The sequence below is a fragment of the Balaenoptera borealis genome, assembly GCF_965194805.1.
Source record: "Balaenoptera borealis genome assembly, chromosome: 3".
In the NCBI taxonomy this organism is placed as follows: Eukaryota; Metazoa; Chordata; class Mammalia; order Artiodactyla; family Balaenopteridae; genus Balaenoptera; species Balaenoptera borealis.
In genome coordinates, this window is record NC_138866.1 from 10,024,281 (window position 1) to 10,268,073 (window position 243,793).

General features: G+C 43.4%; 1 protein-coding gene across 2 annotated transcripts; it reads left to right on the forward strand.

Moving 5' to 3' along the window:
* Positions 1 to 62,942: 62,942 nt before the first annotated feature.
* On the forward strand, positions 62,943 to 242,614 carry LOC309625273 (17-beta-hydroxysteroid dehydrogenase type 2-like). Of its 2 annotated transcripts, XM_082384621.1 has the most exons (6): positions 62,943 to 63,243; positions 214,769 to 214,814; positions 219,013 to 219,196; positions 222,338 to 222,523; positions 237,169 to 237,306; positions 242,178 to 242,614. In XM_082384621.1, exons 3-6 carry the CDS (start codon positions 219,166 to 219,168, stop codon positions 242,597 to 242,599), a joined length of 777 nt encoding a protein of 258 aa, XP_082240747.1. In that variant the 5' UTR covers positions 62,943 to 63,243; positions 214,769 to 214,814; positions 219,013 to 219,165; the 3' UTR covers positions 242,600 to 242,614. The 2 variants fall into 2 exon arrangements, with proteins under 2 accessions (XP_082240747.1, XP_082240748.1); XM_082384622.1 differs by lacking the exons at positions 214,769 to 214,814; positions 219,013 to 219,196 and having other exon boundaries at positions 62,950 to 63,243.
* Positions 242,615 to 243,793: the final 1,179 nt, after the last annotated feature.

Genomic DNA, 243,793 nt, shown 5'->3' on the forward strand with positions numbered 1-243,793 from the left:
CAGCATGCGGACTTCTTAGTTGTGGCATGTGAACTCTTAGTTGTGACATGCATGTGGGATCTAGTTCCCTGATCAGGGATTGAGCCTGGGCCCCCTGGAGATGTTTACGTTTTAAACGCAAAAAATTAAAAGTGTAGATTTGACACTGTGTTCTTAAAACTTCCTTGGCCACTCCGCCACAGGAAACTTCTCACTGGCGGCGTTACTCTGCAGGCTCCAGCTTTCTACCATGTCTGGTCCTCTCTCTCTCATCTCTTGGCCTACCTCCAATATCCTGGATTCTTTCTTTTGCAGCGAAGTTTACCTTTTTATTTCTTCTTCTCCTTATAAGGCAGGTTTGGGATCTCACTTTCTCCACCCCAAAGCAGACTAGCAAAGTATGATTTTTAATAAAGATGGTTTCTTCTAAAAAGGAAACAAATACAAGAGTAGAATAAAATCACAGGTGCCAACTGTTAAAATAGTAATATCTTTATACTACTATACCAGGTCAGAAAACAAATTGAGTGTTTCAAATCAGACAGGAAGGTTGTTAAGCAGGTATAGGAGAATATCATCTACCTCAATTGCAGGGCATAAACGGGTGGTGGTAAGTGGACACTGGGGAGAGGGGGTCAGGAGTCCCTTCCTGTCTTCCCTCTGACTCTCTGTAAGGCAGTGCCTGCTTCATTCTTCTTTCCTTGCAGTTCTTGGATAACTCATCTGCTTTCATTTGGTCCATTGTAACACCCTAAAATGACAGCCTAGTACCCAGTGCTGCCTGATGTTTCAGTTTAACTCTTCTTTGATATTTGACTCAGTTTCGTCAAAGCTTTGCCCATGTTCCAACAATCAGCTTTTACCTGGGGGATAGGGTCACTTCTCCATGGCAATGACTGTGGCCATGGTCAGGGGTGCTCAAAAACGTTAGCTGTTATTGTTTTTGGGGTTATTATTTGTTTTATCATTCAGGACAGCTTTCCTCAGCCAGCCGCAGCCGTACTCTAGAGACATTATGTGAGAGTCTACAGTTTCTTACATTCTTCTTCCTTTTATTCTGACTCCTCCTTCATCCTGAAATGATTCAGAGGGGGCCATGTTTCCTCAAGTGTCTACCTAAGTTGGAAGGAAAGCAGGGAGTGTACTAATCATGACTTTTTTTGTTGCAAGCCATAAAAACCTAAATTCAACTAGCTTAAGCAAAAGAGCGAACAGAGAGTGGAGTGGTTCTCAAGATCAAAGGAAGAACTAAAGGATTCAGAGCACCTTGGCAACAAGATTTATGTATGTCTCCTCATTTCTTATCTTTTTTTTCTTTATTTGGCTTTTCTCTGTAGATTCTCCTCCTCCTTATTCAGCCACCCCACTAACAGGAGAGAGCCTGTTTTTATGTAATGCCTGTGAATCAGTGCTAGAGAAGAACTCTGGGCAGCCCACCTGGGGTCACACAATCTCTCCTTGGATCACCGTTGCAGGGGCCTGGGGGAATTATGATTGGCCTTGTCTAGGGCCTTTGCTGTCTCTTAGGGAAGTTGTTTAGGGGACTGTGACTGACAGCATCTGAATGACAGGAGGTGGACACAGGGCAGCAAATCTGTCTGTGTTCACTGCCGAAAGGATGCTGCTTTTTCAATGCTGCCATGATGAATGTAAGTAGATTTCTGAAAAGACACTGGGAGTAGAGTGAGGTTGGTGGATGTTATAGGCAGAATCCTTCTCTCCTCAGGACCTCTTAACCTGTGCCCTGTTCTCAGAAGGAAGAGAACGCAACCCACCTAGGCATGATGGATTATGTGATTTGGAGAGCATGAGGTCTGGATAGACTGGCTTGGGAATACCTTCAGGGATCATTGGAGACTCTCACTGGGTTATGGGCCCTCAGCTGGACCTGGAACCTTAGCAGGAATGAGTGTGGCATTTTCTGTGTGCTTCTACTTTTACCCACTAAAGCCTCCTTTCAGTAGGCTTCTCATTCTGAACTGGTCTGGGGTCATGCAGCTGGCTATGATTGGTGGTACTCTCACCCTGGGTTTCCACAAGTCTGATAAAAGAGTTAGAAAAGGCCTTTTTTTCTTTCCTGCCTGAGAGGTTGGAGGCCCCACCTCCTGGGGGCCATTCCTAGTTCCAAATAAGAAAGTGGCTAAAGTGTAGCATATGGTTGCAGTGGATTATAAAAAGGCATGGAAGGGCTTGCATCCATTCAAAAGGACCAGTACAATAAGAGGCCAAAGAAAATCTTTTGAGAGTGCACTGAAAAGTAAAAGTAACATAAAGAGTGTTAGTAGTTTTTGTCACTGCAAGTCCTGGCAGGGATTCTGGGACAAACTGATGCCATTTCATTTTCAGTTCCAATCACAGTCTAGTAAAGTCAAGTCAGAGTTCAGCTCAGGAGAAAGCTACACAGAACTCATTCAATAAACATTTGTGGAGGGCTTTCTATGTGCAGGACAGGGGTCAGGGTACTCCAGGCTTCACATCCCTGCCTTCAGAGAGCTCACAGTGTAAGCAATGGAAATTCATCAGTCACACACAACTATTGCATTAGACTGAATAGGAATAGAACCCGGAGGGAGGTAAAAGTAATGACTTGGCTTGGAGGAGAGGGCCATTTTCTTTGACCAGGTAAGGACGAGGGGTAGGTGGTAGAGTGGGGTGTAGAAAGGGGAAAAGATGATGATTTTGTCACTAACATATATCCACAACCTCCTTGGAGTCCAAAGAAAAACATAAGAAAGAAATATCAGGAATCTGGTTTGCCAAATCTTAGAATACTTTCATGATATCTCCTGAGCAGCCAATGAAACATCTCAAGATTGGCTTAAAAGAGGGTATTTTAAAGAGCTGTATATAAATTAAAATATCCTTCTCCTTATTGTGGTATTTCACAATACTCTCCAAATCCAGACTTCTCTCTCCTGTCTCCATAAGTCCCACTGACTTAAGAAATGGGAGGAGTGGTAAAATGGGTGAACCTGCCAGTTAAATATCTGTCCCCAGTTAGGAGAGAGTAACCGGAGGTTTCTTCCAGTAATCTTACCTTCTTATGACATATAGATCCCGTACTCATGAGCCCTGAAAAGTTTCCAGATAGAGCCAGGCTAGAGTTGCCAGATAAAATATAAGACACCCAGTTAACTTTGCATTTCAGATAAACAGATAAATAATGACTAATTCTCTTGTTTAAGTATGTCCTGGCAACTTCCTAGGCTCACTTGGCATCTTGGCCCTAAATGGATAGTCTGGTTTCTTCCGCATATCTAGCTTTATTAGATCTAATTATTATCAGTGTTACATGCCTGGCAAAACCAGTCCCACCAACCTAGTCCCTATCCTAGTTCCCCATAGTATAACAGAAGGGGGACTCAAGGAAGAGCAGGGAAAGACACTGGCTGAGGATATACACTAACAAGAAGTTAATCATGGAAGTGTTAAAGGTCTGATGGCCTTGAATGCCATCCCAGGTTTAGACCTTAGTCAGGGCCTCTTACCCTGGTCCCCTGAACCATCCTCAAAATTCAAAGAATCATCCCACCCCAGACCTGTGCAACCAGAGAGAGTGGAATGATTGAGCGGAACTCATGCTGGAGGCAGAGCTCATGGGAGGTGAAACCCAGGGGAGAGTGAGTGAAGAGGTTGAAAGGATGAGTTAAAATGAGGCAAGGCACAAGGCAGTGAGTTTTGTCAGCTGGCTGTGAGTGGTAGGCCCTAAGGGGAGTACTCTGAAAGTATAGAATTAAGGGCCCACAAATATTGAAGGAATTGGGGCTGTGTTGACAAAAACAGTGCTTTTTGAACTTTAGTGTCCATACAAACTACCTGGGGATCCTGTTAAGGTAGAGATTCTGATTCAGCAGGTCTGGAGTGGGTCCTGAGATTCTGCATTTCTGACAAGCTCCCAGGTGATACTGATGCTGCTGGAAGATGATCCACATTTCGAGTAATGCTGAAGAGAAATTACACTGGACACTTGTTAAAAATGTCAAAGAAGACTTTATTCAAGACTATTGCAATAAGGGAGAGAGATTGAACTCAACTTTGAATCCAGCAGGGGCAGCTGGGGATTTATAGCCTACAGGCAGGGTGAGGGATAGGATGGAAGGTTACTAAGAGGAATTGGTTAGGTGTCAAAGGTGGGTGGATGAGGAACTTGATAGGGTATCAAGGGGCATTCTTGCTCAACTGACTTAGCAGAATTCCTGCTAAAACCACCAGGCTTTTTGCTTAACAATAGATTGTCAAACTGTGAACATTCTCCCCTCCCCTGCCACTAGGATCATGCATTGCTGATGTGTTATAAACACTGAGACAAAATTCAGTATTTCACTATGTTTCCAAAGAAAGGAGCCTGGTGCATGCAGTGATTTGCCCATTCAGCAACAGGTAGGTCAGTTCAAGATCATCTCATCACATGGTGTTAGCATTTCCTTGAGGCCACAAAGGACAGAGATTCTTCTTTTTTAACCCCTTTGATAACTTTCCCCACTATCTTTCTCTTCATCTTATTCTGGTGGACAAACAGCACCTGGAAACCCTCTTCTGAGTCCCCAGGGAATCCCTGCAGGCTCTCTTGGGAAAAGAGACTTCTAACTATAGGGAAAATGTGGGCAAAAGATCAGGTTCAGGTTTGTGTTTTTTTTCCTCTTTGAACAGGGAATGAGAAAGCTTCAACAGAGAATGCAGAGTAAAGGAGAGTCATCTCCTTAGGATCTCGGGTCATCTTACTTCAGTGCTGTCTCACCCTCTTCCATCCCAGGCTACCTTTGGTAGCCCCAAAGGACTCTGTGACCCTTTCTTTTTCTGTGTTGCCCAACATTTTTTCTTTCCCTTATTTAAAACGTCATTGTTGCTTCATTGCTTTTAAAAAATGGAAGCCAGTGATTTTCTTTTTTTGTGAGGCAGAGGGAGATGTAGAAGGAAAAGGCCCCAAGATTTGGAGCCTGGAAACTAGGAACCTTCTTCCACCAATTCTTTCCTTGAAGATATGGATATGGGCAATAGTAAAAGTAAGAGAAGTCTCTTCCATGTGACCTCACCAAAGATCTTGGGCAACTCGTCAACTGCCTTTGGCTCTAGCTTCCTTATATAAAAAACGAGGGTAGAAATCATTCTTCTCTGCCCACGTTAAAGAAATGGATGGGAAAGTGTTGTGTGGAGTATAAATTGCAAATCGCAAGTTGGTTGTTATTATTATTAATGTTGTTTTTACTTTTGCTGCCATGAGCAGTGTTATAAGGAGAAAGCACACATTTTAACAAGTTGTTTTCTTCAAATGAGTAAGACAAAGACGTGGTAAAAATATAGAGCATAAAAGTTATATAGTGAAAACTGTCTCCTTCCTACCATTAGTCCATTCTCAGAATAGTACCTACTTTTAACCATTTTCTTATGTTTTCTTCCAAAAATATTCTCAACATATATAAGCATATGCATATATGTATGTATGTATATATTTATATACGTAAATTTGTATGTAGATATTTATTTTTCAACAAATGGTAACCAACTTCTCCATCTTTCTTTCTGCTAACTGTATAGTTTAGTGACTACCCCATATCATCCTGTTAGACTTTTGTCATTCTCTATCACATCTACGTAGTGTTCTAGAGCCCATCATCACATACTAACTATAATTTATTTACCCTTTCTTCTAATGATGGACATTTAGTTTATTTCCAGTGACTGACTATTTCAAGTTATGCTGCAGTGACTGTACTGTGCATTTGTGCATTTGTGCAAGTAGATCTATATCATAAGTCTTCGAAGCATGATGTCTGGGTCCAAGTGTACAGGCACTTTACATTTTAGTAGAAATTCCCAAATTGCCCGCTGGAGAAATGTCCACAATTTACATTTGCACTAATAGAGTTTTTCTACACACCGCCATCAATACTGGAAGACGATCTCTACTAATTTGAACTTACAGTGCTCTCGCATTGTTAGTTTAGGTTTGTATTGCTGTAATTTTGAGTGAGCTTGAACATCTATCTCTTCATATGCTTAAAAGCCATTTACCTGTGGACAGCTTGCTTATGCTCTTTTTCCATTTGAAAAAGTACCTTTTAAGAGGGGCTGGACCAGATTGGGTCGGCTCAGCAGGGTTACTTTCCCCGACACTTATCTGGGGCTCCCTTTCAGGACCCCCTCTGCCCTGCCCCTGGCCCGTCTCTCTGTTTTTGGTGTCTGGATGCAGCTCTGGCAGTCACGGAAGCCCTAGGCCATGTATCTGCACCAGTGCCCCCATTCATTTGCCCCGATAAGTGAAAGCTGACTGCACAGTTCTGTATTTATTTATGGCTTTCCTTCCAGCTACAAGAAGTATTTTATTCCTCTTCGCCCAATCCCTGGGAGCTGGTGTGAAGCGAGTATCTTCTCAATTTTATAGTACAGCAAATGGAGATGTGAAGACATATAATTGGCTATCTGAGCACTTAGTGAGACAACTGCCGTGTCTATGAGTATAAGATGTTGGCTGTGTGACTGGGTGGAGCATTGTGCTAGGAGCTTGGAGATATGTGCGTTCTGCTTCCAGCTCTAGCGTGGATTTGCTGAGAGAGACTGGGCAGGAGACGTTGCATCTCTCAGGGTCAATTTTGTCATCTGAAGGCCTTCAGGCCACAGTGAAGTTCTGAACCTGCAGAAGGAGAGGGGGAAGGAAAGAGGATTGGGTAGGAAGAGCCTTAGCTAGTAGAGTAGATCTGAGAAAGTTCCAGCTGTGCAGATGGAGAGCTCCAGAGTAGAGATTACCCATTAGAGTAGCATCTTGGACAGAGACTATTGGGCCCTATTACCCCCGCTGTATCCAGTCATTGGCTGGGACCTACCCAGGCAGACTTTGGCCTTGGGTTGAACACTGGGGTGCATCCTAAGGCTGTGCAGCTGGAGGCTTTCAGCCACCTGGACTCCTCATGGCTGACTATCCCTTGAAAGGAACTCTGGGTGGTGCACCTCCATGGCTACCGCAGTCAGTTTGTTTGGGTAGTTTTAGTCAGAATTCAGGGGTTATTCTGGACCCCTCCAAAAGCTTTGTAAGTCTGGGGACATAATTACTCCAGGATGAAGCAATATAATACTCCTCTGTTTCCAATATGTCTTCATTTATAAAATTATTAAAATTGTTTGCTGGAGGTAATCTGCTCTTCCTTATTGTGGAATACTTAAAAATATGTTTTTTCTATTGTATATATAATTTGTGTGATTTGGTACTCATCTGGACACAAGAAAGCAGCCAAGTACCAAAACAATGAGAAAAGCTCATATTCCTAGGTGTTTATGGGAAGAGTGGCACAATAAGCCCAGATATCACAAGAGGAATTAGGCACATGTAATTTTAAGTGACAACCCTTCTTCTTTGAGTTTTCCTAGGACCCCAAAGCTCCATGTCGCAGATACTTTTGGTGCCCTATATATTATGCCCACTTCTGATATCAGCCACAGCTGTGGAGGACAGTTCTGTGGAAGCTCAGATTCACCTGGCAGTGTCTTACCTGAAGTGCAGAGGTATAGAATTCCTTTCTGTGTTCTGCCCTCAGGACCTTCTGGGCTGCCAGAGTCTGCTTGGCTCCTGCAAAGCCACCCTGGAAATGTCAAGGAGTTGATGTGCCTGAGGTCAATCTCAACCAACATTTGATGGAAGGCTGTAGATGAATGCCCAGCCCCTTGTCCTTTAGGTGGGCAGTTCTGGGAGGCATCCTGCACTCATTTCTATTTAACCCTAAGTTCTTTGGGTTGGGAGATGTTTGGTAAATGTTTGCAGAGTAAATAGATGTTTGTCCCCATCTCCCTGCTCCCTGGCCACATGGTATCTCCAGCTTGCAGTCTGATTCTCACCTTGCTCCAATACCTCTATCTGTCCTAAGCATCTGGTGAATGGACAAGTGCTTCTGCACTCAGTGTCTCTCACTGCCCTCTGCAACCAATTTCCAACTAAAGTCCTGACTCTGACCTGGAAATTCTGACTTAGACTCGGGATTAGGCTCTCTTAGTGAATCATCCTCATCTCCTCTCAAGGAACAGGATTGTGGGGGGATTAAATGAGATGGTGTATATAAAGCATCTAGCAGAGGGCCTGGCTCATACAAGTGCACAGTAAATAGTAATTATTATTATTAAGCATAGTATTCTTTATTATATGCAATTATATATTGTATACATGTATGTACATATACATATATATAAAGATGCTTTTATATATATGTATAAAAGAATGTTTTTACTCCTTATACTCTTTTTACTTCAAAAGATCATTTAAGGTATGTGACATTGAAAGTCATGTATATAAAAAGAATTATTGAAATAAAAACAAAATATCAAGAGTAACGTTTTGGAGACTAGGAGATTGTAATATCATAATTCTAGGCTAAGGATAGTTGCGGTACTTAAACATCAAATTTAGCTCTGAGCCAAAAAAAAGAAAGAAAAAAAAAGCAAGAAACACCTCTATTATATCTTTCTCTCATATTTCAGGGAACAAAAGGAAAAAGGAAGCCACCTTGGTGTCTTGAGTAATGAGTCATAGTAGGGGACCTGATCACTTCTCTCAATATTTGCTGAAGAGAATGGAGTGAGAGCAAGGGAGAAAGGGATTGCAGAGGGAATGTTTGCTTCTCTGTTTTATACTTTTTGGAAAGGAGAAGTTAAGATGGAATAAGAGAGATAACCCCTTTTTGGGTTGGGTCAGAGTGTAACTGTTCCCTTTACAGTGGTCAGAGCTCTTAGAAGGCCAAAGATACTTCCCTGGGCAATAGAGTTATGAGACTGATAAAAATGATGTATGCATGAGCAGATAATGCCTTGTTGGGTAAGGCCTCAGAGCTAATGAAGGTTTCTGTGTCTAATTGGCTAAATTACTGTCCTTTGTCACTAATATCAATACTTAGTTCAGGCATCCATCTTCCCAGTGCGTTTTCCTATGAATTATTGCTTAGGTTTGAAGTTGTGTCTGGTACAATCAAATTGAGCAGTTTGTTTCACCGAGGATGTCAGAATATTTACGTCTCCCCACCCAATAAATATCACTTAAAGCACTCCTTGGGGCCCTTTCTCACTGCTGTGGACTGACTTGTGTTCCTCCAAATTCATATGTTGAAGCCCTAACGCCTCTGATGTGACTACTTTTGGAGACAGGGCCAAAAGGAGGTAATTAACATTAAATGAGGTCATGAGGGTGAGTCCCTAATCTGATAGGATTAGTGTCCTTACAGAAGCAGACACCAGAGTGTGTGTTCTCTCTCTCACATGCTCTCCCTTCCTCTGTCTCTGTCTTTCCACCATATGAGGGCACAGTCAGAAGACGGCTGTCTGCAAGCCAGGAAGACAGCTCTCACCAAATCAGCTGGCACCTTGATCTTGGACTTCCCAGCTTCTAGGACCATGCGAAATAACTTTCTGTTGTTCAAGACATCCAGTTTGTGGTATTTTGTTAAGGTAGCCTGAGTAGACTAATACCCTCACCTACCCCAGGGACTGGGAGAATAACACCATCACTGCTACCAACTCTAGGATCACCTGTGAGATCTCAGGCTTACATGTTCTGCTTCTATGGTGATCACTTTGGCCAGCTTCATCCATTTGGAGCCACAGCTCCTCTCTATGATGTGAGGGCTTCTACTAGAAAAGGATCAGCTCATTGCCAGCACAAGGGAGTGAGTGGATGAAGTGAGGCCTGTGGGGGCAGGCCCCTCTCCTTCACGGGCATCATTAGGTCTGCTCAGAGGGGAGAAGGCTGGGCCCTTGATGCTGCTCACACAGTCTCCTTCATGTATTGTGGTTTCTGGGATATCAGTTTAGAGTCTACTATTAGTTTCTCATAATTTTCTATAGGAGTTCCTAAATACAGAGAGCAGGAAAATTTCAATATACCATGTTCCCTCAACCAAGTGTGTGTGTGTGTGTGTGTGTGTGTGTGTAGTGTAGGATTTACACTCATTAGATACCTTGGCATATCTCAAGACCCCCTTGGGGATATGCATGCCTCAGTTTGAGAAATATGGTTTTATATAATTGTCAGAAAAGGGATTGCTTTCTTGTTGGCTTGGCAGAATAGGTGACATTAACCTTATATGTATCATAGTTGGCATAAACGCCTACAGTGTACCAGGCATTATGCTATTTCATTAATATTGTGGCCACCTGTAGAGGTAGAATGAACTCTCGCCCCAAATTTGGTTCAGATGTCAAGACTGATGACACCATACACACCAAGAGGGATGAAAAGATTTATTTATGTAAGAAGAATTCTGGGGTAAGCAAAGGTAGGCATCCCAAGCTGATCTGAAAATGGCTTGATAAAACAAAGAAAGGAGGCTGGTTTGAGGTTTTTATTGCGGTTAGGGGGGGTGGGGCCAGTGTGAGGGGTGACAAAGGAGGGAGCACGTGGGCTTTCTATCAGCTTGCCCAGATGTGAAGCGGAAGGGGAAAAGGGAGGGGTGAGCTTAAAAGCTGTCAACAGTAAAACCTCAAAAAAATGGAGCCTGACTCTTTTTTAGAGTTAGACCTCTGTTATCTCACTGAACTTCATCACAGCAGTCTTAGGAGGACTCCATGGTGATTTCCATTTTACAGATGAGTAATCGAGGGTCAGAAGTGTTAAGTGATTTGCCTAAGATCACAAATCTGGTAGACAGTGCCTGAATTCAAACCCAGTTCGCTCAGATCTAGATCTACACTCTTAGTACTACATACCCATTCATCACAGCTACTACATACCCATTCATCACAGCTCCAGACATAACTTGCTTCTCATTTCATGCTTGTTTGCATAAGTATGTGTGTGTGTTTTCCCCCATCCGACAGTGAGCTCCAAGAGGGCAGGGGCCATGTCTGTTCCATCTTTGCGACTCTCCCCACCCCATAGCAGTAGCTCAGTGGAATGTAGTAATTGAATTGAGTTCAAATTATGACATCAACCCTGAAGAAAAAGAGAAACATCCAACTAAAAGAAATCATCGTAGTATCCATGAACCACCTTTTAATGAGCACTAACCATGTGCCAGGCATGTACCAGGGGCTTCACACAGTACTTCTAACAACCATGAAAAATTAGTGGATTGATGCTGACTTAGAGAATAAAGTTTAACAGGGATAAATGTATTTGCATTTTGGTTTATACATCAGTTGCATAAGTAAAGCTTGGGATGGACAAGCTGAAGAGCAGTTTCTGTTACAAAGAACTTTAAAACATTATTGACTTAACTGCTCACTAAGTCAAACTAGCCATGCAGTATGGCTGGCTCTTTAGAAATAAATGTATTGTCAAGCTAAATTAATGGAAATTCAGTGTTTGGAGCAAGTGGTATAATAGTCCATTGAATTCTGTACTGGCTCTTTGGAATATTATATGCAGTTTTGGGCTCTGAGTTTTAAGAGGGATGTTGATAACCTGAACTGTTTTCAGAGAGGAACTCAGAGAGTGGAGGCCCAGGGATCCATGCGACCTGAGGGCTGGCTAAAGAAACTGGGACTGCATTTGGCCCAAACAAGACTAGATTCAGTGGGATGGGGGCATGACTTGCTAACATTTGGAAAGTTATAACTGAAGCTCCACCAGGGCTAGCCTTTATCCAGTTCACTAATATGTATCCCTAGCACTCAAAAGATACCTTGAACATCAATATAAATTTGATGTTAAATGAGTGAAGGACTGAATCACCTAATGGGTATTCTGGCTGATTCCTTTGGTTACACGAAACAGAGGCTCTTGCATTGCATTTACATTGTTCAAGGTAAGTGGGCTTTACTGTAAAGATGCAGGACAGTACTGTCCAATAGAACTTCAGTCGATGATGGAAATGTTCTTCATCTGCACTTCGAATATGGTAGCCATTCAGCCACATATGACTCTTGAGCACTTGAACTGTGGCTGGGGCAACTCTAAATTTTTACTTTTAATTAATTTGAATTTAAATCTAAATAGCTAATGGCTACTGTATGAACAGAGCAGATATAGATTTCAAGGACAGGAGCTGCAGGATTTTGGGTGTCTCTAAGTGATGGCTTCTCTAAGAGATGGCATTCTCTGCCTTGTCTCTCTTCATCTCTAGTTCTCTCTGTGCTCGTGTTCCATTCTCTTCTGTCAACTGAGAGTTTAGATTCCTCATAACTTGAGCTTGCCCTTGACAATCTTAAATGTTTCTCTTCACATCGTAAATGTTCTTTGTGCACTATCCACCACCAACTGGCATTGTCTTCTGCGTGTCTTATTTCCAATTCCTGAAACAAAGGGAAAGAATGTGACTGGTCCAGCTCATCTTTATAGAGCCTCTGGATTGGCTACCTTTGGGTCAGGTGTTCCAGCCTTGCTGAATCAGTCAGGATAGGAGCAGGGCCCTGTTGTATGAATACAGCCCCATAGGCAGTAGGACTGAGGGTGAGCAGATCCCCTTAGAAAGGTGTTGGGGGGTGGTCTGTGGACAGAGCAAGCAGCAGCAGCATTGCTAGTAGGGACAGAGCTTTTACAAGTCTTTAGAGGACAGCGGAGTTTACAAGGAGGTAGATTGTAACTCATTCATTCATTCATTTAACCACTATTTTATTGAGCATCCACTATGGGCCAGGCTGAGTGTTAGACCCTGGAGATACCATGATAAGTGGGACAGATGTGACCCCTTTATTACTGTTTTAGGATGCTCGGGGAAATAAACCAATAGGATAGATAGATAGATAAATAGATGAACAGAAGAGGAGACTTATTATAGGAATTGACTCTCATGGTTATAGAGGCTGAGAAGACCCACAATCTGCCCTCTGTAAAAGTGGAGAACCAGGAAAGCTGGTGGTGTAATTCAGTCTGAGTCTGAAGGCCTGAGAATCAGGAGCCTGATGGTGTAACTCATGGTGTGAATCCGAAAGCCAGCGAACCAGGAGCCAGATGTCACAGGGCAGGAGAAGATCCATGTCCTAGCTCAAGCAGAGAGTGAATTTGCCCTTCCTCTGCCTTTTTGTTCTATTGGGGCCCTCAATGGCTTGGATTATGTCCACCCACATTGGGTAGGACCGTTTGCTTTACTCAGTTCACCAGTTCAAATACTAATCTCTTTCCAGAAGACCCTCAGGGACACACCCAGAAATAATGTTGTACCAGCTATGTGGGCATCCCTCCCTCCCCCTCCTTCCTCCCTCCCTCCCTCCCTTCCTTCCCTCCCTCCCTCCCTCCCCCCTTTCCTTCCTCCCTCTCTCCCTCCCCTCCCTCCCTCCCTCCCCCTTTCCTCCCTCCCTTCCTTCCTTCCTTCCCTCGTAACAGTTTTATTGACATATGTCACACATTATATGATTAACTCATTTAAAATGTACAATTCAATGGCTTTTAGTATATTCACAGGGTTATGCATCTATCACCACAATCAATTTTAGAACATTTCTATTACTGCAAAAAGAAGCCCTGTACCCATTTGCTGTCATTCCCCATGTTATGAACTGCATGTTTGTGCCCACCACCCCTCGCCCCAAATTCTTATTCAACTCTAACCCCTGATGTGATGGTATTTGGAGGTGGGGCCTTTGGGAGGTTATTAGGTTTAGATGAGATCATGAGGGTGTTAGTGTCCTTATAAGAAGAGAAAGAGACTAGAACTTGTTCACTCACTCTCTCTCTCTGCTTGCATGCACCAAAGAAGGCCATATGAGGACATAACTGGGAAGAAGGCACTTACTAAGAACCAGACTATGCTGGCACCCTAATCTTGGACTTCCAGCCTCTAGAACTGTGAAAAATAAATGTCTGTTTTTTTTTTAAGCCACTTGGTCTGTGGTATTTTTATTATAGCAACCCAAACTGACTGATACCTCACCTCCCTTTACCCACCCCTCACCCCCATTGCATCGCATCCATTTATCTACTTTCTGACTCTATGGATTTGCCTATTTTGGACATTTACTATAAATGGAATCATATAATACGTGGACTTTGTGACTGGCTTCTTTCACTTCGCGTGGTATTTTCATGTGTCATCTGTGTTGTAGCCTGTATCAATACTTCATTCTTCTTTATTGATGAATAATACTCCATTTATGGCTATATCACATGTTGTTTATCCAGTTATCAGTTGATGGACATTTGAGTTATTTCCACCTTTTGGCTATTGTAAATGATGCTGCTATGAATATGTGTGTACACGTATTTGTTTGAACATCTGTTTCCAATTCCTTTGGCTGTATACCTAGGAGTAGAATTGCTGGGTCATATGGTGACTCTATGTTTAACATTCTGAAGAACTGTCAGACTGTTTTCCACAGCAACTGCACCATTTTACATCCCCACCAGCAATGTCCCTGTTGTTTCTTTGATTTATCATTACCTCCACCAGCCAGCTCACGTGTAAATAGGGACCTCATGGTCTATTATTGATATATGTTTTTTTTTAAAAACAAAGTAAAGTGAAACTTAGTTTCCTTTGAAAAATTCATGGCACATGAATTTTGTGCTTTATCAAAAACAAAAAAGATTTGGTGGGGAGGTTACAAATGTTAGCAGTTATTACTAGGTTCATGTAGGTTATAAACCCTTTGCAGTCAAGGACTAAGCCTTACTTACCTATGGGGTTTAACAAGAGGTTGGGATAACACATATTTATCATTATTGCATCTGTTCCTTTAATACTTAATCTGTGGGTTATGATGTATGCCCATATAATGGTGTGCAATGAAAAAAAAAAGAGAAAAATCATTTGAATGATTTAGTCCACCATTCCACCCAATGAAGGTGGGCCCACAGGCAATAGATGCACTCAAGCCTGAAACAGTGAATGCAGGCTTGAAACCCATGAAAGTTATTTATGAATAATTTTCAGGGTTTGTCACCCTTTGATAAAGAAGGGAGATGCAAGACTCAGGTGGCCAGCTCAGTAGGTGGTGATGACTTTGTGGATAAAGAAATGGAAGAATTAGTTGAGGGCCAAGAGAAGCTTTGAGGAAAGGGGCATGAGAGGAACTAATAGGCTTGTTCTCAGAAGACATTTATGGAAGATTTAAATGTTTTAAAGAGTAAGTTTGACTCTTTGTCATTTTGCTCTTACTCTACTGACAGCCTTGTGCCCCCTTCAAGGAGATGCTAGAACTTGGCAGAAGGTCACAGAAGATAAAATCCTCACCTTCCAGGGGTTTGGGGTCGAGTGTGGAAGGCAACAAAGTCACAGAGCAATTGCAAAACCACGTGAAAAATGCCAGGATAGGAGTGTGCACATGGTTGGGGGTAGTGCAAACAGGGAGCATCTGAGGGGAGATCAGGTGTATTAGTTTCCTAAGGGCTGCCATAGCCATCTACCACAAACTGGGGGCTTCAGACAACGAAATTTATTGTCTCTCAATTCTGGAGGCCAGATGTCTGAAATTGGGGTGGCAGCAAGCTCATGCTCCCTTTGAAAGCTCTAGGGGAGAATCCTTCCTCACCTCTTGCAGCTTCTAGTGGCTCCAGGCTTGTGGCTACATCACTCGCATTTCTGCCTCTGTCTTCATATGGACCCTCTCCTCCTACTCCCCATGTCTCTCCTCTGTGTGCCTCTTATAAGGGCACTTGTCAGTGGATTTAGGGCCCACCCAGATAATCCAGGATGATGTCATCTTGAGATCTTTAACTTACTTACATCTGCAAGAACCTTTTTCAAAATAAGGTCACATTCACAGGTTCTGGGGGTTAGGATGTGACCATATCTTGGGGGGGCCACCATTCAACCTAATACATCAGGGAAGCCTCCCTGGTTGCCATAAAACAGTTGAGTTAAATCTTGAAGGAATTAGGTAAGTGAAAGGGCAGAGAAGGTGTTCCAGAAAGATGGCGAGAGGGGTCAGCATGTGCAAAGGTCCTGTTGGAAGAGACTCTACAGTCATTCATGGTACTGTGATACTCTTGGAGTGTAGTGTGCATGTGTGTGTGTGTGTGTGTGTGTGTGTGTGTATAGTACAGTGTGGAATGAGGAGAAGGGAGCAGTTTGGGGCTAGAGAAGTAGGCAAGCCTCAGATTCCAGAGCATCTGGGAAGACATGATAAGGAGAGAATGAGGAAATTACTAAAGCATTTTAAACAGGGAGGTGATGTGAACTGACTGGCATTTCAGAAAGACCACTCTGGGTGCTCTGTGGAGGGTGGGATGCATCAAGGCGGGTGGTAGAGAAACTAGTTAATGAAACTTCTGCTCAGTAAATGTGCATTGACTTGAGTCCGTCCTCTCCTTACTTTTATTTTTCTACATTGCTTGTGATTTTTGCTGGGCTGTTGGATGCAATTTAACGCGCTAAGCCAATCTGTTTACTTGTAATGCTCGTCACTAATAGGAAACAAGATGCTGGCCTCACAGGGAAGCTGGCCTTGCTCAGCTGACAGAGTCCCCTGCATCGATGATGAAAGATTGTAAATGGATTGAGCAGGTTGATGGTGTCAGTTCCAATTTGTTGAGCCACCAAATCATGTTGTCAACAATTAGCATCTACAAGCTATGAACACACACATCACCCTTTCAGTAAAAGACTGAGAAACTCTGGCAGTTGCTCTGGATTTGACACAAACTTCTTCTTTATCACTGCTTTGTAGTTGTTGCTGAAATTAAAGTTTGAACAATTTAAAAATATTTATTGAGCCCCTTCTATGTGTCAGGTACTGTGCAAGATGCTCAGGGTTTAGCAGGGAACTAAATAAACTTTTTAGTTCCCTGCTAAAAAGTCTTCAGAGAGCTCCCAGTCTAGAGAGGAACAGACAAGCAGACAATGATAATGCAATGGGGCATAGTAAATTCCATGATAGGGGAGAGTGGGGGCACTGCATATCACCCACAAATCCCACAACAGAAAGGGGCAGAAAAAGGGAGGGTTTCAGAGGCCCTCTCTGTATCAGCCCCACGCTATAGGGTCTGACTCTGACGTAAAGTTGTCTGCTCAGTGGTGGGAATGCACCTGGGTACAGAGCTCCCTCCCCAGTGATTCTATAGGTGTCCTCGCCGTGCTTTACCTCCTCATCCTCCCCTTACTGTTCACGCCATTCAAGAAGATTAGCCCCCTCCTCCAACCCGAGGGGTCTCTTACAGAGTCGAAGTACATTTCTCAAGGTCTGTTTATTTATTTGTTCATTCAGCAAAAACATGTTGGCTGATGACTGCTTACAATGTTCTGTGCCAACTTGGTGGGGGGGGGGGGCGGGTCACTAAAGGTACAAATTAGATATTAGCTCTCCCTTTAAGATGCTTACGTTCGGGCTTCCCTGGTGGCGCAGTGGTTAAAAATCCACCTGCCAATGCAGGGACACGGGTTCGAGCTCTGGTCCAGGAAGATCCCACATGCTGCGGAGCAACTAAGCCCGTGCGCCACAACTACTGAGCCTGCGTGCCGCAACTACTGAAGCCCGCGTGCCTAGAGCCCATGCTCCGCAACAAGAGAAGACACTGCAATGAGAAGACACCGCAATGAGAAGCCCACGCACTGCAACGAAGACCCAGTGCAGCCAAAAATAAATAAATAAATTTATCAAAAAAAAAAAAAAAAGATGCTTATGTTCATGTCTCAGCATGGGTGGTCTGTGGAGGGGTGGTGATAAGGCAGGGTGACACTACACTGTCAAGAGGCATTGCTGTCACTTGGAAGGTGCTGGGGTGTAGCAGTGTCGGGAAAAGCAGGGCTGGAGGAGAAAATGTTGAAGCTGAGCTTTGAAGGGTTTGACTAGGTGGGGAAGGGTGGCATTCACTCCGATCTGATTCCTGGTGTGAGTCAGACTGTCTGGGTTCAGACCCCAGCCCCAACCCATGCTCAGCAGGAGACCTTGAGCAAAGGCCCTCTGTCACCTGGCTAAGCCCCAGTTTCCTCATCTGTGAGATGGGACATGATTAGCTCTGCCTGCCTGGTGATGCTGTGGAGATTCGGCCGTCTGCGTGTAATGCCCTGGGCACAGTGCCCAGCACAGAGTAAGCATTCAATCAGCACCAGCTGCTATTGCCAGTCGCCAGTCCTTGTGAGAGAAGGGCCTTTCCTGACATTGTTTGCTTTGAAAAGGCACCTATGATCATATATTAAAGACACTGGAATGGAGGGCTTGGTTGACCATTTCACTAAGTTGTAAACTTGCCTTATAGCAAGAAGGGGGAAAAAGTGAGCCAGTTCCGTGTTCAAAGCCCTGTTAAAGGTTCTTTATTCTTTCCTGGCTCTGGGGCTGGGTTTTCTACCTGTTATTATGAGAACATGGCCTGGAATATCTCTAGCTGAGTGGTCCAGAACCCGTGGGAACTGTCAAAACTGGGATTGGAACATAAATACGAAATGACAGGCAGCTCATGTGCTGTTATTAAACTTCACAGCTAGAATATTTAAAAGCAAATTATCATGTAAAAATATTCTTATGTTAAACTGGAAATGAAAATGACTTATTTGTTTGCTTAGATCAAATTGTTGGAAGCAAAGTTAGGCTGTATTTTTTTCCCTGCCAAATGCTTTGATGTGTTCCTTTAACCAAACAGTTTAGATATGAGTATTAGTTCAGAGGCATCAACCACAGTGGGGTTGTCAGCCTCCTAAGGATTGTATCCTTTCAAATGGGTCAATGAATAGAGAAATAAAATAGGAGTCAGAGGCTTTAATTTTGGCATTCAACCAAGAGAATAATTTGCTCACAGGTAGTACGGGTAAGCTACAGGTGATTGAGAAATGGACTTATTTATTGGAACTGAGCCATCCCTCCCCTCCCCCCCGGCCGCCTCCCCTTTATGTGCCCTAGTCTTTAGGAGTACATGTTGGTGTTGCCAGGGCCTGGGACTCACCTTGATGGCCACCAGATGTCACTGTTGAGTCACAGATGCACAGCCCAAGGGGCTGAAAGTCCTTCCAGAGGAGGACTTTTAGGAAAACTTCACCTAGCCAAATGGCTCATTCTTTACTTTAAATATCTGCCAAGCTCAGGAGCCCAGGGCAAGCTTAACTGAAGTCAGGAGAGTACTTTAGAGTATGGAAGAAAATTAGAGCAGTGGAAAAAAAAATGCAGTATTTGCTCTTTCTGTATTCTGGAGTTTCTCCTTGTTGTTCAGTCACTTCTGCATGCCTGGTCTCCCCCCAGTTCTCCCCAGCCCAGAGCTAGGCAATAAATGCACTGAACTGGTTAGACTTGCAAAGTCACTGAATGTCAGGGTAGGAAGGGGTCATAGGGGGTCATCTAGCACATTGCCTCAGCTCAAGTGTGGGACACCAAGAGCAGAATGAATTGCCCAAGGTCACATTTAACTCTAGGCCCGGAATCTCTCCTAGGGCTACTAAATGAAAGTATAGGACAGTGGTTCTCCAAGTGTGGTCCCCGGACCAGCATCATTACTATCACCTGGGAACTTGTCAGAAAAGCGAGTTCTTAGGTTCCACCCCAGCCCTATTCAATCAGAAAGGCTGGGTTGGAACTCAGCAATGTGTTTTTTAACTAATCCTCCAGAAGCTTCTGATTTGAAGTAAAAGATCTACTGTTAATAGGAGTAGGAGGGCATTAGTTCCTACTTCCTTGTGCTACAAGCATCTCTCCAGGCTCCAGGCTCTGATGAGTGCAGCCAATTCTCAGCTTCTCACTGGAGCTTGACCTCATCCATACATTCCCTAGGAAGGGTGTCTCCCAAGTAAGTTTGTCTGTGTTGGGTTGGGTAGAAAGACACTTGTCCTCTACACTCCCCACTTTTCCAAGCCCCAACTTCCATCCATTGGGTACAGCTTAACGTGCCTCCTAATGGCTCCATTTCAGCCAAGGACAGCTTGAGCCTCAGTCTCCCTTTCCCTCTCCTCTGCTCTCATATCCTCCTTAAGTTTATTTCCCTTTGCCTCTCAATTTTCTTTCTCCATTACAGGAGAGAGAACTTAGCGTTATTGAACATCTCCTATGTGCCAGGTGCTTCCGCATATTCTTGGAGTTCTCACGACAAACCCTGGAGGAGAGAGTTTGACCATCACCATATTTTTTACAGGCAAGAAATGCTCAAAGTCACACTAGTGAGGAAGTGTGTACACAGGGAAGATTTCAATGGCCCTGCTTCAAGTTAACGAAGATTTATTTCCCTCCCAGGCTCTCTTTGCATTTTAAATGGGCCTACAAGTCCCAAGAGGGAGCCAAGTAAGAATTCTGGATTCCCTTGCTTAGATCTGAGGACAGAGATTTCTAGGGGGTAGGAGACGTAAAAGAAGGGAACCCCTGTGATTCCCCACAAGGTGCCCTCCCACAAGACAGCCTATCTTCTGTGCCTGGAAAGTGGGTAGATCCTGGTTGGGTCTCCTCTCCCATGGAAAGAAATATTCTTTAGCTTCAGCCATCCCTTCACGGTGTCATTTTCCAGATATGTTTAGGACTGCTTGCTCTTCTTTACCATGTGTTCTTCCAGGGCTTAACCTCAGGTTAGATGAATCAAAGATTTCCTTTGCCAGATGAGGTTAGACTGGCTTCTTTGCCATCTCTAGCAGTCTCCTCTTTTCCCTTGTTTGTATATAGGGAAAAAAATACGTATTTGTCTCATTTTGCTACTGTAGTTCTTAGGAAAAGTCTGATCCAAACAATGATTTGATGTGCATGAGGAAAATACTGCTTAACCCTGTTCTTGCCTTTTTAAGGTCTGCTTTTTATTTTCTCACAGCAAGTGGTACAGGGGGATTACAATGAAGTCGTGAAGATAAAGGAAAGCACACAAATGACTTCCAGCATCTTTTGTCATTAGCTTTTTCTCCTTAGCAGACACATCTTCAGAGTTTTAGAACACTTATGTTGTTTTATGCTTCATCTCATTTTTAGGTTTTCCTCCTTTCTGGGATATTTCTTTGTGATATAAGATTTAATTCTGCCTTTTCATTTTTGAGTGAGAATTTAATTTCCCTTTCTATTTAGGCATCCCCTCGGCCTAACTTATCATTGTAGCTTATTCTGCTGAGAGGACTCAGTGCTCATGAGAACACTGTCCTCCTTGCCTTTTTCTCATCAGTTATTCTTCAAGTGTGGGCTTTGAGTCAGGCACGTCTGGGTTCACATCTTTGCTTTGCCTCGTCCTGGGCTGTGGGAACTTGGATGAGTAGCTTCACCTCTGTGCATCTCACTGAAGTTGAGCCAGGCTCACGAACCCAGACTCGGACCTGCTGGGCCACCAGATTCCGGTGATGCTTCAGAGGTGCCGCTGGGCGTTGTCGTGGGTGACATAGGAGGATGGGCTCCGGTCTTCCCGGGAAGCTGGCATGTGAGGGACGGAGGACAGTTTCCCCGGGGTATGTTGGGAGTGATGGTAACTGAGTGCAGGAACATGGCCTCCCCCGAGGTGAGACTCTTCCTGGGTCCAGCCATTTCCTTCCTGTTTTTCTCCAGCCTGGGTCTCATTAAGTCCCTTGCCCATCCCCCATCCCTTTCCATCCATGTTCTCCCAGCAGCTACTTGGACTTGGGGGTCCCAATGGGCAGAGAAGGCAACTGGTTAGACTTGAGACACTTCGTGTGTTATGTGGCGCTCAGTAAAAGTGCTTGCTCTTTTTGATTGCCTTCAAGTGGAAAAATCAACCTAAAAACATGAAGAATGTTTGAAGAATACCCATGTATTCCAATATCCTTTCATTTAAAAAGTATTGCTAGCTAAAAACACCATGATGGGTCTTGCTGTTTTTCTCACCAGCCTGTGTATTTGAACAGAGGTAGGCACCTAAGTGTACTTGTCTCACTATTCCCTGGTCTGAGCATAGTGGTAGGTACTTAATAAATATCGATTGAATGACTGATTAATTGTAAGACTTGGATTCTGGACTCAGCTTACGTGATCTTGGGCAAGTTGTTCAACTCTGAGTCTGTTCTGTAGAAGGTTGATAATTATCCCTGAGTTTTAGGTCAGACTCTCTAGGAGCAGCCCCTGACATGTGGATTTGGGTTCCGTGACTTAATAAGGAAGTGCTCCCACCTTGGGAGGGAAGTGGGGGGAGCAGTGGGGGGAGGGGAGGAAGCGGAGCAAGGGTGTGATCACAGGCAAAGTCCTGCAGAGGAAGCTCCAGACTGACCCTGCAGGGGAATTCTGGGGTATGGGTTAAGCCTCCTAGTGGTCCCCATCTGTGGCAAGGGGGCTGGGGTTTTCATACTCCTGTACCTCAGTCACTGGATAAGGACTGACTGGGGTGGGAAGGGGGAATGTAAATTCCCAGACACTTCCAGCTCTCCACCCAGTTGGGCAAAGTGGTCTCCAGTGGCCTAAGGGAAATTCTCCAAAATAGAGCTGCAAAGTCTGTGTGTAAGAGTGGAAGGGCAGGTATATGTATATGTGTAACTGATTCACTTTGCTGTGCAGCAGAAACTAACACAACATTGTAAATCAACTCTATTACAATAAAACTTAATTTAACAAAAGAGTAGAAGGGCGGGGCACTGACATTATGGCTACATCTTACCTCATCTACATTTCTGATCCATTGGTATCAGATGAGAAAATATGTGGAAATGCTTGAAAAGTGTAATGTTCCTTTCCCAAGTAAATGGTGGCTTTTATATTCAATAAATTGTTTTTAAAAAAGTCTCGTGCATCTAGAAAGACCCAGAAAAAGAATGTTTGCTTTAATTACACATTCTGGTTCATAAAGAGTAGCCTTTAGATAAGATTTCATGTCCTTTGAGAACTGGTAATCCAGTTCCAGTTTTCAAAAAACTGTAATTTAAATTAATGCCACAACTACAGGCAAGACAATTTAATCTCTGTTTGATGCTTCAGAAGGCATTTCCCAATCTTGTAAGGCCTCAGGGTCATGATTATCATTGTACAGTAGACATGCACAACTGAAGTTAACAGCCTGGGTTAGGGGCATGGGGAAAATGGCTTCTCTCTGTTTTGTTATGGGAGAGGTGCTGGCTGTTCCTGTATTTACAACTGGCTAAACATTGGAACGCTGACAATTTTTGGGGCCCAAAGCTTTGATTTTTCTTTATTTGGCTGAGACAGGCCAAGATGGGGACTCTTACCTGACTTAATTAGATGATCTCAACTATAAAGACACAGACTCTGTGACATGGGTAAATAGAATTTTGCTTAGCAGTTTCTCACTGTGTCCCAAACAGAAGCCTCAGGGTAGCTGTGCTCTGACACACACATTGCCTCTTATATCACACAGTGGTTATGTTTTACTTGTCATTATAGTTGTTATTTTACACCATGTAGGGAACAATACACTTCTCCTGAACTAGGGTGGCCAAGGTGGGGTTTTCCTTAGTGGAGTCGTCTGTGAACTTATCTATTGCCAATTCTTGCCATAGTTGTTCAAAATACCCTCCCCCTCCCACTGCCACCCATTTTGAAATCACACAATTGATGCATTTTTGAGATTCTGCCACATCTCCTGTATTGCAATAGGCATATGTAGAGATGCAAGAAAAACATAAGACCCTCAAATCTGGGGAAAATATGAAGAGGAAAAGAGAAGAAATCTTATCCAGAACACTTTAGAAATGGAAAGCAGAGAAGGGACAAGAAGAGGGAAGACCCTGTCTTGGGCCCATTTATGTTTCATGAAGACCAGGGACATTCCTACAGAATATTCTAAGATTTCTTGAGCTTTTGTAATTATTCCATGTTCGTTGTTTTCATTATTTTCTTTCCCTCTCCTTTCCTTGTCATGAGTGGCTGGCAGTAAAAGCAATGCATTCACTGAATTATACATGAGACATTTGTTATATACTTCCTGTGGGCCAGGTACTATGCTGGGCTCTGAGGCTGTGATGGTAACTCAGACCCGATCCTGTCTTCAAGGACCTAAGGACTGAGAGTTGAGATGGATACTCAACACCCAAGGACAATAAGCCTTGCTCATCAGAGGGAAAAGCCAAGGATCATGAGAACACAGAGAAGGGGAGCAGAATGGAGGAGACTGAGGGATGACTCTCTTATGCAGTATCCCTAGTGAGCATAGACCCCAGCCTGGTGAAGCAGAGGACAACTGGGAGGAAGAGCAGAGCCAGCTGACTCCTAAAGGCACCGAGAAATGTCCCATGGACAGAAACACAGGTCTGGCTGTTGTCTGGGAGAGAACCAAAGCATTTCCTTGTAGAAAGCCCTGGTGGGATTGTGTACCATTCTGGTGAAAGACTGAATATGGACAATGATAAACGTCCATAAATGATAAAGACAAATGGACAACGATATGACCAGACCACATGTAAAAATAGAACCCTACCTGTAATCTCTGTAGCAATTGGCCCCAAACAGCCAGGATTTGACCAATGACCACCAGCTTCCCTAATTTTGTCCCTGTTTCCCACTTAGGACCAGAGTAAGTCATATCTGCTCCCCTAACCAATTGCATAGGCTGCCCTGCTTCATTAGCCCACTTACAGCTTCCCCAGGCCAACCGCCTCCAATCAGAGCAAGCGATGGTGGTTGACTCCACTCCCCTGCTTAGCAAGCCCCGCTTGGTTTTGGTTTCTTTCCACAGTTTTTGATAAAGGGTATAGTGAAGCATGAACACCAGTGCTGATACCCACTAACCACTCAGTAAGTGTTCTTTCCTGATGGAGCACCCCCTCCACTGCCAACAACATGCCTGGAGAGCGTCCTCTTCTCTTCCAAGGTGACAACCACCCTGGCTGAAGGTGGAATGGACCTTTATAAAATCTGTTACACTCACACGAGGGAAGAACATCTGCAGCCCTGAGGGGCCCGGAGAGTTTGATGCAATAGCAGGTGAGCTGCAGTGGCAGGTGCAGGCCCACGCTCCAGTCTCAAGCACAACAGCTCAAAGACACCTTCGAAAGCTGGGCAGAGAAAACCAAGGAGGGGAAAAGGATGCCTTTCAAAGGCCGGAAATCTTGTTCCAAGTCAACCATGTTCCCCTCCAAGATAACAAAGTTCTTGATAAGCTGTGTACAAATCACACTTCTTTAAATCGGGTCTTACTTTCCCTATGATTTACACTTTCATTTAAATGCTGATTTATCATCATTTCTTCCCTTGGCAACCATTCTTACGACTTGCCTCTTAGTTCTAGCCTCCCTGGCAGATAATTAATGAGCTCTTAATATGGCTTATGGGCACCAGAGGGAACACACTATTTAAAGACGTTTTTCAGGGGATTTTTTTGGGGGCGGGGGGTGAAGTGAAGAATCCCTTTGTCAAGCAAAAAAAAAAAAAAAAAAAAAGTCACATGCATTTGGCAAATATTGCCCTTTTGAACTTGTGGACTGTTCAAAGGCAGACCAAGAAGTTTGCTTGAATTAGGACACATCAGTCGAGACGTTCAGCTACCCAGTAGTCCCTGAAAGTGTTTGGGGTAGGGAAGAGGGTCTTATTAAAAATTTTTATTAATTAATTGATTTTTTTTTTTTTTGCTCACTTGTTCAACAAATACTTATTGAACACTTATTATGTGCTAGGCCCCATGCTAGGCTCTGGGATGTCATGGTGAGCTAGACACACATGGCCATTGTGATTGTGGTGCTGCTTGGAGCCTGTTGTGGGAGACAGATATGAGCACATAATTATGCAGATGATTAGTTCACTACCCTTTTGACAAATGCTACCAAGGGACCGAGGCGGGACTGATGAGGCCTGAGCTGATTTGGGGAGGGAAAGTGGCCAGGGACTTGATAGTTAATCTGAGTTCCAAGGGCGAGTTAAGATTAACCAGGGCACTCCAGGCCAGAACAGAATGTGCAAAGGCCCTGAGGAGAGAAAGAGCCAAGCCCTTTTGAGGGACTGGGAGAAGGGCTCTGGGAAGAGCAGAATGAAGAAGGCAGAGAGAGGGAGACGATAAGCCTGTGAGATAAATGTGGGTACCATGGTGACAGTTCTTATGGACTAAGTGTTTTGAGTTGTATCCTTAGAGCAATGAATAAATTATTGACAGTTCCAGGCAGGGAAGTGACATGCTCAGATGTACCTTTTAGAGAGAGAAATTTGTCTGCACTGTGGGAAATGGATTGGAGGCAGTAAGGAAGGGATCAGGAAGACCTATTAGGAGTCCACAGCCTTTGTCTAGGTTGAAAGAGGTGATGTTCTGTGATGATTTTATCAAGCACAGCCTGCAGGAGAACTGGCTAGTGAGTGGTAGGCTTCAACTCAGTTTTTATTTCACAGAAGAGAAAAGAGAGATCCAGTGGTCCAAGAACGGTTAAGAGGACTGGCTCTTCCCAGGAACAGGGACCCACTCCTGAGTGCAGCATCTTCATTCAAGCCCTGGGCTCTGCCCCAGGGCAGTCCTGGCTTCCCCAAGGCAGGCACAGTTGCAGGCACCCCCGACAGCCTGTTCTGAAGCTCCCCCAGCAGGCATTGGAGAGAGGGCTTTTTTCTTCAAGAGCTCTGACTTGGAATTGGGATCAATAATGTTGGTCTCTGTAAGTGGGCTTGATGAGGAGAATCTCCTGGATGCAGTCCCCAGTTTTCAGGGGAGTGTCTAAGTGTCTAGGGTCTCCAAAGCTGGTCTTCATGGGCCCTCCGTCAGACACCAGCCACGAGTTCTCAAATGTCAGCAAGCAAAGCAGTCCTTGGGGGAGAAACTTGTTCAAACAGCAGGCTCTTGGCCCCTGTTTTCAGTGATTCTGTTTCAGTCTCTTTGGTTTACAGACCAGGAGTCTGCATCTCATAATAGGCTATCCGTGACCCCTCTTCCTTGTTTCTAATGCATATGGCCTTTAAATTACTTTAAAACTCTAGGAACTGTTGTCCTAGCAATTTAGACCTCGAGTACACTGACATGCTTGAGCTCAGCGAAACATGATCTCTCATTCCAACTTAAGGCTTAGACGAAGATCAAGGGTGGGATTCTTGAACTGAGGGATGGCTTGAGAGCCAAGACTGAACCTTCCTGCTCCTCCAAACTGCCTAATTCTGAGAATCATCCAGTGATTCTGACTCAGTGTGGCCAAAGCATCAGGGAGCTGGCTTTAGCAAGTGCCTCATGATGTGATCCTTATGATTGGGCAGGTTGGAAACCTTTGTCCAGGAGGCCTCATGGGCAACTCTGGCCCTCAGGGAACCCTGAGTGTTTTCAGGGGGCCTCAGGGAGCCCCAGGTGTCTTCATGCTCTTTGGTCCTGAGAATTCTGCTGGACCCTGGGTGGGGTCTGATGTGTCTCCCTGACTTTGCAGCCAAGCCAAGGGAAGAACCTGTGAAGGCAGCCGTCTCAGGCTCAGGATCCCCAGCTGAAATACGTCACCCACTGCTGAGGGCCATCCCAAAACTAGCTTCAGCAAACCTGGGAAGTGGATAGTTTCAAAGTGTCATTTAGTCCAGAAGGGCCATGTCCATTCAGCGTCTGGTAACCAGTGAAACTACGGGCAGCTGCTTTGATGGGCTTCTTGGGAACAAGGGAGAAAACGCCTTCTATGCTTGAGTTTCTAGGAAGCAAGGGTGAGGGGTCCTTTGAGTCAGAGCTGCTCTAGAGGTATATCTGAGTTTATTCTCCAGTTTTATCTTCGATGGTCAAGGAGGACCCATAGAGGTGTGCAGGTAAAGTTTGTGGAACTAGGAAGTTCAAGTGAGTTGGAGTTTGTTCATGAAGCCTGAGTTAAGCTCTAAGGCTGTGGCTGCATTAAAAAAAAAAAAAAGTAAGGAGTTAAAAAAAATGCCTGCTGGCCACACCCCAGGCTAATTGAGTCATAATCTTTATGGGAGGGGGCCGGGGGAGCGGATATATTTTTATAAGTTTCCCTGGTGACGATAACGCGCAGGTTCTTGGGGCTCTGTGAGCTTGGAGGGATGGAGGCTGTCTTGGATGCCTGGGTGCTGGGGGATTCAGAGGAGACAGGTGCAGTATTTGGGGGCTCAGGGATGAGGAAAGAAGCTTAAGTAGGGCTGGGCTGGGATCTGATGGTTTTGCCAACGGCCAGAACTGACACTTCTCTGTGCCAGGCACACAGCTGCAGAACCATCACTAGACGTGCTCCTTGGAGAAGAGGACTGTGGCCATGCCTTGGCGTGGTTGCCCAGCAGGCTCCCTATGTGCCAGGGACTTTGTTTCGAGAAAGCCTCTGCCTTCAGCTCCTCTCGTCAATTTCTTACAGCCTGTGATTTAGTTGCCTAATGGGATCCATTAAGCAAGCCGGGGTCAGGTGGGGAGTCTGGAGTCCACAGGATTCCTGGGGCTGAAAGGTTGCAGCTCCCAATGCTGCTGGGTTTCTTGGCAGCCTCACGCTGGGGAGGGCATCATTAGCATCTTGAGGGTGCTGTCCACAGGCAAGTGGAGAGCTACTGAGTGGCTCCAGGAGGAAGTGAGGAGGTGAGAAATGCCTGCTGGCCCAAGAAATGTCCTCTGAGCTCGATTGTGGGCATGAGTCTGGGGATAATGTGTGGGCTGACAGAGGCATGGCATGGCTGGAGGGTGTGGAGGGCAGTAGAGGGGTGGAGGGAAGTCATGGACAGCATTTGGGATGCTGTGGGCGGTGAGATTCTCTTTGCTTTTGTGATGAACTGGCTGCTCTTTGTGATTGCTGCAACAGTGGGAAGGGGAGGTGACAGGTGGTTTGGGACTCTGCTTTGCTGCAGACACTGATTAAGCTTTGTGCTCAGACCCAGGTACCACCTAAACAGAGTTTACAACTAGGCGGAGACTGAAGAATCTCAAATCCTTCCTCCCTCCACACCCGGTGGCTCTTTTGAGCTCTGGAGTTAGATTAGTTCAACAAAATACCCTTATTCATGATCAAATATTCAGATACTTATTGAGCACCTACTGTGTACCCAGCACCATTCTTGGTCTTAGGGATTCCTCAGTGAACAAGCAGACAAGAATCTTCTCTCATGGGAAACCAACACTAGTTACAAACCAATCAAGTAAACAGGTGTAAGTGCTGTAATAGATGGAACAGGGCAATGGGACAGAGTGTGCATGCGGCAGGGGCAATGGCATCCTGGAAAGATCTAAGGGAGACACATTCCAGGTGGAGGGAGCAGTTGGTCCTAAGGCAGGCATGGGTTTGGAGCGTTTGGGAAACAGAAAGAGTGCAGGTGTAGCTGGGGTGAACTGAGCTGGGGGAGTGAGAATACAGAGAGTATGGTGGGAAGGCAAGACCAGTTTATATGGGACCTGGTGGGCCTGAGTAAAGGGTTTGAATTTTGCTTGAGTGTAATATGATGCCACTGGAGGGTTTTACATAGGAAAAGGGCATGATCTAATTTATGTTTTTAAAGCATCACTTTGACAACTGTATTAGTTTCCTAGGGTTGCCATAACAAAAAAATTTAAGCCACACTGACTGGGTGGCTTAAAGCAACAGTAATTCATTCTCTCACAGTTCAGCAAGTCAGAAGTCCAAAGTCAAAGTGTCAGCAAGGTTGGTTCCTTGTGGAGGCTCTGAGGGAGGAACTGTTCCATACCTCTCTAGTTTCTGGTGGTTGCTGGAATCCTTGACATTCCTTGGCTTGTAGCTGCATTACTCCAATCTCTGCCTCCATCTTCGTATGGTCTTTGTATGTGTATCTTCTTCCATTCTCTTCTAAGCACACTTGTCATTGGATTTAGGGTCCACCCTAATCAAGGATGGTTTCATCTCAAGGTCCTTGATTACACCTGCAGACATTTTTTTCCAAATAAGGTCACATTCACAGGTTCTGGGTGGACATGTCTTTTGGGAGGCTACCATTCAGCCCACTGTAACTGCTATGTTAAAAACAGATTTAGGTAAGACTGGGAGCAGGACACAGATATTGTAGCCTCAGCAAGTAATCACGGAAGCTGGGACTAGGATATTACTGGAGCAGGTGTGAATTTTGGCTCTACCTCTTAAGAGTTGGGTGAACTTAGGTTCCATAAAGCTTCTGAGTTTCAATCACTTCCTTGGAGAAATAGGAATAATAATAGTTCCTATTATGTATGGTGCTATGAGGATTAAATGAGATAATGCATAAAGAGTGCTTAGCATGACCTCTGGCCCATAGTAATAGCTCAGCGACATGTTCTTGGCTTTTGGTGTTGATAATATTAACAGGACAGGCAGCCTGATCAGTTTACCTTGTGACTAGGGACTAGGTGGTCTTGCCATGAATTGGAGGAGCAGTCAGTTTGGATTTTGGCTATTTGGGATCTGGCTGCATGGTCAGCGGTGGTGGCAGGGGTACCTGGGACAGGAGGAGTGGGTCAACCAGGGTTCTAGTGGAGAACAGAACCAATGTATATATGTGTATTGCAGGCTGGCAAGTCTGAAGAGTCTGTAGGAAGGCTGTCAGACTGCATACTCTTGAGCAGGAGCTGATGAAATGGGCAGAAGACCTAAATAGACATTTCTCCAGGGAAGACATACAGATGGCCAAGAGGCACATGAAAAGATGTTCAACATCACTAATTATTAGAGAAATGCAAGTCAAAACTATAATGAGATATCACCTCACACCAGTCAAAATGGCCATCATCAAAAAATCCACAAACAATAAATACTGGAGAGGGTGTGAGAGAAGGGAACCCTCCTACACTGTTGGTGGGAATGTAAATTGGTACAACCATTACCAGTATGGTTGTTCCTTAAAAAACTGAATATGGAACTACCATATGATCCAGCAATCCCACTCCTGGGCATATCTCTGGAGAAAAACATGGTCCGAAAGGATACATGCACCCCAATGTTCATTGCAGCACTGTTTACAATAGCCAAGACATGGAAGCCACCTAAATATCCATTGACAGAGGAATGGGTAAAGAAGATGTGGTGCACATATACAATGGAATATTACTCAGCCATTAAGAAGAACGAAATAATGCCATTTGAAGCAACATGGATGGTCCTAGAGATTGTCATACTGAGTGAAGTAAGTCAGACAGAGAAAGAGAAATATTGTATGATGTCGCTTATATGCAGGATCTAAAAAGAAATGATACATATGAACTTATTTACAAAACAGAAACAGGCTCACAGACTTAGAGAATGAACTTATGGTTACCAGGGGAGAAGGGTGGAGGGAAGGGATAGTTAGGGAGTTTGGGATTGATATGTACACATTGCTATATTTAAAATGGATAACCAAACATTGTAAAGCAACCATACTCCAATAAAAAATAAATAAATAAAATGGATAACCGACAAGGACCTACTGTATAGCACAGGGAACTCTGCTCAATGTTATATGGCAGTCTGGATGGGAAGGGAGTCTGGGAGAGAACGGATACATGTATATGTATGGCTGAGTCGCTTTGCTGTGCACCTGAAACTATCACAACATTGTTAATCGGCTATATTCCAATATAAAATAAAAAGTTAAAAAAATAATTCAAACTGATCGGAGATGTTCAGCATATGCACAAAACACCTGCACAACAACATCTAGACTAGTGTTTAATTGAATAAGTGGGTACTATAGCCTGGCCAAGTCAACACATAAAATCAACCATCCCAAGGGAACTGGCAATGAGGCCCGTATCCTGGGTTGAGACCAGTGCTTTGGGAGAGGATGGGCCAGACTAGAAGGAAAGTACAACACATGAGCAGAGGGCCTGGGGCAGAACCTTGGCTGACCTGGATGGTCCAGAAAGAAGTGAAGCTTCCTGTTAGTGGTTAGAAGGCCTGGGCGTAAACCACGGGGTGAGTGGAAAGCCACTGGCTGGCAGGGAAGCAAGCAGGCATTGACAAATGTAACCTCAGGATCCAACCTCGTCATTCATAATTTTAAAGTCAGGTTAATATTGGTGTGGCTTTCTATTGTCCTGGAATGGAAAGTCTAATCTTGATCAATGTCTTACCTTAGAAATTGGTATAGAGTGATTCTAATAAAGATTAAAAGGAAGAATGTTGACAGGTAACCTTGTATTTGTATGTGGAACTCTCTGAAAAGTCCAGATATCAAAAGAGCATATAAAAAGAAAAAATGACAAAGGATTAAGAATAAACACTTATCCCCTAACTCAAAAGAATGTCGCTGTACTTAAAGAATCATGTTGGCTGCTGGGTGTTGGGTACCAGCTATGCATCAGGGACTCTGCTAAGCAGTTTGCTTACATTTTCTCATTTAATATTCACAACAACCCTCTGATGTGGATATGATGATGTTTTCCATTTAGAGAAAGGGAGATTGAAGTTCTGAGAGGTTAAGAAACTTTCTCAAGGTCATGTGGTTACTATGTGGCAGATCTGGGATTCAAACCCATGACTGTCTAACTCAAGAACCTGTGCTCCTAACTGTCTCACTCCATCCAAGACGTCGAGAGCTGAAGCTCAAGAAACAAAGGAAAAGAGCTTTCAATTCCATTTGGGGGAAAAAATGGATGAACAAGGGAAGGACTGCTTGGGGGAGATTTTAACAGATGAAAGAGAAAGCAGAACTACTCAGTTGCTGTTTGAATTCTGACTTGTCTACCAAGGTGAATAATTTTGCTACAGAAAAAAAGTAGAATAAAGGGGAGGGAGTCAGGGCTCAGTATGGATGTGAAGGCAGGAAGCCAGCATGGCTTATAGACGTGAGCTCAGGTCTCCAGGCTTAGATGAAATTCATCTCGAGGGCCTGTTGGAACTTTGAAGCATAAAATCTATGGTGCTGGTTGCTACATAGGATACAAAGATGGTACTTTTGAAATTCCCCCTTCTCCTTTGTCTGGTATCTGCTTCTCCTCAATATATTTATGACACTCAGATGGGCAGATTTTTTTTCCATCTCTACATCTATTCCTTGAGAGCCCTTTGGCATAAGAAGCATATGTCAAACATGAGGGTAGGGGCTTCCCTGGTGGCGCAGTGGTTAAGAATCCGCCTGCCAGTGCAGGGGACACAGGTTCGAGTCCTGGTCCGGGAAGATCCCACATGCTGTGGAGCAACTAAGCCCGTGTGCCACACCTACTGAGCCCTCGTGCCACAACTACTGAAGCCTGCACGCCTAGAGCCTGTGCTCCGCAACAAGAGAAGCCACCGCAATGAGAAGCCCTCGGACTGCAACGAAGAGTAGCCCCAGCTCACAGCAAGTAGAGAAAGCCCGCGCACAGCAATGGAAGACCCAATGCAGCTGAAAAATAAATAAATAAAATAAATGTATAAAACAAAAAACAAAAAACATGAGGGTACATACCACATATGTGGCAAATTTCTTAACAAGTGTTAAAATGTCATCTCCCCCTTCTTTTTGTCCTTATATTTGAGCAGTACCACTAAATGAATGGTGTATAGCAAAGGTAATTCTGTATAACAAACAATGAAAAATAAACTTTTATTGCTCATGTGTCTCAAGCCAGGAGGGGACAGGCTGGGTAGCTCTGCTGATCTTGGCGAGGCTTGCTCACATGCCTGGGGTCCACTCAGGGGGTTGACTAGTGTAGGCTGGCCTAGGCAGGGGAAACCAAGGCAACATGGCTCTTCCCCATTGGTTTCTCACCCTTGCATGCTAGTCCTGCAGTGTTCTCACGGTGGTGGCAGAGGCGTAAGAACATCGTGGTAACACCAGACCTGAGGGCCTGTCCTTGGAACTAGCACACAACACTTCTGCTGCATTTGGTTGGCCAAACAAGTCACACTTCAGCCCAGACTGAAGAGGGGGGAAGATAGAGTCTGTTTCTTTAACAAAAGGAACTGGAAAACCTCAAGGCCATGAATGAAGTTAATCTCCCTCAAGTATCTGCTTTGTGCCAAGCATTGCTTTGGGAGTATGAGGGTAAACAGTCATGTCCTTGCCCTTGGGCTTTCTAATTTAGTGAGGCAAGTACTGTCAATACTGGGCTATTCACTGGGCTGAAAGGTGAAGTTTTGGCTAATGCATAAGTTTCTAGTGAGTTCTTGATCCTGGACACATCTTTTTTTTTTTTACTGTGTGCTGCTCATTTATATCTCCTTGGTTGACTAGCAAATAGTTCTCTAAAGTGGACAGCAAAAACCCTCTGATATTTGTTCCAGTAAACATTCCTCCTCAGCAGTTGCTGGCCATTGTCTCATTATTTTTCTTAGAACTGCCCGAGAAGAGGGAGAAATTCCTTGGTGTGTATAAATGGGGTGGGGGAGTTGAAGGTGAGACAGGGAGAATACTAGGAAGATGCAGCCAAAGTCAGTAACTCACATCTCCTCTTCCGCCCAAAGATAGACCTGGTGAATCACACCACTGGTTCTCCTGTGTTATGTTTCCTTGATTGAAATACAATTGTCAGCAGTCTTCATCTAAACTCCACAAGAATAGCAACCTCGTCTGCTTACTTCTCTCTCTATGCCAAATGCCTTACATGTGGCATGCATTCTTTAAATATTTGTTTATTGAACAGAAAAAGGAGGGGTGACTGAAGACTGACTATAGACAAATTTTGAAGTTTCAAAAGAGGAAGAAGGTTGTTTTAGAGGCTACCAGCCAGTGAATTTGACACTAGTGAATGGTGCAATCCCAGACTGAATTATTAAACAGATGGCTTATGAGGTGGTGGAAAAAGAAGTTAGGATTGCTGGGAGTCACAATGGTTTCATCAAGAACTGGTCATGTTGAGCCAACTCTAATTCCTTTTATGATCAGTTTATTGTACCGTTGTAACAGCCTGGAGGCGTGAAGTGCATGATGTGCAGCAAGGCAGCTGGTAAAGTATTTTATAAAACTCCCGTAGTCAACAGGGTGAAACATGGCTTGGATAAGTTAACAAGTTGATTTATAACTGAATGTTTCACTACATATGAAGATCTTCTGCTAATGTTATTTTTTTGGAGGGCGGGACAAATTTCTCCACGAGCACATTGTAAGACTTTCCTGTTATCTTGTTTGTATATATCAGTGGCTGGGATACAGTTGTAGTGGGCGAACCTGTTACATTTCCAAATGATTCAAAGCTGGCAGGAAGGAGTTTATGTACTGGATGATGGAGTCAGGGTTCCACATCATGCTGACAGACCAAGATGATAGGCTGAAACTAAAAGATGAATTTGAATAGGAATAAGTTTACAGCCAAGAATGGACCTTGAAGAGTAACTTGCAGAGGTATGGGATAGCAGAGCCCCAGCTTAACAGCACACAATTAGAGACAATTCCGTGACATGGTGGATAAAAAGCTCTATGCCTAAGCTGAATTAATAGAAGCAGAGTGTTAAGATCAAGGGAGATTATAGTACCCCCGTCTCCTGAATTTATCAGATCACAAACATTCAATAAAACAACTATTAAGTAGCTCTCTGCATCAAAGTCTTAGACAGGCACTTTACTTGTTAAATAAATTGGTGTGAGTTACAAGGAATTCCTGCCTCCCAGCTCTAAACAAAAGGTATCTGAAAGCACCTACTTAGAGCTGGGCTACAAATGCAAGGATTCGCCGCATGGCCTGAGCCCTTATTTATAGCCTGCGGAGTCAACTTGCCTTTTGCTCATTCACCATTTCTAAACTCAAACCTCTTATTACAAATAAATGGACTTGTTTTGATTTTCTTCTTTTATTAATCAGCATCCCTTTAATAGCTCATATGATAGCATCAGGACTCTGTTTATTCCTGTTCATCCTTTTATCTCTTTTCTCTTTGGATGTTGGTGTCATTCTCTCCTACTGCAGAATGCTTCTTCCATATGTCTGTGGAAATGACCAGAGGAGCTCAAGATTATATTATCCTTATGGCTCATAGTCTTAGAGCAAGAGAGAGACATTCTCCTGGTGCTCATATATCAGAGGAGACTCTGCTTGGACTGACTTAGGTCATATGGTCATCTGAACTGGCCACCTGTGAGTAATGGTGTTCATACCTATCATGGCTGGAAGGCGTGTGTGTGTGTGTGTGTGTGTGTGTGTTGCAGGGGAGGGGGGCGCTGTGAATAGCAAGTTTGGCCCCGCATAAACCACACAAAATTTCCTACAGGGAAGAGCAGGGGTTCTGTTCCCAGAGAAATGAGGTAATTATGCTAGGGAGACAAATATACCTATAAACTCTTTTCCTGAAGAAATCATTAGAGTATGGGTAGGAGGAAGAAGAAAGATGGCTGAGGGGACCCCTTCATTTTAAAATGTGTTAACCAGTTCCTGAATTAAAGGAGGAAGAGTGGCTGTAATTCCTTTTGGTCAAGCATTATTTTAAGACTAAAGCAGAGGACAGCTTTGGATTCAGGCTGAGATTTGCTGCTGCCTTTTCCCCACTTAAGTTTGGGGTTTGTACTTCCCACCTCTCTTCTTCTTCTGTTGTTTGGATGTGTGAAAGAATGTCCTGGGGAAGCCTGAAGTCCTCAGGTGAAAAAATATTAACGAGGAACACACTGACGATGCCCTGGTAATTTTCCAGGAAGTCCTGGATCTGTTCTGCAGATGGTCCAGAGAGAAGTAGGAAAAGACACACTCGTTTTCAGCTCAGCTCCATTTCTGTCTCTGCTCGTTGTGGCTTATCATTTTGAAGGCTCCCACAGAGCGGGGAAACTGGGACCTTCAGCCTCACTTCTCCTTGGCTGATAGAGTAGCTAGCGGACCTGTTGTGGGGTTACATGCTCCCTATGAACAGACAGGGAACATGGATTTATGGCTCTAGAGAATCTGATGCTCAGACTAATTTGCACACCAGGGTCCCTGAGGCCCTTCCGAACCATTACATCCTCCACCTCTTGATTACTTGGGCTGACAGGGGAACGCCTGTGTGGGCACCCAACAAAGTCGTTAATCTTGATGTCACCTGCTTTGGCTGTGGACTTCACTCTAGGGCTCAAGAGTCATTTTGCAGAAAATATTCAATCCTAATGATGTTTATTGTGACTGATATTAGAATGGGTGATTTCTGTGAATGCAGTCAAGCCAGCTGGGCTGTGATTGGAAGTTATTTGGTATCAGAAAATTGGCCTCCAGTGGAAAGGTCACCGCAGATTATACACAAAATAAGTGAGCCACAGGATGTTTGGAGTGATTATTTGTGCTTAAGCTTAGATCCACTAATGCCATCTCTTAACTTACTTTTCCTGCCCCCTTGAAAGCTGTACATCATTTGCCTTTCCATTTATCTGAGATATTAAGAGTGGAAATCTGCTGCAGTTTATCTACTATACATTCTAAGAATCCATCATGTTTCATTGCCCCCAACTCTGTGGAAAAAGGTATAGGTCAGGTGTTTTCATATTTTTTACCTTAATACAGATTTTATATGTAGAAATAATATTAATAGATTCATATAAATGCATAAAATATATTCAGTGAATATATTAATATATATGCATTTAAAATATATATCATATGTGCAATATCTATTTTAAATATATGGCGTACATTTTATCTTCTTGCAACTCTGTGAGATAGATATGATTAGCCTCATTTTTATAGATGAAGAAACAAGAAATTAGCTAACTTTCCCAAGATCACAGAGTCAGTCAGGGTTCTCAGATGCAAATAATAGGCACCAGCCCTGATTAATTTCAGCAGAAAATAACTTTATCAAAATGGTATTGTGCAGTTCACAGAATCTCTGGGAAGGCTGGGATACAGGTCTAGAGACCACACAGCCAGGAATAACACTGACAAAGACCACACTCCCGCTGCCCCAGGTTTAAAGCCCGAGATGTGTCCTGCTCACAGCACACCAGAGGGAGAGAAGTACTTTGTCACTGCAGCCCTCAGAAGACAATGAAGCTGAGTCTGCTGCCTTCGAATGGCTGCCTCAGGCTCTGCTTCTTTGGCAGACCTGTTTCCATTTCCAAGTTTGGGCATGCGAGTCTGATGGGAGGCTTTTTTTTTGAAAGGGAGATACATTTATAAATGGAAAAAAAAATGGGTCTCAAACACTAATTCTGAAACTTGGGGAAAGTTCAAGGTTATAATGTAGTGAATTGTTAGAGAGTCACTATAGTATAATCAGGAACAAAAAAAAAAAAAAAAAAAAGGGAAAATAGTATTGGTTGGGAGGAACTATGAGAGTTTTAAGCTTGTGACAAAGTGGAACATCACAGGATGTCCTTGCTGAAAACACATCCACAAAGCAACCACTTAAATATTTTCATTTTTTTCAACCACATAGATGGTGCATGAACATTTAAAAAAAGATTAAACATTACAAATAAGCCTCAAGTTGCTTTGACCATCACCAGCAATTCCTAGGGAATTCCTCCATATGAGAAGCCTCTTACTAGTATAGATCCTTTTAAACCTATTTGTACGTATTTTCACCCATAGATTTGCATCATAGAAAATGAGTAGTATTGTTTAGTGTGTGTGTGTTTCCTTCCGCACCTCATCTTAGAGACTTTCTTGTGTTGGGACATACAGATTTCCCTCACTAGTTTATGTACTAGGTAGTATTTCATTATATGAGTACACGAGGCAGCTTTCTCCGATAGTCCCCTATTGGTATACATCTAGGACATTTGCAGTTTTTTGCTATTGCCAACACTATTCCAATGAACATCCTTGAACATGACTCTTTGTGGACTCCCTTTCTCCAGGGCGACTATGAGAAGTGGAATTGCTAAGTCCCAGGGGATGCACATTTAAACCTTAATAAGTAACTGGCAAATTGCCCTCTTAAGCACCTGTACCAAATTATGCTCCTACTTGTGATTTGAAAGTAACCGTTTCCCCACATCAATGACATTAGCAAACTTCTTAATTTTTGCCCGTGTGAAGTGTGTTTTTTAAAAAAAAATTTGCCCATGTGAAGTCCCTGAACACTGGTGATGATGAACATCTTTTTGTGTATTTGTTGGCTATTTGTATTTTCTCTTTTGTGTATGCCCTATTCCTCTTCTTCCTCATCAATATCTTATTGTATTTCATTTCTAGACTCCTGAGGATAATTTCATATAAATGGTATCATATAATATGTAGCCTTTGTGCTTGGCTTATTTTACTCAGCATAACGTTTTTGAGGTTCATCCATTATTGTACATGCATCAGTACTTCATTCCTTTTTATAGCTGAATGTTATTCCATTTGTCTGGATGTTACAAATTTTGTTTATCCATTCATTATTGATGGCTATTTGGGTGTTTCCACCTTTTGGTTACTGTGAATAGTGCTGCTGTGAACATTTGTGTATGAATATCAGTGTTTGTTTTTTAGTTCTTTTGTGTAGGAGTAGAATTGCTGGCTCATGTGGCAATTTTATGTTTAATTTTTTGAGACTATGCTGAGCTGTATATATTCTCTCCCTTAATCTTCTCACCAACTCAGTGAGGAAGGGCTAAAATTACCTCGTAACAGATAAGAAGTTAGAGGTAAGAAAACTCAAGCCCAGAGAAGCTAAGTGGTTTTCCTAAAGTTCCATAGCTACTAAGTGGTAAAGTTGGGATTTAAACCCAGTCAAGCTGATTCCAAAACCTGAGCCCTTAACTGCTGTGCTACCCTCCCTCTCCTACAGTGCCTAAGGAGGATGATGTCTAGAAATGAGTTAGCTTGCTTGTTCAGAGGATTGTTAATTGAAAGAAAAATCTTCTTACTACAGGAATGTTACCTAATGGCAAGGCTACAAAGCCACCTTTTGTCTATTAAACTGTTTTAAAGGGAAAGTGAACACAATCTCTGTGGGCACTTTTCTGCTCACCTGTGCAAGTGGTGCACCCGTGCCACCTAGAGGAGCAGGAACACATTCTCCCAGCCTTTCCCCCTTTCTGTCATCCCTTCAGTCTGTAACCACTTCTAAGCCCTTTGCCTCTGGGGGAACTGGTGATTTCAATTATAGTGGAATTCTCAAGAAGCATATTTGAGTGGGAAGTTGCACAAACATCTGGGTTTTCATTTCATGCAGGTCTTTCCTACCACTTGTCAGAGAGAACCCAGGATAAGTGGTATTCATTAGGATTAATACCCGTTGACTGTGGAAATGTGAAATTCATCACAGATAGCCTTTGAAACAAGACCCCAGGGTGACTGAGTAGTAAGGCGAGAGCGAAGTCTCTGCTGGGTCACAACTGACATCTGGTAACTGCAGAAAAGTGAAATGGATCCTATGGGACACCTGATTGTTGGAAAGTGCCAGCATCACTGTGGGAGCAGACAGGCAGCAAAATCTCTGTTGTATCTCCTATCCCAGAGAGGCACTGATGAGCCTAGCTATATCTCCAAATGCTCCCATCTTGTTCTAAAGTGGCATCTTTTATCAGCCTACTAGAGGGGGTGGGATACTCCAGATACCTGAGTATGTTAATAGCTGGCTGCCTACCAAGGTGTGTGCTATTGAAGCACAAAATTGCGTTTCCAATTTTTATTTTATTTATTTACTTATTAAAAAAATAAATTTATTTATTTATTTTTGGCTGCGTTGGGCCTTCGTTGCTATGTGCGGGCTTTCTCTAGTTGCGGTGAGTGGGGGCTACTCTTCGTTGTGGTGTGCGGGCTTCTCATTGCTGTGGCTTCTCTTGTTGAGCATGGGCTCTAGGCATATGGGCTTCAGTAGTTGTGGCACGCGGGCTCTAGAGCGCAGGCTCAGTAGTTGTGGTGCACAGGCTTAGTTGCTCCGCGACATGTGGGATCCTCCCGGACCAGGGCTTGAACCTGTGTCCCCTGCATTGGCAGGCGGATTCTTAACCACTGTGCCACCAGGGAAGCCCTCCAATTTTTAAAACAAGTTTTTAAATTCTCTTGGCATATTGAAATCTGTTGCCTATTTCATATAAATAAAAGCTTCTGGAATGTACCTTAATTTATTTCTCTGTGTGTGTCTTGATATGTACTCAGCCATTAAGCTGGGCATCTTCCATTTGCTCCTCTAGATCCATCAGTGAGTTCTCTTGCCCTCTGGTTTCTCTTTGGGTTTGGTCAATGGGAGGCACTAGCAGGAGATTGGAGGGAAGGAAGAATGAAATGGAGTTGAACACATTTGAATTTGTGGTTCACTTCCTGGTGGGATGCAGGTTAGTAGTGGTTGTGTTTCTCTGTGGTGGACCACAGCTCCTATCAGGTGGCCCTCTCCCAAAGCTACAGATTTTTTTGACTTTTGGTAATACTTCCTTCATTTGTCCCTTCAGTCTGGAGGGTGGTATACACTTCCCACTTTTGCCAGCCCCGGGGGTTTGTGGCCTGTGGGTTTTCCTCAGCTTGCCACATCTTTATATGCCACCTCCCTGAAGCATGCCATCTGTTTCCAGCCATGACCCTGTCTAGGACAGCCACTCAGTACCTCCTGTCCTTATGGCGGGTATCATGCATTGACAGGATGGGGTAAGAATTCCAAAGCTGGAACAGAATACAGGTCAACTAGGCATCAAACTATGGCACTATCATCTTGTGCCTAATGAGACTGGACCAGAGAAGAGGAGATCTGAGGGCTGAGAAATTTGGTCAGGAAATAGGGGCAGCAGAGGAATCTGGAAGAGAAGTTGTCTAAGAGGGGCACCCAGAATAGAGGACAGAAAAATAATGTTCCAGTCAGAGTTGTTAACCTGTAGCAACTTGAGGGGCAATTGGTGAGATGATCTGTGGGTTTCAGCTATGTACACACACACTTTCATACATGCTTTTACTGCTAGAGTAACTTTTCCCTTTCCTTAGTATACATTGAGAGGGGGTACCTTTCATGTGCACCTGACTAAGTCATCTCCCCACCCCTTTACACCAGGATCTGAGCTCCTTGCAGGTTCTTGGAATGACCCAAGCCATTTCTTACTCCTGCCCTTTCTACTCAAATAGTCCCCTTTGACAACTTTTTCATCATGATAATTTGTAGTCTTTCTTTAAGACTTAGTCAACTATGATAATTGTTAGTCTTTCTTTAAGATCAACTGAGAGGCTCAGGAAGCCTTGGTCTGATGGAGGTGCCTTCTGGGCTCCCACAGCATCATCCTAGTCTTCTTCCCCATTCCCCCACTGTCAGAACATGAAATCTGTCCAAAAGGATTTTGGTCCCACTTATCTATGCAAATTGTAGTCTAGAAATTGTAGTTAGGGGGAAAGAATGTTAAAATTTCTAACATTTTGGAGATCTTTGGAGGCAGTGGGATAAAAAGTCTGTATCTATACTTTGAGAATGGGAAAGGAGCCCCCAGAAGAAGTTCTGAAAAATTCTATTTTCTAAGGTGAAGAAATATACCTCTAAGTATGAAACCAAATCCCTTATACATTAAATAAGATGGAACAATGCTTATACATTAAATAAGATGGAACATTAAATAGATCTGAAAAATTCTATTTTCTAAGGTGAAGAAATATACCTCTAAGTATGAAACCAAATCCCTTATACATTAAATAAGATGGAACACATCAACAGTGGTTCAAGGGAAAGCCAAACCCCTAAGATAGAGGGAAAAGAAACAACTTTTGGGGTAAGAGGGCATATTTTCTTCATGATTCAGTAAGCTTTTCACCCTCAGGAGGGCCCAGATAAATGTGTATGAAGAAAACTATGTATATCTGTTTGTCATGGTGTGTGTTGGAGGTCCTCAAGACCACTCCCAGCTTTAGTGATTTGGTAGGAGGAGTCATAGACTCAGCATATAGTTGTACTGATGGTTATGATTCATTACAACAAAGGGATACAGAGCAAATTCAGCACAGGGAGAAAGTGCTTAGGGCAAAGACCAAAGGAAACCAGGTACAAGCTTCCAAGAGTCCTCTCCCAGTGGTGTCAAATAGGACGTGCTTAACTCCCCCAGCAATGAGTTATGACAACACTTGAGATGCTGTCCACCAGGGAAGCTCACTAGAGACTCAGTGCCTAGGGTTTTTATTGGAGGTTGTCACATAGATACCCTCTGTCTGGCACATGGCCAAATTCCAGACCCCCAGGGGGAAAGCAGGTGTTCACTGTAAAAATGTCATACTGTTCTAATAGCTTACGCATAGTGAGCCCTCTTCTCAGTTCTGGGAATGGTGGAAAGCCTCCTCAAATCCAAATTTCCAGATGCCAGCCGAAGGCCAATCTTGCAAGCAGGACTTTCTAAGAATAGCAGTTCTCAATCCTGCTATGTTTCCTCTTTTTCTCACATGGTGTCACATTGGTTACCCCTGGTTAAGGGAGGCAGCAGTACAATTCCCCCAGCAAGTAGAATTTCCCTTCCCTTAGATTCCATGAAGAATTGGGGCTTCCTAGAATGTCAGCTCAGATTGTTTTCCAGGTACCTTACCAATGACTCCCAAATCATAACGATACTGCTAATAGTTGGCTTCGATTAAATTGTTATTCACAGCCCCCTTCTCCTTTGCATCCCATCCTGAGGGACGTAAGTCCAAGTTCCCAAGAGCCATTCCCTGCTGCATATGACTTGTATCTCAGAGCTTTGCCAGGACTTAAATCCTATGTCATAAGAAGGCTCCCCATGAAACAAACTCTCTTTTATCCAAAAAGCTTTATATTCTGCCCCCATCGACCAGGTACCCTAGGGATTCACTTCCAGTCATGCTCTCCTGGTTCTTGCCCAGCCATGTTAGCCAGGGTCCTGTGGCTACTATGGCATGCATCCCTCTCTCCCTAGCAGGTCCAACACCTGCTCATTAGTTTCGGCTGAGAGTCAACGCTTGGTATTGGTCTGGTAGCCAGCAGTGGAGGTGGGAACGTTGCTTTGTTAGGCACCTGCCCCACTTGAGGCATTGCTATTCTTCAAGCAAAGAAGGGGGCCTGTCTTGCAACAAGAGAAAGGAGGACACTTTGGCAGGCCCAGAGAATTCAGTGGGCTCTTAGGGTCAAAGGTAATCAAGTGCATCTTCCCAGATATCTCCACCCCAATTCTCAGAGTCCCACTCATTCCCATCAAGGTACTGACTTGATTGTAGGACCTGTGCCTAGCCTGAAAATTCAGCCTTCTCTGAAGTTCTGCCGTTCTTATAGTTAAGTCCTGTGTCTGTTCTTCAGCTCTGTTTTCATCCTGAAGAATATCAGGGTTTCTTTAAATACTGCCAAGGAGGCTTTCTGACACAACACAATTTGCTCTAAATTGTTGAACGATTGCCATGAGGCCGCCATTCTTTTCTCTTCGATGCATTCATGGTATTCAGCAACAGCCACCCAGTTTTACAGTCCTGATAATTACTATATCTTTCACTCCTCCTCAACACCAGAGATGTTACATAAGCCAGTGCATCCCCTTCCACCTAGAGCCTGTCCCAGTTATCCACAGGTGAAAGTCTTAGTAATTGCACTGTGCCAACTTGCCAGGGATAGATGATGCTCCATCTCCCCTCGGTGATGGACTCCTCATTGCCAGGCAGCCAATTAGTGATTCAACTCCAGAATACCTTCCTTTGAGTCTGGTTCTTAGGTCTGCTTCTCATATTCTCTTAGGTTAGTGTGGGAGGCGGAATAAGGGCCCCAGAGATGTCCATATCCTAATTCCTGGAACTAGTATGTTACCTGACATGGTAAAGAAGACTTTGCAGATGTGATTAAGTGAAGGATCTTGACATGGGGAAATTAGCCTGGATTATCCAGGTGGGTCCAATATATTTACAAGTATCATTATAAGGGGAATGAGGGAGGGGTCAGAGTCAGAGAAGTTGATGTGACAATGGAAGAAAAGGTTGCAGTGATACAGGGCAATGAGCAAAGAAATGCAGGTGACTTCTAGGTATTGGAAAAGGCAAGGAATGGATTGTCCCCAAGAGTCTCCAGAAGGAAGACAGCCCTGCCAGCACCTTGATTTAGCCTAGTGAGACCTGGGTCAGTTTTCTGACCTCCAGAACTGTAATGTAATACATTTGCATTGTTTGAGTTGCTAAATGTGTGGTGATTTGTTATAGCAGTGATAGGAAACTAATACGGTTGGGTTCCCTAGAGGCAGAGCCTGAGACAGGGATTTGGGTGCACATGATTTATTGAGAGAATGCTCTCAGGAGGCCCCCGTAAGAGAGTGAGGAAGACAAGATGAAAGGGAATTGCTAATCAGGGCTGTGTCCCTGATTAAAATCTAGCCTTGGCCTGATTCATGGAGGGTGTTGCTCTGGATATGAGTCACAGTGCAGAGTTATTCTCTCTTGAGGCAAGGAGGCTACCCTTTGATTCCAGTTTAAGCCAGTCATTGGTGGCTCCTGGGTTGATGGTTGTAGTGAGGCTTGGGGACAGCACGTATCCTCCTAGATGACATGACTCCTCCTAGATGACAGCCATTCTTTGAGAAGGAAGACACCTGTGACCTGTTAGCAGCTAACACTCACAGAGCTGGGGATGGGTGCACAGTCCCAGTAAAGGGGATCCTTTTATACAGCAGAACTTGTGCACCACAAGGAAACCACCTGCTGTGCCAGACCAGAGGAATAAAAAAATATGTAAGCAAGTGTGGCTTTTTTAGCCTGATTGCTTTGGCCTCCAAATGCAGACGCAATCTGACTTGCGTAAACGCAATTAGGTGAATTCAGCTGCCTAATAACCAGTTACTCAGTGGTTTTGCAGAATTCATCTGCTTTACTGAATTCTTCCAGCTTCTGTTTTAGTTTGTTTAGGCAACCTTGGCTTGCTGTTGGCATCAGACCACTGGCATGATCACATTTAAGTGAGAAGCCCCTCGGACTCCTTGACTGGGGATTTTTGGCTGGTCTGGGACTTCCGGGGGGGGGCAACGCTGGTCCTGGAATACTGATCATCGGTCTGTCCCCTGACTTGATCAACACAGGAAGTGGGACACCAGTAGACGGTCTCCAGTGGAGATAGGTTTTCAGCCTTAATTATTTTACCCCCTGACAGCACAACGAACACATCCAAATGGATGGAAAATGGGGTTCTTCACTGAGCCACATCATGCCCCAGATCTGTAATTTGATACAAAAGCTTCACACAAATTGAAATTAAAATGCATTTTAGATGCTTCCTCCCATCAGAGCAGTTTGCACCAGTAGGCTTCTCTCTTTCACGAGTTTGCTATAGAAATAGGGGGAACCAGGCGGCTTTGCTGTTGGCTGCTGTGGAAGTAACACAGTCTCCGTGCTTGTTAACTGCAGGCAAGAAAATGAAATAAAATGAAAACCAATTGGAGCTCTAATTATCCTTTTTAAAATGACTTCATCCTGTAGAGTGGCCCACTGAATACGTAAAAGGCACCTTTCTTTTCCTTCTTTTTCCCTTGGGTGTTTGGGGCCACACCAACAGAGGGAGTCACATTGGGATACAGGAGATGGAGGACTCGGTGTTTGAGTCCAATTTACTTGCTTAACAGCATTTACAGAGGGAGTGGCTATCTGCCAAGCATTGTCTGAAGTACTCCTCAGATAGAACACATTTATGTTTCATAAAGACTCTACGAAGGCTCTCGCCTTCTGAGATGAACTGCATTCTGCCTATGGAATGTATATCTCTCTCAAAAAACCTGCTTCCACTTAAAAAAAAACCACAACTCTACAAAGTAAGTATTGCTTATTGCTATTTTATGGAAACTAAGGAACTGAGAGGTGAAGTGACTTGCCTAAAGTCACACAGCTAGTAAGCAGCACTAGAGTTGGAATTTGAACCTGGGAAGCCTGGCTCCGAGTTCAGGATCTTAGTACACTATGTTCTTCCTTGTTCTTGTGATGAATCTGAGTGGAGTTTGGCTTTCACAAAGAAAGCAAAATAAATCTCCCATCTCTCCAGGCTCCAACCCTAACCCTGATGACCTCCTTGTAGGGCAGCCCTTTGGTCACAGCAGAGCCACGAGTGCAGATCCAGGTTCACAGCACATTCCGAGGGTCATCCTTATATATGAAGCCCCCCCATATTCTTATTCATAAAAGGGTTGTACTGTGCATACTGTTTTGTTCTAGCTTCTTTCTCTTATTATGACACTGTGGCATGCTCTCCTACCAGTGGACAGAGTTACCTCATGCTTGTTTACATCTACCTGGTGTTTACCATGTACATTATCCATAATTTAACCAGTGCACTACTCCCAGACATTAGGTTGTTCCCAATTTTCTGTCATTAAGAGCAGTAATGTAATGAATATGTTTTTATGGCCAGGTGTGTTTTTGTGAGTGTACTCCTAGGGCAGATTCTTAGCTGTGAGATGGCTGGGTCAAAGGGCATATATATTTTTAATTGTGATAGCTCTTGCTTCATTGTTCTCCAGACAGGTTGTTCCAAATCCCCAGAAGCGGATGGAGAGTGCCTGTATCTTCACTCCCTTGCTGTGTACCAGAAAATCAAAAAATTGCCCACGTGATAAGTGAAAAATGGTATCTTGTTATTGTTTTGATTAATTATGAGAACAGTTAAGCATCACTCTATTGCTTACTGGTTAGTTTTATTTTTCTGTGAACTGCCTACTTAAATTCTTTGCCTCCCCTTGTTTCTAATCAAGTTCTTTACCTTTTGCTTACTGATCTGTGGGTATCTCTTTCATGTTTTAGTCTTGGAGAACTCTAGATCTTTAGTTTATAGCTGGTCTTGTACTCTGGCCTGGAAAGACTTTGATTGAACTAACTTTGCTCCTTCTTTTTCTTTGCTTTTCTCCTCTTTAATCTTTATTTCCGAGTAGAGGGCTATGCACCCTGCGAACACAGTAAACACGTGCCGATTGACTGTTTTATTTATCTGATTTTTGTGGCTTCTTCCCTCTGAAGAGCTCCACAGACTTTATAGTCATTAACTCAGTAACCCTCAAAACACTCTAGTATGGCAACTGTAATTACTGTCAGGGTTTTTGAGGTGGTGAGACAGAGGAACCGAGATTCTCCAGGATAATTTTTTGAGGGCCTCAGGAGGGGATCTGGGGAGAGTTCAGCCCCTTCTCAAGCTCTGGACCAGGAGAGTATGTCAAAGGGTCCTAGTCAGAATGACTGTAGGTTGATACGTGGCTGATCATTGGGTCTGCAAAGATTTCTCCAAGCCCCCCTCTTTATTCTCAGAGTGAAATAAGAATATTAGTTATGTGCACCTGGTTCAAATCCTAGTTCCTCCTCTCAACAGTTGTGTGATGAAGGGCAGTAATAGTAATTGATGTTTATTGGGCTCTTATAATATGCCAGACCACATGCTGAACGTTTTTCATGCACTGCCTCACTTGACTGCCAAAAGTTTAAATTACTGGCCTGCAATGGCATAGAACTAGCTGTTGGTGTTTGTGGGCTGAATGATGGCCCCAGAAAGATAGTCCTCATCCCTAGAACCTGTGAACGTGACTTTATTTGGAAAAAAAGTCTTTGCGGATGTAATTAAGTTAAGGATCTTGAGATCAACCTGGAATATCTGGGTGAGCCCTAAATCTAATCACAAATGTCCTTATAAAGAGATACATAGAAGAGAGATAGACACAGAAGAGAAGACCACATGAAGACAGAGGCAGAGATGGGAGTGATGAAGCCACAAGTCAAGGAACACCTGGAGCTACCAGAAGCTGGGAGAGAAAAGGAAGGATCCTCCCCTAGAGCTTTGAGAGGGAGCATGGCCCCGCTGACACCTTAATTTTGAACTTCTGGCCTCCAGAACTGCAAGAGAATAACCTTCTGTTGTTTTAAGCTCTCCAGTTTGTAGCAATTTGTTATGGCATCCCCAAGAAACTCATACAGCTTTGACATGGGAACCAAGTTTGGGTGGACTCCCAAGTCTGCACCCTCAACTCTGAAGCTGTCCTGTCAGCACGTGGCTAAACCTCTCTGTGTTTGTTTCCTCACCTGTGGGGACAGCGATTGTGCCTATACCAGAGCACTGTTGTGAGGATTAAATGAGATGGTGTGTATAGAAGGTGGAGAACAGTGTTCACTAGATGTCGGCTCCTGTTGTTCCTAGCTTTGTGGTAATTTTCATTGAGTTACTCTAGGAACAGCTACTTCTATGCAGATCTCAGTTAGGGACAGACTCAGTACCTGTGGGCAACGCTGGTCCCACCGGGAGGGTACTTCAGGGATTTTAGGCTAGATAAATCACCATTCTTGGTAGTTGGTAGTTGAGTAAGTACCTCTGAGATACAAGTCATTGTTCTGGTGTTTTTGTTTTGTGGTTATCTATGAATTAGATATTTTCATTTCTTTCTGTGTGTTTCCCTTTTGTTTATTTCTTTCTTTCTTTTATTGGAGTGTATATATATATATATATATATATATATATAGTTGCTTTACAATGTTGTGTTAGTTTCTACTGTACAGTCAGAACTGACTAAGATGCGTAGACTTGGTTTCAAATCTTGGGTCTGTTGTTCAGCAGCTGGGTGACCTTAAGCAAGCTGTTTAACTTCTCTGCATCTTAGGGATTTTCTTCTTTTTCCTCTAATGCAGGTGATAATGCTGATTTCATACAGTTACCATGATAATAGGATACAGGCTCTAGAGTGCAGGCTCAGTTGTTGTGGCGCGTGGGCTTAGTTGCTCCGCGGCACGTGGGATCTTCCCGGACCAGGGCTCGAACCCATGTCCCCTGCGTTGGCAGGCGGATTCTTAACCACTGCACCACCAGGGAAGCCACCTAAGCGTGTCTTAAAGGGAGTATGCATTTTTAAACTTTTTATTTGGAAATAATTATAGACTCACAGGAAGCTGCAAGCAAATGTACAGGGAAGTCCTGTTCGCCCTTCATCCAGACTCCCCTAATGATAACATTTTACATAACTACAGTACGATATCAAAGCCATTGGTACCATGCACAGAACTTATTCAGATTTCACCAGTTATATCTGCACCCATTTATGTGTGTGTGTTTATAGGTCTGTGCAGTTTTGTCACATGTATAGCTTCCTGTAACTATGAACACAATCAAATACAGAATGTTTCCAGCACCATAATGATCCTGAGATACCCCTTTTATAGCCACATCCACATGCTCACCCCATCCCCAACTCCTGGCAACCACGAATCTGTTTTCCATCTCTGTAATTTTCTTTCAAGAATATTATATAAATGGAATCATACAGTAATGCAACCTTTTGAAACCGGCTTTCGCTCAACATAATTTAAAGGAAATATATTTTGACCAAGGCATATGGAGCTCAAAAACAAACAAGCAAAACCGAACATATAAACAAAAAACGTTTCTTCCAGCATAGCACTAGAAAGTCTCTTTTAATTTCAGTCTCTTGAAACACAACATACCTTAGGCCCCACATCTGTGAGACTTGGATCAAGGATCAAACAGCACTGCCAGGTCACTATCCAACTTCTGAGATCACAACTTCTACAACCAAAACAGAGATCTCAGTTTTTCCAGAGCCCAAGCTGTATTAATATTTACATGTCCAGAGGACAGAAATAAATCGAAAAAAATCATAGATGTTCTCTAGAAGTGTTTAACAACCCTATCTGCCCATTGGAATCACCTGGGGGAGCTTTTAAAAATCCCAGTGCCTTGGCAAATAATAGGAAGGTCTAATAGGGAGCTTACTTTGTGCCAAACACTGTTCTAATATATTAATTCACTTAACTTTCATAACAACCCTGTGATACATGTATTATCATTATTCTTAATTTACAGATTAAAGGACAGGCACATAAACATAAACTGGTTTTCCTAACTTTAACTGCTTTTACTAATCAATGGCAGAGCTGGGATTTGAACACAGGCAGTGTTGGCTCCAGAACCTGGCTCTTAACTGCTGCCCTCTGCTAACCTCCCTTCCAGCTGGCCAAGCTCACCTCACCTTAAAAACCGTGGAGAAATGAGAATAGTCTAACCGCACAGATTGGGTTGAAACTTTGAACAAGTTGCTTTAACTTCTTTGGCCCTTCTCCCCAGTCAAAGGAAGGAATTGGATTTTGAACTCTTAAGATTTGGTGAAACTAAAAATCACTTAAATAAGAATCAGCTGGTCATACGTGACAAGATGGGAACCACAGTTGAATGTTTGATGCCAGATACTATACTGAAATTTCACCAGTTAAGCCTCAGGACTCTTCCTTTTAAGTGACAGGGCCAAACCTCAGACAGACTTAAGGGAGAAGGAGGTGATTAGCTCACCGACTGTTTGGAACCAAGTTCCGAGTCATCGTAACTCTCCCCCACCTCCACTCCCCGTTTCCGTCCTCAACCCCTACCTACAGCTTTCTGAGCTCCCTTCTCGCTCCTCTGTTTCCCTTTGTTTCCCTTCTCCTGTGTGGGGGCAGAAATGGCCCCTGGGAGTGCCGGTGTTGCACCATTATCACACTTAAGTAGCCAGGAATAAACCATAAAAGCATCTCCCTTCCACGATCTAGGTCAGGACTCTGGCTCAGCTGAGGTCACGTGCCCAGCCCCAAGCCAATCTCCGGGTCCAGGGGATAGGATATTATGATCAGTCAGTCTGCCTCTCTGAATGAGGACAAACCGTTGACTGACAGCCTTCCTACAAAGACAGGGAGGTAAGGATGAGTGTTTCCCAAAAGGAAGTTATGTGAGCCAGACCAAAGCTTTTTTTTTTTTTCATTTTGGCCACACCGCGCGCGGCATGTGAGATCTTAGTTCCCCCACCAGGAATGAAACCCGCGTCCACTGCATTGGACGGCCAGGGAAGTCCCAGACCAAAGCTTTAATAATCATGTAAGAATCATGATGATAATTGACATTAGCTATTCTAGGTATCTCTACTTCAATGCCTACATTCCCTGCCCCCAGTTTGATTGGGCTATAATTGGCATATAACATTGTCTTAGTTTCAGGTGTACCACATGATTTGCTACATGTATATGTTGCGAAATGATTACCACAATAAGCTTAGTTAACATCCATCACCTCACAGTTACAATTTTTTTTCTTGGGATAAGAGCTTTTAAGATTTAGTCTCTTGGACTTCCCTGGTGGTGCAATGGTTAAGAATCCGCCTGCCAATGCAGGGGACACGGGGTTCGAGCCCTGGCCCGGGAAGATCCCACATGCTGCGGAGCAACTAAGCCTGTGCGCTACAACTACTGAGCCTGCGCTCTAGAGCCCACGAGCCACAACTACTGAAGCCCATGCGCCTAGAGCCCGTGCTCTGCAACAAGAGAAGGCACCGCAATGAGAAGCCCATGCACCACAATAAAGAGCAGCCCCTGCTCGCCGCAACTAGAGAAAGCCCACGCGCAGCAACGAAGTTCCTTGTCTGGGGCTTTTGTCTGTTTTGTTCACAACTGTATTCTAGCTCTATTTCCTGGAACAGTGCTTGGCACAGGAAAGGGACACAATCAATACTTCTTAATGGTTGAGGGAATGAATGGATAAATGAAAGAATGAATGAGTTATTATCCTGTGCACTCTGTGTTCTTGATTAACTCTTAGTAATAATGGGCTACCCACCCAAACTTTCATAAATTGTGAGCATAGTGGTGGTGTTCTATGATAATGATAGTGATATCGACTTTCTAAGGATTGAGGAGTGGAATATCTGTAAGATACCCAGGGTAAGTGCCTGCTAGTGACATTGTTGCTTTGTATGGTGTACTCTCTCCTCCAAGACACCTGGGTACCCACCAAGGTTACTGACCATGAGGAATCTATGATTGATGTAACTGAGAGATGGGGAGGATCCAACCAAGGCTGTGCAATCTGGTTGTCTGGTTCTTTCCATCTTGAGGGCAGTGAAACCATGTGGCCAGGCCCTAGAGCTAGAGCTCTTTGGTGGTGGCTGTCTGGAATCAGTGAGAATTTTACCATCTTGTGACAGGTTTCCACTGTTCATGAACACCCAGTCTTAGATGCCACAGAATTGGCTGAGACTGAAATATTTAGAAACTTCAGTTCAGTGGACAGTCCCATAAACTGTACAGGTGCCCAGTTGGTGAAACAATTCTCAATTAATGTTACTTTTATTTCTGTAATTATTCCCACCACATAGGTCAGAACTTGGCAGATGGCAAGAGCTCAATGGTGATGAGTTAAGTAGCTCACCTAAGGCCTGTTCTAGAAAGTGACAGAGTGGAACTTAAACCTTGGGTGTCTGACTCCAAAGGCTGTGCTTATTAACAAGCAAGGAAACTGAGGCTTTGAGAATACTGACCTGTTCTCTGCTAAGGCACAAGTAGGCTGTAAAGACTGGCTTAGGACTCGGATGCTTGGACTCCCAGGTCAGTGCTTTTTCTTCTACAGCCCAGCGCAGGTTTGTCTGTCACTGGTCACCAGTAAAAGGGGATAATCATACTTCATAAGGAGCTGGCTAGGATTCAATGAGAAAAACATGAGTGTGAAGTACTTGGAAAAGTGCTTGGCACTTAATAAAGATCACAGTTCTCATGATTATTTATGATGTGTGTGTATCAATGCATAGATATTATTTTGAAGTCGTATGTCTGCTTGGCACTGGGCTTGCTGAGGATGTCGATGAGAATAAAACTTGGTTTCTTACCTTAAGCCGCTGATAGTCCAGAGAGGGACCCCAGTAAATTAATAATGACATGTTCTAAGTGCAGTTAACTCAGCCTGGGTGGATCAGGGGTGACTTCCTGGAGGAAGTGGCATGTGAGGTGATTGGTACTTAATGATGAGCTGTGAGATCTAGGCCTGCAAAAGAGAAATCCAAGAAAGCAGCATGTGCAAAGTTCCTGTGGAATGAAGTAGCCTTGCATGAGGTGAGGCGAATGCTAGAATGTTCTGTATGGCTGGTGCTTGAGCTTTGTTGTGGGAGATAAAGCAGAGCAGCCATGTAGAATCTTTATGTATGACACTGAATGCCAAGTTAGGGATTTGGAATTAAAGGCAATGGGGAGCCGCTGAAGGTTTTATATATATATATATCAAGAACAGATACAGGAACAAAAGCCAGGAACAAAGTTGCTGTTATTCACTGCTAAGTAAAATAATGCCTAGATTATGGTAGATACTTGATACTTACTGCTCCAATTAAAAATTACTCTAGCAACAGTATGAAAGTCAGACTGGGGAGTTGGAGGAGTCCGGCAATCTAGGGATCAACTACTTAGTTTGATTCCAGAAAAATACTCCTTTTTTTTTTTACTGTATCTTGTTGCTTATTACAAAACAAATTGCCGAATGAGTGAATGAACAAAGAAATGAATAAATAGTTGTTGTCCTATTCTACTTTCTATGTAAAGAGAGGGATGATTTATGGGCACGGAAGGCAAGTTAGCTGGGAGCAATAAAGTAGGGAAGTCCTAAAATAAATAACCATTTAACCCCCAAAGAATAATAACTGGGCCATGAGCATCTTCTGGGAATATGTCAAGACCTGCGTCTTCACCCTTAAGGCTCCATGACAAGCAGTGAGAATTCTTTGTCTTCTCTCTTGACATTCTGTGGTCTTCAGAGTCTCCTGGGGACATCAAGTGAATCGATAGATTCATTACATGAACAAGAACCTGGCACTTTGAAAAGGCTTTAGATGAATTCCTGAACTGTCAAGTAAGAGAAAGTCGTGTTGAAAGTACTCTACCAAGATTTCCTCAGGTGTGCCCCTGCCCCCTCAGCCTCTCCTGATTCACCTTGGGAAAACTGGGTCCTTAATTCACCTAGGATGTGCCCCGGAGTCCATATGAGCTTGGTCTTGGCAAAGAAAATAGACAGTAGTTTACTTGGCTCACTCACAGGGCCCCCGGACCCTTGATCTCATGTTTTATACAACATAAGGCTTTGAAGTGTGCACACTTAATCCTGACCACATTGTTGCATGGTGGTTCTCTAGCAGTGTTCTGCAGTCATCAGCCATTGGACCATTACTTGGTATTCCTAACAAGATTAATGCATCTAGAGATCCACTGGTCCATCTACTCTCATTGGCCATAATATCATCTGTTCATTCATTTCTTCAAAAAAAAAAAAAGAAAAGAAAAGAAAAAGATTATTGAGTGCCTGTCATGGACCAGGCCTGGTTCTAGGTCCTGGAGTACAATGATCAATAAACAGATATTTAGTTGCCATCATGAAACTCATAGTCTAGTGAGGGAAACAAACATAGAAAGAGGCAAACAATAAATAAAATAATGACAAAGGATGGCAAATGCCATGAAGGAAACGAATAAGGAAATGAGCTAAATAAAGAGTGAACTGGTGAGGGATGGCTTCTCCTCTGAGGAGGTGACATATAAACAGATTCTGGGAGGATGAATGACCTGGAAGTAGAGGAAAGAACATTCCAGACAGAGTGACTAGAATGTGCAAAGGCCCAAGTGTAGGGAAAAGCTTGGCATGCTTGATGATTGAGAGAAGAGCAGAGCACAGTGAGCAAGGGGAAAGTGGAAATGGAATGAATTTGGAGAGAGAGGCAGACTCTCCATCATTTGCAAGGCCTTGGGGGCTGTGGCCAATTTCCCTTTTCTGTCATGTCTTAGGAGAGAACTTTATAATTCAAGACATACTCCCTTTTGAGTTTTATGCAATAGAAACAGTAGACAAAATTTCCATGTGGAGTGTTGGGACCGAATGGGGACATACAGTGGGATAACAGTTTGAGAACCACTGCTCTAGGAGATGGATGCTGATAATAGAGGTGTATTGTTTGATAGTTTGTTTGCTGCAGTAATTATAGGTATGACAAACAGCAGATGTGTAAGGCTAAACAGGACCTCTCCTATGGTACTGCACTGTTTTATTGACACATCCCTCTCATGTCTACTGAATGTCAACTCAGAGCCATACAACGTGTGGCCAAGGGGTATTCAAGGGAGAGAAAGACAGATGTCATCCCTGACATCATGGAAATGGCACACTGGCCATTTTAACTCCATAAAATCTCAGCTTAAGAAACAAAAGAGTCTTGGATTTGCCTTTTCTGGTTCTCATTTGGTTAAATTCTGGCAGCTGTCACACATTTAGAATCATTAAAATGTAGTTTTCTGTGCTTAACTTGCTTCCACAGATTAACTTTCCTCAGCTCATTATGGTGGCCCTGACCTTGGTCTAGTCATAAAAGGCCACAGAAACCATTAACCAGGTGTGTTGCTTTTTATAGGAGCAACACAATTTTATCTACTAGAGGCATTGGCAGATGTGGATTACATTGTAAATAAATTTATCCACTACAAACATTCAGGGATCTGCCTTGCATTGTAAATAAATTTTCCCAAGTAATTGTTAAGTGATGGCCTCACAATTATGCTGGCATAAGAAAAACAACCAGAGACAGATTCAGTAGCTTTGCAGTAAATATTCAGATAGGAACCTAGTGTTTTGCAAGGAGACAGCTGACTTGGATTAGGTGAGTGGAAGGAGAGGACTATTTGATAAGTCGAGAAATTATTAAGGGCTTGGATTTGTGGTAAGCATTAAACATTGGTCACACCATGTAAATGTCTATACTCTATTTAAGTATTCACCCTTTATCCCATTTCCTGAGCTGTACATAGTCCCAAGAAGAGGGTTCATTTATGTATCAGTCAGCTGTTGCTGGATAACAAACAACCACACACTGTGGCATGCAATAGTAAGCATTGATTCCTTTGGATCCATAGGTTGGTTGGGGTTTGGCTAATCTAAGCTAGACTCTAGTTCTCACTACAGATCTGTGGATGGGTGGAGGTGGCTCAACTTCACCTGTTTCTCATCCTCCTTGGATCAGTTGGATAGCCAGGGAATGTTCTTTTCATGGAGATGGCAGAGGTGTAAGAGAGCAAACAAACACATGAGAGCTCTTAAGACCTAGGCTCAGACTGCACACTGCCACCATCACCTCATTCTGTTAGCCAAAGCAAGCCATATGGTCAAGCTCAAAGTCAAAGATGAGGAAGTTCACTCCACCATTAATGAGGCATGGATTAGATGCAGGGAAGGGTGAAGAATCGGAGCTCAAAGGAATCTCCTGTAATTTAATAAGTATGTTTCATTCATCTATTATTGTATAAGTTTCTTTTATGTGCCAGACACTGCTAGGCAGCAGGAGAGATTGCCATGTAATATTCCTATACCACTCACTGGTTAGAAAACTAAGAAAAAGAGTTCTGGCTCTTATCTTTTGTATGGTATGTACAATAGTTTTCTAAGGTCTCTCTTCCTTAGTTATGGCCTTGATGCAGTCCATCCTCCAGTGTGGCCAAAGTGAACTTCCTAAAATGTAAATGAGATATTGAATCTTCCCTTTAAGCAGTTTGGATGATTCCCCTTTGCCAGTAGGATACAGCTCAACCTCCAGATGTTGACATTTAAACTGATCCTAATCTGGACCCTCAAACTGCCCACACTTGTCTTCTGCCATCCCTCTGGTCATTAGCCCCTCCCCCAAGCATCCCCTCTTCCTTATTTCCCTTTTGCTCTGGCTCAGCAGTTCCCTGCTTTTAGACCACAGACAGGTGGTGGGTAGGGAGGTGGAGGGCATGGCATCATTGGAAGGCATCTTACTGAATGCACACTAAGCATTACCTGTCAACTCTAAATAATGCTCACCCTGCCCCGCCCCACACCCCACACAGACACTGCCATTTGCAATTTTACCTAGATGAGATTGTGAAGAATACACTGCAAATTAAGTTAGAGGGAGGTGTTGAATTTGAGCTGCCTTTTGCTATTATTTAGTTGCTCATCAACAGATGCAAAAAGTACAACTTCTGTCAAGTAGAGATCTATAATGGTTTTGACAAACAGTGGAAACGAACGACAGTGGAGCCCTTGCCTCTTCTTAAAGACATCCTGAGCCCCCCATATAGCTCTGGCTACTTTGACTCTCTCAGCACCTCCTGCAGCACGTTGTAATAGAATGATGTCTTTCTCTCTAGGAGTCCTATTTTCTGAAGCACACAAACCATGCTTTTTCATTTCTTTCCCTGTTACCCAGCTCAGTGGCTAATATGCAGTAGGCGCTTTATGATAGTTCTTGAATGAACGAATGAATCTATGTAAGTGAGTGCCGGAGAATTCTTTAGAGGAGTGGTTCTCAAACTATGCATATGAAAAGCTTGTAAAACAGAGATCTCTGGACTCTAACCCCAAGTTTTTGAATCAGTAGGTCTGGGGTGAGGCCTGAGAATTTCCATTTCTAACAAGTTTCCAGGTGGTGACGATGCTGCCAGTCTAGGGGCCGCACTTTGAAAACCACTGCTTTACCATATGGATGCTGAGATGATTCTCTGTGTAGAAATAACCCCACTCACTAATTTTGGGTAAGGGAGACACCTAGAGGGGGGTTTTAACAGCTTCTAGTTCCCAGGATAAAATTGGTGTCTGAATACCCAGTTTTGCTACCAAGGGGGGACTGGAGTCCTAAAGACAGTTAGGCCAGTTGAATTGAGATGGCCTAAAAGTCACTCCCTGTTTTCTCTCTGTGCTAGTGTGGAAGTCATGATTGTATTAAAATGTATTCAGAGGACACTATATTAGTGCAGTACCTCAAAAGCCAAAGGAGTATTTTCTGTCCAATTTTTAGATGTCTGGGCTCTTCATACATTGAGGAAATTCAGAAGGATGTCTCACCCCAAGTGTCCTTCACCAAAGATCCCCAAGCACCTGCCTGTTCACACTAGTCTCTGTGGAATGTTCCTTATTTTGTCTAATACTGGTCTAGACTATCATAAGAAGTGCTTGCCTTGTCATAGGCCGAATTAGACGGCCACGTGGCAGTGGAGACTGTCAAGGTCATAGGATGCTTTCCACGTGGGGGGACTGAACTGTCACCATCAGAAAGTATTTCTGTTAGGGCAGTACATGTAGGGGGGTTTCATATCAGCATCACAATTTTCAGTACAGAAGCCATTTAATGCATCTTCTCAACAAAAATCATTTGAGCTCCTACTATGTGCCAGACACTGTTCTAGAAGCTGAGCACACAGCAGCAAAAGACAGATGTGGGACTTATATTCCAGAGGAATAGACGGACAACAAACAAGCCAATGTAATTATTGGTTAGCTATTGCTGTATAACAAACCATCCCCTGATTTAGAGCAATTATTTATTTTTAGTTCATATAACTGTGGGCCAGCTGATCTGGGTGGGGCTCTGCTAGGCTTGCTCAAGTGTCTCTGGGTCCATGGGGGTGCTCATCTCTCCTCCTCTGACCAGTGAGCTAGTCTATGAATGTGCCTTTGAAGGCATTCATTGGCAGAGGCCCTAGCAAGAGCCAGGTGAAATGCACAGGGCCTCTTGGGGCCTTGGCTTATAACTGGGTTTGTGTGGCCAAACCCAAAGTCAAGGTGTAAAGGATATAGGTACAAGTTGGAGTGAATAATTGAGACAGTAATGCAAGTGACCATTTATAGTATAAGGTCAAGTAACATAAAGGACTTTGAAGAAGATAAAGCAGGTTCATGGCTCAAGAGCAATCAGGGGTCCTTTTTGGTGGCCAGGTGTTGTGAGATGGTGTACTGTCATCATCCTGGGTATTTTTAGCAGGCTATCCCACTGGGAGAGGTATAGCTTCAGCTTCAGCCTGTTACAAGGCTGTATAGGATGGGCTTCCCTCCCCATTGTCCCGGTATATCCCAGTTACCAAGGGCTCCTGGCATACCTGATAAGTGTTACATCTCGTAAGGGCATCTATTTGGTTTATTACTGTCTATTCAAATGCCTCATCACAGCAGCACATTCAGAGGTACCAAAATTGGAACAAATTATCTCTGCTGGATGATACACCAGTTGCCCCCTGTTCATATACACACACCCATGCACTTGTACACATAACACACAAGCACTTCACTCACCCACATGGCCACCTCCACACACTCAGAAATGAGGTCTTCATCATGTCAGTCAATGAGAGGAAACAGTCTCAATCCCTGGCACCTCAGGAGACAGCTGCTGACTGTTGGATGATTCCATCAGCTCCAAAGCCAGAATGATGTGCCCAGAAAAGGAGTGTGAACCTGGAATGTGTCTGAATGCAGACACAGCTTCTGGGGAGCCCACAGCTGCAAGCTGCAAAAGCAGTCAGGGGTTGTTGTGGGCTGGGGTGGGAGGAGATAGAGTCAGGGTAGGTAGGGGGTGGTTTTCAGCTTCAGTATTTACTTACCACCATCAATCAATGCATCAGCCAAAAGACCCTCATTAGGGAGCTGAAGGGAAAACAAGGCAAAACAAACAAACAGAAATGGATTTCTTCTTCAGAAGCCTCTTATCATTGGAGTGAAGTGATTTTTCTCCTGTCTTTGTTGAACAAAACCTGATATTATGTTTTTGGCAAGATGCACATTTTCTGAGAGTAGAGGGGAGTAGGGGATAGAGGGGAAAAGTGACATCAATGTTTACAACAGTTCTTGGAGTGTTATGTTATTATTCCCATTTTATTGATGAAGAAACTGAGGTTTGGGGAGTAAAAGCAACTTGCCCAATATAAGTAAAGTCCAGAGATCCCAATCCAGGTCTCATTTTGTGGACCAATCTTTTTGACTTCCTAGCTTCCATGGTTTCTAGACGTGAGCCTCAGGGCCTAAGAAGACTCTTGAAATTAACTCTCCCCAGCCCCTAAAATTCAACCTGTGGGGGCTGAGGTAGGAAGGAGTGGAGACTGGCCCTTTGGATACACTCACCTAAAATCAGGTGAGGTTGCCTGGAGCCACTCTGCCTGCCAGTAGAACAGTTCAGGACAAAAGCCCAGGACTTTGGTAAATGCCCGTGCAGGTCCTGGCTGGAGACAGAGTGAGCAGGACTTCAGCCAGGCAAATCTACATCCATCTTCACTGGTACCATCAGATGCACAAGGTCATCTGCAGCCTGGGAATCACAGCCTCCGGTTACCTGTTATGGGTCACACCTTAGTTTTCTATAGAGCTGACAAAGCTGAGGTCAGACTGGAATATTGCCCTTGGGAACAGCCAACAACTGGCCCACTGGGGGCACTAAGGCACAGCCCCCTGACTCTGTTAGGCTCATCTCTAAAGGGCCACTCTAGCCTCAGAGCTCTCCTGGGATTGGCTGAGGCCTCTGCTGCAACTGCAAAGTCATCCACCTCACCCTCTGCCAGTCTTGTTTTCCTCCCTCTTGCAGTGGTTGTGGTGAGAACACTCCCCACTAAGCCTCCTGCACAAATTTCCATCTCAGCACCTATTCCAGGGAAACCAATCTGTCTCACATTGGTGATTAAATGCTCCACCTGTCACTTTTGCTCCCAGCTCATTTGCTAGAACTAGTCACATGGCCCCACAGTAAGCACAAGGGGGCCAGCAAGTGAAACCCTGCAAAAAATGGGGAAAACTGGACCTATTTGGTGAGTGGCAGTAAGGGAGATGGGATGGGAAGACCACAGAAAGAGCTGCCAGAACTATAAAATCAATAATACTGCTTTGCACCTTAGACAAGGCAGCCTTGGACACACCCTACCCTTAGGAGTGCTTCTCTGCCCAAGTGGCTGCTTGTGGAAAAGTGGCTGGAACATCATCTTACTGCCCTCTTCACCCCTTATCACGGTTGATCATCTCCCAGGAGGTCCTCTGCTCTCTCTCTGTCTCCACGTCTGCTAAATCCATGGGCTTAGCTCAGTTGACCTCTAATTGACAAGATGGCTGCTACCCTGGAATGGAGAAAAATTAGGGTATTTCAGGATGGCTTGATCTGAAGTCTCTTTGACTTCAAAGTACCTTGTTTTACTCTTTTTTTTAGACGGTTAGTAGCTTTATTTATTTATTTATTCATTTATTTTTGGTTGCGTTGGGTCTTCGTTTCTGCGCGAGGGCTCCCTCCAGGTGCGGCAAGCGGGGGCCACTCCCCACCGCGGCGCGCGGGCCCCTCCCCACCGCGGCCCCTCCCGCTGAGGAGCACAGGCTCCAGACGCTCAGGCCCAGCAGCCGTGGCCCACGGGCCCAGCCGCTCCGCGGCACGCGGGATCCTCCCAGACCAGGGCCCGAGCCCGCGTCCCCCGCATCGGCAGGCAGACTCCCAACCACTGCGCCACCAGGGAAGCCCCCCCTTGTTTCACTCTTAATGGTGGGTAATGTGGGTATGGATCTCCACACACATGGGTTCCAAGCTGGGACAATCAGATCATCTGTCAAACGCTGCCTGCACTTCTAATAGACTCAGAGGTGGATGCCTACCTAGGCAAGAGAACAGTGGAAAGCAGAAGAGACTGGAAGAAGCAGCAGCATCCACCTTTCCTGAGCTCTTCTGGGGGCTGTTTGGCCAACATTGCCATCTGTTGGGCTAGTGCTGGCTAATGCAGCCAGGTGGTCAGATGGCATTGCATCTTCATCAGATGCGATGACCGAACTGCTGACAATGAAGCAATTTTAGAAAGTGCATTAGTTTACATTTAATGAGTGGTTATTCTGTCACTTAATCCTCACCACAAACTTGTGAGTTCAGTACAATTTATATTTTCATTTAACCAGTGATCAAACAGAGGCACAGGGAGTGAGAAACTTACTAGTCAGTAGCAGAGCTGGGGGTTAAGCTTAGGCAATGTGGCTCCAGATTTTTTGCCCCACCCCACCCTCTGCTACTTCTTGATTAAGTCTAGACATCTGTTTAACACACACTAATGATTGTCTCCATGTTTCAGGCCCTGTGCCAGATGCTGGGAATACAGCCCAACCCACTGGATCTCGGCATGGTCCATTGCACAGTGTCCTGCTATATTAGATGTCACATTATACATTTAGTCCAGTATTTACTGCTGGGGAAATTCTGTCAGAAGATATTTGTATACTTGTATCTACAAGAACTATGTAATTTAAATGTTTCTCTTGTTGCTTTGGCCACCAGGAAGCTCAGATCCAAATCAGAGGAAATACGTTAGCGTTTGGGTTTAGTATTTCAGTTTTCTGAATTTTTCCTCCTGTCCCAGATTTTTTATTTTTCTTGCATAAATTCTATTGAAAAAGTGTCCTATATTATAAAACACCTTAAATTTTTTTAGAAGGAGGCTGCATGGAAATGAGAAAGTAAGGTCTTTACTGCATATTCTTAAACTCCTACTGGGAAAGTTAGACCTAGATAGCCCTCTTACACTCATTCCCATAGCACCCCACTTATAAAATCCCTTGAACAGTGGTTACTACTGTTCCCAATCCCTGGAGATAGCTAGAAGCTTCTAAAAGACCACATCCAGAGAGAGGAAAAAAAAGTTTCCTCAAATCATGGCCTCAACTTTGGTGCCAGATGCACATTTCTGGAGTAGGCGGCCAGTCAGACTCTCACCTGAGCAGTTAATAAAATCTATTGCCCCTTGATGGATTTTTTTCTGCAAGCTACAATTGATCTGTCGTCTTTGTGATTTGTGAGATGGCAGGGAAACACCAAACACCATCATGACTTGGGCCACACTGAAAAAAAAATAAGAAAGAAAAAGAAAAAAAAGAAAATCCACCGCCAAGTCTTTCCTGGCGTAGAAAGGGCTGGAACTGCTGGGGTCATTTTATTTGATTTATTGGAAATAAAGTGGATCTTATTAACATTTTAATAAAGAGAATCTTTTGCACTGGGCTGGAAGTGGCCGCCAGTACCCGGTGGAATTCCATTCTTTGGAAAAGTGGCATCAGCTGGCGTTGCCCAGCGTGATTTGTGGGGCTGGGCCCCAACAGTCCAAAAAAGCGAACGGGCCGCCTCCTCCGAGGGGCTCGCTCTGCGCGAGGTGCTCGCCCCATCTCTGCCATGCAAAAACGAGAGAGCTTTATGAAGGAGTCCGTCTTGTAAAGCCATTGGTCCTGGTCATCAGCCTCTACCCAATGCTTTCGTGATGCTGCCGCTGATCTATTTGGGAAGTTGGCTGGCTGGCGAGGCAGAGCCTCTCCTCAAAGCCTGGCTCCCACGGAAAATATGCTCAGTGCAGCCGCGTGCATGAATGAAAACGCCGCCAGGCGCTTCTAGTTGGGCAAAATGCAGCCGACAACTCCGCTCGTCCTGTGCGTTCTCCTGTCCCAGGTAGGGAAGAGAGGCTGCTGGGCGCACCCCGCGCCCCGTTTCTGCCTTCCGATTGCCTGGCGCGGGCTGGGCGAGGGGGTTTTCGGGGGGTCAGGGGACTCCGGGCGCGGCGGCGAAGACAGCTCGGGGCTCAGAAGGGAGGTCATACCCAGCCCCTGAGATCCTGGAGGGCGAGGGGGTGGGCCTGCTTTCCCACTCCGGGTTGTGTATGTATATGTTCGGGAGACGTGGAGAGAGCTCCGAGTCCTTCTTTTTTTTGCAAGCAGGGGCGACATTCTCGCCTACATCAAGTGGGGTAACTTTGATTCGCCTCCTCCGGAGGCTCACGCATCGGAGACTCAGCTGGAAGCGACTCCAAGGAGTCGTGGTTTCCCCCAACCCAGCGCCGATCGGGGAAGCGCAGCTCGGGTCGGGATTGCGGGCTGCCGGGCTGGAGAGGTCGGCCTGGCGTCGCCGACTTCCCGGGGCGCCCGGGCCCCCTCGCCCAGCCCGGCGGCGCGCTGGAAGGCGCCTCGGGCCAGCCGAACGCCGCAGCCCGGCTGCCGCTGTCGCTCAAAGGTGCCGGCCGCGCCCGCATCGGGGTCCCTTCCCTCCCTGACCTCGGGCCCGGAAGGGCCTGAGCGCGTCCCCTCGCCCAGGCCCCAGGCCCACTCCCCCCCGCCCCCGCCCCCGCGCCCCCTTTGTCTGGCCCACGGGAGCTCCGGCCCTGAGCCCTTAATGCCGCTTCTGCTGTGTTCCCGGGCGGGCGCAGAGCGCGGAGAAAAGTTCAAGCCTCGCCCACCAGGCTGCAGCTGCCTGTTAACCCTCAGGGCGCTGAGGCGAGAGGGAAGGGCCGGCGACCCGGGAGAGGGGGCGATGGAGACGTGGTCCTTAAGCAACCATCTCTGCATCTCGGAGATCTCAGGAAGTCTGTGGGCAGGAAAGCAGTACTCTCAGGAGGCCAGACTGGAGGTGCTGGCTGGCGGCCGGCTCAGCCCTGCTCGGGGGCCTGTGTTCTGAGAGCGCTGTTACCCAGTCCCCCCCGGCCTTCCTGGCAGCCTACGGGACTTGGCATGAGCTAGCAGGCTACAAGTGGGTGGCTGAGATCAAGGCAGGGCCAGGCAGAGAGGAGGGAAGGAGACAGGGAGTGCCTTGGGGTGCTGGAAATGGGTGTTGAGTTCCTGGCCAGGACTCCTGGATGCCAGGGGAAGAGGCACATGTGTGAGTGTGTGAGTGGGGTGAGAGGGAGGGTGAGGCAGCTCGAGTCCCAGGCAGGGGCTGGCTGGGAAGCAGAGATGCAGTGTCGCCTGCTAAGGGGAGACCACTGATGCGCCCACGTGGGGCTTAGACTTCGGAAATGGGTCAGTGTCCCAGGAAGCAGTAACCATGGTAATGACTCAGAGTTGGGTGTGAGGGTGGATGATGGCGCTTGGGGGCAGAGTAGGGTGCCTGGCTGCTGAGCCCCCTCCCAACTCCTGCCTTCTTTCTTCCCTGGATACACAGCCCCCATTCATCAGTGCCCAGTCATACTCTTCTTCTACTAGGGCTTTGGGCTGATTCTCTTGGGGTCCCTGTAGCTTTAAGTTCTGCCACAAATCCTATGCCTGTCTGTGAGCCAGTTTTCTAGACTTTGTGAACTCTATCCCGGAGGTAGTGTGTGTGTGTATGTGTATATATATCTATACATCTATATATAGATGTATAGATATATATATCCCAATTTAGCAGGGTGGTTCAGAGCATGCCTCTGATTCAGACAGATCCTCTCTGCCATATGCTAGTGGTACCACCTGGGCAACTCGCTTAACCTCTCTGAGCTTCCAGATTCTCTGTGGTGAAGTAATTTTATCACCTTCCTAGGACTGCTAGGCAGATTGGATTGCATTCAACAGCATGTCCTAGGTAATGCATTTAGCACAAGGCCTAGCACTCTGGGAGCTTGAGGTGTCTGGGAGCACTTACCACTGCCTTACCCAGGACTTTACAGTCCTTTTCTCCGTGGGCATGTTTTGACCTCAGTGTGGATTCCAGGGTTTGGCCGAAGTTTCGTCTTCCTTCGAGCAAATCAGACCACATGACAGCACCCAGCAATTCCCATGCACTAGGGGCTTACATAATGCCTTTTGCAAAGCAATTGGTGTGTCTCCTCCCCCAGGGCCTGACTGACACAGGTGGCTTCTGAAAGCTGTCAGCTCTCTCAGTTTCTTTAGGATGGGGGAGCAGAGGTTTTACGAAGAATTTAATTGCCCGCCCTAAGAGGCTTATTTCTCTCTTAGATTGTAATTCATAATCAGAGCAAATGTCCACATTAGGACAGCAATTGATATCCTGGTAGCAATAGCACCTTGCAGGGAAATCATCTTGGTGCAAATCAGTTAACCGGCAAGAGGTTCAAGTGCAGAGCTCTGTGTGCCGAAGCAAAAGGAGGGGAGAGTCTTGGAGCCTTTGAGTCAACAAGCGAAAACAAAACTTTCCTGAGGCAGAGAGAAAACAGAGGAAAGGGGAAAAACAATGTAATAAAGCCAATTAGTCACTCGGCCTTAGTGGTGTTCAGGCAAATATGTGTGTGTTTTTCTACCACAGTTGTAGTACTCTGGGTCTGGCTTTGGAAGCCATCAATCTCTGTAAGTTTATTGGCTAGGTTGCTGTTTTAGGCATTTTGGAAGGGGGAAGAGGAATTCTAAGCAACAATGGCTGGAAGCTGGCAAAGCTGAGGAGCAGTCACCTCTCTTCTCCCCTGGGGCATTTTGGGTAAGCCCTTACCAGAAGTGGCCTCTGGAATTTGGCTATTGTAAATAATGAATGTGAAACAAATCAAGAGAGGACATGAGCTAGAAATTCCACTGTAAATATGATTCCCCCACCCCCAACCCAATTAGGGTATCACATCTAGGCAGGCAAAAGTTCTAACAATGAATGAGTAATCCCCCAAGAATGAGGATTTTAGGGAGTGGTTCAGGTTTGGAGAGCAGTCACTTGGGAGTGACTAAAGTTTCCACGGAATTCTGAGATGTTGATTTAAAATGGGGAGGTTTTTATTGGAGTCAGAATCTTGATTTTCAGGATTTTAAATGAGAATCAGTGTCTTCTAGTGCCCCTGCAACTTCATATATTGTATTTTAAGGGCAGTGTTTATTTGCAGAACCCTTTTGATGGGGAGGAAAGACTGTGAGAATTGCAGAGGGCATCTCTTGCTCTGAGATGGGTTCAACATGTGACAGCCTATAAGATTTCAAAAGCACTGGGGAAGCAGAGATATAAGTGGTGAAAGGAATTGCCAAGTGGTAGCGTTCATATGTCTGAACAACTTTTTTAGCAAGTCCCCAAAGAGATTGAATAAACTGTAAGGCTGAATATGTGATCTGGAATTTATGTAATACCACAGTCTATATTAAAAGCCCCAACAGTCATCTTAGCTAATATCTCCTGCTCTGCCTCCGTCCCTTCTTTTCTATCTTTAGCCCTTGGGCTTTCCATTAAATAAATCTATTTTTTTTCTAGAAATATCCTCTGTGTTACAGTGCCATTGCCCAACAAACCAATGTACCCAATAACTGCATTATCTAAAAGTACCAGCATTTGGATGTTTATGTTGAGTCTCAATCTGAAGTTCACTGTTGAGGTAAAAGTACAGCTGGGTTCTGGAGAATATCTTTCTTTCTTTACCTCCTTCCAAAAAGATAGTTGCTTGGGGAGTCCAGTTAATTTCTATCTGGTGGAAGCTAAGGAAAAGGCCAAACTATGGATTCAATTCGCATCTGAATGACAGTAGCCAACAGTATTACATATTTCTGTGTGTGTGTGTGTGTGTGTGTGTGTGTGTGTGTGTGTGTGTTTATGTGTGTGTGTTCATCTCTGTGTGTTTTGATCTTGTTTTAATACCTGTTGAAAATTTTCTCCAGAAGAGGGCTCCATCCACAGCATTACAAAATTCTAAATCTACAGCTCATATTTTAAAGAACTTCAGTGTAGAAGCTCCATCAAAACCAAACTATTCTCCTTATTTTCAGTTATTTTCTACAAGCTCCCCTAAAGAGAAGTCCTGTCATTTTGCACTGAGTATCTTTCCTCCTTTTTTTCGCTATTGTAGTTGCTTCTGTTCTATTTTATTCTTCAACTATGTATCCCCTCTGAGTATTAGAGCAGGGAACATTTCAAAGGTAGACAATGCAGTATGATATGTGAGGAAGTTCTGAAATTTCCTGGCATTTGACTTCGGTTGGACCTGGTTTTACTCTTTAGGCAGCCAAACGGCAGGCACAGTTCTGCCTGTGAAAGGAGATAATCTTCCCCATTAGGTCACTACCCAGAAAAGCGAATCATTAGCCAGATGCACTCACCGTGCAACACCAGTTGAAAAGGAGAGGGAAATATCAGTCTGTCATCCAATTACAATAACCAGTTGGACAGAATCAATCGAGTGACCACTGGTTTTGGCATCGTTTCCACTTAGCTGTGGGCAAGGTACCCACACGCCTGGGAGAATCTGACCCTCCTGAAGGATGCTGCCAATACAATTCCCCGCAGCTTATCACCTCTGCAGCCGCCTGGGGACCCCAGGCCTGGCTCCCTCTATCTGAGCAGACTGTACAAATGATGACTGGCTGGACTGTAGGACCCCCTGCACCTTCACCAGATATGAAGTAGTGGCTTTATTCTGGAGTTAGGGTGGAAAGTGATTTCTTTCTCTACTGAGAGAAGCTTCTAAGGGTAGGCTAGGGAGGAGAAGAAATGACATTTCAAACTTGAAATGCCGTCTGAGCCAAGGCTCATGGAGATGAATGGGTCGCCCTTTGGCATAGCAGGTTGAACCTCGAGAGATCTACTTGGTGGTGCTGAAGCCCATTCATCCCAATTCTGCAACTCTAGATTCCAGGGAGAAGTTGCAAAGTAGACGCCACAGGCCAAATGTAGCTCATGGATGTCTCTTGTTTGGCCCAAATGTTTTGAAAAGTAGGATATTGTACATTAAAAAGCAAAACAAAACAAAACAGGTTTCTTGCATTTCTTAGAATGTCAGAAGGTTAGGCAGCCCTAGAGCCACATTCCTGAAAGGCCACTCTTCCCTGCAGCTGAGTCACTACTGCCCCCTTTAGGACATGCCTCTGTAGTTTGCCACAATCCCCTCCACTCCCTACTGTCCACCCAGCCCATTGTACTCATTTATTTTACCTACTTGCCCTTGTAGGCATTTCCATTGGGAACTTCTGGTTTTGCAAATTTTGAGCCTTGATCAAACTGATGTAGTCAGTTTTTCAGTGATAGGCTGTTTGGAAAGGAAGGGACTAGCCCCTTTTTGATTGCTCTGATTGAACCACATGGATGTGAACTTTGGAAGAACATGACCAAGGGGACTGCACCTCCTCCCTGAGAACATTATTACCATCAATGCCATTAGGTGACTAGGGCTACCCAGAGCAACACAACACCCAGGTCACTGTTTCATGTGGAATAGTTACACCCAGAGAAGTGACACACTGCAGTTTTCAGTCAGTCTGAGTGCTGGTACCAGGGTGTTGGTACACCTTAAACATTGTTCTACATCAGCAGCCAAGGGGCTCTGGGACCACTGGATAATATGTAGGCCCTAGTGCACTGTACGAAGTATTACAGCAAGGGCATCCCTGCCCTTGGAGTACAGTGACACCCTGGGCATTGCCATTCCAACAGTGTTGCTCACGCACAGGATGCGTATCATCAGAACGTCACAACACCTTACTGTCCTTAGTCCTGCAGGGAACTCTGGGAGAACTGAGCTAACACTCCGAGCATTTATAACTTCAGGGTAATGTTAGCTTCGTAGCTTTGTTGTCTAGAGTGCTTTTATACACAGGACATTGTCACCTCTAGTGCCAACTGCAGTTTGTGTGATGTTTTTGTAACTGTTTTTAGCAGTTAACACCCACCACAGTCTACACGCAGTGCTAATGCTACAATTAATGTCCTCTGGCTCCATAAATACTAGACTAATCTGTCCACTCATCCCGTACCAGCAGGTAAGCCTCAGGTAACTATTGTTTTCAGTAGCTACAGACCCCAAAGATCAGCGTAAATATACCTACATACATATACAAAAAAAAAAGTGATTGTTTTTCTTCTGTCAGTTGCCAGCAGAAGTCAAATTCCTGAAAATTAGCCTTAGCAATAGGCACGTTTTAACATGTCATGTCTCATTTCAAAGGCCCCAGTGAGTGTCACCCAATCTGCTACAGAAGCACAAAGCCCCTGTGTCTCCCAGCTGAGCGCAGGCTGGGCTGGGGTGGAGGGCAGCAGCTGCTCAGCTGAGAGCAGCCCTGCCACATGCGTGGGCAGGGCCAGGAAGTGAGCTCAGCCTCTGGAGGAGCCTGGGGACCCTGCAAGGAATGTGGCAGCCTCATTCCTGCCTTATGCGGCCTCTAGGCCAAAGTCTCTTTCCTCCAGGGTGGCAGGGAACTGCTTTTCCATGAGCTGCAGGAGATGGTGACTGCAAATGCCTGAAGCTCAAGCTATTGGGATAATCTCCCTGTCAAACAATGTGGGGTCTGCGGAGAGTTGCTGGACCCTGCCAGTAGAACCCATGGCTGACTCAGGCCACACAGGCCCCGCCTTCAACTGCTGTAAGCTGCGGGGCATCTGGGATCATCTAACTCAGGGGTTGCAAACTATGGCCCGTAGGCCAATTCCTGCCTGCAGCCTGTTTTTATAAATAGTTTTATTGGAACATAGCCATGCCCATTCATTTATATAATCGTCTATGGCTGTGCTTGTGCTATAACAACAGAGTTGACACCATATGGCCCACAAAGACTAAAATATTTACTATTTGGGCCTTTACAGAAAAATTTGCTGACTCCTGCTGTGGCTCAAAATTACAGCCAGAGAGACTGCAGAGAGCCTTGTCAAAGTGCAGAGAGACATTAGGGGTTTGTATTAGGAATTGTCCCTTCTATGCCCCAAGCACTCAAGCAACTTGACTTCAGGGAGATTCACCTGGGACCAAATGGATTCAATAAATACCTATTATATACACGTGGGACCTACTGTGTGCTCCAGGTACAGCTGCCAGTAAGGCTGATTCAGTCTCTCTTCTCTTGGGGCTCAGACCCCAAGAGATCCCCTGGCAGGGGAGATCAATGTCAATTAATAAATATTTCAAAACAGAGACAACTGCTAGATGGACGGAAACACAGTTGTGTGAGATCATGTCATTCTATATGGTTTGCTTGTCTGTGCCTTTTCTTTCTCCTCTACTAAAATATAGGCTCCGTTACAGCACGTGTTGTTGTCTGATTGAATCAGTTTTGTAGTCTCAGGGCCTAGAACAGAGCCTGGCATATAGTAGGCCCTCAGTAAACATGAATGAATGAATGAATGGATGAATGAATGAATATAAGAAAGGCATCAGATCCAGATGAAGGGTCTGGGAGGCTTCCCTGATAGCCTGCTGCTTGGGCCACAGTCTGGAGGAGCAGTGAGGCTTATGGACAAAGGAACACTAGGGTGTGGTGATGGGGGAAGCATTCCAGGCAGAAGGCCCGGCCTGGGGGAAGCCTGTGCAGGAGGAAACACCACACAACCCAGAGAGTGGTGTGAGGAACAGCTGGGGTTGCCAGAGCTGCTAGCACCTTGTCAGCCATCTCAAGGATTTTGGTGTTCGTCCTGGAGCAATGGGCAGTCATTGAAAGCAACATGGGGAGGGTATACTGTGACAAGGCCAGATTTCTATTTTGAAAAGGTAATTTGGCTGCAGTGTAGTTAGTGGATGGAGCTGGATATGAATGGAAGGGAGAAGCCAGTCTAGGCTTGAGATCATAGGAAGAGCAGGGACTCTTGTTGCTCTAGACTAGGGAGTGACAGTGCAGATGAGAGAAGTAGACACACCCTACTCAGAGCATCCAAGAGACATTTAGGGGAGAATTTGGCAGGGCTGGGTTTGAGATGGCAGGACAAGGGCTAGGGAGGTGTTAAAGATGCAAGCTTGAGTTCTGGCTCTTCCAGTTGGCAGAAAGCTGGAGCCAGTTGCCCAAACAAGGAACCATGTGTTTGACGTCATAAACAGGGCCTGAGGGCTCTTCCCATGGGGGTGTTAGCCAGGCTGCAGCATGCTCCTCACGCGAGGCGTCCAGGGCCCCAAGGTACGCTGATGTCCGCAGACCAATCCATGCTTGCATCTGGGATGGGCACCGTGGGGCCTGGCAGTGCCCTTGGCTAGAGTGACTGATGTGTAGCCTTTATAATTAACCAATCTCTGAGGATTTTCATGCAAAAGATATTTGAGAGAAACATTGCTAAGCCCTTTAATTGTTTCTTGAACATTCAATCAGCAGCACTAGAAATATTTCTTACATGAAGCAAATAATGATCTACTATTTTCAGCAATCACTTTGCGAATGCTAACAAAACTTCATTTCAGCATCCTAGATATAGCCTTGGTGATGTTTATGTTCCTAGGTATAGTAATCTTCTTCAGCTGGGTGCCAGGCAGTGGTATGCTGCTAAATGTTTAACAACTGCTTTCTCTCTAAAAAAAAAAAAAAAAAGCAGCACAGGTACGTTATCCTCAGAAGGTGAGGGATGTACAGTTGTCCACTTGCTAAGTATTTACTGAAGCATTTGGGGAGTTCATAGGTAAACAAGATGGACATGGACATGGAAACTGTTCTCGTGGTCTTGTGATCTACTGAGGGCAGCCAATAAGGAACAAGAAAGCAAATAGCTGAAATATACACATTTGGTAATTATTACGATAGGAAACAATAGGGGCTGAGATAGTATTGAAGGGGTGAGGCTGCTGTGCTCTCTCTCCTTTCCTTCCATCTTTCCTCCTACCCTCCCTCTGTTCCTCCCATATTTTCTTCTTTCTTCCCACAATTTTTGATATCTAGCAAGTGCCAAGCATTCTGCTAATTTGGGGATCCGGAGATGAGTACAACACGGTCCTGGTCCTCAATAGGAGAAGTGCTGGAGGTGAATCAGGGCCTCTGGTCTCCTGGGACCCAGAGGAGCTAGTGTCTTAGTTTATGAGGATCAGGGAGACTTCTGAGACTTTGAGAAGTGAATTTGAATTCTGACCCAGCCTTTTGCATGCTGTGTGACCTCTGATAAGTTACCTTTTTTCTCTCTTCTTCTGTTTCCTCCTGTGTCTAAAAAGGAGAGGCTACACCTCTCTACACCTGCCTAGCAGGTGAGTATTAAATAAGTGTATGCTTACGGCTTCATCACATGATTGCCAATGCTAGGAGCTTAAAGAATACTGGTTGCATTAACTTTTATACTCCATGCTGCAAAGTAGTTTATGGCTTGAAGGTACCATGGGGCCCTGGACTTGAGCATCTGACTAACTTAGAGGGGAAAAATACTTGTGTCCTTAAAATTGTACGGACATTAAAAAAATAAAGTTTGCTCCCCATAGAAGGATTTGCCAAATCTCATATTGGGAGCTCCCCAGTGATCATTCTCCTGGAGATTTTATGCTTCATAAAATTTTTTGATCTGGTGGGATGGTATCTTCTAGATGTATCTTCCCAGCAGCTGTTCCCAGGAGGCTTTATCAGGGCAGTATGTACGTGGGTATGCTTGCCAACACCATGAGCACTTATGATTATTATTATTATTTAAAATAAATCAAAATTACTGTAGTAAACTTATTGTATAATTTACTGCTAAGTGCCAGTTGAATATATTATCTCAAATTCTCACTGCAACCCTTAGGGACAACTATTCTTGTCTCCATTTTTATCTATGATGAAAAGAAGTTCAGAGTGGATGAGTCATCTGCCTAAGGCTACACAGCCACTAAGAACTGGGATCAGGGTTTGAACCCATGCATTTCTGATTTCTGGGCATGTGAGTTATCCTCCATATTTCCCTGGTATATAAAAAATTGCTCCCTTGTGCCCTCAAATGATGTAAGAATTCTCTTCCTTGACTATTTTGTTCTCTGGCTCTCTTGGAGTCAAAATAGCTGCCTGCGATGACCTCATTTTTGAACTCCTTGTCTCTAAAAGTAGGCGTGGGACCTGGACCTCCTCTCTGGGTTACTGGTTACAACCTTCAGAACTGGGTTAGCTCAGGGTTATTTTGTATACTTTATCGATGAGTCCTTGTGTTTGACCAGGGACTAACAAGCTACCCACACCACATGCTTCCCCCAGCGAGAACAGTCATCCCAGGGAGAACAGCCACGCAGAGGCCAGGACCCAGCCTGGGTGTGGCTCCTCTGCAGCTTCCAACGTGCAGGTAAATTCTCTGGCAGTTTCCTGCCTGCTGCTGAGCCCTGAAGCTGGACGGCATCCCTCCCTGGGAATGCCAAGGAACTCCATTGTCCAAGCCAGTGTCTCCTGAGTGCCACTGTCTACAATACTGTTTTCCCCAATCTATAGGAAAATGAGAAATACACAGCCTGTATCTATATCCAGACACTCAGATCTACAGTGGGTTGCAATTGGACTGAATCTAACCTGAAGTTTAGTTGTGTTTTACTAGATGAGGTTTCTTTTTTTCTTTTTAATTCAATTTAAGGATCTTTAGTCAGGGTAGCCACTAATTCAGTGAACATTGTTGAGTGCCTGTTATGTGCCTGGCACCATTTCATGTCCTGGAGACAGAGTAGGGAGCATTCACAGAGCCCCTGTGCTGGCAGATACACACACTCCCCCTTTGCCCCAGTCCTCACCACCCACACAGTGACCTTGCCTTTCTGCCTCTCTCAGGATGTACCTGTGCCCCAATCTATTCACTCCACATTTGATTAAGTCATTCATTTAACAAATATTTACCGACCAATGACCATATCTCAAGCAGGGTGCTTGACACTGGGTGAGAAGCAGTGATTAAGAAAGACAAGATTGCCTGCCCTCATGGAGTCTATGTTCTCATAAGGGAGAAAGAGAGTAAACAACAAAAATAAGTAAACATGATAATTTTGGAAAATGATAGTGCTCTGAAAAAAAGTTTTAAATGGGATAGGCAGTTGTTCTGAGCTTATCCACTACTCTCTTTGGGGATGGAATGTTCATTGTTCTGATGCAATGACCATTCTACTTTTTAGGGTTAAAATGTCTTATAATTTGTGAAATGAAGTTGGTTAATACATAGAGGGCATTTTTGTCCTTAGTGTTAAAGTGTTATTGGCAAACCTTTGCCATTCTCTATTTTTTGTTTTTCTTAAAATTTTGCTTTTGGGAATCCAAAACTATGGCAACCAATGACTTAAACCACAGGTAGGTAATCTTTTTCTGTAAAGGACTATCGAGTAAATATATGGTCTCTCTTGCAACTACTCAATGCTATCAATGTAGCATAAAAGTAACAACAGATAATATGTAAACAAATGGGCAGGGCTGTGTTCCAATAAAACTTTATTTACAAAAACAGGCAGAGCTGGATTTGGCCCTCAGGCTGTAGTTTGCTGATCCCTCATCTAAACCATTAGCCGCCTCACCAGTTGGTCAAATTGGAATAGGGCAGAGGCCAGGGATAGAGACCAGAACTTTTTCTTTGTTGTCTTGTCTTCATGAGAACTGTGGTACTTCTTTAGCACCACATATCACTGGGATTCTACGTTAACTTAGATCAAGGTAAAGATGCTGGTAGTCAACTATGGAATGTAATTCTTAGACCAGCTCTAAAAGATATAATAATTCAGCTTTTATATTAATTATCTGGACTACAATTCTTAAGGCTTACTCACCACCCAAAGGTATATTGGTGCTAAACCCTGTATCTTGGATTGAGTTCTCCCAAACGGTGATGGAGACAAAGGCTTGTACGCAGGGAGCTGATGTGAGAGATGATTCCAGTTCACAGACATGAGGACTGTAAAACAAGAAAGAAGGAAAGCCAATAAAAAGTGTATCTTTGAGCTGGTTATTGTCATGGGCAACGGAGGCTCACTGCTGCTGGGGGCCCTTGGAAGAACTGTGTAAAACTCGCTTCAGAATGGTCCCTCTGCAGGATAGGAGGCTGGAGTGTACATCTACCTATGCCCGCTTTCCATTGGTCAAGGGTGGCCTCTGGTGCCATTATTTCCTCTGTGATTCCCTGCTGAGCCTTTGTGACCCTGGGGGCAACCATGGTTTTAGAAAAGTTCTGAGCAGAAAAATGAAGAGGCATGACAGGTGCTTGGATGGGCAGTACACGCCCTGAGTAGAACATGAGTATATAAGGGATTCCAATTGCCACCATTATGTGTTACTGGAAACTTCCTCAGTAGAGTTAATGATAAAGGAAACAGTTGTGGTGGTTGTTTTTATAAACCCTCCAAATTCAGTTTAGCACCCACCTGCAAATATGCTCTTTCCCACTAGATGGTACCAGTATGCCAAAGCCCTGGAATGCTACCTTAGGCCCTCATTTTTGAGGAATACTTTCCCACTACTTTTGAACAATTTAGGAATAAACGAGTTGAGATTGGAGGAACAGACTATGGGTGTTTTGGGAACAAAAGATGGAAGAAAAGTGGAGGTTGTCTAAATAATTACCCTCATTCATTCGTTCACCAACACATCTTACTGACAACCTTCTAAGTGCTCACTCTCTTCTTGGCACTGGGAATACAGAAGTGAACAGTGTACACAAAGCCCCTGCCACAGTGAGCTTCCATACCGGTTGCGGGAGAGACAATAAAAAATGAATGGGGGGGCTTCCCTGGTGGCGCAGTGGTTGAGAATCTGCCTGCCAATGCAGGGGACACGGGTTCGAGCCCTGGTCTGGGAAGATCCCACATGCCACGGAGCAACTAGGCCCGTGAGCCACAATTACTGAGCCTGCGCGTCTGGAGCCTGTGCTCCGCAACAAGAGAGGCCGCGATAGTGAGAGGCCCGTGCTCCGCGATGAAGAGTGGCCCCCGCTTGCCGCAACTGGAGAAAGCCCTCGCACAGAAACGAAGACCCAACACAGCCAAAAAATAAAATAAATAAATAAATAAACCCCCAAAAAAAGTTTAAAAAAAAAAAATGAATGGGTAGATACACGATGTCTATCAGGTGGTGCTGTGTGCTCTGGAGAATGACAAAGCAGGCAAAGGGATGGATGGGGGCAGGGAAGAGCGCAGCCCTTCTCATATCTTCCTGTCCTGTCTCCTGGTAGGGTGAGAGATTATTTCCATCTATTTCCTAAACCCAGTTCTGCCACTCACCAACCTCTTATGAGTATGTTTATGTGGTTTATTTTCAAAATGAGACTGTGAACTTGTGGAGGGCAGAAGCGGTGCTTCGCAAACGGGCGTTGACCAGCTGGAACCTACTTCAGCCTAACGCCCAACTCCACCAACTACTTGTTGGCTGATTTCATTTATCTGGAATCGTTGTGAATTATTGTTGTTGACACATAATAGAGTCACATTTTACTCAAGGGTTAGATTATAAAGTCAAGGTTTCAGGCAAACATAGAGTCATCATTAACCTTGAGATCTCTAAGTTGCCCATTAAATTGCAGTGTGTTTGGTTCTGTGTATGCAACCTTGTACTGTAATCAATATATAACAATGTATAATGCATGCAGTGATGTACAGTGCATAATAAGGAATATATGCAAGATATAATTTTATAGCATTTAATTGCAGTATTTAAATTGTTCTTTTTCCTTCTCTTTTTGGTGGAAGAGCTAGATTTCCATTAGTTAAATGTGCATATGATAAGACTTTGTGTTCATTTAAACTGGTTTCCTAATCATGTAATCCCCACCAGGCTGTGCATAGGGGAGGGCAAGAGCTACGTTCTTTGTGCTCTATTCATCTTTGGGTTCCCACCACCAGTCGCATGCTTTGGGGCAGAGGAACAGCAGACTAGTAATATTAGTAGTAGTGGCCGTAATGGAGGCTGACATCTTAGTAGTGCTTACTATGAGCTGGGCCCTGTGTGAGTACTTTAGTTGTATTAATTAGTATATTCAAGCCTCCTAATGACTCTGTGGTGTATCTAGTATGATTTTAATTCCATTTTACAGATGGAGGAATTCCAGGAGAACTTGATAAAGGTCACACAGTTTTTTAGCTCTGGGGCTGAGATTCAAACTTGGGCAGTCCCAGACACAAAAGGCCACATGTTGTATGACTCCATGAAATGGAAAGAACTGCCCAGAATAGGCAGATCCTTATAGACTAGAAGTAGATTAGTGGTTGCCTAGGGCTGGCTGGGGGAAGTAGGGAGTGGGGAGCGACTGTTAATGGGTATGGGGTTTCTTTTGGGGGTGATGGAAATGTTCTGGAACTAGATAGTGGTGATGGTTGCACAACTCTGTGAGTGTACTAAAGACCGCAGAATTGCATATTTTAACAGGGTAAACTTTATAGTATGTGTATTATGTCTCAATAAAGCTGTCGTTAAGTGGGAAAACAAGCCGACCTCGGGCAGTCCAACCTCTGGGTTCCTGCAAGTGCCACCCCTGAGCACACACAACCTATCCTACAGGCACTCACCACTTGCTAATGGCATCCTGCTTGTTTTACTTATGCTAACTTGACTATTCCTTAAAAGAGCCCTATTGTCTGCCCCATTTCAGAGATCAGAAAACTGAGGCAGAAGGATACCGAGAAACTTGGGGCTGGCAAGCGACCCAGGGAGTTCTGGGCCCAAATCATCCTTTGACTGCTACACTGGTTTTCACACATTTTACTAATTGAAAGCAATAGTGATTCAGGGTTGCAGGTAGCTTTAGCCCATTAGAAATAAAGCAATGGTTCCTTGCTTTTGTTTTGCTGATTTCCAAAGTGGATTAAGATCCATCTTTGTCTCATTGGTTAGTATGCCCATCTGGCTCACTTGTCTCTGGTGTAGGGTCCTGACAGTAAGACCCAGAAACTATAGGAGAAGGAGGTGTGTTAGAGTGGCTGACTTCAAAAAGTAATAAGCATATGTGGCTCAGGAAGAGAGAGGGAGAGAAGAGAGGGAGGGGAAAAGAGGGAAAAGCAGGAGAGAGGGAGAGGGAGAGAGGTAGGGAGAGGAGAGAAAGTGGGAGAAGGAGTGAAAGAGGGTGAGGGAAAGAACTGAATTGACATGCTGTCGTTGTACTCCAGTTGATACCCAATTGCTGAAAGGATTTACCCAAATTAACAAGAATGTTTGGCACCCCTTGGCTGGTTCAGTTAAAGATTTCCAACGCTGGTAAAGAGAAGGCAATCTAAGGTCTAAGGCACTCATCATAGTCTGAATCAACGACCTGCTCCCCATCCCAAGCACACTCCCCCATCAGCACCTGCCACCTATCCAAGACCTTCTTTGATTCCCAGGCTCCCTAAACATGTATGTTACTCCTCTCTGCCCTTAACCTTGGGTTGCTGATTTGTATTTCTCTTTCACGTTTAATATTCAGAGTGACAAAGCCCTTAGTCATGCGCAGTGCAACAGGGAAGGGCAGCAGGGCTCGCCCCCTGACCAGCCCAGGATGCCTGTTTGTGGTCCTGGGAAGCGAGGATTTATAAAGGCACAGCTAAGAGACTGTAAATACCTTCCTGAGTCTCCAGTCTAGAGGAAAAGCCACAGTTTGGACTGGAACAGGAGCTGGGGATTGAAAGGCCTCTGGCTGAGACCTGGTCACCCACACGGCCGGCTGCCAGGTGACAGGGATTCTGCTGGGCTCCCTGTGATTCTTAAAGCCTTCCCCGGTGACAGCAGGGGATCGTACAAAGCCACATGAGTGTCTGATTCAGCCCTCCCTCATCATTTCTCCAGTGCACTGTTTTGCAAAGTGTATTGTGAAGACATACTGGTTCCGTGGGTGGTTAATAAGGGTTCTGGAAAACATAGGTTTGCATGTGCTAATATTTTGGGAAACTCTGAAGTTGCACAGAGAAGTGAACCAGGTTGTGTTTTGTTTTTCATGACTGAACATCCTTGAGACTTTAACGTGCATTTGAGTTTCAAAAAGATGCTCCCCAAGGCTGCATTACCAGTGCTCTCCCCAAACTCCCAGGGGTAAGGGTATTCTTACATAGAGGACATCATGAGATAGGGATTCACAGGACTTGGGTGGGAAAACAAGCTGTGTGGACTCTGGGGTCTCAGAACTTGGGGCTTGACCTATAGGACCAGCAGTGTCAGCAACACCTGGGAGCTTTCAGAAATGCAAATTCTCTACCCAGGACCTACTGAGTCAGAGCTTCTGGGGGTGGACCTAGCAATCTGTGTCTTCACATGCCTGCCCTCCGGGGGATTTCGATGCTCTCTGAGGTTTGCGAAGCTGCTGGTCCAGTGGGCTAGTGGGGAGAGAACTACCTGGTGTTCTTCTGGGTGAAGGAGGGAGACACAAAGCCAGGCTAGGAACGTGGCTCCCCCACAGAAAGCAGAGATTACAAAATGAAGATCACCAAGACACAGGAGTAGGAGCTAAAAGTTCTGCTTGGTCCCATTATGGCCATGGGTGTTTACTTCTGTGAGGCCCTGAGCTGTGTTTGCAGGATGCCTTTAGGTGAAAATTTCTGTCCACACAGGCAGACCAGAAGACTAGGGTGAGGACAGAGAGACAGTCTGTGTAGGGGAGGCAAAACCATACCTCTACCCATGTTAGGTTTTTAGCTGGGGCTCTTTAAGAAAAAGACAGATTAACAAGAGAAAAACCAACAATTTGTTAACACATATAACTCATGTATACATGAGAGATACCCAGGGGAAAATGAGTAACTCTCAGAGGTGGCTTAGAACTCCAGCTTAAATACTCTCTTAAACTAAAGAGAAAGAACAGTATGTGGGAGGCCAGTTATGGGGAGGTAACCAGGAAAAGCAGGGTAAACAAGAGTAAGATAGGTTATGCAGATTTAAGTCTGCCTTCTCCATTGATAAGGATCCAGAGATGTCTCCGGTGATTAACTTTTGTCCTTCCAGGTAGAGAGGGGAAGAAGGACTCCTTTGTAAAGTTTTGTCCTGCTTTAAGGCAAATAGCCGGACGGCAGTAAGCTTTTCTTGTAGCCACTTCTTCTCAATTGCCTTTAGCTCAAAATAATCCTTATGCCAAACTGGTATATTTTGGGGTCGTATATTCTGCTACCCTTCATTTGATTTGGCAGACACCTCCTTTGATTTTATATGTATGTGTGTAATGTGTGTATGTGTATATATATGTATACATATATGTGTCTATATATCTACACACATACATATATAACACAATACATAATATATATACACATGTATATACAGATGTATATACATACATAGCACATATACACACAATGTATATATGCATATACAACATACATAAGTATACATATACACAGGTACACACATGTACATGATGTGTATATATATCCACATAAATACATATAAATTTAAATATATTACATAAATATATATATTACACCTATTAAGCACTAGTCACTATTGGTACCTACTAAATTCTAGGCCCTCTAAGGTGAACCAGACAGACACAGATGCTGCAGATGCTAATCTTGAGGAGATTCGAGACATGAGGGAAGAATAATAAAAAGACAATGACACTTCTGGGTCTATGAGAAGAGCTCCAGGCCAGCTAGGTCTACAGCCATTGGGTTTTGAAACCCACCCAGAATAATTCTTTGTGTGCCCTTGTGAATCTTTGCTGACCCTTCTGATACCTGCCCATGATTCTTACTTGAGAAGTTCAGTCTACACCAGTGGTTCTCGGCCAGGGGCAGTTGTGCCCACCAAAGATCACGTGGTGATGTCGGGAGACATGTTTGGTTGTTGCAACTGGTGGAGGGGATACTATTGGCATCTAGTGGATAGAAGGCAGGGATGTTGTTCAGTATTCTACAGTGCACAGGACAGCCTTCTACCATAAAGAATTACCCTGACACAACTGTCAATAGCGTGAGGTGAGAAGACCTGGTTTAAATGCAGAGCTTTATACCCCCCCAGCATACACAGGAATTTTTATCTCTACCCCATCTCATTATTACTAGAAAGTCAGAATCGAAACTTGGGTCTGTGAAAAAATAACTGGAAGCAAGCCCCAAACGTGTATAGTTTTTCAAAAGGTAAAACCATGACTTTCAGGTAAATATGACCGTTAATTCATTAGATTATGAGGAAACCAGTAAGATCTGATGGTAGTTTCAAAGGGTATTTAATAAGCTAGGGTATTTATGAGCAATTTAACAAAGAAATATTAGGAAGAGATTGTTCAGTTAGAAAAAGAACTAGTTAATGTGCAATATGCCTAAATTGTTGGGATTATCTGTTATGTTAGACAGAAATTATTTGCATCTCCACTTGGACAAAATCGACAAGTAACTGGCGACTTCTCTAAGTCTAGAGGCCTCAATCAAGAGCAAGCAGTGAGATGAGCTAAGAACGTGCTCCTAGACATCTTCCCATGGCCTTTGTCCCTGAATGATGTTCAAAGGATTGCCATCAATCATTTTGGTCTAGTTTACAAGCTTTGGATAATTTTTTCTTATGCCTCAAGCACATGACATTTAATTTACTAGTAAAGAAATGGTCTGTGAAACGTGGGGCAAAGAAATGGAGGTTGGTTGAGGGCTAGAAAGTGCTGGGAGGAAAGGTTATAGAAGGTCAAAGTGACAGTATTGCATAGATGCCATCCATTACCTGCCTGTGATGAAGTGTGCTCTGTGCTAGATGCTTTCTTTCAACCCTCTTAGGTAGGTCTTACTATCGTCCCCATCTACAGATGAGGAAAGCGAGTCAGAGGGAGAGTCAGGAGTGTCAGTAGTGGACTTGGACTGAGTAAGAAGAAAATGGTATGTGATCAAGACCATAGCGGGAGAAATAGGATTTAGCCAGAGAAGGAAGGGAGGGTGTTATGAGCTGGAGGGAAGCCTAGTCCCAATTTGAGGTAGAAATACTCATAGCATGTTCAGAGGGCAGTGAGGAGGCCATTCTGGGTGACAGTGAATATGTGAAATTAGATCAGTGCTACATGAATGACAGCTATTAGTAGTACCAGTGTTATTTTAGCCAAAGAATCCTACTATCATTATAAGGCAGTGCCTGGCAGTACACTATGTGCGTTAAGAGCTCAGGCCTTGGGGGGAAGGTGGAAGTACAGTTTGAATCCCAGCTCTGTCACTGCAGGGCTGTGTGGCCATGGACAAGTTGCTTAACCTCTCTGTGCCTCACTTGCCAGATCTATGAAATGAGGGCAGTGATATCTACCTGATATGACTGGGATGGGAATTCAAGACAAACATGTAAAATCTTGGTCTAACAAGCAATGAGACTTTGGAAAATGGAAGTTGGTTCTTTGAGGAGGTGAATGGATAGGATTTAGCATGGTTTTTAGTCATTTGCCTGTAAGTGTCACAGTCTCAGTCTGAGTTCCCTCAAAAACAGATTCTGGGGCTTCCCTGCTGGTGCAGTGGTTGAGAATCTGCCTGCCAATGCAGGGGACACGGGTTCCATCCCTAGTCCGGGAAGGTCCCACATGCCGCGGAGCAGCTAAGCCCGTGCACCACAACTACTGAGCCTGCGCTCTAGAGCCTGTGAGCACAACTACTGAGCCCACGTGCCGCAACTACTGAAGCCTGAGCACCTAGAGCCCGTGCTCCGCAACGAGGGAAGCCTTGGCAATGAGAAGCCCGCGCACCGCAACGAAGAGTAGCCCCCACTCACTGCAACTAGAGGAAGCCCGCACACAGCAACAAAGACCCAACGCAGCCAAAAATAAGTAAATTAAAAAAAAAAAAAAGCAGATTCTGAGAGGAGAATGTGAGTGCAGTTAATTTCATTTGGAAGGTGAGCCAGGGAAAACTCTAGCGGGGTGGGGAAACAAAGCAAGGAAGGGAGGGCTGCCACATAAAGGGTCTTTGATTCAGCCAGTTGCTACTGCAGGTACCTGGGGACCTTTGGGAGCCAGTGTGGAATACCTCAGAGTTATCACACCTGAGGGGCATGGGAGCTTCAGTCTTTATGCCACAGATTTGGGTGGGCATTGTTTTGGAACTGCCCCAGGTGCCGTTGATTTTGAGCACTATCAGACTGCTGAGTATGAAGTCTGGTCCCGGAGGAAGCCCTTGGTAAAGAGGTGTAGATTCTTGCAGTGGAAGTTGGGTCCACTAACGAAAGGCCAGAAGGGGATGTGGGCTTGGCAGTGGGAAGCCATCAGCGTCTGCAGTAGTCAATATCACAAGGCCTAAAAACAGTAAAGCCCTTTGGGCCAGTAATCCACATCTGAGAAGTTAAAGAAACAGAGCGAAATACAGAAAAAGATGTACAGAAATACTTCTCTGCATTATTTGTGATAGCACAAATTGGAAATAATAACAATAGCCAACATTTATTGAGTGTTTGCCGTGTGCCTGGCTCTCCTAAGTGCTTGACAAATAAGCTAAATTTCTAGCAGATGGAAACTCGTTAAATGACTCAATGGAATATTACATAGGCATTAAAGAGGAAGGTTATGAAGACAATGATGACATGAAAAAATCATATAAGCGAGAAATGAATACTGAATAGGAGAATATGTGTGGAGTAGGATTCTTACTAAGCAAAAAAAGTTTCTATGTATGAAAAAAGGGGGATGGAGTCTGAAAGGATATTTTTCAAAATGCTAACTGCAGTTTTGTTCATGTGATGGGTTCCTGAGTGATTTTTTTCCCCTCTACAAATCTCCGTTGATATGTATATATTACATTTATAATGAAAAATATAATAAACTTGAAAAGTGAAAGAAGAAAAAATTGAAGAAAAATAAGTAGTGGAGATTCAGTGGTGGTTTTGAAGAAGGGAATAACATAATGGAAAATAATATTTCAGAAAAATTAATCTGGGGGCGGTGTGAAAGACGGACTGGGTCCAGAAAAACCGAAGGCAAGAAATCCAGCTTGTGAGCTAATAAAGGTCAAAAGAAGTGTGGAAAAGAAAGGACTGGTTTTAGAGGCTTGGTGGTGAATGGGCTGACGGGGAAGAAAGAAAAAAAAAAATGCCAGAAATGATCTCAAGAGTTTAAGGTTGATTGAGTGAGAGAAAATTAGCAATGAGACAATAAATATGTGTTGAGCACCTCTGTGAGCCAGGTTTCCTTGCATCTGCTGTCTCAGTTAAACCTAACAACAATCCTATAAGCTATGTTTTTAATATTTCTGTTTTATTGGTGAGGTAATAGAAGATCAGAGAAGTAAAATGACTTGTCCAAGTTTACGGTGAATCTGAGCTCAGATAATTGTTAAATGAACTGGATAGATGGACGGATGGATGGATGGGTGGATGGGTAGATGGATGGATGGATGGATGATGGATGAATGGATTGGTAACCATGTAAGGGGGAAGAAATATAGGGTATTATAGTGTCAAAGCAGGAAAGAGGGAATTTCAAGGAGGAACTTGCAGATACCTTAGAAGATAAAGAAAGAAGGGCTGGGGAAATTGCTAGATTCTGCAGGAAGAAGGAGTGGCCACTGGTTCTCTGCTTTGAAAAGGCCACTGTAGTCAAGTAACGGGAAGTCGGCTTAGCTGCATGGGGGACCAGGACGTTGTGGGGGACCCTATGAAATTACTGGTCAGACCACGTACAAGCTTAAAAACAGGCACACGTCTAAGGAGTAGATGCAACATTAGAAAGGAGGAGGGACGTAAGAGAGCAAAGGGAAGGAGAGGGGAAGTGAAGGAGAAAAGGAAAAAGGAAAAGCAATTACTGGTTAAGAATGAGGGCACCAGACCGCCTGGGCTTGACTCTCAGCTCCCACTGCCCTGTGACCTTGAGCAAGTCCCATACATAACTCTCTTTGTCCCAGCTTCCTTATCTGTCAAATGGGGAGAATAGTGATAACTCCGTCCCATGGGCTTCTTAGGAGGACGAACTGAATCACGTAACATGCTTAGCACAGTGCCTGGTACAATATAAATCCAAACTGGGCAGGGATCTCGGTGTCTTTTTTTTTTTCTTCCCAGCCATGCTGTGTGGCATGTGGGATCTTAGTTACCGGACCAGGGATTGAACCCGTGCCCCCTGCAGTGGAAGCGCAGAGTCTTAACCACTGGACCGCCAGGGAAGTCCAGGGATCTTGGTGTCTTAATCATCACAATAAATGCCATTTCTTGGGAAACAGTCCCAAGCTATAGATCAAGAAACTGAGGCTCAGTCACTGAATGTGCCCCAAGAACGTACGTCTGGAAACCCAACATCACACTGTTGGGGACACAAGTGGTCAGCTCTCCCATCCTTCAGAAGAAAATAGATTTTGCATAACACCCTATGCGTAGTTTTATTAGATGGAAATTAACCTTATGCAGTTTGCAAGAAATGAGACGTATTAGGTTTCTTTTTTTTTTTTTTTCTTTTTGACCAAAGAGTTAATAAACAGAGGCTGCTCATTAAAGCAAAGTTGGAAGGAGTTTTGAAGGCACTGGAGAATAGCTGAGGGAGCAAAGTAATGAAGCACTAGGAAGATTCGGAGGGGGCGGATGAAGACCCGTCAGACCCCAGCAAGCATCATGAACTCAGCGCCCTTTCTCCATTCCGGAAAGTTTTATGCTGTTATAATTGATGCTTGGATAGGTCTGTGCACTGCAGACTCGGCATGAGAAATCCTAAAAGCCTTATTAACCCAGCCACTTAGACTTTCTGAGTGTAACCCCTACCCTGGCTATTTTGGTTCAGGATTAACTGAGACCCCAAATGTTCTGCTGTTGGGATGAAGAGGTTCAATTTAACACCGTTCTCTGGGCAGTCTCCTTCTAAATCCCCCTGCCTCTCTAGCGCTGGCTGCCGGCAAGCTGCATCGTGCTCTGCCTGCTCACTCCTGCCCTTTGAGATCATGGAACCTGCCAAGGAAGCATTCTCCCCGAGGCTGAGCCACCAGAGAAATTGCACACCCAAGATTGATTTTGCACAGTGTAAAAATCAATCTGCACACTGCGTAGTAGAGTCTGCAAGAGAACCAGTTCAGGCTGGTTGGAGCCCCAGTGGGGCAGGGCAGCAAGCAGTTTAAGTCGAAAAGTTAAAAAAGTAAACAGAAAAAACAGGTGAAATTGAGGGGTGTGTTTTGCCAGGCTGGAATGGGCTTTTCTCTTTCTGTGTTAAGGAGCCTTATCTGGTGCCGCTGGTCTCTACCTGGTGCATGGTTTTTGTGGGGAGGGGGGAGTTGGAGAGAGACCCCCCATTAGACACATTCCCCTGCTGGCAGGTGGGGCCCCAGGGAGATACTGTTAGCTTGACACTGTCTCTCCAAGGACAGAACTTTAATTTGCTTCGGTGGTAAGGCTAAGAACAACCATCATCATTTGTGCTCGAATAATTAATTATTATTTAATTAAATGACACCATAATAATTACTTAAGTTAAAAAATAACATTTATGGAGCATCATCTATGTGTCAGGCACTCAGCTAAGTATTTATTACATACAGGGTGTCTGATTCAAGTCTCTGAATGTGGGAGTTACTGTGATCCCTCTCATTTTGTAGCTAAGGACGTCACCTTTTGCTGGGCTTGCTCACACACAACCTCTTCCTTGATCTCCACTCAACCCTCAGGAGGCTGCAGATGATGTTTTTCAGTTAAGGAACCTGAGCCTCAGGGACCTGTCTTCTTCAGCAAATAATTGGCAGAATCAGGATTTGAATCTGGATCTCCTGACTCTTTATTGTTGCAACTGTATTGGGAGAGAGAGGTGGTGTGTATTCATTAAATTCCTTCTGTTAAGACTGGAGAAAAGAGTTTATTGTGCTTTGTTTCGATCCTCAGTCAGGAGGGTGTTGCTTTCCCACTTTACAGATGAGAAGGCTGAGGCTCAGAGAGGGGAAGCCATTGGAAGAAAACCACTCAGGTAGTTGTAGGGAGTAGATCTGGGCCTTATAGCTTCCCATTCTGCCCTGCGGGTTTTCCCTGTTATCCCCACCTCTCCACGGCAGTGCCTTCGATAGCAGAAACAACACCATGTGATTTCCCAGCAGGTTCAGTGAGAGTGTGATTCTTGACTTGGACCTTAGGATTTAGGATGGATCATGGGTATTGACAATTGAATAGGCTGCTAGAAATGTGATCCTGGCCTGGAAGGAAGATCAGACATGACTGAGACTTTAGGAAGGACCAGATCTGTCCAATCAGAAGGAATTTGGGGCCTTTCATCTTCTTGGAGGCTATAAGTTCCAATTTGCACTTTGAAAGCCACAACTTGCTGGGCCAACCTATTGTTGCTGCCCTCTTCTTGCCAGTCACAGTCATCAAAGCAAAGTTCTCCGAACATGCTAATGTCACAGCACTTTCTGGGGAGACCATTGTACTGAGCAAGGCTCGGGTTCTGGGGAGGAGGGATTACATTGTAGAGTTGGCTCTCCATTTCCCTGGAGTCTTGTGCTTTGGAAAAGCATTATTTGTTTTTCATTCCTGACAGTCACTGGTGACACCTCCAGGCTCTGAAAGGTTACAGGAAAATAAAAGGCTTCTGGCAGTTTCCAGCAGGTTCTCTTTCTCACCTGGGCTAGGATTGTGCATGTGCTTTTCATTCGTGACAAGATGAGGAGAGCTTGGTTAAATAAGGATCCGCTGCTCTTTATTCATCCACTTTTCTGATTATATGGCATCAGAAAACCATTCATCTGGTTTGAAGATAGACAGGTGGTTGCCGTCACTACACTGCGGGCTTTTGAAGCTTGCTCTGTGATGTGATTACAGCACATACTTAGCTTGTGCTCCAGGGGGTAAGGTTGACCTTTGATCCTACTCCTCATTTAAAAATCACAGATCTTGGGAAATGAACCAATCTAGGAAGATGCTGGATGCTGCATTTGCTGCTGAGGTTGGCTGTCAGACCAATTTAACTGGCCTGCTTTACCTAGAATTCTGGTTTTTCTGATTAAAACAGATGACCTTTAAAGCCTTTTTTTCCTCTGACAATCTCTAGAGGACATCTGGTCTTTTGTGAGTTTCAGTGGGAACCCAGAATCATGCCGCTACTGTAGGTTCCAAATGAGGAAGATGCACAAAGCATCGATTGGAAGAAATTCAAGACCATTATCCAAACAGAGTGCATGTTATTTACCTTTCTCTCTCATTCATTCATTCATTCATTCGGTCAACATTTATAGAGAACCTATCATGTGCCAGTTCTGTGACAGGAGCAGCAATAAGGAGGTAACAGAATTGTAGTCCCTGACCGCGGGATCTTATGATTCAGAAGCTGAAACAGAACAGTCAGCATTGTCAAGACAGGATGAAAGGGACTGGGAATTCATCTGCTTGGAAAACTGTTTGGTTTTGGCTTTGATAGATACCACCAGACAGTTTTCCAGCGTGGTTGTAAAGAAGGCGGGAGGGGGGCTTCTGAGAACCTGATCGTGTTTTATTTTTTGACCCCAGTTGCATGGCACCTTGTGGAAAATACTGAGCTATATACTGAGGCTTTGCACACTTCCTGTAGTGCCACAGTAGAATTTAAATTAAAAAATAAAGAAATAAAGTATTGTCAGCTTCAGGCCCTTTGGGAGCACAGAGGAGGGACTGGGCTCTACCTGGGGGAGGAGAGCAGAGAGATTGAGGAACTCAATTGATATTGATATTTGAACTGGGCCCAGAAGGATCAACAGAGAGTAGGCAGTCAGAAAATGGGGTGGGATGTGCTTGCACAAAGGCCTCAGTCAGAAGGAAGGCGTGGAGTGGAAGGAGCTGGCAGTTAGGGCTTGGGAGGGCTGTGAGTTGCTTGCTGTGGCTGAAGCCCAGGGTGTGGGGCTGTAGACATAGGAGAGGTCAGCAGGGGAGGAAGCTGGACTGTTTCACAGACGTAATGTCCCGAAAGCAGCGGGAGCCACGAGGGATTTTTAAGCAGCAGAGTGACACTGTCAAGCCTGGCTTATCTGACAATCAGCATGCTTATGCCTGCATGGGCGTGCAAATGGGAGATGTTTAGGTGTCTTTTGCAATAGTCCCAGAGGAGAAGGCTGAAGGCCCCATGTAAGGCACTGAGAGAGGAGAGGAGGAGACAGATCAGAGATCAGCAGATATCATACAATACATGAAACTTGTTAGTCCACTGCAAGGTCGGGGGGTTGTTGCGGGAAGAGATGGGGAGAAATCAGAAGGTTTCTCTTCCAGCCCAGGCTCTGGTGAGAACCACTCGGATAGAAACACCTGGGCCTGAGCGCCAATTTCTCTTATTATATAAAACCACAAAGATCCTCATTAGCCATTCCAGAAACATCTATTTATGCCCACGATATGTCAGGCAGTAGGGGAAGTTCCGAGGATACAGAGATGGAGGGGACCAATTCTTGCCTTCAAGGAGCCACCTGTAGAGTGTGGGGAGACAGCAGGTCCTATTCGCTCTGCCTTAAACCTCAGAAGGTGTCTTTGAGTTTATGCAGTGGTGTTAGTTTCTTCTTTGATTCAAGGTCAGTTCCCCAGCCCCTGCAACATCACTGACAGGGCATTCCCCAGATCCCTTGCAGAGAGGATCATTCCCATGAGTAGTTGTGAGCCAGGCATATAAACTTGCGTGAATGTTTGAAAACTTCTCCTAGTTCTCAGAATGCAATTCCAACAGTGCTGAAGGCTGCCAATTAAATGAAGATTTAGATAAAGGCTGTGTGGGAGAAGGAGCGCAATATTCTTAAACCTAATAATGGTTTCCTTCTGTCTTTTTGAAGCTCTTGAATAATGCTGACTGACTGGCTCTCTGCTTTGGGCATCCCCATTTACTGGACAATTCAATAACGTTTAAAATGTTTGACAACCTTTATTTGAGGGCAGACAGCCCAGGGGAGCAGGCTCTGGGTAAGGATATGAATGCTGTACAGGTAAAAAGAGGAACCAGGGTTTAAACAAGTGTTTTCGTAGGCAGAACAAAGCCCCTGCCTGCTGGGTGGCAGGGGGCACAGAAGGAGTAAGAACAGGCTCCCGGATTATCATATGAACCGTGGGAACACGTGACGACTGCCACGTAGCCTTGCGCCAAGTGCTTTCTCTCCTGTCACCTCAGTTACTCTGACAACACTGAGGTGGGTCTTAAGACCGTGCCAGTCATGCAGGTGAAGTAGCCAAGGCCTATGACCATGCAGCTAAGAAGCCTTGGGGCTGGTGTTCTCCATCCTGTGCTCATTCTCTTGGCTCTGGAGTACTCGGTGTGCTGTAGGAATTGAAGAAGGAATTCAGAAAGAAATCCAAAACAACTTTCCTCCCTTTCCCACTGTCTCAGGGGATTCATCTGTTCATACATTCATTCACTCATTCATTCACATTTATTGAATGCCCTCTATGTGCCAGGTATGGTTCTAAGCACCAAGAAAACAACAATGGATACAACCAAGTCCCTGCCTCTATAGAGCTTTTGTTTTAGTGGGAGGAGCAAACAGCAAAGAAAGTCTGTTAGTCATAAGTGCTGTACATAAACCAAGGCACTGTCAGGGATAAAGTGTAACTAGGATGCTCTTTTCCATAGGGGTGGAGGGTTGGCGGGGGCTCCTCTGGAGAGGGCACATTTCACCTGAGACCTGCCTGTAGTGGAGGAGACAGCCATGTAGGCCTGTGGGGGACAGAATACGCCAGGCAGAAGAAAAAGTGTAAAATCCCTGAAGTAGGAACATGCCTGGTGTGTTCCAGAAATAGCGAGGCGACCTCAGTGGCTGGACCAAGAAAAGGAGATGAGATCCAGAGACAGACTGGGCCATGGGGAGAGTTTGGATATTATTCTGAGAGTGATGGGAAACCATTGGTGGAGGGAGGGCAAAGCAATGACATCATCTGTTACTATGTGCGGTAGAGGAAGCCGAAAGCAATTTGGAAGTCTGAAAAAGCTCACCTCCTCCACAGTCTGTTTTCCTGTTTACATATGTTAATTTTACATATGTAAAATTTCTTTCTGAATTCCTTCTCCAATTTTATTTCATTAAGTCCTCACAACAACCAATGAAATAGGCGTTGCTCTTATTATTATTCCTCACTTTGCAGTGGGGAAACTGAGGCCCAGAGCAGGCATGGTCACCTGTATAGGAAGCAGTGGAAACAGGATGCCTTAGGGTTAATAGCCCACTACTCAAGTGCTTTAATTCCAGCTAGCATTTAGTGGGCACCTGATATGTGCCAGGTGTGCATGAGGTTCTGGGATGCCTAGACACACCCTTTAGACCCTGGCTTATCTCCAGGGAGAGACAGAGGATTAAGCAGAGAGTTAATGTGCAGAACAGCTAGTGCTCTGATTTTAATTTGGCAGTATGGAGAAAAAGCGTCTGGCCCAGTAGGGGTGGGGAAGCCAAAGGTGACATCTGAGCTGGGAGTGGGCACCATGTTGGAGATGGTCAAACAAAGCTGCGGGTATGGGGGTGGGGAGGGGGATTCCAAGCAGAGAAATGAGTGGTTCAAAGGCATAGGGTGGAGAGTGAATGGCAGCGGCTGGAGAGAAGCAAGGGTGCACCTGGTAGCGTCTGGATAGGAGGCTGGATAGAGAGACAGGTTTACACTTGGTTTCATTTGTTTTTTTCAGTTTTTAAATAGACTTTATTTTTATTTTTTATTTTATTTTGTTTTTTATTGAAGTATAGTTAATTTACAATGTTGCATTAGTTTCTGGTGTACAGCAAAGTGATTCAGTCATAATCACTTCCTCCCTAACCCCTGGCAACCACTGATCCTTTGTCTCCATAGTTTTGCCTTTTCCAGAATGTCATATAGTTAGAATCATACATTTTCAGATCGGCTTCTTTCACTTGGTAATATGTATTTAAGTTTCCTCCAAGTCTTTTCATGGCTTAATAGCTCATTTCTTCTTATTGCTGAATAATACTCCATTGTCTAGATGTACCACAGTTTATTTATCCATTCACCTACTGAAGGACATCTTGTTTGCTTTCAAGTTTTGGCTATTATGAATAAAGCTGTTATAACATTTGTGTGCAGGTTTTTGTATGGGCATACGTTTTCCACTCCTTTGGGGAAATAGCAAGGAGTGCAATTGCTGGATCATATGGTATGTTTAGTTTTGTAAGAAATTGCCAAATTGTCTTCCAAAGTGGCAATGAATGAGAGTTCCTGTTACTCCATATGTTCATCAGTATTTGGTGTTGTTAGTGTTTTGGATGTTGACCATTCTAATAGGTGTGTAGTAGTATTTCAGTGTTGTTTTAATTTGCATTTTCCTAATGACATACAACGTTGAGCATCTTTTCATGTGCTTATTTGCCATCTGTATATCTTCTTTGGTGAGGTGTTGTTAATGTCTTTGGCTCATTTCTTAATTGGGCTGTTTATTTTCTTATAATTGAGTTTTAAAAGGTATTTGTATATTTTGGATAATAGTCCTTTACCAGATATATCTTTTGCAAATATTTCCTCCCAGTCTATGCATTACTTTCTCATTCTCTTGACAGTATCTTTTGCAGAACAGAACTTTTCAATGTTAATGAAGTCTAGCTTATCAATTCTTTCTTTCTTGCGTTATACTTTTGGTGTTATATCTAAGAAGTCATTTCCATACCCAAGGCCATCTGCATTTTCTCCTATGTTATCTTCTAGGAGTTTTATAGTTTTGTGTTTTACACTTAGGTCTCTGATCCATTTTGAGTTAATTTTTGTGTAGGATGTGAGATCTGTGTCTAGATTCAATATTTTGCATGTGGGTATCCAGTTGTTTCAGCTGGATAGTCTTTGTTTAAAAGACTATCTTTGCTCCATTGTATTGACTTTGCTCCATTGTATTGCCTTTTCTCCCTTGTCAAAGATCACTTGACTACAATTATGTGGCTCTTTATTCTGTTCCAGTGATATTTTTATCTATTCTTCCACCAATGTCACACTGTCTTGATTACTATAGCTTTATGGTAAGTCTTAAAGTTGAGTTGTGTCAGTTGTCTGACTTTATTATTCTTCAATATTGTGGTGACTATTCTGGGTTTTTTGCCTCTTCATATACATTTTAGAATCAGTTTGTTGATATTCATAAAATAACTTGCTGGGATTTTGATTGGGATTGTGTTGACTCTATAGATCAAGTTGGGAAGAACTGACATGTTGACAATATTGAGTCTTCCTATCTATGAACGTGGAATATCTCTTCATTTATTTAGTTCCTTGATTACTTTCATCAGTTTTGTAATTTTCTCATACAGATTTTGTACATATTCTGTTAGATTTATACCAAAGTATTTCATTTTTGGGGGTGCTAATGTAAATGACATTATGTTTTTAAACTTCAAATTTCTCTTGTTTATTGCTGGTATTTAGGAAAATGAGTGACATATATTAACCTTGTCTCCTGCAAACTTGGCATAATCACTTATTTTCATGAGTTTTGTCGATTCCTTCAGATTTTCTACATAGACCACTGTGTTATCAGCAAACTAAGGCAGTTTTATTTCTTTCTTCCCAATCAGTACAACTTTTATTTCCTTTTCTTATCTTTAGATAGGATTTAGATAGGCATTAGATGGGACTTCCAGTATACTGTTGATAAAGTGCACTGAGAGGGGACCTTCTTGACTTGTTCTTGATCTTAGCATTAAATATGACATTAGCTGTAGGTTATTTTGTAGATGTTCTTTATCAAATCAAGTTCCTTTCTATTCTTAGTTTGCTGAGAGTTTTTTTTATCATGAATAGGTGTTGGATTTTGCCAAGTGCTTTTTTTGCATCTATTGATATAATCATGTGATTTAGTTCCTCAGCCTGTTTATATGATGGATTACATTAATTGATTTTTGAATATTAAACCAGACTTGTATACCTGGGATATATCCTATCTTGGTTACATTTTGATACACTTACTTCTTTCTGAACCTGTCTCAAGAGAGAGTATAGTTCACTGATTAAGAGTGGAGGTGTAGGGCTTCCCTGGCGGCGCAGTGGTTGAGAATCCGCCTGCCAATGCAGGGGACACGGGTTCGAGCCCAGGTCTGGGAGGATCCCACATGCCGCGGAGCGGCTGGGCCCGTGAGCCACAACTACTGAGCCTGCGCATCTGGCACCTGTGCTCCGCAACAAGAGAGGCCGCGATAGTGAGAGGCCCGCGCACCGCGATGAAGAGTGGCCCCCACTTGCCGCAACTAGAGAAAGCCCTTGCACAGAAATGGGGACCCAACACAGCCATAAATAAATAAATAAATAAATAAATAAATAAATAAATAAAAATTAAAATGGATATTTCTTAAAAAAAAAAAAAAAAGGCACTGCTCTCCAGTCTTGTGACAACACATCCATAATATAGTAATCATCTCCTTTAAAAAAAAAAAAAAAAAAAGAGTAGAGGTGTACTGCCTAAGTATAAATTAGGTCTCTATTGCTTGTTAGGTACAGGAACTCAGGCAAGTTATTTAACCTCTCTGTGCCTCAGTTTCTACATTTATCAAATAATAATAACTGATCCCAAAGGGTGACTGTGAGAATTAAATTATATCTAAACAGTTTAGGACTCCACCCAGTACATGATGGATGAAATGATGATTTGCCATGATTATCTCTCTTCATTTGAACGTATACTCCATGTGTTAGTTTCTCATTGTATTCACAATGCCTAGTATAAAATAGATGCTTGACAAAAGAAAGCACTATGGAAAAAATGTACATTTTTCCTTTCGTGTGTGTGTATGTGGTGAGACTTCTGTAATTCTACTTTGATTGTACACTTGCTAATTCAGATAAATTAGCCCTAAAGAAGGTTCTCAAGGGAGTGAGTTTTCTTGGACTGCTCTGATCATAGCCCCCAAAGCATTCTCCATCGTCTTGTGTTGACTCTGACCTCCTCCTGGTCATCATCTCTGGTTGGTTCATAGCAGCTGCAAACAGGGTGCTTGCCGATGAGGTGCGATAGGTAATATCCCCATTTTATAGAAAATGATGCCAGAAGAAAAAACCATACATAGTTGCTAATGGTTCCCAAGGGTTATAAAACTTCTTCAAATGTTTACCATCACCTGTTTCAGCATCTAGGTGGTGTAACTTCTCTATGTGACCCTGGTCCTGCTACTCCTTTCTTACTTTTAATACCACTCGAATCAGAATGCTCACTATCAACCTTGTAGAAATTACCCTAAAGGTAGAAACACATAATTTATAAACAGGTGTGAATAAACATTAGTCATAACAATGGAAAGATGGCCTTGGCATTGAGAGGAGGATGGCAGAAGCAAGGCTATAGAAGAGCAGTGCACTAGCAGAGCTTATGTGTTGTCTGTGTGTATTTGTGCAAAGTTATTAAAAATGGCAGTGTGTAGTCCACTCCCAAGTGGAAATTGATACAAAAAGCAATGTAAAAACAAAAGTTACATTAAAGGAAAGAGTATATACCAACTGTTGTAGACATGTAAAAACCATATGCATGAACACAAACGTCTTTATGGGAATTTTCCTTAAAAAAATATTCCCCCCAAAATAAAACACCATGTTCACAAGAGCCCACCATAGGCCAGGTACTGTGTGAGGCACAGGGAATACAACAATGAGTAAGATGGACTTGAGGACTAATGAAAACCTCATGGCAAATCCTGGGAAAATCTGAATGTGTAATATTAGGACAGGGTTAGCACTGTTGTCATTTTGGGCAGGATGATTCCTTGTGGTGGGGCCTGTCCTGTGCATAGTAGGATGTCTCAAAGCATCCCTGGCCTTCACCCACTAAATGCCAGTTGCATCTCCTAACCTGTGACGACCAAAAGTGTCTCTAGACGTTGTCAAGTGTCTCCCAGTGGGGGGTGCAGATTTGCTCCCCAGTGAGAACCATTGCTTTAGGAGAATACTTAAGAAGTTATGGAACACTCACTCAATAGGAAAATAAAACTGTAATCGGGAGGCTTATACAGCACCATCTGAAAAAAGTGTGTTCAGTTTAAAAAGCAGAAACTAAGACTGCGTTTCTTCTACAGATTGCAACCAGCTTGGCTGAGGTTCTAGGTTCAGAGGAAGCTGTTGATAAAAGGGAGGAGAGAAAAACTGGTGACCTAGAAATCGCAGGAGCCAGAGAACCTCAAGGAATTGAGTATACTGGCTCAGTCTTGGATGAGGAGCCCAAAGATAAACACGAGTCAGGCAGACACAAGTAAAACAATCATATGCGGGGCCATGAAAAGGGGGTGTCCAAAGTAAGTTAAGTCAAGGGCGACGAACGGGTATACCAGGAGTGATATTTTAAATGTTTAACAATCAAATACGGCAGAGGAACCACCAATCATAATGGCCATCTGCTGAAACCACCCAGCACGGGCTTTAGCATGCCTGCAAAGGTCTGGGGGAAATCCATGAGAGAGAAACAGTTGGCCAGAGTAAGTCAATCCAGCCGCGGTCCAAAAATGGCACAGGGATTAATCTTAGAGCAAAACCTGGCAAAACAGAAGTGGTCAGAGGCCAGGGAGAAGTGGAAGAAATAAGAGGGCCTAGGGCCCAGAAGAAAATCCGCTGGAGGGTTGAGTTATATTTAATCTCATTCATTGTGTACCTGGAACCAAAGACACCAGAGATGTTTCAGGCATAAATTATGTATACACGTAAACAAAGACAGAAAGGGAGCACAGAAAAATGGAAACAGTTTGATTTGTGGGGCTTTCAGTATCATGGGTGATTTTTTTTTCCTTCCTTTATTTAGAGGTCTGTTGATGCTGCTACAATTTTGTTCCGGCAATAAAAGGAAAGTATATGTGGATGTTAACAAAGATGAGAAGAGTCTTTGGAAGGATGTAACTGGTTAGAGTTTAATATTCATTAGGTTAAAAAAATCTATTAAGTTCATTGAAGAAGTCATAAAAACAAACCAAGCACCCACCATCTTCTTCCTTCCCCGGAACATGGCAGTGGTCCCTTCAAAGTCGTCCTGAAGGAAGGGGCTGAGTGTGTGATGACTGCCCAGGGGCCAGTGTGATGTTTCACGCCGGAGGGGTACAGCTGTTCATTTCCTTTGCCTCCTCTTATCCCGCTCCAGCGTCAGCTCATTGTTCATGCTGACCCAGTGAGGTTGGCATCAAGCTCTCCCTCCCCATGTTGTAGCGAGAGAGAGTCCTGAGGACACACACTTCATCCATCGCAACAGATTAGCTCTGGTCACAGCCTGATTACATGAACTGCAGCCAAACCCCTTATTTATGCTCTTCTGGGGATGGGCAGGAACAGATAGGCATGGGTAATTAAGGGACATTAAGAAAAACACTAAAATATTGCTTGTCGTGCTTTAACACGAGCACTATTAATGACGCAGTATTGTGAACACTGAGTAAAGAGGTTGCTGCCAGCTTGTTCCTGCCAGGCAGCCAGCAGACCCTTATTCCCAAGTGGAGGATTAGTGTAGGTGCCTCCTTGGTGAAAGCCTAGCTATCAGCAGTAGCACCTTGTAGGAGGTCCAGCCTATCTGGTTGCTTGAGGGCAACTGTGCAACTCCATACAGGATGCTAATGGATATAGGAAGCTCTGTGCCTCAGGGCTAGTTAGCAGCAAATATATGGGCACATCTGCCTTTTATTTCATCGAATGAATGCAGTTTATAGGAACCTGGTGTATTATTTATAGAGAACACAAAGTATTGGGGAAAACCTCAATTAGGGAATAGTGAGCTAGCAGAACTCAGATATTCACACACACACACACACACACACACACACACACACACACAGATGTGCATCCCATCAGAATATCTAATGAAGATAATTTAGGAAAAACTAATGTATGCCCTTCAATTAGGGGACTCATTAAATCTGCACTGCCCAGTACGGTAGCTACTAGCCACATGTGACCACGTTTACATTTTAATTAATCAAATTAAAATGAAAAATTAACGATTCAGTCCCTCTGCCACATGAGGCACTTTTCAAGTGCTCAAGAGCCTCATGTGGCCAGTGGCTACCAGATTATACAGTGCAGATACAGGACAACTCCATCATCACAGAGAAATCTGCTTGGTAGTGCTGGGTGAGATAGATGATGGTGTATCCATATAATCAGCTACTCTGCATATTCTCAGAAGAACGAGGTAAATACAGATATTCTGACATGAAAAGGTCTGTGTTGTGTATTGCATGTAAACAAGTTACAAAACTTTATATTAGGTTGGCCAAAAAGTTCGTTCGGTTTTAAGTACAAATAAAAGACACATTTTTCATTTTCACCGAGAACTTTATTGAACAACACATTCATTAGCCAGACATACTTTTTGGTCAGCCCAATATTAATTTTTCCTTAAAAAAACAAATGCATTATGCACACACACACATACTTTTTTGTGTTTGTGTAGGAAAAAGAGTGTAAGGATAATCACTAAATTGTTAGTAGTAATTGCCTTGAGATGGAAGGCCTAGAGCTTTGCTTTTTATTTTCTCCACTTATGTATTGTCTGAATATATTTCAATGAGAATGCATTACTTTTGTACTTAAAAAGAGATTAATTTGATGATAACCCATGAAGACAATTTAGAAACATGAATAGGGAGGTTTATCTCTTTGGGACTTTAGTTGGTGAAAGCCTGGTTAATGAGGGCACCTGAGTGGGGTTGACCAGGTGGCTTGTTAGGAAGGTGCATTGTGGGAAGAGAAGGGGGCTGATTCAGAGGAAATCCATCCCTACTGTTCTCAAGACACACTTACAGGCGTGCCCTCCTTGTCTTGAATGTTCTGTTCTGGTAGGGAGACAAACGCACTTTATAATCAATTCTGAGGACCTTTTACTATTAATCTTTGGGTGAGTCGATAGAAGCCTCTGCTCTGGGATGAGGCAGAAATACCCTGGGCTTAAATGTCAAATAGCACCTGGGAAGCATATTCAACCAAAGATACATGTTGGTCAGGGAGGGCTTCTCTGCCACGTAAGAGGGGAACAAAAAGATATCTTCCAGGCTGGTGTAAAAGTATTAAAATTGTGTGTGTACGTGTGTGTGCAGGTGTGTGAGATACCCTTATCCTTCCTGTCCTAGGAAATTTACTTCTCTGCTAGCTTACGTACTATGTGAATAAAGCATGGGCTTGGAGAAGAAATACTTTCTTCTTTCTTTCAGAAAATCATCTCTGCTATCCAGCATTACAGACTCTCTACTCTGGGTTATGAGACACTTGAACTCTTAGGACAGTTCTGGATCCACTTCTGCTCCTGTAACTATGGGTCACTGGGCAGAGTTCCTTGACCTTTGAAATTCATTCTCATTCTGGGGAAAATAGAGTATCACTAGCCCTTACCTCATAGGGTGGTTGCTCAAAGTCAAAGGGAGAAGTAGGGCGAGTGCTTGGCACATAGTAAGTGCTACAAAGTGTTAGCTTCCATTGACATTAGCATTACTTTTTCTAAGCAACAGTGCAAAGCAATTTGCTGTACCTGTTCTTGTGGATGCGTGTCTCCTCCCCAGATGGAAGGAGTGTCCTTGGAGGGCATGAGTGCCACACTTCTTTCTCTTCCTCTGGGTTCCTGACAGTGACCTGCACTAGCTAATCAGTACATTCATGCCAAGTGCCTGGTGCTTGAGAATGAGAGCGCAGTGCTACCCAGTGGAATGTGCCAGCCAGTGAGCCCAGTACAATCCTGGGGTCCTGTCAACACAGTAGTTGGGTAAAAGAAGTCAGCCATAACTTTGAAGCATAACTTTCTGAGGGAGAAGGCTGGAAGTCTTTCCATTTTGATGGTAGGGAGAAAGGATCTGCACTTTCTTCTGCGTGTTTCCTTAAAACAGCCTCACTCTTTACGTGTGATTTTTGTCAGTGTTTTCAAAGAGAAGAAAATGTTGTTAGTCTCTGACTATTGACCATACTTACAGTTTCCTGTTTGTTTAGTTCATTAAAATGAAGATCTACTTTTGCATAGTGACAGATTTTTATATGAAACAATAACAATAATATCATGTATTTTTCAAGTAAACATTTTATATACATACATGTATGCATATACATGTGTAAGTATGTATATGTATATATGTCTTCACACTCACACTCATGCATGCAGATTTGATCTTTATTATTCAAATATTCTGTATTTGTGAATTTGCCTGCTCACTAAAATGTTCTGTAAACCCCCAAACCAATACTCACAGTGTTTTCTCCATCATTTGCAGTCATGCACAGACCAGTGAAAAATCTGAGTCGTCCGACATGCATGTTCCTAGTGTCAACAAGGTGACACTCTGCCTTCTTGTTTCAGCTCTCATACTGCAAGCAAATGTCCTTTTAGTGGTATTTAGTGCCATTTTTCTTTGCATTTTTGTGCTTTTTGTTGGTGATTTTGCTGTTTAGAATGGCCCACAGGTGTAATACTGAAGCGCAGTCTAGTGTCCACAAGCGCAGAAGGCTGTGATGTACCTTATGGAGAAGGTACGTGTGTTAGATGAGCTTCATTCAGACGAGGGTTACAGTACTATTGACTGTGAGTGCAATGTTAATGATTCAACAAGATATGTTAAATAAGTTGTCTTTAAACAGAAACACATAAAACAAGGTTATATATTGATTGATTGACAGAAATGTTGTGACCAGAGGCCTGCAGGAACCTAACCCTGTACGTCCACCAGGAGCGTTGATTCACTATTTGCTAATTCATTATTCATGGTGACTGTACAGAACATAACTGCCATATCTATTGTGTATATAAATCTCTTTAAGTCCACATAGAGGCTGTATGAGAGGGAGTAGACTATGGTGCTTAAGTTCCTGAGCTCTGGGCCAGAGTCACAGTGTCCCTTTCTGCCTTCAGCTACTGTACACCTGGTTTTGCCAGGGCCCATAGCTGCTGGGGAACCCGCTTGGGGAAGTTGGTGTGTGTTTGCCTTTAGGTGTCTTTCCGTCTTTCCAAGCTCCTGCAGTCAGGTGTATACTTAGGGGAATGGATGACTTATCATTCGTTGTAGGAATTATGCCACAGGCAAAACTTTTTTGTGTCCATTAAATAATAGAGACACTTAAGTAAGGCAGCCAATCTCCCCTTCAAAGGTAAGGTCCCTGGACTACGACATAGAGTCAAGAAGGAACCCCTAGGGCAGGAGGTGAGAGGCTCATAGGCCAGACAGCAGCTGGGTGCTCTCACGCTGCCCCTGCCTGCAGTTGACCGGAGCCACTCGGAGCTCCGACTGGGCACAAGCCGGGCCGGGAGGCTCCACAGCGGTGTGTGTCTGAGTCTGAGACAGCCACGAAATTGCCATCACCATCACACCCCAGTGCATGGCCCCATAGCTCACTCCTGCTCACTACGCCCCTGGGCTTCTCCGTGCCTCTGCCCTGCCACAGCAGGCGTTCACGACTATGTGTTAGGTTGCCTTTTCAATCTTTTTATGCTCTACTTTCAAAGCAGTCTTGAAATGAGATAAGTTAAAGCCTAATGCAGTTTTTCAGAAACACCTGTATTTGTCTGGCTGACCCAATATTAACACAGGTTCTCATCGCTACTTGAATGTTGCTCCATCTATTGCTACACCATTACCAGGGCTGCGCTCTGAGTCTTTAAAGCTCATCCCTGCGCCTGATGCCATGAATACCAAGTAGATCATGTAGGATGGCTCACACCCTGCAAGGGAGACAGGGTCCAGCTACCCCGTGAGTTTACGAAGACTCCCAAGAGACAGCATACAAACCATGGGCTTATTGCTTCCCCATTCAGCTGCTCCACTGAATCTTGGCGTCTAAGACTTTGGTTGTTCCCCGTGTCCCATGAGCTCTGATCACAAGGTGAGCGTTGCTCTCCAGGCTGGGAAAGCAGAGTTGACAAGAACTGCCAACCCCAGAGAGGTGTCAAGCCCACTGATAACTAAAGGGCTCCTAGGACACTTCGCCAAGTCTATTATTGGTTCTAGTGGACTTGCCTTCATTCTACAAAGGACAAAAGAAGTTGACAGTGAAGCACTCAGGGCATAGGGGACATGGTTCTTACCCTACAGCTCCAACCCAGGGCCAGCCCTTCGGGTAGTGCTTTTGCCTTAAACAGAGTCTGGACTATGTGATTCAGTATCGCTTAGGACGGTATGTGTGAAAAATGAAGAGATTTTGGGGACCCAGCCTCTGGCCTTCAGATTCAGAATTCCTCAGGGTGTGGCCCAGGCATCTGTATTTTGATAAGCTTCATGATTCTGGTGCACAGTAAAGTTTGGGAACTACTGCCCTGGGTGTCATCAGCAATTCAGCCTCCCCGGAGTACTCCAAGCCATGTCATGGTCCAGCACAGCGTCTGGGAGACAACGGGGAAAGCCAAGGAGCGGCCGTGCCAAAGGGCCTTATGAGCCCTTACTTTGTTTTCAGACCCATGCCTCTTTGGACTGTTAGCAAGTTCCAGAAATTCTATGGATATGAGTTTCCCCCTGTGGAAAGCGGAGATGATGACAGTGCCTGTTATTATTCTAGAAGGTTAGAAGATTAAATGAGAGGGTGCCCATGGTGTGCCCAGCACAGTGGAACCCTAATTGTGTTTGTTATTGCTCTCATTACCATCCACACCAAAGGGGCTGCATCAGTTGGACCCATAGACTGTGGATGTGCCTTAAATCAGCAAAATCCCAGACTCAATTTTAGGGCTTTCTGAGGCTCAGACATGAGCAATATTTCCCAAGGGTGTGGCAGGAAACCCACTGCAGACCATTGGGCACCTTTTGGGAGCCATTCCTTTTTGGAGCCTTTGGGGCATGGGTAGACAGGGGGACAGCGTGTTGGATAAAACTGAGTCTCAGATCCAAGGATGGTTCCCGTAGATGCCCAGTATAGGGCAGTCAGAACCTGTCCTGGCCTTTCAAGCCCAGTAGATCATATTGCCCTATCAGAGCTCCTGAGAAGTGGACACGGGTATGATATATCTTATCCGTGACCACATTAATAAAGTCTACAGAGACAATAGTGGGTCTTTTAGGACTTACCCATTGAACCTTTTATTTTAAGTGACACATTCTAGTACTAGCGTAACTGTAATTCTGATAACATTACTTGTAATACTGTCTTCAGTCCTCAGAATTAACTTGACTGGAAAAATTCCAGAAGGACTTAAATGTTTCTCATTAAAAGCACTATAGGGCTTCTCTGGTGGCGCAGTGGTTAAGAATCTGCCTGCCAACGCAGAGGACATAGGTTTGAGCCCTGGTCGAGGAAAATCCCACACCCCACAGAGCAACTAAGCCCATGCGCCACAACTACTGAGCCTGCGCTCTAGAGCCCGTGAGCCACAGCTACTGAAGTCTGCGCGCCTAGAGCCTGTGCTCCACAACAAGAGAAGCCACCGCAATGAGAAGCATGCGCACCGCAACAAAGAGGAGCCCCCGTTCACCGCAACTAGAGAAAGCCCGCGCGCAGCAACGAAGACCCAACGCAGCCATAAATAAATAAATTTTTTAAAAAAAGCATTATAGATAACTTATTCGACATTGTAACTAATTGTAATATTGCCCTATGTAAAGCCACCCAATTAAGATGCTGTTTCCTCTCTTGCGATTAGTTGGCAAACCTTTTTCGTATGAGTATGCCCTCTAGAATCTAGACCAATTAAACATATATAATTGGACTGAACCATTTGCTCTCCCATCATCACTCTCTCTAGTGAGATATATCCCAGCCCAGTTGGTAGTCTTGCAAAGCCAAATGTCCTGAACTCTAGTTACGGAGTTGACAAATGGATCTCTATAAGCAGCTTATGTGCCAAATATTTCTCCTGGCCCCTTTGGCAGGGATGTATTTTGTTTTCTCAGTATGGAGAACTTCTTGCAATCTGTACATTCTACCTTTAAGAAATAAAGAGAAGCCATTATGTGCCTTTCCTTCTTGACCTGCCTTTAGGAGCAAATACCCCTGTTGTGTAATTGCTGTTTGTAGCAGGGTTTGAGGTCCTACCTGGCTTTCTTTTTTTTTTTTTTTTTTTAACATCTTTATTGGAGTATAACTGCTTTACAATGGTGTGTTAGTTTCTGCTTCATAACGAAGTGAGTCAGTTCTACCTGGGTTTCTTGAATCACCGAGTATATGGGCTTCTGGCTGCACTGCCTACTCTCTGTGCCTGGGAATTCATTGGGGAGGTTTAATAAAGCAAAAGAGGGATTTACCAGCTGCCACCCAAGTATTTGACCTCATACTGAATTGCAAATTTCCCGCTAATCAGAACATTTGAAAGTCATCTAGAGGGATCAGGAAATAACCTGAAGATTTTGTAGGAGAGTTAGAACACGGGCTGCTTTGGCCTGGTATTAAGAGGAAACAACTTAGAGCTATTTCCTTCCCCTTTCTTTTCTCTACTTTCCCCCAGTGGATTCTCCTTCAGGCATATGAGTGTGAAATGAGAAAAAAATCACTTGGAACAAAATCAAAAGCAACAGCAACTCTGGAATCAATGAAAAGTTCACATCTACAAGGAAGCATGAGATCAAAGGTTGTGTAACCGTATACTGCCCAGGTTTGCTGTACCTGGTGCAGCAGGGCAGATGTACACAGGCCTGGCAGGTAGAAGGACAGATGGGCTATGAATAGGGGATGAGCTTTCAATAGATTTTCAGAATGGGCCAAACGTTTGCAGTGTTCAGAGTATATAGACTGGCACATAATCTGGAGTAGCCGGGTATGAAACTTAAAGACACATCATCCATGGATTTCCCTTTAATAAATCATCTCCTTCAGTAGTCATTTTTCATCAACAGGCAATTCAGTAAAAGTTAGAATTGAGCATAATGTTGCATATCATTTTGGAACATCTGGTCCTAATATGTAGTAACAGCTGTTTAGTACCTGAGATATAAACAAAACATTTTCCCCATGGCTGCCACCGCTTATCCTCCTGGAGGCACAGTATCATTGAGATAGGTCTGTTTCCCAGCGTCTCGTATCACAGATAACAGTAATAGTAACAATATCAGTGATGACATGATGATTATCATGTCTTGTTTTACTGTGTGCCAGACACTGTGCCAAGCACATTTCGTCTATGATTTCATTAAATCTTCACCTCAGCTTTCCGTAAGCATTTAGATGAATTGAAAACAGTCATAAAGCCAGAGGTTGGCTCAGCTCAAAGCTGGCATTTGTCCAATGCCAAAGCTAATGCTCTGTTACCATTACAATAAATTTCTCCTAAGTAAAGTAAATGAGAAAAGAACACAACTGTATAAGTCATCAACGACAAAGAATGGAAGGGAACTCAGAAGGATTTTTTATGGTCTTGTTTCAAAATGTAAGACTGATTTTTGCTACCATATTGTATTGAATACACTATCACCAGGCAGCGGTATTGTACCTTGGTCACATGAGCCAATCAACAAGCCCTGCTCTTTCCTAATATTCAAGATGGTAACTTCCTGATCAAAACCACATTTATGGAACTTCCTTTACAAATATTCAATCAAAACTTTTAAAATTGAATTTTAAAGAAAAGAATATCTATACACTCAATATCAAAACAGATAAATCTTTAAAGTAAACTTCATAAAAATAGTTTTAAGATCCATAGGTGTATTTTTTATCACTAACTCTTAACTGTTACTCAAATAGCATAATCTACCCATAATCTTCTACCCAGACTCTGATAAAAATGCTAATCTTTGTGAACCCAGCTGAAAGCTTCTCTAGAACTCAATTTCTTAGATCTATATTCAGGTTTCTAAAGATGTTAGTTTTTTACCTTGAGGGTTTCCTTAGGGCTTCTTTTGCATTCATGACCTATTGCTTTATACAAGAGGAGATATGTGTCCTCCTCTTGTATAAGCAGACATGTCCAAAAGTAAGGGAACTTGTATACCTGAGAAGGCCCCCTTCCTGTATGCATCGTTTACATTGTGCCTCACTGAAGAAGGAGGAATTTCTCCAGATGACTTCCCGCTCCCACCCTCTGCCTTGCCCCGCCACTATCACCTGTTTTGGAAAGAATGTCTTCACTTCTAAGATGCTCCCAGGGATCATTCCTATCTTCTCTTCTATACTCTCTCCCTTGCTTTTCAGTGCTTAAGTTAAGAACTAAGACTTTGAAGTGGGCAGATCTGTGTTCAGATTCTAACTCTGTAACTTTCTAATTGTATGAGTTTGGGCAAATTACTTAATTTCGTAAGCCTCAGTTTTCTCATCTGCAAAATAGCAATAAAATAGGACTAATAACAATACCCCTTGGGGTAAGGATCACCTGAGATAATGTGTGTGAACCATTTAACAGAGTACAAGGCTCATCATTAACCCTCAATAAATGGTAGCTAATATTCTTGTTCAGTGGACTCATACATCTATTTCTCTATTCTGATTTTTCTCTAAGCTCCCATTTATACACCATTACCGTAACTCAGTATATCAGTATGCTATGACTACTCCCTAAGGTCAGTTTTAGTCCCTCCCTAACCACCATATTTCCAGCACTGATATTACTGTCTTGAAATCACCCAGAGTCAGAATGTCCAATGCCTTTTGACCCTCAGTTGGTCCCTAATCCCTTTGCTCATGTTGTCCCACCCACTTTCCTACACATACCCCTGGGTAATCAACCACTGACTTCCATCATTTCTTCTTTTATCTGCCTTGGGGATGTCTCTTACAAGCCTTGCTTCCATTCTCCCTGAAACAGTCCTTCCATTGAATTACTGACTTGCTAGTTTGCATAGTAATCCTTGTGACTTTCTTGGTAGGTGACGGGTATGGTGTTTCACTTAAGAAAGGAAACATTTTTACTTCTTGTGTCCTCCCTCAGTGCCCAGTAAAGCACCTGGTCCTGAGCCCTGAGTAGGAATTTGGTAAATGTAGGTGGTTGATTAATTTCCTCTTCCTATTTTTTCTCCCTACAGTCATTTGTCCCTTTCTTCTGTCCTTTATTCAACAATTCATTGATTCATTGATTCATTCATTCAAACAAACAAACACTCCCTGAGCTTCGTGTTCATGCTGAGATCTGAGAATAACATAACAGTTCTCTCTAGGAACTTACCAGCAAGAAAGAAAAGTGTTTTTTTCTTCAAACAAATAACCGTGGGAATTAACATTTTCAGTGCAACAAGCTTTTATTGAGCTCTGACTGTAATCCAGGCACTTCATTGGGCACTGGGTTGTCAGTGGTGAACAAGATAGACACTGCCCTGGTGGAACTCAACAACCTAGTAGAAAAGATGATTGATATTAGGTAAATAATTCCAGGAGCCATGGAGGTTACAAAGGGGAGAATGAAATAGCACAACGAAAAGGTTTTTAACCTGAGGTGGGAAATGTCCCCTTGAAGAAATTGTATTAAACTTGAAGTTGAAAACTAAGCGTAACAGAGCTAAGCATGGTGTGTGTTGGGGCAGGAAGAAGACTGTTCATGTTAGGGTGGATTGAGGCAGGTTTCATAGAGATGATGCCATTGGCATGGGTTCCAGGCATGTGCACAGAAGCTCGTGATTCGGTGTGGGAGCGTTAGTAACAGAGGCAAGTGCATGGGCAGCAGCTCCACATCCTCTCAGATTGAGACACCTTTCAAGTTCCATCCACATCTGGCAACGTTCTCGTTCATACATCTCTACTATGTGGGTTGGCTTAGTGTGTTGATAGAGTCTACAGAATAAAAGTTTTCTTTCGCCTTCAAACCTTCAAAAGGCATACCCCAGGGCTCTAGGAGGGAGAACAGAGCTGCTTACGTTGGTTCTTCTGTTTGTGTTTTTCTTCCCCTTTAAGAACATACTTTTGAAGGTGCAGCTCTAAAATCTTTATGATCGGGATTGCAAACAGGCTTTCACTTGTAACAAGAGGGGAATTAGCAGGAAATCCTACTCCAGTTCAATAAACCTTGACCCTTTTCGGTGACACTGTGGCCATCTTGCACCAACTTTTGGGAAGTTACCATCTCCATTGGCAAGATTGACAGTTTAAATCTCACCCCTTTCTAAATTGTCTTTATAAAGATCTCTTTCTTTAAATCAGACTAGAGATTGCACTACAACTAATATTGCAATTGGCTTACCTGGTTTTCGTCTCTTATTTAAGGTATTTGAAATGAATGGGAGGTCTAAGCAAATGAAGGGGCATGAAAAGTATTAGTAATTCTCCAGATAGTTAGGGAAATCTTCTCACTCTGTCTCTACCATGTCAAAATTGAAATGCTTAGTTAACGGCAGCAGGGCCAAGTACCTGGACTTGAAAATATCTTGATTCTTGTATTCCTAATTCTGTTCCAGAGAAGTTCTTGGATCAGATACATAAAACCAGAAGGGAACTCTCACCAGGGATTACATAGATGGTGAATATTTAAATTTGCAAAACATTATTGAGAAATATAAGATGTGTCAGCCATCTCCTAAGCTAACATTGTTTCAAAGTGAATTATTTTGTGGATGTTTGAGATGGGGGCATACTGGAAAGAAAAAAAGACAGGAGGAACCGAATTATTTATAATTATGATATGTATGTGTTGGCGGGATGGGGGCTGCCTTCTGAGACATAAATGGATGACAAAGAATAAGTTATCTCTTTAAAGATAGAACATGGCAATAATTGCATAGTTTCTGGCTTCAGAAAGTCATAATCTATTAATTTGATGGATATCCAAAAGCCATAATCTGTCAATCAGGTGTCGGAAGAAAGAGTGTCTCAGAGCTTTGAAGCATGACATTTAGAATACTGCTGGATACCTTTATTTTTATTCTGATAGTAATAGGGAGAAAGGATTCAAACGTACTCAGCATAGTTAGGGAATGAATATAGTTTTAGCTGTCTTAACAATTTTGCAACTTAAAAGTGGTATTTGATCAGTACAGTGTATTGAACAAGTGTAAAAGTCACACTGCAGTAAATTAGAAGGAGATAATTTTATCCTAAGATTTTGCTGACATACGCATGGTGTCACTGCTTTCTTGGTTTAAATTTGAACAGAACCCAAGATTATTTCTTCGTAAATTCCTGTGGCCCATCTATTATTTCTGTATGCTATGTGGAAATGTCCTTGAAACTTACTAATGGGCACTGGGGAAAAATGCTTTAGTCTATCAGTGGAATGTCAAATTGATGGAAGGAAGAAATGAGAGATGTCACACACATAGAAAAATGAGCTTTTCCAGAACCCACTAGGCTTGCCAGTACGAGTGGATGAAGACCTCCTCCTTCTCTGATAGGGAGAGAAGAATTAACCCTGTAGCCCCGTGATGTTACAGCACATATTTCAAAGCTGAATAGAGTTGCATTTGCTTCATTACAATTCCTGAAGTTTAAGATGCTCTTCTAGATACTTCCAATATTTTATTAAAAAATGTTTCTGGTGCAGAGGTCACCAAACCCACCGGACTCCCCTTCTTGCTCGCGGCAAGCATGGCCAAGGAACATGCTGTGTTCCCTTCTGCCTTTCCTCCTGAGGCCCAGCTAAAGTTCACGCTGAAGAGGGAATTATTCTTCATATCCAGCTTAGCTTCTGTAGCCTCTCTCTTTTACACAAACACCTTGTTTAAAAAGCAGAGAGTAGGGAGGGCATCAGGGCTCAGGAGTCAAGAGCAAGGCATATTGCTCTTCCTTCAGAGAGCTATTCGGAACCTAGACCGTGTCCTTGGGAGACCAGAGCATCTAGAAGCAACAGACTGTCTCTTCTGTCCTTCCCCAGGAACCATCTTCCCAGGGGTCTTGCCCAAACTCACTCACCATCCTATTGTTCAAAGGACAGAGGAGGAAGGAGGGAGGGAGGTAAGATTCATTAACACCAATCTGTGTCCCATAGCATTCTAGGTGCTTTGTAAATGAACATTTATTTTATTTTCACAATGATCTCATCCATGTCCATGGTTTCAATTTTATCTACCTGACCAGCAATGACTCATATTTAGCCCTTCGGATTAGTCATCACTGAGCTCCAGAGCTGTATACCCAACAGCCAGGTTGACATCCTTCTTTCATGTCTCAAAGGCACCTGGGACTCAGCATTTCCCAACCCAACATGTGACATTCACTTCCAAACCTCGCTGCTTTCTACTGTTCCCTTCCTTAATCCATGGCACCACCATCCATCCAGTTTTGCCCTCCCCTCATTTCCAAATTTAAACCCTGCCTCCTAAGTATATTGGGAATCCATCCACTTCTACTCCTGCGCAATGGGCATCTAATTACCAGCACTCTAATCTGAGCTACCATCATTTTTTGCCTTGATACCAATATGGCCTCCCAGCTGGTCTCCACATAGCCACTTTTACCTTCCTCCGGTCTGCTCTTTTCTCCCCAGCCAGAGCCATCCTTTGAAAGCTTTAATATGATGCATCTGATCATATCACTCGTTTGCTTAAAATCCTTCAGTGGTTTCCCAGTGCTTTGAGGATTACAGAAAAAAAAAACCCTCCACATGATCTACAAGGCCTGGCATGGAATGCACTTAGCAATACCAACTGCTCCGATTTCCTGTCACACCACTCTACAGCCAGCCGCACCAGTCTTTGTTCATTTGCTGAGACCATCATGTACCAAGGCCTTTACATACACTTCCTTCTCTGTCAAGAATCTACCTGTAATCCATCCCTGAGCTTTCTACCTAAATCAGACTCATTCATCCTTCTGATCTCAGCTCTGCTGTCAGGCTGGATCAGACACCCCTTTTCTTCTCTCTCATAATGCCACGTACGTCTCCCCCATACCTCAGGTGATAAACATCCCTTCCATTTATTGATGGTGAATATGTGATTAGTGTCTACCTCCCCCTGACTCAAAGCTATACAAGGGCAAGACATTGTTTTTTAAACTCATCACTGAATCCGCACTGCTGGGCGCAGTGCTTGGCAACTTGTAGGTGATGCATAAATAATGACTGAATTCATGGGTACATGGGTGCGGGAGCTAGAATTGGACCCTTTAGCAGATTAGGGAATTAGGGCTCACTCTAAGTAAGAGCTTAGAAGTATCAGAGGCAGGATTCAGTCCCTGGGTCACAAAACATAAGACACTTTAATATCTAAAGTAGCAATGACAGATTTTTTTTTTTTTTTGAGAGATCCTCTGATTGTACTACACTAACATACTGTTCTCAGTTTGACACTCTACCTTTTTTTTTTTCTGTGCACATTGGATATTTTGAGGGTGGGAACCAGACACTCTAGTTGAAACAAGGCATTTCTTTCTCTTTTTTCACTATCTTGATGTTTTCAGGGTGTCCTGGTTAAGCCTTTCTTCAGGTGTCCAGTCAGACTAATCCAAGTGAACTTGGCTGCTGACCTTGCTGTCACAAATTGGCCATCTCAGAATGATTGATGACTGCTTGGTCCCTGTTGGGAAAGTGGCTGCAAATATGATCCAGGAAATCTGTAGTCACAAGTCTAGCATAATTTTAACAAGTCGTGGTCAGAATACTAAGAAGCACCACATGGAAGTCTTGCATGAAAATTACTCATCTTCTGTCATCTTTGCCCTTTATGTCGGCCTCCCCAAGTCCCTGTGTGGGACATCCAGCACCAGAAACTTTTCTTTCCTATAAGACTGTTGTGACCAAACACACTTGTATTGGATGGATGGGTGGATGGATGGATGGATAAATGGATGGATGCTTTATATTTTCATCTCAAATAGATCACAGGTCTAGGACCAGAAAGAAAGCAGGATAAATGTAAAAATTACCTTTATTAATTCTGGTTTAAAATGCGAAGCATTGGGACTTCCCTGGTGGTGCAGTGGTTAAGAATCCTCCTGCCAACATGGGGGACACAGGTTCGATCCCTGGTCCAGGAAGATCCCACATGCCGCGGAGCAGGTAAGCCCGTGCGCCACAGCTACTGAGCCTGCGCTCTAGAGCCCGCGAGCCAAACTACTGAGCCTGCGTTACTGGCGCCCACGTGCCTAGAGGCCGTGCTCCGCAGCAAGAGAAGCCACCGCAGTGAGAAGCCCGCGCCCCGCAACAAAGAGTCGCCCCCATTCGCTGCAACTAGAGAAAGCCTGCGCACAGCAACGAAGACCCAGCGCAGCCAAAAATAAATACATAAATTAATTAATTAATTTAAAAATATGCGAAGCATTGTAGGTAGAAAAGTTTTTCTTTTTTCTTTTTCTTTTTTGGTCTTTGAAGCTCAATTTTCACTTACACAATTGATTGCCCCAGTTATAGTACTCTTTGCAAGGTGTCAGAATTTCCTGTTTACTTATCTACTTTCAATCTAGAGTGTTCACTCCCTAAGGGCAAGGACTAGGTTATTTTTACCCTCTTATCCCTGGAGACTTGCATAATCCTGGCTGTTTCTAGGTACTCAAACATTTTTCTTGAACAAAACATAGCCTTCTCACAATGACAATGAAGCATGTTGGGAGCATGAGTGACTGGTTAGGAGGGTGAATCTCTGTTTTTTTACTGAGAAATATTTGAATCTCTCAGTGAGGTCAAGGGCACATGCCTACTGCTGTGCAGTGGGCAGCCCCATCTGCCTGTGGGGAGTGCAGAGTTTAAGGAGACAGCAGCCTGTGCAGTCCTCGCCTTCAAGATCTGGGCCACTCTAAGAGGAGCTTCTCTCTTAGGCAAGGAGAGCCTATTACTCACAACAAATATTTACAAAGCAAAATGATTCTTTCATCATCCCTGACTTAGCCTGCACTTACCCCAGAAGGCAAATCCCAATATGACTGATTGCGTGATTCCAGGAAACAGGATGGGGAGAGTGAGACAGAAAAAGAGGGACCATCCATTCAAGGGGGTAGACACAGGTTGGTCACCTCTCTGGGCAACTGAGACGCACCCTCCCAAGACCCTCTAAGAAGAGCCACAGGAAATACCTCCAAAATGTGTGTCTCTAGGGGACAGTTCCCATACTCCATTGGTCAAGGCTTGCCCTTGCGATGTCAGCTCTCATTCCCAGGCCGTGCAAGCATGAGTGACCCCATAGGTTTCCTTGGGCATTCCATTCTGTGGTGTCTGAGAATCCCTAGGGCAGAATGCAGGAATGGGAAGAGCCGCTGAGGTGCTGTCTGATCACACCTATGGGAAGATGGTTTTCACAGCTGTGGCCGGGAAGCATGTGGAACAGGGTGTGAGAGATGCCCAGAACAGCCTACTAGTTTAGATACGGGCTTTAAAGGTCATTTATGAAGAGCCACATTCTACTAGAATGGGCTTATGAGCCAGGAAGGTTAAGGCTGGTCGGGTGCCAAAAGAGAGAAACTGAGGCAGAAGATAGTCCTGTGGGTAAGGGCAGCACAACAGTGAGGATGAACGCAGGCTCTTGCATCAACACTCCTGGTTTTGAATTCTGCCACTGCTGCTTCCCAGAGTGAACGTGAGAACATTATTTAATGTATCTGAGTTGTAAGTTCATCATCAGAAAAGTGGGGATACTAAGGGCAACCTCATACTATTTAAGTTTTGGATCTTTAACAAGGAAAATGTATTCATATGTCACCTGCGTAACTGGAGCTCATAATACTGTGCTTGAACAGATTTTAAGAAATGGATCTGGAACAGATTTGCTACAGATTTTTAAAAAGGAACCATGCCTCATAGGGTTGATAGGACTGTTAAATGAAGTATGCTTAGAAGGCTGTTATCCCAGAATAACTCTTCGGCACAGGGTGGTCTTCCTGCTGGTGATGAAGAGCAGGGGAGGGAGGGGAAGGAAGGCCACCACAACCGCCCAGGGTAAGGAGGCCCCTGTTTGGGATGGAGGGTCCAGGGGTTATGGGAACTTGCCTGTCTCCACATTCCCCTCTCCCTCAACCGCGGAAGAGAATAGGTGCTGATGTCCTTCCGGCTCTAGTCAGCACTGGCTCAGCGTCTGGGAAGAATCTGGGCCAGCTGTGAGGACTTCTAGGTAGTTCCAGGAGACGCTGATAGAGACCAGGAGAGGGGAATGCGCAGCCAGGACTAATGGGGGTTAACACAATAGCTGACATTTACTGAGCACTTCTAATGTGTGGCCCTGTTCAGAGAACTTTCTGCCTATTGTCTACTAGTCATAGTTGGTCTAGGCACCATAATTCACATTTTACGTGTCATGAATCTGAGATTAAGTAATTTGCCCCAGGTCATGGTGCCACAAGGTGCAGAGCTGAGACATGAACTCAGGAAATGTGATTCTAGAACCCACATTACATAATTTGCAGTGACTTCTAACAATTGCTGTCTGGTTCACATCTGCTGGGAAGTGGGAATAACACACAGGGGCCCAGAGCATTGCTTGGTCCCAAAGTTACAAGTACTCACTATGAAACATGTTTCAGTAACTGAGTAAACTATCAATATTAACAAATTACTCTGTCATTGGTTATTAGTGTATTAGTCAGGATCCTGGCAGGAAAGAGGCACGCACAAACTGAAAGTTTGAAGAAAATCGAATAGACTATTTACAAAGGTGTAAGAATATTTACGGAAAACTATTGAAGGACAGTACAGTGTTTGAGAGCTACCAGCAGCCGGAAGCTGTTACTTCCTCTGGGCCTGAAAGTACAAGAAGAGAGAGGAGCCAGCAGAACCTGGAGAGAGAAGCCTGATGGAGAGGACCCCTGACAGGAGCCCTGGCCTTTGTAGAGAACCACAGTCAGTTTGACAGGAGGAAAAAATACCTTAACTTCTCTTGCTCCTATGTGATGTCCTGCCAGTAACTTCCATTAGCCAAATCTAACTGGAAGCCAGAGGAGAGAGCTAGAGGAGAAGGCAGCCCATAAAGACCAGCATCTTGGCGCACCAATGAGGATAGAGGTGAGTGTGGTCTGATCTGGTGTGGCAGGCAGGGTGCACCCAGCACTGTGGTCGACCTGCAGGCGTATCTTTCAGAAACCTCTATGGTGTCCAAAACAATAAGAAGGAGTATAATCCTTATGGTGGACAATTGTTCAACCAGAGAAAAGAATGAAGCATTGATACATGCTACAGCATGGAAGAATCTTGACAGCATTATGCTAAATGAAAGAAGCCAGACATGAAAGGCCACCTACTGTATGATTCCATTTATATGAAGTGTCCAGAACTGGCAAATCCAGAGAGACAGAAAGTAGACTGGTGGTTGCCAGCATTCGGAGGAAGATGGAATGGAGAGTGACTACTACTGTTATTAGTGACCACTAACAGGTTTCCTTTCGGATGACAGAAGTGTTCTGGAGCTGGATCATGATGATGGTGGCATAACACTGTGAATGCACTAAGTGTCACTCGTGGTAAATTTCATGTTATGGGTATTTTACCACAATTAAATAAACATAAATAAATAGATGAGAGGGAAATTCCTTCTCACAATGCTCATGTTTGTCTCTTATTCACTGTATGAGCAGGGCACCAGAACGCACCTGACACTTTCTCGCTAGAAAGTTGGTGGGAGAGGCAGCAGATGCTCTTGGTGCCTCAGGTGTGCTCCTCATCTTTATGCCAGCCCAGCCTCCCACGGCTTGTGCCCACCCACTGTCCACACACAGCAGTGCCAGGGAATTACCAGCCCCCAGGAGGCCAGCCAAGCACTGACAGGAGTCAGTAAACACGAGCCTCCTTGCCCTCCAGCGGGGGAAGGCAGTGGGGGTGTACGATCCTCACCTGCCTCCAAGGCCCAGCAGGTTTGAGCTCCAGTCGCCTGTGTGGTTACCTGACAGCAACACCCTGCCTCCCTCCCTGCCTCCCTTCCCCCTCACCTGCTGGTTCTGCCTGCATCTCCCAAATCAGCTACAGAACTCAAGCCCTTGTGTGAGGATTTATAACAACTATAAAATAATAATAGATAGCATGTATTGAATTCTTATTATTAAAATATGTATGAGGAGAGACCAGCTTGTGTTCGTTTTGCCTCTCCTGTTCCCCATGATAAGCCTGTCTTCATGTATCAGGCAAATAACTATCACTGAGTCTTAGACATTAGTGTCAACAGAACCCCCTAGGAAGAGTGTGAACAGCGTAGGTTCCCAGGCCCCACCGTCAGATATGCTGATTCAGTAAGTCTAGGTGCAGGACCTTGGAATGTGCTTTTATCAAGCTCTTTAGGTTATTCTTATGCAGAATAGAATAGGAAGCGTCTCCACTGAGAAACACTGGAAGTTGTATCCTGAGAACTGAGAGGGGAGGCCACTGAATGCAGGCATCCCTGAGCACACCCCATGATATATTTACTTTCTCTTAAACTGGTGGAATCCACATCCAAGTATGGAAGTTAATTTTGGTATTTAATAATCATTAAGTAAAGAGAGAGTGAAATATCTACACCATGTAATTACATAAAACGTGCTTCTGGCAATATTTGCCCCCTTGGAAATTCAAATGGGATGTCTACAAGGAGCAAGGTTGTATTCTTGGAGGTGGACACAAAGTAATTGAGCTTAGCTAGTGGAGATAATTAATTGGGAAATAGATGTGCTCACTTCTAAGAAAAATATTGGAAGGATCTCCCAGAAGACCTAACCCTCTGCTCTTGCTATTTTTGGAAGTCAGTGACACCTAAAGAGACTGGTGTTTCCTCTGAGCCATGGCCTGGTCACGTACAGGAAGCAAGATAGCAGAGGACAAACAGCCCCTGCCCACAGCTCGGCCCAAGCCTAAGAGCATCTGGGCTCTACCTGCAGGAAACAGTGCCCAACTCCACCTGGGGTTCAAGTCCCAGCTCTCCACTTACTAGCTCTCTCTCTCTTACTTAGCCTTGTTATTCGACTTTGATTACCATGGGGCTTAGCGTTCTCATCTTAAAACCAGGAGTTGTAATAGTAATAACATAAATAACATTCTGAAAGAAAACAATTTGCAATCAGAAGGTGCTGCCCTGGTGTGTTCTTGCTAAACTCTCTCTCTCAGCCCTGGGTCTTATTTTCTCACATCTGGGTCGCCTGTCTGACCCTTTCTGCCCAACTTTGATCTGTATGAGCCTAGCATTCTGGCCTCATCTTTCGAGCTGGTCTGCTTGCCAGCACCCTTTCTGCCCCTTTCTGGTTCTAAATCCTAGTCCAGTTTTGCCTAATATGCCTTGCTTCCTGGGCCTACTCTTGGTGCTGCAAAGTGGTAGTACCATGAAGCTTCCAGCCTAGCCTACACTTTGTCACCTCAATGATAGGGAATGACAACCCAGTGGTAAGAGATTGCATTGAGACCTCTAGCTACCTCTTCCATGATCATATGACACAAGGATGGGCTAAGATAAGAAGTCGAGTCCATATATATGGTTGGACCAGAAGGGCCAGCAGCTCTCAAGGGGCAGGAGAACAAGGGTTCAAATCATAGAGGTCATAGGCAAGGCGTGTGGGCAATCATGGATTGAATAATGCATCCATCTTACTGGTAAAACCACATTTATCTTGCTCACCAGGCTACCCACACCATCCAGTTCAATCAATAATTGTGGAATGAGAGAAGGGCTAAGACCCAAGCCCAGGAAGCAGAGACTTGATGTGGATGCTGTTTTCTCTTTCTGTTGGTGGCAGATATTACATTACATAGTTTTGAGATATGTTACAGGAAGGCTTTTGTTTCCCATGTTGATGAAAAATGTGTGCTCTTTATTCTTTGTAGAACTAATAGAATCATAGCACATTTGTCTTTAGCTTTTCTATCCCCCTCTCTTTTATTAGATCTACTCTAGGAAGTTGGAACTTTATTTATATTGGAACCCAAGGACTTTATTTATATTGGAACAATCAAAACCAGCAATGAAGAATTAATGATTAGCTGAGATCAATGTGGGAAGACTGAGGAGAAGTTTCAAGGGAGTGAGGGACTCAAGCCTATTGGGGGGAAATGGATCAATAATAGGGAAAATGCCCAGGTTCTGATACCTACAGACCTCTCTTTGTGTCAGGCATTAGAAGGTAGGCTGACAGAGCACAGGTCCAGGATTCAGAATAAAAAGGTGGCCATGAGAGTAAGCTATCTGATGTAAGTGTTTCTGCTACTTATCTCATTAGGACCAGATATGAATGTCTCTGGGTCATCAGTCCCTTAGGTACAATCATGTGTCTCTATTGGGGTAGTAACTAGTGTTAATTCTGTGAGTCAGCTGTCATGTAGAGGCTGCCTAGATCTCTGTGCTAAGTAAGGTGCTGAAGATCATCAGGAAAGTGTGCTGCAGTTGATTAATGATGTCTGTCATGAGCACGGGTATAGAAATTGTGTCAAGAATACCACATCCTCACCATCTCAGTCTAATGTACATATAATGAAGTCAACATCTGGGGAGTTACCTCAATAAAGGAGGACTCTTCCCAAAATATTTCTGTGAAAGATATGAATACCAGCTCCTAACTGGAGTCTTTACTTGTTCTACAGAACAGAACTATTTACAATTGTTTTTGACCCTTTTCCCAAATGATTGAGTGCTTTGACATAAAAGAGCAAGGTACAGAAGATGCATTATTTTGGGAATTATTCTCTACAAACATGACTTGTAAGTACACCATGATCCTGAACTTAAAGCCAGACCTCAGCCCCTGATCCAGGTTTTGCTTTCCTAAGGCCACAGTCTCCTTCTGAGAGTTGAGAAGGTAAGGATGGAGGAGGAAAACAAACAAACAAACAAAAACAAAAACAAAAAACCACCACCACCAACAACAAAAAACTTGTGTGATCTTTGAGGGAAAAAAATCAGATTTAAAAAGTTTCTTGAAAATGACTTATTTCATGTAATATTCTGGAGTGTCGCAAATTTAGCTGAGCTGGGCAAAACTTAAGACAAAGGGTATATCACCTACTTTATAGAGCAACATGTATGTTTTGTGTGTTTACCTGGTAAACTTGTAAGTAATTGAGTGCCGCCATTGGCAGGCAAGACTTATTTTGGAGAAATGATCCAATGAGGCGGGGAAAGCCTCAATTTTGTTGAAAGATCATGAGATCATGTCTACATTGTAAAAAGTGACATCTGGGTCAAGAAATATTAGTTGGTGACAAAGATGTGTTTGTACATGTATACATGTGTGCATTTATGTGTGTGTGCCCCTGAGTGTGTGTATTTGTGAGCGTGCACGTGTCCTGGTATGTGAGCTTTTGTACACGAGATAGATTTCTCGGGCTGTGAGGAGCCCAGTGGGCATTCAACCAGGTTAGGCTCAGGAAGCCTTAGCCGTGGTTGCCTGACCTTGTGCTCAGCTGTTGGGTCCCTTGAAGAGGTATGACCAATTCCAGAATGCTCACTGTGCCCAGGTGCCATTTCAGAGGTCTTTAACCTAAACCTTGGTTTTATACATAAACAATCTTTTTGATGAGTGATTTTCAGGTACACGTCTTGTGAATGCCTCCCACTTACATACCACGTAACCCCTGGGAGTTAAGTCATGACAAACAAGCCTGGTGCCTTTGCACAGAGAGCTGAGTTTTAAGGTAGAAAAAAGTTTATTTCTCTTCCACATTATCCGTAGTGAATCAGAGTTAACATTTTCTTCCTAACTGCAAGTGGAAATGATGATGACCCTTAGAACCACTCTCCCACAGCCTTCTCAGAAATTCATGTAATACATAATCATCTAAATCATCAACATTGATGGTTACCATTTGCAGAGAACATGTATTTGGTATATGTGGAAGCTGAAGATTCTGGTTCAAACCAGCATACCCTTGAGAGCAAGAGGGGCTGCTGTTAATAATTATACTGGTGCAAGTGGACTAAACCAGGACCTTACTAGGCAAACTGGGACATGTAGTCATCTTATTTGGGTAACATCTTCGAACTCTTTCCCTCCTAGTCCTGCAGAGGACACTGAGAGGAACAGAACAGATCATCGAATTCCTCAGGAATGACATACTTATAAATGTGGAGGATCTTAGCACATATTTCGCTGCTAGCTTCACTTATGCCATTGGTTACTGGTGTGGGCAGAGGTTATGGGGGAGAAAAACCAAGGAATGCAGGTTTCTAGACTCTCTGTTTTTCCCAGAGGCAGCAATATGATGTGTGGATCAGAGAATGGTCTTGGAATCAACCAGTAAATCAGCCATTTACTTGCTGAACAACCCTGGGCAAATTTTTTAACCACTCTGAACATCAGTTTTTCAAATCTAAAAAATGAGAACATTCATTTCCTCAAATGATTATTATGATGATTCCATCCGATGACTCGTGAGAAAGATTCCAGTACCCAGAACACTTTTCTTCCTTATACTGAAAACCCAGAGTCCCACTTACTGCACAGGGAAAATAGAGTGATGAATATCAGTAATAAATGAGAGTTTGTTTTAGTAATTATGCCAAATACTGGTAATATCCGTGGCCACAACGTACCCCACGTGTGGAATAATTCAGGAAAGAAAATATCTTGCTCAAGTTACACCAAGAGATTTCCTCCCTGTATCTCCCAGAGAGAAGCCACTGGGGGATTCTCTGTTTTTTATCAAAAGGTTAGAAATGAGAGGTCAACATTAGTAAGCTCTTGTCTAATTAAACAAAGACATTGAGGATGGGGAAGACCACTGCTACTCTCTCTTCACAGGTGGAGGGACCTGCCTTCACATTGTACAACTGGGGAGAGAGAGGAAGAGCTGACTTCTACATATTATACGTAGGTGTCAAGAGAGCAGGTCAGCAGTTTACGTACGGCAGGCAGCCCAGGTCCCTTCTTAGGATAGATTCTAGCTTTAAAACTGATGTCAGGGACAGGTTAGCACCCACAGACAGCATAATTCAAAGGGTATAAAGGAGAAGGCAGGGTTTGGCACAAAGAGTAACTACATCCTTAGCCTGTGGGGCACTGTGCAGTGGGCTTTTGTTGTTCTTTATTCCAAATTTATAACAAGATGTAAGTGGTGTCAGCAGGAGGTCTGAGGTCTATGCCGGGTAAAGAAGAGACGATTTGCAGTATGGTTGCTTGCCATTCTGATCTCAGGCCATCAAAAGTGTGGATCCTGCGGTAGTGACCCAGCAGGGGCCTCTGTTCAAATTGGCCATCTTTGGGGTGGGACCAGAGCCAGGGTGGGATGATCATGAGCGCTAAGTGATAGGCTACCTGGCAGGCATCCTCTGGACACAAACATGCTTGGAACTGGATTGGTAGGATGACTTCACATGTTCATTGCAATACTGCAGCATTGCCAAGAGGGATTCGGGCCTTCAGTGACTGCAGACCTATATAGCAACAGTGGTCCAAGCACAGGAATGAGACCAGTGTTTGTGGCTTTGTTTTTACATGAAGTTGTTCATAACTGGGGCTTCTGCCTGGGATCTCTAAAGTGCATAACCACAACCAGTTGCTTGGGTCTTGCTTCATGTGGACAAGCCAAGGGTCCTCTTGTTCAACACTGGCACAACCTGTCAGTAACCGCTACCTCCAGGCGGTGTCCTAGATGCCCTGCCAGGCTCCATGCTTTCTGGCTCACAAAACCAAGCACCTGAACACAGAGCAGTCCTAAGTGAAGGCAAACCATATAACTTAGGCATACTTTTAAACCTCTCTGAGCCTCACCTTTCTTACCTGTAAAAAGGGGGCCATGATCACAAGGGTGTTTGTGTACTGAATCAAATAATTACTGTTGCAAGCCCAGCACTGGTCGCTATTATGATTCAAGACTCTGAAATCCATCAAAGCAGAGTCTGTGTTTACTTAGTTGCATTTCCTGAGCTTGGCATCTGGTGGAGACTCGCAGATATTTATTGCATAAAACAGCAACTATGATAACACAGTTTAAAGACTAATAATCAAAAGATCATTCATTGGGTGCCATGTCTTGTAAACCATTTTAAGATGTTTCTGTTAGTGTCTGTAAAAGGAAGTAACGATCCAAGGGAGATGCAAGTGAGTATTCCCCAATTATTTGCTTTTTAAAATAGATTTGCAATATTTAGTAATTAAAAAAAAATACAGTGAAAGAAGGTAAGAAGACTGGAGAGGCCTGGGTTGGTGGTTTGATGACCAGACAGATGGACAACTGAAGGAAAAGGGACCAGGGTGACCACGTGGTCAATTGTGTCTTCAAAAAGGGAGGCAAATGCTTGGGCCAAGATGGGAGTGAGAGTAGACTGACTCTGGCCCTGGCTCCCTGACCACAGCCAGTGCCTGGGAACACAGAACTAGGCCCTGCTGGGAACCAGGGCACCTGGATTTTATCTTTCCAGGATCAGAGGGTTCAGTTTAACTGAACTGAACCGGCTCAGCCGTCTTCTGCACCTGCTAGGTTCATGCTTGTGAAAATAACATGCATAAAGTAATGGGCATGTTCTAGCAGGTTTAATGTACTTATTCAGGTTTATTCCTCTAACTTGCCTGCATCCAAACATTTTTTTTCAAAATAGAACCAGTGTGTCAAACTGTTCAACTGCCATTACCTGGTAGATTTGAGAAAATATCTGAATTAGAGATGGGCCCACACAGGTTCTAGTGAGAATGGGTTTTTCAGCAGGTGTGAATCACTGTTATTAAAAATTTATTCCAAGGATAAATTGTCAGTAAGCTACCCCATCCATCTACTCTTCTGCAAAGCCGATTTTTATCAGTTTTATCCATGATGGTCATTTTGATGACCATCATTACCATAATCAGTTTAGTAATCTCCTTTTGCATAGCATCGGTTGCTTGTTTTTGTTTTCAAAGCCCCTCATAGGGGGCAGCTTGTGGCAAATAACCCAGCATTGTTGCCTCTGTCTGAGACAACTCTAAAGGGCCATCCAGCTATGAGTTTTCTGTAGGTTCTACAAAGGCTTCAGGAGCCATCTCATTGTGGGTTTGCTTGCCCCTTTGCCCATCCCTGCTTTCATCACCTCCTAATGAGGTATCTCCAGGGAACAGTTCCCAAAATCCTTCTGGAAGCAACTCTGTCTCAGAGCTGGTTTCTGTGATGAAGAGGGCCAGCAGGAATGGCTCTCTGAGGCCCTGACACCCAGGCCAGATTTCAGTGGAGTCCTGGGAAGAATCCATCTGCAGGCAGAAGAAAGAACAAATGTGAAAACGCCATGGCAGAAAGGGGCCTGGGACTTCAGGGCACAGAAAGTTTGCCAGAGCAATCAGAGTTAATGATCAACAGGCGAAGTGTCAAGACAGGTGAGAGAGGCCGGCAGGAGGTGGTCCATATGACGAGGGTGGGGGGGGGGGTTTTGTTTACAGTGCAATGGAAGCCATTAGGGTTTGACTAGATTTGACTAGGGATGTGACAACATCTGTTTGGTTCTTCATAATGGATTCCCTTGGCCATGGGGAAAGTGGATTATAGGAGTGTGGTCGGCTAAATAATGACCCCCAAATATGTCCAGGTCCTAATCCCCAGGAACCTGTAAATGATGCCTGTAAATATAGCAAAAAGTGACTTTGCAAATGTAATCAAGGTAAGAACCTTGAAATGGGGAGATCATCCTGGATTATCCAGGTGGGCCCAATGTCATCATAGGATCCTTATATGAGGGAGGGGGAGGTCAGAGTTAGAGAAGGGGTGTGATGATCAAAGCAGAGTTTGGTGTCATGGGGCCATAAACCACGGGATGTAGGCAGTTTCTAGAAGCTGGAATAGACAAGGAATTGATTCCCTGATGGAGACTCCAGAAGGAACCAGCCCTGGCAATCTCTTGATCCTGGCTCCAAAAGACTCATTTTGGACTTCTGACCTCCAGAACTGTAAGAAGGAATTTGTGTTGCTTTGAGTTTGCAGTAATTTGCAAAGCAGCAGGGGAAATAGTACAAGGGGTCAAGCGTGGAGGTGGGCGACTAGTCCAGGAGGGCGTAATGGTGGAGGGTGGGAGCAGGTGGTGGCAGATGCTGAATGCCATCAGGAGGTGTAATGAGGGGACTGATATGGTTAAAGACGACTGAGCTGAGCTCACGTGTTAGCTCCACCATCTCCCCGGTAAGTGTAGGAAACAGATTCCTCCTTTGCAAAATGGAGATAGCACTTACCTAAAGGGGTTGTTATGAGACTTAAATTAGGTAAACTGCATCAACAATTTAGCATCAGAGCTGACATTCCTTTGCCCCCTTACCACTTCTTCTCAGAACACTGATGACATGGCGGTGTGGTCCCTACCAGCCAGAGGAGGGAAAATGCAGGATCCCCAGTGGATGGAGTCTGAATTCCTAGTGCCCATGAAGCCATGTTCGTGGCGGAACTGGGCAGTTCTCAGTAGCTGGGAAGCAGTCTGCATAGGCATTGATATTTAGTATACATGGTAGGCAGCTTCTAAAGTGGGCCCAATGATCCCATCTCCTGGTATTCACAGCCTTGTGTAATCTTCTCTCCTTGTGGAACTTGCTTCTAGCTAATAGAACACCTCTAGGGAATCTCACTTCTGTGATAGGATTAGAAGAGGTTCTGACTTCTGTCTTGCTAGCGCACTCTCTCCTTTGCTGGCTTTGATAAAGCAAGTTGCTGTGCCCACGTGGCAATGGAACTCAGGGTGGCCTTTTCCCAACAGTCGAATAGGAACTGGGAATCTCAGTTCAACAGCCCAAAAGGAACTGAATCTACCTGCAATCACGTCACAAACGTTCGAATGAGACCCCAGGCCTGGCCAGCCCCTTGACTGATGCGTCAGGAGAGATCCTGAAGCAGTTAAGGCATGGCCAGATTCCTGACCATAGAAAACATGGTACAATAAATGTGCATTGTTTTAAGCCTCTTAGTTTGTGGTAATTTGTTATGCAGCAATAGATAACTAATGAACGCATGAAAATCTAGGTTTGGGTATTACCTGGGGACCTGCTGGCAAAATCCTTGTACATGATTACGCAGGTGTGTAGGACATTCCAGTCTACCCCCTTGCTGAAAGCAACATGCTTTGTCTCAGGACGACCACTGCGTGTCCCAGGATGAATGCAGACAAGCTCTGAACATTTAGGCATTCACCCCAACATTCAGGTATGGGTCATAAAAGGGCACGCATCTTCCAACCATGAGCGCTCTGCAAGAATCTCCAAGTAGAGAACTCTATAAACATACCAATATGCAGGCCCACATCAAAAAGATCTGTGCTATTAGTAACTCATTAGTCAGTGCTGCTTTGCCCACTGCCATTTGTTACGAGGCATAATTACATTCCAATATTTATTTGAGTTACTGCCACTTTAGGCATATTTCATGGAAAGGCAGGAGTAGGAAAAGACATTTGTTTCATGCTATTGGTCCAGAGTCATAAAGCCTCCAGTAAAATTCCAGTGAACTCGTTGATTCTGTCATCCCTGGATAATCTGATTACTTTCCTGGTTCAAACTCCTCATCTATGACTTCATGGGACACACCAAGTTATGGTGAGGACCTGGATTAAAATGCTGCCATTTTTATTAAGTATATGGCCCTCAGCAAGTAATTTGAACAAACTCTGACTCTCAATTTCCACATCTGGTTAAAAATAAAGATAAAAATAAATCATATACTTATACAATATAATCATAAAAATTCAGTGCCTGGCACTTAGTAGGTGCTCAAGAATGCTTCCCCCCAATTAATTTATTCACAAGCCCATAGAGCTATTTATGCAGAAAAGTTTACGTGACACTCCCGGTTATAGCTACTTTTATCGAAAATGTCTCAGCCTTCCGCCTTACAATAAAAAATAGTGTTTGGCTCCAAGCAAATGAGATTGAACAGAGTTATTTGAGCTACTTATAATAAAATGTGACACGCAGACTTTGGTATTTCACCACCCCAAGTTTTTTTTATAGACAGCTCACTATCACTGCAACATTCAGCACTTTTTTCCCATGTCAGTGTGATAGACAATATTCATATTCTACTTGGGTAATTGCCTTTTTAGCTGAATCAATAGCTTGTAGGCATGAGAAGGAGGCTGTTTTATTTCAAATTTATTTATCTTATGATTATACTAAGACTATTAAGCTGAAGCTCCCCTCGCCCCTTTCCCAGGCCCCAAACCATCTCCCCAAACCTCTCAATACTTAGCTCTTTTGTGAATTTTCCCACTGCTATGCCTCACATTCCCCAAATATTTCCCTTCTCTGGTAGGATTCCAGATTTAAATAAAAGCCTGATGAATGAGTGAACCACTAGTATGATTCACTCACTCATTCATTCAATAAATATTTTTTGAGGGTTTATAGTGGGCAGACCCTGGGTTACAAGAGGGAGGAAGGAGGATGCCATTATCCCTATGCATACAGAGGCTACAGCTGTATGCTGTACAGAAAGGAGAAGGTCCTATAAAAGAAGGGTCTTGGGTATGCTTAGTGAGCATAACAGGTGCTGATAACTGACTAATCAGGGAGGGAAGCATTCTCTGATGAAGTGACCCTTGAACCAAGATTTGAAGGGGAAACACATGAGTACATGTATGTGTGGAAGAGGTATGTGGAAACCAGAGGTGGTGGAGGAGTTAAGTATCCCAAGGCCGAGCAAACAGCACGTGCAGAGTCCTGGTGGCTGGAGGAGGTGCGAGGTGTTCTTGAAACTGGAAGCAGCTCAGTGGACAGGAGCGTGAAGGTGGCCCTGGCAGGCAGAGTCCAGACCCTTGGTGAGGGACTGTGGACTTTGTTGCACATTCCAGACTCCATGCCTGGGGGAACAGGGAATCCATGAAGGGTAAGCAGGGAAGTGGCACTATTAGAAAAGGATTCACATTTTACAAAGAGCTCTCCTTTTGGAGGTAGGGGATGGATTGGAGATGACCCGCTTGGATGTGGCCCATGGCTGTTGCAGTGTCCAGGTGAGACTTGCTGAAGCCTTGACCTAGCCTGGATGCAGCATGGAGCAATGCAGAAGGCATTCTGAGTTACTCAGTAAGTAAAATCCACATGATACAGTGACGGGTTGAATACGGAAAGTACAGGAGAGGTGAGCATCCAGGATAACTTCCCAGTTTCGGGCTTGACTTGTTGAATGGGTGGTGTTGTCTGCCATTCAGCTGTTAGAAAGCACTGGAAGAAAGCCAGATAAGGGGAAGGGATGGTAGATCCCTCTTGCATGTGGCTTTAGCTTCCCAGAGTGATTAGACTTTAAGAAACCAAGGCTGAACTGGTTAGGCCCATGATGAGTGACTACAAGTTTTATTAGTTTTATTTTGCTGTATCCTCCTGGAAACTCCCGCTCCCAGACCCCCCCAGTTAAAGAGCAAGCATTTCCCCACCAGTCTATTCCAAACAAACCACATCATTGGTTACAGATTATCCAGACAACAGATGCCTTTGTCTTGCTGAGGTCTCTGATATACTCTTTCTCCTCCCTTGCTACTGGAGACGCTAAAGGTGTATCTTCCTCCTATTTGTTCACTATAAAAATTCTACCCCTTCCTAAATGTGTGTTGGCAGCCTTCCCTTTCCTGTAACCTGTGCAATATTCCAGCATCCTCAGTGCTTTTGGGAGTAACCATTTAGTGTTTCAGTGTACTCTGGACTAATGAATTTAGGCAGACAGGCTTTGTCTCACAAGTCAGATCAGATTGAATGGTCGTGACTCCCTAGTATGTATGTGGAAGAAGATTCTGGAGCCATATCTAGGCTTCACAGGAAATCGTTCCGGCATTAATTGGTGGTATCTGTCATGGGCCAAGAGGGGAGAATGGTGCCATATGAGCCATTCATTTTCATTCCTCCTTTAGTCTTTCCCAGTTGCTAGCACATCTCTTTAATCTGTCTACATAGTGGATATTTACAACATCCCAAAGTTTTCCTCAGTATTTTGTGTTTTGGATAGTTCTGTATTCTCTCAAATATACTATAAACTAATGACAGCAAGTGTCAGTTTGTCTGTGTCTAATCCTTGGCTTCCTACTCAGCACTTGCGTGCCCAGAGGGGTTTAATAAATTATCTTTAACTCTACTTTTCACCATTTCCTCTCCCTTCCACCTGTCTTTATATCTCTACCACCCATGGCAGGGTTATCGTATGGCTCCAGGGCTGAGGAGGAGGAATTTCATCTTTTGTCCCTCACTTGGCTTTCGTGTGTCCTGCTCCCAAAGGAGCTAGAGTCCAGAAGAGGAAAATATGACCACATTGTTGGCTCAGGTGTCCTTCGGCCAGACCTACCCAACCCTCATAACACTCATTTCAGGGATGGGAAGCTCTTTTGATGACTTACGGTTAAAACCTCTGTTTGAATTCTTGCAAGAAGCCTGATTGTTAGGTCACTGATTGATTCTTCACAGAGTTGGAACAGCAGGAGATCTGGACATGAGGGCACGGTGCTATGCACTGCACCCTGCCAGAATTGAGCTGAATAACTGTTGGATTTATAAGATAGTGCATTTCATTTTTAACAGATTATATACAAAATATTGAGTGACATTAAACACAGACTTAAATTAGCCATAATCCATTTAAAGCAGTCTTGCAGATAAATGTCCCAAATCTACTAGCCTGCCAAATATATTCTTTATCTACACACATTTGTCAATTCTTTCCACAACCTTAAGCCTTTGTAATGCTTCTTTGGAGGTTACTTCTTTCACTCTCAAGCCTGAAATACAGGTGACATCAGCTCTCTGTGAAATAGATGGGATTGACAAGGGAAAACCCCTGGACTTGTGATTGTTAATCCTTTGGTGACCACAGACCCTTTTGAGACTCTGAAGAAATCTTTGGGCTGCTCCCCGTTCGGAAAAGACATGATGTAAACATTTATAAACACATTTTGCATACAATCTATTGTGTTGCATTTTAGATTGATTCTATTCACTTTCACATCATAGAGGATAAAAAATAATCTTTACTAAAAACAAGTGTCACTAGATTTTTCAGATAGAAATTGAGGGCTACGTTCTTTAAAAAAAAATCATAAAAGACATAAATTCAGCAAGTTAAACAAAAAGTAAACCTTAATGATGTTCAAAAGTAAAAAGTAATGAGAACACTCTTGCTTTGCAAACATAAGAAATTTTGATAGTCCCAAGGTCTTTGATGTGGCAACATGGAAGTCATCTTTAAAATCCAGTCAATTTCTGCACCTTTGGTTGTTGTTTTTTTTCTTAAATTTTTGTGGCTGCGTTGGGTCTTTGTTGTCGCGCGTGGACTTTCTCTTGTTGTGGCGAGTGGGGGCTACTCTTCGTTGTGGTGCGCGGGCTTCTCATTGCGGTGGCTTCTCTTGTTGCGGAGCACAGGCTCTAGGTGCACGGACTTCAGTAGTTGTGGCTTGTGGGCTCTAGAGCGCAGGCTCAGTAGTTGTGGAGCACGGGCTCTAGGCGCACGGGCTCAGTTGTTGCGGCTCGTGGGCTCAGTAGCTGCGGTACACGGGCTCTAGGGTGCCTGGGCTTCAGTAGTTGTGGCACGTGGGCTTAGTTGCTCCGCGGCATGTGGGATCTTCCCGGACCAGGGATTGACCCCGTGTCCCCTGCATTGGCAGGTAGATTCTTAACCACTGAGCCACCAGGGAAGTCCTGCACCTTTGGTTTTGGTGGCAAAAAATGTGTAAAAACAGACTCATTCATGCAGGTGGTAGCAACAAAATCAGAACTCTCTTAGCTTACTTCACCAGATAAATGTACTCTGGTGTTGAGGAAAGTGCGCTACAAGACTCTTCGCATTCATATCCTATGATTTCTTTGTTCTCAAGTCAATTAGGTCAACTGTGGCTGGTTTTATTCATTTAATGCTATGTCTATTAATTATCTGTTGCTGCATAAAAATCACCGCAAAACCCAGTAGACTAAGAAAATATTTATTATTTCATGAACAGCTTAACTAGGTGGTTCTGGTTCAGCATATTTCATGACATTGCTGTCAACATGGTATCAGGAGCTGCAGTCTCATCTGAAGGCTTGGCTTGGGCTAGAGAATCTGCTTCCAAGATGGCACCTTCACATGGCTGTTGGTTGGGGCCTCAGTTCCTTACCATGTAGGTCTCTCCATAGAATTGCTATCATATCTACACAACGTGGCAGCTGGCTTTCCCCAGAGTGACATATCCCAGAGAGAGAAATGCAAGGATGGAACCAGATTTCTTTTATGTGTAATTTTGGATGTTGCATACCATCACTTTTACCACACTGTATTCATCAGAAGAGAGTTACTAAGTCCAACTCCACACTCAAGGGGAGAGGAATTAAGCCTCACCTCTTGAAGGAGAAGTATTGAAGAATTTGTGGATGTATTTTAAAACCACCACAGTATGTCATCAAAGAAAGGATTGTACATTCATCTTTCAGTGTTAAGGTGGTTTGAACAAAGTTTACTTTCAGAACAGTACATCCATGTTTCTAATGGGTACTGGAGGTAGAGACATCTCCCTGCAGAGGAAATGATGAGGCTTTGTCCCTCTCACACCACATTGTCCTACAACACCATTTCATCACCTTTAAAGGGACCAAGGCATTTCTGGTATGTGTGTGTGTGTGTGTTTGAATTTTTCATGCTCAACATAGCCACATGGTTTTAAATATATAGAATCTGTTCTTGCACTACTAAGAATAGATTATAATAAAGTTATGGAGCTTTGTTATCTGCTGGTACTCCATCATGGCAGTGGGGATGAGGAAGAAATAGGACTGGAAGGTATACCCTGCCCCACAGATAAGCTCCTTGAGATCAGGGCTATATGTCAGTGTTAGCACCGTGCTTGCCACATGGGAGCTACAAAGAAATATTTTTGAATGAATGAATGAATGGAGACCCATGGAATGTAGCTTAGGGGGGCAGGTTCTAATCAGTGATTTGGCTTGGTAATACCATGTCCAGAGTCTGGAAGATTGAGCACTGGTAAGAATGAGAGCTCTAATTCCAAGGCTATGCCATCTCTACCCTCTTCAGTGTTGTCTGCTGGGTGTGGAGAGTCCATGGATCAATCATATGTTTGCATCCAAAAGCAAAGATGGGAGCTAGTAGGAATAACTTACTCTTAGTGAGGACTAAAGCAGAGAACTGTATCTTTTGGGGCATCCTCTGTAGGTGGTGGGGGAAAAGGAAGAAAATATATCAGATAGATTTTGGCTTGTATAAAACCTCAGTAGCATATGACAGTAGCATATGCATTTATTGCTCATGCATATGGGGTCAGCTGTCAGCTACTTTGCTGATCTTGGCTGGGCTTGCTCACGTGTCTGGGAGTCCGCTGGCTATTGGCTGATCTATGCTTGTCTTGGCTGTGATGATTGGGGTGACTTGGCTTTGCCCCATGACCCTCCCATCTTGTAGGAGGCTAGCTCGGTCATGGTCTCAGAGCAGTGGCATAGAGAGAGCAAGCACAGTCCTACGGGTGCTTTTCAAGCCTGTTTGGCAAGCATTCCATTGGCTGAGTAGCCTGTAGCTGAGGCCAGTGTCAAAGTGAGAGGGCACTGAACAGTTACGTGGCACCAGGAGTGGTGAAGAATTAGAGCCATTTTTGCAATCTGCTACAGGAAAGCAAAGAAATAGCCAGTTTTTCTTTGTTTAAAACAGGGATCTGCAAACTTTTTCTGTAAAGGGACAGATAGTAAATATTTTAGGTTTTGCAGGCCACATATGGGCTCTGTCACATATTCTTGTCCTTTTCCTCCTCCCTTCTTTTTTGCCTTCTCCTTCTTCTGCATCGTCTTTTAATAATCTTTTAAAAATGCAAAATCATTTTTAGTATACAGGCTATACAAAAGCAGGCTTCAGGACAGATTTGATCCATGGGCCATAGTTTGCCAACCCCTGGTTTAAAAGGAAAGAAAATCATACTACTAATAATTTATCATGTCCTATTTATAAAACACATTCATATCTGTTGTTTTTTTGGTTTTTTTGTTTTTTTTTTAAGATTAATACATTTATTTATTTATTTAGCACCTTTAATTATTACTTATTTATTTATTTATTTTGGGGGCTGTGTTGGGTCTTCGTTTCTATGCGAGGGCTTCCTCTAGCTGCAGCAAGCGGGGGCCACTCTTCATCGCAGTGCACGGGCCTCTCACTATCGTGGCCTCTCTTGTTGTGGAGCACAGGCTCCAGACACGCAGGCTCAGCAGTTGTGGCTCACGGGCCTAGTTGCTCCGCGGCATGTGGGATCTTCCCAGACCAGGGCTCGAACCCGTATCCCCTGCATTAGCAGGCAGATTCTCAACCACTGCGCCACCAGGGAAGCCTACATCTGTTGCTTTATTTGATCCTCCCGACACTCTGGTGTGGGAGAGATATGGGGTTAACACTCATAAAGGGAGAGAAGTGAACTGATTTGATAAAACTGGAGTCTGGCTGTCGTGGAGGCTGGGAGGGCCAATGATGTTTACCTAAGTGCGCCGCCAAGAGCAGCTGCTTATCTCCATCACCTCTGCGGGCTGAGCTTCCAGGAGGACTCCTAGCATGAGGAGAGTGGTCTGTCTACCCTCCTGAGAACACATGCTACACAGGTGGAAGGGAAGCATCTAATCATGTTAATTTCCACGCAGGCTGAGATGAGGCTGATTTCACGGGTACCGGAGGTGATGCAGTTGTTTCCCAGGTTGCATTTCCCAGTCTCCACTTCATTAGCATGGCTGCTTTGAATGTATTCCTTACCTCTGCTTACCAGAGAGGCTTCCTCTCTGCTAGGAATCTTTTAGAAATTATGTTTAAGGGACCGTGTTTAAAACAAGTCTTCATAGTGATTACGACAGTTTCTTAACTCAAAATGTAATCAGTACACATATTTTGCATTTTTATACTTAATCCACAAATATAGCTTTTAGTGTTTTTCCTTTTTCTACTCACAACCCTAAACAATGTCACAGAACAGAACGGAAGATCTCTTTTGTCTATGACAAGTATCATTTAGCTGTTGCAAGAGGAAGGTCCAATCTAGTTTTCCTGAAGAGTAAACAATACAGTTTGTGCAGGCTCATGTAGGTGGTACTAACTCGATGTCTCAACAGCTTTCTGAAAAAAGGGAAATAAAATGAATCAGCTAATTAGTTGGCTGGGCCCTTACCTACAAGTTGTCAAACAGAAAGCTTTGCTCAGTTATTCTAAATTGGCTAACGTTGGCTTACTCTAGAAGTTGGCTTAATTTAGAAGTACGGCTTATGGAAGCCTTTTGCAGGGTTACCCAAAGTATACTTTATGGATTTTAGTTCCTCAGAATGCTGAAAAGTGTGTGGAATCAAAGATACACATGGCTAAATAAATTGGGGTGCACCTAGGTTAAACAAAATTAAATATTTTTTTCTTCAGGACTTCTTAAAGCCTTTAATATGTGAATGTGCATCCTAAATATTCTAGAAAGGGTTGGAATGTGCAGTAGTTTCCAAATTATCTTGACCATGGAAACATTTTGTTCCCAGAACATCTCCCGAGATAATATTCTGTAGGGAAAACTTTGAGAATCATTACCTCAAGCGAAATGTCACCAACACTCTGTGCCAGGGGAACATCCTGGAAAGAACCCTCGCCCATGAGCTAGTGTGTAAGTGGGCTCTAATCTGTTTTTTCAAATAGTCAAATCAAACCTCAGTATTTTAAAAAAGATATTATCATTAAAATCAGGGCCAGTAATGATGTCATATATGTATATATATCCCTAGGAATTAAGAAGTTAAGATTGTGGATTAAGCTTAATTATTTCTCAGATTCTGAGACATCAAGCCCTCTCCTAGAATTTTGAAAGCAGCTAGAGGAAGCACCTGTTAGAACATCCTGATGTGGGTCTTACTCTCCTCTTTGCCCTCATGCAAGATTTCACTGATGGCATTGCTGACAGGATACATTTTAATTGCTTTCTGGTATGAAACCCAATGCATCCAGCCTCGTTGTCTCTGTATTTAGTGATTACCCACAATGATTACTGCTCAGAACACTAATCTGACCTCTTCAGCTACAGAAAGAGGTAATGCGGTTTGCTTCTTTTTATGGTGGTTCATCTTTTTTTTTTTTCCTCACTGAGCATTGCAAGCAGCACTGCAAGGATTACTTTCTACCCATACTGGATATCTCCAACCTGCTCTCCTGCGAGCAGCTTCAGCTCCACGTGGCTAAAAGTGAACTCATTATCTTCGCCATGAGGCAGTTCCTCTTCCTGTTTTTTCTCACTCCAGCTAATAGTATTAACATCCCCTCAGCCTCCAAAGTTAGAAAGTTCTGAGTAATTTTTTATTTCTTCCTCTTCCTTCCATCTATTAGCTGCCAAATCCTGTTGACTCTACCTCTGAACTATTTTTCAAATTCACATCTCCTTTTCATTCTCATGGTCATTGCCCCAGTTCAATGTCCTATTTTCTTAGCCACACCACATGGTCCCTTTGCCATTATCCTTTTCCCCATCCAATTGATACTTCCATCACTATTACTAAGATGCTTAACATTTCTGAGCATGCATTATTATTCTCCTCGGAGTGTTTTACATGCATATTCATTCAGTCTTTACAATGGCCTTTTGAAGTTGTGTTATTATCCACATTTTACAAATGAAAACAAACAAACAGAACCAAAAAACAAAACAAAAAAAACCCTGAGGCACAGAGAAGTTAAGTAACATCCCCAAAGTCACATTGATAATACATGGGTAGATGTACAATTTGAATCTGGAGGGTTCTGCCCAGATACCTAACCTCTTACCCACTACACAATGAACTCTGACAACATATGGACCTCCTGCAAAACAACCCTGAAAGGGAAACCCTCATCTCAAAAACTTCCACTGGCTCTTCCTTTGCTGTACAATGATATTAAGACTCTTTAGAACAGTATATATATTTTTGTCTGAAAATATTTTTATTTTGCATTTTTAAAAAAATTTTATTTATTTATTTATTTTTGGCTGTGTTGGGTCTTCGTTTCTGTGCGAGGGCTTTCTCTAGTTGTGGCGAGCGGGGGCCACTCTTCATCGCGGTGCGTGGGCCTCTCACTACGGCGGCCTCTCTTGTTGTGGAGCACAGGCTCCAGACTTGCAGGCTCAGTAGTTGTGCCTCATGGGCCTAGTTGCTCTGCGGCATGTGGGATCTTCCCAGACCAGGGCTCGAACCCGTGTCCCCTGCATTGGCAGGCAGATTCTCAACCACTGCGCCACCAGGGAAGCCCTGCATTTATTTTTTAAATCAACTTTATTAAGGTTCATATTCACTAAAATGCACCCATTCTTTAAGTCTCTTACTTCCCAAACCTCTATTTTCTTGGACTTCAAAGCAACCTGTAGTTCATAGTTACCTATAATTTGGTCCAGGCATGACAGGACACGCTCAGAAAACAAAAAAGAAATGTGGTGTCTTTTACTGTATATTTTGCTTGGTACTCTAGTTACCTAAACATTCACAGTAAACTTTATTTTTATAGGGAATTAAAATGCTAAAAATGGGATGGGAGCAAAGGGAGTTTAAAAACTACTTTTGGGGACTTCCCTGGTGGTCCAGTGGTTAAGACTCTGCCCTTCCAATGCAGTGGACACGGGTTCAATCCCTGGTCGAGGAACTAAGATCCCACATGCCACGGGGCAACTAAGCCCACGCGCCGCAACTAGAGAGAAGCCCACAGCGAAGAACCCGTGCGCCACAACGAAGACCCGGCGCAGCCAAAAAAAGAATATATTTCTATGAGTTTTGACAGATTTTATGCATCCATGTAACCACTGATCTTGGGTGGCCTCGGCCTGCAGTGGCTTGAAGCAGGATTTCAGTTCCCCGGCCGGAGATTGAAGTCGGGTTGCGGCAGTGAGAGCGCTGATCCTAGCCGCTAGACCCTGACAGCCAGTGGCCAGTGACAAGGCCCTGGCCCGCTGGCTGTGTAGAAATGAATTTCCAAAAGGAGACGGAAAGTAGTGAAACAAGTAAAGTGTTTATTAGGAGGAAAAAGAGTACATGTGGATAGACACATGGGCAGACGACTCACAGAGAGAGTCGTGCCCACATGGTAGTTTGAATCACTTATATGGGGCATTTCTTCCAGGTTTCCTCTGGCCAATCACCTTGCTTTGCCTGGCTCTGAGTCAGTATTTGGTTTAACTCAGGGTCCTCCCTTGTGTGCATGTATATCTCTTAGCCAAGATGGATTCTAGCAAAGAGGCCTATGGGTAGGTTGATTACTGTGGGGTGGCACCCCCTCCCTTTTTGGCCCCCGAGGAGCCTTTCTGCCCATGTGTAGTTGGGAAGGTCTCCTTGACCTCGAGAATGAGAAGTACTTGGTCTCTTTATCTCTTATCTGGGCAGGGCCCAGCCTCTTCTCTCGCTCCTGCTGTTATCTTCATCTTGGAGTATCTGCCCACAGGGGGCAAACTCCAGCTGCTCAGCCTGGGGCCCGTCTATCTCCTGCCTCACCACCACCACAGTGCAGTCAAGAAATAGAATATTTTATCACCCTAAAATGTCCCTTGTGCCCCTTCCCAGACTATCCCCATACATGTCCCTGGTCTCAGACAATCACTGATTGGCTGTCAGTATAGATTAGATTCATTTTTCTAGAATTTCGTATACATGGAATCATACAGTACTTTGTGTCTGACTTTATTTAGGAGAGCGTTTTTAAGATTCATCTATATTGTTGCATGTGTAAGCAGTTTATTCCTTTTTGTTACTGAATAGTATTTTTATGAATATACCACATTTTGTTTATCCATTCACCTGTTGGTGGACATTTGGATTGTCTTCAGTTTTTGGCTTTCATGGATAGAGCTGCTCTGAACATTCATGAATGAGTCCTTGTGTGGGCATATGTTTAGGGTGGTATACTAATTAGGGCTTTTGGTTGCAAAGGACAGAAATCTACCCCAAACTAGCTCAAGAAGGAAAGAAAGGAGGTTTATTGGGTTCCACAATTGGAAAACCTAGAGCTGACTTAGTTTCCGTCATGGCAGTTCATTAGAAGTTGTCATTAGGAAAATGTCTAATTTGCTTCCTCACTCAGCAATACTTTCTTCTTTGTTAGCTCCATTCTGACAAAGCCTTTCTCATCATGGTCTTAGAGTGGTTTCTAGCAGCAGACTCAGACGTACAGTCCATCCCCTCGGCAGCTCCAGCAGAGAGAGGAGTTCTCTTCTCCTAACACATTCAGTATAAATCTTTGACCTAAATTCTCTCTCATTAGGTCATGTGCCCATCATTCAACCAGTTGCTATGCACAAGAGGATGGGATGTTCTGGTTGGCCAGGCCGTACTCACATATCCTCTTCTGAAGCCAGAGATGATGGATTGTTAGCTTTACCCAATCACATGGACTTGGATTGCACGGGCAGGGGCGGCTCCACGGAGAAACTGGAGCATTGTTATCAGAAGCAGGGAAAGGGATGAGTGGCCGGCAAACCAGCTAATGATCGTCATTCATGGCACTTGAAGTGCTCTGGCATGCCATTCCATCAACCCGGTCCTCTGTTCCTGAATGCTAAGTAGCAGATTTTCTGGTCACTGTAATTGACTCATTCCCCATAGTGTGCTGCAGTTTTCCTCTCTCTGCCCTCGTCCATGCTGTTCTCTTGTCTGCAACACCCTCTGTGGCTATGGCAAGCTTACTCGCTCTGGAAGCCCAGTTCAAATGTCTTGCACCTTAGATAGCCTTCCTAAACTTGCCCCTGCCTGGATTAGTCTCCGGGCGTATTATCTATATTCTGTCATGGTTCTTACCATGATAAATCTAATCATGAAATTTCCTACGATCCCAGCCTCCCCTACTAGACATGGACAGCATGACAAGGGGCCACTGTCTTGCTCATCTCAGTGCTCCCCAGGGCCCAAACTCAGTGCCTTTTACACAGTATGAGCTCCATAAATACTTATTGATTGATTCTGGACTTGCCATCCATTAAGAGAAGTTAATGGAGGTTTTCTGATTCCCAGCAGATGACCAGTTTTGGAGTGTTGTATCAGTCAAATTTCTAAGAATCAGTAAGTCTTCGTTTGGATTTTTCTTTCTTTCACTCAAAGAATATTTTAAAATAATTGTATTTTCCCCTCCGATTTTCACCATAAGGAAGCATTGCAGAAAATTTACAAATATAAAAGTATAAAGATGATAACAAGCTGCTTCCTATCTTAAGGCCATTGTGTGTGCTGTTTCCTCTGCCTCAGGCCCCTTTCCTGCCTGTTTTTTTATGAGTCACATCTCAGTAAGAACTTCAGTTTTAGACTGAGGTTTTCTCTTGCTTCTCAGTTTTCTTTACACCAGTTAGCCTGATAAAAATGTATCCTCTGTGTTGATTTGTGTGTTTCTGTCTCTCTGGACTGTAATGTAAGCCCTGTGTGGTTAAAGACCTCATTTAGTTTGGTCACGGTGTATTCCCACTCCTAGAACAGTGGCTTGTACATAATATTTATGGCATCAATTAATAATGCAGAGGTAACCATTACTTACATTTTTTTGTTTCCTTCCACTCACATAAACACTTATACACTCAGATATATGTGTGTACATATATGTGTATGTGTGTACTATATATGCATGTATATGTATACCTACAGACACTTAATACACACAAACATAAGATAGCATAAAGTATGTGTAATATAATTCAAGGCTACTGCACATCCTGTTAGTGTCCCACTCATGTTTACTCCTCACTCACCATTCCTTCTGGCAGCTTCTCACTGCACACCCTGGATGAGCCCTTGCCGTGGCTGCAGGAGCATCGTCAGCCTGCATGCAGGGCGGGCCAGAAGTGCTGGGGACCTCACGCCCCAGGAGCAGCTGTCAAGAGCTAAGGCTATGGAATAGGGATCGGAGGATAACTACCCCACCTCCCTCACCCCTTTGGAGGCACATCACTGGGGAGTGTTCCACACCACTTCTGAATCCCAGTAGTATCGATGCACACGGTGGTAGCCAGACTGACATCGCTTCGTCAGCTTTCTTCCTATCCCAGTGTCACCTCCAATCTCCATATCACTGCTTCCTGCTAAGTCAGCCACTTGCACATGACAGCTAAGTCTGACGGTTTGCTACCTGAGACAAGGAAAAACTGTAAAAATCGTTTTGTAAACAATAAGAAAATGGCCGTGGCTCCTCTCAAATCCCAGCTCGTAGATTTTGCTTTCTGCTTCCCCCTTCCTCTTTGCCCTTGGATGGAGGGGGTGGACACCAGTTTACAGCGGTGTATCTTTTCTTTTTTGGGAAGTCAGTTGGAGAGAGCCCCATTGGTGCTACCCTGACTCAGAATGCAATCCTGTCCAGCACTGGTAACTTCACAAATTCCTGAGGCATCCATATTATAGCCACCTCTGTATTCAGCTTGGCTTTTATCTGTTTCCAATTTCTGTTTTCAAGGCATTCTGTTTTTCTCCTTTCTCCTTCATCCCTAGGCCCTCCTTTACAACAGCACCAAATAAAAAACCCATCACACTGCTGCAGCTAAAAAAAAGCCTTTGAAAAAAGTCGGGTGTTGTGGCTTGAATGTTCCTAAGCTCTAAAACTGCAAGTTACAGACAAATAAAGGGGCAGGGGTGGGTGTGGGGCAGGCTGGGGGTCTCTTAGCCCTGTGGAAGCAGCCCTCAGGCCACAGCAGGCTCTGGGGGGCACCATGCCTCTAGTGTGGTTTGCACACACAGATTGGGGCGTCTGGCTTGCTGAATTCAAGTTTGAATTACAGATGTTACTGAATGAAACATTAAGGCTGTGCCCGTCGGGACTGCTCTGGCTCTCTTGCCTGTTAACTCTGGCACAGCATTGTTCCATTTTATCTAAGCATTACTTCAACATTTGTGTAGCGCTCTTTTCATTCATTCATTCATTCATTCATTCCACACGGACAGTGACTAAGTGCTAGGACTGCAGAGGTATCTAAGCCCCACCCTTTATACCCAAAGACCTCAGAATGCAATGAAGGTGGAGAGACAAGCAGCTCAGTGGCCTCCATGCGCTGTGCTCAGTGCTGCCCCACGGTGGGGGCCGCGCGGAACTGCTGACGAGCAAGCGCTGCAGAGTCGGCCACACCTGGGTTCCTTGTCTCGGCCTGAGGGATCCAGGAAGGGATCCTGGAGCAGGAAGCAGGACTCAGCTGTCAAGAGCTAAGGCTACGGATTAGATAGCCCTGGCTCTTTAGTAGGCTTTGTACTAAATTGAATTTGCTTAACCTCCTTGAGCCTCGGTTTCCTGATCTGCTAAATGTCTAGAATAATATCTGTATCATGGATCGTGCAAAGTAAATGGGGTAGTGTCTGAACTGTCTTAGCAGGGTTCATAGCATACAGTAGCAACTTAATACATGTTTATTAATTTTTAACAGTTAAATGAAGCACAGGCTATTGGAAGACGCCCAGTGCAGACAAGGGAGGAGGATATAGATGTGCTGGATGAGGTCATGCCTTGCTGGACCTTGAGGAGGGTGAATGACAGTGCATTGCTGGCTGGACAGGCAAATGAAAGGTTTCCTATTTCCTCGTGGGCATCAGTGAGACCCAGCATATGCCTGTATCAAAAACCTGCAATTTATCCAAAATAAAGCCAGGGATAGTAAAAATCTTGCTGGCCACAAAAGTGGGAGGACCCAGGCAAATAGTCTTCTTCTGGGCCATTATTTCCTGATGGGCTGTCAGATGTGTATCAGCACGAGAGAGAGCAAGGTGCAGCTGCGCTTCTGGGGGCCCCGCTGAACAGGTGACATGTCCCGTGTATTTTTACTTAAGATTTGATTTTCTCCGTCTTTCTCTCCAGCAAGGGAATGCTCAGAAATGTAACAATTAGAATTCAATATGCTAATACAATGTGTCATTAGCAGAGCCATACAATTGCCTCTAGTGGTACATGTGGGAAGCAAAGCAGGTTCCTGGAAATTAGCTCAGCTTCCCGTCGTCCCCATCTGAATCAAAAGAGCCAGGCTCATTTCAGCAGTGGAAATTTCACTGGGCTGGTGAGCCGAAAACTCATTCAAAAAATTAATAGATTTTCCTCTCCCTTAATTTTTTTTTGTTTGGTGGGGACATATTTCATGACACATGTCTGCTTCTTCCTTGCAAATATTTCATTCAAACTTGGTCTTCAGGTTTTCAAATTTTAAAGACTTTAAAAAATCGATTATGGTCTAAGAGGATTAAGAGCTTTGCTTATGTCAGCTTTACATAATTCTGGACAGAAGATATACTTGTTATGTTTTTTAATTTTGTTTATGATTCTGCAAGTTATCACCCTTTCTCTCCTGAGTGAATTCTGACTGCATTAGGAAGGTGTGGATGCTTTGTCAACAGATTTTGGTTATCTGGTGTATTATTTAATGGGTTCAATGGTATCTTCCTTTGTGGCTGCAGCCTTAAATACAGATCAGGTATCAAGTTCATACTCATGTTACCCTTCCTCCCTCCTTCCCTCTCTTTTTCCCACCCTTCCTTCATCCTTCCTTCTCCCCCTCCTTCCTTCCCTTTCCCCCTCCCTCCTTCCTTCTACAAACACTTATTCAACCCTATTATGTACCACGCACCATTTGAGGCACTGGAGATATACAGATGAACAAAGCAGATGTAGTTCCTAGTAGCATGATGGGAAGACAGGTGATAAACAAATAAACAGTTTGCAAGATAAGAGCAATCCCAGTAAGTGTTCTAAATAAATAGAGAGACGCTCGGGGAGTACCTTTGGAGGGAGCTGTGTGGTTATGGAAGGCTAAGAAGAGCCAGCGAATGAGCCCTGGAGCAGAGGCGCCTGCGACTGCCCAGTAGTTAGCAAGGAGGAGAAGCGGGAGGAGATGGAGTGCCACGTGGGCGACAGATCATGCAATGTGGTGGCAGGGATTTACAATTCAGGATGATGTTTGGAAGAACAGGGGACATTTTTATTTTAGAATGTTTTCAGTGAGTTAGGTGCATGTGCTGACAACATTTTCCAAACCAAATCTTTTTTTCTGGCTATTTAATTTCACCCTCCACTCCAAAGTTAGAAAATTTGTTTGCATTTGGTTCTACATTGAGTGAGTTCTCTTTCATCAAAAGGAAAAAGATACTTAACTCAGGGAGTGCTACAGAAACCTCAGATTGGAGTCCTAAAGTGTGTACCATCCACTGGAAAGCAGGAAAATAGTCTTTGTCACAGGTAGTTGCTTTGCTTCCTAAAGCATAAACTCAGAAGTACAGTTTAGTCAAGTAGTTGATTTAGTTGTATCCAGCTTAACTAATTAACAGCAATTCCATGCTCGATTTTTTTGTTCATTAACTGAACAAAAGCCATCTCTAATGAGGTATGTATACAGGGCCAGTTGACTTACTTTTTGTGGAGATGGCAGATAAGGAGGGAGCTATAAACACTTGTAGGAAATAGATAGGCACAGACATGATATTCAGCATTTTGAACAACTGGTACCAGATAGGCACTGAGCCATCAGAATGCACAGTGGTGTATGGGTGCCACCAGGCTCTTTGGAGGGCAAGGAATAAGGTGTATCCTCCAAACACAGGGAAATGACCGGAGCACGTTCATTCCCTCCCAAGAGTCCCCAAAGTCATCTCCTTCCAGCATCAACTCAAAAGTCTAAAGTCCAAAATTTTATCTACCTACGATAGAAATCAGATATGGGTGAGACTCAAGGTATGAGTCACCTGAGACAAATCCCTCTCCAGCTGGGAACCTGCGAAATCAAACAAACTATATGCTTTCAAAATACAATGGTGGGAGAAGCATAGGATAGACATTCCCATTCCAAAAGGGAGAAAAAGGAAAGAAGGAAAGGGTCAATGACAGGTCTGAGGGTCCCAGCAAGACCAAAACCCAGTGGGGCTAATTACTTTAGACCTTGACTTGAGATAATCCTCTTTGGTTGAGGCTCTGCCCTCCAGTTGTCCTGGAGCTGAGGTCCGGCCTTCCAGACCTACGGGGGTGGGGGCCCCCCGCTCCCAAGGCTCTGGGCGGCCCCGCCCTGGTGTATCTGCAAGGCAAGGGTGGCCATCTTGCTATGCATTGCTGAGAGAGAAGAGATAGAACTGTTGGGGGAGAAATCACGGGCAGACAGATCTCAGGTCAATAAAGAAAGGCAAAATAGATAGAGCTGCCCAAGAAAGGAATGGGTTTGAGAAAAAAGGAAGTTCTCTAACCAGAAGGGCTCCAGATGAGGCTGTGAGGTTGGATAACCCCTGAAGGGTTGTGGCAAAGTCAGCACTGTCTTCTGAGCTTGGTGACATATGGGTTAGGAGAGACTGAGAAAGACTGCCTTAAAAAATTCTCAACCTATAGGTTGATAGAGAGATATACTTTATTATATATTTGATATACATATATAAAATTTTTATATTACATCATAATATTATTTATGTATTCATATACATATATAAAGATTTGAATATATACTTTTCAGAATTAAATAATCCCATTTTAAGTATGCATGAAAGAACAATTTGATTGAGTAGACCGTATCACCTGTTTTTCATCTACGGCCAACATTAAAAATACAAAGCTGGTGCATAAACAAGGTCAAGGAAGAAGCTAGTCATCTAATCTTCCTGTCCAGCATCAGTGTTATGATATGTTGCAGCTGAAGGTCTGGGCGAGTCATCTGCACTGCATTGTATCTTAAACACCTCCTGGCATTTTCCACTTCTCTCTCCAGGTCTTCTAACAGGAATCGACATGAAAGGGTAGCATGTAAGTGACTGCACTGTGGAGTTTCTAATTATGATCAGGAAGGGCACACAATTTACAAAGATATCTTCAGGGTTTATCACAGACTTTATTTCATCTTGCCATTTGGACAGCCCCTGATCATCTCTTCCCATGAGGATAAAATCTTAGAATCCCAAATGATCTTGTAGGACCCTATTCCTATAGTTTTTAAACTGTATTCTACAGAGGTCTAGTATTGAGAGGGGGACTCAGGTCCTTAAGTGGCGAGGGTGCAAGAGGGATAGGGTGAAGAACGCAGCTGGGACTCAGGCCCTGGGAGCAAACATCAACCGGGGTAATTATGCTTTATTCTCTTGTAGATATTAGGGCTCAAGGGGAGATTCTGCTTGATAAAAAGTGGATGGCTTTTCTAAGAAAAGGGGTTTAGAATTACAATGCAGACCTGCCTTCTCATTGTACAGACAAGAAACTGAGGCTCAAAGACATCAAGGGTATTCTCCTTGGGTCACCCACCTCATCCATGGTAAAGCCAGGACTATGATCCAGTACTATGGTCTGGACTAGGGGTCTTCCCACCATATGTTGCTGTTGATGAAACACGGAAACTTAGTCTCAGGTTTGGGCACTCGGGAAATCCCCATGGTGATAATGATGCTAGATAATGCTTACGAGTTCCTACTATGTGGCCAGTGCCTCAAAGACAATATCTGATTTAATCCTCACAGCAGTGCTCCAAGTTAGGAGCTCTTATTAATCCCATTTTACAGTTGAGGAAATGATGTTCAAAGACATTAAATCACTTGCTGGACATCACACAGCTTCTAGGCAGTAGAGGTTGGATTTGAACCCAGGTGGCCTTAATCCAGAGGCCTCAGCATTAATCTCTGCTCTCTTGCCTTCCTACACTCCAGTCTTCTCCCGGAGGACAGATACTATCAGATTATTTTATCTAACTTTACCGTATGTTTTTTACCAACATAGCAATATCCAGCAACCTTTCCTTTACTGAATGTTCTACTTCTATAGTGCTATGCTATTATGTAGCATGGCCTTGATGAAGATAATAACCCTTCCTGTATCAAAATGGTTAATCTTCATTAATTTCTACTCATTAGTTAAAGGCTGGTGTAATTTAGAGAAAGTCTAAATTATAGAATACGTTTTATTTTATTACTTTTTTTTTTTTTATTTTATTACTTTTAAACACATAACTTAACAAAATTATTTAAGAATGCTCCCTTCCGGGACTCACTTCAGTGATTTGTTATTATCATTGATACTATTTATATGTAAAGGAAAGGAAAGCTTAATATGAGCACCTTGCTTGTTCTTCTCCATTCTAACTAATCCTGCCCCGGAACCTCTGTAAATGGCCTTATTATCTCTCACCAGACCGACTATGATGACCTCCAAACTCACTGCCCTGAGCCTCGCTCATCATGTTTTTTCTATGTAACTTTCTTAATGACTACTGTTAAAATTCAGCATTAGGGACTTCCCTGGTGATCCAGTGGTTGAGATTCTGCACTTCCACTGCGGGGGGTGTGGGTTCGATCCCTGATCAGGGAACCGGGATCCTGCATGCCTCGTGGTGCAGCCAAAAAAAGAAAAAAAAAAAAGAAAAAAAAAAAAAAATCAGCATTAAAGCACACCATGAGCGATGATCCACACCCCCACCTGCATCAGTGCTTAATCTCTCCACCACCCTTTCCTATCCTTCCCTGAAAGCCCCAGCTAAATGGCTGACCCACTGGTCTCTCAGATTCTTGGCTGTTTCCATAGCCCTGCGTGGGGTTAACTCCAGCAAGGACCACCTATTCCCAGTGTGCTCACCTCCTGGAAATCTTCCTGGGTTCTGTGAATGAAAAAATGTTGCCTGCCATATCAGTAAACAAAGGATGTTGCAGCCATCAAGGCACTACAGTTGTCCCCAGTGGTGAGCCTGAGGGAACTCAGGATGGAAGCAAACAGGGTGCCCACCATCAAGCCCTCAGCCGCTGCAGCAGTCCCCAGTGGTGCACCCTGAAGGGACTCAGGATGGGAAAGAATGGGAAGCTGGCCCTAGATAGCTAAAGTGCATATCAAAGGGATGATTTCAATGAGCCCAGACTCTTGCATCTTCCCATACATAGAAAAGTGCTAAATTCAGTAAGATGTCTGGTTTTCTTTAATTAACAGTAATCTTTTCATGCTCTGACTCCCTGGTCTTTGCTGCAAAACTCCTGTATATCCTGGCTCCTCCCTGATCTCTTCAGACCTGGGAAGTCCTCAGAAAGCCCGCCAAATAAAACATAATTCTCAACTTGTAGGCTGTGCGTTTTTTTTTCCGTTGATAGTTCCAGCTCTCAACCATCTTCAGTTTCTCTAGTGAAATTTCCTAGGGCTTTACCCCTCCCTGGGGGCTGCCCTCATATTCAGCTTCATGTAGATCATGTGTTTACGTATCTTACTTCCTCTGCTATACTCTAAGCTCCATGAGGGCAGCCATCTTTACAGTCCTGCCACCTGGGTACATAGTAAATGCTTATTGAGTGACTAGGATTCTGGGCAGCTGTGTGCGTATAGGGGGGGCAAAGGATGCTTGGCAAGAAAAAGGAGTCAGGGGAGACAATAGCAAGTCTAAGGGGTACCACCCACATGAGAATTCCTTGGGGTGCCGAATAAACACACAGATTCTCTAACAGGAGAATTCATTCAACAGGACATTGAGTGAAAGGATGACTGGCTGCAGTGTGGTCAGGAGGTAGAACCAGAGGTCAGGCGCGTTATGCCTCTTCTGAGCGAGGGGACACCTCTCCTGCCTCTGGCCAAGCTCAGCTCATCATCCTGAGGGGATGCTCTTTCCAGCATCATTCTGTCTGGATGACACAGCCCCCTGATTGTCCCTCCTAACACCTGACCCTAGTTGGGGAACTGAAGAAGGGATGAGTCCTAGAGTCTGCCCTCATACAAGGAACCCTGCAAGGCCTCTGCTTGTGGCGATGGACCAAAAAAACCTGCCTTCATCACACGCTTAGCTGGAAATGATTTTTAGTGGGTGGTGTCTGGGCTCATTAAAATGAACCTGGCGTATCCATAACTTGTCTTACCCAGCAACAACCAACCCCTCAGAAATCTGTGCAGGCAACTAAGGATTTTAAAACTACTAGTAACCCCCCTCAATATCCACTCTCCCTGCCAAATGGTTGAGATTCCAGGCCAGCTGGGTGTCTGCTTATTTACATATTTAATCTAGTAGGAAGTCTTTATATGTGTCTCCTCAGCTTTCTCTTTTCCAGGATAAATAACCCCCATATCCTCCATCCATAAGCCCCAATTTTACAACCTTTTAATCATTTTTGTGACTCCCTCATGAATCTTCTTTAGCCCCTATTTAAGCGTTATCTCAATTTAACAGACATGCTATGCAGGCAATTAGGAGAGAGGAATCCCTTAGAACCTGGGAACATCTTAGTCCCAATTTGGATCTGAGTCTCTCTCTCTTTGTAAGGGTCATATGGAGGATTCTCATCTCCTTTCCTCCTGACAAACGGACTCAGGGTGGGCTGTCAATTTTGCTTTTTCACAAGATGTTCTTCCAAGGTTTCGAAGAACCAATTCCTATCAGGGCAGGAGCCGAAGGACACACCTGAGCCCAGGAGGGAATTCTTTCTCAAATGGGTTTTATGTGTGCAATTTTGGTGCATGGGGACTGCAGGGGTCTACTGTTGGCTGGAGGGAGCTGTCAGCAACCTTGAACCCCAAGCTTCCAGGGGACTTGAGGAGGCCAGGCACTGTCTGACAGCTTGGGCAGAGTCTGCCAGGCTGGCCTGCTGCTCTGTGTCCTGTGATCTTATCTGACCTTTTCTGGAAGGCCATTTCCTTATCTGCCTTCAGGCCGAGCCAAAAAACTGAGCCACTAGCAGACTGGGGAGAGGCTGGCTCTTGAGTTTTCAACACCATGTAGCAGCCAATACATGGCTTAGCTGCCACCAAATATCCCGTAAAAGGCACCCAGTAAAATTATGACACAACTAAGGGAGAAAGGGCATTTCTGGGGTTCTTACATTGGGAATTTTCTAACTAGGAATGTTGTGAGAGCAGAATAGAAGAAAGGAGGTGGAGCTGACTGAGGCTGTAACTTGTCATTTTGCAAAGACAAAACCCCATCATCACCTTTCCGTGCTGCGCGTCGCATCGGTGTCCTCTCGTGGTTCTGATCTCTTCTGGGCTGCATTTTCCCCCTTCCTCAGTGTGGCCTGATATTTCCCAGGGACGCATTTGACAGGGTGCAAACAGCAGGGATGTATATCTGAGCAAACGTTTGCAAATATAGACATTCCTGTTTTGCTACCATGTCAACAATTTCAAGGTGAAACCCCCATCAGTCCAGCAGCTGATCTGGCGAGGGAGCTTCTTGTTGTGTGCAAAAATCAAATAAAATCCTTTGGGGCTTTTCTTAGGCAGCATCGCATGTAGCTCTGGCCTGAAGATCAATAAAGCAGAACCTACTCTTCATTACACGTTAATAATGTGCAAGCAGAAACCAGAGCGGAGAGCAGGCCTCTCTGTCTCCCCACAGAAAGACGGCCTGACTTTGTTGTAAGCGGCACGGGATTGTGCTGATTATGGCCGCGCAACTTGTTTGCAGCCGCAATTGCCTTTCAGCCTGTGAGTCTCAGAACTAGAGTGCTTTCTGCATCGTGGAGAGCTACTCGTGGCACTCATGGCATCTTTAGAAAAGCCATATCCTGGCTTAAAGTGCTCCATAAAGCTCGTTAACCGGGCATTAACCGAGTGAGTTAATAACAATTAATAATGGAGAGACTGAAGCTGTGATACCTCAGGAATGCACTTAGTGAGGGTTCTAAGTTCCCAGTGCTGCCTGAAGCCAGGCCTTTGGGTGACTTTGGAGCTAGACATGGCAGAAAGGGTTTGGGACTCTGTATTAGTGTGATAGGGCTGCTGGAACAAAGTCCCACAAACTAGGTGGCTTAAAACAACAGAAACTTATTCTCTCACAGTTCTGGTGGCAACAAAGTCTGAAATCAAGGTACAGCTTCCCCTGCAATCCAAATTGAGCGTTCCTGTGAAACCATTCCTAAGCTGAAATGGCATAAAGCAAAGAAGGAATTACCTTAGGGCACATCTTGCACAAACGATGAACAGAATAAATCGAGATAAAGCACAGATGCTCACGGACACAGTTCAAAGCTATGACGGCTCCATGCTGAGATGCTGGGTGCAGTTCTCGGGGAAGGAGCTTGGTGGCACCACTCTTGCTGTCGCGGTGCGCTGCCTCAATAACCACTCGCCGCAAAACAAATGCTGAGTACTATTCTCAATTTTCGCCTTGTTTTGTGAAAGTGAAAATCCTCTTCAAATTTCTTTATGTTGGGGAAGACAGGTACTAATGTAGGTTTTTCATAAAAGAGAAGTGGTGTAAAGCAAACTTTTGAAAAGAGGGGGATTCCTGTATCAGCAAGGCCACACTCTCCCTGAAGGCTTTAGGGGAGAATCTGTCCCATGCCTCTCTCCTAGCTTCTTGTGTTGCCGGCAATTCGTGGCATTCCTTTGCTTGCAGGCACATTACTCCAGTCTCTGCTCCATCACCATGTACGCCCTGGTATGTCTACATTGGGTGCATATGGCCAGTGTCTGTTCAAATGCTGTAACAATTTTTAAATATTCTGAGTACTGTCCATGCCAAGGTCAGTACCTCTTTCACTGGGCGGCTGTGAAGAGTAAATCAGATATTCCGTAGGAAAGCTCTTTGCAATGTGTGAAGTCCTGTGTGAAGGTTTTTGCTGTTTTGTTGCTGGGGAGGTTTCAGGTTGAATCCGTTAAGACAGAAAGATTCAAGCCCTGGCGCCTGCTCTCAGAGGTCTCCATGAGTAGAGCACTCTTAAATCACTGCCATCAGCCTGTAATATAATTTTGGCCTGAGGCTTTCTGGGACAGACGGTATGGAGAGATTCATACTGTTATTGAAGGCTTAAAGCTTGGGAATTAAAAGTCTGCATTTTTCTTGGAGTCAGGCAGTCCTGGTTCAAGTCCTGGCTCTATCACTGACTGCTGAATGGCCTTGGGTGGGTCCCTGAGCCTCTCTAAGTCTCTGTTTCCTCATCTGTAAAATGAGGTAATAACACTTAGGTCACAGGTTACATGAGGAGTGAATGCAGTGATAGACACAGAGTAGGGTCCAGTGCTTCCTCTGTTTTTAAGCGTTTGAGTAAGTATACGTCGTACTGTATTTTTTCAAAGGGCTTTTGGGTCTCACTGGCCAGGGCTTTGTGAACCATTGCTTGAGCCAGTCACAGTGGGTGGCAATCTACAAGTTATTGATTTACCTTGCACAGTGGTTCTTAAACCCAACACCTGGGCCCCACTGAGCTTTCCCAGATGTGTTTTCAGTAGAGCAATCCGGTGTAGGAGAACCGGTTTGGAATCAAGGTCCTGGGCCAGCTCCCATGCTTATGACAGGTGTGAAGTTGCCAAGTGAAGCTCTCTGCTCCTCAGTGATAAATAAGAGTCCCATCTCCCAGGGCTGAGGTAGAAACTCTGTAGGTTAATGTATGCAAAGCCATTATTTCAATGCTAGAGTGTCACATGGCCTCAAAAAATATGAGCTAATATGATTCCTGGAATAGAAGCTCCATGAGGGCAAGACTCTGGCCTGGATCATTCACAAGTGGGTCTCCTGTCCCGGAAACAAAGTCTGGCAAGTTGTAGGCACTTGATAAATATCCACTGAACAAATGAATGAATAAATGAATGAGGTTTCCTGGAGGTAAGATCAAGAACCTGAATTTTTGAGCTCTCTCCACCTGATTATAGGATGCAGCCATGATTGAGAACTACTGGCACAGACATTCATTTTATAGATGATGAAATTGCAGCCAGGGATGCTAAGTAATTCGCCCCAAGAGCACTTGGTTAATTTACTCAACAAATAGTCATTCCTTCCTTTTATTTAACAAACATTCATTGAGTATTTACAACATTGCTGGTGGTATTTAAACCCCAGGTTCTACCAGAAAGAATAAGAGATTGCCCCAGCCCTTGATAAACTTATGGTCTGGTAGAGGCTTCAGATATATAAACAAATGACTGCATTACCGTGTGCCACGGTTTCATATTTACACACATGGTGAGCTGAAGGAATACAGATGAGGGAGTATCAATTCTGCCATGTAGCCAATGGAAACCAGCTGGGAAAGTCACTTATATGTAGGGTGACTGGGACACAGGGAGGCTAAGAGATTCTCAGGCAGCTAAGAGGGAGGAATAGAAGGCACAGGATGGAGCGTGGCACATGGAAAGTCGTGGAACTAGTGAATCATCCAGAGAGGCTAGAGCAGAGGGCCAACGCTCCTGAGATTGCTCTCAAAGGCTGGGAGAAGGGCACTCCAAGTGGCAGTAACAGCAAGGTCAAAGGCCAGTAGTCAACAAATAGATTGAGAAGTTTGAAGAATTGAAAGGTGACCATGTACATGATGGAGGGAGTGGCTAGAGAGTGGCCAGAAATGCAGTTTGATGAATAGACAGGGGCTAGATCATTCTGGTCTTTGTATACTATAGTAAAAAGGTCAAATTTTACTCTGATTCAATGGAAGCCATGGGTAATTGTAAGCAGGGGACATGCAATGAGCTAAGCTTTAGGGTCACTCCTGTTACTATGATGGAGCAGAGAGGATAAGTCTGCAGTGGGGAGAGTCATCAGGAGGCTGTGAATATAGTCCAGGTGGGAAATGACAGGCTAAACTAAGCTGATGGCAGTGGAGATGGAAGGAAACCCATGAATCACTATGTGCTTTCATAAAATGTAGTGGGGGTGTGCGATGTATTTGAGGTCTTTACCCCTACTCGCTTCTATTGTCCCATCCTCAGAGAGACCACACTGTAACTGGGCTCATCATGAGGCAGGAACATGGATTCAAGGGAGACTTCTTGATTTGGATCGAAACCCAGCAGAGCATTTATAGAAGAAAATATTCCAAATGTGATTGCAGTTTGATTCAACAAGCATTCTGAAACCTACTTTTGTTAGGATCCTCTAAATTTTAAGGGATTAATACCCAACTCAAAATGGGAAATGTATAGTTTCACTTAACTGAAAAAGTCCAGGGAATTGAGCTCCAGGAACAACTGAATTTGGGGCTTGACTATTGTCAAATTGAATTGGTTTCTCTCCATCTCTTGGCTCTGTTTTCGTCTGTGGTGACTTCAGTCTTAGGCAGGCTCTTCTCATGAGGTACCAAATAGCTGCTGGCAGGCCCAGATTTGTAGTCTCATAGTTTCACAACCCTGTAGATAGAGAGTTGTTGTTTTCCAACCATCTTTGCAGAGGCCTGACCATGATTCACCCATGATCCCCAATCCAGGCACAACGCCAGGTGGACTGCTGAGATTGACCAGGCCAAGGTCACATTACCAGCTCTGGAGCTGGAAGCAGAGTCACCCTTAATTTTATAGATTAAATGTGGAGAGTGAGGTGGTTTCCCAAAGGCAAGCTGGGTGCTGCTGCATGAAGCTGAGAGATGGTGGGTAGACCAGAAGGACACATGTCCACTAGTAGCACATGCTGTCAAGTGCAGGGCTCTGCTCAGCCCTCCTGCAAAGGAGTCAGAGATGAATAATTCAGTCCCTGCCCTCCAGATGCTTGTGAGTATCGGGGATGCAGATGCATACACAAGCCTGTTTAGTAGGAGCCCGCCTGATAAGTGTCCTGGTTTGGTAGCATCTCCAGTACCATAAAGCTCTGACTGCTCTTTCAGTGGGCACCAGGGGCTTGGCACATGTTTCCTCACATTTCTGTTTTAAAAATCAATAAACTGTTTCTGGTACCTTGACTGGAAATTAAATCTGGGTTTTCCTTTCACTTGATTGTGGAGTTGAGAAGTCCAAAGTTGATTCTCAATGGTGGCATTGGGTTAGTGTGATCCAGCATCCCAACATCTGGGAATCATGGCTGCAGCAGCCACCAGTGCAGGTATCAATGTAGAATAGGTGGACCTGGGGACCGGGACAGGGAAGGAGGGCCTCCATGTGAGAAGTTACCCACAGGGAGCACTAGGGCCTCCTGAGTTCCAGCCAGGTAGTGACTTGCAGTAAGTGTCCTTAGATGTGTGCATGTAGGAAGATGTTCGGCTCCTCCCTACCACTGTGTATCATCCATCGTGGGCTACATTTCTTTCTTTTATTTTGGCCACACCGCGCAGCTTGTGGGATCTTAGTTCTCCGACCAGGGATCCAACCCGTACCCCCTGCAAGGGAAGTGTGGAACTCTAACTAGTGGACCACCAGGGAAGTCCCTCTTTGCTTCTAATAGACATTCACTTTTCCATTTAACACGTATTTAGTGAACCCCGTGGTGGAGACTGGCTAGTTATTCACCAAATCATTTTCTTCTTTCTTCAGGGCACCCAGCTAGGTTACATTTCCCAGTCTTCTGTAGGCTGGGTTCTGCCCAGTGGACTGCAGGCTGATGTAAGGGTAAGCCTTACTTCTGTGTCGTCCTCCACGCACATTTGCTCTCTTGTCCTGTCTGCCAGCTAGAGGCAGAGGATCCACTGGGGCACAGCGGAACCACAAGATGGAAGGAGGCTTACACGACTGCAGGGAGTCATCAAACCCCTCCCCCACCCCAAATAAAAGGATCCACATAGATTGTGACAGGAGTGATAGATAACTCTTCATGGTATTAATTGTTGAAATTGTGGCGGTTTGTTTCTGTTTTGCTTAAAATCTAGAATTTAGCCTACCTTGACTCATCAAAGAGTTATAAAATACAAGAGACTGCTCTGTGCCAGGGACTCAGTATTAAGCAAAGCAGCTCTTACCTTGATGAGGTTTTCAGTCTCACCTGTTATTTTATCTATTCTCATCTCCTGTCTGCTTTCTGGTAGGCATTAACGAATAGTGCTGGGAACAAGAATCTTGAAATAACTTTGGTGAATGTCCAGCAGAGTCAACTGCTGGACTGGGTTTTAGAAATGAACATCTTGCTTATCTGTGGGTCACAGCCTGATCCTGCAGCTTGAGAGATTTCTCAATTGTGCAGATTTAAGATCTTTTTATTATATACAAAACCTTTACTTTTTCTTCTCTCTCACTTTCTTTCTCTAAACCAGCCCTTCTCTTAGCTAGAATTTCGTCTTTCCAAATATCCATCCATGCATGCATGCATCCATCCATCTATCCATTCTTTCTACCTAGTTTTATTAATAATGTTTTTCTTTTCAAATGCTCATTTGCTGGGTGTTGCTAAGATATTGACATGCATAGTCCTTTTTAATCCAAATGACTATCCTACATTATGGTAAGTGCCATAATTATCACGTAATAAATGAGAAAACTGAGGTCCCGAGACATAACTTAGCTAAAGCTACAATAAGTGGGGAGGCAGGGTATGCTAGAGCTTGGATTCTCAGTCACTGTACCGTTCCCCATTCCACTGTTTATCACGGTGCTGTCAAGCGTTGTGTTTGATGAAGGGCTCACACAGGGTAACTGACTTGAAGAAGTTCATACTGTGTGTGTGTGTGTGTGTGTGTGTGTGTGTGTGCGGGTGCACACATATATTTTCGTGTGAAGATGGAGTGGTTGGAGAAGACTGCCATGTAAACAGCTAATACAATTGGAAAGGTGCTGCAAAAAATAGCTAGAGAATCAAGGAGCCCTGCAGGAGAGTGGAAGGCATCGTGATAATCCAAGGTGTTGAGAAGCACTGGGGCTCTAGTGCACAAAGGGAGGGAGGCAGGGACAAGCAGGGATTAAAAGTGTGCATTCTGGAGTCAGACTGTTTGATCTTACACCCTCAAACTCCAGCTGAGGGGTCTTAGGACAAGTTACCGCATCTCTGTGACTCCGTTTCCCCATCTATAAAATTGGGATAATATAGGTCATACCTAAAGAGTAATGTTAAGGATTAAATGAGATAGCATTGTAAGGGCTCATTGAGGTAATACGCTTTGAACAGGACCTGGCACATGGTAAATTCTTGATAAGTATTAGCTTCTTTGATGATGATGATGATAATGATTATGGTTACGATGATTTGGAATTAGAGGCAATCAAACAAATGTTCCTCCCCTTTCCTTCTTTACAAACAGTACACATGTGTCTTCATCCCCATCTGTGGTATTGTTTCTCAAGTTCTGAATTGTCCCAGCTCTGCCACCACCTGCCTTTGCCTATAACCTGTCGTGACCAATTTTTATCCCTAGGGAGCGTGGAGTTGTATGCTTTGGAACTAGATCTGCCTGGAATCACAGGCTAGCTCCTTCACTTAGCTGTGTCCCCTTGGGCAAGTAATTCAACTTCTCAGAGCCTCAATTTTTTTATCTGCAAAATGGGAATGAAAATAGGAACCATCTCATTGGGGCATTTTAAAGAATGGTGAAATGATCCACAAAGGCTATTAGCCTATTTCCTGGCACATGGTAATCTCTCAGTGAATGCTAGCTATTCTCATTATAAAATGAAAAGGTCCCTTCAACTTGACTAGGCGGGTTTTCCTTATGTGTTTTACCTCTGTTTTATTTTGGTTAATTGTATTCAGTGCCCCTGGCAGTGCATTTCTGATTGTAAGCTAATTTTGGCACAATCTCCATTCTGGTTGGCTCTCTGAGAAATGCTCCTTTTTAATGAATATGATAGCAGGACTCACTCATTACCAGGTTATTTTAGGCAAGAGTGATTTTTAACTGGTTAACCCAGATAGTTCTTGCAGTTCTCTAGTTGCCTTTCTGTGCACAGACTTAATAAGCTCTGAGGATGTGTGGCCGTGCCTTTCTTGGCTGAGATAAGAGAATTATTGAGGCTCTCAGGTGAAAGTGTGAAAACAGAGGAGCAGAGAGTGGCCGTGCCAGCCAAATGGCCTGATGTGAGAGGCGCTCAGCTCTTTTGGGAACCTGGGCAAGATTTCATTAATCATGGGGCATTTCCAGTGTGCCTGAGATGTTAATTTTGCTTATCAGAAAGATGTCCAGAAGTGAGTGGCTGAATGCATGGGCCCACACACAGGTACTTAGTAAGTTATACACAAATGGAAAGTGGGACATAGCTAATTCAACCTTGGGTCCCTCAACACCTAGGGGTCAAGTAGACTGGTTGGCTGTATCGTGTAGTGGCTAAGAGCAGGGGTGGGCCACAAGGTCTCTTTTTCAGCTACTCAATTCTGATGATTCAGTGTGAAAGGAGCAAAAGGCAATATATAAATGAAGAGATATGGCTGTGTTCCAATAAAACTTTATCTGTGAACATTGAAACTTGAATTTCCTACAGTTTTCATGGGCTGCAAACTTATTTTTCTTTTGATGTTTTTCACCAATTCCAAATGTAAAAACCATTCTTTCCTTGCAAGTTCTGTAAAAACAGGTGGTGGACTCTCACTGATAAACCATAGTTTGCTGACCCCTAGATTATAGCCTGCATCTGTGTAAGACCTACTCCTTCCATTATTTGCTGTCTGACTTTGGGCACACTCCTTAACTGCTCTGTGCCTCAATTTGCACATCTGCAAAATAGGAATAACAGTAACAGCACCCTCTAAGGTCCAGGGACGATTAAGAGTCAGCAGAGGTGAAGTGCTTAAAATGGTGCCTGGTGTACAGCACAGCCCTGAGAAATACTGTTGATGTAATCATTTCACTTTTATCATCTCATTGAATTCTCCCAACCACAGTGTGGGGGAGGTAGGATTAGTATCCCCATTTCCCACCTGAAGAAACTGAGGCATGAGGATGCAAAGCCGTTAGTTCACTGGCCAGAGTTAGAACAAGACTTATTTACACAAAGCAGTGGGGATCTATTTTTGACTAATGAGGGAGAAATCTAAGTTGCTACAAAACTATTTTTGTTCTCTTTCTAATGATGTTCCAAGGATCCCCCCATCCTTCAGAATTCACCTATAGCTATCAGAAACTGGCCTTTGGCAAGGGGATGGAGGTAGTGGAGAGTGGTTACAAGCAGGTGGTCACAAGGAAGGTGTGACAGATCAAATGATAGTGACAGAGCAGTGGTCACTGTGTTTTAAAATTTTCTTCCCATTGTTCTCTTTCTTGAACATACTCTGGAGTTTACATTTGGGACATCCCTGTCAGGTTTGCAAATTGCTAGAGGTTACAGTTGCAAGATGTGCATTTATTCTCTCCATTACATGATTCTTTCCTCCCTAATGCACCAAATTAGAAGATTGGCTGATTTTCATTTTCCCTAAAAAGTAAAATTTCAGCTTAAATCATAAATGTCTGTGATGCATTTAGCTACATTAGCTTCTAACTGGCAGCCGTTCTTCCTTATTCCCTCTCTCTCTGAGAATAATCAGGTCTATTTTGATTTAGAGATGCATTAGCTCCACTTAGATTTAAAGATCAACTTTGACTTCTGGGGAAGTTACCTAAAATTTAAATGGTAAGAATTCATCCCAGTTAGAGCTTGATATATTCATTCCTTCCCCTCCTTGCTCATATAATTTATAAAAGGATAAGAGATCTGAGAAAGTGTCAGAGTAGATTCTGGAGGGATTTAAATTATTGGGACAAAAATCACATGTGATTGGTAGCTGCTAAGTTCTGCACGTTCCTGTGTGGTCAGTTTCTAAAGTCTTCCTCTCAGAAGACAGATGGCCTCAACCTACAGAAATCTGCTCACCAGATTCCTTCACAATGGACCCCACCCATCTTTGCCATCTACGTCTGCAGCATTTGGACAGACCCATCCATTCTATGTCATGAACCCCCTCATGCATGTTTTGGAGAGAACCCTATATCTCTGCAGGGTCAAATTCCCCTGAATGAGAGAAAAGTTAGAATTTTCCCCACACATCCCTGCTCCACCACTCATTAATCAAGTCCTTGGAGCAAGTTGTTTAATTGTTTACTGTCCCTGTTTCCTCTGTAAAATTGGGAGGCAATATTAATACCTTACCTCAGGGGCTTGTGAGAATTAATATCTGTAAAATACCTAGAATGGTGTTTGACACATAGGAATCACTCCAAAAATGTTTACTGGGATTAAAAACATTAGATGAGGGGCTTCCCTGGTGGCGCAGTGGTTGAGAATCCGCCTGCCAATGCAGGGGACACGGGTTCGAGCCCTGGTCTGGGAAGATCCCACATGCCGTAGAGCAACTAAGCCCGTGCACCACAGCTACTGAGCCTGCGCGTCTGGAGCCTGTGCTCCGCAACAAGAGAGGCCGCGATAGTGAGAGGCCCGCGCACCGCGATGAAGAGTGGCCCCCGCTCGCCGCAACTGGAGAAAGCCCTCGCACAGAAACGAAGACCCAACACAGCCATAAATAAATAAATAAATAAATAAAATTTAAAAAAAAAAAAAAAACAAAACATTAGATGATAAGAGCTGAGAGAGATCAAGCTACTTTCCAGCTATAAACCTTCAATGGCATCCCATTTCTTATAAGATAAATCCTAATCTCCTAGATCTGGTTTCCAAGACCTTACTTAGTTCACCCACTTGGCCTTATTCCACTCATCCATCTCTGACCCCCAGCCACACACTATATCTTTCAGTTGGTTTAGGGCACTGTTGTTCTGGAGCCGGCTCATACCAGCCCTGAGAGTGAATTGTTAGATTTTCAGGAGTATTCCAAGTTGGTTGTTAAATATAGCTATTATTAAAAGTAAATTAAGTGGGACTTCCCTGGTGGCGCAGTGGTTAAGAATCCCCCTGCCAACGCAGAGGACATGGGTTCCAGCCCTGGTCCGGGAAGATCCCACATGCCGCGGAGCAGCTAAGCCCATGCACCACAGCTACTGAGCCTGTGCTCTAGAGCCCATGAACCACAACTACTGAGCCCACATGCCACAACTACTGAAGCCCACGCACCTAGAGCCCGTGCTCTGTGACAAGAGAAGCCACCGCAGTGAGAACCCCGTGCACTGCAACAAAGAGTAGCGCCCGCTCGCCGCAACTAGAGAAAGCCCACGCGTGCATCAAAGAAGACCCAACGCAGCCAAAAATAAATTAATTAATTAATTTTAAAAAATTATATTATGTAAGCCTACAATTGACTGCTATAGTAAAAACAAGGGTAATAAATATACAAAACATCACTTCCTAATTAACTTTACTACATTTTACTGTTATCTATGCTTTTGAGGTTATTTAGGTCTGCTGTAGCTGTCTGATAAAATCTATATAATGATGTGCTACTATACCACATCTATTCCCAACACTTCATTCCATGATGTCACATGATGGTAGCTTAAAATCAGCCATGGTGGGTGTACTTACACCACAAGAATAGGCAAACACTGCAAGTTATTGTTTTGTTGATGATCTAGAATAGCAGTCAGCAAACTGTTTTTCTGTAAAGGGCTGGATCATAAATATCTTAGGCTTTGTGGGCAATAAGCCCTCTCTTACAATTACTGAACTCTGCAGCCATAGAAAATACATAAACTAATGAGCATGGCTATGTTTCAATAAAACTTTATTTACCAAGACAGCAAGTTCATGATTTGCTGACCTCTAGTCCAGACTTATAAAAATGATGGAAAAAATGTTCATAATGCCAAATGAATTTTAAAAATGTGTTGCGTCTGGTAGCTATTACATTGTGTATAGCCCCCCAAAACCAGAAGACATATTCTTCCAACATTTGAAAACTGTTGTATGACTCACCACTGAAGCTGCTCACGTCATTGACAAATGAGTGAAGTTCTGACTTATGTCTTCATTGTTTCACTTTCATCTTACTTATTAACTTAAGTGAAAAAATCAACCAACATTGATATGGAAACTACACTTGCTCCTCAATTGTGACCATACGTTGGGTACAAATATGAGTTTGACAAAAATCAGCAAAAGCATTCCCTGAGAGTCAATTGGCTATGTGTGGAATTTACAGTAGAGAATATTGTATATTTCATGATTGTTTGTAAATTATGTGTTACTTGTCTCAGATATCAGTAACATTTATAGTAAACTTATATATGTATATATATTCACATATTGGTTTTTGAAGAGAGCCAGTTAACTTTTACCTGTTAACTTTTACAAGCACTTCTTGAAGGGTGCAGGTTCTTTTCCAGCCTCTGGGCCTTTTGTTTGGTCCCTTCACCCAAAACAGCTCTTTTTCTTCCTCACTTTGCCTATTTTAGTCCTACTCATACTTTGGTTTGTAGCTTAAATGACTTTGTCAAAAAAGATTCCCTTGATCTCCCCAAGACCAATTGAGTTCACCCCATTATGCCCATCTTTCCTTGCAATGCTTGCCTTAATTATAGTTAAACGATGAGTTTTGTGGTGGCTTATTATCTCCTTTCACCAAAAGAATGCAGGTGTCCCCAGCAGGGATGGCCCATCTTTTTTTTTTTTTTGAACTGTGGTGTATTTTTTTGTTTGTTTTATTGGCTGAGTTGGGTCTTCATTGCTGCGCATGGGTTTTCTCTAGTTGCAGCGAGCGGGGGGCTGCTCTTCATTGCGGTGTGTGGGCTTCTCATTGGGGCGGCTTCTCTTCTTGCGGAGCACAGGCTCTAGGTGCGTGGGCTTCAGTAGTCGTGGCACGCAGGCTCCAGAAAGCAGGCTCAGTAGTTGTGGCGCACAGGCTTAGCTGCTCTGTGACATGTGGGATCTTCCCAGACCAGGGCTCGAACCGGTGTCCCCTGCATTGGCAGGCGGATTTTTAACCACTGCGCCACCAGGGAAGTCCCCCATCTTCTTTATCATTGTGTCTTTGGAGCCTAACACAGTTTCTAGAAAATAGTAGACTCTCAATATATCTGTAGCTGAACTGAACTGTCATTAAAAAAAATGAGCTCTGTATTTAAGAGTTTCAGCATCAACTCCATCCCACCCAAGTTAGGTATAAATTCAGCGAGTTGAGTAATAAATTGCTATCACTCTACTACAGCATGCTTGAAATTCAGTTTTGAGGCCCCAGTCATGGCTGAAATCAATGTCCACTTTCTCCAGGCATAGTAATTATTTCTCCTGTTGTTATTGACTGTCTCTTTAAATACCAGCCAGGACAAATCTATTTCTCAAGCTGTTGTAAATGATCTGAAGCAGGAAGATGAATGGAATGGAGTGAGGGTTGTTGAAAAGTGATTTCTCCCTCTTCAACCTTGGTCAAGAAACGAGTGGTTAGTGGCCACCAACTCATCCCAGGTGAAAGCCAGGAGCATTTTCCAACCCATTCACTAGTGACTACAATCATCTAAGTGCTGATTTCCAAATCCTTATTTACTTCCTGACCAACGGCACATATTTTCAGATACACTGGGAGTCTGTTACTTGCTTTGGGTTTCTGGTTTCATGGAGACTTGTGTCAGGTGTCTGAGGATGAGCTAGGCATCCGGGACCCCATTGTGGAGGAAAAGTCTTGTTGGGAGCCTGGAGGGAGCTCTCATATGGAATTTAAATTTAACTTCCAGGGCCCCAGAGGAGTGATGGAGGTGAAGCTCTCTTAAGCAGCATGTCTCCATTTCTCTCTCTGCTGTCCCCACCTAGAGCAAATGCCAGCAGGTGACCAGGTTTATTCCACAGGTATATTCTGCGGTGTATGGTAATTGTTTCTATCGACTGTGACAAGGTCCTCAAAATGGGGCAGGGGAGTTTACATCTCAACATACCCAGCCAATGGGAGGAAACTCAGAAAATCATTCCACTGCTTGTCTCCAGTGTGTTCATGATTATATGGAGGCCAAATGTGCAAAGTTATCAGACCGCCAGTGGGCACAGAGTGAGTACTTAATAAATGGTCATTATAATTCTCCTATATTTTAATTAGAATCTCTTTGAGCTATGTGTAAAAGAAATAGTGATCTCATGCATGTGTATGTGAATTTTGATTGAAGGCACATGAGGACCCAATTTGTAAACATGATACTTATCCTGGCAGAATGCTAACCAAGGGAAAGAGCTAGTGATTTGGCTGATTATGACTCCCATGTACAACTGAGTGATATCTAAATGACAGGTTCTATGTTGAGTGTTTTTCATTATCATGATCATATGATATATTCAGTGTTATGTCTACATCTTACAGCTGAGAAAAAGGAGGCTTAGTGAGGTCATATGTATGCACAAGGTCACACAGGTGTTAGGTAACTGAGCTGGGGTTTAAAACTCAGGTCTCACTGAAGGACTTGTGCTTTTAATCACCTCTCTCTATGGGGATAGAAAAGGTAAAAGGAACTTCATAGGATATGAAGAGAACAGAAACACACACACACACAAATACACAAAACAAAAACTGGAGGAAATGTTGAATTACCTGAATATTCTTTCGTTTATTCAGTTATTCAATGAACATTTGTTTAGCAGCTATTTTATACTAGTCACTCTGTTAAGGGCCTCAAAGCAGACAAAATCCCTGCTTGATTGAGTTTACCTCTTGGTGGGGGAAGATGGAGGGTAAACAAAGCAATAAGTAAAATACAGCATGCCAGATACCTATGAGTGCCACGAAGAAAATAAGGCAAGAAAGAGAAAGGAGCAATGTTGGGAGCGGGAATTTCAATAGGGTGCTCAGGGAAGGAAATGTCTGAGTCAGGACCTTAAGGAGGTGAGGGAGCCAGCCATATTACTATCTAGGGCAGAGGCCAGCCAACCACAGCCTACAGGCCAAATGTGGCCCACCACCCATTTTCATAAATAAAGTCTACTGGAATAAAGACAGGCCCATTCGTTTATGTACTGTCTGTAGCTGTGTTTGTACTAAAATGACAGTGTTGAGTAGTTGCAACAGAGATTTTGTGGCCTGCAAAGCCTGAAGTATTTACTCTTTGGCCTTTACAGAAAATTGTCTACCTCTGATCTAGGGGAAGAGTGTTCTAGGCAGAGGGAACAAACAGCAAATGAGTGTCTCATGATGGGAGTGTGCTTGATGGGTTTGAGGTGGCGGATATGGCTGGAGCCGTGTGAGCAGGGGGTGAGTGGGAGGAGATGAAGTTAGGGTGGAGGTGGGGCGCAGATCCCGTGAGGTCTCCTGGGCCATTGTAAAGCCCCTCAGACAATGGGAGGAGAGAGAGGGTTCTGAGCAGGCGAGAGTCCTGACCACACTTAGAGGTACCAGGATGACTCGGGCTGTTTGTGATCTGTGAACTGTCACAGGTGGGGAAGCAACTCTGAGGTGGAGTTTAACATGCAGGATGTTTCCGTCTCCTTGGGGTCGGCTCCTGTGGGAAGGAGGGCAGGAAGCGGGAATGGGCAGAGAGAGAAGTTCAGCTATAATGCAGCCCAGTGACAGCCTTAGCCACTCACGTAGTCACCCAATTTGTAAACTTCAATTCCGTAAGCTTCAGGGTTGTCTCCATTTGGCCTGAGACGTCCAGGCCTTTATATTCCAGTGTTGATCAGTCATGGAACGTAGGTCATTTAATGGCAATGACAGTGACCATGAAGGAGTGTGACCTGGACAACTCCTGAACGGCTGACAGCTGAGGACTGTTTGCTGACTGTACTCCCAGGAGTTGAGGCAAAGGGTCCTCCACTAAAGTAGGATGTGATGGTACATTGTTGTGTCCACCGCATAGAGGATGTGGGGAGCAAGAGACAAAGCCAGACTAATAAGTAGGCGACTCAGTAACCTACCTGAGAGATGAAGGTGGCTTGAGCCAGGTGAACAGTCAGCAAATTCTGAATATTCCTTATGCTAGAGCCTTCATATATTCTTCGTGTCCTAAGGTCATCTCAGCGGAGCACAGTAAAGGGGAGTAAGTGAAAAGGAAAGTCTCCAAGGATTTGGTCTAAGTCATAAAGTCTCCAAATCCAATGATTATTGTCCACGGATGGTCTTTGGTTCAGTTTAAACTGGGATCATCTTTTTCCAGGGTGTGTAGACAAGATGTGACATAATCACCAGTGCTTCAGTGACCTCCATGGGACAGAACCTGTCATGGGAGACAGGGCATATAAGTCCTCGTCACATGGCTGGCTGGGTCTGTCCCAGCAGTGACTGTACTACTGTTCTTCGACCAGCCAGCAAGAATGTTGTAGTACTGTTAAACTTGGCATGAAACAATACAGTTACTTATGCATCTTCATGGCATGAGGTATTGCCTTGGATTTGAGATTCTGCTATAGCTACGTGAGTGGGCAAAATCAAGAAATTGTATTCCATAATTTATCTCCAATCTGACAAAGAATACTGTGTGTAATAGGAGGAGTAAGCTCGTAGATTTTAGCACATTTTTTGCAGCATGATGTGGTTTGACACGGTGTCTATGAGCCGTGTGGGGTGAAATGGAAGGTTTAAATGGATTCCAGTTTCATTATCCCACTGTGATCTGAGGAGAGCCGAGACCAAAATGTTGCCACCCAATAAAGCACTTTATCAAATTCCCTCCCAGACTGAACAGCACAGTTCTGCCAAAGAAAGCTATCTGCTGGGTAGACTGTTTAGCAAGCTGCATTTTTAACGCAGGTGCCCGGCCAGCCAATGGAGTCTAACAGGCTTTGCTTACAGTGTGTGTGTCTTGGCTATTTACACGAGATTAACAACATGAGAAAAAACAGATTCTATGCTCCCTAGCCTGATTTAGAGGCTTCTCTGCTCGTTTGAATTCAGCCTAGCTGGTCAGACTAGCCCTGGAAAACCTGCAAAAGTAAAAGGAGAGCCAGTGGGAGTTATTCATGAAAAACCTGAAATGCTTAGGAATTTAATTCCCCTGAGCTTCCAAACCAGCCCGTGAGCCCCACGGTGGTTTTTCTGTCTCTGTCTCTCCATTGCTTAGGGGCTGGTAAAAATCTTGAAAACACTTGTTGACTTGTTTTTCTCTCTTTAGACTGAAAGATAGATAGATGGAGGAACACCCAGGGTGTAATGGGCACACAGAGGCAGGTGATTAACTCCACCTTGAAGATTAGAGAAAGCTTCCTGGAAGAAGCAATGCCTGAGTTTAGACGTGAAAGACAAGTGAAGATAGGGAAGAACCTCTTAAAGGTTGGGACTGTGTCAGTCACCGATTCCGTAAAAGTTTGCTGAGGGTCTATCATGCCTCAGGCACCATGCTAGCCTCCATGGATATACCAGTGAACAAGTCACAATTCTTGCTCCATTGGGCTAATGGTCTAAATTAACAGAATATTGCAATATACTGTTCTGTGTGTAGAAGTCCAGGTCTTGTTCTGCAGATCTGGTGCCTGGTATGTAGTAGGAACCCACTAATCATTTGCTGAATTTAAGTTCATTGTATCATAATATTTTTCTCTCTCTCCACTAGCTTATTGCCTTCATTTCAAGTCTTCTTTCCTTGATCCTTTACCAATACTATCATTTTTCTCAAGTTTTTTACCAATAAATTTTTAGAAAAATTAGGCTACACAGTCACTATCTCCACCTCCTTATGACACACTCACCCTCTTGCCCCTTTATTCCTTCAAGCAGTTTGATGTGATAGCTACCCACATCACCTTAAGAAAAGGACTCTCTTGATGGTCATTGCAGACCTCCATGTTGCCTGGTCCAATGGCCTCTTTCAGTTCTCTTCCTCCTCAACCTCTTTATTGCATTGTAGTTATCGGCTCCTCTTCCCTTGCTTCTTGGATGCAGCATAATATTGGTTCTTTTTCCTCCTCTCTGAATATTCTTTCTCTGCCTCCCTTCGTTCCTTTCCTTCTTCCAAACAACTAAGTGATTTGTTAAAAATTCTACTCTTTTTATACCTTCTCCATTAGCATTGGTTTCAGGTCTCCTGGCATAGTTTTACTTAGGAGCTAACGCCTAAATCTCCATATACATTCCTGAACAGTTAGAACAGCTTCACTTGTGTGCTGGGCATCTGGATATCCCAAAGCCATACAAACTCATCCTGTCAGGAACCAAACTAATTCTGACTAATTTTGTTTAATGCTATTGCCGCTCACTTAGTCATCCAGGCTGAGGACAAAGGGTCAAGGTGGAACTTTCTCCTACTCCTCCCCCTTTGCTACCCTCCAGATTGACTCAGTGGCCATATCCTGTCAACTCATCCATCTCTTTATCTCTGTTGCCTTTCCATGCCATTTCCATTTCACTCCCCTCATTGGGTGATACCACAGGGTCTGTGTTATCTCACACGTAGTGTGCTGACTCTTTCAAAATGATCGTACTGTTAGGCAGTCTAAGGTATAAACAGAGTCCCAGAGAATGCCCCATAAGTCTTATATTTTATTCTAAAGCAATATAGTTCAATGCATAGGGTCCATAACGTGGTAGGAATTCAAGGGCAGCTTCTCAGTTCTAGTCTCTTTGATTCCTGAGCTCTGCCCCAGATGCAGAGGTTTAACCCTGCAGAGTCTGCTCTGGGTTTCACAAAGAGCACCTTCTCAACACTACTTTGTCCTTCTCTTCCTCCATGACCTTCAAGTTTTTTTCACTACATTCCTTTTTCTTTTTTAAAACAGCTTTATTGCGATATAGTTGATATAATACTTACTTTGATGAGTTTGGGCATAGGCATATACCTATGAAACGATCACCACGATCAAGGTAATAAACATCCATCACCTCCAAAAGTTTCCTCATGCCCCCCCTTTTCTGAGAGTAAGAACACAGCACAAAGGTCTACCCTCTTAAGTTTTTTTTTTTTTTTTTTAATTTATGTATTTATTTATTTATTTTTGGCTGCGTTGGGTCTTCGTTTCTGTGCGAGGGCTTTCTCTAGTTGCGGCAAGCGGGGGCCACTCTTCATCACGGTGCGCGGGCCTTTCACTATCGCGGCCTCTCTTGTTGCGGAGCACAGGCTCCAGACGCGCAGGCTCAGTAATTGTGGCTCACGGGCCCAGTTGCTCCGCGGCATGCGGGATCTTCCCAGACCGGGGCTCGAACCCGTGTCCCCTGCATTGGCAGGCAGATTCTCAACCACTGCACCACCAGGGAAGCCCTACCCTCTTAAGTTTTTAAGTACACAATGCAGTATTGTTAAGGTGCTGTGTTGTACAGCAGATCTCTAGAACTTATTCATCTTGCGTAACTCTCCATTCATCGCACATTCACTAGATTCCGTGTGAGTCTGTCATCCAGGACAGGCTGAGATCTTCTTGGCTCTGTAAGAATATTCTTCTTGCTAGAATATGATAGGTGTCTCATGGTGAAAGTTGCAATGGCTACCAGATCAGTCTTTTCCACTGAGAAAATAAACCTGTGTCTACAGTACCTCATTATGCTGAAACAGTCTGACTTCTTGCCTGACTTGAGTTATATCACACAGAGCCCCTCAGTTTCTTTGATGTCAAACTCCAGGAGAGTGAAGGTGTGGGAATTCCATCTCAGACAGAACTAATACCTTGATTGGAGTCCTCACTCAATGTCTCTCTCATTCTAGTCCATTCTCTTTTCAGAAGGCTGCCTTTAATACATCCTGCTCTAAAACTTTTAACGTCTAACAAAGTGTTTTCCAAGATCCTTAGCCTGGTATTTAATCCCACCTCTACCCCATCTTTTCTTGGCGTGCATTTCTAGATTACTCTTCTACTTTTCCCCATGTTGTAGCTAAACAGCACTAGCTGCTATACTAAGAATACACCTTTCAGGTTCCTGACCCCATGCCAATATCTACTATTTCCTTTTCCTAGTATTCCCTCCTCCCCATATTTAAATTCTACCCATTCTCTGCATTTCAGGGAAATGCTGTCTCTTTCCGTGAGAATCAGTTCTCCATGCGCTGAAATTTCACATAACTTTGGTGCTGCCTTCCATTTCACATGTATCACCTATTTCCTTGACTATTTTTATTCATGAGCATGTCTTGTCTTATTTGTCCTGCTACATCTACAGCCCCTGGAGGCCAGGGACTGTCTTACTAATTTTTGCATTCCTCGTGCCTCACACATCAATAGGCCTTCCAAAACCTTTTGGTGGACCAACCAATTTATTGAAGAAATGAATTAAAGAAGCAGTTAAAAAAATATGTTTATTATTCCTCTGTTTGGGAACAAAGCTTCACCATTCTCCATTCCTAGGAACTGTTCACTGACTATCATTTAGGTATATATGATAGTTACCCATCATTCATTCTACAGTATAGTCCTAACTGCTTACAATTTTATTCTTTACCATAAAGGTAATTTGTTAATAGCCTAATCAGATGTGGTTTAACTATTATATCTTTTGATAATTTTACAAATCAGGAAAAAAGTCCTTTTCAGAAAATGGGCTTTGATGGTGGACTTAGGCAAGCTTCCCAATTCTACTACCGGGTAAAGAAATCATTCTCTGCCAAGACCTTGCTAGATGTCCCAACCCCAAAAGGCCAGGTCCTACCTGTAAAGGGGAGAAATTCTCTACCAAGAACTCCAGTTTTAATTCAAATTTAGAGGCATTTTAAATCAACGAATCTCGCTCTGTCTCAGACTTTCTGAAGTCCATCATGAAACATGCTTGGTTTCACTAAAGTTAAATAGTAAGAGAAGACCAAGTAAGTTTACAAAGGTAAGAAATGATTTAAGCCTACTTATACTCCCCGTTTGAGTAATGAGAAGCTTTGACTTATTTATTTAAAAAAATGTTGGAAGAGGAAGTGCTGCTTCAAGATAATGGAAGGCACAGGTATTTGCCTCTAATTATTTAAAATAATTTAAATCTTGGTTCAGCCATATTTTAAAGAACACCTTGCCTTTGCAAAAAAAGGAAAAAAAGGGAAATGTGGTGACATTCAGACTTTTTTCAGCCTTTTCAAAATATTAACAAGTTAAAAAAAAAGTTGGTTCTGAATCGTGAGCTAAATATATGCCACCTGCAATATTTACCTTAATTGTACATTCAGAATGGAATATTGTTTAATCTCTTTTAACTTGCAAAAAACCTTTCTTTTTTTCTGAAAAGACACTTGAACTTTCCGTGTTGGCTACATATGAGAATATGTCAAACACCCAGATTCTACATCTCTAGATATTCAAAACTAATTATTCCATAATTTGCATGTGAAAGCAAATTACAATCTAGTAGACCATTTCCCTAGCAAACCTTTCTTTAGCTTAATGAGCAGAATGAGAAAGCCTCTTATGACCTGATTAAAAAGTCTCCATGCGATGCAACAGGCTGCTGCTTACATATCACATGATCAGAAGGGAGACAACAAAGATGCAAGTGCTCTTATTTACAACAGGGAGCTGAACTCATGCCTGTCCATTTAGTATTTTATTTTAATGCATGTCAGCCCAGGACGATCAATAGCCAATGGGTTTCTTATGTACTATGTGTGAGTACTTTAATTCTAGATGGAAATTCATCAGCAACTTCCACTTGATGAGATGACCTTCTACAATTAGAAGGACTGGGCTACATTTAATCATTACAGACTTCCAATTGTATTATCCCACTTTCCAGATAATGCACGAGGTACTAACCCAACCCAAGTTCTTCAGAAGTGTCTTTAAACAGAGATGGCCTGTATCTTAAATTAAAGGAATGGAATATGCCAGTGTATCATTTAGCTGTTGCCGTAAAATGCCATATAACAAACCATGCTAAAACTCAGTGGCTGACACACTGTAGGTCAGCCTAGGGGTTAGCTGATCTAGGCTGGGCTCAGCTGGGCTTGGCTCCAAATTGTGAGTTTCTTTCAGGTCTGCCCCATATGTGTTTATTTTCTGGGAACCGTGGGCTGCCTGGGGTACATATTTTCCTGGTGGAGATCGAAAGATCCCAGACTGGCATGTGGAAACACAGGATACTTCTTGAAGTCTAGGCAGAAACTGTCACACAGTCTCTTCCACCCACTGGCCAAAGCAAGTCATTTGGGAAAAGTAATGCATTCTATCACAGTTACTGTGCATTAGGATTTTAAAAAAGGAATGATTATTCCAAAGGGGTTACCTCTTCCTCATGTCTGTATTTTTTAAGTAAATATATTGCTCCGCATTGAATAGATCAGCTAAAATTTTCTTGCAGTTGCCCTTGACCTGATTCTCTCTTTCTCATTCCCCAGATCTTCCTCTCCTTCCACTTTCTAAAATCCAAAACTTACTGTGTCCATTCTCTGCTCAAAAAACCATTAGTGAATCCCTATTTTCCACTGGCAGAGCTCAAATCTTTGGCTGGCTTCAAAATATCCTTCACAATATAGTGATAGAGGAGACCTTCTATCAGTCTCTGTTGGATATTCTCTTTTCTTTCTCCCACCTGCCTCGTGAATTCTTATTCATTTGTCAGAGCCCAGGTGAAACTTTACAACTTCTGCATATCCTTCACTAATCCCCTGGAGAATTTTCTGCTTCCTTATCTGTGGTTTCCTAGCATGTTATACATATGTCCATGTGTCACTTATAATAATAGATTGGAATTGGTCATTCACATGTCTATTTTTCTACTAGACTGTGAAATCCTTGAAGATGGGGTCCATGTCTTACTAATTTTCTATCTCTATGCCTGTAACATGGTAGAATTCAGATAAAGTGGTTGGATTGAATTGAAGGAGGTTTTTTTAATGACCTTTTTTTTAAGAAGTAAAGATGGCCATGGCACAAGTAGGTATGTTCAATCTCACTAATAATTAAATGAACTATAAATAAACAAATGAAAGTTACAGAAGATGCCATTTTTACTTTTCAAATTGACAGTTATGTTTTTAAAAAGCTAAAACACAGCTTGTAAGGATATGGATATCTGGAATTGCTTATGAGAGTTTTAATGACAACTTTTTAGAGATTTTTATCATCATGTTTCAAAATACTTAAATATATTCATATGTGTTGACTCAGAAATTTGGCTTCAAATAATTTATCAAATGGAAATAGAGATGTGAAAAAAAATATTATGTACGGTCATTGATTGTGGCATCATTTATAACAGGAACAAATAGAAACACTCTAAATTTCTAACAATATGAGATGTGTTAGGTAAATCATGGTGTACATAACACTGGCCTAGGAAGTCTGCAGTTATTAACAGGGATAGTTAATAAAATGGGGAACATGTTTACTACATATTTCCCAACAGATACTAGGTTATAAAACAGAGCATACAGAATACACTGTATGAGGCCAATTTTGTAAAATATCAATATAATGGGGTATTGATATTTGCATCCTATCTGAACAGAAAAGTGAACTTGAAGGAAATATAGCAAAATATTAAGAGTAGTTACATCTAGGTGTAGTAATCACAGGGTGATCTTAATTTATTTTTGTGCTTTTGTCTAAGTTTCCAAATTTTCCATAATGAGCATATATAACATTTATAGTAAATGAAAAGATCTAAAAATATTTTTCTTAACATATAATTATGAATGGTAACTTGTATTGTTAAGTGGGCTTGTGAGAACTGCAAATTATTGATTATACATAGCACTTCATATGTGAGTTCTGCTACTTTTGAGCCTTTACTCTTGTTTATTTTTAGAATAGCTTTCAATTTTTTTCTGTAATTAAGAACTGAAATGAATTTTCTAAATAGAATTGTTCTTAATATAAATGCGAAATCCTGTTTTCTCTAACGTAATTGTCCATTAGAGTGAAAGGAACTGCAACAAGGACTCTAAAGGAAGATAAAGTAGGAATGTGATGTATAATTTCCCTTTGCATAATTGTAACTCTGAAGAACACATGCTCCTGGCAGAAAGGTAATTTAAATTATATCACAACAAATGCCATATTTAAAAAGAGAAACTATCCATCATGCACTGAGTAAAGCTGGTAGCAACCTATAAGACTCAAGGATATGCTGAAAATTCCTCCATGAGTCCATTAAGAATAAATTGGTTGGTTTAATTCCAGCATATGCTGAAATAAAGTCTAAGTGACATAATATAATTTTTAAGTGCATAAAATTACTAATTGCACGTTTAGAAAAAAATGATATAAGATAACAAGTAACATTACAAGTTTTTTTATTATAGAAATACTGAAATCTTTACCATGTAAACAGAATAGTATAATAAACTCCACGTGTCCATCACGGACACTATTTTTTTCTTTTTTGGCACCATCTCTCTTTGGGGTATAATTTTAAAAATCTGAAACAATACTGAGTACTTAACTTTTTGGCTTCATCTTATGGGAAAAACTAGTTTTGAACAACAGTGAACATTTTAATGGTTGTAGACTACAGATTTTCCTTCCTTCCGTTGGGGTTATGTCCCGATAAACTCATCGTAAGTTGGGACTATCATAAGTTGGAAATGCATTTAGTTCACCTAACCTACCTAACATCATAGCTTAGCCTAGCCCACCTTAAACGTGCTCAGAACACTTACACTAGCCTATGGTTGGGCAAAATCATCTAACACTTTAATTTAAATTTTATAATAAAGTATCAAATATCTCATATAATTTATTGAATACTGTACTGAAAATGAAAAACAGAATGGTTGAATGGGATCAGAATGGTTGTAAGTGTAGCAGTTCAGTTGTTAACCCTTGCAGTCGAGTGATTGGGAGCTGCAGTTCACTGCCACTGCCCAGCATCATGAGAGAGTATCGTACCACATACCCCTAGACAGGGTAAAGATCAAAATTCAAAATTTGAAGTACAGTTTCAATTGGATGCATATTGCTTTTGTACCATTGTAAAGTGGAAAAAATGTTAAGTTGAGCCACTGTAAGTCACTGTGTAGTGCTAATACATATTTTGAAGGCATTATTTGGAATGTCTTGAAACAAATGCTCTAACAAGAAAATTGAAAGGTTTTTCATCTAGACAAAGAATGGACACATCTTTAACTCATTTTCACAATTTAAAATACAAACCCAAACACTCAGCAGTCGTCTCCTTGGTCAGCATAAAAGATATGGATGTGCAAAAGATATCAAGCAGTGCTCCTTCCTCCATGGTTAATGTTTTCTCATCTTCCTTTCCGAAGTTTCTTCTCTGCATCTTTTACATAAAAAAACACACACCGTATATTTGTTTTTCAAAATAAAAATATTTTTTGATGTTGTAAACATAGTGTATTTCGAAAATATATCAAGCTATTCAAACTATGTAAACTTGATTTTTTATAGAAAAATTTTAAATTGTTACTTTGATTGATTGCTTTGTTCATCCAGCATATATTAGGCACCTGTTTTAAGACAGGTGCTGTTCTAGACTTTGGAGGAACGGTAAACAAGATGACTAAGAAATCCCACCTTTAAAGCGCCAAGTTTTCTCCAGCTGTGTCTTACTGGGGAGATAAGAGAAGTCTTTAGCTGAGGAAATGTTGAGTCTAGCTTACTTCCCTTACTTGTGCAGGTCCATTTCTCCACCCAGCTCAGCTAGCAGAGTTAGGACGGTGCCCTCTCCCAGTTCATCTCAAGAATTTCCAGTCACTTCCTCAAGAAGAGAAGCAAATACACCCCAAAGCAAAGCAAAAGAATGACTGTGACTCAAGTAATTATAGTAAACACTGAAAAGTGGTGTCTATCTGGGGCTCTAATGTTCTCCCCCGTGTAGTAATTTTTCACAGTTTCAACTTCCTGCACTCCAGAGGGAATGAACCCAAATTTGCCTCATCTATGGGTAGCAGTAGCTTGAGCAGGGGATAGCTTCCTCTGGTTCCTAGTTATGTTTTGAAACTCAGGAGGGGATTGTGTAAACCCAGTTGGTCTAGTTGCTCTATCAATGCATCACCCCTCTCTCTTTTCAGACGTAAAATCTCTGGGCTGGCTTCAGGGTATCAGGTCCTTTCTTCCCTCAGCCACCTAGTCCCATACGCTTCAAGCTCCAAGGAGGAACTATAACAGGGTTCTAACACACACACACACACACACACACACACACACACACACACACGGTTGAGACAGAGATCTCCTTTCTCATAATTCCTGGATTAAAAAGTAGTGTCTGTGATTTTTTGACTGCTTACCAGGTGCTAGGCCCTGTGGTGACTGTTCTATACACATTATCTCATGTAAGCCTCACCACCTATTTCATGGAGTAGGTGCAGTTATATCTTTGAGGTGTAGGTGAGGAAACTGGGACCGAAAGCTTTGATTTCTTGCATGAGTTGCAGAGCCTATAAAATGGCAGGATGGCAGTGATGCCCAGTTGAATCACTCTAATCCCAGAGCTCGTGTCCACCATGCGGGGCTGCCTCTCCCAAGACACAGCAATAGCCGTAGAGCTCGGAGGCAGCATCCATAGGGTCATTCTTATCTTGTGCAGAGAGCGGTGAAGTTTGAAACGCTCTATTTGTGGCAGGAATGCCGTCTAGTGGCAAAGCTACAAACGGTTAGAGACCAAATTCAGACTTGGATTCTTTAACTTTAGAGTCTACACCTTAAACCATCATGCTTTAAAAGCTCTGTAAAACAAAAGGAGGTGGTTTGCTCAGGAAGTCACGTGGGTGAGATTGATGCCCTTCCAAAGACAGCAGCTTTGGTTCACAGGAATTTGGGTAGAAATTCAAGCTTCTGTAGTATTTCCTGCCTTAACACATTATTCAATAAAGATAAGATGTGTAGCTCTGAACTGATTTTGATATTTTGAATGTGATTTCTCTCTGTTAATAAAGTACCATAAAGTCAGTCATAAAGACATTACTGAAAGTCTGAAAAGGAGAATAGAAGCTAAGACCATCCATAATCCTGCAATTTTGATATAATTATATTTTTGTGCATTTCTCTTGTTCTTTTTCTTAGAATATTTTACATGGTTATCATCACAAGATGCATACAATTTTAAATTTTCTTTTTCTTCCTTAGACATAAGTATTTTCCCATGTTATCACGCCTCTTCATAGATGAGACTTTTCATGGTGATATATCACTGAATTAATAAACCATAATTGTTGTGTCCATTTTCACATTACTGAGTATTTAGCTTGTTCGTTTTTTTAATTGAAATATAGTTGATATACAATATTATGTTAGTTTCAGGTATACTATATAGTGATTTGACATTTGTATACATTATGAAATGATCACCACAACTCTAGTAACCGTCTATCCCTATCTAAAGTTATTACAATATTATTGACCATATTCCTTATAGTGTATATTACATGCCAATGTATATTACATTTTTAGCCAATCTACATCTTTCCTCCACCTCACTACATTTTGTGTTTTTGATGTCATATTTTGCATTTTTTGTTTTATGTATCATTTAACTACTTTCTGTGGACATAGATGATTTTACTGCTTTTGTCTTTTAAGCTCCCTACTAGCTTTATATGTGATTGATCTGCTACCTTTACTCTATGTTTGCCTGTACTAGTGAGCATCTCCTGGGAGCTATTAGAAATGCAGAATATCAGGCCCTACCTGAAACCTGATGAATTGGAATCTGTATTTAATAAGATCCTCAGGTGATTTGTATACATTTCAAAGTTTGAGAAGTGCTTATTCAGGTAGCCTTTTTTTTTTTTTTCTTATATACACTTTAGGTATAAAGGAAAGGGTTGGATTATTTCATATATTGGGAGACGTATTTCTTTTTTAGTACAGTGGTTCTCAAAGTACGGTTCCCAGACCAGCAGCATCAGCATCACCTGGGAACGTGTTAGAAATGCAAATTCTTGACCCCTACCCCGGACCCACTGAATCAGAAACTCTGTGGTGTGGTGCTACTATTTAAGTCCTTCAGGTAATCCTGATGCTTAGAGTTTGAGAACCGCTGTTTTGATGCCAACTAGACCTGAGTTAGTTGTTTAAGTAGAAAGGTTAGAGGCTTTGAAACCATTTACAAATAAGTGTCCCGAAAGATGTTTTAAAAATGTCTGAATGATGTTAATGTTGTGAATTATGTTAACTTTCAGGATTTAGAAATAGCGTAATATTAGTATTCCAAAGGCAAAATTGTAACTGTCTTTTTCACGTAGTTTTTCCCCGCAAGTGACAAAAGGCTATGATTTACAATAGAAAGGCCATTTATTTATACTCAGGTGAACTCCATTTTTTAAAAACCAAGATGTGGCTTTAGAGAGTTGATAATACCTTGAAAAGTTTGGGCTTAAGTGGAAGAAATAGGTTGCACTTGACTTTCCCTGTATTTTTGCAAATGCAAAAAAAAAAAAATCCATTTATATGTCCTCAGTGGGTCCAGAATTTTTTACTCTGTTCTCTGTACTTCGGTGTCCCCCATCTGACAGAGCAGCTGGTCTATAATATATGACTCACTGGCTTCCAGCATCATAGTTGGGGCTCTGCTAAAGCCATTGATGCTTCTCCCTGGTGTGATGTACAACTACTAAGAAAAGATACTGGATCCACAAACCCCACAGGAAATTAGTCTCATTACTGCAGCTGAATTCATGTTCCCATACAGAAGAGGGCTTCAACTGCAATTGCATATGGAAGTTAATTTACTAAGCAGAGTGTGCTTTTCTTGGTATCGGCTTTTATTCTGACTTCCAGAACAAGACAATCACCTGTGTCCTTAATTGTGTGTGCAATTTGACAGTCAAAATGGACTTTGAGTAATCTCTTGGCAGTGTCATCAACAGAGAGGAAATTCTTCTCTGAGTTGAACTTTGATTCCATGTGACAGATATCTGTGTGTTTTTTTTTTTCTTTTTGGACCATAACCTCAATATGAGTCAGCAGTGTGATGCATCTGTAAAAAGAAAGGCGAGGATGGAGAGAGAGAGAGAGAGAGGCACTACTCTAAACTCAATAGTGGCACATCGTATGAAAGTGAGGCATGTTGGTTCCACTGTGCTTGTCAGAATCCACCTAGAGAATTAGGGCATATCTAGAAGTCTAAGTGTAATAGATGATTCTCTGTACAGGGACAAGATGGTGGGAGACCTGTATACTAGACTTCAGCTACATTTTTGTTTGCCCAGAACCTTCTCCTTTCCACCACTGACTATTTTAAGAAGTTCTACTTGAGCTTTCAAATATGTGCCTCTGTCACTCCAACAGATACCTACACCAACCCGGCCAATCAGATCTCTAATTGTCTGGGCTAGGTGATTGGTCTAGAGACACACTTATGACCCACATAGGGCAACTGAGGGTCTTTTAGGGGAAGTAATTTGAATGTTGCAGAGCGTTGGCCATTTTCGCTCCTCTGAAATAGTTAGTTCCAAAGACTAGGTGAGCCTGAAACTGTGGGATCCAACTTTCCTCCACATGGACGCAGTGAGTTGGATAAAAAGCCCAACAGAGACAAGAAATGGAGAGAGAATGAAAAAGAGAGAGAGGAGTAAAAAGGGAGGAGAGAGAAAGACCTTATGGCGTCATTCAAATTCTTGGATCCAGATAGAGCAAAAAGGTCACACCTAAGACTTCCCAGTTACATGCACCAATACATTCTCTATTTGCTTAAAGAAGTTCAAGTTCACTTTACCTTCAAAGAGGCTTGACTTATGGAGCCTGGAAATCCCATGCGTGAGGAATTGTTTAAAGACAGAGGTAAACTTTACTGAGAAAAAAAATGAGGGTTGATGTTGGCAGGGGTGGAGGAGGAAGACTCACTTCAAATGTATCCAGATTGACAATGTGGAAGAAGGTGTTCACGTGCTCTTGGCCACTCGGGGGAGCAGGACCAGGAACAGTCATGGAAGTGGCCAAGCAAGGGTGGAAGCGATGGTAAGGCAGACGCACAGATCTCAGCCTTATGGAATTCAGGCACCGACTCTAATTCTGCCACTTTCAAACCTTGCTCAAGTTGGTTAACTTTGCAGAGACTCCATTTCCTCATTTATGAAATGGTTATGATACTCTCTGCCCCCTTATCTCTCTGTGTCAAGTGAAAATGACATAATAAATATTTACTGAGTATCTACTATGTGTCAGGTGCTATGATCGGCATTAAGGACCCAGGGCTGAACAAGGAAGACAAAAATCTATGTCCCCATAGGGCTTAGAGTCTATAGTTTTTGTTGGTGAAATGGATTATTAATGAACGCCACAATCACATGTGAATGTAGAATTGTCACCATGATGAGGGTGAAGGAGAATGTGGGGCCGTGATGGCCTGTGGGAGGGGCAGCTGACCACTCAGGGGACACGGAGGAGGAGGTCAGGCCTGAGTTGGTATCTGAAGGGTCAGGAGGAGATTAAGGGTTAGGGAAATGTTCTCGGCAAAGGGAGAGACACGTGCCGATTTGCTGTGAAATGATGGGGTTAAAAAAAAAAAGGAAGCCAGAGTGGGCTGGGCTGCAGTTCCCAGCGGGGATCTTGGTGTAGCTCCCTGAGTTGGAGGGGTAGGTGGGGAGCAGACCACACAGGTTGTTGGAGGCCAAATAAGGGGTTTTTCATCCAGTTAAAGGGAAATGGGAAGCCAAATGAGAGATTAAGTAAGGATGGGCATGTTTGTAACATCCTTGTGGCTGGTGGAGTACAGGTTGAAGGGGAATCAAAGTGGATGTGAGGATACACACTATTCAAGAAATATTTATAAAATTACACTGAAAAAGCATAAATACTTTACCAGTGCATCAGCAGCACCATGGTGGTGGTGCTGAATAGCTACCTCTAAACTGAGAACTTTGTGTATGATAACATCTATTCCTCAAAACAATGCTCTGAGGTAGAATCTGTTATTAAGACTGTGCCATAGATTCAGAAACTTGACATCAGTTTTTAACGTGCTTAAATTCATGTACAAAGTGGAAGAGCTGGGACTAGAGCCTGGGATTATACAGTTGTTGTAAGTAGGTGTCTCTACACCTGAGATCTCATTGCATTGTATACATACCCTTCTTAACCCCCTAAAACTTAATATATTTTAACGATTTGCATTGTCCACTAGATCATGCCTTGACAAGAGCATTTTTTCTTCCATTCCTCCCTCCCACTGTTTCTTCCTTTCCTTCTTTTCTCTCTCCCTCCCTTCTTTTCTCCTTTCCTTCCTCCCTTTCATTTTCACCATCACCTAACATACACCAGACGCATCCAAGGTGCTCAGTGATATATTTCCCAATGGCTGATTGAGAGAATTAACGTTTGCTAACATAAGGGCTCCCTGTCCCTAGAAATGCAGAGCGGAGCTCAAGGCCAGCAGGTTTCTGTTGAGGCGTTCTGGGGAGAGTACCTGGGTTGGCTCAAAGATCAGATTAAGAATCCGCAAGAACCTTTCACAACAAACAGTAAATGGAGGTGCTGCACCAAAAGGAGACTCTCATCCTAAATCCTGGAGGACAGAGCTTGAGCTGAGTGAATGGAGGTTGCCTCCAAAGACAGTGATACTCTAGGGGGCAGCGGAAATTGGAAATCAGGAAGCAGATGGTTGTGGAGCAAGGGAGTGTCTGTGGCCAAAAATAAGAATATCTTTATTGGTGGATAAGGAAACAAGCCAAATGCTGATCTAAATGAGAGGAAGTTTCCTGAACATTTAGGAAGGATGTCTGGTCTTTAAGAGAGCTGGACCTGAGTGTGTGTCTCAACCAGCCTCCAACTTTATCATGTGGTTTACTACTTGTTCTCTCCTTTTTGGGGAGCTTGTGGGTTATTTCTCTTGTGGGCCCATAGAAGAGACCCTCCTCCCCTTGCTCACCCCATTCAGGTCTGAGTGTTGCTAGATCAGTGAGTGATCTGGCACAGGACGCATGAAGACTCCGAGGACTTTCCTGAAAGCTGAGCTCAACTCTGCTCGCAGTTCTCTTAAGAAAGTCTTCAGATGGAGAAGAAAGGCCTTAAATAATAGGGCTTCTGTTTTCTTGATGATGAAAAGGGAAAAATGTCTGAAAGAATGCTTCCAGCTGATTGGGGTTGGACAGAACAGCAAGGAGAAATTCTCTAAGTCCACTTGGAGCTTGTTAACATTGAGAATTGCAAGAAATTGGTGTTAGCTGATTCCTTTTCCCAAAAGCACAGGCAGATTTGATTTCCACTTTTCTGTTATGGTTGAGTACATTCTTTTGGCAAATACTTACTGAGCACTTTTAAGGTTAGGATTGGTCACTTAAAACAAGTATCTTCAAATATTCTTCATTTAAACACATAAGCTTCAAACTATAACAGTGATAGAATGAGAGACAGTCATCAGCAATTTGCAAAATTATGGTGCTGGTCGTCTTCCCAGCCAACTCCACTTGATTTCTCCCCTCTTCCCTCTTCCTGAGCATCTTTCCTGTTCACTGCTTAATCGTATGTTATCTTCAGCATGTGCTGTTACATACAAAGCCAGGTGTGAACCAACTGGTGTCACCATGACAGACAAGAAAAAGAGAAGTTTACGGTGAGAAATGGCCTTGTGGGCACGTGACACGTGCAGTTGCATAGTGCCCCCTGCTCAGAAGGAAGTTTGGAGGTTAATGCTCTGTGGTCACCATCTTGAAATTCTTAATAGATTTTTTTCTTTGTCTTTGTGTTTTGTAAATGAAGTCCAGTGGGACAGCGGAGCATGGTCTGGGGCTTGGAGCCTCCTTTCTCTGGCAGCCCCACTTCCCTCGGCCTCCTCATTCATCTCCCTGAGATGGGTTCTTGGCTACCTGCTCTCTGACCCTGCCCAGGTCCTGCTGCAGCACCGCACTCCCACCGGCGAGCTCCAGGGCAGGAGGGATGAATCAGGTGTATGTGTTCCACTTGCAGAATCGAAGGGCAGAGCTCCAGGCACCTTGGGAGAGTTGATACTCACCCCATGAATATCCTTGCCTGAGGGAGCGTGACATTAAATAGCAAATGAAAAACGCTATGACAGGTTCAGAGAAAGACAGCGGAAAAAAGGAAAAATGTTTGCCTGTTTTTTGAGCAAGAGACCCCACATTTTCATTTTGCACCTAAGCCCTACAAAAATGATATGAGTGTCGCTACTCATAGCCTTTTGTTTATCACCACGAGCGTGGGTGGGTGGATGAGAAATGTGGGTCCACTCACATATGAATATGGAAAATCATTCTTCTGTCTAAATGCACTGAAGGCTGGCCCCTGTAGGCCAGCGCTGCTCTCAACTGGCATAGCTTATTGGTTGTATCTGTCTCCCAGAAACATATTGGCTAAAGCACTGTCAAATAATGACCATGTCTAACCATCTGAATATTCCTCTAAAAATTCCGCAGCCAAATTTGGCGAAAACAAGGTGAGGACTGCAATTAATAGAATGTTCCCCAGAACAACAGCACGGGAAACAAGTGTGTTATTTACAGTATAAACTAACAAGGCAGGCCATGGCAATTGATGCTTGCCCCTCCTCTCCACAGATCTCTTCTTGTTATGTAAATAAGATGGCCCAAGGTGCGAGAACAATGAATAGCATAATAACTGGAAATGTAATGGCACTAATAGTGAATTTCTCTGGACTGTCAACTTCTGCTCAAAGGCCCTGGCAGTGAAGGATAGAGAGCAGTGTGTAGCAAGGAAATCTTTCTTCCTGTGTTGGTGTGTTGCCTCTGCAGGCTCCTTTTCCTCTCGCGTCCCACTCCTTCCCCCACCACACCCCATGTGTCTAGAACAATCTCCTCTGTAATCCTTCACTTCCTAAGTGACTTAGCCCAGAATCTTGTTTTGAATAGATCTTTGCACATTTCTTGATTGGTTGACGCAAGCCTGAACTGATGCAAGCCCCAACTCTAAAACATGTGATGTGACTTTTCCTTTTGAAAATGTCCAATTCTCGGTCATTGATTATTTGTTTGAAAGTAGCAAACGTCTACTCAAACAAATTTAAGAAAAACGGGGAATTATTGGGAGGACACAGGGTCAGGAAGTTCAGCCAGACCTTGCAAAGGGCCAGAACTAGGAGGCAGAATACTGGGTCTCGGGGACCCCAGAGGTGTCCCAGGCTTGCTTTGTAACATTTGCCTATTTCTATGGTAAATACCTCCACCACGACTGATTTCAAGACACCAACATGGCCTCACTGAATGGGAAGTTGAGAAGAGATGCATAGTTGCATCCCATTTTATAGTATTTCTATCATATACATAAAATAGACATAAGTAACCTTAAGAGCATAGATAATAGTAAAATAAAGTACAGTAATTAAGAAGTGATGCATTTTGAGTATTTGTTGCCTTTGCTTTTAAGATAATTTGTTTAACCATAAGCACATATAACAATTTTTAATAACATCTATGGTTAACATCTGGATTCACAGAATTCCTGACAATTTAACAGTCAACTCTTGGTAACAGTACATTTTGGCTCCCACATATCATTGTTTCCTTATGGGGCTGGGGGAGCAGCCTTTGTGAGAAGATGACAAAGTGCAGAAGGGGCTATGGGTGTTGAAGGAAATGACTGGCCAAAGGAGCAAATTGTTGGTATCTCCAGTTGTGTCTCTCCACAGATATTTTATTTTGGCATAATTCAGAGTCAGTATATAACTCCGTGTCAAAAAGAATTCAGATATGTTCTTGTCCTTGTTTTTCTCTGACTTCTCCGAATATCTCTTATCTGGTTCTTCTTCCTACCCCCTAACTGGAGGCTTTCTACTCTGTCTTTGGACATCATTTATCCTCTCTATGATGACAATACTTAAGTCTAAGAAATTTGTACTGTTCCTCTGCTGAGCTTCAGGCCTGTGTATTGAACCACTTCCTAGACACTGTCCCACGGATGTCCCACCATCACCTTGAATTCAAGGCATCCAAAACAATTGCGTCTCTCTCTCCAAAAACATACCTCCTAACCAAGTGGCAATGTGCTGTAATGTGAGGCACAGACTTAGAGTCTAGTGCCAAGTTGTATCCCTAACTTGACTTTGTTACCTTGCGCAAGTCACTGATTCTTCCTGATCTCAGTTTTGCCATCAGATAAATGGCCTAGACTTTGATTAATGGTCTTTATTCCATGGAGACCTTGATTTTGTGGGTCTACCTCAGAAGCTATCCAAGCATCAAGAAAAGAGAGGCTCCGGTGGAGTCCTGTGCACCCCATCCTCCCTTCAGCCAGGAATACTCCTCTTTCATACTTTTCATAGGTTAAAGTTCCATGAAATATTTCTTTTATGAAACAATTATCCAGGAAATTTTGTGAATCACTAAATTAGATGATCCCTTCGGTCTTATATCCCTTATAGGTCTAAGCGTTCCATGATTCTTCAGTTAGTGCTTAAGCTTCTGTTGGCTTCAAAGCTACTGGGATGTCAGCTCAAGATTATAAGACCGTGTTTTGCCCTCTGTACTTCATTGCATAGGGTTAAAGGTGGGAAGCTCCCCAACATTGAACGTAGTCTGTGGTAACTCTAATGCCTCATATTTGATTCTCATTTAACATTCTACAAAACCCTTTTATGTCTATTTCTGCCCCAGGGTCCTAAAATATAAATTTTAACATCCTATGCTTCTCCTTGCCTCTCATTCCTAAATACAAATGGACGCTCATTGATAATCATTGCTGAATAATGAACAAATGATTGCTGAATGAGTGATTGAATGCATACCACCAGGGAAAATTACTGTTTTGAATCCATTTCTGGGCCTGAACTTTAGGAGAGTCAATTTGTTGCATATTAAGTAAGCCAGTTGTTGAATCAGCCTTTCCAACCAGCTTCCCATTTTCTGGAAGAGAGGTAAGTTTCTTGTGGGAATTGTTTGGGGTTCCTGAGAATTGCCATGAAACGTATATTTCGCTTTCTCTAATGCTAAGACTTATCAGGCAGAGACAAGGCTTTTGCACAAAGTGAGTTAGTTGGCCATTCTCTATTCAGGGCTGTTGGATCAATATTTGTTATCATTTGGTTTATTTATTAATTCATTTAAGTTTCTAAGCAGCTCTACCTTTTGTTGTGATGATGATATGGCAAAATGCAAAACAGCTTCTGATAGACCTTTGCTATCTAGACTCTCAAGAATGATCTCTAAAAGCCAACTCATTTCATTTGCATCCTTTTATTAGTAATACAAAAAACTCCCCTCAACCTCAACTAGTGCTTGTCACAGTCAGTGGGTACTTCAGGAGCCAAGAGTGCATGGGAGGGTATTTTTGGTTCATTATTGGGTTTCTGTAATTGAAATGACATTTTGTGAGAGCACTCATGTATTTTAAGGGGAAACTCAAACCAATGCAGTAGTTTCAAAGTCCTCATTACTATAACAATGAAAAACAAATTTGTTAGAAGTATGTGTGCATGTGTGTGTGTGTGTATACACATACGCTCACATACATACACAGGCATACACATACATTGGCATGGATAGACCTAATAAAACGTATGTAGTGTTCTCGTTGTTCCAAATACAGTTGGTCCTGTAGAGACTAAATAGACAATTAGCTGTGGCTTGCATCCCTCCTCCAACTTCCCCCCTTTCTCTGATGCTCGAGGCTTACCCACAAGTCCTACAGGGTTGTGGCCTGTACATTCAGCCCCAAATGAGGGCTCATGGGGGCAGAGCATTTACAAGCCTTCTCTTCTGACCCTCTGGTTAGATGAAGGTGATTGCACAGAGAGAAAAACCAGGGAATAACAAAGGAAACCGCTTAAGCAAGTTGTGTTTGGGAAGATTAGAGGAGGGAGTGCACAGAAGGATTAATCTGAAGTCTCTAAGGAAGTAATCGTGTTCAAATAATAGTTTTTCTTGTAACCCCATTTTCTCAGGTTGGTAATTTCTGATTGGGTCTCCAATTTTCTGAAATCTTTTAAAACTTAGATTCTAGCTTTCTTTCTTCAGTTTCCTTATTTTTATTTTCTCATTCTGGTGCAGCATCCATTCATTTATTCAGTCCATTGTCCATTTGTTCATTCATACATTCATTCATGTATTCACTCAGCTGACATTTACTGTTAATTGAGATGAATAAAATCTGCAATCTCCAAGATGTGGGAACAAAACCAAACCAAACGCAAACCAAAACTCGCTGAGAATCCATTGTGGCGTGGCTGACCTTTAAGAGGTGTGGGCATTCTATCACCTCATTGGGTGCTAGGCAGTTGTTCTGATTAAATGCCTTGTTAAATATGTTGCATGCCAAAACTGTGGTAGGAGTTATGGTAGGGACAAGAGTACAATGAATAAAATATGGAGAGAGTCATTAAAAACATAACTGGCCTCAGAGAGAGGTCAGGAAGACTTTACAAGTTGGGTTGCTTCTGCCTTAGGCAGAAACCAAGTCTCAGAGCCTTCTATGTAAGGAAGCTGCCCGAGTACAGGCTGGAGGCAGTAGAGCAAGTGGTATTTTCAAATTTAACTGGGTCCGTGAACTTTGTTTAAAATGTTCAGTGTTTAAGCTCTGTCGAGGAAAGGTTTCTGATGAGGTAGCTCGTGAAAGTTGCATACTTTCTTTTGTTGATAGGGTAGCTTGGCCAAGAACTTATTGGTTAGATGTAGAAGTACTGTCTGTCAATTAGACGTAGCCAAAAAAATGGGGGAACGGTGAGAAGGCCCCATGTTCCCAAATGGACAAGTGAAAACTGATATCCTCCTGTTAGGAGGAGAAGTAATGATTCATGGCAATCTCTAGTAATAATAATAATGGCCAACATTGTTGATCACTTCCCACAAACCAAGCACTGTGTAAAGTCCTCCCCATGTTCTGTCTCCCTGAACCTGCCTGGCAACAGAGATGATTGGGCAGCGCAGGTAGTTTAGCCGTTCCTTGCCCTAGTTGCTTAGCCTCTACCAGCCTCAGTTTCCCCTTCTGTGGATGGAGATCACAGGACTGTGGGGAACGTTAAATGAGACAGTGCTTGTTATGTGCTTAGCACAGTGTCAAGCAGGGAGTAATAGGTCAGTGAGTATTAAAGGATTAGCTAGTATTAGCACTCCTCTCCCCCTTTTACAGACAAGGAAACAGAGGCTCAAGAGGACCATTCTATCAATAAATATGAGCAGTACCTGAGGGCAGCAGTACCAGAAAATCATGCTCTTGTGAGTGCCTGTTAGAACATAAAATTGTCTGATGCTCAGAGTGACAGCCAAAACAACTCTTACCAACGTGTGACCATCACCTTGCCATTATTACTTGATCTCATTTGATTCTCATAAGCTTTATGAGGGCAGAGATTTTAGTCTTGTCCACTGCTCTATCCCCACCTGTAGCGGTTCCTGGCACATTCTCCGCTGAAGGACTGACCTTTCATTTTCCTTCTTCTTTGCCTGGCAAACTTCTATGCATCCATCAGGAATCACTAAGTATCAACACTCCCCCCTCCACATAGCCTTGCCAACTCTCTGGGACTCATTCTGTCTTCACTTCCCACACAAACTCATAGTTCATACCGTGGTGAAAGTATTTTCACGTTGTATTGTGATATTTCTACTTTCCTGTCTATTGCCCCACTTGCTCAGACTCCTCTAAGGCAGATACCACTTTTTACCCCTCTCAGTGCCCCTGGCTCATTGCTTAGGATTGGCTCACAGCAGGCCTTTGCAGACACTTGAATAAGTAACCATAACTACCTTCATTTGTATCTGAACAGTTTTCTTGATATTTGAAATTCTCACCAAAACCCCCAAACCCAAAGACCTTTGCCATTCACTCAAAGGTTTTCAAAGAATGTTTGCCTTGGGATTGGGTAGCTCTCACATGCCTGGAAGGAAGCTTTGGAGCAAAAGCAAGACTGTAGCTCTGAAAGAATTATGTCAACATTTAATTGCAAGAGATAGTTACACTGTCCAGAGGGCTTCCAGAACAATGTAGCTTTTGGTTTAAAGCTCAATTTCTAAGTAATTGATCAAGTAGAAGCAATTTGACTATTACAGCTTGGATATGCAAGCTTTAGTAATGCTGTAGCTTCTTAAAATGTCCCTGTCAAGCCATCTTGGGACTGGAAATCTCTCTGGCAGGTGTGTGAATTCAAAGGCAATGGCTTTAACCTTGGGGATGTTTGGAGATGATCCACATCTTTGTTGATGACCCTCCAGCCTGACAGGCAAGAAAGACTGGACCTGTAATCAGAGCAGTGGTGTAGTGGGTGTGGAAACCCGAGACCTCAAGAGACATTTTTCTTGTAACAAATGGGTGAAGACCTGAACAGAACTGGGGGTTTGATGAATACTCTCCTGGTAAATGTTTTTTTTTAAATTTTTTAATTTTTTTAATTGAAGTGTAGTTGATTTACAATGTATACACATACATACATTCTTTACATTCTTTCATTAGGTTTATCCCAGGATATTGAATATAATTCCCTGTGCTATACAGTAGGACCTTGTTGTTTATCCATTCTATAAATATATGTAATAGTTTGCATCTACTAACCCAAACCCCCAGTCCATCCCTCCCCCACACCCCTCCCCTTTGGTAACCACAAATCTGTTCTCTATGTTTGTGAGTCTGTGTCTGTTTCATAGATAGGTTCATTTATGCCATATTTTAGATTCCACATATAAGTAATATCATATGGTATTTGTCTTTCTCTTTCTGACTTACTTTACTTAGTATGATAATCTCTAGTTGCATCCCTGTCGCTGCAAATGGCACTATTTTGTTCTTGTTTATGGCTGAGTAGTATTCCATTGTGTGTGTGTGTGTGTGTGTGTGTGTGTATATATATATATATATATATATATATATACCACATCTTCTTTATTCATTCACCTGTTATGCATGTATCTTTTTGAATTATAGTTTTGTCCGGATATGTGCCCAGGAGGATATATGCCCAAGAGTGGATCATATGATAATTCTATTTTTAGTTTTCTGAGGAACCTCCGTACAGTTTTCCACAGTGGCTGCACCAACTTACATTCCCACCAACAGTGTATCTCCTGGCAAATGTTAACTTGGCTCTTTGAGCTGGAAGAAGAGAAAGGGGCATACTTAGGTTATATTTAAGTAACAGAGATTTGAGAAATAAGGGTGATGAGAATCTCAGGGGACTTGGGAATAGCTGGACATCCAGGCCTCCTGGAAAAGGTAAGTTGTTTGAGGAACTGGAGGAAGAGTTATGTTCCCAGCTCTAGTAACTGGGTTGTCACTGCTGATACCACTCTATTTGCTTTGCTTCTGCGTCTCTTTAGTATGTGTCTCCTTTCAGCTAAGCAATCTTTTCATTTTTGCCTAGTTCAAGTTCCTGGGGAGAATCTAATTGGGTAGAGCTTTAATACTATTGGACAGCCTATGGATGAGCTGCTCTTAGGTCACATGGCCACTGTGAGCCAATCAGCAGTGCCCAGAGGAGGAGTCATGCAATACAGAACATGGCCACCTATGCTTAAGGAACTATGTAGGGCTTCTTCCTCAAGATGTGTCACCGACTTGTGCACTTTCGTAAAAATAGGCCATCAGTGTGGCAGGCACTGGGATGTTTCTATTTTATCAGAGGATGGAGTCACGATTAACCCAATGAACATTCAAGGATCGTTGAGGTTTAGGCATGGTAGCCTGGGATGTGACGATAACTTGAATTGGCACACCTCAATTCTTCTCACTTCTTATTCACAAGTAAATCGGTGAAACTCCTGCTAGTCTTTCCTTACACATGTGCAACAGCCCCCTTGGTTCTCTTATTCGTAGGCCATTGGCCCACCTGTGTTCACCTATGTGAGGGGACAGTTTGCAGCCCCTCAGATGTGTCTATCTCTCTTCTCTAAGGGCTTTCTCAGTAGTGGGAACTTGCTGGGTAGCAAGCAGGTGATTCCTGGAAATGTGGGAATTTAACTCCCTGGCGTCACTCTCAACAGATGGGAGAGATAAATGCCCCAGCCGCCCCAGCCTCCTGTGAGACAATTTGGGCCTCATTTGCCCACAGGAGGAACCTGATCATTAACATGAGCTTTATTCATGTATCTCCCTTCTCTGTCTCATTTTTTTCCACATCCTTACTTGTTCTTCTTGCAGTAAATTCCCAAATATATTACCTGTACCAAAATCCTTGTCTCTGGCTCTGATTTTGGGAGAATCCAAACTAAGACAATGAAATATTATACCCATTTCAAGGAAGATCATGAGCTATCTATGTAGGGACCATGTATTATGTTCTTCATCTACATAAAATCTGTCCTACCTACTGAATGTTTTTATAGTGCAAACAGGCTCATAGGCAATTGATTAAATATGGGAATATCAATACAACATTAAAATTACTTTGGTTCATATGCAATATTCCCTAGAACATTGGTATTTTGCACCACTAGGAAGTAGCAGCTGAAGGAAAGTATGTAGCTGAGTGCAGCAAACACAAGGGGAATGCACAATAGTCTATGTGCAGTTCACCCCAAGTTTCTCCTTTCGACTCACTTGGCCAAACCCTCGCTCTTAGAAGTGCCTGTGGAGTAATTTCCTTCATCTTGCTGCATTGTGCCTCTGTTTTTTTAATTCATCAGCCTTGGCCTTTCCTCACAACCCTTGCATCAAGCTGCATTCACTTTTTAAAAGGGAAAGTCCTTTATTCATTGTACTTTTCTTTTAATTATTAAGAATTTATCATGTCTTTTCAAATGTGCCAGCTTAAAAAAATTACAATTAGTATTATTTGCGTTGATCATGTGGTTACAAATTTGCAAAGACCTGGAGTAGTGGTCTGCCCTAACCCCATCTTTTCCAAAAACGCTGTGATTTTATTGCAGAATTCTCCCAAACATCAGGTTTTTCTGGAGCACAAATCTTGTTCAGGGAACCTATTTCAAGGCTGTTCCAAGCATAGGAGCATCCGTGTTAGTTAGGTATAAGTACACACCTCATCGTTGGTACTTACTAAGCAGGTGAAGGCAAGGAGGGCAGCACAACCTTGGTAATGACACAAATTTAGATATGATGGGGTTGGCGGTTACCTCTGGTCCTTGGCCCAGCCAGCTCTCCAGAGGGGGAGGGTTGCATTCTTATCTTCAGCTGGGAGGTGGGAAGGGACATTGGGTTTAGGAGATGGCCACACCATGATCATTTGGTGTACTGTCAGTTACATCCAGCAGAAGATTCACCATTGTTTCTTTTATGATTTTGTAACAATATGGACTAAGTGAAAAAATTTATTTTTTATTAATATTACAGTGTCATTAAACCCTTATTTGATGATTCCTGCTTGGAATCCTATTTACAAAAATATGCCAGGTTTCACAGTATTTATTATTTCTACTGCATGCTAAGAACCATACTAAAGGGGAACATACATTATTTCCATGTGACTCTCATAACAACCCTATGGGATAAACACTCTTATTTTCATTTCTCAGGTAAGGACATTGAGGCACAGAGAGCTCTTGGGGCCTGGCCAAAGTCTGGTGTTCAGAACCAGCACTCTCTGAACTCAGTTTCCGTATTTCTTCCACCTAGGTGTCTGCTCCTTGATAAATTGTTTGGGGTCAGTCACTTTTATCACTGCATTATGAATATGCTGGGTAAGCTCAAACGTAACAGCAAACTAGGAGTTAGTAGGATTTAGGCACGATTAAATGCCATGCAAACTTTCAAAACATATTTTATTCATCACTGCTTCATATCTCAACAACTTCCATTCGTTAGTTAGTGTTTTCCAAGTTGCATTGTCATGAGCAGAATGTGACATATTTTTGAGGGGGAAAAATGAGAACGGTTCAAAGCTGTGAAATTTGGAGTGATGCTTATAAGTATTTTTCCCCTAACTTCTCTGATTTTATATATATATAAATCCTAGCAGGAAAAAAATCAGAATACAATAATTTTCGATAACAAGAAAAATGGCTTCTGTTTACACTGAGTTCTCACAGATGAGATATGCATTAAGGGCACAAAAGCTAAAAGACAAAGAGAAATGACAATTTGAGCACTTAAAAGCTCGCTGAATTTTTTACAGGGTGTGTCAGGGGGAGTTGCAAAGTGAAACCACAAATCATTGGCAGGAAGGCTGGCAGCTGGCAATAGAACATGTCATGGACTGGTGTTTCCCTTCTATCCCCCTAGTGACCTGCACCTCAGACTTCACCCATGCCCTCTGTCTTTCCTCCAAGACAAAATGAGGGAATTGAATGCAATGATCACTAAGCTTCTCTTCCGGCTCTAAAGATATTCCGAGTCTCAAGATTTCTAAGAGTTCTGTGCCATTAGAATTGATTACCTTTAAATTGTTATCTACTATTCATAAAAAGAAAATTATTCAAGCTTGTACTTTTTGGCACAAACTTTACCCACGACTTTTCTAAAATATTTTCTCTTAATGAGCACAGTTCTCAAGCACTGCAACTAACTGGAACTACCACAGAGTATTAATAGAAAACATATGTGAGAGGATGTTATTTAGTAAACCCGTAAGTCCGTAATTCTAATGATTCAAATCTACTTTAACTTTCCACTAATTAGAAGTGAAACTCTCAGCTTTGCTTCTTTTATCTGCAGCTCCCCTTATCTCAGGCTGCTCAGTGATGGCCGTGCTCCTGTCTGGATCACTTCTTCCATGTCTACTGATTAAAATCCTCTGGCCAAACAGTAGGCAGGCTGAACTTGAGGGAGGGTTTCCCTGGAAAGCCGTGAACAAAGAGTTGGGGACTAAAAGCGAAGACTGGCTATGTTGGAAAAAGAAGGGAGCTCTGGTCTCTTTGGGTCTGTTTGTAAATATCTTTCTAATGAGCAGGCTCTCACTTCTGGGGCTGCCCTGAGTGGCTTGGGTGGGCATTCTCTTCATTATCCACCCATTGTCATGGAGTGATTAAAGCGGCTTAGTGACTTTTTGAGGAAAAATGATTATTTCCAGAGCTCTCTTGGAGGTACAGGAACTGCTCTAAAATTGCAAGAACAAGGCAGGACATTCTTGGTACAACTGTGTAAAAAATAACCAGCAGCACCTTGACATTTGTAGATTTCATTTAAGCAGATGAGTATGGGATTCCAGCTGCACCAGCCTCCTCACTAGTCCTAGAACACACCTCAGGGCCTTTGCATGTGCTAGTCTTGCTGCTTGGAATGTACTCCCCCCCCCCCACTGTATCCTCATGGCTTGTTACTACTTTTAATTAGTTTTTGCTTGAATGTTACTTTTTCACAGAGGTCATCCCTTCCGTCTTTAATCACTCTTTGGCCCCTGACCATGCTTTATCTTTACAGAATTTATCATCTCATGAGGTAGTAAATATTTAAAAGTTGTTTATTTTTCATCTCCTCTGCTAGAGTGCAGGCTGCATGAGTGCAGGCTCTTTGCCTGTTTTGGACCCCATTTCATCTCCAGCCCTAGGAGAGCAATAATGAGCACTCAGTAACTATTTGCCGAATGAATGAAAGTATGAAAATATACACATGGAGATCTGAGTGACTTTCCAACAATTTAAGTCAAAAGACAATCTTTACCTTAAAAATGCAGTGTCTGTACATGTTTGGCATTTGATAAATATTTATTGAAAAAAATGAACACATGAATGGAATGGATATATAAATTTAATAGATATATTTTTCTATAGATATATAAATGTGCCCCTGAGTTTTAAAAGGAAAATGAGAGTGGCAAGACTATGGTCTTGGGAACCAAGCAGTTGACAGAAAAGTTCAGTTTCTAGATACCCCATGACAATGCAAAAAATGCAATTGCACATAGCCTATTTCTTCATCTTTAAATGAGGGATAACTATTCAAACAACAACAGTAATATAAATAATACATACTTTGCAGCTTCAAGTGAGGATTAGATGAGATAATGCATGAAATGCAATAATCTGGGTCTGGGGTCTGGGTAATAGTAAAGTTTCCATGTATTGCACATATTAAAAAACGAAAAGCAATCAAGTATTTGGAATGAAGGAATGCAACCAGCCCACCTCTATCTCTGACCTGCTGGAGGAGGTTCTGATTCTGTCCATCCAGGTTTTTCACCTTCCCCACCCTCCATGACAAGACTGGGAGGAAACGTGGAAGGGGAGAGCTCAAATCTACATCTGGAAATGGGACTGTAGAATGTGAGGGTGCTGGGCAAGCAGATGTGAGAGCAGAGAGGGCACTTTGAGATCCAATTTGCCTTCTTTATGGGGTTAAAAACTATAAGCTGCGATTTGCATCCATTTATTTCTCGGATGTATCCGAGGCCATAGCATGGGGCCTAGCACGTAGTAGTTGCTCAATAAATAGGTGTTGGATAGTGAATGAAGAACATGAATCATTTTGGAGTTAACTTTGGTTGTGGATTTGCATCCCTTTATCCTGTGAGGTTGAACTAAACTCACAGTCTCTTCATTCATTCTTAATTCATTCATTTCTTCATGGAATCCCCTCACCTCCACATAGTTTGTGAATGCCTCAGGCAAATTGAATATCATTTTTCCTTTCACTTTTTAAAGAGACTAGTATTTGGGTGTTTTGAGCTGCAGAATTTCAGAATTCTTTCTGCTAAACACCTCTTGAGACCCCAATTACTGAGACTATAAACCCCTCTAGAACCATAAGGGTTTCCTTGCAAAGATACTGCCATTATGCATCTTGTGAAAAGCCCCCCACATCTTTAGCCCAATTCAACAAGTTTCCATTGAGTGCCCAGCACTAAAAGTCTTAATGAAATTGATTCCCTACTCCTTCTATTTTAACTGTCAAAATCATAGACTACATTGTTTCCAACTGAAAACCCACTAACAGCTCCCTGCCGGTCATCCCATTGCTCCTTCCCAGAGCTGGCACTGCCTGGAACCAGTATCAATGGGGAATCTATATTGTGAATGGTATTTATTACAAGAAAATCATGTGGCATAAAAAGATTAATTGGCTTCATAAGCATGTAATTTTTTATACTATGAGCTTCTCAATGGAAAGGCATTCTAAGGGAGGCATAATTGCTAATTCCAGTGTTAAACATGACTCTGAGGAGTATTTTACAGTCCGACTCTCTGAGTGTCATGTCTTCCTATGGACCAGAGAAGAGAGTGGAAAGGAAATAAACTTTCATTGAGGCTTCTACTCAGGGCCAGGCCCTGTGAGTTCCCAGACATGGGTTTCTCCTTGTAATGACTTGAGAAGTACATGGAATTATCCTCATTATAAAAAAGAACCAATTCTCACAGGGCTTAAATAACTTCTCATAAAAATCACCTCCTTATAGTTATGTGAAATCAGGATGCAAGACCAAGCTTCCTAGGGAATACTCAATGACTCTGTATCCTATACCAATGTTTCTTCTGCCAAATTTAAGATATGCAGTGTCCCCAAGAGCCGCCTACCCCCAAGTATTTTTCCTCACCACTTCACTTCACTGTCTGAAAGTCCACCATTAAAATCAATCTTGTGTTACGAGGCTGGAGTCTTCTTAGGCTTCTGCTAAAATGGGGAGTGTCTAGTGCAACCTCTCTTTTGAGTCAAGGAAAATATGTAGAATTTAGGTCAAGATGCCCCGAGAATAATTTACAAAACTCATAAATACAAAGCTGATATATTTAACACCAGGTTCAGACCGTTTTTGAAGAATTGAAACTCCCTCCTTAGCTCTGGAGAGAAACAAGATCCGATCTGAGACTAGGGAAGCACCTCCCTGCCAAGGATAGGTGAAGTGCTGTGACAAAGACTGAAGGTGCTCCGTAGACTCTGGATTGGATAGACCCGAGTTCACATCCTGGCCCTGCCAGTTGCCATCCATGTCCCCAGTATACACTTGCCTAAGCTTAGGTTCGAACCTCAGCTCCACAACCTTCTGCCTCATTAGCTTTGGTTAAGTCAGTTAATCTACAGAAGCTTAGTTTCCTCTTCAGAAAATGGGGTTATTTCTACCTCTCTCTTAGGGTTTTTGTAGGATTGAATGAGATGGTCCTTAAAAGCACTTAGCCTAACGCTGGACACAGAAAGAGTGGTCATAATGTGGCAATAATAGTAGTAGCCATGGTTGTTGCTGTCTTTACTATCTATTATTATCATCTAATATATATTATCCATTATTCAATAAATTCCAGTAAGTCTGGCTAAATCCCCACCACCACAAATTGCTTTCTTTCAGCATTCCTCAGTGAAAAATGTGAGATGTCCTTTGAGGGTAAAATAGAATTTTAACCTTATCTTCAAGGCCCATTTGTGCCCAACATACAATTTAAAAAAAAAATTTTTTTATTATAAAAATCTTCAGAACTACGGAAGAGTTGAATTTTGCAGTGGGCGCATGTGCACTCACCACCTAGATTCTACCTTTAACATTTTACCCCTTGCTTTTCCACTCTCTCTCCCTCTATGCATCCCTCTATCCATCCATTAATCCATCCTATGTTTTTGATTTGCTGCACTTCAAAATAAATTGTAGACATTGATATACTTTCTTCGTAAATACTTTAGCATGCATATTGTTAATAGAGTTCAATATTTGTGTATGCCGTTTTCTCTTTTGATGTAAAATTTACGCGTGGTGAAATGTATAAATTTTAATGTATGTTCTCTGAGTTTAACATACGCATGCATCTTTGTAACCTAAACCCTTGTCAAGATGTTGAATAGTCCCATTATCCCAGAAAGTTCCCTCAAGCCTCTTCCTAACCACTTCTGACACCCACCCTCCAACAACCCCAAAGCAACCGCTGCTCTGGTTATTGGGTACCATGGATTCGTTTTTTCTTTTCTAGAACTTGGTATAAATGGAATCATGCAGCATGTATTCTTATGCAAGGCTTCCTTCAATGACTGTGTTTTTAAGATTAACCCATGTTGCACCAGTGCACCCACTGAAAGAGTACAAACAACATTTTTTTGAATTGCTGCAAGCAAAAGTCTTTCTCGTTTCATCTTGCTCCGTGTCAGACTTGACTTTCTTGTGCCGGTCGCACTTGCGTCCCATAGTCCCCGGCCCTTTGCCTTCCCAGCTCAATGCCTTTGCTCCAAGTCTTCCTCTCTACGAGGCCCTGGCCTCTGCCTGCTCGTTCCCTGCACTCCCTGCAGGGCTCTGCTCCGGTCCCAGCGCCTCCCTGACTCCTCTGAGGACTACCACGGGTTTCTGCCTGAACTCTCTCTCCTTTGGGCAGAATTGCTAGCCCACTGATGGGTAGTGTTGCTGCTGGTGATCAGTTCCTGGTCATGGACTGGGGGAGAATAAGGGATGGAGACTGGCGCTGAGGGTTCCAGGGAGGGGTACTCTTCACTTACAAGAGCCAAAATAAGCGAGACCAGGGTGATAACTGCAAGACCCCAAAGACAAAAGGAGTGAGGAGAGAAGGAGAAGAGCCAAGGGGATCAGCTCGATGTGAGTAATGGGTGTGAGGTGGGTTGCGGCTGACGGCGCAGGAGGGAGATGAGCGAAGCTGTGAGGAGTAACTGCTCTCACGTGTAAGCTGTCTAAGTACGAAATAACTGGATTGATTTTCCTCGTGGCTGGTGGGAATGCTTCTCCTTGCTGCGTAGTCATGCAACATATGTCTTATTTTCTCAACTAAATTGCAAGGGAGTCTCTTACTATTGACTGGGACAGTTTCATAAGGTGTTTGCTTATTTTGTTCCCTGTGGTAACCTGCACGTGGGAAGGCTGCAGTAGAGACCCACTGATTGCAAGTGACGCCTCTCACCTGGTTATTCATTCTAGCAATTAGTTTTATTGATATTTTGGGGCCTGGACTTAACGTGCATTTGACTGAATTGACCATTTCAGCCACTATAGACTTTGCAGCAGTTTAATCTGTCAACTGTGCCAGGGAAATGGGAACTGGGCAATGGAGACTTCTTCCACTTTATTGCCATTTGACTACCATACCGTGGTAGCATCCAACCATTAATGTTCATGGTATAAGGTGAATTTTTGTCTTAAAAATATGGTATAGTATCAGTCTCTATTCTTGTTGCTCTAAAATTAAAACAGAAAACTTTGTCCCCAAAGTTTTGTCCATCAGACTTCCAGCCTAGTGCTTACATCTGTTTATAGCCCAGCAATATCTCCGATGGAGGAGGAAAATGGTCCAACAGCCGCTGGACATCTGTCTCTTCTTGTTTCTTACTTCCCTAACCCAGCAGACTTCCTCAATTGAGACTGATCCTTATTCAGTCTAACAAAGAAGATCAGAAGCAATTCAGTGTCAGTAGACTCCCTTTTACACCTTTAATATTTTGTATTTTGCCAATATTTCAAGGTAGTCTGAAGGTCTCCTGCTTTCTCATGAGGGCTGGGCATGAACGTTCAAGAGCGATCAGTGTAATGACATCTCTCTGATTAAAAAGACAGCTAGTGAAATCAAGATAGAACATCAAATTCAGAAACATCATTAGCAGGATTCTATTTTGGCTAGGTCTAATCTTCTGTGGGGTCACCATGTTGCCTTCAATGAGCCTGACCATTTTATATCATTTAGATTGAAACAGACCCATCATGTCACAGGCAAATGCCTTTATCATATTTAATTAACCCAATACCATGTAATAATCTCCCTGGTAATTATCCCTAGCCAGCACTTGAAAGCATGCAGCAACAAATAAATCATCAAAGTTGCAGGTATACTTAAACTGTTATTTGGTGCCATGGCAGAAGAGTATTGACAAGTTACTGTACAGTACTAATTATACTAAGAAAATGTAAATGGTTTCGTCAAGAAAAGAAAGAACCAGATGGCAGGTTTTTTATACTGTATCCTCATATGTTAGGAAATGGGGTATTAAAAAGGTATCATGCCCTCTGCATCAGGGAAGAAGGAGGAATAAAGATACCTGTGTTTTTATGGATGCCAGACTGAACCTCCACTTGGGGAAGCTGTTTGGTAAGAGGTAACATTCAGAAGGACATCAGTGGCTGTTGATATTTATGTCTCATGATGCTGCCCAGGATATAGGTGAACAAATAGTACTTAGGTGAATGCTACCTTTTTCTTGTGATAGTAGCTGCTGGCAGTGGTGGGGTGGGGGGGGCGGGGGGTGGGAAATGACCTGTTCCATGGTGTCCTGGCTTTTCCTTCATGCTCGCAAATGATAAATTATTCACGAAAATGGATGTACCCACCATGTGGTAAATCAGTGGGCCTCCACTGAGCTGGTTTTTCTGATGCATCAGGGAGAACATACTTACCTGATTGCACTGCAGTTGAAAAACAAAATTCAGTTGGAAACGATGGTTTCCTACAGATTGCAACAGCACGTGGCAGAAAGGAAATTTGATTTCAAAGGTGAGATTTGGCAAGAGATTTGGCAAGCCGTGAATGCACGGTGCAGACTACACAAGGCAAGGAAGACTGAATTGGATTTTTAATAAGCATAGAGTTCTGAATTCTCTTGTTCTTGAATTGCACACCATCTCATCCAGCTGCTGTTCCCAGCTAATGTCGCCAGAGCTGAAGTGACAGCCAAAGAGTAACTGTGGCTTGGGAAGTACTCATTTGAGTCTGATTATCTGCTGGTTAGGTTGGGCTGCTACCTGCCATAAAACATGGCTGTGATTTAGCCTTGTTAGAAAACAAATTTGGAAACCATTAAAAGAGAAGGGTGTTTGATTAGTAATGTGCTCCCTTGCTTTCCACTCCTTATTATTTCGTCTGTGTGTATGTGTGTTTGTGTGCACGTTGCGTTGTTGTTACTCAACCAATCAATCAAAATGCTGTTTATTATAAAAGTAATTCTCCTTAATTAGAGAAAATTTGGGACATAAAAAAGGAAGAAAAAGAAAACCACTCAAGGGTTGCCATCCAAATATGATCATTCTTAACAATTTAGTGTAGTTACTTAGAGTCTTTTTCCTTTATGCACATATTTTTAGTTGGTTTACTTTTTATATAGTTGGACTCATCATGAATCATATATTAAATATCCTTCTTAAAAATCATCTTAAGTTTAGTCTATATAGTTAAATTAGCAATAATTATGCTTTGAGCTGTATTACCATTCCATAAATAGATATCATTTTATAATTTTTACACAGTCAGTTCTCAATGGTTGCATAATATTCCTCTGTTTATATATATCATATTTTGGTTAAGCATTTCCTTATTGTAACATTTTTGTTCTCAATATTTCCACGTTTTTTCTTTGTATATTAAAGAAACTAAGTTGTGACTTTAGTATAAATTAAAACTTGTTTTATTTCATAAATCTTTTCACATTGTTTTACAATTTTTTATAAATATAATTTTTAATGGCCACATATTTTTTAAAATCAGAAGGCAGCCTCATAACATTTAGCTATTCCTTTGTGTTTAACTATTGAGATCAAGGTGCTTTCTAATTTTTTACAATAATAAATGATAGGCCGGCTCATTAGCTAATCAAAATGTATTATGCACCAATTATATACAAAGCACCAGGCTAAACTGGTTATATTTGTGCATAAAGCTTTTTCAAGTTTAGGATGCTTTACTTAGAAAGGATGTCTAAAATTGGTGCTGTTGGATCCAATGGGATGTATGTTTTTAAGGGTGTGGGTAGAGGTTGCCTGATGGTTTTGGTGAGGGTCTGTTACTAATCTGTTCTGCCACCAGCACTTCATGAGTGCTCGTTTCACCACTGCTAGGGATCAACTGCTATTTTCTGCCATGAGAAGGTGGAGATAGTGGGGCAAGGAATTTTACTGGATCAGGAACAAAGGGTTGGCCCCATCCCTTCGAGGGATCCTAGTTACTTGTTGCCCTCCATTGAGCCCTGTCTGGCTGCCCTGATTTTTGGGGGAGGGTGGAGCTCAGGAACAAGGCATGCTTGGATTTCAAGATCACAGAGCTGGTCAAGTGGGACCAGAGCTTTTCCAGAAGACCCATTCCCTCTGCAGAGGGAAAGACGGATGGAGGTCTGTTCCAGGAAAGGACGGCCCAGGAGCCTAAACTCTGATTCCAAAGGGCAGTGCGAGCTCAGGTGGACAATCGTGAGCCAGACTCTATGCTCATCCTGTTAGATGATTTATCTTTTTTCATTCTCCCACCAACCCTACTGGTAGGGACTTATTAGACCCATTTTATAGATGAAGAAATACAAACTCAGAGAGGTTAAATAACTTTCCCAAGTCAACAGCTTGTATCAGAATCAGGACTTGAACTCAGAGCTTTAGAATGCACGCTGTTAAAACGGCCACTTTGGTTCCTCAGAAGCAGACTCTGGATGAGAAGTTGTGTGAGTGTGACTTGTAAGAAAGGGTCCCAGACAGCACTGATAGGGAGGTGGGGAAGTAAGACTGGGAAGGGGGGGAGTGAGCAAGGAGTCAAGCAAAGTCCCACAGAGGGAAGTTTGGCCTAATCCCCCAGAGAAACAGGAGAGGTGTGGGTCACACTTCAGTGCTGGCCCATCAGAGGTGAGGGATCTTGAATATTTATACCTCTGAGCCCACCAATCCTTGGTTAGGGGCTTCTGGGATGAGGGACGAACAGGGGCATAAATGCCCAGACACTTCCTGTCCTCCCTGGCAAAACAGATCCTGGCATCCAGGATGCAGCCTTTGTAAAAGAGAAACACAGAGGCCCATGGTGTGCAGGCACTGGCTTGTAACTGTTCGTGAGTGTTGGATGTTAAATTGTTAGGAATTTTGCAAGTTAGTTAACCTCACATTGATAGCTTGAAATCGGCCATGGTGGGAGTAGTTACCCTACGGATGGCTTACATTACAAATCAGGGCTCTCCTATCCCCAGAGGTGGCTGTTAAACATTTACCAGCCTGCCACTGCAGGTGCTGGCTGTTAGGAGCACACTGGGAGCTGGTGTGCAGTAAAATGGTAAAGGGATCTGAGGGGATGTGGAAGGAGCAGTGATAGTATCTGCTGCGGCGCTAATCTATACCAAGCGCTAAATGCAGCAGGAAGCCCACCCCTGCCTGTACACACACACGGGCGAGGCAGGGGGCCCTGAGAGGAAGGGCACTGGTGAGAAGGAGGGGGACCAGCTGGATTTCAGGGCAGAGTCTCTGAACCTGGAGGTGGCCTGGGAAGGAGAAGTGCTAAACAGACAAAACCTAGGACGAACCGAGATAATAGCTAACTAAACTATTGAGCATTTACAGTGCCAGGCACCAAGTTAGATGCCTTACTTTGGTTACTCTTCATAGGAGCCCTAGAAGGTAGATATCACCATCATCTTTACCATCCCTTTTTTACAGATGATGAAACTGAGATTTAGAGAAGTAACTTGTCCAGTGTCATAGGGGAAGAGCTGAGCTTTGAACACATTAAGTCAGATTTCAAAGACAGATCTTTTAATAATGAAGCCAGAATACCTCCCTGGTCGACTTCCTACAGACTCAGCCAACATGATGGGGGCATAAGATGGTAAAGGGGTCATCAGGATGCCCCAGGAATACCCTAATCTTACATGTCTGGTTGTCAGAAAAGGAAATGTAGAGGGAGCACCAAAGCTCAGAATTAGTGGTTGGGTCTTGGTGTGGAAAGGATGGTACCCACGTCCCATCAAGTGATGGAGCTCTAGGTATACTGCCTTCCTCTCTCAGAATCAGCTCAAGGCTGGGGCCCAAGGCAAAGGACGCAGAGGCTGAGAAAGGCAGAGAAAACCTGGGAGATGGGCTGAGCCAGCAGAAACATTTTCAGTCAGGCTTGTCTGAATTCTCTTGTGGCAACAAAGATAAATGTCCCTCCTATTGTTTGTGGTTTTCTTTGCCGTGAGAGCCGCCACTTTGTGAAAGTCCCTCGTTTCCTTTCTCTGGCTTGCCCATTCCTGGATTGATACAGTGGTCAGCAGTGAGGATGTGTGGAAGGGTCTTGAAAGTTGCCACTCTAGCTTCATTACTGCCATGCTTTGCCCTTCAAGGCCCCCAGGAATCCCTTGACATAAACAGTTTTGGAGGGGAAGGTAATAGAGGGACTTGTCTCTATGACATAGTGGAGATATATCTGAAAGTTTCCTTTGAATATTAGCTCATTACAGCTTTCTGTTTGGGGTATTTTATCTTGTGTTTTATCCCATAACAGTCTAGAGCTGCCTTTCAAATCTCACTGGTCTCCAATACATTTTGTGTTTTCTTCCATGTATACCTACTTGTATGTATGTATATTCATTTACAAATATAAAGTAACTTCACTGAAGCAAATTGAAAATAAAACCTTTCTTATGTTGCCAACATTACATTTTTTTCTTTTTCTTAATTCATCCAGGAATATTGTTTTTCCTTTACACCTAATTATTCGATGGAGTTTCCTTTAAAAAAAAGTGGAATTGACATATATACAGTAATATGTATACAATAGATAACTAATGAGAACCTGCTGTATAGCACAGGGAACTCTACTTCACTGTACAGTAGAAACTAACACAACATTGTAAAACAACTATACCGCAATAAAAAATTTAAAAAGAAGGAAAAAAAATCTGCCTGTCTACCACTAGGTCAAGAATGTAGGTCTGGGGCCGTACTGCCTGGGTTTGAGACTCTGATCTTCCATTTTCTGCATATGACTTTGGTTCTGTTCCTTAATTTCTATATGCCTTGGTTTGCCCACCTGAAAATTGTGGATACTTATAGTACTTTTCTCACAGGTTATTGTGAGAGATAAGTGAGTCTGTACACACAGAGCCCTGAGAAATATGTCTGGCCCCGAGTAAGCACTGCATGTTGTCAGCTATCACTATGTATTCTTCAAGTTTTAATCTTGACCTTCAGAGAAAGAACTCTTTTATTCGACAAGCATTTATTCAGCATTTACCATGTGCTTTGCTTTGTGCTATGCCTTTCCTTATCTGTAATATTTTATCTGATATAACTTAATTCTCACCACCACCCTGTGTTAAAGTTATTATTCTCGTTGTCTAGGGTTTGAACCCTGGAAATGCCACGTGCCAGCTGTGTCAGCCAGGATAGGTGAGGCTGTGCTGCAATCACAGACCAGCACGGGTCTCAGAGCCTGTTCACGACACAGGTTTAGTTCTCCCTCTTGAAAACCGAGTCAGGGAGCACTCCTCTGTGAGGGGGCGGAGCAAGCGAGGCTGCCCTGTCTCATTGCCCCTCCATGACTAAATGTGCTCCTACAGTTGCTACCACTGGGAGAAGAGCATCGGGGAAAGTCTCCTTGGAGATGCTTTGACTTGGAAAGGAAATGGGTCACTTCTGCCTACAGCCCATGAGCAAGAATGCCTCACGGGCTCTGCCCAATGGTCTTAGGAATCGTAATCCTCCCATGTTCCTGGAAGGAGAACAGGGCAGGGTACGGTGGGCATTAGACGTCTCTACCACCCATATGTGGCTTTGAGCACATTGCTTAACCTTTCTAAGCCTCAGTTTCCTCATTTGTGAAATGGGAATGGAAACTACACCTACTACATATAGTTGTGATGCAGAGTGAATGAGATAAGTGCATGTGAAGCTCTCAGGACAGTACCTGGCACACAGGAAATAGCCATTTTGCGGTCATTATTATCATCGCCTACAGGAGACTCAGCAGAGCTTCATAATTCAGTAGTTACAGTAGCCACAGCTTTGGATTCAATCATGAATGAGTTTGAATTCCAGTTCTGTCCCTTACCATCTGTATGAGCCTGGAGAAGTATTTTGCCTTCTCTTACCTTCCCTTTTCTCATCTACAAAACAGAGTGGAATCATACCCATCTCACAGGCTATGTCAAGGGTAAGATCACTAACATTTATTGATTCCTCAGTAAGGTGGGCCGAGTGTTTAAGATCTGTTGCATCAGCTGAGGAAGCTGAGCCACAGAGAGGTTAAGTAAGATGCTTGATATTCTCTAGTAAGTTAGTAAACAGTAGAGCTAGGATTAAAAACCAGGCAGCTTGGCTTCTCAGCCAGTGACCTTAACTCGTACACCTCACAGCCTCCCTGAGACCCACTAAAAAAGCGCTTGGCCCAGGGCCAGATACACACTTGATCCTTTCAACATTAGTGCCTTCGTTCTTTGCTTGGGTGCATGCTGAAGGAAATATGCTTTGGCTTGTTCCTAGACTAGATTCTGTTTGGGACACATATTGATGGCTTTTTTTTCCATGAATGGATGGAGGTGTGAAGAGAGCAATAGGAAAAGGCAGGATTTATTCCACGTGCCTTTGCGAGAATATCAAAACCTGTACGCAAAAATGCCCAGCACAAAGTTGGTGCTCACTTAGCAGGAGCCCTTTATTATTTTTAATAAGCGGCCATGCTTATTGGGAGTCTCTGAATCTGTATACATTAGTAAATGGGGACACACAAAGGGACCAGATGGACATAGTGGCAAATTTAATAATACACAACCTGCAAATATGAACCTTCTTTCACATAAGAATCTATTTGGTTTTAACTGAATGAGGAAGTTAAATCCATGTTCTGTTTTCTATTTTCATTGTACCTACATGGGTTGACTATGGAGTTGGTTTTCTTTCCAGAGTAAACACCTGGTATTTAAAGATATAATCAAACACCAAGGACGAACTGCCTTGGGAAAGCAGAACTGGTGAGGCGACTTCATTCTGCTTTTCCTCTGCCAGGGGAGAGGTGGAACGTTCCATTTCCAGCTGGAATAAAGATAGAGAACTAAGTGTCCTAGCACTTTGCACAGAACTAAAGCCCTGGAAATTTTGATTAAAGCCAGAGACTCAGTTACTGAGCTGAAAGTCAGTTTCTGCTATGTGCCAAATACTGTGCATTTTACAGACATCTGGTTTACCTTTCTCAGAAAACTGATGAAGCCAAGATTCTTACACCTACTCTACAGATGAGGAAACTGAGGATCTACAAAGTGAGACCTGACACAGGTCAGATAGCTAACATGTTACAGACCTGACAATCAAAAAGATGTAACAATGCAAAGATGTAGTGTAAAGATGGTTCCAGGGTTTTAATGTACCATAACTCCACATTATGTTCTTTGTGAATAGTGCCCCTAGAGTTGGGTAATTTGGGGAGCCCTGTGTGGGCATGAGCTGAAACATTAAGTAGATGCAACAGGCCTTGTCTTTCTTTACAGTTTTATACCCTAGTCCATAATATATCTATGTTAGTTGTCTGATGCTACATAACAAATTACTCTAAGACTTCGTGGCTTAAAATTACAACATTTATTATCTCAGAGTTTCTGTAGGTCAGGAATCTGGGTGCAGCTTAGGTTGGTGCTCTAGCTACATAAAGGCTGCAGTCATGTCAAGGTGCTACTGCGCATGGGTTCGCTTCCAAGCTTACTTATGAGGTTGTTGGCAGAATTCTGTCCTTGCAGGCTGTTAGGGCCTTACTTCCTTGCTGGCTGTTGGCTGGGGAGAGCCTTCAGTTCCTTGCCATACAGACTTCTCCATAGGACAGTGCACAACATGGCAGCGTGCTTCTCCAGAGCAAACAAGTGAGAAGAAACAGAGATCCAAAATGCCAACAAGACAGAAGTCACAGTCTTTAGTAACTTAATCATGGAAGAGATAGCCCACCACTTTTGCCATATTCTATTAATTAGAAGCAAGTCACTAAGTCCATCCCACACTCAACAGGAAGAATTACCCAAGGGCATGCATATGGGGAGGCAGGGATCATTGAGAGCTAAGCTCTGCCTACCACAATATCTGTGATTACTTTAATGCAAAACAATGCTTCAAATCACTTACACTGAGTAGAATTGTCTCTCCAGAAAATCTTGCTTGCCTTGAGAAATTATGCAGCCCCTTGTACCTGTCTACATACTCTTCATAGCATAAAGACATCCCAGTCTGCGAAACCCAGGATAGCTGTCAAGCTTTACGTGTCTAGACATAGTAAGTCTCTTCCAATAATTTTGTACCCACCTGCTTTGATCCATGATGGCTAAAGCCGGGATTACTGCTAAGTTTTGGGTGATGGGGGCATTTCCATGTTGCTGCCATGTCCCTTCTACAAAATAAGTGTTGGCCATTGAAGTAGTCTCCCTGGAATGGAAGACTTTATGTTCACTCATGATGCAAACTTTGCCTAAGACCTTGTTGCAGCTCCTCTTTGGGAATGGCCTTTGGAATCACACCAGAACAAGACAAAAATCTGCCTCCTTTCTTTAAGATGTGATCACCAGGAAGTATTTATTACATATGGTTGGCAGGGAGGCATCCCCTTCCTTATTTATTATTTATGATTCCATACATTTCCTTCCTAGAACTAGTAGATTTGAATTCAGATCTAACCAGAGCCCTAGTTATTTACAACAGCTTTGTGCTTTGGGCACACAGGCAATAGGAACCCATATTTAATCATTTCCAAACATAAGACACGGCAAAGACTACCACCTCCCTTCCTTTTTTCAATAGTGATTTAAAATGCTTAGATTGGCTGTCTCAGGGACTGAACTATCCTTCTTCTTGAATCCTGGAATAGTTTTAAATACAAGTGTAGGTCTGAGAAAAGAGAATGATCAGGAGTCAGCCCTGGGGATAGCTGGGTACATTAATCAATCTTAGATGGAAATGTTGAGATCCCAGAGAGTGAAGAAAGGTGCTGGGCTTTGTAGCAGAGATGAAAGGGAACCTTGAAGTGTAAAGACTGGGGAGGGGGAAGGGTGAGGCTTGAGTAATCAGCTTATTAGAAGTTATTTTTTAGTGTAATAAATATGTAAAAACACTGTGTGCTAAGTTCCATTCTATGCACTTGAAAAATTTAACCCCTAGGAGGTAGGTATAATTTCATCCATTTTACAGATGAGGAAACTGAGGTACAGAGAAGTTGAGGACTGGCGCAATGTCACGCAGCTGGTAGGAAGCAGTCCAGCTTAAGAACCTATATCTCTACCATTGCATTTTGCTGCTTCCCAGGGCTATCCACCCAGAACAGAGCAGAGGCTGCTCCAGGAATTCCGGTACAGAGTCCAAGGGTCACTGTCAAATCAGGCTGCTGGCACAGCAGGGCTTATTCCCTGGTGTTCAGGAGGAATGATTGTTTACTTGGGGCAAAAGGAATTTAAAGTAGATTGTGCAGAAGAGAGAGTTTGGGAGTGGATGTAGAAGGATGATCAGTAGCTCCAGAGGGTGAGGCTGTAGGAGGGAGGAAAGAAAGCCAGAAAGAATGGGAAATAAGGATTTAAACTAACCTAGAAATTTACCCGTAACCGACCAGCTCTACTTTGGGAGTTTACCCCGGTACTCTCTCCCACCAGAACCAAATTGTTGGAGTTGTTTAGACTGGGGGATGCAGTGCCCCAGTGTGTCTGTGTGTGAGTGTGTGTTTACCTTCATGTTTCTTTTGTGTGGCAGATGGTGGCAGAAGGATATTGGGGGAGGTTAAGTGCAGAAAAGAGGCAAGGGGAGGGTCATGGGTCTCATCCTGTCTTGTCACACAGGTACCTCTGACAGCCCTGGCAAATCGATCAGTCCCCCGAAGAGCCAAACACATCTGTATATGTGTATCATGTTAGCTGCGCCTTTCCCTGACAGGTACACCTTAGGGGCTGCACTCTCTGCCCTTCTGTGCCAAGAGCAAATTCCTTTTGCGCATGATTTCAGGTACATCGGTGATTTACCCAAACAAAAGAAGCACAGCTGAAAGCTTGATTTAAAATCAAGCAACGTTTCTTGCAATATATCTAATTACACAATCTCCTGCTCCCTTTTCATTTGCAGGAACTGGGGGGAGGGGAAGGCCAGTACTATATATTTAAGAGGAAAACCACAGATATAGACTCCAAGTGGTTACAACAGAATTGGTTTATTTGAAAGCTCTGTCTCCACATCCCCTGCAAAAATTCAGGGGAGGACCTGGGGATTCAAGGAGGTGGGGTTCTCTCTCCTTGCCAATCCTTCCCTTGTCGTCTGATAAAGGGTGTAGCAAGCAGGCTAGAAACAACTGCAGGGGAGCAAGGGATATAAATATTCAGTCGTGACAGTCCCCAAAGGATAAATGACAGCAGCCCATGCAACGTGTCTTCTGCTCATTTTAAACTGATTCTTCTCCACACCCGAGGAGACATAGTAGTAAATTGATTCCAGGTGATGCTGACATTTTGTAATTATCACTATCTATAATTTTCATCTTATTCCATTGAATATTTGATCATTTAAAATAGAAGAGCATACCTAATAGTGGTCATTAGTTTGGCTCAAGGGAAAATTCATGGTTTAATAAACTCACATTAGAAATAACTTACTAAAATTACAATTGGCATGATTAGCGTCCTATTTTTTTAATAAAAAAATAAAACAGACTAATTTTATCCAAGCTGACAGCTTTTGTCTTTCAAACTGGTTCATTGTTCTCTTGTTTCCTTGGAGGAAGGAGAGACATCTATAACACAGTAGTAGTAATAAAAAAACGTAATAAACCAACGCACAAAAGCAAGGGTTATGTTTCATCTTACATTTGGCAGTCTCTGAATACTATATATTCTCTCATTTTCTGACTAACCATGGACTGGAGCGAGGAAAGCCGTGTGGCTTTGAAACAAGGTCACGTTTGGGGGAGTAAGAATCAGAACTCTTGTCCTGCTTGTCTGAAGGGACTGCTTTGTGAGGATTGCCTCGGAAGGCAGGCGGTTCTGGGCTTGACTCCCTTTTTTCCCTCGGTGTCAGTTTTTGTTGTATGGGTATCTTCTGCAGTTTGCCTCTAGGTTCATTTTAGGTATCATTTCTGAAGGAAAAAAGGGGCAGTTTTAATATTCAGGAAATTATTTTATAAAAGGTAATGGAACAGATTTGACTATTGCCAGAGCAATGCTGTTGGGTTGCCACAGGGAAACATTTCACCAGTTGGCGAATAGGCAGAAATTAGAGCATTCTCCATATTCCTTCAACTCTGGGGAATACCGGCCACAAGGGGCCTGCTTATTGTTTTACTTGCTGGCAGTTTAGGGTTTGTGAGTTTGCTTAAGGGATTAATGGTTGGAGATTATCTTACTGGAAGTAAGCGATGTTGTTGATTGTACATGTTGGCTCCCTAATGGTTGAGGTCATTCTTCATTTATTCATCTAGCCACCCACCCACCCACTCACCCTCACTCGTCAAGCATCCAGTCATCCTGTATTCATCCACCCATCCATTAATCTGTCATCCAGCCGTTTATCCATCCATCCATCCACCCATTTACCCACCTATTTACCTATAAATCCATTTATCCATTCATCCTCTCATGCATCCACCCACTCACCTACCCTCTCATCCATCAGTATATACTCTTATCCATCCATACAACCACCCATCCTTAAAAAGTAATTTAACAAACATTTATCAAACCTTTAGGCATTGGTAGTAAAGAGACACATAAGTCACAGTTGTCCTTAAGGAGCTTATAATATCATACAAGAGTCCTAAACCAAAAATTACATAGTAAAAGGCTGAGTACAACTATAGAGAACTATGCTATATTGCTGTGGGAATTCTCAAGAAGGACTGGCCTACTTTGAATGATTCAAAAAAGGACATGCATATGTGAACTATAATGTTGTACACGGTAAACATGGGAGTGACTACTGGGGTGGGGAAAATGACAACAGGGAATTGAGCAGTGGATGAATGCCCAGGCCCTAAGTTCTCTCTAAGAGTATCAGTTTGCTGTTCAGTAGAACTATTCATATTTATGTGGGGACCCTACCAGGGAGTGGAAATTATGGAGGTTTTATTAAGGCACCAGGCAGGTGAAGGAAACTGAAGTAGGGCCTCAGGGAGTCAATCAAAAGAACTACGATTCGGGATGGGCCTGTGGTTCTGAATGAAAGAAAGAAGAATAAACAAATGGATGCATGAAGTGATAAACAAATGAACTATAAGTGGATAAATACATCTTAGGTTACAGACCAAAATGTAAATTTATATTCAATCAACGTAGATGCTTAACATAACTTTGCCTGATGACATCTTTGACCAAAACCAAACCGATACAACAAAATCAGCTCCATCACAAATCACATGCCGGCAGCTGACCTTCTCTCTGCTTTGCTCCTGCTGCTGATGAGTCTGCAGGAATCCTAACAGGTACAAGCTGCCATCAACTCCAAATGCCTGGCACTCAGCTCTGCAAAGGGGTCTGTGTGAGGCCTTTATGCCTTTCCCAGTGGCCTCCGGTCTCTGTTGAAACATAGCAGCTGTTACCAGGGGTAACTCCACCTCCCAAACAAGAGCATAGACTTTGTGGAGCTTTCCCAGATGCTGCGGGCCTAGCATTGCCAAAAATGCCCGAGATTCACACAGTCTCCTTTCCCCATGAGCTTAAATAGACTGGAGGCAAATGCTTGTTGACAACAGGTGTGGCTCCATGTGAGAAAATGTTCCGTTCCGTTATTGCAGGGTTGGCACCAAGGGACACTTCCTGTGGAAGAAATGGGCTTCCAGGAGCATGGGAGATCCATACCCAGAGGCAAAAAGGGCTCAGTTCCTCCCTTTTAGGGCCAAAGGCCCCACAACTCTATGAGCAGGTGCTCCTAATACGTACAGAGGTTTCCATAGCCAAAGGAAGGCTAGGCAGGGAGGGGTGGGCTTCCTGGCGAGGAAGCTCCAACCAGCTGACTGATTAGGCTTTTTGTGCTGGTGGTTAAGTGGCTGCATTGTCATTAACTCAGCTAGGCTAACTTGCTCAGCAGAGGCTTGCAAAGCTGTGAGAACCTGCCCTTCTCTCAGCTTGAGTCAGAGGTTGGGCTGTGAGGGCACAGAGAGGCAGCCTCCAGGAGGTGGGGGCCCAGCCCTGAGATTACGGGACAGAAACCCCAAGGACATAGAGAACTTCTTATTCGTTTGCGAAATCTGTCTAGTGATTCTTTCTGTCCCTGAACTGTCTTAGGGGCAAAGCTAAATAGAATTGGTTGCTAGATGACGTTCTAATTTCAGTGAGAAAACTGTTTAATTTTTTACTGCTTTGGGAGATCCTCCCCTTCTCACTGTAAGGGTTCCTCCATACCCAGGGCTTTATATGGAATTACTAGGGCAACAAGTAAGGATAAGGAGAAATGTAAGAGGCAGTGGCAGCTCTCTTATAAAGAAACACTAGTAATCAGACTATTCTTAGTTATTAAAGACTGAGGCAGAGGAGGGAAGGAGTTAAATGGAGATAGAAAACATTTTTAAATACTGATTTTTTTCATAATACTATACTTTGTCATAATTCAGTTTGCTTTTTTCTTCTCCCTCCATGGGATCCACATATATGTTTATGGAGGTGTGAGCACGTATGTGTGTATGTAAGGGGGGGGGTGTAACAATTTTTCACTCATTTTCAGGGCCTGAAATCCTATGTATTAGTATCCTAATGTATTAATTTGGGGGGCAAAGTTGCAGTATCAGATTGAGCCTGAAAGTTCAGTGCTTTAACAGCACACACTTTATTTCCTGCTCACACCACAGTTCTGGGCCAGCAGTTTAGGTCTGAGAGTTTCTTCCACAAAGTCATTCAGGAACCCAGGCCAATGGGTGGCTCTGCCATTTTCAATATATCAATATCCCAGTCCACCAGAAAGTAGGAATATCACAGAGCTGCTCCCAGGGAGGTTTTTGTGGTCTGCCCTAGAAGTGGCACCTATCCTCCCCACACAGTCACATGACCACCTACCTGCAAGGGAGGTTGGGAAATGTAGTCCAACTATGAGCTCAGGAAGAAAGGGGCCCTGATTTGGCTGGGCAGCTAGTGGTCCCCCGACACATGGCTTTCATCATTGTTGCTTGATCCCCTCACCTATTGGGGGCCCTCTGTGGACACTGCATTGTGCTAGGAACTGAGGATACAGGGAAGGAGAAAAAAATTGTAAAATGGTAATGACAATTTTGATAAGGGCTACATGGGAAAACTACAGGGCAGCATGAGAGCTGGTAACTATCTCTAGGGAGAGGTGAAGGGGAAAGAGGAAGATTTCTGGGAAGAAGTGACCTTTGAGCTACAGACCGGCAGGCAGAAAGACAGCCAGGCTGGGTCATGGCGGAAGGGCATTTTCAGAAGAGGGACCAGCAAGTGAAAAGTCCTGAGGCAGAAAAGTTTAAACATTTTAGACCCCTCCAACACGTCAGTGGGGCTGATGCACATTGAAAAAGCCAGAGAGAAATTTGAAATGAAGCAGGAGAGGTGGGTGGGGGTGAGATTGAAGAGGTCTTCATGGGCTGAGTCAGAGACTAAGGGCTTCTTTCTAAGAGCAGTGGGGAGCCACTGATGGGTTTAAGAAAAAATGTGGTATGATCAACTACGGTTTTCAAAGATCTGTTCTACTTAATGGAGGCAGTGTGAGGAGGCTATTGCAGTCTTTCAGGAGAGAGACGGGGTGCTTGGTTTAGGGGGCTGGCAGGTGAAATGGACAGAATTGGGATGGCTTGGAAAAGTGTGTGGGAAGTGAAGAGATGGGACTCTTATCTATACATGAGTCAGGAAGACAGGCCCGGGATCCCAGGTAGGCAGCCTCAGGTTGGCACTTGGCTCATTTGAGAGTGAGACAGCTTAGCTATAACTGGTTTATCCTTTTCCTCTGTAGTTTTATGGGCTTCTTGACTTCAGGCCTATTTAATAAAAGTCAGCTCTTTTAAATGGATATTTGGTGGAGCTCAAACTCACCCTCAGTCTGCACTTCTGTGGACTTTGATTAGCATTCATAATAGAGTGGTACACCTGACATCACAGCAGGCAATTCCAACACCAGTGGAGAGAGGTACAAGATAAATCACTCCAAGTAAGTGACTAATTAATCATGCTCTTGATTTTAATAACATATACCGTCTGGCTCAAGATTCAGCTGTCTATAATCTTGCATTCTATTCTAAAATTTTGGTAATCAGTAAAAGCCACACATGGATTCCTAATTGACAATGACTTCTTTTAGAAAAGTTAGGAATCGAGGCATAGTCTCACGACTGTATGAAGGGGGATGAAGGGAGGAGGTGTGTGTGTGTGTGTGTGTGTGTGTGTGTGTGTGTGTGTGTGTGTGTGTGTGTGTGTGTGTGTGTGTTTCATCCCAAAAACCATCCTAGATATTTCAGGATAATCTGTGGGACAAAACTGATACTCTCTCATTGAAAATGTGTAAACTCATTTCTGGAAATATCTATTCCAGAGGGCTTGCTTGCAATGTATCTGTGCTCCTTCAAATCAGAAAACTGTTATTTTCAAGGGTAGTTGGACAAGTGTTGTGGATACTTAGCAGTAAAACATGCCTCACTTGTGCATGGCCACAAACACTTGTAAATCCACAGCGGCAGGCACCATGTGAGGATTCATAATGTCCAGTGAGTCATAGCTCCACTTATTTGGAAGAGATAGCTCCATAAAATAAAATACAATTCACTTGTAAAGAGCTTCTTTATCTCACTGGACAAAACGAACCCACCGTCTTATTACTAAAGACTGTTTGTTCCCCACTGAACTGGTCTCAGGCTGGGCAAGGTAAATATCTGTAGATGGAATTCTTCTGGAAACAGAGTCTCCAAAGTTTTTAAATAATGAATCTGACTTCTTCGGCTTACTCATTTGTATAGCTGGATATGGCCAATCTACTGGTATATACACTGTGGAAAACAAAACTAAAAAAGACCGCAGAACATATATCCTGAGGAGTAAACAGAAAATGTGTCCCATTTGACTCATTACATTATTTGGAAGAAATTGCCATTGAAAAGGTGTGATGGGGCGGGGGTTGATACCTGATGATGACAGAAAAATTCTAAGTACATACTGACTATGTGCAAAGACTTTGATCATATAAATCTGTGCTGTGGGCTTTAATCATGTAGACCAACCAAAAATGGCTTAGGTGCTACTTATTGAGCATTTATTACATGTTAAACATATGCATCACCTCACTCAATCCTCAGTATTAACCTAAGAAGTAGGAATTATTATCCTAAATTGATTAGAGAGATCTGTAGCCCAGAGAGGTTAAGGAGTTTCTACAGGATCTCACAGCCAGTTGCGGAAGCAGAGCCAAATCCTAAGTCAGCCTCCAAGAAAATGACTAATTAATCATGCTCTTGATTTTAAGAACATATACTGTCTGGCTTGAGATTTGTCTGTCTCCAGTGTTACATTCTATTCTAGAAATGGGATAACTGATAAAGCCACCAATGGATTCTCAATTGATGACGATTTCTTATCTTTCTTTTAGAAAAGTTAGGAATCAAAGTCTATTCCAGTGACTGTATGGAGGGTACCAGAGGGAGGACATGTGTGTGTGTGTGTGTGTGTGTGTGTTTTAATCTCAAAACTGTCATAGATACTTCAGGATAACCTGTAAAGTTAAATCTGAAAATCCAAAGCCTGACACATAATCCCTGTGCTACAGCTAGGACACAATAAATAGGAGGATGGAGTGATCTTTTCCCCTGAAGCATTCTATTGCTACATACCATTCACAAGATGTAAAATTATCTCCAAGAAGTACCCTGTTTGAATAAAAGTCAGTGCCCTCTGGACACTATGACCAAATATCATTTGGCATATAAAAATGGAAAAATATGTGTCCAGGAAACTAGGAGAGATGCATCTAGGAACCAAGTGTCTGTTTTAGAAGGGGAAGAGGAGTGAGGCATGTCCTTTGTACACATGTCTTCCAGATTTTGTTCCCAAACCCTGCAGCCTTGGCTTGGCCTGGAACAATCCTCTCCAAGCAGCAGTGTAAGCTTATTACTGCCCATCACATCTGCCCACACTTCCAGCAGGTACGTGAGAGATAGCCAAGCCCTGAGAGTTACGTGAACCTCTGTACGCCACCCCAGTGTGATTCAGAGTGACCCTCATAAGGAGGCTCTGTTTCCCTCACCAGGTACCCCAGCCTTTGCACACACTTGGCCCACTTCAGCATCACCTTAAGGAGACCCTTCCTCCACAAGTTCACAATCACGCTCTTTAACTCCCAGCTTAGGGAATCACACTGAATTAGTTCTTTGTGTTATTAACCAGAGGAGCACTTACATTTTCTGACATCTCTAATCTTGGAGCTCAGCGAATAGCACAGAGAATTTGCATGAAATTATCCCTCATTATATCTATAGGCTTAGCTGCCAGCGTTTGTGAATTTGGCAGAAGCCAGCAGATCTCACAGTTAATGTCTTCCTCTCCTGCCAGGCTCTTCAGAACGGGGTGCATTAGAGTGCCGCGTGACAAAGAGCAGGACGGATCCTGGGATGTGGAGCCCAGGTGATGCTATTTGCATCCAATTAAAGAAGCAAGAATCTGTGACATTATTTACATGCACGGTTCTTAATGCCTTTTGGCTCATTAAGCCTTTGGATCAACTTTTGTGGGAGAGTGTTCGTGAAAACATGGGCAGTCTGGGTTCCAAAGGAGGTTTCTTTTGCTGCTTTCACTATTTCTTGTAACCTCCAAGAGCTAAGGAGCTTAGGTTAGATTCAGGTTGTTAATGCTCATTGTGAGGAGCTCCACATCCAGCCTGCTCCCATTTGTCCTGGGGATTTCACACTCCACCCCACCCGTAGGGTGTCTTGGAGGGGTTGGGAGGCAAGCATTTGTCCTTCAGTTTCTATGTTCAGTTGCTCACAGAAATTCGAGATGTCACAAAATGTAAGTGCTTCTCTGGTTTAATTACACAAAGAGCTAATTCAATCTGATTCCTCAAGGTGGGAGTTAATGACAGCAATTGTGAACTCATGAGGGAGGGTCTTCTTAAAGTAATGCTGGAGGGTGGAGAGGCCATTGTACCCTGGGAGGAGACAGAACTCACCTTTAAGGATCACTCTGCGTTAGAGCAAGGAGGCATCCTGAGAATGCATGGTCTAGACTTGGTGGTGTGGCTTTGACAGGACACTTCACCTCCTGGGTGCTCAGTTTTTTTTCACAATTTATAATGAGGAAGCTAAGCAAGAGAAATAGTTCTGAAGGGCATTCCAGTTTGCACAAAGATGGGGGCAACTGGAAGTTCCAGTGGGCAGGACACCCCTGTTCTACCATAGCCGTCCACTCTTTGTTTTAATAAAGAGGGTGTCAAGTAATATTTTATTTGAAAAATAGAGTTTTGTTGAGCAAAGCCTACAGGTCTAAATGATTTCTTCCCATTCTGAGACTTAGGCCATCACTAGGCCAGTCTTCAGATTCTGAGAGCCACCGTATCTCAGGTCCCAATCACAGGTTCCATTTCTGACCAGTCTGCACAGAGAGTGTCTCCTCTCTGTGGACAGGCATTGGGGGCACAGTCCCGGGGAGAGTCAGGGTGATGAGGCAATAAATAGGTGTTTCCCGGTCTCGGCAACCACTGTCTCAGAACAGCATCCACTTCTGCTTAAGGGGAATATTCCTTCCTTAGCTACTGCTCACTGCGACATGAAGGGTTGCTTCTTCATCGAGACATTCCTGAAGTTCTAGGTGGGTGCTGACTAACTAACCAGTGGAGTTTAGAATTATATTTCTCACACACACACACACCCCTTATAAAATACGTTGGGAGAATATAATGTGTCTAATTATACTGAATACTTTAACATTTCTCAAACAGGGCTTCTTGGCATATCAGTAGCCTCACAAAAGGATTCTTTGGTCAAGTAAGTGAGAGCAAAGCACAGACTGTACCTGTGGCAGACAGGGTGGTCCCCGTGATTTCTGGCCCTGATGTTCACACCCAGCATAGTTCCATCCTTTTGAGTGTGGGAGGGATCTGTGACTTGCTTCCAGCCAACAGAATATGGAAAGGAGATGGGATGTCACTTCTGTAATAACATTTTGTTATCTTAGACTCAGCAGGCTGGAGAGACTCTCCATGCTGGCTTTAAAGAAGTAAGCTGCCATGTTGGGAGAGAGACTGTGAAGAGGGAAAGGGCCTGTGGGCAGCCTCTAGGTGTGAAGAACAGCTCCCGGCCAGTGGCCAGCAAGAACACAGAGACTTGGTTCTACCACTTGAGGAGATAAATTCTGCCCACACCCTGAGGGAGTCTGAAAGTGGATCCCTCCCTAGGTGAGCATCTGATAAGCCCACAGCCCCAGTTGACACCTGTATGGCAGCCTGGTGAGACCCCGAAGCAGAGAACCCCTCTAAGCTGTGACCGGACTCCTGAGCCACAGAAACTACAGGATAATAAATGTGTGTGGCTTCACCTGAATTGGTAAAGAATGTAACTGGGGACAATGTGAGGACGGTTGCATGTGGGTGGAATTGCCAAGGTGCAGAGAACCCATGTGATAGAGGCTGAATGTACAAGGCTGGGGGGCTGCAGAGAGGACGGTAGCGAAGGAGAGGGAGAGCAGTCAAATGGAGAGTTGAGAGCATTCTTCTCCCTCATCAGATGTCCTAATAATTCCCTATCAGGGAAGTAATCATCTTCTCAAAGGGAAATGGAGAAATTTCACATGAGGAGGCTTTGATTTATACAAGGAAAGAGTCAAGTTAGTTTAATAATAGGCAGTACCTTGCAAGAGCCACATACGAGGAGTGAGAATGGAGAGGAGAAAGAGAAATGAATGCGAACAGATTTTTGGAACACTTAAGTGGCATCAAACCATGGTAGCAAGTGTACACTAATTGCAGCCCTTTAAGGGGATCCAACCCATCCCTAGAATTCAATCAGAGCCCTATTCTGAACAGTAGCTGTGTGCTTTGTGTGAGTTCTCTCATTTATCCCTCTCAATAATCCTTCGAGGAGTTAGTGCTGTAGTTCCAGTTTGCAGCTGGAGAAACTAAGCAAAGAGAAGCTAACAAAAAGTAGAGGCAGGATTTGAACTTAAGGCTGATTCCAGCCCAAGCTCTTAAAATCTCCTTCAGACCCCTGCCTAAGTCTTCATTATCCACCATCCTCCTACACTGCCCTCCTACCTGTGTGGTTTGACCTATTGCTCTTGATCCTTTATCTCTATTTCCTTTGACCACTTGGCACCTGCTCTGGCTTGGAGTACCTATGCAGCCTCTCCTTGCTTTGAGGTCTTATTGTGACCTTCTTCTCAGTTTTATTTTTCTTTATACAAGCCATTCAACTCTGAACGTTCCTCAATGCCTTGACTTCTTATACTCACAACCTTAGATAAGAGATGATTCCACCACCTCTCTGTCCTGCAACCACAGGACCCTTGACAGCCAGGCTGGCCCGTGTGCCCTTTCCAACATGGAAGTCATCACTTACTAATTCAACCACCATTCATTTATTCAACACCCATTCTCACATGCTTGGGGAATACAAAGTAAAAAGATACTAGATCAGTAGATGGTAGTTTTAGAATCTGATAAAATCATGGATCTATTACCCAGAAAAATGTGCATACGTGTGCATATGCTTATTTGTACAGATTCTGTTTATAAACAATTCTAGACGTTTCTGCCCTCCCTGAGGACCATTATAAGGTCTCTCAAGTTCCTGACTCCAGGGTTAAGATCCTTGCTCCCTCCAGTAGACTATAATACCATTGAGACCAACACTGTCCTTATATGCCACTGTACCAAGCACCAAGCACCAGGCACCAAGCACCAAGGCTGTTACCTGTAGACCTTCAATCAGGGTGAGTTGAATTGAATTGGCTGCGTGGCCCCATTCTAAGGAGCCCTTTATTCATTTCTTGTATTCCTCCTATCTTTTCACACTCCAGGAAAGAAATGTATACCTCTCCTAGTCCAATAACCATTAATTTTGAAATCATCACCCAATGCCTGACTACACACAGGCCGTGTGACCTCATTCCAGACTATAAAGTGCCAAGTGTTAATTGATTTGTAAGAAAGTCCACATTTAATGCATGGCACACTCCCAAGGGCTCCCAAGGGCTCCTAAGGGAGGGACGACAGCACTGGACTCTTGTGTCAGGAAATCACTCTTGCTTGCCTGTGTGGGACAGGATGACATTCTGGCCAGGAAGCTGTCTTGACTTTGGATCTGAATCTGCCCCTGATGGAGTTATTCACAGATGGCTAAGTTAAATGCAGCCTTCATAGCACTAAGGCATTTCAGCAGCAGCTAAGCAAGTGGCCCATGAAATGGAGGCACCAGAAGCCTGTGGAAGCATCACCAATGCATCACCCAGTGAAGCCATTGTATCTCTCCTTGGTAATGACCATTTCCAAGGGCAACGTGGGGGATTTCCATCAACCTGTGAGAAAGCAGGGTGTGTGGGCATTGTGGATCGCGATGGGGAGTAAATACAGGCAATAAAAAGCAGGGGGAAGAAAATGGGGCCAGAAGCCAAGAAGACACACTCTGTGGAAAAGAGAGGGGAAAAAAATAGCCCCACCCCTCCTGTCCAAATGAAAAAGCATTTAATTGAATGTTCTTTATAGAGGTGAAAAAGTATCCTGTGGAGTTCCCAGTGTTTCATTATCCAATTGAATTTGGTACCTCAAGTTTCAAAGACCATTCTCCTGAATGATTATTCTTATTTCCGTGTCAGTCTGCCCTGTGCTCAGTGAACCCCTACTGGGCCACATCATTTAAAAGTCAAAACCCTGAAAGTATTTTTATGCCCATTATAGTAGCAGAGCAAACTCTGGTATCACTCATTTTATTCTCCACAGCCTCCTTCCTCTTGTCTGTTATGTAGATTTCTGTGCTACTGAGGATGCTTGGACTCAACAGGGCTGCTCCCCAAACCGTTCCTTAATTCTGTGAACGGCCTCAGAGGGAAAGAGATTAGAAGGCCTAGAGATGGCAGCATTACAGGGCAACCGTTTAAGCAGAAGATGGGCCTCTCAGCGTGGTTCCTCTTGACGTTAGAAAAAATAAGGGACAGCCTGGGGCAGTGGTGAGTGGCTTTAAGTTAGTCAGTCTATCAGGAGACATCAGGCCTTCACTGGGTTGAAATACTCCAGATAAAACTGTCTGCAAAACTCCTTTAGTGAGGGCAGCCTTTAACTGGGAGAATCTGGGAAGGGAACTCTAGGGCATAGACCCTCCAAGCAACTCACCAGTTCATAGACCCTCCAAGCAACTCACCAGTTCATAATCCTCGTCGTTGTTCTTGAGAACACTGTTGATCAGCTTCAAATCACTTAAACATCAAAGAGGTTATTTTTTTTCTCCTTTGAGATGGAAATCTAGGGGTGGGGTGGAGAATCATTTCAGATATTTCCCTTCAGTGACAAGCTGCTACGGTTGGCGGATACACAACATAAAATAATTGTTTGAAAGTTTCACATCTGACCCGTGTAGCACCCAGCACATTTTCTTAATTTAGAAAATGTTTGATGATACTGAATCCAAACCCATTTTCTCAAATGCAGGCTTAATTTCTCTTTGACCGAAATGAATAGTTATGTTGTCATACCTTAGCCGAACACCCTGTAAATATAATACCCCTTCAGCTTTAATATTTCAAAAACTGCTTACATCCTCTTTACAGCTGATCTTCCCAGCAAAAAGAGAGCAATATTATCTGCTTCATTTGGTGGTTGAAGGAGTAGTTATTATATACAGAGCACTTACAAGAGTCCCTGACATAAGGCAAGCAGTCAGTAAGAACTCCTATTTTCCAGTCATTCAACATTAAGCACAGCCCCTGGCATATAGTAAGTGCTCAATATACATCTGAGAAATGAGAGGAGGAGAGAAAAATAGATGGTTGGTAATTAGAAATTAATTTTCAGCAAGTTTAGCAGTGTGTGGTTATTTTCTAGAAAGGTAGTTTTCCTGGCTTTGCCTTTTACTATCCCTCTTATTATTGACTTGATGGTATCTTTAGGAGATATTCAATACAGACCCATCTGGTGAGGCCCAGAGGGACAGTATTGACCATAATGAATGATAGTGGTTCTTTTTTTTCTTTTAGGCCACGCTGTGCAGCATGCAGGATCTTAGTTCCCCAACCAGGGGTTGAACCCGTGCCCCTGGCATGGGGAGTGTGGAGTCTTAACCATTGGACCCCCATGGAAGTCCCAAAGTAGTGGTTCTTGATACGCTAATACTATCCCAGTGTCCTGGGATGAAGGGGTCCAGCGAGTACATTTTCCAAGGTATGAGCCCATGCTATTTTGGGGCCAGCCTTCTGGAGAGCAATCCTCCTCTGAGGCAGAATTACCAATACACCAATACGATACCAATACAGAATTGCCTGCTCCCCTCGAGGTCTCTCTCGACTTCAGCCTCTCAAGTCAAAAAGAAAGTGCAGCAGTAAAATAGGCTCATTAAAAATCACTAAGAAGGATGTTTGCTAAAGAACCCTCTGGGCCACGTGGATAAACCAGAAAACCTCAGCTCCTGCAAGAGGGCCAGCAACTGTGCTGTGTTCCTACACGCATATTTTAAAATTATTATGAACATATTGTTAATTATTAATTAATATTATTTAAAAACTATTATTAAGTCCTACAGGTATAATGGGCTTATTGGCCAGCTTAGAGTTCTATGGCAGGAGTTGGCAAGCTGTGGCCCTGCCTGTTTTTTTTTTTTTTAACGTTTTATTTTGAAATAATAGTAGACGCAAGCCTCCCCCAGTATTAACATCTTGCCTAACTATAGTACAATATCAAAACCAGGAAATTGGCATTGGTATAATCCCCAGAGTTTATTCAGATTTCACCAGCTATATATGCAAATGCGTATGTGTGTGTGCAATTCTGTAACGTGTAGCTTTGTGCAAAAATCACCTCACTCAAGATACAGAACTGTTCCATCACCACCAGGCTTTCTCATGCTACCTTTTTAGAGCCCTATTCTCATCTTTAACCTGTTCTCTATCTCTTTGTCATTTAAAGACTATTCTATAGATCTGCCACCTGTTTTTGTGTAGCCTGTGAGCTCAGGGTGGTTTTTACATTTCTAAATGGTTAAAAGAAATCAGAAGATTTTTTAGACACATGAAAATTATATGGAATACGAATGTCCATGTCCATAATGTTTTATTGGAACACAGCCACTCCCATTCATTTACAGATTGTCTGTAATGGCAGAGTTGAGTGAGTAGGACGTGCAGTGCTAAAATATTTACTATCCACCCTTTTATAGAAAATGTTTGCTGGCCCCTGTTCTAGGGCATTCTCAAGCTGCCACCTGCATGTGGACTGGTCAAAGGTGTGCATCAGGCTGAGTGAATTAAAACCATCATTTGGAGGTGGGAGTGGAGGCATCCTCTCCTCCTATCACCATCCTCGTAATAGCTGTTGAGCTCTTACTATGTGCCAGGCATCATCTCACTTAACGCTCCCAATCACTATTGCATGTAAATGTCAGACCACCAACTCAGGTGTGCAAGAAATGTAATTTTATTTTCTATAAGTCAATGCAATTTCTATTTTGAGCCGTCTTTCTGCCACGTGGCGAAAACTGTTTCAGTCATTTTGAGCTTTATCCCATTTCCCCAGGGTAGCATCTTAAATTCCTGGGGATGGGACATTTCATCTCCGATGGTCAGTGCCTCATGCTGGACTCTGCTGAGATGTCCAGTGCTCTGTCCAGCCCTCATGCAGGTTGGCAGCTACCTACCTCTTGGAAGCCATCAGAAAGGCACTGTTAGGGCTGGTGCCTCCTGCCATGTCTGTGCTTTTGCTGGCACTGGGGCTCATTCTGCTCCTCTACATCCCACTGGTTCTCACACTGGGGTGTGCATCAGGACCACCTCGAGGGCACGTTATATCACAATGCTGAGCTTCAACAACAATTTCTGATCACCAGTTTCTGATCCAGCAGGTCTGAGGTGGGGCTCCAGAATGTGCATTTCTAACAAGTTCCCAATTGATGCTGATGCTGATGGTTCTGGACCACACCTTGAGAAACAGCCGGCCTAAACCATGCCGAGGCTCAGGGAACTCAGAGAATCTGCTTCAGGTCTATCTAGCTGAACACACCCCGATGTTTCTCCTCTGTAAAGAGGACCCAGGGACTTCCCTGGTGGCGCAGTGGTTAAAAATCCGCCTGCCAATGCAGGGGACGTGAGTTCAAGCCCCAGTCCGGGAAGGTCCCACATGCTGCGGAGCAACTAAGCCCGTGCGCCACAACTACTGAAACCTGCGCACCCAGAGCCCGTGCTGTGCAACAAGAGAAGCCACCGCAATGAGAAGCCCGCGCACTGCAACGAAGAGTAGCCCCCGCTCGCCGCAACTAGAGAAAGCCCGTGCGCAGCAACGAAGACCCAACGCAGCCAAAAATAAATAAATAAAAATTTTTTGAAAAGCCCAGAAATTAGAAAAAAAAGAGGACCCAGGTCACTCACTTCTGCTCCAGATCCCCCTCCCCCAAAACATCTGGAGTTTTTGTATTACCTCTCTGCTACCGTTTAGGGCAATGACTCCAAAGCTTGGTTGTACATTGGAATCACCTAGGTAGGGAATTTTAAAAACTACTAATGCCAAGGTCCCCTTTCTTCACCACCCCACAGTTTCTGATCTAATTGGCTGGGGTGTGGCCTGGGCATTGGGGTTTTAAAAAGCTCCCCAGGTGATTTTAATGTGCAAAGATGAAAAGTCACTAGTTGTGGACAGCGGTTCTCCAAGTGTGGTCCAGGCCTGCAGCATCAGCATCACCTGGGAACTTGTTAGAGATGCAGATTCTCAGGCCCTACCCCAGACACCCCCAATCAGATTCTCTGGAGGTGGGGCCTGGCGACCTGTGTGTGAACAAGCCCTCTTGGTGATCCTGGTCAGTCGAGGGGATCAGGCTGGCTGGGGAAGGGACTAGAGCTCAGGGACTCTGCAATCGTTTTAGCTCTTGGCACTTCTAGTTTTCCTGGACTAAGGAATCTTTTCTAGTCGAAGGAAAAGGGAAGACAGGATCTTATATCATTGCACTGCATGTAAGATATATCGTCTTATATCTGCATGTCCTAAAGATATCATTCTGTCTCCACACACTCCTTTGAGGGAGAAACATGAGGTAGACTTTGATTAAACCTCCTCCTTGCTGTGTCATCCCTCCATAGGTATAACAAATATCTAGCTGCCCGGATGTAGGAAAGGGCTTTGGGGCAAAAGAATATACCTCCAAAAAACCGTTGCTTAATATTTCACAAGTAATCAAGGAGACTAAGGTTTGAGAGTTGAAGTCATCTGCCTAGATCCTAAATCTCAAAGGGGTCCTTTTGACTTCAGAGCTTGAAGGGTTAAAAATCTTCCCACTCTCCCATCTTGCCTGACCTCAGAGTTGTTCCCTTCTGTCCTCAGGACTGTGGGCTGTGGTCAACAATGCTGGGGTCCTTGGCCTCCCAACTGACGGGGAGCTCATTCCCATGACCGAATACAAACGATGCATGGCCGTGAACTTCTTCGGGGCCGTGGAAGTCACGAAGGCATTTTTGCCTCTTCTTAGGAAATCCAAGGGGAGGCTGGTGAACATCAGCAGCATGGCAGGTGAGTTGGCCTTTCCCCACAAGGTCGTGGGTGCCAGTCATGCAAGATGTGACTCGCAGTGCTCCCTGTGGGCTGAACAAGAAAGCAGGGCACTCTCATGCAGGGCTGGGTGAAGAATAGTCAAATCGTGTGTTTACCGTTGATCTGAGTACAATAAAACCTTCCTTTCCTTTCAAATCCTTTCATGTACTGACTCTTACCTACCTTCTAACTCATCTATTCATTACTGGGGATTTAGGGCTCTCACATATCTTCACAGTGTGACCGCTAATGCACAAGCTTCCTAGATTTGGAAAGGAAACCCTGCATACAGTTAACGTCATCGTGACAGGGAACCTGTTCTCAACCCTCCCTGAATTCTGCACACTCTGTTGTTCCCTGTGAGATGAATAGCAAATGTCTTCACTCTGCTGGCACTGTCAGAGCCCTGTGTCTCAGTTGGCTGCCTGCTAGTATTTTCCATAAGACAATTCCCATCGTTCTGCAATCTCAAGGCAGTTGGGGCAGGGTGTGACATTTGATAACTCATCTCTCTCCATTTCAAAGAACAGATAGTCAACAAGTCAAGGGTTTACCAATCTCCCTTCCATAAAAAATGCCCATGTATGTGATGTCTCATTCTTTCTTCTAGAACAGATATTTCCAAACTGGGGTTCCTCAGAGCCTTACTCAGCTTTGAGTGGTGTCCATGGGGTTGTCTTTTGGGCCACTGCACAGGTGAGAGGGAAGCCAAGAGGGTGGGCTCTGGACTCCAGGATCCTGCCTTCACATTGAGGAATACCACTCTTCACTGTTGGATCAGTTGGTTCTGAGTGAGATTTTTTTTTTTAAAATAAAGGATCCAACTATTTGGTTGGTTGGTTTTGGTTTCTTTGTTGTTTTTTTTTTAAGGGAGACATTTTTGTGTATTTTCTAGACAATTGTTTTCCCTCATATTTTCTTACCTGGTTCTAACTTAGCAACTTCTAACTTACTAGCTATGTGAGTGTGTCACTAGCGTTGCTTGTTGGCCTGAGGAAGGAAGGAAGGAAAGAAGGAAGGAAGGAAGGAAGGAAGGAAGGAAGGAAGGAAGGAAGGAAGGAAGGGAGGAAGGGAGGAAGGGAGGGAGGGAGGGAGGGAGGGAGGAAGGAAGGAAAGGGAAGGGAAGGGAAGGAAAAGAGGGAGGGAGGAGGAGAAAGGATGGAGAGAGAGACGTCTAAGGTGGTTAAGAGCAATGAGTACTGTGTTTCAAATTTTATGAGAACCCCAAAATATTTCCAATTTTTTTTCTACCTTGCTAAAGCAAACAAATCCTGAGAAAATACATTTGCAATATTTCACCCTTAACTTTCTTCTGAACTTAGCTTTTACATTTTTGACCTCTGTGGAAACCTCACTTTTCTCAGTTCCCTGGTACAATCTGGTACATCTGGAAAAGTCTCACATGCTCCTTTGCCTCACTCATTCAACAAATATTTACTGAAATGACTTATCATTGCCTTCTCCTTGACACAGTGACAAGGAAGATTTTTCTCTTCCTCTCTTGGTTCTCAACTTTGAGCAGCTCATTCGTTCATAAGATTTTACTTACGTATCACTGATATGCACACTACCTGCTATAGGCCCAGTGTCTGGCATGAAGTAGAAGCTCAATTAATAAATTAAAAAATGCAAGTGTGCAGATGAATGAATGGGCGAGTGACGAATTTATCCTACAGAGGATGCCCATTCATAAACCTTCAACTTGACCTCTAAAACTTTTTCTAAGCCAAGACGTTGAATGGACTTGTCACATATTTCCACTGGAGGAAAATGTTTGAGGGTTAAAATAAATCACACACCTCACTCCTATTCTCACCACTGGACATACAAAATCTTTTATACCCAGCCTTACTAGTTCCATTCCAGTATCTTACCATCGTCACCAAGTCAACATGTCTGAAGCTAAACTTTCTATCAGCCATTCAGCTCTTCCTCTCTTGACTTCCTTCTGTTCACTCCTAGTCTTTTAGGTTTCAGAGCTTTGAGCCTTCTTGGATTTGTTTCTCCCTGTGCCTTTCTCTCCTTTTCTCCCACCCAGTCAGTCACCAAGATGTATGGAGTCTTCCTTCATCACATCCAGCTTTGAATCCTTATGTTTCAAGGAAACTCTAGAAATAGGTTCATTTGCAGGACTCAGAAACCACCCAGGGAATTTTATAAAGTTGTTAAAACAATAGCATGAAAGCAGAACAGAAAGGAAACGTATGTACTTGACAGGGCAGGTGCTTGTAAGAGGACAGGAGCCAAAGATCTTAAATCATGCTTATAGTTTCCCGCATTGATGAGGGGCAGAGGAGTTCAGCAGAATCCCTAGCACTTTGCTGATGAGTGTTTTGCGAAACAATGGAAAAGATTTTTGAGCAAGGGGATAAGAAGCTAGACTGTAGCACAAGAATCAGAAAAGTCATGGCATGTGTAAAAGAGACTATATAACCAACCACCAACCCACAAAATTAACATCCAATGTGATGCCAACTTGATGATGTGTCTCTTGGCAAAGCTAATGTAACAGTAATTTTGGAAAACGTACTTATTTGGGAGTTCACCCTGGTCTTTTTCTCATTTTGAAGATGGAGGTATGGAGAGAGAGAGAGACAGCCAGTAAGTGTTCTCCAAAAGGAGTTCATGGTTGCCCTGACCCATCAGGTTGTCTTGAGTCTGGCACCTCGGCCACCCTCTGCATGACAAGAATTTCAATGAGGTAGATTTATCATGGAAGTTTGCATCAGCCAGGAGGAGCTGAGCTGGAACTGCTGACTCTATTCAAGTTATCCACTGCTGCGTAGTAAATAACCCCAAAGAAACTGTCTCAGGATACTGTGAGTAGGCAACCGGTTTGGTAGAATAGTGGTCTCTCAAATACTTGCATGTCCTAAAACCTGGAACCTGGAATATGTGACCTTACCTGGCAAAAGGGACTTTGCAGGTATGATTGAGTTAAGGATCTGAAGGCAGAGATGATCCTAGATTATCTAGGTGGGTCTGATGCGGTTACAAGAATCCTTATAAGAGGGAGGCAGGAAGGTCAGACTCAAAGAGAGGTTGGAAGATGGAGGAAGGAGCCGTGAGCCAAAGAATGCAGGTAACTTTCAGAAGCTGGAAAATTCAGTGGGGATAAACTGCCTAGGTTTTGATCCTGTCTTTACCACTGACAATGGAGTGACCTAGGACCAAGTGCTGAACTTCTGAGTTGCAGCTTCTGCGTTTTACGATGGGGATAATAATGATCGTTTCTTCTTAGGCCCATGTTGAGATGAGATGAAATGACACGGTTTTAAGCATCAGCCTTGCACCTGGCACATGGTAGAGTTAGAGACCCAAAAGCCATCTGCCATGAAGAGGCTGGCTCTGTGTGCACCTGTGGCTTTTTATCCTGCCAACCGCTGGCATTGCCACCTGTGACTGTTCCATCCTGTTGCTCCCTGTCACGCACTGGCTCCTGGGCAAATAAGCCCAACAGGTCATTACTTCCACATTTGACCACATCTTCTCTGGGAGGATTTTCCACCCCCCTGTAATCATGTTTATCATCCCTCCCACAGAAATAGAATAGCTCTTTAACCTAAATCCTGGCAAGGAAGTTTGATAAATATTTAACCAAGGATTGAAGGAAGTGGGAGATGACTCTTTGATTGATTGTACAAAGGGCACTTGAAAAATCTTTATGTTTGAGAGGTCTAAAAGTCTTTTCTGGCCAGTTTTCCTCTTAAGAAATTGCAGAGTAAATACCCATGTTATGTCGTAAGCTGTGCTTGAATGAGAACAGCTGAAAGCAAACCTTATAAAACGACTAAGGCCTCAGGGATTTTGAGCCGGTTGTGCTTTGAATCGTGCTCTTGGATTACTAGCTGGGTGATCTGGGGCAAGTAGCCCCACTTGTCTGTGTCCATTTCATCTTCTGTCGTGATAGGGTGACACAGCTCCTGAGTCTAAGGCAGCATTTCTCAACCTGAACATTATCGATATCTGGGGGAGGCTAATTCTTTCTGTGGGGGGCTGTCCGATGCATTGTAGGATGTTTAGCAACATCTGTGTTCTTGACCCATTAGATGCAAGTAGCACCCAGTGCTGACCTTCAGATATTACCACGTGTCCACTGGGGTGGGGGTGGGGTGCAAAATCAGCCCCAGTTGAGAACTTCTGGTCTCAACTGTAGATCTAAATGCATTGTGGATTCTGAGTGTTTAGCACAGTTACTGGTACACAGAAAGTACCCTAGTAACAGGGACCTCTCTACTGAGAGACAGTAATGGTTGCCCATCACATCGAGCTATTTAAAATGCATGAAAATTACTTTACACCAAAGTAAGTGGCCTCAGAGAGTCTTACAAGTCTACAGATTTTAGGTATCTGGCAGATTTCACAGTTCCAAACTTGAGCCTGGTCTTACTTAGTCCGGAGAAGTTGACAATGGGATCATTCCTGGATTTTTTTTCTTGCCGAGGTAGCTGCCTTAAGGGAATCATCTGGCAAATCATTCAGCCAGTCTCAGCTGCTCAGTGACGTGAGAGAAAGCCAAAGCTGAGATTCGTTTCCTTAAAACTCTCACACTAGCCAGCGCTTAGCGTAGAGTAAGGGGGAGAGGGGAGAGCAAGATGGAGTGAACGTCTTCATGCTGAGTTGAATTAGATGCTTACACCCCTGAAGTCATTCAGTGCTAACATGTGCAGGATGCAGATACTGATTCCTTTTTAGATCAAGCACACTCTAGCCCAGGATCATCCAGCTGGTAAGCAATGATCAGTGCTGGTAACTGGGTCTATTTAACTCCAAATTCTGTGTTCCTCTCACTTTTCCAGATTACCAAGCAAGAACACACCAGGGAAACGGGGGGCGGGGGGGAGGGCAAAAAAAACACAGACCCTAACGCTAGTATGTTTAAGCAATGATTAGGAAGTGTTAGCGATTTAGGGCTGTCTCCTACCCCAGTGCTTCAAACATTATGTGTATAGTGATCAGCTGGGGGTCTTGTTAAAATGCAGAATTTGACTGAGTTGGTCTGAGGGGGGCCTAAGATTCTGTATTTCTATAACTAGTTCGTAAGTGACTGCTACTGGTCCCTGGACAATTTTTTCAAACTTCAGATGCATTTGATTCACCAGGAGGGCTACTTAATAACGACTGCAGGAAATCAAAACTTCAATGAGATAATATTTCACACCCACTAGGATGGCTATAATCAAAAAACCAGAAAACAGCACTTGATGGCAAGGGTCTGGAGAAACTGGAACTCTCCTGAGTTGCTGGTGGGAACGTAAAATGGTGCAACCTCTGTGGAAAACACTTGGCAGTTCCTCAATAAATTAAACACAGAGTTACAACTCAGCAATTCTACTCCTAAGTGTATGCTCAAGAGAACAGAAAACAGGTGTTCCAACAAACACTTGTACATAGGTATTCATAGCATTATTTATAATAGCCAGAGATGGAAACAACCCAAATGTCCATCAACTGATGAATTAATAAACAAAATGTGGTCTATCCATACAATGGAATATTATTAATCCATAAAAAGGAGTGAGGCACTGATACTCTGAAGGGTGAATCTTGAAAAGATTGTGCTAAGTGACAGAAGCCAGACACAAAAGGCCATATCTTGGGACAATCCTATTTATGTGAAATGTCCAAAACAGGCAAACCCATAGCGACAGAAAGCATATTAGTGGTTGTCAGGGGCTGGGGTATGGGGGTTCCTTTTGGGGCATTGAAAATACAGAACTAGATAGTGCTATTGGTTGTACAACATTGTAAACGTACTAAAAGCCACTGAATTGTACACCTTAAAAGGGTTAAATGGTGAATTTTATGTTTTATGTATTTTACCACAATAAGAAAAAACTTCTGCCCGATCCCCAGAATTTCTGATTCAGTGGGTCTGGAGTGAGACCTGAGGGCTTGCACTTCTAACAGATTCCCAGCTACTGCTGCTTCTCAATCACACTTTGAACAAGGTCTCAGACATTGATTTTGATGCCAAACAGTTGTCGAATCCCCAGAGATTGTCAAATTACAAGGGAACAATCAGATGCTATTAGTCTCCAATTTCTGCTAACCATGCCTAAAGTTTTTTTTTGTTTTTTTTTTTTTTTTGGCCGCACCACGCGGCATGTGGAACTTCCCCAACCAGGGATCAAACCCACGCCCCCTGCAGTGGAAGCGCGGAATCTTAACCACCTGACCACCAGGTGGTGGTTACTTTTTTTTCCTTTTTTTTTTTTTTGGCCACGCTGCATGGCTTGTGGGATCTTAGTTCCCCGACCAGGGATTGAACCCGGACCCTCGGCAGGGAAAGCTCAGAGTCCTAACCACTGGACCGCCAGGGAATTCCCTGGACTTGGTTACTTGAGTTGAGCCCAGTTGACCTTGGAGGAGGCAGAAACCAGCTGGGAGCCCTCATTACTTTCTCCTGAGACAAGGTCATGGGTGTTCTGGCTTGGGAAGATATTAGAGAATGAGAAAGCTGCTGTGGGCATGGGACCCTGGTACCCCTATAAAAGTGTCCTGCACCTGGTTCCATATTGGAGAGAGGAGTTTCCCCAACACCAACAAGCAATGCTCAGATACCAGCAGGGTGTCCTACAATTCAACTCAATTCTGAAGTTCTCTACCTGGAGAGAGCATCAGATCCCACAGGTTAGGGCTCAGTCCTACAAGGCTGCCCCCCATCCCCACTTTGGATGCCAGTGGCAAGCCCAGGTTATCACCTGTGCTTCTGACTGATTCGCTATAGATCAGAGGTACCAACTACCCCCTCCTTGGGTTCGATTAATTTGCTAGAGCAGCTCACAGAACTCAGGAAACCTGCTTACTCACTGGATTACCGGTTTATTACAAAGGATATTAAAGGATACAAATCAACAGCCAGATGAAGAGATACACAGGGCAAGGCACAGGGAAAAGGTGTGATGCTACCACGCTCTCTGAACTCGCTACTCTCCCCGAATCTCCCTGCTCACCAACCTGGAAGCTCTCCCAACCCCCTCCTTTGGGGTTTTTATGGAGGCTTCATTATAGCATGTGATTGACTAAATCATTAGCCATTGGTGATTGATCTCAATCTTTCTCCCCTCCCCGGGGTCGGGGTAGGACTGAAAGTTCCAACCCTCTAATCACAAGATTGGATCCACTTGCAGCCAGCCCTCCACCCATTCTTAGGAGAGGTTCTCGTTGCCTCATTAACATAACAAAAGTCCTCATTAACCTTTGCCACTCTCATCACTTAGGAAATTCCCAGGGTTTTAGAAGCCCTGTGCCAGAAACAGCGACCATGACCAAATACGTATTTATTATAAATCAAAAAATCACACCTTACCTATACAGCCTCAGGCTGAAAAGCTGCAATATTTCTGCCCTGTGTTAATAGAGCACTCGCTTGGAAAGCCCTTTCTTTTCCATAATTCCTATATGGTCATATGTTAGCTTTAGGTCAGGAACAAGAGGATCTCCTGGTAGGTGTTGATCATTATGGCTAGGATGAGTGTTGTGAGGCCCTGTGTTACCTCAGGGGACATCAAAAACATCTGAATGCTAGAACCTTGGGAAATGTTACTAACTTGTTGCTTATGCCACACCAAAGGAGTCAGGCAAAGACTAGGACCAAGCCCCCCGAGGGGGGTGTGGGGAAAGGGCCTCACAATTCTGTAAGCTCCAGGATAGTAACTTCAAGTTTCCCTCCGTGTTAGCCACGGCCAACAGTATGCCATAAGGTCAAAACAAGGACCACCAGAAAGACAAGGACCACCAGAGTGATCAGAAACATGAGTGCTGAGTTTATTCTTGCCAGGGGGCAGATTCACTGAGTAGTTCCCCGAGGCAGAAAAGCTGGGTGGGGGGGACTGGTATGTTCTAGAAGAGGGGGAGGATGCTGCCTTCATGGTAGCTGCACCGAGTAGGGCTAGATGACTTGCAGTTGTGAAGGATGGAAAGAGTCCACAGGTCTGTACGTGGTTGGTTAAAACACGTCCCATTGTTGACTGGGTGTTCCATTAAGTCGCTGAATAACAAGGTCACCCCATATTCTGAGCCAGTTACCATCACTGGCTACTTAGAGTCGATTGGAGGGAACCCCAGCATTCAGTTTTGGTACCTCCTAAGTGAGTACTGCTCTAAGGGCAAAGTTTTGCCTTTGCATTAGCCACGTCCATCAGTGATGGGGGTGAGCGTGGAATGGAGTGAGGAAGAAGTATATTGTCACTTTAAATTCAGTTGCAGCCTTGGCAGAAAATGTTTCAAAAGCTCTAGCTTGCTTAGGGGGCGCTTCTCTTATGTTTTAATATTTCAAATTAGCCAGGCCTTGATTTTTGGGCCTCCCATGCCAAACTTCAATAAACTTAATTTTTTAGTTTTATTTACCAAAATGTTAGGAGACCTTATGACCTTGGTATGGCCAAAGACCTACATGGGAGCTAGGCAGTTCTCCTGACCTAAGCGTGTTTCTGTTTAAATTTAAATTTTAATTTTTTAAAAAATTTTTGGCTGCGTTGGGTCTTTGTTGCTGTGCACGGGCTTTCTCTAGTTGCGTCGAGCGGGGGCAACTCTTCGTGGCAGTGCGTAGGCTTCTCATTGCGGTGGCTTCTCTTGTTGCAGAGCACGGGCTCTAGGTGCGTGGGCTCAGTAGTTGTGGCTCACGGGCTCAGTAGTTGTGGCTCACAGGCTCTACAGTGCAGGCTCAGTTGTTGTGGCGCGTGGGCTTAGTTGCTCCGCGGCACGTGGGATCTTCCCGGACCAGGGCTCGAACCCATGTCCCCTGCGTTGGCAGGCGGATTCTTAACCACTGCACCACCAGGGAAGCCACCTAAGCGTGTCTTAAAGGGAGTATGCATTTTTAAACTTTTTATTTGGAAATAATTATAGACTCACAGGAAGCTGCAAGGAAATGTACAGGGAAGTCCTGTTCGCCCTTCATCCAGACTCCCCTAATGACAACATTTTACATAACTACAGTACGATATCAAAGCCATTGGTACCATGCACAGAACTTATTCAGATTTCACCAGTTATATCTGCACCCATTTATGTGTGTGTGTTTATAGGTCTGTGCAGTTTTGTCACATGTATAGCTTCCTGTAACTATGAACACAATCAAATACAGAATGTTTCCAGCACCATAATGATCCTGAGATACCCCTTTTATAGCCACATCCACATGCTCACCCCATCCCCAACTCCTGGCAACCACGAATCTGTTTTCCATCTCTGTAATTTTCTTTCAAGAATATTATATAAATGGAATCATACAGTAATGCAACCTTTTGAAACCGGCTTTCGCTCAACATAATTTAAAGGAAATATATTTTGACCAAGGCATATGGAGCTCAAAAACAAACAAGCAAAACCGAACATATAAACAAAAAACGTTTCTTCCAGCATAGCACTAGAAAGTCTCTTTTAATTTCAGTCTCTTGAAACACAACATACCTTAGGCCCCACATCTGTGAGACTTGGATCAAGGATCAAACAGCACTGCCAGGTCACTATCCAACTTCTGAGATCACAACTTCTACAACCAAAACAGAGATCTCAGTTTTTCCAGAGCCCAAGCTGTATTAATATTTACATGTCCAGAGGACAGAAATAAATCGAAAAAAATCATAGATGTTCTCTAGAAGTGTTTAACAACCCTATCTGCCCATTGGAATCACCTGGGGGAGCTTTTAAAAATCCCAGTGCCTTGGCAAATAATAGGAAGGTCTAATAGGGAGCTTACTTTGTGCCAAACACTGTTCTAATATATTAATTCACTTAACTTTCATAACAACCCTGTGATACATGTATTATCATTATTCTTAATTTACAGATTAAAGGACAGGCACATAAACATAAACTGGTTTTCCTAACTTTAACTGCTTTTACTAATCAATGGCAGAGCTGGGATTTGAACACAGGCAGTGTTGGCTCCAGAACCTGGCTCTTAACTGCTGCCCTCTGCTAACCTCCCTTCCAGCTGGCCAAGCTCACCTCACCTTAAAAACCGTGGAGAAATGAGAATAGTCTAACCGCACAGATTGGGTTGAAACTTTGAACAAGTTGCTTTAACTTCTTTGGCCCTTCTCCCCAGTCAAAGGAAGGAATTGGATTTTGAACTCTTAAGATTTGGTGAAACTAAAAATCACTTAAATAAGAATCAGCTGGTCATACGTGACAAGATGGGAACCACAGTTGAATGTTTGATGCCAGATACTATACTGAAATTTCACCAGTTAAGCCTCAGGACTCTTCCTTTTAAGTGACAGGGCCAAACCTCAGACAGACTTAAGGGAGAAGGAGGTGATTAGCTCACCGACTGTTTGGAACCAAGTTCCGAGTCACCTTAACTCTCCCCCACCTCCACTCCCCGTTTCCGTCCTCAACACCTACCTCCAGCTTTCTGAGCTCCCTTCTCGCTCCTCTGTTTCCCTTTGTTTCCCTTCTCCTGTGTGGGGGCAGAAATGGCCCCTGGGAGTGCCGGTGTTGCACCATTATCACACTTAAGTAGCCAGGAATAAACCATAAAAGCATCTCCCTTCCACGATCTAGGTCAGGACTCTGGCTCAGCTGAGGTCACGTGCCCAGCCCCAAGCCAATCTCCGGGTCCAGGGGATAGGATATTATGATCAGTCAGTCTGCCTCTCTGAATGAGGACAAACCGTTGACTGACAGCCTTCCTACAAAGACAGGGAGGTAAGGATGAGTGTTTCCCAAAAGGAAGTTATGTGAGCCAGACCAAAGCTTTTTTTTTTTTTTCCATTTTGGCCACACCGCGCGTGGCATGTGAGATCTTAGTTCCCCCACCAGGAATGAAACCCGCGTCCACTGCATTGGACGGCCAGGGAAGTCCCAGACCAAAGCTTTAATAATCATGTAAGAATCATGATGATAATTGACATTAGCTATTCTAGGTATCTCTACTTCAATGCCTACATTCCCTGCCCCCAGTTTGATTGGGCTATAATTGGCATATAACATTGTCTTAGTTTCAGGTGTACCACATGATTTGCTACATGTATATGTTGCGAAATGATTACCACAATAAGCTTAGTTAACATCCATCACCTCACAGTTACAATTTTTTTTCTTGGGATAAGAGCTTTTAAGATTTAGTCTCTTGGACTTCCCTGGTGGTGCAATGGTTAAGAATCCGCCTGCCAATGCAGGGGACACGGGGTTCGAGCCCTGGCCCGGGAAGATCCCACATGCTGCGGAGCAACTAAGCCTGTGCGCTACAACTACTGAGCCTGCGCTCTAGAGCCCACGAGCCACAACTACTGAAGCCCATGCGCCTAGAGCCCGTGCTCTGCAACAAGAGAAGGCACCGCAATGAGAAGCCCATGCACCACAATAAAGAGCAGCCCCTGCTCGCCGCAACTAGAGAAAGCCCACGCGCAGCAACGAAGACCCAACACAGTCAAAAATAAAAAATATAAATTTATGAAAAAAAAATTTACTGTTAACAGCTTTCAAATATACAACACAGTATTGTTAGCTATAGTCAGTATGTTGCACGTTACATCCCCAGAATGTATTTATGTTATAACTGGAAGTTTGTACCTTTTGACCACCTTCATGCATTTCCCCAGCACCCCACCCCTCACCTCTGGTAATCACCAATCTGTTCTCTGTATCCATGAGTTAGCGTTTTTTGTGTGTTTTTTTTTTTTTTAAGATTCCACATATAAGGGAGATCCCACGGTATTTGTCTTTCTCTGTCTGACTTATTTTACTTAGCATAATGCCCTCAAGGTCCATAGATATGTACCTAGGAAACCATCACCACAATCAAGATAGTGAACATGACCTTCATTCCCTAGACTCCCTTGTCCCCCATTCTAACCCATATACCCTGGCCCCCCAGCAGGTAACCACTGATCCATTCTATCACTATAGATTTGTTGGAATTTTCTAGAATTATAAATAAATGGAATTATACAATACATACTGTTTTTTTGTCTGGCTCTTTCTTTCACCATAATTATTTTGAGACTCATCCACGCTGTTGTGTGTATCAAGTTCATTCCTTCTAACAGCTGAGTTGTATTCCATTGTACGGCTGTATCACAGTTTATCAATTCAGCCAGTGGATGCTTCTTTGACCAAAGAAGGGGGAAATCTTTGCCAAACCTGGGACCCTTAATGTCATGGGCTCAGTCATCCTGGGTTCCCCATGAGGTCTCCTGGGTGCTCTGAACCCCTTCATAATCTCGTGTTTTCCAGTGAAAGGACACCAGGAACACACCCGTATTCATTTCTTAGGGCCGCCGTAACAAATTAGAGTGGCTTAAAACAACAGGAATCTATACTGTCACAGTTCTGGCGGCCAGAAGTTCTGAAATCAAAGTGCTGGCAGGGCCACCTCCCTCTGAAGGCTGTAAGGGAGAATGCCTCCTTGCCTGTCCCAGCTTCTGTAGCCCCAGGCATTCCTAGGCTTGTGGCAGCATCACTCAAATCTCTGTCTCCATCTTGACATGGTCTGCTCCCTTGTTTCTCTGTGTCTTCTCTTTCTCTGTCTCTTACAAGGACAGCCATCATTGGATTTAGGACCCATCCTAATCCAGGATGGTCTCATCTTGAGATTTGTACCTTAATTACAGCTGCAGAGAACCTTATTCCAAATAAGGTCACACCACTTTTCTGGCTTCCTTTGCTTCTGCCTTCCGTAGCTCATCCCCCACAGCTGGTCCAATGAGACGCAGTTTAAGGCTCAATCTCTCTCAGCTTCTAAAAGAAATGTGATTCAAGTGGAATAAAGAGCATCTGCCCCCAGCCCTAGCTAGCCCTCCTAGAATAAGTCCTTTCTCACACCCTCTTTTTTTTAACCCCCAATTTATTATTTTACAGTTCTACAGGCCAGAAGTCTGAAATGAGTCTCACTGGGCTAAAACCAATGTTTTGGCAGGCCTGAATTCCTTCTGGAGGCTCTACGAGCAAATCCATTTCCTTGTCTTTTCTAGGTTCTAGAGGCTGCCTGCATTCTTGGTTCATGGTCCCATTTCTCTGTCTTTAAAGCAGCAACATCAGGCCATCTCTCTCATTCCAATGCCCTTCTCTCCTCTCTTTCACTTATAAGGACCCTTGTGATTACATTGGACCCACCTGGATAATCCAGGCTAAGCTCATGATCTCAAGGTTGATTAGCAACCTCAGTTCCCCTTTTTCCATATAATCTAACATATTCATAGGTTCCAGAGACATCTCTGGACATCTTTGAGGGACCATTATTCTGCCTACCATACCTCTCTTTCCTATTTTCCACTTTCTCTGTATCCCTAGTGATTTCCTCAGATCTAGCTTTTAGGTAACAAATTCTCAACTGTGTTTGAACTACCATCTAATTTGTCTACTGAATTTTTTCTTTTAAGTTTAGTTGATTTACAATATTGTGTTAGTTTCAGGTGTACAGCAAAGTAGTTCATATATATATTTCAGATTTTTCACTATAGGTTATTACAAGATATTGAATATAGTTCTCTGTGCTATACACTAAATCCTTGTTGCTTATCTAGTTTATATATAGTAGCTTGTAACTGTTAATCCCATACTTCTAATTTATTCTCCCCCCGCTTTCCCCTTTGATAACCATAAGTTTGTTTTCTATGTCTGTGAGTCTGTTTCTGTTTTGTATAACGATTCATTTGTAGTATTTTTTAGATCCAACATATAAGTGATATCATATAATTTTGTCTTTGACTTACTTCACTAATAGTCTCAGGTCCATCCATACTGCTGCAAATGGCAATATTTCATTATTTTTTATGGCTGAGTACTATTCCATTTCATATATATGGTATATATATATATATATATATATATACCACAGCTTCTTAAGCCAACTGTCTGTTGATGGGCACTTGGGTTGTTTCCATGTCTTGGCTATTGTAAATAGTGCTACTATGAACATTGGGGTGTATGATGTATCTTTTCAAATTAGAGTTTTCATCTTTTCTGGATACATATGCAGGAGTGGGATACCTGGATCATATGGTAGCTCTTTTTTTAGTTTTTAAAGTAATCTCCATACTGTTTTCTATAGCGGCTGCACCAATTTATATTCCCATCAACAGTGTAATAGGGTTCCCTTTTTGCCACACTCTCTCCAGCATTTATTATTTATAGACTTTTTGATGACAGCCATTCTGACTGCTCATACCCTCTTACAGAGATGCCCCATGGTTCCCTATGGCGTGTGTTACTCCTTGTTGCAACAAGTATTAAACCCAATTTGTTCAACTACAAGCTCTGTAATGGAGAGAACAGTGCCCACTCTGCCCCCACTTCCCCAAAGATATGTCCATCCAGAACCTCAGAATGTAGGTTGGCCAAACTGGAAGGTCAGAGGCTGGGGCAGATGCTCTTTACCCCACCTAAATCACATTTAGCTTAGAAGCTGGGAGAGATTGAGCCTTATACTTGGTTTGCCATTGGACCAGCTATGATGAAGCAGGCATGGAAAGCAAAAGCAAAGGAAGCCAGACAATGATGTGACCAAGAATATGCGTTCACCTGCATACAGAGGGCCTTTGTCTTCCTTTCTCTGCCTTAGTCACCACTGATACCAGTTCCTGGCATGAAGTAGGTGCCATTTAAATACTTAGTGGATGAACAAATGAAAACATCAGACCTGATTTTTTTTTCTCCCATTATTCCCATAGGAGGGGTTCCAATGGAGAAGATGGCAGCCTATAGCTCATCCAAGGCAGCTCTGACCATGTTTTCAGCAGTCATGAGACAAGAGCTATCCAAATGGGGAGTTAAAGTCTCTGTTATCCAGCCCGGAGGCTTCCGAACAAGTAGGTGTCTGAGCCCAAGAGCCCTGCAATATTCATTCTGGAAGGGATGCTGAAGGTTTTGTTTTGACAGAGTTCAAGCCAAACCCCTCAGTGGTGGACCAAAGGGGGTTGGGATGGGTGGGCTTCTTCTAAGCATAGAGGGGCAGGTGCCAGGTTTTGCAATGTACGGTTGCTCCCCTGCCTCTTTTCACCAAGGAATTAAGTTTTGATGTTATGTATTTTTCAAACACAACCTCCTCCCCTCTGAAGGACATGACCCACATCCTTCTACCCCGGGAGGAGATGGCCATCCTCTCCTCTCCGCTCCCTGAATTTCTGGACTCTGAGCAGATGTAGACGACCCCCATGGCTCAGCCCTTAGTTCTGGGTCATCAACCATGTAATTGGTGATCGAAATGAAGACGTAAAAGAGCATATCTAATAAAAGACCACGCACTGGGAGGGATGCCTAACACACTAAAGAACAAACCCTAGAGGTTTGAATATTAACCCAAATGCACCAGATAAAAATCTAAAAGAAAAGCAGAACTTTGTCTTGAAGCATTTAGCAGCCAGGATCTCCCAGAGTTGTCCAGGAAGAGCACGAAGACTCGGAGAAAGGGCTCATCTGGGAAGGAAACCGAGGGAAAGAGACCTGGGCCGCTCAGGTTGAGAGGCGGGACCAGGGCAGTAGGAATGGAGGGAAGGTGAAGTCTTGAGAGGGGTTTCCAACCTGGGGACTCCCTGGGCAGGTAGGAGAGTTGAGGGGAGTTGATGGAGAAGGAGGGGGGGTCAAAGATGATGCCGAATATGGCAGCCTGAGAGACAGATCACAAAAAGCTGCCTGACAGCTAGTGGAAGGGGAGAATGATGAATTTGATTTTGAACCTGGCAGGAGGATTGAGAGTTTGGTGACACAGCCAATGAAAACTTACAACACACAGATGCAAGATTCCCTTTGGACCAGAGAGCAACCCTGCAGTTAAGTTACAGTTTCAAGGACTCACTGAAATTGTCATAGCTAGCATTTTGGGCAGCTGTTCTTATCAGGCACTAGCCATTTTCCGTACATTCTTTCCTGATATTGTTGATCTTATTTTTTTAATTGAGAAATATATCATATACACACATAGTTTAATAAATTATCAATATTATAAAAATTCATGTACTTAACATCCAGATAAAAAAATAAAACATTGCCACCTCTCAGAAGCCCTCACATGGTCCTCTCCAGTTTTAGCCCTCTGCTCCCTGCAACATGTAACCTGTCATACTTTTTGTAACATTTGTTTATTTGCTGTTCTTGACAGTGTTCCATGCATACATGCATCCCCAAACAATAGTTTGGCTTTACTGGTTTTTGACCTTTAAATGGAATCAATGTGTATGTATTTTTTTGCGTCTGGCTTCTTTCACCAAACATTATGTTTTCACAGTTCATTTATATTGTGTGTAGCTGTAGTTCATTCATTTTCATTGCTAGTATTCTGTGAATATGCCACAATTTTTCTACTATCGATGGGATATTTGGGTCACTTTTGGACGACTGTGAACAATTCAGCTGTGGACCTTCTGGCACACCTACTGTGGCATATGTGTGTGTGATTTTTCCTATGACATATATACCCAGGAATGGGATGACTGGATCATAGATTTTAATTATCTCCAACTTTATTGGATATTTCCAAATTGTTTCCTTAATTATCATTCCAGTTTTACTCCCATCCTTTCCATATATGTCTTAATCTGCATCACAGCCCTGAGGAGTAGGTTTAATTGACATCATTCACCAGGTGAGGACACTGAAGTAGGGTGGGTAATATATAGCTCAGCATGGACATCTGTGACACCACGATGGTGGGGAATTTGAAACCAGATCCCTAGGTGCAGAACCTGGTTCTTTCTTTTATATCAGGATGTCCTCAGTTTAAAGCTGACATTTGATGGGCTCTCTAAAGGCAAGAGGCCAGACGGTGGAGAGCTGAGGACTTAAGTTTGGAGAATGACATTTGAAGTGGGGGATGAGACAAGGAATCTTTAGGGACACAGAGAGCTCCTGAAGACATTCAGGGAGACATATCAGATTTTTTGGGTACCCTGCAATAAAAAATAGCTCAAGCATATTGTACGCTTCGCGGATTTTAAGACTTTATGTGTACAATCTCACTTAATCCTCACCTATGAGGTATCACCAGTTAGGCATCATAATATTCCCATCTTATGGGTAGAAAACCGAGGCTCAGAGAAGTTAAGGAATTTCTCAAGCCACAGTGCTGATATGAGGCAGAGATGGGATTTGGATCCACGTCATCTTACCAGTTTTATTGTGTGTAGCCCCAAAGTGGCAGGGGATGGGCAAGTGTGTGTCAAAAGTGGCAGATGAAGACTGACAAAAGGGTGGTGGCTTTGTCACCAATAAAGAGAGTTTTGGGGATTTTGGACAGGGTAGGCACAAGAGTGATTAGAAAGTCCATGAGGTGTTTAAAGAGGGAGGAAGTGGAGAGGAAAAGGAATCCCCCTGTGAGAGTAGAGACTGGGGCAGAAGTAGCTGGAGGAACAATAGTTCATGCAAACATGTTTCTTAAGATGCAGAAGTCTCTGGAGTAGTAACTGTCAGGGTAATCGTTTCCTTAAGTACGGTCGTGCCTTCATGAAAAGAAATGAGCAGTTGAAACTCCGTTTGCATTTCCATGAGTATAATTGGATTTCACTGGCTTACATTTCATAGCGAGGCTCCTCTGCAGTCCTGGTATCCAGGAGTCACCCAAGCTAGCAAAGACTCCTCCCCAAAGCAATCCCTGAGCAATCACACACTTTGTAGGAGGGAGTGTGGGTTGCTGCAACCTTTCTGGAAAGTAATCTGGTACTAGCTATTAAAATTCAAAATGGGGGCTTCCCTGGTGGCGCAGTGGTTGAGAATCTGCCTGCCAACGCAGGGGACACGGGTTCGAGCCCTGGTCTGGGAAGATCCCACATGCCGCGGAGCAACTAGGCCCGTGAGCCACAATTGCTGAGCCTGCGCATCTGGAGCCTGTGCTCCGCAACGGGAGAGGCCGCGATAGTGAGAGGCCCGCGCACCGCGATGAGGAGTGGCCCCCACTTGCCGCAACTAGAGAAAGCCCTCGCACAGAAACGAAGACCCAACACAGCCATAAATAAATAAATAGATAAAGGAAAAAAAAAATGCCATAGAATAATTAATTTAAAAAAAAAAATTCAAAATGAATGTGTTTTTTGACCAGACAGCCACCCTTTGGGGACCGTAGCCTAAAGAAGTGAATGCCGAAAAACAAAAGGATACATTGTGCAAAGCTGGTGATGGCAGCTTTCCCTGAAATGGTGAAACCTAGGAACGACTGGCAAGTCCTTTGATAGAGAAATGGTGACTAAAAGCTGCTCAATGGAAAATTCTGCTGCTCTGGTTTAAAACTATAGCCATTGACCAGGAGGCAGGTCTGTGATTCATTACTAAGCAAACAAACAAAAATCAAAACCCACAGACAAACAAAAAAGCAAATTCCTGGAAAATACGTCTAGTATGATCCTTTTTGTGTTTTGTTTGTTCCTGGTAAAATAAAATTAAGCCAAAGCCAAACATATCTATATGTTTGTATGAGCAAGGAGGGAGTGTAGAATGACACACAATACTGTAAGTTTCCTCAGAGGAGATTAATTTTAAAAACATATGCATCTCCTTATTATTCATTATTTATATAATGAGCAGCCATTGCTACTATATTTTAAAGTAAATATATAGATACTATTAGATTTTATATAATAAGCAAGAATTTACTTCTATATTAAATATATGGTTATATATTTAATCACATATAATTTATACATTAAAATTTAATGTATTATTTAAAATGAAATTAAAATTATATTTATTAAATAGATAACATGAGGGACTTCCCTGGTGGTCCAGTGGTTAAGACTTCGCCTCCAGTGCCGGGGCGGGGTTGTGGGGATGGGAGGGGTGGGGTATGGGTTTGATCCCTGGTCAGGGAGTTAGGATCCCACATGCCTTGGGGCCAAAAAACAAAAAACATAAAATAGAAGCAACACTGTAACAAATTCAAGAAAGACTTAAAAAAAAAATAGATAGCATGATGCTCAACATTACATATTTTTTTAACCTTTTCTTTTTTTTTTTTTTTTTGGCTGCGTGGCTTGCGGGAACTTCCCTGACCAGGGATTGAACCCAGGCCACGGCAGCGGAAGCCCGGAATCCCAACCACTAGGCCACCAGGGAACTCCCAACATTATATATTTAATTTTATACACAGAAGCAGGCGTTACTGCTATATTTTAAAAAATTATGTGTATGTATATATGTAGGTATATACATATCGTATAGATAATATATATTATATACATTATATTTTATATTGTATATAATAGTCATGAAAAGATATGCACTAGAATGTTTGTGGCAGCACTATTCGTAAGAGCCTCAAACTGAAAACAACCCAAACACCCATCATAGTATAATAGATAAATAATTTATGGCATATTTACAGAATGGAAAGCTACTGACTACACAATACATGCATCCATGTGTGCATATGTCTAAAGTCAGGCAAAGCTACTCTACTCTGTTCATCTGACAGTGGCTCCTGGGAAGGTGGCCAAGGCTGGTTTGTCCTTTTCTTGGTCTGGTTGCTGGTTACATGAGCTATTCGGTTTGTGCAAACCTATTCATCTGTGCACTGTTCTGTATGTATGTTTAAAAGAATAGAATTGCCATTATAAAGCACATACTTTAAAAGGCATTTGGGAATGTCCTTCCCAACAGAAGCCAATTCACAAGGGCCTTCTTCCCAATTAGGGGTAGGACATGCCTGTTTTAGCCTTCCCAGCATCTGAGCCTCTCTTTTTTTCTTGCATCTCAGACATCACAGGCACGAGTGACATGTGGGACAAGCTGGAGAAGAACATCCTGGACCACCTCACCCCTGACGTGCAAGAGGACTACGGCCAGGACTATATCCTTAGGGAACGCAATTTTCTCATGCTAATGCAAACCTACTCTGTAATGGACGTCTCCCCAGTGCTCCTGGACATCCAGCATGCCATCTCTGCTAAGAGCCCCTTTGCATTTTATGCACCGGGGAAGATGTCTTATCTGTGGCTCTGCTTTGTTTCCTTTAGCCCTACTGGCATATTTGATTATTTTAGCAAAAAAATGCACAGCCATGGAAGGAGCACGCCCAGAGTGTTAAGCAAGCCTGACTGGAAGAATGAGGCCGTGCAGGCAAATCAGTGGGAGCTGTTAGAGCCTTGGAATGAGAGGGAGTCTCGAGCTTCCCATTAAAGTTGTGGTTTCCTACCTTGCAGCCCCTGTGAGCTCTGTTGGTTGAATAGTGAGACAGCAGGGAAGAGGGCAGGGCACAACCTTGAAAAGAATGACATAGACATTGAGCATATGACATGAAACTGGTTAGAACCGACTAGGCCCAAGATGGCAGAAGATTCAACTTCCAGGGGACCTTCTGCCTCATTATACGCTCACTGTAATATATTACCTAAATGACACACCCACTGGCGCCGTAATAGTTCTGAGGCGACCATAAAAAGCCAAAAAGTGGGCGGTGGCCCAATTCCTGGAAATCCCCACCCCTTCCCCGAAATAGTTGGAATAATCCTCCCACTCGTGAGCCTATGAAATCACCCAGCCCATAAAAACTAACCACCCCATATTTTGGGGTGCTCTCAAGCCTTTTGAGATGGACCAAATTCTGTCTATGGGGTGGTGATCTCTCTCAGTAAATCTACTTCTTACCTATCACTTTGTCTCTCACTGAATTCCTTCTGTGATGAGACATAAAGAACCTGAGCTTCATTAAGTCGTGAGACCAGGTGTGCGATTTCAGTTAAAAGACGGTGGGTTTGAGTCTCAGTCTGGGTTGTGAGGTTTCAGTAGGACTTACTGCAGGGTGGAAATGATCACCATGGAGAGCATTAATTGGGTGTTTACACTGAATACATTTCAGATATTCTCTCATCTAGTTCTCATTTGAGAATGGAGGTAGGAAACTTCACCCCTACTTCATAGGTAAGGGAATTAAGGATCAGAGAAGTTAAGTTCCTAGTTCATTGTCACACAGCTAACAAAAGGTAGAGCTAGAATTGAAATCCAGGTTGGACTACACTGCCTGCCAGGAGAGACAGAAGAGAAAGAGAGATGAAGAGGGAAAAGAGAGAGGAAAGGGAGAAAAGGAGGAGGAAATGGTAAGGACCACAGTCAAATCGAGTCTTTCTCACTGTGCATTGATAGCCTACTGTAACTACTGCTTCCAAGGTATTGGATTCATTGTATGTAATCAGCGCTCCATGCCCCTCTTCTCCCTTCCTCTACCAGGAGCCCTGGGGATAATAAGATGAGGTCTCCCGTCTCAAGCAGCGCCCCTGAGGTCTTTTGGCAGACATGGGGCATGTGACTGGCTGGGTTTGGTGTCCATAGTAACCATCCCTGTGGCCTCCATCTGAGCATCCAGGATGGAAAAGG

Coding starts and splice junctions, on each gene's coding strand:
- LOC309625273 (XM_082384621.1), top strand. CDS start 219,166: ATGAAGGGGTCCAGCGAGTACATTTTCCAAG. Junction 219,197..222,337: donor CAGCGAGTACATTTTCCAAG/GTATGAGCCCAT, acceptor TTCTGTCCTCAG/GACTGTGGGCTGTGGTCAAC. Junction 237,307..242,177: donor GCCCGGAGGCTTCCGAACAA/GTAGGTGTCTGA, acceptor CTTGCATCTCAG/ACATCACAGGCACGAGTGAC.